This window comes from Mustela putorius, unplaced genomic scaffold, assembly GCF_011764305.1.
Source record: "Mustela putorius furo isolate JIRA1106 unplaced genomic scaffold, ASM1176430v1.1 tig00004007_pilon_pilon_pilon, whole genome shotgun sequence".
Taxonomy (NCBI): domain Eukaryota; kingdom Metazoa; phylum Chordata; class Mammalia; order Carnivora; family Mustelidae; genus Mustela; species Mustela putorius.
The window spans coordinates 12,792,805-13,073,345 of NW_025422145.1; the positions used below are offsets into that span (position 1 = coordinate 12,792,805).

Here is a 280,541-nt window from a genome sequence, read left to right on the forward strand (position 1 = left end):
AAAGGTAGAAATAATTGTCACATCATCTTCTAAAAATTTACATGTACCACAGTAACCTATGAGCTTCTCCTATGTATTTACGTTATAGTGCAAATAAACAACATAATTATACTTTCAAGTAAAACTTATATAATGATATAAAAACATGGAATTAAATACATTTATTATGAATTAAATAACTTCGGAAGACTTCTGACTTTAGAACTGAAATCTAAATGAAAACTGCTCTGTGTTTTCCGCATCAGAAAAACAAAACGACTCCATCTGCCGCTTCTCACTTCACATCAGGCTAATTATTCTAGTGCTATTCAATCTAACGCATTCTGGTTCATCTTTTTTTTTTTTTTTAAAGATTTTATTTATTTATTTGACAGGCAGAGATCACAAGTGGACAGAGAGGCAGGCAGAGAGAGAGGAGGAAGCAGGCTCCCTGCTGGGCAGAGAGTCCGATGCGGGGCTCGATCCCAGGACCCTGGGATCATGACCTGAGCTGAAGGCAGAGGCTTTAACCCACTGAGCCACCTAGGCGCCCCTCTGGTTCATCTTTTTAGAGTCAGAAACACAAGTGTGTACCAACACTTCTTTATTTGCTTTCCTGAGGAGGAATGCCAACCTTCTGAGAGAAAATGGAACATTCATATTCTGCAGCATATCTCTGTTACCTGATCTTTAAGGACAGTGGGTTTTCATCTAACTTAGCTAACGTTCATTCGGAACATTTTAGCAAAATACATTTAAAGCTTGGTATTGTGAACATACAGAAGCAAGAAAATAGGATGACAAAACAAAAGCTAGAGTTAAAAGCCGATGTACAGTAACTATCCCAAACTGTACCGGTGAGGAGGACTCGGACGCTTCCCCACAATTCCTGAACAGTCCTGGAGCGCAGCCCCATGTCCATCCCCCCGACTGTGAGAGGAAACCACATCACAACAATAGCTGAGACCCGATGCCGCCATCCCTTACGTCTCCTGGGCTGTCTGTCCTGAACAGGTGCATCTCTAAGAACACTCACATTTCCCGTTTCAGGAGACAAGTAAGACCAAACCTACATCCCATCTGGGACTTGCTTCATTCTCGCTGAAGCTCTGTGGGGTAACACAAGGGAGGCTACAGAGCAAGTAGGTGGTGTTCGTTAACGAGTCCAGCTGGTTTAGTGAACAAAATGGGTTTCCTTCCTAACCTTCCAACTTCCCTTTTACCTATAGATCTGAGGGATTTAATCAGTGAGGTCCTTTGGGCAAACGGGTCAGAAGTCATTGTCGCTCTCATCCAGGGGCTCAGGCTTCCGGACCCTTCGAGTGGGCTTAGCTGGCGAGAGAGCAACGCTCTCTTCTTCCAAATCGTCGTCTTCATCCCCCTCCATGTCAATCTCACTGTCCTCGGAGTCCTCCTATAGGAAGACAACAAAGACAATTGAGGGCCCATCTCACTCCCTGCAGCGTGTCAGCCAAGACCCTCATTCGCCAGCAGCTCAGTAACCAGCAATGCCCGCATGTGAAGGCAGAGTTGGGCGGAGCAGCAGTTGGGCTGTGGAGGCATAAGGGGGGACCCTGGTCTCACACCCCTGGCAGAAATACACACATGACTGCATCAGCTGACCAGTGAGCTCCGGGTGGCAGCATGCAGCCGCAGGGGCTGGCTTCCCCACGGAGGTCTCAGCACCACCACTGGATCTGCACCGCAACTCCCCAGACCCCGCTCTGCCCCTGGGGAACCAGACACCCACCAGAGCACAGCAAGGAGGGCGGGGCTTGCAGATTAGGAGGGCTAGGTTTTTTGGTTTGCTTGTTTTTTGCAGTTTACCGGATTAGGGATGGAAAGCCACACAGGGAATCGGTATTAGGAGCAAAATAAGAGGAACGCTCTCTCCACTGCCTCGATCTAGGGTGACCAACTCGGCCACGTTTTAAAACTGCAGGTCCTGTGTCCCAGGTAAACCAAGATGGCCAGTGCCTCGAGCTAGATCATTGCCACCAGCATACACAAATGTGGCAATTTCCTTCTTAAAAACACAGCAAAACAAAAACCCCAAAGTGTATCCCACCTTCCTCTCCAGTTGCTCTGCCCTGTTCCTTTACCCCCGCAACAATGAAACTCCTCGCAGGAGTTCTGAACCCACGACCCTACTGGTTTCCCCTCTCACTACCTCCTCGGCACACTCAGCAGGCCTGCACCTTGCCAATCCACTGAAACACTCAGCGGACTCACATCCAGTGGTGAGTCTCAGGTGTCTCCCAACCTCCAGGCTGCATCGGGCACAGGACCGCTCCTTCCCTGAAAGCGAGTCTGCTGCAGGGCGCCCTTCCATCCGGCGGCCTGCCCCACCTCACTCCGGCATCATCCCAGTCTCGCACACCCCCACGCCCTCTATCTCCGTAACTCTGCGACTCGGCTCAGCTCAGAGCCTTGGGCCCCCTCTTCTCTTTCTACTCTCTCCCCCACACAATCACAATCACCCTTGTGGCTGGAAGACCACCTGAGTATGATGGCTCCCCAATTCAGCCAGCCCAGACCTGACCTTGCACACCACACTTGAACTCCAACTGGTTACTCAACTCCAGCACGCAGATAGCTGGCAGGCAACGTGCGCATGCAGAACATCCCAACTCCTGCGCTGCTCTCCGCGTCCCTGCTCAGGCCTGCCCCAGCTCGGGGAAATGCAGACTCTATGCGTACTGTTAGCCCATCATGACCCATTTCTGTCTCTCTTTCTCACACCCCACGCCCAATAACAACACTTCAATGTTCTGACCTTGGAAACATCCAGAGTCCGACCACTTCTTTACACCTCTGCTGCCACTACCTTAGGCTGAGCCGCCAGCACCTCTGGACTACTGCAGACGCCTCCCGATGGGTGTCTCTTTAATGTTAGCTCTTGGCACTGCAGGGCTCACGATTTCCGGTCCCTTCCTACGGCACTCAGAGACTCTCTGGATCCTTATCACGTCCTGCGAAGCTCTGCCTGGCCCCTGCTCCCTCTCACAGCTCCCGCCCCCAACCCACTCCACTCCAACCATGCCCCCATCTCTGGTCCCTGGGCCTCAGATGCCCCTCCCCACATCACATCCTTCCTTCTATTCAGGCCTCTGCCCAAATGTCACCTTACCAGAGAGATATTCCCAGACTTCCCAAAAGACAGCAATCTTCTTCAACCCTGTCACTCTGCTCCTGAACTGCTTTTTTTCCGTGCCACTGTGACCTGACATGCCGGTTGATTCCTGCTGGAATGTAAGCTCCCTGAGGACAGGGACGTGTGGCCCATCACCTCTAACACTTGCATGTAACAGCCACTAGGTACTATCTGTCAAGTGGAAGGGTGAGCCCGTGAAGGACAAGGCCGCGTGCCTGCGGAGCAGGTGGAGGCAGCATCCCGGAAACAAACAAGCAACACAAGGCACAGGGGAGACATCAGCTGTAGCTCGGACATTCGCTCTGTGAAAGCTACACACATGACCAGGCGTATCGGAAGACAAGATGCCAGACGGTGCTGTCCAGGCATCCCTAGCACCCAGGCCAGACATATTTCTAACTCGAATGGCTGAGATGGATGGGCAGAAGCTACATAACCACCCATCCCTGACTGTTAGAAAATGCCCGACATGGTTTCTCTGCTTCTCTGACTACCTTCTGTGATTTCTAGGCTCGATCTTCTTTGTGCATCTTGGCCAGCAAACCTGAGTGACCTCTCTCTCCCTCTGTGGATTTTGGTGACAAAATACACTGCTGTTACTAAATAATCTTTAGTACAAGGTCAGGCTCATGCTCTGTCCTTGTGTAGCCACTACTGCCACGCTCCAGACACATGCGGGCACGACCTGATAAGGAGGTCTGTGGTCTGTCAGCCTAATCACCCTTTGCCTCTGGGGCCTCACAGGCTTGCCAGAGGCTGCCACAAAGCAGGCAGGCCCAGGGTGATGGATGCGGCAGCCCTGGCAGCAGGGCCCCATTCCATTGAGTTTCCCCGTCAGTATTACCTCAAGGACACGCAAGGCGCCAGTGGCCTGAGGTCGCAGCCTCCTGCCCAGCCTGACGACCTTGTCTCAAGAGAGCCTCCTTTTCCTGTTTCCTCCCCAGAATGGAACTGAAGAGAGGGTCAGTCTTGACCCCAGGCCCTCAGCAGGTTCCCTTCTTTTCCAGGTTACACTTCAAGGGCCTGATGGCCTTTCTCATTTCTTAGCTCAGCACTCAACACCCATCTTTTGCAAGGGACCTCCAGGCAACTGCACCATTCTTTGCAGGAGAAAGCATTCTCTCGCCCAGGAGACAGAGGCATCACTTCTGGGGAAGGCTCTCTGGTGGCCCCGAGTCGGCTAACACACACACACACACACACATGCGCGCGCACACACACAATGAAAAAGAAAACCAACCTGCTTCTTGGAGCTGGAAGTCTTGCATTTACCTAAGAGAGCTGGTGCTGCTTCCATCTTTGGAAAGCGAGAATGGAAAGAACAGTGAGAAGGAAAAAAAAGTGGGGGGAGAGCAAGCACATTCATTTGAAAAGAAAAGAGCCATCCACAAGCAGAGAAGAGTCGGGCTCCTCGAACTCCAGCGCACAGCCAGCAGCGGGCCAGACTGGGAGGCAGCCCCTCGCGCTCAGCCTGTTGACTCAGCCAGTCTAGGAAACCAGCCCGGGAGCGTGAAGAACGGAGCTGCTAAAGGGAGCTGGTCGGGACTCACGTCGTCATCGGAGTCTCCGCCCTGCATTGTGCCCACGATGCGTTTGCCAGGTCTTCCTGAGAAGAACCAAAGTGTGAAGAAATTATGAAAACCTTGTTAAAAAAAGGGGGGGGGACAAGAAATGGCATTCAAGATTTGTTTCCCTTAGAAAATTGGAAAAAAACAGAATCAACTAAAATATTTACTTAAGTCTCATCTAAATGATCAAAACTGCCAAGAAACAGTAATGGAAGGGCGCCTGGGTGGCTCAGTGGATTAAGCCTCTGCCTTCGGCTCAGGTCATGATCTCAGGGTCCTGGGATTGAGCCCCACATCAGGCTCTCTGCTCAGCGGGGAGCCTGCTTCCTCCTCTCTCTCTCTCTGCCTGCCTCTCTCCCTACTTATGATCTCTGTCAAATAAATAAATAAAATCTTCTTTAAAAAAAAAAAAAGAAAGAAACAGTAATGGATTTTCTGCATTTCCACTTTGAGAAAAAGGAAAAGGGCAATAAAATACAATCGCAACTCAAACCAGAACACTAAATACACATCCTGGACATGTTTTCAGAAAAACCACTGACCCCCACTCTGGGTATCTAGGTGGTAGAAGAGCTGTGCCATCTGCTGAAAAAAGAAAGGCCGCCTCCCTGCACGGACCAGTGTTACTCGTATCTGAACCTATGTCTGATCTCCAAAGAGGGAAACTTCTAAGGATTGCTATTAGTTCATCTTTCAAAACACCCACATTGCCTCAGTGATTCTCCCCTCTTCTCTGGAAGTCATGGTCACCTGTCTGTGACTTCTGCAAACACCCAGGAGCTGTCCTTCCCTGGCAGGAGGTGGACAGCCACTCTCACACTCAACCCCCGAGAAAGGAGCACCAGGGACCCAGGTGTACGCTGCGGGGCGAAGGCAGGGAGGGCAGCTCAGAGAGGAGCTCGCTCAGGACAGGCTTGGGGTGACCACCCTTGGTCAGATAAAATGCAAACCTTGTGTTGTCTAAAGCCCTTATTTACAGTTCTGAGATTTTCGTTTTGGTGGCTGGGCGGTAAGCAGAATTCAGGAGCACCAGTGCCTCTATCAGGGTTTCCTGAGACGATCACATCCCTTTTCACCCTTTTCAGAGCCTCAGCTCCCATCTGCTGAGTGGGAGCCATGACCCCTAGCCTCTATTTGCATGACGAAGCTGTTAAAACTAAGAGGAAAGGGGCGCCTGGGTGGCTCAGTTGTCAAGCATCTCTTGATTTCAGCTCAGGTCGTGATCTCAGGGTCATGGGATCAAGCCCCGCGTTGGGCTCCACATTCAGTATGGAGTCTGCTTGAGATCCTCTCTCCCATTCCCTCTGCCCAGCCCCCATCACACCCCTGCTCACTCTCTCTCTAAAATAAACTTTTAAACCTTTAAAAGAAAAAAAAAGACTGGGACGTCTCGGTGGCTCAGTGGGTGAAGCATCTGCCTTCTGCTTGGGTCATGATCCCAGGGTCCTGGGATCAAGCTCCTTGCTCAGTGGGGAGTCTGCTTCCCCCTCTACCAGCTGCACCCCCTGCTTGTGTGTGCTCTCTCTCTGACAAATAAATAAGTAAAAATCGAAAAAAGAGCAGTTAGCAGCAAAACTTAATATAAAATGAAGATAATTTACCTCAGAAATGTATGATGTATATAAAAATGCAAACCGCTCCAAAAATTAACAGCTGGTAGATAGATGTTTTAAAGACAAATATAAAGCAACTTAGTAGTATCTACCAAAACAAAGATTTATATAACCTTTGACCTAAGAATCCCACGTTTAATGGTACAAACATTGCAGATAAGCAGAAAGACGTATATACAAAGGAAAGAGGAAAAATAAATATTTTTTAAAGGATCTTTTAATATGTGAATGCCCAAGTAAATTATGGGTACGGTCACGCTACGGAACACTCTGCTGCTGTCAAAAGAATGAAGCAGATTTCTAGTTTACTGACATGGAAGGAGTTCTAATATATTTAATAATTTTTTTTAAAAATCAAGTTGAGAACAATACACAAAGTCTGGTACCATTTAGGTTAAAAGATGTCTCAGCCAATCTTTGTGTCTGTATTTCACTGTATACGTGTGGAAAGGCAATTTGGAAAGACACATCCCCCAGCCGCTGACCAGAACCTCTCTAGGGTGGAAAGTGGGACATGAAGAAGACCCCACTGTTTTGTGGGAAACACCCACATTTGCTCCATAGATTTTTTTTGGCTTGAGTGTTTAGCAGTGAAAAAGTAAAAACTAGAAGATTTTTAAAAGGCAGAGATGGTTGTATGAATCCCTTCTCAATGCACTGGTTCTCTGATCATAGGGGAGGCCACTGCACTGAGAGCAGTTTGGACCCAAAACGGGTAGAATACAGCTCTGTGCCAGAGGCCAGGGATTGCGATGGCCTCTGTGAGAAACCCGGGCCACAAAGAACAACCAACTTTTCTTGGCACCACAGGTAAGAGTATTAGCAGCAAAGGTGAGCAGTTGAAGGGCTTAGTCCGGCTACACAAAAGGCAGCATTCTGTGACGGGGCGCTGGGAGGAGGGCAAGGAAAGCAGTGTGGTACCTTGCAGGAGCACCTCCATGGCCGTCCGCGGCTTGGACAGCCGCCTCTCCTCCAGTTCACTGTCAGATTCATCATCTTCCTGGATGTCAATGTCCGAGTCATCATTACCTAGGAGAACACAAGAACACAGAACGAAAGGGGGTCTCCATCATTGCTGCTAGAACAGCTTCTAGCCACAAGGCTCTTGTGCAAAACCGTCTGCACTTCTCAGCCTTCTTTTAGGGCATTAGATTTTATGAGACTCTTGGGATTTGCCTGTAGATACTTAGGAGTTAACGCAGACCATGATATACTGGTTTATTTGTTTGTTCGTTTGTTTTAATAACCTTCCAAAGCAAGGTGTCAGAATACATAAACTAGAAACACTATGCTGGTAGCTGAAACTAAAAATTGAACAGCCAGCTGTCAAGGTAGCTGGAAGTTCTTGGTTAGTTGGGGGGGTATCACTCTCTGTTCAGTGTTACCCCAACTTGAGCTCTTTGTGGATAACAAAGATGAGGAAGTGGAACCCACTGCAAAGGTGAGTGACTGTGCCAAACAAGCCCATAGGCAAGACAGAGACCAGGCCAGCAAGGTCCAAGCACGCGACTGGCCCACGAAAGATGGCGACCTAGTGCATAGTGACGGGAGCTGGTACTCAGGACACTGTTTCCAGGAGAGAATTCCATCACGGGCATATATAAAGAGAGGTCGTTCTCAGTGCAACAGCCTTATACACTGATTTCTTAAATACTCTCCTGCACTCTGGTGGGACGTTTCCGACAGTGAACCTAGAGAAGGAGCATTTCCACAGTGGAGATAAAAAGCTTTCGCCATCCAACCTGACTGCCTGTGACCAGGGAGACACACTGGTTTTGGACGACGGAACTGAAGGAGTTTGCAGTTGCTGTTCTGATTACTTGAGTCAGAAGTCAGTGTGGAAGGACAGTAGTAATTGTGTATCTGTGAAAAGGCTTTGCTTAGCCCCTGTGATAGGGGGTAGGGAAACGGCAGCTGCATCCGAAAGGGCTCCACTTCCCTCCCCGTGGAGGATGAGTCGTGCTCTCCGCATGGAAAGGCAAACCTGGGAGCCTGGGCAAGCATGAGGACGAGCACCCAGCACGGGCACCCAGCACGGGACTCAGCACAAACTAGCTGACAACGATCACCGCATAGAAGCCTACTCAAAGAACATGCTGAAATAGTAACACAAATTTATGACTAAAATGAAATTCCTGGGGCACCTGAGTGCCTCTGTGGGTTAAACCTCTGCCTTCGGCTCAGGTCATGATCTTGGGGTCCTGGGATCGAGCCCTGCATCCAACTTTCTGCTCAGGGGGAAGCCTGCTTCCTCCCCTCTCTCTGCCTGCCTCTCTGCCTACTCATGTTCTCTCTCTCTGTCAAATAAATAAATAAAATCTTTTTAAAAAAATAAAGCATGGCGGTGTGCCAGGGTGGCTCAGTGGTTCAGTGTCTGTCCTCGGCTTGGGTCACCGTCTCCAGGTCCTGGGATCAAACTCCCTGTTGCTTCTCCCTCTCCCTTTGCCTGCCACTTCCCCTGCTTATGTGCTCTCACTCACTCTCTCTCATATAACGTCTTAAAAAAAATAATATTAAATATGGCAGACAAGAGAGAGTGCCCATAAATTCAGAGTCAAGAATAGTCTTTCCAACAGATGGTGCTGAACGACTGGACAGCCCCATACCCAACAATGAGGTTGGACCCCTACCTAACACGACATACAAAAATTAACTCAAAATGGATCAGAAATCTAAATTATGAGTTGTAACTGTAAAAATCCTGGAAGAGGGACGCCTGGGTGGCCCAGTGGGTTAAGCCACTGCCTTCGGCTCAGGTCATGATCTCAGGGTCCTGGGATCGAGTCCCGCGTCGGGCTCTCTGCTCAGCAGGGAGCCTGCTTCCCTCTCTCTCACTCTCTGCCTGCCTCTCTGCCTACTTGTGATCTCTCTCTGTCAAATAAATAAATAAAATCTTTTAAAAAAACCAAAAAGAGTCACACGTGGCTTGTTGCGAGGTACTAAGCAGCACAGTTCAGGCGCTGAGCTTTCCGAGCGCCTCACGCATCACTGTCCCGAGCACCAGTACGATGCCAGCATGCAGGAGGCAGTAAAGTAAGTGTGAAATGCAGGAATGTCTGCTCTCCACTAGAACATAAAAACTAAACCACAGTAAGGTTACTAAAGTGCTTTCTAGAAATTTCTCAGTCATTTTATGAATGTACCACCCGCAGCGAGGTTTAAAAGAATGGTGGGAAGATGAAGGCTGCCTTACTTAGTACAGAGCATCTGAACAAAATACTTGGCCTTGCTCCTAGGGCGTTCTCCTATCTCTAAGCACTCAGACTTTCTCTCGCTTCTTCAAGTCCCTTCCTCCAAACCCACAAAGCCAGTTTGGTGACTTCAACTCCGCTCAACAGAGGAGACAGGAGCGTCAGATGGGAGCCCTTCAGCACACGATCCGCCTTCCAGCTCGTCTGTCCTGCCTCAGTTCAAGTCCTGCATTCACACATTCAGCAGAGCTCATTGCCTCACTGGGCTCTGCTTCCCACGCTCTTACTCACTCCCAGGACTCTCACCTGGTGCCTCCTTTCTCCTCACATCCACAGACTGAGGCTTTGCTTCAACAGCATCTCCTATTGAGGCCTAGAGAGATGCCTACTGTGACCCCTACTTAAAATACAATTCCACCCCACCCTCTCCACCCGCTTCTCTGCTCTACTGTCCCCCCCAGGGCATTTTTTACCTTCTGCATACAGCTTGCTCTATGCTCATCTCCTCACTGGCAAGTACACTGCTTAAAGCAGAGATCCCTGTCTTTTGTCCATTAATGAATCCTTCACGCCCAGAAGAGAGACTCAACAATGCTTCCGGCGCTCAATCAGCTGCCTGCAGAGTGGTCTAAACGCGATGATCTCTTCCAGCTCCTGAATTTTGCCCATTCTCACCCATAATTCATGTCTGTGTTCTATTAGGTCTTTCTTTTCAGAGAAGTTCAGAAGGTCTTCCTTTTTATATCCGCCCCCCAATCCCAATTCTCTGGGCAATGTTCCCACATATACAGCAAAGCAAAGAAAGGCAGCACACCCTAAGAACTTTCGGCTGAGCAGCACTGAGACTAGCCCTTCATATTTTCCTACCTTCTTCACCATCCCAAGCTAATTAAGTGCTATCCCTCATTCAGCTGTGTTAAGCTGGAAATTATTTTTCCCAAAAAAGCTAAATCAGAGATGCTCCTACGAATGCTTGTCCTTCAAGAGATCCCAAACCTACGGATCACAAAATTAAGTCTGAGTTCAGAAGAATATAGCAAGATCAGTGAGAAAGGCCTCACGTGCTGGCCTGGGAACAGAGAAAGGTGCAGCCAACCCATTGGGGCTCTTACCTGTGCTGGGCCTCTCGGGAGAGGATAAACTCCACGCAGGCTTATCACTTAGGGCCGCTTCAGGCTCTCCTGGCTGACCTGGAACCATAAAGGTGAGGGGCTGCTTTGGCTAGAGAGGCCCTTGGAATTCCCTACGCTTGCCCCTAAAGGATTCTCCAGCAGTCCCTATTCTCCCTCAAGAGTTTCCTGAGATTTAGGAGAGAGAGGCATATAACAAGCAGGAAAGGAGAGAGATACAAAGAGAGAGAGAGAGAGAGCTCTCTCACGTACAAGCCTGAAGCCCCAGGTATGGCATCCTCAAGCACAGGAGAATAAAATATTTCATCTTAAAAAAGAGAGCAGCAAGCAAGAGAAGGAGGCAGTCTGAGACACGCAGCATGAAGACTGAGTGCTGCCACTGGTCCTGAGGCTGACCTGACATCTCGGTCAAGTTCACGGATGAAGCACGCTAACCAGTCGTGGAGAACAGTCCTCCCCAGCATCAAGCTCCTATATATAGGTAACCCCATCTCCCTACAGACAACAGCCTCGCTGATCATCTTGGGTCACTGGGGGCCTAGGATGGGTATGTAAGTAGGGGACTCACTCTAAGCGACTAAGCCATTCGCATGCACGGCATCACGACACTTGCTTTCCATCAGTCAGCCCGAAAACAAGGCACCCTACAGACCTCCGAGACTGGGCTCTCTTTTCTAGTTACGTATTATCTGCAATTAAAACCTTCAAACAGGAAAATGATATTTTAGGTGACAAGAAAACCAAAGTGCTTTAAATGTTATGTAACTTGAACCAGCCCCATAAGCTCTGGAGTGAATTAAAACAGTACCTGATACAAAACTTGTTTGAAAACTGCCTTTTGAAAAGAAAATACACACAGAGGTTTTCTGAGGCCCCCAGCGCTCGCCCGGGGAGACCGCGCTGACTGGGAGCCTGGCCTTACTTCCACTGCGGAGCAGGCGCTTCTCCTCCTCCTTCAGCTTGTTCTGCATCAGGCGCAGAGTGTTCTCGGCTTCCTATGGAACAGCAAACACAAGACTCAGAAGACAGGACCCTTTTGGGGGCTGTTTCATTATTCTTTAACACCTGGGTACATAGAGCTAAGTCCGGGCTACAGATCCCACAGAGATCTAAACTACGCGAACAGACCACCACCACCTGAGCACAAGCTCAGGCCGGGCCGCTTGCCCCACTCTCTGCCAGCAGCAGCCCAGAGAACAGGAGGCAGCAGAGGGGGTGACTGGCCTGCCCAGCCCTGCGGAGAACGCAGTGACATGGCAAGAGGCCATCCCGTGTGACCACGGGTGCCTCCGTGGGATGTGGACACGGGAACAGATGCATTAACTATGGGACAGTACAGGCCTCCTGCTCCTAAAGAATAAAGTTCTGCACAACTCCAGCCCCAAAAGAGGCAAAATGGTGAGACTGATTAGGCTGAAAAGAGAAAGAAATATTAGTCTAACTCCTAGGGGGACAAAAACTAATGCTTCAGCTGGGCTGCCTAATGTGGCCCTGATCACTGTCAAAAGAGGGAACAGGAGAAGAGACTGGCTTTTAAAACTCTGTTGTCCTAAACATTAAAAAGAGAGCAGTGTTCCGTGCACGAGCTAGCGTGAGGGGCCAGCGCTGTAAGCACAGAGCGGAGGGGCGAGCACAGAAGAGCCAAGCAGCTGCCGAAGGATGGAGGGACATGCGTCCCTCCTGGCACTCTCTTTGCCCGCTCAGCGGCCCCACATGACAGCACGGAAGGATAATTTACTGTCACTGGCCCAGACACCCAACTTTTAAAATGTCCTGAACTCCAGGCTCTTGCCACTGCCCTCCAAATGTGCCTGTCCCAGGCCCCGTGGCTCCACAGCCCGCCCTTACCCTAGAGCAACGGTGGCAGCGGGCTCCTTGCCGAGGGAAAGGTGCCCGCAGGAGGGCGGCACCTACCTCCAGCCAGGCCTCCTGTGCCCCAGGGCAGCTTCGCCTGTTCCAAACACCCAGGTTTGTAGGAAGGCGAGCGTAACCTTTATACCGAAAGCTGTCAAGGACAGCGTGAGAAAGGGAGACTGTAGACCGAATTCATCATGAACAAAGATTCCAAGTGACCACTCCTGGGGTTAAGTAGAAATATCCCCAAGGCATAAGAACAATTAAAAAACCTTTAGTAACTTGGTCCAACTTCCTTTGCTCTGAATTCTGTATTTATCAGCTCATGGGACCTGAAATGTTCTTTCCTAAATGGCCTTGAGCGCTGGGACGAGAGAAGCCTGTAAAACCTCTGGTTCTGGGTCGTATACATTTCCCACAATAATCAAGAAACTGCACTTCCTCTTTATTTCCATCCTCATCTCTGATACACAGGTTTGGATGATTCAATTTGGATGATTCAACCAGGAAAAATCTTTCAGTGAGCTGACCAAGCAAGTTTTTAGATCTTCACCCAAGACCAGTTACCTAGTCTGCAGGACTCAGTGCAAATTAAAATGCATTTTAAAAATTATGAAGACTTTCGGGGCGCCTGGGTGGCTCAGTTGGTTAAGCATCTGTGTTCAGCTCAGGTCATGGTCCCAACAGTGTCCCAGGATCGAGTCCCGCATCGGGCGCCCAGCTCCATGGGGAGTCTGCTTCTCCCAATGACCTTCTCCCCGTCGTGTTCTCTCTCATTCTCTCTCTCTCAAATAAATAAATAAAATCTTAAAAAACAAACTATGAGGAATTTCAAGCCAGTGACAGCACAGCACTGAAGCAAGCACAGGCTCTTCTAAGCTTAGTCTGTGCAACAACACAGGTCACACATTGGTCCTGTGTGCAGTCTAACTGACCAAACCCATCAGAAAGCCGACAACCTTCGAGTCCAGGCTACACTAAAAGCAACACAAAAGAATTACATGAGCAATCCTCAGACTTGATCGTGGCGAAAAAACACTCACAGATTTTTTTTTTCCACAATGCCATTTGCAGCAGACCTACGGGCCAAGCACTTGCCTCAAACCTCTCTTGCTCCATCCTGTGATGGTCTTCGAGCTGCTGTTCCAGATAAGCCAGATTTCGAAATTTCTCTAGATAAATGTCGTACTGCTTTTGCAACTCCTCCTCGATCTTCTCATATTCATCCATAAACGCTGGCCTGGAACAAGCGAATGAAATACAAAGTGAAAGATTATACTGTGAGTTCTGGGTCCCATCATAATTTGCTGTGGAAAGCCTATAGGTGGAGATGGTTCTTCAACTTGTAGCTGTTTAAAGTTAATTTTCCAGGGCGACTGGGTTGCTCAGATGGTTAAGCGCCTGCCCTTCGGCCCAGGTCATGATCTCAGGGTCCTGGGATCAAGCCCTGCATAAGGCTCCCTACTCAGGGGGAAGCTTGCTTCCTCCTCTCTCTCTCTCTGCCTGCCTCTGCCTACTTATAATCTCTCTAAACATTAAAAAGAGAGCACTGTTTCGTGCACGAGCTAGCATGAGGGGCCAGCTCTAATAAATAAATAAATAAATAAAATATCTCTAATAAATAAATAAAATCTTAATAAATGAAGTTGATTTTCCTTTTCTCCTCCCTCCCCTCAAAATGAACATACCTATTGTTTCTTTTTTTTTTTAAATCAAAAGCTCGGGGCGCCTGGGTGGCTCAGTGGGTTGAGCCTCTGCCTTCAGCTCAGGTCATGGTCTCAGGGTCCTGGGATCGAGCCCCACATTGGGCTCTCTGCTCAGCAGGGAGCCTGCTTCCCCGCCTACTTGTGATCTCCCTCTCTCTCTGTCAAATAAATAAAATCTTTTAAAATAAATAAATAAATAAATCAAAAGCTCTTAGGGGCATCTCGGTGGCTCAGTGTCTGCCTTTGGATAGGGTCATGATCGCAGGGTCCTGGGATCGCATCCCATGTGGGGCTCCCTGCTCAGTGGAAAACCTGCTTCTCCCTCTCCCTCTTTCCCCTGGTCCCCCTGCTCATGCATGTTCTCTCTCTCAAATAAAAACAAAACAAAACAAAACAAAACAAAACAAACCACCACCCCAAAACAATCAAAAGCTCTTTGTAAAAATTTGAAATAATCCTGAAAGTATGAAGGCTAAAGTAAAAATCACTCATAATCTGGATCACCTGGGTGGCTCAGTTGGTTAAGCAACTGCCTTTGGCTCAGGTCATAATCCCAGGGTCCTAGGATCAAGTCCCATGTCAGGCTCCCTCTGACCCTCTGCCCTCTCATGCTGTCTCTCTCTCAAATAAATAAATAAAATCTTTAAAAAAAATTAGTCATAATTCTATCACCATATATAAGCACTTAATAATTGATAAGCATTCTTCCAGACTTTCCTATGCATGGATACATACATGGCACATATTTTTAAGCATCATTAAGTTTATTATCTTCAATGAAGCTTTGCAGTCTTTTCTCTTACTCAAAATGCCTTGGATTTTAATAGACTTAAAAAGTTATCTTGTATCACATATACCTCGCAAAATCAAGAAGTTAAATACACACATTATCTTACTTGAGCATAATACTCCTCAAGTATACTCCTCGATATATTTTGGGTGCTCCAAAATATATTCAGCCCCCAAAAAAGGGAAACGCAGGTTGCAACAAATTGAAGCTAAATTTTTTTTTTTAAAAAGATTTTATTTGTTTATTTGACAGACAGAGATCAGAGTAGACAGAGAGGCAGGCAGAGAGAGAGAGGGAAGCAGGCTCCCCGCTGAGCAGAAAGCCTGACACGGGAGTCGATCCCAGGACCCTAAGATCATGACCTGAGCCGAAGGCAGTGGCTTAACCCACTGAGCCACCCAGGCGCCCTGAAGCTAAATTTTTAAAAAAGACTTTGTAATTTTTTTTTTCTTGAGAGAGAGAGATTGCACACAGGGAGGGGCAGAAGGAGAGGGAGGGAGAGGACCCCTCAAGCAGACTCACACTGGGTGGGGGCCCGACATGGGGCTGCATCAAGACCTGAGCTGAAACCAAGAGTCCAACGCTTAACTGACTGTACCGCCAGGTGCCCCCAAAGCTAAGGTTTAACAATATAAAATCGAAAACCAAAACCATAACACAAAAACCTGTTTCAACTGGTTTGCTGAATCTATTCTTTTCTCTTACAGGGAGAACTTTCTTTTTTTTTTTTCTTTTAAAGACTTTATTCATTTATTTGACAGATAGAAATTACATGTAGGCAGAGAGAGAGAGAAGAGGACGCAGGCTCCCTGCTGAGCAGAGAGCCCGATGTGGGGCTCAATCCCAGGACCCTGGGATCATGACCTGAGCTGAAGGCAGAGGCTTTAACCCACTGAGCTACCAGGTGCCCTGGGAAAACTCTCTTAACAATATAAACAGGGAAGCCTGGATGGCTCAGTTGGTTAAGTGTCTGCTTTCAGTTCGGGTCATGATTCCAGAGGCCTGGGATTGAGTCCTCCATCTAGCTCCCTGCTCAGCTGGGAGCCCGCTTCCCCCTATCCCTCTGTGTACACCCCGGCCACGGTTTCTGTGCTCTGATAAAGAAATAAAATCTTTAAAAAAATAAATAAGGGGCGCCGGAGTGTCTCAGTCGGTTAAGCAGCTGCCTTTGGCTCAGTTCATGATGCCAGGGTCCTGGGATCAAGTCCCGCATCGGGTTCCTTGCTCAGCAGAGAGCCTGCTTCTTCCTTTCCCTCTGCCTACTGCTCTGCCTACTTGTGTTTTCTATCTCTCTGTTAAATAAATAAATAAAAATCTTTTAAATAAATAAACTAAAAAATAATAAATAATCTTTGGGACTAGAGCAAAATACAGAAACTTTTCTACTGAAAGGCCATAAGGCTTAACAAAAATGAATTTATGCCTGAGAGGCAGAATTTTTTAATGAGACACCCGTGTCAGGTGGCCCAGACTACAAAGGTGGAAAGGGCATGGGCTTGCCTGTGGTTTCCGCTCCCTGGGTTACTCATGTCTACAGGGGAGATCTTCCCACAGATGTTAGAACTAGTGTCAGGTTGTGGGCCAGTCACCAGTATCTCCAAAATGCATGACATTCAGACAGATGGAGCAGCTACACAGATGGGAGGGAAGAGAGAAAAATAAAGGCAGAATGAAAAGGCAAAGCAGTGATGCAGGAGAAAGACTGACAAGAGACGGAGCAAGAGAAGGGGGGCGCGAAATGAGCAAGAGAAAGGCTCTAAGAAAATGCGAGGAACCCACTTGAAAGGGTCCGAAGACCTGGACGGTACCATTCACAGTCCCTGGAAAAAGTTCCCTTTCAGAGAGGGAACGTCAAAAGAAAGATGAACTGGTGAAGAATTACAAAGGTCTAAAATCTGCTCAAACTAAGAAATGGTAGTGTGCTTCTGCTTAAACCTCGTTCATGGCAAGGCACAGATCTTAGGAGACGAGCCGTGGGTAACTTTCACCCTCTGGGTTCACTAACTCTGCCCTGCATTCCAAGAAGCCATAGAACCCTGAAGGGAGGTTCGAGAATGGAGCCGTTTCCCAGGCACACTGAGAACAGTAAAGACGAGTCTGGCAGGGCGCGTTGTTAGGACGTGTGTGGCCCCCACACTCTCAGTCCAGATGGCCCCACGCCCGAGGGGCTACCACCACTGACCACTTGTCCTCACGCTGCTAGAATGTACAAGACAACTTTCCACCCACTCTTCAGGTGTTTGGATCTACCTGACACTCTGCAGAGTCTGAAGCCGCTTCCGATTTCGTTCCAGTTCTAACTTCCTCTTCTCGATCTTGGCTTCTAGGTTAGCTTCGTCAGAGGCCACGTTGTTGAGCAGATCTTTAGTCTTCTGCACCTGCGCCTGCGTTGAATAGGAAATGAATGAGAGGAAGGCCCAGGAAGCAACTCCCCGTGGCTCCCGGAAGAGAGGAATTCTATAGCTCCTCAGGCACAGCGACATCATGCTGCATAAAAGCAAAAGTAAACACACAAAGCACACTCCCCCAAGCCATCACTCAGTTAGCCGTTTCCAGACAGGAAGTCACACAGACCCAGAAAAAATGATCATCCTTTCCCCTGAAAAGAGGATGTCTGTAGCCATGCAAACAAGGGAGGATGGAAGGAACAGTGTCCCGAGTAGAGGGAGCGGGCCTAGATGTCGTGCGCGGTCACTGGCTCACACGGCTGCCGTACCACTCTGGCTTGTCAGTCGGCCTTTATTCTCACTGTTCTGCTCACTCCCCTAGTTACAAACATCTGCATCACAGAATATATGCACCAGGAGACAAAAAGAAACATCAGGTGGTCCCAGCCCTTGTCCACTGCCTGCTGGGACTGAGAGAGAAGGTTTCCCCTCCCTCCGGCTGGCAAGTACACCTCAACTACAGACTAAAACAGGGAAACCACTCTGTGAAGTCAGCGAAAAAGCGGCTCCCTCAGTGGACCAAGCCTTTGGGAGGGAGCCTGGGCAGCTAGGGCAGAGAAACAAAGTGAAGGGGAAGAGAGATCACGGACAAAACACGCAGGCCTTTCTGCTGTATCACAAGACCAAGTTCATCTGACAAGTGGAGGTCAGAATGAATGCACAGTCTTCACACCCGTGTCGCCTGGGAAGCTGGCCGGGCAGGCCTACAGCTCAGCTGCAATCTGCCGCATTAGGAACCACATCTGGAACCAGCCAGCTGAGTGTGCCGTTGCTTTCTGGGTTCTGATGTGCCAACTCGGCCTTAAGTTCCTGATGCCCGACAGGGGGTTCTCCCCCCAGTACTTCGGCACAATGTGTCACGCCCTGGAAACACGGAGGGACTGTCTACCTGCAGGTCTATGGTCTAGGGTCCATGAAGAACTCCTCAAAGGAGTTCTAGGGTCCATGAAGAACTCCTCGAAGGGTCCATGAAGAACTCCTCGAAGGAGCCCAGACACTCTCTGTAACTGTCAAAGACAGTGTATATCTGGGAGCAACCACTTTTACTCTTTACTTACGGCTGAACTTTTTTCAACTAAGTACACTAATAATTTCATGAAAATAATCATATCACTCTCCATTGGAAAACCCCACAAGAGGTATGAGTTCACTCTCACAGGAAGACAAGGCGAGTTTCTGAACAGCACACACTGATGGTGGCTCTTCTCTGAATCAGTCAGACAACACCTAGTGGATGTATCTGACTTCAAAAACAAAAGCAGTTTTTTAAAGGTCTGTGCTCCTCAAACATGAAATACCAGCGGGGCACCTGGGTGGCTCAGTTGTTTAAGTGTCTGACCCCAGTTCTGGCTCAGGTCATGATCTCGGGGTCATGGGAACTAGCCCTGCGCTGGGCTCTGCGCTCTGCTGGGAGGCTGCTTGACATTCTCTTTCCCTCTGACTCTTGCCAGCACATGCATGCACCCAGACACTCTAATAATCTTTCAAAAAAAAAAAGTGAAAAAAAAAAAAGTATCTGTGTGATAGACACAATTTCCCCTAGCTTTCTGAAACAAATGGCTTACAGATCGTAACCCTATTATTCATGCTATTGCTTCGGTTTTGTTTTCAGAATTATCACGTATCATGGACCTTTTGCAAGCACAGACACGTTAAAAGGTGCTCGCCATCCACGGTGCACGCCTGGAACTAACCCCATGTGCCACCCATTCTTCAAGAAGAAAGAAAGAAAATGGCACCTGGGGGGGCTCAGTCAGTTAAGCATCTGCCTTCTGCTCAGATCATGATATCAGGGTCCTGGGATGAAGTCCTTTGTCCGGCTTCCTGCTCAGCAGGGAGTCTGCTTCTCCCTCTGCCCTTCCCCCTGCTCATGCTTGCATGTGTGTGGCACATGCTTCCTCTCTCTCTTGCAAAATAAAAAATCTTTAAAAAAAGGGATGGGCGCCTGGGTGGCTCAGTGGGTTAAACCTCTGCCTTCAGCTCAGATCATGATCTCAGGGTCCTGGGATCGAGCCCTGCATCGGGCTCTCTGCTTAGCAAGGAGCCTGCTTCCTCCTCTCTCTTTGCCTGCCTTTCTGCCTACTTGTGATCTCTGTCTGTCAAATAAATAATAAATAAAATCTTTTAAAAAAATAAAATAAAATGAGAGAGAGAGAGAGAGAAAGAAATCTCTGTGCCCATGTTTCAGCACCCAAATAAATAAATAAATAAATAAATAAATGGAAAACATGAAAATCACTTAAATGCCCAGCAGCAAGGAAGTGGTTAAAGTATGAAGAGTCCCTTAAATAGAGCATTACTTAGGAAAATTGAAGAATTTAATCAAATTATTAAATTATTAAAACTGACAAATTTGGGGGGATAAGTTGTTCATATTTATAACAAGGGGAAAAAAGTAACCTAGAATGTATCCTTGAACGTCCTCTGCATTTCCCATTTCCCCACGATCATACCCCTTCTCTGTCACTAGGCCAAGGGTTGGTGTTTCTTGAGGAGGCAGGGAATAAATCAGTATTTTCAAGTTCCAGGCACAAAAACATTAAATAAAAGCAAATAATCTTACCAAAATATCTTTTATTGCAATTCTCATCACTTTTTCAGTTTCGTTTATTTCCAGAGGCCTGGCAATAGCTTCTGTTCTCAATTCCTATGGGAAACAATGAAATGGAATTACACACACTTTCAGAAAAGCAATTCTCAAAATAAATCCCCAGATCTGGATATGGCTTATGGACTAGTTCTCAAAGTTCCATCACAGGGTGCATCTCTGATACAGAAACACTTCTTCTAGCACCTCTTCCAAATGTCTCTTCTTTTTTTTCTTTAAAAAAAGAAAAACACCCCAGACCCCACTGTGGGGCCTGAACTCACAACCCTGAGATCAAGAGTCATAAGCTCACCAACTGAGCCAGCCAAGTGGCTCCAGGTCTTTCTGATCCTACCACCAACCTGGTCTCCCTCCAGTGCCCTTGGCCTTCTCCAGCTAAAGGCCCCACACACCCTCAACACCAGGGGGGCAAAACTGGGCTTACCCTCATCCTTTTCTCCCAAATTTGCTTCTTTACTTCTATTTGTTCAGGTGAACCCCAAACCAAGTGCAGCTCAACCAGCTGTCCGAACCCCCTGCCAGCCCCTATCATCATTCCTATGATTCATTTCCTCTAAATTGCCTGTCACTTCCAACTGCAACCGATGAGAGGAGTCACATTGTCCCCGCCCCTAGCATTAATCACTAACCAATCAAAGGAAGCATTTGTGCCTATCATACCAGTGCCAGGAACTTCTGAGACATGGGACTTCAATGCCAATGCAGGTTCCTGCAGCACTTTCCCCAGCTCAGTCTTGGGCTTCCTTTATTCCACGGTACCCCTCAGGGCCCACACTGGTGGAAAGCTACGGAGAGCACAGATCAAGGTGCCTTGCCTGTCTGTCGTTGGTGCCAGTACTCAAAGAATGTTAGTTGAGTGTATGAAAAACCAACACCAGGGGCGCCTGGGTGGCTCAGTGGGTTAAGCCGCTGCCTTCGGCTCAGGTCATGATCTCAGTGTCCTGGGATCGAGCCCCGCGTCGGGCTCTCTGCTCCGCAGGGAGCCTGCTTCCCCCTCTCTCTCTGCCTGCCTCTCTGCCTACTTGTGATCTCTGTCTGTCAAATAAATAAATAAATAAAATCTTAAAAAAAAAAAAAAAAAAGAAAAACCAACACTGGATGGGGGATCTTCCTCAGATCACAGCTGTACAGAATTTGAGAAGTACCATATTTATGGCTCCTATGGCAACATTTCGGCTACTGGTTATTTCAATTCATTACGGGACGGTGCTAAGAGTACCCAGTGGAAACCTGGTTAAGTCTCACCATGAAGCCACAGCTCTGTGGCAGTTACCAAGTGACTAGCACTTCACAGGTCTGTCTCTAGGTCTGTCAGAAATGTGCGGAGACACATGCACACAACCGCACTATAAAGAGAAAACACAGAAGGCCTGGGGAGCTGCCTTGTTAGTTATTTAAATTAGCTATGAGATAGGAGCAGCAGCTTTGTTCTGTCAACTGGGCAGCTGGTCAGCCACTAGGTTAACACATCAGCAATGCTGAGCTGGCATCCCAGTCCCCTGCTCCCTGTCTGCTCCTGGGGCAGGAATGAAAAGCCAGAAGAAAATACCATTACACTAGAGCAGTGATGCCAGAAGGCGGGCCAGGCCGAAAGGACAATCATGGCTGACAAACCTGACTGGAGTAAAAAGAATTAAACGCATTTAGTTTAAAAACACTAGAGAGCGCCCGGGCGGCTCAGTCGGTTCTGCTTGGGTCAGGATCTCAGGGTGGTGGAATCAAGTTCCAGATCCTGCTCCTGGCTCAGCAGGGAACCTGCTTCTCCCTCTGCCTTCTGCTCCCCCTGCTTGTGCTCTCTCTCTCTCTCTTGCTTTCCAAAAAATAAATAAATAAAATCTAAAATCAAATAAATGAAATAAATAAAAACACTAGAGGTGAGGGGCGCCTGGGTGGCTCAGTAGGTTAAAGCCTCTGCCTTCAGTGCAGGTCATGATCCCAGGGTCCTGGAATTGAGTTCCACATCAGGCTCCTTGCTTGACGGGGAGCCCACTTTTCTCTCTGCCTCTGTCGGCTGCTCTGCCTGCTTGTGCTCCCTCTCTGATAAATAAATAAAATCCTTAAAACAAAACAAAACAAAAAACCACAAGAGGTGAGCATGTATGCTTCAAATGCCATAAACCCTTACAGGAAAGAATTAAACAAGACTCCACTTCTTAAACCAGTGGGTCCCAAACTCTGCTGCATGTTGGAATCCCATGGAGATCCTTAAATGCTGGATGCCTGGAGGGTGCCTCCGGGGCGCAGCTGGTTAAACAACCAACTCTTGGTTTGGGCTCAGGTCAAGTTCTCTGCAAAATATAGCCTCACACTGGGTTCTATACTCAGAGCAAAGTCTGCTTGAGATTCTCTCTGCCTTTGCCTCTGCCCCTCCCGCCCACACATCTCTCTCTCTCTCTCTCTCCCTCAAATAAATAAATAAATAAATATTAGGGGGAACATTCTGATTCACTGCTTTGGGGGGACAACCCAGACATCAGGTGATTTAAAGGGAGCCCTACAGGGGTTTTAGAAGCCATATTCTCATTAAACAGCTCGGTAAACTCAGTAGATGAAGCACTCTTTTCGGCTCACATTGGCTAGAAGAACAGCAGATACATTTTTATGGTGACACCAACGTCAGCTGATGAGTAGTAGCTGCCTAGGTCACGGGCTGCCCAGCTCTGCACATGTGAGAGTCACCCAAGACTTACAACTCCCAATGCCCAGGTCCGCTCCAAACCCGTGACACTGGCACGGAAGCCGGGTACCAGTAGTTTTTACAGGACCCCACAGCATCCCACGCAGAAGCAAAGTGTGGGAACCATGGGTGCAGAAGAGTACTTTGTAGACAGGAACGTGGAACTCCTCAGGAAAAACACCAGACTTTGCTAGGTCTGCCACGGGCATGGAGGAAAGTTCCAGCAACATGCTATGTAACATGCTACATAACTGCCGCTCCTGAACGAGGAGGGAAAGCTATTAACAACAGATCAGCAGGGGTGCCTGGGTGGCTCAGTTGGTTAAGCAACTGCCTTCAGCTCAGGTCACGATCCCAGGGTCCTGGGATCGAACCCCACATTGGACTCCCTGCTCAGTGGGGAGCCTGCTTCTCCTTCTCCCTCCACTGCTCTGCCTGCTTGTGCTCTCTCACTCTCTCTGTCAAACAAATAAATAAAAATCTTAAAAAAACATTTAAAAACAGACCAGTGGGCACCAGAAGTAGGAAGGGCAGCTAATGCTATCACCTCTCTGCAGATCATCTCATTTCAGCAGGTACAGTGTGATGAAATGGGAAGGCCGGGGAAAAGCAGAATCAGAAAAAAAACCTTGAAAGAGGCTGAGAAAGTATTTAAGTGTCTGAACATGGCTCACCCTCAATTCTACCTCCTTGCCCAGCAGGTCATACAGGGACGCTCCTCTGGAGGTGATTTCAGAAGCAAGCTGCCTGGCCGCCTTCAAATCTGCAATCTGGAGGGAAAATATCAAACACAGAAAACTCGGTGAAGCCTTGGGGCTCTTCGGTGGCTCAGTCGGTTCAGTGTCTGCCTTTGGCTCAGGTCACACAGTCAGGGTCCTGGACCAAGTCCCTCATGGGGCTCAGAGGGGGAGTGTGCTCCTCCCTCTCCTTCTGCCCTCCACACTGCTCCTGAGCTCTCTGTCTCAAATGAATAAAAAATTTAAAAATGAAAATTAAAAAAAGAAATAACCAGTTTGTTAGAATCAATTCCTGCCTCCCATCAGGACACTGGACTACTGAGCACGTTTTCCACGAGACCCATATTTCCATCCTGTGAACAAGCGCTCCCAGGACATCTGGGTCTCTCTGAAAGTCCAAATCTCAAGTCGAATGTAATCTTTAACCAGGAACCATGGGAGTGTGAAAGTGACATGCTTCCTATTTGGAGGAGGTCACAACAGGGGACAGGCGACCAGAGGGGAAGCAGAGAGACACATTTCCTACCGCAGAATGCTGCTGCCCCCGGCTCTCCGCCTCTGGACAGCCTGGTGCACAGCTGCTGGGGCTCCTGGGAATTAACCTGCACAAAGCCCCACGGTGTGACCCGCCTCCCTCAGGGGCGGCATCTACTGCTGTGAAGATGACAGCCTCTAGCCCCGAGCATAAGCTTCTTTCTTAGGAGTCACAGGTCATCCCACTTCCTTGCATATGGTAACTTTTCCAGAGAATCCAAACATTTCCTTGCTCTGCTCACTCTTCCTCTCTCCAACTCCCACACCGGCCACAGCAAGTCTCCCTCTGCATTCACAGCTGCTGTCTTCCCCTCCCTTAGTCCTGCAGGGTTCCGATCCCTCCAGCTCCAGCTCCCCCGGCCCAGACCACCTCATAGCAGCAAACATCCCACTTCCTTAGCAGTAGTCTCATCATCTCCCTTGCATCCCGGACCCCGAGGCCATCAGAGTTCAGTCCCCTGAACTCTTCTCTACTCACACCCCCTCCTAAGCTCGTGGGTGTAACACTTTCTACAACCGAACACCTCATACTAAACAGCTCAGCTGTTCCAACCAAACTCCCGCCTTTCCTACCAGGCCTGCTCCTCCCACACTCCCCTCCCTTTCAGTAAAGGCAACTTAACCCCTGCAGGTGCTCAGACCAAGAACTCCAGAGCTATGAAGGCTAAAACTGTGTGGACTTGCCACAGATGGCCTTTTCCATGTTTCATTATTTAAATTTAAATAAATTTGGAACCCTGTTATTCGGTGACGCTAGCTACATGTGGCAAGTAGCTCCAACAGTATGGCATAGATAGAGAACACATCCATCATCACAGAGAGATCTAGCAGACAGGGTAGCTGTAGGATCTTCCTCGCATGGTCTGTTTTCTCTCAACCCACATTCAAGCCCACAAGATCCATGCTCAGAATAGGTTCTAACCCCTGGCCACTTCTTTCCACTGATTCTGGCTCCTGGTTACAAACCTCGGTATGAATTCTTGGACCTGATCACAGGTGATCACAAAGGCTTTCCCTGGCAGGCCTGACAGGGGCACCTGCGCCAGGGCTCACCCCAGCTGAGGCACAGCAGGGCACTGCAGGCTCTGAAGGAAGCAGCAGTCAAGGACGCAGGGCCTTTGACCCCCATGATCCATAAAGTATGTGGGGCCTTCACTCCCAGGTCTCTTCATGGCGGGCTGAGGTGGCCTTCTTGTGGGGGAACTAGGGAGAAAACCTGGGGACACTCTTCCACTCCTAGTCCTCCCCCAACTCAGGGTCATAAAAGTGCAATGGCCATGGTCACCAAACTGTGGAAAAAACCAAGATGCCCTTCAACGGATGGATGGATAAGGAAGATGTGGTCCATATACACAATGGGCTATTTCGGCTCCATCAGAAAGGATGAATACCCAACTTTTGTAGCAACATGGACGGGACTGGAAGAGATTATGCTGAATGAAGTAAGTCAAGCAGAGAGTCAATTATCATATGGTTTCACTTACTTGTGGAGCATAAGAAATAACAGAGGACATGGGGAGATGGAGAGGAGAAGGGAGCTGGGGGAAATTAGAGGGGGAGATGAACCATGAGAGACTATGAACTCTGAAAAACAATCTGAGGGTTTTGAAGGGGTGGGGGAGCAGGAGGTTGGGGGAGCCTGGCGGTGGGTATTGTGGAGGGCACATATTGAATGGAGCACTGGGTGTGGTACATAAACATTGAATTCTGAAAAGAATTTTACACTGAAAAGAAATTTTAAAAATTAAAAAAAAAAAGTGCTGGAGCCTTTTGTTCAGGGCTCCCTCAGGAGACAACCCCTTCAAGGGTGTGCCATCTCCTGGGAGACAAAGGAACAGTGTGGTGGGAGGGAGGCGTGACACTTCCTCTGCTTTTAGCCCCTTGATCAAACCATCACAGTAAGTGACTGAATACTTAACTTTCATTTCGGCTTGCTGCTTTCATCAAATCCTCCGATGCCTGGCAGCTCAGCTGTCTCCCATCTTAGCCGAGCTCCTGATATCAGCAACCACTCTGTCCAAAGTCACTGACATGTCTGCGTGTACCCTCATGCCCCCCAGTCTAATCTCAACCCAGGAGCCGGAGGGATCCTTTTAATACAAAGTTTCAAATTACGTACTTCTCTGCTCAAACGCCATGATTTTCCACCTCCAAGTCAACCTCTTTACAGTGGCTGTGGAGACACCACAGGGTAGGGTCTGTCAAAGGACCCCTCCGAGGGGCGCCTCAGTGGCTCAGGGGGTTAAAGCCTCTGCCTTCAGCTCAGGTCATGATCTTGGGGTCCTGGGATCAAGCCCCGCATCGGGCTCTCTGCTCAGCGGGGAGCCTGCTTCCCCACCCACCCGCCCGCCTCTCTGCCTATTTGTGATCTCTGTCAAATAAATAAATAAAATCTTAAAAAAAAAAAAAAAGGACCCCTCCGAACTCTCATGCTCTCCTCTATTGACCCATTTCCTCAAATACACAAAGCACACTTTTTCAGAGGATACTCTTCCCCCTCCGCTGCACGGCTTGCTCCTTCCCTGCTTCGCATCTCGGCTGAGGATGTCACCCACCCCGTCTCCCTGTTGCAGACACGGCCTGGCCCTGCTTTACCATCCCCCACACACCGATCACCTCTGACCTGCCAATCCTTCTGCTTTGTGGTGTAGTCTGACTCCCCACTGAGCCTAACAGAGGATTGCTGTCTTGCTGTTCACGTGGTACCCTGAACATCTGAACCGCGCCTGGCATATAGTGGGTTTTCCATAGGTAGCGGATTAATTTGTTGTGACTGCTGTTTGTATCTAAATGGTGATGAGCACAGAACTGACAAACTGCTTTTAGTCAAGGGGTAAGGAAAGAAGCGATGACATGAGTGTCTGATATGTTCCGTTTCAGAGTTTAAGAAATACACACACTGCCCCACACTGGGACATTGTCCTTACCTTCGAGCCAAGATCAAACTTGAATTTGCTGATGTCCTCCTCCCCTATCTTAGAGCCCTCCATCCCTTTGGTCTTCATGGCATTATAAAGGACAGAGGTGATCTTCAAAAGCTCTTTCACTGCATACCCATCTGCCTGATAAAGCTTCTTGGTATTGAGTTTTATATGCGCTTTGGTGGCCTATTTTCAGACCAAAAAAAAAAAAAAAAAGTAAGGCCCTTTGCATGAAAATAAAATCCAACTTGAATCCCATGTAGGTAACTTGAAAATCTCTCTTTAACAAAAACCTGACTGTATTGAATCAAACTTCCAAGTGACTCAAGCATTGCAAGTGGGTGTATGAACTGATATAATCTTGATAGAGAGCTATTTAGTAACTGACAATAAAATTACAAATTCACCCATCTTTCCAATCCTAAGAACTTATCCTGGGGTCACTGTCACAAAGTCCTACGTGTGGGCTATTCACTACGGCAGTTTCATAGAGCAAAAGTTATAAACTATCTAAACACCTGGGGAAGCTGGGTGGCTCAGTTGTTAAGTGTCTGCCTTTGCCTCAGGTCAGGATCTCAGGGTCCTGGGATCGAGCTCCGCATCGGACTCCCTGCTCAGTAGGAAGTCTGCTTCTCCCTCTCCCACACCCTGCTTGTGTTCCCTCTCTCACTGTGTGTCTCTGTCAAATAAATAAACAAAATCTTAAAAAAAATCTAAACACCTATCTATATATAAATTACATAAACTATGGTATACTCATGAAAGCGATACTACTCAGGCACAAGACAGAATGAGGAAACTGGATATGTATTCGGAAAATTCTCCAAAACACACAACTAAGTGAATAAAGCAGGATTCTAAGCAGTGGTGTACCGTACGCCACCATTTGTGTAAAAGGCAGGGGAAAGAATGTATATTGTGTTTGCTTCTCTGTATGTAAATAAACTCGGAGGATGGAGATGGGGATGAACTGGGTCAATGGCAGACAAGAGAAAAAGTCCTTTTACCCTATACCGTTTCATAATTAAGAAGAAATTCTGAGGAGCACCTGGGTCAGTCATCACTTAGTGACACTCAGTCATTAAGTGTCACCTTTGGCTCAGGTCAAGATCTCAGGGTCCTGGGATCAAGCCCTATATCAGACTCCCTGCTCAGCGCGAAACCTGCTTCTCTCTCTCTTCCACTCTGCCTGCTTGTGTTCTCTCTCTCACGATCTCTCTCTCTCTCTGTGTCAAATAAATAAAATCAAAAAGAAAAAATTTTGAACCTATACTAAACTAACTGAATAGAATTCTTAACACATAATGAATTAACGGGGCGCCTGGGTGGCTCAGTGGGTTAAAGCCTCTGCCTTCGGCTCAGGTCATGATCCCAGGGTCCTGGGATCGAGTCCTGCATTGGGCTCTCTGCTTAGCAGGAGCCTGCTTCCCCCCCCTCTCTCACTCTCTGCCTGCTTCTCTCCTTGTGATCTCTCTCTGTCAAATAAATAAATAAATTCTTTAGAAACAAAATTATAATGAATTAAAAACAAAAAACAAAAAAAATGCCTCCACAGAAACTTGGTGACCAGATGGGCTTAGAAACACGAAAGCAGCCCCCATTGGGACTCATCTGTAACATACTTAATATTCCAACTCCAGAAAATAACTGTCAACTAACCAGAAACTGGGCAATTGCTTTAATGAAGAAAACTCGGTCTTGTTCAGTCTCAACATCAGAAGGGATATCGGTCTGAGGTTCATACCTTTCAGAGAGAGAGAGAAGAAAAGTTAATTAAGTACAAAGTCCACGAAAGAGAAAATAGGCAGCTGAGAGGATCCGTAACAGCAAGCTCTCTAAGTCCCCGGTTCAGGTAGTAAGAGTGAAAGAGACTTCAAAACCAGCATAAAAGGGGCGCCTGGGTGGCTCAGTGGGTTAAAGCCTCTGCCTTCAGCTCAGGTCATGATCCCAGAGTCCTGGGATCGAGCCCCACATCGGGCACTCTGCTCCATGGGGAACCTGCTTCCTCCTCTCTCTCTGCCTGCCTCTCCGCCTACTTGTGATCTCTGTCAAATAAATAAATAAAAATATTAAAAAAAAAAAAAGGCAGCATAAAATCCCAAACACCTCAGGGAGTGAATCCTCACCTAAGAACCGACTTAAGTGATGACAAAAATCCAATTAGGGGCTCAGCTTACAAAATTAAGTCTATCTCAGACCTCAAAGTTCAACTAAAATAATGAGAACTATCACTCTGGCTGAGCAGCCCTTGACCTCACAGAGCCAACCAGCTAGCTGAGAAGCAGCGGTTAGGGGAGTTCTGGAGTTACTGACGACCCACCAGGGGTCAGTGCGGTGCAGTCCTTGGTTTCCTCCTGCGCAGCCTGCAGGCTAAGGAGGGTTTTCACATTTTTAAAGGATTATCACAAACAAAACACAGGGGAGATTATGCAACAAAGATCTTATGTAGCCTGCAACACCGAAAATATGTATGACCTCCTTAAAAAAGATCGCCCACCCAGAATCATATTAGATTTTTCACACATATGAAATCTGAATCTGAATGATTTCTACCTCATTACACTTCATTATGTACTTCATTATAGTCATTAGAGAGTGTGCAGAGATCCTGCTCACTCCTGACGACAGTGAGAACGTGAAGGGGAGCCTGGACCACTGTTCGCATCAGCTTCTGAGAAATCTCTTACCACTGCCTCCCTTCTCCACAGCGCTCCTTAAGCTCAACTGATTTTTAATAGGTTATAAGTGAGTCTTTCAAACTCAGAATTTATTGAATTCTTCCTTCTGCTTCACCACAGTATCCATTTTCAATAGGTGGCTATTGAATAAAATACAGCATTCATTCTTAGACTTTATTAAAGTACATTTCTGACCGTTTCACAAGCCAAAGCAGCACTTCAGACACAAGTCCAAAATTTGGTGTGCGGAAGTTTTCCATCGAGATGTGGCGAGGGTATCCCAAGGCTCTCATCATCTCTGTAAAATCTGTCCAAAGGTAAAATACAGCTCAGTCAGTTCCCCCATCAAAGAGCAACTACTTACTTACTTTCCTTGTTTTCCCTCTTTATTCCCAACATACTGACAGTTACAGGACTATTTATCAAGTCTCTAAGAGGGAAAGCAAAAAGGAGATGAAACTTTAAATACATAATCTGCTTCCTGAAAAACACTTAACTTCAATGGGAGGAAAAAGTGGAAGCTGTATATTATAATGGGGTCTAGGCGGGCACCTAGGTGGCTTGATCAGTTAAGCGTCTGCCTTTGGCTCAGGTCATGATCCCAGGGTCAAGGGATCGAGCCCTACATTGGGCTCCTTGCTCAGCTCCTTGCTCAGGAGAAGCCTACTTCTCCTTCTCCCTCTGCCTGCTATTCTCCTTGTGTGATCGCTCTCTCCCTCTCTGTCAAATAAATAAATAAAATCTTAAAAAAAAAAAAAAGTCTGATATAATAGGGTTTAAGGATTGGCTGTAAATAGAATTTCTCCCTTCCATATGTCATTTCCCTCTTGGATATCCTTCTCTTTACCTCTCAAAATGAGAAATATCTGGTTTACAAAATGTCATCAAGAAAAAATATGCTGGGGCGCCTGGGTGGCTCAGTTGGTTGAACATCGGACTCTTGATTTTGGCTCAGATCGTGATCTCAGGGTCAAGGGATCAAGCCCTGCACGGCTCCACACTCAGCAGGGAGTGTGCTTCTCTCCCTTTCTCCCCCCACATCCCCAACCCGTGCTCCCGTACAAGCGCCTGTCTCTCTCTCAAATAAAAAAAAATATATCTTTTTAAAAAAATGTTAAATGTTAACAGTGGTTACATTTAGGGGTGTTCATTTAGTACATTTAGTGGGGCAAAGTTCACCTGTCTGAGTTATTCTGGAGTTGGCTTTTTAATCTTATTTATTTATTTTTAATCTTTTATTTATTTATTTGAGACAGAGAGAGTGAGCATATAAGCAGGGGGAGAGGCAGAGGGAGAAGCAGACTCCCCACTAATCAGGGAGCCCATTGTGGGGCCAATCCCAGGACCCTGGGATCATGACCGGAGCCAAAGGCAGAGCTTCACCAACTGAGCCACCCAGGCATCCCAACAGCATTGTATTTAAAGAGATCTTGAAGAGACTGAACTATACAGAAATATTTTAATTCCTTTTATAAACCAGAACAAGAAACAATAATACTAATACTTGTTGAAACTGGAGGTTGTGGTGGTCACTACGCTTTAAAGCAAAATGAGCAAATGAACACAACAAACATTTTTGTTTCCACAACATGCCAGGATCTGTTTTTGGTGTGCTTCTGGCTCTACAGAATGCCTGTTCCTGCTCTTCCTCGAGGTTCAAATGATCTCAACAACATTTGCAAAAAAGCTACCTGGGCACTGGAGGTTAGGTTGGATCTCACCAGGCAAGAGGAGATACAAGCAAAGTAAGAAGGGCACAGAGGGCCTCGTCACTGCTTTCTGCGAAATGTGAGGAGAGTGATGGTTTATAAAGCAGCTTTATTCCCACCACACGCCACACACTGCCTAAATACTTCTTCCTATTAAGCCGTAGTAGGGTCCCATTAATTCTGCAAAATGGGGACAATTGGACTATTATTTTTACTGAAAGTTGCACAAATGTATGGCATTCATTTAAGGTCAAAAAGTTCAGAAATCCCTTTCTTAACACCCTCTTCCAGGCACAACTGCATTTAATGTCCCCTAGCAGAACCCCGGCCTCAGCCTGAGAAGGAGGAGAAACTCATCTCTACAACACACCATCACCAAGAACCTTCAAATCCCAGAGGGCATAATTCACACCACGGTGCTACTAGGTGTGCCAATAAAATGTGATGCCTCTTCCCCTATATTTACATGGAAGAAAAAGAGCGATTCCTAACTGAAATGACAATCGTTAATGGTGAAATGTCCAGCAATTTGTTAGAAAACGGGGCAGTAAAAACAGGCCTGGATGACAGCAACTTGGCAATCACGTGCTACCCCTAAGCAGGTGGACCCAGGTGGCCCAAACGCTTCAGGTTCAGAAAATGCCCACTCATGGAAAGCAAAGGATTTTGACACACAGTCCCACGGCTCCAACAGTGCTTTCCACCCAGTTCTAGATGGGTGACTTAAAGCAAGCTGCTTGACTTCTCTGTCTCCGAGTCTTTCATGCAGGGATCACACTACCCACCTCACTGTGCAAGTGAGGACGAAAACCAGGTATTTACTGCAAAACACCTGGTGTGTAACAGATGCCCCCAAAGTAGCAGGAACCAATTCGGGTTATCTCCATCCCACGTCCCCACTCTCCCAGCACAGCCCCTTTAGGAACGACGCAGGCTCTGGAAGTGAGAAAACCGAATTCAAACTCCGGCGCCAGATCCCACCGCCTGGGTCCTAGGGTCGAGTTCCCTGCCCTCCCGGCCCGTTCCTGTTCTCCAAATACAGAATATACAGTGGTTCAGGAAGCCAATAATACGTTGCACACCCATATACAGGAACTCCCCGGCAGACCGTAAAAACTCAAAACATGCCACCCACGACGGTCATTCACCAGTCCCCTCCGCGGTTTTGCTCGTTTTTCTGAGCTCTTCAGCTAACCCGACTCCGAATCGGTCTCAGCGTTTTCCAATACGGTAGCAAGCAGCCGCCTGTGGCCACGCAAGCCATCTAAAATTAGACAAAATTAACACTTCGGCTCCACAGCCGCCTAACCACACGCGGCCAGGGGCGCTCACAGCACCTCGCGCCAGGTCGGAGTGCTGACAAGGGGCGGGGGCGCTCGGCTTCGGGGGCGGCAGCGGCCAGGGACTCCCCGGGGCCGCACAGGCCCAAACGGGGAAGACTCGGGCGCGGACCCGCAGGGGAAAGCGGGCAGGGCGGCCTTACTGCGGAGTTCGCGGAAAGACATGGTGCTCTTAATCCCCCGCAGCCTGGCGTCTGGGCCGCGAGCCCCTCAGGGCTCACGGGTCTCTATGGCAACGCACGGAGGCTTGACGGCGCGCGGCTCGGGCCAAACAGGACGAGAGGCGAAGCGGCCAGATCGCGCGCGTGCGCATGCGCAGGGGGCGAGTAGCTAGGGGTGTCAGGGGACGCCAAAGAAGCCTGACCCAGGCGAGCGGCTACGCGCCTCGCGGCATCTGGGTCCTCTTCGCACAGTGTGCAAACATACATTGGCACTGGCGGACACATTCTGAGCACCTACTATGTGCCTAACGCTGTGCTCGGCGCTCTACGTACTGCTGCTTATTTCTTCCTCAACTCCCCAGAATGTACGATAATGTCACGAAGCCGGGATTCCCTCCTGGGTCCTGTGCCCAGCATCTTTCTCCCCGGCCTGGGTAAATTCGCTGGCTTCGCCAGCAACCGAGACCCTCGAGAAACGGCAAAGTAATGAAGTGAGGCCGGGGACATCAGAAGCAAAGACCCAGGATGCCCGCGGGGCGGCGATAGGCGGCCATGCGGCCACCGCGCAAGCGCAGCTCGCTTTGGCTTCACGACATGCCAGAAATCAGCCCGAGTCCTGGTTTGCCGGCGATTGTCCTGGCAACGGAGGCTCTAGGGGGCCCCTAAGAGGGTCAGTTGGTTAAACGTCTGCCTTGCACTTAGGTCATGGCCCCAGAGTCCTGGAATGGAGCCTCCTGTCCAGCTCCCTACTCAGAGGCTCCTGGAATGGAGCCTCCTGTCCTACTCCCTACTCAGAGGAGTCACCTACTCCCTCTCCTCCCTGCTCTTGTTCTCTCGCGCTCTCTCAGATAAAGAAAATATTTTTTCTTTTTTTTTTAATAAGGACATCAGCTTATTCTTTTTAAAAAAATTTTAATTTTTTAAAGGTTTTATTTATGTAATTGACAAAAAGAGACAGCTAGAAAAGGAACACAGCCAGGGGAGTGGGAGAGGGAGAAGCAGGCTTCCCGCCAACCACGGAGCCCCATGCGGAGCTCAACTCTGAACGCTGGGATCATGACCTGTGCAGAAGGCAGACGCTTAAAGATTGAGCCACCCAGGTGCCCCAATAAAATATTTTTTAAAAAAGATTTATTTGAGAGAGACAGAGACAGTGGGGGGGTGGTGGTCAAAAGGAGAAGCAGACTCCCTGCTGACCAGGGAGCCCCATGCGGACACTGGATGACACTGGATCGCAGGACTTAAGGATCATGACCTGTGCCAAAGGCAGTCGCTCAACCGAGCCACACAGGCACACCCCTCAAATAAATAAAATCTTAATAAAAAATAATTTTTTAAAAATTTGACATAGACACAGAGGGAACAACCAGGGGGAGTGGGAGAGGGAGGACGGAAGTACAAGCAACTAAAGAAATAACGTAAAGTGAACCTCATCAAAACTGAAAATGTGGGGCACCTGGGTCACTCAGTGTTAAAGCCTCTGCTTTCCGCTCAAGTCATAACCTCAGAGTCCTGGGATCAAGCCCCACATCGGGCTCTCTGCTTGGCTTCCTCCTCTCTCTCTACCTGCCTCTCTGCCTACTTGTCTACCTACTCTATCAAGTAAATAAACAAAATCTTGGGGGAAAAAAACTGGAAAATGTGTGTGCCAGGACAGACACTATCAAGAAGTGAAAAGACAGCCTCCAGAATGGGAGAAAATATTTGTAAATTATGTATCTCGTAAGTGTCCAGAATATATAAAGACACCTATAAACTCAATAAAAAGGCAACCCAGTTTAAAAATGAATGAAAAACTTAAGACATTTCACTAAAAAAGATATACAAATGGTTAACAAGCACATGAAAAGATGTTCAACATCCTTAGTCATTAGGGGAATACAAATTTAAACCACAGTGAGATACTATTTCACTCCCACAAGGATAGCTATTAAAAAAATTTTTTAAGGGCGCCTGGGTGGCTCGGTTAGGCAACTGCCTTCAGCTCAGGTTTTGATTCTGGATTCCCAGGATCAAGTCCCATATCGGGCTCCCTGCTCAGCAGGGAGCCTGCTTCTCCCGCTGACCTCTCTCCTCTCATGCTCACTCTCTCTCTCAAATAAATAGGTAAAATCCTTAAAAAAATTTTTAAAGGAAAAAAATAAGTATTAATAAAAGTGTGGAGAAATTGGAACTCTTGAGCATTACTGGTGGGGATGTAAAATGGTGCAGCCACTATGGAAAACAGTTTGGCAGCTCAAGTAGTTAAACACAGAATTATCATGACACAATAATTGCACTCCCACCTATACACTGCTAAAAATTAAGAACAGGTTTTGTTTTTTTCTAAGATTTTATTTATTTATTTGAGAGACAGCATAAGCAGGGGCAGAGGAAGAGGGGCAGGCAGACTCCCCGCTGAGCAGGGAGGACAACATCGGGCTCCATCCCAGGACCCAGGGATCATGACCTGAGCTGAAGGCAGATGCCCAACTGATTGAGCCACCCAGGCACCCCAGTATGATTTCATTTATATAAAACTCTAGAAATATGCAAATCTACAGTGACAGAAACCAGAGCAATGTTCCCCTGAGTAGGAGTGGGGCACATAAAAACAGAGGTGACAGATTTGTTCTATTTTGATTGTAGTTTCTTGAATGTGTATACTTATTAAAATATATTAAATTGCATACTTTAAATATGGGCATTTTATATGTCAATAAAGCTGTTAAAAAATTAACACCCTAGGGGTACCTGGGTGGCTCGTGGGTTAAAGCCTCTCTCTGCCTTTGACTCAGATCATGATCCCAGGGTTCTGGGATTGGGCCCTGCGCCTGGCTCTCTGCTAGGTGGGGAGTTTGCTTACCCTCCTACCTCCTACCTCCCCCGCCCCCGCCCCCGCTTGCCTCTCTGCCTACTTGTGATTTCTCTCAAATAAATAAACAAACAAACAAACAAATAAAATTAATAAATTAAGGTCCAGGGCACCCAGCTGGCTCAGTCAGAAAACATGTGGCTCTTGATCTCAGCGTCATGAGTTCCAGCACCACACTGCGTGCAAAGATTACTTAATTAACTTTAAAAAATGGAAAACCAAGAGAAGTGACTCTGGCTGCCGTCTCAGTGCTTCATTTGTGCTCTGCCAATTATAGTGGGTGGTGAGTATAGTGTCATGTAGTTAGCATCACGACCAAACTATAGAACAGCTCCATCACCCCAAAAATTCCTTTTCACCTAACTCCTCCTGGCAATCACTGATTTGTTTTTTGCCTTTCTCTTTTCATCTTATCCAGAATTTTCAGTTTTGATGAGGTCCAATTTATCTATTTTTTTCTTTTGTTGCTTGTACTTCTGTTACTGTATCTAAGAAACCACTGCCAAATCCAGGGTCATGAAGATTTACCCCAGGTTTTCTTTTCTTTTCTTTTTTTTTTTTTTAAGATTTTATTTATTTATTTGACAGACAGAGATCCCAAGTAGGCAGACAGGCAGGCAGAGAGAAGGGGGGAAGCAGGCTCCCCACCAAGCAGAGAGCCCGATGCAGGGCTCGATCCCAGGACACTGAGATCATGACCTGAGCCGAAGGCAGAGGCCAACCACTGACCCACCCAGGCGCCCCAGCCCCAGGTTTTCTTTATATAGTTTTCTCTCCTGCATTTGGGTCTTTGTTGGATTTTGAGTTAATGTTTGTATATGGCGTGAGGTAGGGGTCCAACTTCATTCTTTTGGTTGTGGCTATCCGGTTGTCCCAGCACCACCTGTTGAAGGGACTATTTGTACCCCACTAAATGGTCTTGGTCCCCTTGTTGAAAATCAATTGACCACAGATGCATGACTTCATTTCTGGACTCTCCTTTTTATTACATTGGTTGAGATGTCGAGCCTTATACTCATTCCACACTGTTTTGGTTATTGTAGAATTAGAGTAAGTTTTGCAATCAGGGAAAAGGAATCTTCCAACTTTTTCTTTTTTCTTTCTTTTTTTTTTTTTTAATATTTTATTTATTTATTTGACACAGAGAGAGAGATCACAAGTAGGCAGAGAGGCAGGCATAGAGAGAGGAGGAAGCAGGCTCCCCGCCGAGCAGAGAGCCCGATGTGGGGCTCGATCCCAGGACCCTGAGATCATGACCCGAGCCGAAGGCAGAGGCTTAACCCACTGAGCCACCCAGGCGCCCCCAACTTTTTCTTTTTTGATATTGTTTTTGGGTATTTGGCTTGCAATTCCACATGAATTTTAAGATCAGCTTTCCTGTTTCTGTCTAAAAGACTATTGGGATTCTGATACGGATTGCACTGAATTTGTAGATCATTTGGGGGAGTCTTGCTGTCTTAACAATGTTAAACCTTCAATCCATAAACAAGGATTTTGGGGGGTATTCTATTTGTCAGTCTTTTTTTTTCTAGCTGTTTTGTAGTTTTCAATGTTATCTTGTACCTCCTTAGTTTTATTGTTTTATTCTTTTTGTTCCTTGCTAGTACATAAAAATACAATTTTTTGAGTAAGTGGATCTTATATCCTGTAACTAATAAGCTGGTTTCTCTCTACTGGTTTTTATCAGCTCAAAGCAGCTTTGTTTTTACATGTGAGTTAATGTTTTCCCTACATGAGAGCATGTCATCTGTGAATGAGGAGTGGTGAAAGTTTAACTTTTGAAGAAACTGCCTCCCAAAGCAGTGGTACCACTTTACATTCCCCTCAGCAGTACACGAGAGCTCCGGTTCTTCCACATCCTAATACTTGGTATGACCCACATGATACCCCATCATCTATTTATAGGGCAATAGACAGTGTAATTTCAGAAAAATTAAGTGACTTGCTCAGCTACCCTGAACCACCTCCTCAGGAGGCTCAAAGCACTGGCTCAGATCTCACTAAGTCTGTGTCCCTAAAGCCTCATTTCCCACCCATGGAGGAGCAAACTGAGACCCCAAGAGGTCACCCTGGGAGTGACTTTCCAGCCTGCAAGAGCTGAGTCTATTTTGTGTAGCTTGTCCCAAGTCAGAGGATCAGGGACCTCCCCTAGGGTTCCACCCCCTTCCCTTGCCCTCTACCCACCCTGCTCCAGCCCTAGGCAGCATCCCCTCCCAAACTTGGGAGTCCAGGAAGGCTGGGAGTCTTCCGTTTGACATCATAGAGCTGGTTGCCATGGGAGACCTGCAGACCCAGGTGGGGGAGAGCAGAGCCCTGCTGCACAGGAGGCCCAGCCGCTCCTCCCCCACCACGCTGGCCCTCCATGGAAGCCTTGGTCTGTGCGTTCTCTGAGCTGCGCATAAGAGAAGGTGCCGGGCTGCAGGGAGGAGTGGCAGGAGGAGATGCACTCCTATTCTGACCTGGGCCCAAAGCCACCAGTGGCCTCAGGGACATGCATGCTTGGGAGAGGGGAATGGCCACTGGTCTAGGCTGTGTGACCCTGGACTGTGATCCCGGACCCACTGCAATTTCTATACTGACACCAGAATGCTCTTTCTAGGGTAGGGGGAAGAAAGGGGTGGTAGAAAAGGCTTGAAATACTGAAAGAGCTCTTTCTGTCACGATCTCAGGCTTCTCAGACCTTTCTGTTGGTTGGGAAAGGGAAGAGGAGTAGTATGTGTGTGTTGGGTGCGGGGTGTTGGTGGGAGGCAGGGGACTACGCCCATCTGACGGAAAGGTAGAGTGAGGCTCAGCAAGTCTCAGGTAGTGCCCATCACACCAGCTGGTCTTAGAGCATGTGACTGTGTTCTCCCTTCTTGGCTGTTGCAGCCTGCCAGCCACCACCCTCCTGCTCTCCCCTCTGCAGATGCAGTGAGCTGGACCCGAGGACATCCCAGCCACCCCGACACACCACCCAACATCTACGAGGGGGGTCTGGGGGCCCAGCAGCAGCAGTGCCCCAGTGCCCAGGGAAGCAAACCCAAGAACTTCCGGCTGCGCCACCTCCGGGGCCTGGCTCTCTACCTACCAGGCCACATGCAGGCTGCTGGCCAGTGTGAGAGCCACTGGCTAGGCCGGCTCATGGCCAGGGGCTGCCTCCCACGGCCTGAGAGCATGGTCTGGCCCCTAGACCTGCCACAGGGGACTCTGGGCTCCGTTAACAGCCATTGCTCAGCCCTTCTGGAAGCTCCAGTGCCCAGGGACAGCCTGGGAAATACAGGTAAGCACCTGTCTGGGTGACGCAGGGCTGGAGACAGGAGGGAGCGACTCAGGGAAGGGTTGGCTGAGGACTCAGGTGGACAGAGATGGGCCCTTCTTCATTCCCAAGGTTCCGGGGTTCCTGTCCCAGCTCTGCACTCAATGAAGGACCTTGGACAGCTCCCCACCATCACCCCTGCTGTCCCCAGCTTCAGTGTGCCCATTTATAAAATGAGGGGGTGGTTAGACAAGGGTCCTTTCAGCTTGAACCATCTGTTTCCTCCTCCTTCCTCCCTCCCTCATGGGCTCTCTTTCAGAATTCCCCCTCCCTTCCTATTTTGAAGAATGCCTGGTTCTGCGGGTTGGGGAGGGGTTTGTAGGATAGCCTGGCAGCCTCCACTTGGGTCCCTCTGAGTGATTTGTCTCTCCCTACTTTCCTCAGCTTCCAGTTCCAGCATGGACCCAGCCAAGGGTGTCCCCTCCCAGCTGGGTCCCTCCGAAGGCTTGGGGCTCAGATCCAAGAGGTCCTGGGGGGCCTCAGAGGAGTCCACATGTCCCTTATGCAAGCGAACCCGCTCTGGGGCTCTGGAGAGACCATAGGGATCTGAGTGCCAAGCCTGGCTGTCCCAGCTGTGGACAGGAGGAAAAAGGATGGCTCAGGAGGAGGCAGGCTCAGGAGGAGGCAGGAAGGGCTCAGTCCCTACCGGCAGTCGTCCCACACTGAGACACCCCAGCAGCTGCCCAGCACCAGAGCTTGGGCTAGCCTCAGGAAGAAGACTTAAGGGGGGGGAGGGAGGAGGAAGTCCTTCAGGAGGAGCAGAAAAAATAGAAGCCCTTGCAGCCTGCTCCAGCTCAGGTCGGCCACTTGTCCCTGGGAGGCCAGGCTGAGCGGAGATTTAGGCCCCAAGAGGCCGGGGAGCCCGAAGGTCTAATTTCAATAAAAGCCAAGGCCTGCACCTTCTTGTCCCTGGGTCTGTCTCTGGCAAGGTCAATGCAGAGAAAGAGCCTCTTGGAGCACCTGCCATCTGTGTTGAGAGTGAATTTCCAGGTTGATGCCAGGGAAGATTCAAGGTGCTGCTGGTGTTGGTTCCGAAGTGAACGTCCTCCTCTGGCGGGGGAAACTCCTTGAAGTCTTCCTGGATGTACATCTCAAAAGACCTAAATGCAAGCCACGCCATCTAGCTGAGACCGCGGAGGACAAATGAAGCAGGCCGGGTGTAGGGAGGGTGTGGGGGAAGACAGCAAGCTGAACCCCATGCCACCACTTACAGTCCTTGGTTAGTTCACTGCCCCTTGGGGGACCCCTGGCTGCCCTGTCCCTCCACGCAGGATGGGTACAGTCCTTCTCCCAGGAAGGCTGGTCTCCAGGCACATACAGTTTGGACTCCTCTGTACCAAGGTGTCTCAACCTTGACTCTGCTGACATTTGGGTCTGGATCTTTCTGCTGGGGCTGCCATCCTGTTCGTTGTAGTATGTCCCCCAGTGTGATAATCAGGTGTCTCCAGACAGTGTCAATGTCCCCTGGGCAGGTGTGTGTGTGTGTGTGTGTGTGTGTGTGTGTGTGTGTGTCAGAATCACTCTGGTTGAAATCCCCTGTTCTATATCACTAGACCTCAGCCCGGGGGGGGACAGGATGGGATGTCCTGGGTTTATCTCAGTGCCCCACACTGTGTGGCTGACTTCCAGTCCCAGCAGCCCAGGTCAGCCTGTGGCTGAGCCGGCCCCACCAGGGGCTCCAGGCAAATCACGTGATGATGTCAAGGACACTCTGGACACCTGGACAGCTGGGTTCCTTTCAGATGGAGAGGAATAATCCATAAGGTCCCCTCCCAGCCCTTGTACCTTGGTCTCATTTTGGAGGTCCCTGGGGGATTTTCAGGTTGTTACAGTGTGGCTGTGGTCATGGGTGGTGGGAGCCTGAGTTGCAGCAGCCAGAGAACAGCCCTAGAAGGAGGACTGATGAGAGATGTTGAATGCTCCAGCTGGGACCAGGACAGGGACATAGTCACTCAGCAGGTCCACCAGATGATCCACTTGAGGGGATGACAAAAAGGGTGTCTCCTCCGTCTGCCACAACACCTACTGCCTCAGAAGGCCAAGGCCAGGTAGGATGAAGACAGAAGCTAGGGAGGCTGTCCCAGGCACTGGGCAGAAATGAGATCTTGCCAGAAGCCACAGTATGTGGTCCATGCAGATAGTCAGAGGTGCAATCCCCTCACTTTTGGAGGAAGCTGTGAGGCTCAGAGGGGAGCAGAGGCCACTCCACAGTCCAGATCCTGGGACACCCAGGCTGTGGTCAGTGGCCACTGTGCTGGCCTCTAATGTGTGCGTCCCAGTATCTGGCTCATGGAGTCCCCCTCCCCTCACCTTGAATTGGGACTGGCTCAAGGTCTTGTTTGACCAACAGAATGTGGCCCCACCAGGGAGGGGCTCCAGGCAGATCTGGCCTGAAGGATGCCTGGCAGCTTCCAGTGTGTGCACTGGGGGAGGCCTGTCTCACATGATGGGAAACCGTCCGGGAGAGGCCATATGGAGGGAGCCACAGCCAGAGCCACAGCCAGAGCCACAGCCAAGCTCTGGGCCCTCCTGGAGTGATTCATGGGCCCCAGCCCTTCCGTGGGAGAGACTGCTGCAGCAGACAAGCTGGGTCCAAAGAGAACTTGCTGGGCTGACTCTACACAGTTCCTCCCTCGACCTCCCGAGACTTTCTTGAAAAATACTCTGGGAGAGGCTGAGAGCGAAGCCATAGTCCCAGTGTCCTGGGGCCCAGGAGCTGACGTGAAGGAACATCCCAGAGCAGCAGACACTCATGGAAATGTGCACTCACTACCCTGGGGACACTGTGCCCTTGAAGCCCACTTCGGGGAGGCCGTCCTGGGAAGACACAGCTGTGTTCAGGGCAAGGCTCAACCACGAGCCCCATCCTCCCAGGGGGCAAGCTGACAGTCGGCCACACAGCCAGGCAAGGGCCCCAGCGAGTCCGCTACTTACTCCTGAAGCTGGCCCAGCGGCACAGAGGGAAATGCACCAACATTAGTAACCTGGGTGTGACTTGCCAGCACCAGGGACACTGCTCGGTGCCCCTTCTGGGGTATCAACCCCTCCTCTGCCCCGGGGCTCCCCCACACCCAGCTCTGCAGGTGCCTCTCCCCTGTGCCCCAGGGAGGGCTGCCTGGATCATGCCCGACCCCCGGGGAGCAGCACACGTGGGCTCTGGAGGGGTCCCAGCCTGGGCTGGGCTCTCCGGCCACCATGCATGCGCTGAGTCACTGTGAGCTAACTCACAGTTCCTGAACCAGTCTTCATCTGCCCAATGGAGTGGCAAACAAGACCTCCTTCCCCAGAGTGGCCAGAAGCTCCGAGGTGAGACTGGTGGAAACCCCTGGCCCCAGGCTTGGCCCAGCCAGAGGAACCCTCCCCCAGGCTCCCATGCTGCGGCCCAGAGTCCCCACCTGACAATTGAGTTGAGTCCCCTGTGGAACCTTCTCTAAGCCAGGACAGTGCCTCGTGACAGGAACAGGCCCTAGCTAAGGCCATGAGCTGCAGAGAGATCCCCGAACCGCTGGTGGCCACTGAGGGCCTTCTGCTCTCAGAGCCTGGTGCGCTGCTCAGCTCTAGAACTGCTTCCCCACCACTGTGTTCTTCAGCAGATGAGGCAAAAGCAGTCAGCCCTTTCAGCTAGAAGCCCTCCCTGGAACTTGACAGTGGACAAACAGCTCCTGATCTGCCCTTAGCCACAGAGCTGGGGCCCAAAGTGTGGCGGCCTAGCACTGGAAAGACAAGATGTGACCAATTAAAGTCTGTTTATTTGTAATGAGACAAAACACTACAATCTGTTCAACACTGGGCTGGACACTGCAGTGATTGGGGGCACGGAGGGAAGGGCAGGGCAAGGCCTCTGAGCTCGATTATGAATGTCCAAGGCAAAACCTTCCAGAAGACTCTTCCTGACCCCTCGGGGCAGAAATAAAAATCACACGTCACCGTTGATTCAGATGAGAGAGAACACCAAGCTGGGCCTCAGCATGTCGCCAAGGTCAGTGCAGAGGTGGGGACAGGTCAGCGAGCCGGGGACCTGTCCCTGAGGGGGACACCGCCAGTCAGAAGGTGGTTGGAGGAGGAAAAGTGCTTCCCGGGCCCAGGGCTCGCCTTCCTCTTGAGAACACCTTTCTCCCACCCAGAGAGTGGAGGCGGCTCCACGCTGGGCAGTTCTGGGGGAGGGGAGCATGGCAGTCACTCGGCCCTCGGCCCTCGGCCTGGTTGCTTCCCCCTTCTCCTGCCCTAAGGCCGGCGCACCGCGGCCATGGCTCCATGACACTGCAGCAACACTGGGCATGACTGCCACCCCCCTCTACTGCAGAGGGCCGGGCAGGCGGCAAGCAGCAGTGGGGGTGGGGGTAAGGGTGACGCCAGAAGCGAGTGATGTTCGCACGCACACTTCTTGGCTCTGACAGCCTCTCCTGTCTCTGCCCCTGGGGGCTGAGGGGCCGCAAGGCACGTGATGGCCCCCAGCCCCAAAGGCCGGGCCCCATTGGATCGAGAGCACTCGACTTCCTCCTGTCTTCATCTTGGGAGCTGTAGCTCATGGATTTGGGGGCTGGGGAGGGGACCCCCGGGAACCTCACTGCCCCTGTCCTCAGCCCAGCTCTGGGGGAAGCTCAGGTGAGCCAACACCTGCCATCTAATAGGCAGATCCGCGCTCCCGAAGACAGCGAGAAGCCCTCAGCAGGAGGGCACCGGAGGACTTGACCTCCCGAGTCAGGGTCTAAGCCCCCGAGTATAAGGGCCTGCTTAGCCAGAGCGAGCCATTTTTTTGTTTATGCAGAAAACTTAGATTGAACCTGCCCCTTCCCCCAAGAGGAAAGCGCTTAGAAACAGAACGGATGAAATATGGCCAAATAGCCCCAATAACAGACCGCAGATACCAGGACATGTCAGGCTGAGCAGAGATAACGGAGCCCAGATACAGGGACGTGTTCGGCCAGGTGGAGACGTCCAATCAAGTGAAAGTGCACGTATTACCCGCCAAGAAGTGTGAGCCCCGCCTTTTAGGCGCCAGACAAAGGCGCCAATTCTAGCCAAGGTTATAGGCTGAATCAAGTAACTACTATAGGGTGAACTGTAATTCAACTGGCCACCTGTATGTGGCCAGGCTCAACCACATGGCCTTTACTCTATAAAAGTTAGTCTGTGAGGCTGGGAGGGGTCCCCTCTTTGCAAGAGACGGCCCTGGCCGATCAGTTTGATTCTTGATGCTTGGTGCGAAATAAAACTTTGCTTGACCTTCGCTTTGTATCAGTCTCGCTCCTTTGACCATGGACCCAACACGAGCTCTGTGCTTGGGTGAAAAGCCTCTGGGCTCTGTCCACCAAGCGACAGCCCCTCACAGAGAGGCAAGGGCTGCTCCCCCCACCCCAGGCTTCTGCGGGCTCGTTTTGGACAAGGATCTGGCATTCCCTTTCACCCCCTTGTTGTTCTGAGGCTCCCCTGTCTTTAGGGTGAGGTCTGTCCCTAACACCTGGGTTCCTCCCTTCCAATAAAAGTTCATTCCGGCTTTGGAGAAAGGAGCTAAAAGGAACCAGCAGTGGAGGGGAAGAAATCAGAAGAGGAAACAGACCACAGCGAATGCTGCCACACCCCAGCCAGCCAGCAGGGCTGGCACATGTGCGTGAAGGCGGGACCAGGGCGCACGCAGGCAGATGCGGCGGTTTCCGGAGGTTACCAGAAAAGGAAAGAGGGCTGGAAGAGCCTGTGGGAAAGAAGAGGGGAGCAGGGGTGAAGGCCCCCAAGGAGATGTCCTGCTCTAACCTGGAGCACGAGCCCTCCAGGACCGGAGTCCCTCCCAGTCTGCACACAAATCAAGGCACAGATGGGGGAATCCAGCCCAAGTGGTCATGCAGTGCCGCCGCGTGAGTCCCCCCCAGCACCCAAGTGCTCTGGGCTGCATCCGTGCACCAGGGTGTGGGCCTGGCAGTCCGTGTGACCCCTTGTGGCTCGGAAGTCTGAGAGATAGCTCTCTGTGGCACTCATGACCTCAGAAGTGGGCACATCTGAGCAGAGCTCTGGTTTACCAGGCACCTGCCCTAAGCAGCTGCTGCCAAAGCAGACCTGGGCGCTCGGCCACGATGCAGAAGGAGGGCAGCTGAGTGGTTGGGGCCGGCGGGAGGAGGAGCTTGATCTTTTGGTGCCTTCTCCATTTTTGAACCATGTGAATGCATTCCTGTTTAAAATGTAGTTCAGGAAGTGAAAAGAAAGAAGTCTGGCCAAGGGCTCAAGGACTCAGTTTTCCTTCCTGAAGTTTCTGAAAGTCAGTCAGGCTACCTCAGCTCTTGGGACCACTTCCCAACATCCCGGTGCCTCAAGTGCCACTCAGGCCCTCCTGTTTTTACAGATGAGGGCGGCACGGGCTTCATTTCCTGGTACCACCATCCCACGGGGCTCTGCTCCCCTCTCCCCACGCCACCGGCTCCCAAGTACCTGTCAGAGACCAGGTGTGCCCGCGACGCTCTGCTCCGAGCCTGCGTAGCACTGGGCCTGCAGCTGGGGCAGGCCAACGGGCCCGGCAAGGGGTCACTGGCTCCTCTGTAGATGACAGAAGTCCAACAGCCAGGAAGGCGGTTCTGCGGGGTGCCGGAGGGCAGGGCCTGCTGGTGGCTGCCCAGCTGGCATCACATGGTCCGGCTGTAGGCAATGCCTCCCTTGCTGGAGATGCCAGACCACGGCAGGAAGCTGCAGAGCAGGCTGTGGGCCTGACGGTAGATCCTGTGCGGGATGGAGCAAGGGCTGAGGTTCGCTAGCGCAGAGCCCAGGTGTTGGATGTAGTCCGTGGGGCTCCGTTAAGGAAGACTCCGACTTGCCTGGCCTGCCCACGCACCCCTGGGTGGCACCGTCAGCAGGGAACCACATGGTCATCTGCAGGACTGCATGCAGATGCCACACCGTTTCTGAAGGACACCCAAAGCTCCGGAGAGTCTTTCAGCTGGAGGTCCTCTGCTGTGCCAAACAAGCAAGGGTGGCACACGGTGCAAGAGGACCTTCTGGCAAGGCCTCGGGCACAGGGACACCTGGACCAAAGCTGGCAGACGGGGACTGTGGGCTGGAGCGACAGGTATGCTGGAAGAGCAAGCGTTCCCAGTTCACTCCCACGCTCAGTCATCAGAAGGCAGGGCCCTGTCCCTGGGACAAGGAGGGGGGGTCCCATCTTCACAGGGACTAGGAGGCCTGCAGGGTCTGGGGCCATGCTTCTCCCTCCTGTTTACTCCCCTGTGACATGACTAAATCGTTGCCTCCCCGGGTTCATTCCTCGCATGCTCACAGAGTGTCAGGGGCCACACCCTCCATCAGGGAGTCTCCCAGCCTCCCTTCTTCCTATCCCAGCCCAGAGAGGGCTAAAGAGAGAGTAGGGGAGGAACACAGCTATAGGTCACAGGCCTCAGGAAAGAAAAGGTCTGAACCCAAGTGATCCAAACAGCCAGCAATTCTCTTCGCCCCACTGTGTGTCTTCTCCCCAGCCCGAACAAGGCCCGCTGAGGGCAGGGGATGGTCTGCTGGGCTCACAAGTGTCTCTCCTGCGCGCCCGGAGCAGGAGGCTCTCCATTGCTATTTCGTGGGTGGGTGGGTGGACCACGGGCTGAGAGTGTTAAAGCCCACAGCTCATGCCAGCTGAAGTCTGAGGAACACTGAGCACAACCAGATCTACCCACAGCACCACCTGGTCAGGAAAAACGTGTCCCGTGAGCTTGGCCTTGTGAATCACGTGAAGGCAACGGGGCTCCATCTGGCATGTGGGCCCTGCCCCTGCAAGTCACCCTTGAGGCTGGGAAGCCGCATCCCTCACCCCCGAGAAGTAAAGGATATAGGATTGTCCAGGGAGGATGGCCGCCGTTGATGTAGAGCACATAGGTGAAGCCATCTTTGAGGACCCCTCGGATGGAGTAATAATAGGGGAGATAGTGATGTTGCTTAAAGTCTCTGTTTTCATAGAAGTTTATTGCTGTGTTGTTGGTGGTGAGGACATGCAGGTAGATGGCTTTGCAGTGGTCTTGGGCAGTGGTTGATATGTGATCCTTCAAACTCTCAAGTAAAAGGGAACCTGCAGGAGAAGGGGTGACAGTCACACACAGCAGGACAGGCTGGCAGGGTGCATGAAGCAGACGAAGAAGCGACCTTGCCAGACATGTCTACACATCTCCCTGCCACTATACCGAAGATGGAACTCCCAAAACCACCCGGTCAAAGCCCCTAAAATCCCAAAGCCAGATGGGGCTCGTCTGCCGCACACTGTCGGGCATCTGGAACCATACACGGGAGCCAGGGAGTTCCCTTGAAGGGGCTGGGCCCAGGGAGGAGACTCACTAAACTCTCCTATGATGGAAAGAGCAAACTCGAGCCCTGGAAAAGGCAGACCAGGCAGGCCTGGGTCACACAGGAAGACCGCTGCCTACTGGCCGGGTGGCAGAGTGGGGGGAACCTGGGGACAGGCCTGGGCACAGCTCCCAGCATGCAGTGGGCGTCTGATAAACGGCAGCCGGACTGGTTTTTTTCTCTTTTTAAAAGATTTTATTTGTCAGATAGTGAGAAGGAGAGAGCACAAGCAGGGGGAGTGGCAGGAGGAAGAAGAAGCACGCTCCCTGCTGAGCAGGGAGCCCAATGTGAGACTTGACCTCAGGATCCCTCGTGATCTCAGGGATCACGACCTGAGCTGAAGGCAGACGCTTAACCTGACTGAGCCCCCAGGCGTCCCTGGGACTATTTTTCTATCCTTAATCAAGAACACTTTGGGACCAAACATAAGTCGTGTGTGGTGGCAGGTGTGCTGAGAGGGGCCCATTCCCCAGAGACCTGACGGTGGGTGCAAACGGCGCAGGTTGAAGGCCCATGGACTGGTGGTGGGGCAGGAGGCTGAACGTCCTTGCAGGACGGGGGGGACGAGGGACATTTATGGGCTGGTCATTGGCACATGGGAAATGACTGGACAGGGAGGGTGGAGCAGACGTGGCGTGCCCTCGAGCCCGGCGCCCCTTACCTATGCCGTGCTTCCTGAACTCCTTCACTACTCCCAGACTTAGAATGTATGCAACCTGCGTGTCAACAGAGAAGTTGGAGGCTAGAATATCTCCATCCTGAAGGAAAAGGCAGACATGGAGGCAGATTAACGGCTGAGGCACCTGGTACAGGGCACATCTCACCCACCAACTCCCTGATCATGACACTTCCGGGGGCAGAGGTTGGGGCGCGAGGGGACAGAGCAAAGGATAATGGAGAGTCACCCCCACAACCCACACAGAAACGACAGGGTGCAGGTCCTTGGGGCACACATGGCTCAGCTAAGGCACAGAGTGTTGCTTCTCTTGGGGATGCGTGGTGCTCCCGGCACAGGGCGGTAACAGGGATTCAACCGTGCTGCACGGACACGTACGGGGCGCTGGGGACCAGACGAAGCTTGAAAAGGTTTGCCTTGGATCGCACGCTGCCCCCAGGTGGTCTCTAAGTAGAGGGAGCGGGGGCCTTAGCCGCCCCTCCACTGCCCTGCGCCGCCCACATCGCCCCATGCCCGCGCCCCGGTTTCGGAGATGGAGTTCCGGCCTGGGAGGCTACTGAATCTCACCTCCGTGCGAGACCAAGTGGAATTAAAAAGCTCAGCAGGAAGCTGGTAGTTCTTAAAAGAAGCTACCTTTGCCAGAATCTAATTATGGGCAAAATGGAGTATACTTGACAGGGTCAGGTCTTTCAAAGGGAGATGTCTTTACTGTACTTCTGAGGAAATAACCTGAAGCTAAACAGGTAGAACCAGCTGCCCGTTGTCAGCGGGTTCTTTCCTGCCCTTGAAGTACACACCCACACGGTAAGCACTGCTCCGTCCCGAAGATGACCAAAACTGTTAGGCCGAAGCTTGACCCAAGACAACCACGTGGAACCATGTGTCTGTGGCCATGACCTCGTGTTTTACTTTACACTCAGGACAGAGCTTGCTTACGTGGGCCGCCCAGACCCTTAGGAGTTCTGACACAAATCTAAGACAAGGATGAAAAAATCTCCGCTAACCGGAACCTGGCATGTCCTTCCACCAACCACAGCACTGCTGGCCGTTTCTACGAATCCCCGATCCTCCCAGAGCCCCCGACAACTCTGGGGGCTCTCAGCGTGTCATTTACACTCCTCCCTACTCTGAAATGACAGTCGTTGTGAAGCCTGCGGCTGGGTCTCCTGTTCGTGGCTAACTGTATCACCTACACCCAGGAAGAAACCAACTGGGGATGCGTCCCGCAATGGATTCAGGCTCCTAGGAGAAAGGGCCACAGAGCAGGCAGCGTGATTTGGTCGCGCATCCCAGTGGCCCGTGCAGTGACAGGGAATCCCCTCGCTACACACACTTACCTCCTTGTGTATTTTGCTCCTACTTTTTATTTCGGCTACTATCATTCCCACGATGGCGCCTCTGTAGGTTGCGGCAAGGGAAAAGAACTTCTTGTTGGAGGTGATATCACGATACCATGAGTCTGGGTACCTGAGGAGGAGAACAAACTGAGGTGAACCTGCAAAGGTCAAGTTTAACTAACATTGGGCTTCACAGGGGAACCACAGTGTGCCCACCACTCCAGGCTAAGAAGGAGACTGCACCAGACGGTCTTCTTAAAGCATGATCTGTCTAGATGGGACTGGGGATTTCTTTTCTTTTTTTTTTTTTTAAAGATTTTATTTACTTATTTGACAGAGACAGCGAGAGAGGGAACACAAGCAGCAGGAGGGGGAGAGGGAGGAGCAGGCTTCCTGCCCAGCAGGGAGCCCAATGTGGGGTTCAATCCTGTGACCCTGGGATCATGACCTGAACCGAAGGCAGATGCTTAAAATGAGCTACCCAGGTACCCCAGGACTAGGAATTTCTTAAAAATGTCTTTTTCTTTCCTTAAGAAGAGAAAAAAATTTTTTTAAATTTCTTATTTACTTGGGGGGGAGGGGCAGAGGAAGAGGGAGAAACTCAAGGCAACCCTGAGCACAGAGCCCAATGCAGGACTTGATCTCATGACCCTGAGATCATGACCTGAGCCTAAACCAAGACTCAGACACTTAACTGACTGAACTAGCCAGGAACCCCTAAACAAGATTGGGAACTTCTGATTGGAAAAATGATTTTACTATTATTACAGGAGAGATGAGAGGGAAAATCCTCTTGACGACATTCTCTTTATGAGAGCAGGATGTGGAGGGACAGCTGGAAGAGGTAAGACTGATGGCCCCTGATGCCCCACAGACCTGAGTGATTTCCAAGAATTCTGTGAGTCCTTTTGAAGACTGGGGGTGTGGGGAGAGCCAAGTTCACAGGTGAATGGCATTTGAGTTCACTGCACCTCCCTGGGCAGGGGCAGGGACAAGCCTTTGAGGGCAGGGTATGGCTTGGGTTGCTAGGGGCTGTTCACCAAGACCACCAACCAGCGGAGCAAGATGAGAACTTTCGGTGCAAAGCCCCTGGATGGTAACAAAAACAGACTCAGCCATAGCCAGAAGGCATGGTCAGAAGGGCAGGGGCACTTGGGGCCTCGGGAAGTGTGGGTTTTTTAATTTGGAGTAGACATAACAGGTTAGCCTAAGATGCCTTTGTTGAGACCAAGAGCTGGGAAAGGGCGCCATACCCTCTCAGTGACATAGCAGACAGGTCCTCTACTCGGTTCTGCTCTGGAGAGGCCATTGACCACCCACCAGAAGGTCCTACAAGGCATCACCCTCACCCCTCCCTGGTCCTCTTCACACAACCCAGGGGGCTCGGCTGGCGTGGCAGCCAGAACACGGAGCTACCACCATACAGCGTGTGGGCCTGCAGTTCACTCCGCTGTCTTTGGAACCTGAGGCCTTGGCTGTAGGAAGCTGTGAGCAGAGGCCGGCAGGCCGGGTGCCTCAGGAGCCACAGCCCCGTGTGGCTCTACCAGACGCATGCGCCCTCCATGGGGCCTGATCCAAGCACATACTAGGCTACTCTGCAGCGGCAGTGGGACTGCTGGTGGAAGCAGGGCCCCTCTGTGACCCTGAAGACACCACTGGCTCGCATCCCCCCCACCCCAGGGGCTGAGGCACCTCCTACCAGAGCCTGCCAGTCCCCGCCCTCCCTGCCTGCAACAGGTTGTTAAACCATCAGTCTGAGGTCAGGACTCTCCTGTAAACACGAGGCCTAGCAGGATCTAGTTCATTTTTTAACAAGATGTTTGTTTTTGTTTGAAAATAAAGAATTCTTGTGATGAGAACTCCGGATTTACGGTCTGAACACCTTGCCGCATGTGACATATACAGCAGTGTTCCCTCTGGCTGGCGTGCTGCCCATCACACTGGTACTTCTTTATCTTCTAACTGCCAGGCAGTAAAACGAAGCCTGAGCCCACTCTTTCCATACAAAAGCTGGATGTGCCCATGATGGAAGCAAAGCGACAAAACTGCAGCTAATAATCTGCCCCCCAGGCTACGGGAAACATCCTGCTCTGGTGAACAACCCTAAGCGTTCATCTGGCGCATGTTTTCAAATAAAAGCAGGATTGGGATACGCCCTCTGCCTAGTCTGCGGTTTCCGTGTATTCTCTCATTTAAAGGAGTCCTCGTCAGCAAACACACCTGCTCTTCCGCAGACGCCTGCCCCCGCCCCCAGCTGAGTAACGAGCACTTGCAGGCGTGCACCCCAATGGACGGAACCGAGGCCGCAGCCCTGACAGCCACGCTGCTGCTCAGTGCTCTGAATCGTCAGCAGCGTGCACTGGACATCTGCTCAGCTAAAGACCCTCCGGAGAGGCCTTCCGGGGAACTCTCTGTGCCGGGGAGGCCGTGAGCTGGAAAGAGGCCGATGGCAGTCAGGGCCCGACGCCCGGGGTCCAACAACAGGCAAGGTAACCCTGGGCCACCACGGCACCTCCAGGCCATGCTGGCTGTCCCAGCAAGTCGTCTGGCTCAGGCACCTGCGCTTCTGAGAGTGGCCCCCCGCCCCCCACCCCACCAAAGTGCAGCTGGGACAGTGGGCGCCGCTCAACTTACTCAATGGGGAACCAATCGCCACACAGATGCTTCACGGTGTCTATGTCATCGTGGCAGAGGAGGCGTAGGCTGACCTCGCTGAGGGCGCTGGACGGCACCACCTCTGTCATTCACACCTGCAGGGAGGGAGGCGGCGTCAGGAGGGCAGCCGCGCCCCGTCACCAGCCCACGGAACCGGGCACTGTCACCGCACGCTACTTCCTCCTCTTCTCATGCTCACCTGTGAGGCAGGCAAGACAGGAAAACTAGTACTGTCCCCCATAGACAGACATCTCCTCAGTAACTGCACAGAGAGTGTCTCTCACCACAGCCCTGAGCACAGGGGGCAGTCATCCCCACACTGCAGATGAGGAAATGGGGTGCCTCTCCCCACCCCGCTCCTCCCCGCCTGCTCCCGCCTCTCCCTCCCTCTCTGTCACTGCAGAGAGCACCCCCCCCTCCCACTTCACCCCACACCCCCACCTCTCCCAACCGGGTCTCATCTGGGGCAGCCTGGTGTGGGGCGACAGTTGGGCTGGATTTCAGCGGAAGTGGCACCAGCTGGCGGGGCTGTTTCTCCTCCCCGACTCAGCCAACAGAGTCTCGTGGGCAGGGAGACAGACCACGAGACAGGCCAAAGTTCAAATCAAGGGTCATGAGTTGCTAATAATTCTTTTATTTTTAAAAACATATTATTTATTTATTTATTTTACAATGGATCCTGCATTCTTATTTTTCTTTCAGCAACCTCCATGCCCAGCATGTGGCCCGACCGCGTGACCCTGAGATTGAGGACCAGGCAGGCGCGCTGCCCACAACTCTTCTGAATCAGGAGGGTGTGTTCAGCCCAGGCTGCTGCTGGAGCAGCCTGTTTCAGTTAAAGGCAGGCAGGTGGAAAGGCTGGGCTCCGACAAAGAACCTGCACCCCCAGGATTTAATGACTACAAGAAAGCAGAACCTGCCACCTCAGGTCTAGCAGCCCCTCGAGCCCAGCCTCTAACCGCGATGTGAAATTCGCTAATCACTCAGGGATTCCCCTAAAATGCTGGGCCCGGACCCAATCGAGCCTCCACGCCTACACGCACACAGGCTTCATTCAGTTCAAGGACACCATGACGCCCAACAAACATGAAATTAGGGGCATTCTGCAAGACAACTGGCCTGGTCTCTTCCAAAGATAAAGGTCATTAAAAAAAAGAAAGAAAGAAAAAAGTAAACTAAAAAAGGTGAGGAGACCCACCACCGAATGTGATATGTAAAACCCCACCAGGAAAAAGAACAAATCAACAAAACCTTCTGAGAAAATGGAAACACAGGCTGGACCCATGATGTTACAAAGCTGTTACTGACGGTATTGGACAAGGAACTGAGTAATTACGTAGGAATTCTTGGGAGTGAGGCGTCCTGAGGTCTGAAACTTACTTACTTTATTTATTTATTTGTTTTAAAGATTTTATTTATTTGACAGAGAGAGAGATTACAAGTAGGCAGAGAGGCAGGCAGAGAGAGGGGGAAGCAGGCTCCCTGCTGAGCAGAGAGCCCAATGTGGGGCTCGATCCCAGAACCCTGGGATCACAACCTGAGCCGAAGGCAGAGGCCTAACCCACTAAGCCACTCACTAACTTTAAATGGCTCAAGAGAATCCAACTATTTCAGAAGCAAACAGGACACAACACTGAATCTTCACCACTGGATCCAGGCAGCAGGTGAGACACAATGCACGAACTTAGTGCCCACACACTCAACTTCGCTGTATGTTCGAACTTTCTCATAACAAATGTTGCTGGTGGCAGGACCCCGGAGAGGCTGGTCATTACCTACCAACCTGAGTTTACTCTAGAAACTGGTTCTCTGAGTGTGCACCGACAGAGTCCTGGCAATGTCCAAAGGTCTAGGGGCCCCGATGCTCAGCCCTGACCACTCAGCCAGCCCAAGTTAAGTGCCTGGGACAATCCTTCAAGGTCACCTGCATTGACTGCTTTGGCATCGTTAATGCCCGGTTCCTGTGAGACCGCAGGTGTGTCCGGGAGGGTCCCCTGGAAGGACGTCTCCTAATATGCGAGCTGCCAGGGGCTGAAATCCACCCGAGGCTTGACTGCTGGAATTGGGAGGGGGAGCAGTTGCTCAGCCTCTAAGCCCTGGACATAACCCCAGCAGGCTCTACTCAGCAAGAAGGCTTCCTGTGAGGGCTGGCTAGGCGGGCAGCCCCCCCCCCCGACCACGTGCTGCTGAGCAGTCGGGCCAAGGGCCAGCTGAGGGCAGGAGGAGGCAGATGCACTGCAGGAGCCCCGTGGCTCTGAGGCCACGTTGGGTTCTGTCTTTCCAGCACAAACCAAGCTCCTAGGGGCGGGGACCACGCCGCTGACAAGTCCCCACACAGAGCACCACCTCAAAAGCTGAAACAAGTGGGGACCTGCTTCCTCCCCCTCCCTCCATGTTTTCAGCCAAGTGCCTGTGCACTGCCTGTGTGGGGTCTCCATGGTGTGGATCCCTCCTGTAGCCCTACCCACAGTGCGAGGTGCCCTACCCCAGGGCTCTCGGGAGATGGAATTGGATGTTCATCAGGACAAGGTTTGTTCAGCTGCTTGAGGCCTGGTGGCCCCAAAGGTCCAGGCTCAGCCAGCTGCTGGGGCACCACCTCCACTGAGACAGGAGCCCTGCTGGAGACCGACCACAGAAGGGGATGGAGCTGGTCTCTGGATACAGGATCTGGCTGGAACCCCTGAAAGCCAGGCTGACCCAGGCAAAACCCTCTTTCTGGACAGGACAGAGGCAGCCAGGTGTGTTGACAAAACAAGGGACACAGCCATTACAAAAGTTGAAGGGAGAGGCCTGCGGGCATACGGCCCTGGACAGCCCCGCACAGCTGCAGGGCTGTACTTGTCTGAGTTCTTAGTTCCAAACACAAAACAAAACAGAAACACCAACCAAACACAGAAACTATCCTCCGTCTAGGCAAATCTCATCATCCCATGTCAATTTTCTTTCTTCTTTCTTGAGATGCACCTTCAAAAACGAAACCCTGTTGGGTCAACAACAGCTCCGCTATTTGGTTCCTGAACAGCTGGGCCATTCCAGGGCTCAGCATCCCCATCTGTGGCCGCCCGCTCCAGCCCGTGACCCTGCTGGTATCCAGGACGCGGCCTGAGGCCCAGAACGTTCTGGTGTGACCTTAAGGACCTCATGCCTCTCAAATGGCCAGCCACATCCTGGGAAATGGGACAAAAACTGGCAAGTCCTGAATTTTAAGAGTCATCTCTGTCCAAAATATATCGTAGTGGTCACTGGAAAGGATGTGGTTCCCCAGTCATCCAGGGCAAAGTGCTGTTTTGTCCCAGAGAATATGAGCGTACGGGTTAGAGGGGTTCACGCACCAAGAGCAGGATGGACCCTGGCACCTCGCATTCGGGTACAAAGTGCCGCTCCCCTGGAGGTTTCTGCACAACGCCTAAAGCGAGGGTAACCTTCCCTTCTGCCACACAAGAGATGGGTTCAGGCACTGAGCCTGAATTTATCTCTGGCTCACCCTTCAATAGCCAGGCTCTAAGTCCCCTCTAAAACAGAGACGGTCAGGCCCCACAGGGCAGGGCCGAGGCCAGCACCAGCTGTAGATGGCAGAGGGCTAGGAACTGAAGGGGAAATGCCCATCAGTGCGGGCTACTGGTGCCTGCCCACTGGTGACCAGCACGGTCTGGCCAGGCCAGGGACATTTCCCTGACCTTTAAACATTGATGTCCTAAGTGTCTTAGCTCCAACTCCTAGCAGGTAGTTCTCAGCCGCTGGTTCAGTGTTGGAGGCACCAAACAGTTCAGTCTCACTTAAACTGGAAGGAGGCCCTGCCCCCCAACCCCCTCAGCCAAGTTCTGAATCCACACAGTTTACCTCTGATACCTTATTTATTTTATTTTAGTTTTTTAAAAGATTTTATTTAGGGGCTCCTGGGTGGCTCAGTGGGTTAAAGCCTCTGCCTTTGGCTCAGGTCATGATCCCAGGGTTCTGGGATCAGGCCCTGCATCGGGCTCTCTGCTCAGCAGGAAGCCTGCTCCCCCGCCCCCCTGCCTGCCTCTCTGCCTACTTGTGATCTCTGTCAAATAAATAAATAAAATCTTAAAAAAAAAAAAAAAGATTTTTTTTATTTTAGAGAGATCGGGCGCACAAGCAGGGGGAGCGGAAGAGGGAAAGTGAGAAGCAGGCTCCCTGTTGAGCAGAGAGCCCTATATGGGACCTGATCCCAAGACCCAGAGATCATGACCTGAGTCAAAGGCAGACACTTAACCGACTGAGCCACTCAGGCACCACCACCCCCCATCTTTTAAAAAAGATTTTACTTATTTGAGAGAGAGAGAGAGAGATGACTCTGACACTTTAAAAAACAGTTCTCTGGGCGCCTGGGTGGCTCAGTGGGTTAAGCCGCTGCCTTCGGCTCAGGTCAGGATCTCAGGGTCCTGGGATCGAGTCCCGCATCGGGCTCTCTGCTCAGCAGGGAGCCTGCTTCCTTCTCTCTCTCTCTGCCTACTTGTAATCTCTCTCTGTCAAATAAATAAATAAAATCTTTAAAAAAAAAAAAACAGTTCTCTGGCACAACATACAAAAAATTACTAAAATCAACAACCAATGGCTTCGTTTATCTTCTCAGATATGAGAACAGCACTGCGCCTGTGTGGAAAACGTCTGTACTCTTGAAGAGATGTACACTGGATATGTAGAGACGAAATGACAGAACATCCTGTAACTTCATTTAGTTGGAGCAAAAATGCCTAAATGTTAATAACTGTCAAGTGGGATGAAAGGTATGCCAAATGGGTGTTTGAAAGTGTTCCTGGGCGCCCAGGTGGCTCAGTCTAAGCGTTTGTCTTTGGCTCAGGTCATGATCCCACAGTCCTGGGATGGAGTTCCACATCGGGCTCCCTGCTCAGCGTGGAGTCTGCTTCTCTCTCCGCCCCTCTGCCGGCTTGTGCGCTCTCTCTCTCTTTCTCACAAATAAATAAAACCTTTAAAAAAAAGTGCATTTCTCTCTTAAAAATAAGTTCCCAATTAAAAACCAACCAATCATCCACCCACCAAACTTTTCCACAGAGGCTGAGTTTGGGATAGAGAGGGCAGGTTGGCCAGGTGACTGATGTAAACGACTCGGGCATCCTGCACCCTGAGCTCTGGGAAGCAGTGCCAGCCGCTGGGGCAGCCACGCCAGCCTCCGCCCACCTCTGCCCTGGAAGAGCGAGTTCTGGGCAAACTGCGGCTGGTTCACAGACCTGCACTCTGGATCCCGGGGGCGCTTAGGTGCCTAGTTCAGAGGGTTATGGGTTCAGGAAACACTGCTCAGGACCGAAGTTAATCAAATGTCAAACTCCACTGATGCTTTAAGGAGCAACGGGACACAGGGCATGGTTTTAGGAGCTGGCCTGAAGCTGCTTGAAATAACCTGGAGCTTCTGGGTCGAAGTCCACAACAGTACATCATCCAAGGCCAAGCCCTGCCCCTCAGTGCAGTGTTTCCAGAGAAGGTTCCAGGGACAAGGGTCCTCCCCTCCCTGTGGCAACGGTCTTCAGGGAAAACCCTGGTGGACAAGCCCAGACACATCACCACCTGCCAATCCAAGTAGCCAAACAGGACGATCTCCCAAAATCCTCAATAGTCCAGCAAGGACACTATCCCGCTTCCGCACTGGGCAAGAGTGGGAGTGGGAGTCCATGATGGACTGTCAGCAATGACCGAATCATTGAACCACGGGGCACACTCAAACTACACCTGCCACCACGTGGATGAACGTGAAAATGAGACGCTGGGCGAAAGAAGCCAGACTCAAAAGGCCACGTTATCTTATGATTCTACTTACATGAAATGTTCAGAGCAGGCAAATCCGGCCACACAGTAAGTGAGTGCTTGCTGGAGACAGCAGGATTGGGGGGGTGGAGGGGTAGTGGCTACGGATGTGGGGTTTCTTTGGAGAGCGGTAGAAATGTCCTGAAACCGCATGTGGCGATGGGTGCACAGCTCTGTGAATACAGCAGGAGTGCTGAGAGAACGGTGCACTCCGTATGGGTGAGTTATACAGCATGTGGATCACAGCTCATTAAAGCTGTTAAAAACAAAACAAAACAAATCCTGAGAGTGAATGTTTCTTTGGTGAACAAATGGATGAAAAAAAACTACTTCTGAAGACAGTCACAGTAGATTCCAGAAAGAACCAGAAGGTTTGTAGCCTGCGAAGTAATTGCAGGGACCCACGCTGGTGCCCATGGGAGGCTAGCCTGGACCCTGCCACCTGGGGGGTGGGGTGTGTGTGTGTGTGTGTGTGCAAGCACGCACATGCACCTGTGCCCCCCAACAGGGCCGGGGAGGGGGACCCCTAGGAAGACAAGGCTGAAGATCAGAGAGCTTGGCAGGTGACTCAGAGATAAGGAACCACCAGCCCACCAAGGCCCATCTGGTAGCTTACTCCAGATTTGGACCAATTTTAATTACTTCATACTCAAAGGAAAAAAAATCTGTCACACTGCGTGAGAAGTGACCAGAGGAAGTTATCGAGTCTTAGCCAAGAATGTCTGTGCCATCTATGAGTCTTCACAGGGTAGCAAATGAAAATGCCTTTGAGAAAATAAAGATCACGCTCAGACTCCCCTTAGCCCCAGCAGAAAAATCAACACAAACTGCAAATCACCAGAGGAATCTGAAATCAGCCTGCAGCCCCAGGATTTTACCAGTGCCAGGAAACTCCATGTCCTCCTCTTTCCAGGAACAGCTCTCCAGACTGCTCATCTGCTGTGAGACGGGCTCGAGCCAGCTAAAGAAATGGCATGCCACGACTGCCTGCCCTCGCTCTCGGCAGAGCCGCAGAGCCCCACCAGCTGTGCCCCTTCACGCTCCTGCTCAACAGCCCACGCGATCCGAGCTCCCGCGGAAAAGCACTGCAGGACAGGACCCTGTGGACGTGCGCTCAGCAGACCCGCCAGCGCCAGGCACAGAACGAGTACGGGCACCGGGCAACATCAGCCAGCAGTCGGGGTCCGGACGGTCACAGGCTGACCTCGGGCATCCGAGGAGCCAGGGAGCGAGGGCTGGGCGTGGAGCGCGTCCTGAGGGGACGGGTTGTTCTCTGTGTAGACAGTGGTGGTGGTTACACACACAGACAGTTAAAACTCACTAGGTGCATTCTGTCGTATGTACACTAAACTTCAATGAAGTTGATTTTAAAAGATTTTTTAAAAACCCTGTACGTTGAGCCTGATAGCAAAAGGAGAGACCTATAATAAATGAGCATCTCATGTCCAAGAGTCATAAAATTTTCCCTAGTATCCTTGGGACAGGCTCTTGACCAAAGGGATAGGATTTGTTCCCTATCTGACGTTCAAGTAAACACTGGGCTCCGAGATGCACCGCTGTTTGTGGAATCTCACACCCCTATTAAATGGGCTTCCATGGTTTCAAAAGCCTTGGTTTAAAAATAGAAACAAGTCACTTTTAACTAAAGGGAAAATGCAGCATTTATAGTGCTGAGTCTGTCCCAGCCCAGCTGACAGCAGGCAGAGAAAGGAAAGGAAGGCAGGGAAAGGGAGAGCCTGGTGTTTCCCACAGGAAACACTGGCGTCGAGACCAAGTTTACAGAGAGGGTGGCAGGGCACGTGAGATGCTGGTGTGGGGGATGGTTCACAGACAGGGAGCAGGCCAGGGGACCCACCTCTGGTACATGTAGGAATCCCCCACTTACCATCTAGAACCTTCCACCATGTGCCAGTCTCCTATGGCTACGGGCTACTCTTACGGCTGATGGGACAAGAATCCTGATGATTCACCGGAGAAGGGGCCAGCGGGTGAAGCCAGAGCACAGCCGCGCCCCCATCCCGGCCTCCATTCCGAGCCCTTGGGTGCTGGCACTGGAGCTTCAGACACGCAAGCCACCTCTCGGGACATTTCCCTACGAAGACACAGACTCAACTACACTACAACAGCAGGGGCACGTTATACAGGGAACCCAAAGTTCACTTAGACTTTGAAGTTAAAACATGAAGCTGCAAAGGTTCATGCTACTCTGAGAATTCTTGCCTGGGTTTCCTGGGTCTGCATCCTGCCCTTGGCCTCTGAGGGGGCAGGGTGGTTGAGTGAAGTAATTCAAGGAGGGACAGAAACCACATTCTCCAAGATCCAGATGAAGGGCTGTCTGCTCACCTGCTCTCTACCCTTTCTCCTTCCCCAGCCTCATCCTCTGGAGGCTGTCTACAAATCTTGTTTTCCTTCTGTCCTGAAATGACGCCCTGTCCCTGTACGAAAGGCCACTTTTCCCTGAGGATTCCCAGGTGGCGGGAAGGGCTGTTGTCTGGACACCTGGGCACTGCCTCCACGTGCTCAGCCACAGGGATAGAGTGAAATGGAGAAAAAGCCACCAAGATGTCCCCAACATGCACAGGAACACTTTTCATCTCCCCTCCACTGCTAAGTGCTGGGGATTCAGAATCCGGGGGCTGAGAATGGACCTTTCCACTTCCTGGAGAGGTTTCCTGGCACTGTCATGAGGTCCACAGGGCTGTCCACTCCCACCCCAAAGAAGGAGGCTGGAACAACCCTATTCCTGGCCCCCCCGCTTTGAGCCCTGACACCCCAGGTCCATAGGGCCTCTTCCTTCTTCAAAGACACTGCTTCTTGGTCTCACACAAACCACATGCAAATTTTAAAAAGCACCCACTCCTCTTAATGTCTTGGGAGGTGCTCTGGCCTCTCCCCTTGCCCTCATCAGACATCCGGTATTCAGGCCTGCCATGACCACACTGCACACTCTATCACTCCTAGAACCTTCCCTTCCTTTTCTTCTTTCACTTGCATTGGTTCAAAGGGTCCTTTCTCCCAGCGCGGTGAGCCACCCTCCACTTAGGGCTATAGGTGCTAAGTCCTCCCTGTGCTCTCAGCCCCTGCCACGATGCTGGGGTCACTGTGACCACTGAGACATCGGTTCTGTATGTGCTTCTGCTTTATTCTGTCGCTGAGAAGATGAAGCAAGATGGCCTTTTCCAAACAGCCCAGCCCCACAGCTCCTCCTGCCCACACACCTGCTCTGGGTACTGCGCATCCCCTCTCTCGGACATGCCTTCCCGCCACTCATTCCCCTTCCACACCACTACCTGCAGCGCCCCATGTGCTGCCACCTTCCCGCTCCATCCGCTGTGCCCGTTGTCGGCCCCACGACAGAGCACCAACAGCTTCCCCGCCTCGGAAGCCAGCAGCCTCTGTCAGGACTGCCCTCCCCAACCCTCTGAAGCTCACAACTGAGTCCGTCCCTTTCTTGAAGCCTGAGCTCACTTCACCCACGATGAAGGACCACCCTGGTCTTTCCCCGAACTCCAGGCTTCTTCTCAGGTGAGGCCCAAGGGAAGATTAGCACACGCTCGCCCAAGGCCCGAGAACCAGTCCCAGGGCTCTTGGGAACGTGCAATTCTGCAGACGTCAAGTTGATCTGCTTGGAAAATGCAACAGTAATGAGCTCTAAGTTCTTGCCTTTAGGACAGACGAGGGACAAAAGGAAAACTAAGCCAGGGACAGGGACGGAAGCCTGCCTTGCACAGCGGTAAAATGGGCTGCAGGCCTCAAAGGAGACTGAGGGACACAGGGAGCCCTCTTCATAGCTCAGCTGTGCACACAGGCAGCTGCTCGTGAGGGAGCAAGCGTCTCTCCACAGCAGCCTGGGCTCCTTCTGAAACCTCAGTGTAGGAGCAACATGAATAATTCACAAGATGACAAGAAACAAGCACCCCGCACTCTGGCTCCAAATAGCCTTCCTCTTTAAACCTACCCCACCATGCTCTAAGGGGAGCCTGTAATTCTCACAGACGCTTCTCTTCAAACATGAATTGACAGGGGCGCCTGGGTGGCTCGGTGGGATAAGTCTCTGCCTTCAGCTCGGGTCGTGATCTCAGGGTCCTGGGATCGAGCCCGCATCGGGCTCTCTGCACAGCGGGGAGCCTGCTTCCCCACCTCCCAATATGCCTGTCTCTCTGCCTACTTGTGATCTCTACCAAATGAAAAAAAAAGATCAAACACAAATTGATCATACTGGAGGATTCCATTTGTAGGACACTCTAAAACTGGCTAAAAGAATGAAAAGTGACAGAAATCAGAATGTAGATGCAGTAGGAGTCACTGAGAAGGGACAGAAGGCAACTTGCCGGGGCGATGGTGATAGGCTGTGTCTCCTTTCAGTGGTCGTCACACACATGGTTCTGCTTCAGATCTGAGCAGGTGGCCGCATGGTAAACACCAATCAGGTGCCAAGTCTTCTGCCAGGGGCCGGTGAACTTGGGGTGCCTGCACTTAACAGCTGGGTCCTCCTTCAGATTCTTGAGGGTGAGAAGGCAAAGACAAAGGCCTCTGTGCAGCACAAGGAGGACATCTAGCATTTTGGAGCTCTGATCTTAAGCTTTACATTGTGCCTCAAGATGACACAGATGTCATTTTGTTTTAAATTTATTTTTCTATTTTGCTTTGCTGCACATCCGAGGTAAAATGACCAGATGCAGAGGGCATAGGCGGAGGCCACTGCGCACGTGCACCACCTGCTACCCTGATGCTCCCTGAGAAGGCATCTGTACTCACGCTGCTCAGCACTGTCGGACAGACTCCCTGGTTGTTCTCAGGACCCGCATCACAGCACTGGAGCCAGCGAATTTCCACACAGACAAAGGCATGGATTGTGGGAAGGCTGCCTAATGCCTCTTTGCCTTTTGTGACCTTACTTGGCTAGTGTCAGAAGGAAAGCCTAGGTCTGGGGTAAGACAAGGACGAAGAGGAAGACTGGAAAAGAATATGAGCTGGAAGAAAAGGGGACACTGGAACTAGGGGCCAGAGACGTGGAGCCCCGAGTAGACACCATGGTACCCCTTGTTGGAAAGTTCCAGACACGTCTCATCTTCCCAGAATAGAACATGAGGGTGCAGAAGAGCTTCCACTGCCAGCTCGCATGCTGGTGCCGAAAGACAGAGCAAGGGCGTGGAGCCCACAGGGAGTGTGCAGGACTGCCCGGTGCGGGGAGGAAGCACGCCTGCCCCTCTGCTTCTTAAGCTGGGGTCTTGGTCGGAGGCCACCTGACGAGGAGCACCCAGAATACAGCACCCACTTCAGATCCAGGGAGTGGTCAACTAGCTCGCTTTAACGACACAACCACCTAGAAGTTGCCAGATTTTTAGGGAATAAAAACATATGTAATAACCTGCAGTCCTGACCACCAGCCGAGACTGGACCCTGTTTAGGGCTCAAACCCAGCCAGGAGTATGTTCTCCCACACAGAACTCCGGCGGCCAGAGCAGCCCTCAGCCCTGCTGGGGACAGTGGGTAACAGGGACCAGGCAGCTACTCACTTTCAAAGTAAAAAGAACAGCAATAGGGGAGTTGGGTTTCAGAGACTGTTCCCCACCCCCCCCAGGTCCCCGCTGCCCCCCGGCAGGCCAGGCCTCCCTGCCTTTCTTCCACGTTTCCAGGTGGGTTTTTAATCTCCACTTATCTGGCTTTGCACTTAAGATCCTTCAGAAGCAAAGAGATGTTAATTATGAAATTGGGTCAAATTTGGTATAAATTAACACTTGATCATGAGGCTAACTTAATATTTTTAAAAACTAATTTAACCTCCTGTAAGCATTTGCCTCCGGAATTACAGCAGGTGTCTGTGTTCAACACTCATTTCTGTATTATTTGAGCTTATTTTTATTTTTTTAAGTGAGCTTGAGTTGTTTTTGTTCTCAGGGGAAAAAAAAAATACTTTCAGGCGGTATGAGCAAATCATGAATACATTTTTATGAGAATTATCTCATGGGCTGTTTTTAATTAGCAACAACTTGGAAGTTTTACAGTGTCTCTTCAACTTATAAGTAGAAGGATTACCCATTCTGCCCCAAAATAGTATCTCATAGTGCTAACTTTCTAATCCCAGACTCCTGGAATAGTGTGGCATTTTGTGCACGGATACCAGAAACAGATGCTCAAAGTTGTAATGAAGCAAAATGGAGGTAGTTGTGGTTAAGGAAGGTAAACAGACTTGTAAACATATTGTAAAGGGCTCCGTGTAATCACTAAACAACTCTTTAAATGGCTTTATAAAAGCCAATTTAAAATATTTACAAGTTTCAAATGACCATTTTAAGAAAGGTTTTAAAAAAACATTCCCCGGGCACCTGACTGGCTCAGGTCTCCATCCGGGTCATGAGTCTTGAACTCCGGGTCGTGAGCTTGAGCCCCATGTGGGGTGCAAAGATTATTGAAAATAAAATAAAATTAAAACAAGATTAAAAACATTTTCCTTTTCTTGAAGGAGAGAAATGCTCTTGTAAACTTTTTTTTTTACTATGAACACATGTTCAGAGTAAAAGAAGCCACATGCAACATAAACCAAAACTAAGATTCCCATACTTGTCCCAACCCCAGTATAATGACTGTTAGTGTTTCTGGTATTTCCTACGAGAAAATGATTTTTGGGGGCATCTGGGTAGCTCAGTCTGCTAAGCGTCTGCCGTCAGCTCAGGTCATGACCCAGGGTCCTGGGATCTAGCCGTGTTGGGTCTCCCAGCTGAGCAGAGAGTGGTTTCTCCTCCTCCCGCTGCCCCGCCAGCCCCACTCGTGCTCACTCTGTCAAATAAATAAATAAAATCTTAATGACTTGTTGTTGTTGTTACATAGAAGAGGGCCTGGCTAGTAAGGGGCTGACGGGTCTTTGGGGTAGTGGGTACACAGTACTCTCATGCCATGACCACTTGTCAAGTGGCGAACTTTTCTCTGAGGTCACACTTCAATGAAGGTGTTACAAACAGAAGGCCAGAGGAGAAATAAAGTCATCTGAAACTCAAACTGGAAGAGCAGCAACCCTCTGAATCAGCAAGCCCTTCTGAAGAGTTTAAAGAGAGGAGTGGTTTGAGAAAGAAACAAAACTGAAGCAAGTACCCACCAGCACACCCCCAAGAACACTACAGAAAAGGTGTAAATATTACTGCACCAACATTTTCCAGATAAGAATTCTTCTCAGTATCGCAGGGACAATTACCTACAAGCTCTTTTATATAACGAAACTGCTTTCTTCTTGGTCATTTTCAGGATGGGCTCAAATTTCAATACTTAGCTGCCCAAATAGATCATATTTCAGGAATTCAGGAAATAAAAAAAAAAAAAAAAAAAGAGGAACGTGATTTGATTTTTAACAACAGTAACTATTCAACAAGAAACTGGATGAATTTTTTATTTAATGCTGTTTGTTAACAATGACAAAATACTTTTCTCTGGTGTTCCTACGGAAGCAAAGGGAGCAAAGACTTTCTCAGACCATTGTCCTGTGTCGCCTTCCACAAGCACCTCCTTTTTGCTTCTTTACAACTGTCAATCTGTCTTTAGAAGGTTTTTTCTTGCATTTGTACCCAAAATGCCATGCTATTTCAAGGCCATGGGGTAAAAGCTGGCCCTAAGAGCCCATTTGGGGGCAAAATGGGTACTTGTTCTCACTATCTAAACACACATTTAATAATGTCCACACTGTCACATTCATAGGTAGTTCTACCCCCTTCCAGGACGTGGGTCCTGCCTGAGCAGGAAGCTGATCTCAGATGAAGAAATGAGGAGTCTGAGACGCTGACAGGACAAACAAGGGACCAGCCCTCATGTGCTATTCCTCCTTCTCTACCTGACCATCGGGTTCAGCTCAGTGCTGTGGCTGCCTTGTCTGACTGAGGCACGTCTGCTGGCCTCCACAAAGGGGCACTCAGGCTCCTGGGAGCCTCATTCAACTGTTGACCTGGACCCCAAACTACTTCCTGCAGAAAGCTCTGGCTCCCTGTTTAGACCTCCTTCCTATCATTCCACGAGCACTGAGCAAATGCCTTAGGGTTCACAGCACAATACTAACCTACTCTTTGCTCACTGGGCTTTCCAATGCATGGGTCTTTCTTTCACCAGCGGTGGAAGGACTTCTGCTGACTCAGAACTGGCCTGACAGCTGGCTCCTATCAGAGGTCATGCTAGAAAAGAATGGTATTTAGAGAAGGAGACCTAATCTTGACATTATCAAAGACACTTACAAGTATTTGGTGGAAGAAAAAAAATCAGCATTTGAACTTGGCCAGAAAGAGACCCACGAGGTGCAGCCTTATTTGCAGACTGGCATTTACCTAAAAGCAACGCACACAGACAGATGCAAGACCAGCTTTGACGTGGAGTCTAGACCTTGAGCTTGCTTGTCACAAACAAGGAACGGTGATGAAAAACGATGAGGGCTTCATGGATTCCTTCCAGAAAGAGATATCGAGAGAAGATAATGGAGATAAAACTTAGACACAGAGGAGCCACAATTTAAGAGAAGACACTGCCTGACAGGCAGCCAGCTCTCTATTCAGGTAGGAGAGCTGTCACCAACACTTGAGACCCCCAGGCTATTTCAGCACTGCAAAGACATGCGCCAACCTAAATTCAGAGCTCGCAGGATTCTCCCCTACACTGTGTTACTTGTGGCTGCTGCCGTGTAAGAATGCTGTGTCCATCTGGTCTAAACACACCTCAGGTTGCCAGAAACCAAAATGCTGCTAACAGTACACGGAGACTCAGACCTGGAGCTGAGTATCCAGTCAGCAATGACAGCGTCACCCCAGTTCAGGGGTAAGTGTTTTTTATCTCTCACATCTCCTAACATCCAGGAATTTTCTTCCAACCCAGACTGAGGCATGCTGTTCCCAAGCAACTTCAAGTCCTATCTGAAGCCTTTGAGTGGGTGTGGTTAAAATACAGATGACAAAGTCCTGCAAGTTACAGAGAGGCAAAAGCTACACACAGACCTTTTAAAAACATGCCTGTACTTTTTATTCTGGCCTGTCAACAGCACACTATGCCTTGACTTTGTTTTGTACAAGTTTTAACTGTTCACAGAATCCCAGCGTGCACTGAGCATGCAAGCTCAGTGAGATGAAATTGTAGCAAACTGTGGCCCAATGGAGAAGCAGCTCTGGCACACTGCATTCCCCAGGGCCAATCTGCACGCTGATTGCTACAGATACAAAATCTAAAACAGGGTGAAGTGAAGACCTGTGTGCACTGCCATGACTGATCTGTCCACTCGAAAAGATGACCAAGACTTACATTTCAGCCACCCCTGAGTTTCTTCTAGTGTTTATTCCATTCTTCTCCAAACTTAAGGCAATTCAGAGATTTTTGTGAGAGACAGAGAATTTGTTTTTGCTCCAGCCCCTTTTAATTCAATGATGCTCAAGACTCCCCTCCTTCCTGTCTCGCAGGCCGAACAAGTAACTTCTCACATCTCTACATCACAAGATGTCACAGGGATTGTGGTATTTCTGTAGATGACCTGGAATCACGGACCTTTTCTGGATCACTCAATTAATCATTAACTAGAGGTTTCTGCCTTAAGTCCGCTGGTGACACTTCTGCAATCAGCAATGTCCTCTCCAGTTCTGACACTCCAATTAACAACCACTCGGGCACCGCAGGGAGTGAGTGTGTGGGCCTGCTATCCTTTTCCATCGGGACAAGTGAGTAACAAAATCTTATGGCTCAGGACTTGACAGAGAGAGACACTGCCTGACAGGCAGCCCATGTCCACGTTCACTGCAGAGTAACGCCAGGTCCTGGGCTCTGGCACCCGCTGGGCATAAAGGTATGTGTGGTCAGTGGTCCAGAGAAGGCCCACAGCCTCCCTCACAATTTTCTCACGGGGACACACCACGGGAGCTAGAGGCTCCCAGGCTTGAGAAGCGCCCGATCTGGTGGAGGAGGTCAGAGCTGTTGTAGGGTCTGCATGGCTAGTCTGCAAACTACCAGAAACGTAAGGTATTCACCTGTCTTTAAAACCAAAAGGTAGAACTGAGGACGAAAGAGTCAGAGACGACGAAGACAGAGCCCCAAGCTTTCAAGGGTTCACAGGAGGGCAAACAAGTCGGCAAATAACTACAATCCGCGCAACAAGTACCAAAGCAAAGGCAGGTCAGGAGAACCGCTGACCTGTGAAAAGGCCAGGCCCTTCCTCAGGAGGGCGACCCGGAGAGAAACGAGGGGCAGTCTGACCGCTGGTCCCAAATTCCCCCCGCCAACTCGTCTTGGGGCCTGGCCGGGGGGAGGCGCTCAGGCAAAGAGGGCACAGGGGCGGAAGAGAGTGCGGGAAAGCGCGTCCGTCCTCGCCCCCCTCAGCATCCGCCGGCGCGAGCTCCGCGACCCCCTCGTCACCCCGCGGACACGCCTGGGCACCCAGAAGCGTGGGTCCCGCCCCAGCCGTCCCGCACCCCTCGGGCCCCCGCCTCCCCCGGCCCGCTCAGGTCCGGGCGGCTCCCCCCTCCCTCACGACCCCAGTCCCACCACAGGCCGGAGCCGGGGGAACCTCACCTCGGACGGGAGCCGGCGGCAGCGGACGCCGTCGTGGGGCTCAAAGCATCCTGGGGTCGCGGGATGCCGAGAAGTGGGGCCGCTCGAGCCCGAAACGAATTATGTAACCGGCAGGGGCCGCAGCCGGGACGGAGGCGGCGGCGGCCCGCGGCACTTCCGCCTCCCGCGCCGGGCCGGCGGTGCAAGCCGGAAGCCCATTGGTCACCGGCCCCCACGTGGGACGCCGCCGTCGCTGCCTGACGCCGCCGCTGCCCGACGCCGCCGCCGCCATCTTACGACCGGGCAGGCCTCGGATGAGGTCCGGCGGCCGGACGTGAGCGCCCATACGCAGAGCGGGGGCTTCCAAGACGGGGATTGCTCCCCGCCCTCCAGTCCTGCCTGGGCTGACGCTCCCCTCGCTTGGGCCTTGGGCTTTTCCATCCCCGGCGCCTGGCGGGCGTCGAGCCCCGGAAGCGTGGCAGCGTGGACGCTGCCTCCAGCCAGTCTGTCTCCGCACAAAGGCTGTGGAGGGCTGTCGCCGCGCCAGTGGGTAGGGGTCGGTCGCACTCAAGGTGCCGGAGGGTCTATAGCACAAGATCGAACCCAAGTTATGTACAGTAGGGAATCCGTGTTGAGCAACATCTGATAGTAACTTTAAAACAGGAATTTTTGCTTTGCCTTCACAAAAAAGTGGTCCACGCAGCCAAAGGATGGAATAAGAATGAACTGCTTACAGTCGAAGGCTAAAAGGATCCACCTTAAAAAGATTTAATTCCTATCCAAGAGAATAAACTATCACAAATAAAAGTAAATAAAATAACACTATCTCAGAAAAGTTAAAAGCAAATTCTTTTTAACATTTTGAAAAGGAAAAAGTGAAGAGATGAGAAGTTTTCAAAGTAACTGGAATAAACAGATCAAAAGTGATATGGGGCGCCTAGATGGCTCAGTCGGTTAAGCGACTGCCTTTCTTAAGCCTTTCACTGGGGTCATGATCCCAGGGTCCTGCCATCCAGCCCCACTACCCACTTCCCACTCCCTGTTCAGCCCGGAACCCCGCATTCTTCCCCTCACTCTGCCCCTTCCCCCACCTTCCACTTGTGCTCTCTCTCTTTCACTCTCTCTCAAATAAATAAAACATTTTTTAAAAAAGTAACAAGGCAATATAAAACAAGGAAAAATCTATTGCTGTCTACATAATGTGATGTGTAGAGGCGGATGGAATCTTGATTTATACAAAGCAACCTGTGTATTTCCTTTTTGTAACAGTTTCTGTAAGTTCCTGTTTTTTAAAGAAAGCTGAGAATAACACTTGAACAAAATGAAAAAAGATCTAATATTCTTTACAGCTTGCCAGTGCAACATGTTTAAGGTCTACAAACATGCCATTATAAGCAAACATGCTGCAGTGAACTGTGTTTGGGCCCATTTGTAACATTCTGAGGACTCCACACAATTATATTTAGTGTGTCATTATTAAATTATTTTTAAATTAAACTTGTTGCAAAAAAAAAATTAAGGTTGATTAAAAAGATCCACACAGTACAGCAAGATAAATGAGGGCAGAACAGTTGTCAACAATGTGGTAGGTGTGTAAAATACAGTTTTAAGTCCTATATACTTTCCAGAGATGGGCTGCAATTTTAGCTCAGATCTTTCCAGAATCTACTTTCAAGAGAACAACTGGTTACAAGATTTAAGGGGTCAATGTGTCAGATTTGTCTATTGTCTATTGTCCCACAAATCTTTCTTCTCCTCCTTCTCCAATACCTGCTTTATCGCATCTTCTTGTAGTAACAGAACCCCTCCCCCTACAGCAAGCAAATAGCTGTTAAGGCAGGCTGTAATTTCTCAGCCTCCCTTGCAGCAAGTGAGGGTGTATGCCAAACTTATTACCAATGGACAAGGTGAAAGTGACGTAGGCAATTTCTGTGTCTTAAAAGCAAATTGCGTTAATGTTACCAGTTGGTGAAGCTAAGTTGACAGGTATATAGGGGTTTGCTGCATTTTTCCTCCAAAGATTCAGGTTTGGATTTTTTTTTTTTTTTAAAGATTTTATTTATTTATTTGACAGAGAGAGATCACAAGTAGGCAGAGAGGCAGGCAGAGAGAGAGGAGGAAGCAGGCTCCCTGCTGAGCAGAGAGCCCGATGCGGGACTCAATCCCAGGACCCTGAGATCACGACCTGAGCCGAAGGCAGCGGCTCAACCCAATGAGCCACCCAGGCGCCCCAGGTTTGGAATTTTTAAAGATTTTTAAAATATATCTATTTGAGAGAGAGAGAGAGAGAGCGAGGGCACGAGCACAAGCAGGGGGAGGGGCAGGCAGAGGGAAAAGCAGGCTCCCTGCTAAGCAAGGAGCCCGATGCACGACTGGATCCCAGGACCCTGGGACCATGACCTGAGCTGAAAGCAGACACTTAACCAACTGAGCCACCCATGCATCCCAGGTTTGAAAAAAAAATTTTTTTTAAAGATTTTATTTATCTGAGAGAGAGAATGAGAGTGAGAGAGCATGACAGTGGAGAGGTCAGAGGGAGAGCAGACTCCCTGTGAGCAGAGAGCCGGATGTGGGACTCTAGGATCATGACCGGAGCCAAAGGCAGTTGCTCAACCAACTAAGCCACCCAGGTGCCTGAAATTTTTTTTAAATAAAGAGATGAGCTTTAAACAAAAGGAAATTGCTTGCTTTTCTCCTCTTCTTTCTCCATCCATGGAAAATGGGTGCAATGATAAACCCCTCCAGTAACAGAAGTGAAACCCTACCTATGCCCTTGCTACTTAGTGTGGCCTGTGGTCCAGCAGCATCAGTATCCCTGGGAACTTGTTAAAACTATCGAACCTCAGGCCTCAGCCAGATTGAATCAGAATTTGCATTTAGTTAAGAACCTACATTTAACAGGATCCCTAGTTGATTTACAGTTTGAGAAGCCTTAAAAACATTGGAAGTTTGAAGCACTGAAACATTAAAGTTTGAGAAGCCTTTCCTATGTGATGACAGAGGTACAACATTCTGTTGTTTCCAGGGTTCTATGCACAGTACTTTAAGATGAACTGTCAAAACTGAGAAGGGCATGTATATCCATTCAAACTTTAAAAACACTCTTTTAAACACAAACGAGAAAATGTTTTCCCAAGGGCTTACTACCTGCCTAGCACTGCATTAAGCTTCTAACACAGGATCTCCTTTATCCTCGGGACAAGGAGGTACCACACATTACTATGTGTTACTACAAGGGCTATTCAAGGTAGTTGCCCTCTTAAAAAAAAATTCCATCCCCAAATGGTCCCTAATTGCTTTAATCAATTAAGGTCAGCCCTTTGGGATGCCTGGATGGCTCAGCTGGTTAAGTGTCTGCCTTCCGCTCACGTCATGATCCCAGGGTCCCGAGGAGGCCCACTTCCGGCTCCCTGCTCAGCGGGGAGCCTCCTGTTTCTTCCTCTGCCTGCTGTTCCCCCTGCTTGTGCTAGTGTGTGTGCGCTCTCTCTGAAAAATAAATAAATGCATAAATCCAGGGCTCTGGTATACATAAAAAGATAATAATAAGGTCATCCCCTTGTCTCTTGGCTCAGTGATTTGGCTGGTGTGGTCGTAGGTCTCCTCCAGTTGCTTCATCAGGAGCTGTGTGTTTTGATCACTCTGTCTGCTCCTCCTCCCTCTGGCTGCAAGGCCTCTTCTGCTGTACCGTTATAGTTCTCTTGCCTAGTCATGGCCATGGGTCAAGCAGGGAGACACCTAGAGCTACTACCCTTGAGCAGAGCCAGCAATCTATACCCCAGTAGTAGCTCAGCTGCATTCCAAGCTGCCAAGCAGAGACAGGGCTCCAGGGAGCACTTGAAGGGAAACCCTCAACTCCTGCCTCCTCAGATGCAGAACCCTCTCCCGGCCTTGGAGACAGGGAGGTATGCAGGCTTCTCGGGCCGGGCGAGCAGCAAGCCCCCATCGACCCGGGTTGGTCCTGCCCTTCCCAAGCCCCAGCTTATTCTGCTAATTTTGGAAGTAATACATACTCACTGTTCTATGAATCTCCAAGGTCAAGATCTCTCCAGAAATTAAGGCATTTATATTTGTAATTATTTATTTGACACAGAAAGGGAGGGAGGGAGAACAAGCAAGGGGAACAGCAGAGGGAGAGAGAGAAGCATGCTCTCCGCTGTGCAGGGAGCCCAATACGGGGCTCGATCCCAGAACCCTGGGATCATGACCGGAGCTGAAGGCAGAGACGCCCAATGGAATGAGCCACCTAGGTGCCCCCAGAAATGAAGACATTTAAAATTTCACTTCTCCTTTCTGGTCCCTGGTGTCTCATCTGGCCAGAGGAACAAAGTTGGGTACTACTCTCTTACTCCAGCTGTGGATCATACCCCCCTATCTAGGGCCCTACTCTCTACTCTGTCAACAGACAGACTAGGGTTGGGGGCAAGAATAGCGGGGTCTGGCAATCACGGTTTCCCCTACAATACCCACACATTCAGCTTCTAGACAGTGTTTTAACTAACAACTTTGTAGAGAAACCTGCACACATTGCAGATTATTTTTTTTTCCCTTAGGGACAATTCGTAGGATGTTAGTTAATATCATTCTTTTTAAAGATTTATTTATTTTAGAAAGAGAAAGCTGGGGGAGGGGCAGAGGGAGAGAAAGAATCCCAAGGAGACTCTCAATGTGGGCCAAATCCCACAATCCCGGGATCATGACATGAGCCAAAACCAAGAGTCAGACACTCAACCGACTGAGCCACCCAGCGCCCTCAAAAGTATTTCTAATTGACCACATTTCAATTTGGCAACAAACCCCTGCCCAAAGGGTTTTACCAGTTTTTTTCTGACACCAAGAGTAAAAAAACTTCTGTCCTCACCAACATGGGATATTATTATTCCTTACCTCTCTGCATCTGGGTGAAAAGATCTCACAGTTTTAATGTGTATTTCTTGGTAAGTTTGATCACTTTTTTCTATTTTTATTAGCCATTTATATTTCTCTTTATATGATTTTTACAGATGTGTCCAACATATTTTTGCTTGGGCTTAACTAGGGGAAGGGAGATTTCCTAACACAAACTTTTTATTTTCTTTTTTTTTTTTAAAGTAGGTTCTAATGTGGTTTGAAGTGATGCGCTTCAGAGACAACGCCCAAGAGAGAAATCTTGAGATATCTTTGGGGCAAAAAGGTAGTTTTATTAAACCAGAAGGACAGGATCCATAGGCAGAAAAATCTGCACTGGGGCCACGAAGAGTACTCGAAGAGTACTCGATTACATACCTTCAAGTTGGGAGGGGTTAGGGACAGCAGGAGCCTCCAAGGTATTTTGGAAACAAGGTTTCCATGACCCTGAGGGGGCTAGCTATTGTTAGGAAAAGGTCATTTATTACTGCCTAATAAAAACTGTCATGAGACCCTTCAGTGGTCGCCGTGCACTTGGAGGATGATTGCTAACATTTATCTTGGGGGGTAGAGAAATAGGAAGTTTGCAAAGGAATTCGTGTTAAAGTAGACTTACAGGCTCCTGGCAGATGGGGCGTGGACTAAGATTTCCTTCTGCTTACCATGGTGTCAGCACTGAGGCAGTTGAGTTTCTGGAGAAAGGTCATTCTGCCTGTTTCAAGGACTTGTCAGTGGGCTGTAAGCAGCAAGAAAATCTGCTTCCTCTTTTGGCTTTGTTTCCCACATCATACACTCCATACCCAGTGTGGAGCCAATGTGGGGCTTGAACTCATGATCCTGAGATCAAGACCTGAGCCAAGATGAAGAGTCAGATGCTTAACTGAGTGAGCCACCCAGGTGATGAGGGAGCAGGAGGCTGGCTGAGGACAAAGCAAAAGCTGGCGCCTTGCACCCCACCCCCCTTCATCCGCTCCCCTCCATTGTGTAGCATTCCTCAGGCACCCCTGACTGCCATAAAATGATAAATAGTTAACTTGCTGAGATCACAATCCTGCAAGACAGGAGTCTCCCTTGGTTTGCAAATGTCCTTGAGATTACAACAAAGAAATTACCTTATCAATAGCCCAATTTTCAAAGACTCAAAACTCAGTTCCTCAAGCCCTAATGTCACCCTCCCCTCCATCAAAAAACCGAAGGAGGCGGAGGTAGAAGGAAAAGTAAATAAAGTTCAATTTCTTCTAAACCTAAATCTCATTAACAAGGATGCTTGATAGCAGGAATGTAACATTCCACCAGGAGACTCCCAATTGTCTTTACTTGATAGCAACTAAGCCTTCAATATCCTGATAGTATTCTTTGCCCCAATAGCCCTTCTGGACACCCCTTTGTCCTCACCTACCCAACTCCTGTGTATATAACCAGCCACTCCTCACAACCTGGGGCAGCAGCTCTTCCTGCCCACGGGTCCTGTCCCCGTGCTTTAATAAACCACCATTTTGCACCAAGAATTCTTAAGAATTCTTTCTTTAGTCGTCGGCTCCGAACCTCCTCATCTCACCGAACCTGACTTAGGTTCAGGAACTTCATCACAGGCATCCCTAACATAAACCTTTTTTTTTTTTTTTTTTTACAAATATGCAAGCCCATAGCCAAGTTTCAGAACCACAACAAAAGGAGAAAAGTTGAAAAGTAGGCTTCCTCTTTCTGACTTCAAGTGCCAGAGTTCTCCAGATAACCACGATTGCCAGGATCCCTGTATCCTCCCAGAGATCTTTACACGCACAAGCAATATGGTATTTTTACCAATAAGAAGCAAATGTGGGGCACCTGGGTGGCTCAGTGGGTTAAGCCTCTGCCTTCGACTCAGGTCTTGATCTCAGAGTCCTGGGATCGAGCCCCACATCGGGCTCTCCGCTCTGTGGGCAGCCTGCTTCCCCCTCCCCATCTGCCTGCCTCTCTGCCTCCTTGTGATGTCTGTCAAATAAATTTTTAAAAATGTTTTTTTAAAAAAGAAGCAAATATGAGTGAGGTGAGGGCTGAGCTTAGATACGGGATTCTGTTCCCTCCTTTTTCCCTCGCTTTAAGAGAGCTGGCCCCTGCACCAGGGGCCGTGGGTACAAATTGCCACTGAAATGCATTCTCTGCCTTTAAGCAGATGTATGACTACAAGATGGCCTGATAAGGGTTTCCACAGAAGTGGTGACACACGACAATCGACACTCAGACTTTTAGAAGGGACTATGAGTCAACACAAGTTTGCTGAACATCTATCTGCCATGTGCTACACCCTGCGTTACAGTCCTTCCTCAGGGACCCTGTATGCTTGCCATCAACTCTGAGAAGTAGGTATGGTTGTCCCCATTTTGTCGACCATGATGCCCATCCTGTCCTGACTCACCCAGGAGGACAGCTGGGTTTCAAAAGTCAGGCTTTCCAGGAAGACCCTGAAAACATTTTCCAGGGTCCCAGAAACAGACTATGACCAAGCCACTTCATGGCAAGCCCAGTAGATGGCAGACCACATCTGCCGGGCTTGAGAGGGCTCTGGACCACCCTGGGGGCACCCCCGGGAGAGGAAAAGCCTCCTTGGACTGGCTTGAGATGGGGGAGATTACTGATTTGTGCCCCTGAAAGGTTTATTAACATTTGCATGGATCAAAGCCACTACAACCAAGAACCAAATATTTGGCTTCCAGTGAAATTCCCATTGGGTATAAAATGCTCCAAGGGTTTATGTGGGTCACCAAGGATGATCCTGCTTGCTGCTATAGAACCAAGACAGATGGAGCAGGGGACAACCATGTGGCCGCTGGGCCCGGTCTTAGAGGGTCAGGCCAGCACACTGGGAGGGTCTGGTTCTGGTATATTGTCAGTACACCCTGAAGCTGGGCTTACTGCTCGGACTCACAAAAGACTGAGACTTAAACCAAATACTGGCTTACCTGTTCATGGTTATAGATCTATTAAGATCTATCTTAAGATAGATCTTTTACTTGGGCCCTGTTCCAACACAGGAGACCCTTCTCTGCTGTCAGGAATGCCTGTCCCTTTCTTTCAACATTTCTTTTGCCTGAGGAGCACTAGGAGGATGCCAGACTCTTGCTGGGTCCCCTCAGACTAGGCGCCTCTGTAAACGTGTTCCTTTTCCGAACCACAAATCCCAGCCTGATTAACTTTCCAGGCTTTGCTTAAAGTTACTTGCTATTTCTGAAGAAATTGATTTCATCTCAATTTTCTCAGCTTAATTCTCAGAGCTCAGCCTTATTCCCCTTCTTCGAAGTTCTTGGGAAACACGTCATTACACGAAGCTCTATGTGGACGATGCAGATGTGTCTGATTGATGATTTTATTTATAAACTTTTTTTTTTTTTTTAAGTAGGCTGCATGCCCAGCACAGAGCCCAACACGGAGCTTGAACTCAGAACCCTGAGATCAAGGCCGGAGCCACGATCAAGAATGGGATGCCCAAGCAACTGAGCTACTCAGGCATCCCTAAAAATCTTTTCAATGATAAAGCTCATACTTTTGAGCACTTCTTGTATCCTAGAGTGTTGTGTCACATAGTATCTCATTTAATCATCCTAACAACACGAGGCAGGCCATGAGGTATTCACACTCGCTGTTCCTATTTTGCAGCTATGGAAACTGAGGCCTCAAGAGGTCAAATAATGAATCCAAGATGTCTGAGCTGTTAAGCTGCAGGGAGCAATTTCGACCCACACAGTTCAACTCCAGACTAGTTTTGGAAGTAATACATAGGGCGCCTGGGTGGCTCAGTGGGTTAAGCCACTGCCTTCGGCTCAGGTCATGATCTCAGGGTCCTGGGATCGAGTCCCGCATCGGGCTCGCTGCTCAGCGGGGAGCCTGCTTCCCTCTCTCTCTCTCTCTGCCTGCCTCTCCATCTACTTGTGATTTCTCTCTGTCAAATAAATAAATAAATAAAATCTTTAAAAAAAAAAAAAGGAAGTAATACGTACTCACTGTAATAAGAAAAATATAGAAGAGTATAAAGAAGAAAAAATTACCCTTTGCTTGCCAGCCCAAGATGATCACTCAGCATTTGTATGTCTCCTTATTGCTCTCTTCAGTGTATTTTTAATAATGATAGTATTTTATGTATAGTTTGATATGTTTTAATAATTTTTTTAAAAAAATTTATTTATTTATTTGACAGAGAGAGAGATCACAAGTAGGCAAAGAGTCAGGCAGAGAGAGAGAGAGAGGCAGGCTGCCCACTGAGCAAAGAGCATGATGCGGGGCTTGATCCCAGGACACTGAGATCATGACCTGAGCCGAAGGCAGCGGCTTAATCCACTGAGCCACCCAGGCGCGCCTGCTTTAATAATTTTTAATGTTAGCACTTCCCCATATTTGGTAAAACTCCTTAAAAATAACATGTTAATTGGCTGTGATATTTCCTCCTGAGAAAGAGGAAACATTCTTAGACTTTAGGTCATTCCCACTTTTTTCTACTGTACATAATTCTGCAATAAACACCTTCATGATTTTCCATTTTCAACACATTTCCTTAGGATAACATGGCACTGGCTGCCAGATGTCCCAGTGTCCAATTTCTTCTTCTTCTCCTTCCTCTTTTTAAAAAAAGATTTTATTTATTTATATGCCAGAGAGCGAACACAAGCACAGGGAGGCAGGCAGAGGGAGCAGCAGACTCCCCACTGAGCAGGGAGCCCAAAGCAGGACTCAATCGTAGGACCTTGGGATCATGACCTGAGCTGAAAGCAGATGCTTAACAGACTGAGCCACCCAGGCGGCCCTACTTTCCTCTTCTCATCGTGATACAGCCTCTGCTTTTCAACTGGGCATGGGCTACCCAGAATAACTTCTGTTTCCTAGCCTCCCTTGAGTTAGGTGTGGTTCTCTGACTATGTGACTAAGTTCCAGCTAATAGGATGGGACTCAAAGTGGCACATGCAACCTCCAAGTTCTGCCCTGAAAAGAAAGGGACGTGCCCTCCTTTCCCTCTTCCTGCTGGCTGTGACTGAGACAGGGCAGTGAGCCAAGCTGGACTGGGAGTCTGAGAGTCAGGAGAGAAAATACCCTACGAGTAGGGAAGTGCAAAGCAGCAGGAGCCTGGCTCCCAGGCAGCTTTCCAGGGCACAGCTGTCAAACCGGCTTGAATTAAATGTGAGAGAAAAATATATTTCTATTTGTATAAGCCAATGTTGTTTTGGGTCTCTGTGTATAGTTAATGAAATCGGATGCCCAATTAATACAGGTAGATATTTACAATTAGATTTACAAGGTCAAATGGTATGAAGAGTTCTGAACCTCATGATATGTATACTAGAGACAAATTACTTTATAAAGACTTTATTAAAAAATATGCTCCTTTACTCACCTACCAGCAAAACAAAAGCATGTGTTTTACTATCCACCCTCTATCATTCAGTATTAATATTTAAGAAATACTGACTAGGGCACGTGGGTGGCTCAGTTGGTTAAATATCTGCCTTTGGCTCAGGTCATGATCCCAGCATCCTGGGATCAAGCGCATCGGGCTCTCTGCTCAGCGGGGAGCCTGCTTCCTCCTCTCTGCCCTCTTCTCTGCCTATATGAGATCTCCCTCTGTGTCAAATAAACAAATAAAATCTTAAAAAAAAATCTTGACTAATAAAATGGGTTTCATTTCAGGGGCGCCTGGGTGGCTCAGTGGGTTAAAGCCTCTGCCTTCAGCTCAGGTCATGATCCCAGGGTCCTGGGATCAAGCCCCGCATCGGGCTCTCTGCTCAGTAGGGAGCCTGCTTCCCTTCCTCCCTCTCTGCCTGCCTCTCTGCCTACCTGTGATCTCTGTCTGTCAAATAAATAAATAACATTTTTTAAAAAAATGGGTTTCATTTCAGTGGGTTTCCTCTGACCGTGAGCACACCATCTGCACCAAGACGCTGCCAGCTTTGACTCACTCTCTGCAACTCCTCTCCCTGCTCGGGCTGGCTCGGCACCTTGGTCCTCCAATACAGCCTTTCTGTCTGCTGCAGGGGAAAACAAGGCAAGTCCATCACTTCCCTCCTGGCCGTTCCATGCTGATTTGTTCACTCCTGGGTCAAGTGTCTCATTAAACCCCTGATCTCCAAAGGCTCAATCTGTAGGGTCCTTCGGGGGGAAATGAATTGTCTGAGCATGTAGTCTTCTGGTCTACTCTCCAACTCGCTGTTCCTTCTCTGTCCTCACTGTGCCCAACCTGTAGGCTCTGTAGATCTTATCAGCCTCCCGGAGTCTCTGCTTACAGCTTCTATTTGCAATAATCAATCAGTATCAGTAGGTCCAGAATCTTCCTTTGGAAGTATTTCTATCCTCAGTGACTAAGAAAGAATTCTGTTAGAGTTGACACAAGAGGAAAAGCACTTTGTTGCCATAGTATGAATTACTGGAGGCACAACCGAGAGCCCTTAGCTGCCTCTCTTCCTCCCTTCCTTCTTCCTTCCTCTTTCTCTTTCTTTTCTTTCCTCCTTCCTCCCTTTCTCTCTTCCTCCTTGCTTTCTCTTTCTTTTTTGGTCTCTCTGATGAAGGAATTCCTGCCCAGTTAGAGGTAATTTTAGCTTCAAAGTCGTGACAGCCTCTTGCTGTGACAGTAAGTCCTGCAGGCATAACCAGCAACCCCCACTCCCTTCATTAGAGACGGGATACTAATGAGCCCAGGTTCCTAACTGCCCCGACATGCATTCTGGATTCCTGCGAGAAAAGCCTCTTGCTGAAGTTGAGAGAAGAAGCTAATCTTGTTTATCTTCTCTTCTGGTACATTCTGACATGGCCCTGACAATTTCTCATTGGTATTTATATCTCACGAAGGATACAAAGGCCGTAATGACTAGAAACATACTTATTTTTAAATAATAAACCCTGAAAAACAGTATTGTCTGGGAATGTTAAAAACGCCAAACTTAGCAATTTGTTCTGGAAATTATGTTGAAACTTACTAGGGAAAATATCTATACTTAAAAGGGAACAATGGTAATCTCTGAATGATAAGAATATGGCACTTTTATTTTCTATTTTTTTCATATCTGTATTTTCTAACTTTCTAAAATGCACACATACTGCTTTTTCTAATAATAAAATGTTATTATTTTTTAAAAGATTATTTTGAGACTGAGAGACAGTGAGAGAGCATGAGGGGGATGATGGGCAGAAAGAGAGGGGGAAGTAGGCCCCCTGCCGAGCAGGGAGCCCCGACTTGGGCCTTGATCCCAGGACCCCAGGATCATGACCCGAGCTGAATGCTTAATGGACCGAGCCACCCAGATGCTCCTATAAAAAGTTATTTTGGGGGGGCACCATGGTGGTTCAGTGGGTTCAGCCTCTGCCTTCAGCTCAGGTCATGATCTCAGGGTCCTGGGATTGAGCCCTGCATTGGGCTCTCTGCTCAGCAGGGAGCCTGTTCCCCTCTCTCTCCACCTCCATGTGATCTGTCAAATAAACAAAACCTTAAAAAAAAAAACTGTTATTTTTCATTTTTAAAAAGATAATGTGATCTCCAGAGAGACAACAGATCTTTGGCTACAAAAGAATTTTAATACATACAGATTATTATGATATTTTAAAGGCTGAAATGAAGAAGATTGTCAGAAGGTTGTGCCAGAAGGATTTTTGAGGTCTTTTAGTTTTGTTTTTGTTATTTTTTAGAGAGTGTGTAAGTGAACGGGGTTGGGGGGACAGGGAGGACAGGGAGGAGAGGGGCAGAGGGAGAGAGAGACTCTTAAGCAGTCTCCATGCACCCCAGGATTTTTGAGTTTTGACAATTAAAATCTGTTACTGGAGGGGCGCCCCACACATCTCTCTCTCTCTCATAAATAAAATCTTTTTAAAAAATCTGTTACTTGAACATATAATGGATATATCATCAAGCATCTCAGATTTTTAAAAATCCAATTTGGACATATAATTCAGTCTTATCCTTTCAATCTTGGGTCTTGGGCTCTGTATCTCATCTCTTTACTTTAAACAAGATCCATCTCTCAAGCCCCTTTCTTCATGTACTTGCTTAACTTCAGTACTTACAGGGTCTAGGGAAGATTTAGTTTCCTTTCCTATTTCAGAGATAACCTTCTCTGATTATCCATTGAGTTAACACCACAAGCTTCACTTCTGGTCAGTGGAAACTGTGTTTCTCTCCTTGTTATGAGACCAAAGTTTGGAGGAAAAAGACACAAGAGCCTTTTGTTCTTGGTGAAAGAGTCAAAAATCAAAATCAGGAGCCTGTGAGCCCTAAATGAGATATCCTTGACATAAAAATAACGTTAAATATAAGCACAAAGGTGGGGGGTAACACGACTACTTGAGCACTACCATGAGTCAAAGATGAACGTGCTTTCAGTTTAGACCTCTATGAACCAGGCTGTTAGCTTTTCTTCAACATTTATGCTTTGGACGGTCTAGCCTGTGGGGAAATTTTTCCTTATTCTTCCACCAGTCCTTTTACCACCTTTCCCCACCCCCTCCCCCCAATACCTCTTTTGGGACCCGTTCTCAGAAGGCCTAGCTCTTTGCTGGCAGGAGATGTCCCTTGTGGCAGATGATCTTAGTTACCTATTTGACATCTGTTCTACTTCCTTCTTTTTCTTTTCCGACAGAGCCCTGATTTTGTGCAGGTAATTGGCCAGGGGAGGCTGGGTCCTTCCCCCAGTGCTGGGGGGTGAACTGTGGTTGGTCAAAACCAATTATGGTAGGTATAGTCTTTTTATCTTTGATAATTACCGGTTTAGGATGGGTATCTGTCACAATGCACATCCGCATGTATTATGTGGTTTCCACTGTCACTTTCACCGATATGCTAAGGATGGCAGAGGAGAAATATCGAAGCACTGGGACCTTGACTGTGTCACCGAGCCACTGAACTAACCAATCTGCACCTGTGCTACTTTAGAACACGGTTTTGTTGGGTTTTCTGCTACTTGCAAGTGAAACTGTCCCATCGGATAGTCCACCGGTTCCCACTACTTATTTTATCAGTTCTGAAAATATTGTTTCAATAACCATGCAACCATTTCTTGAGTAACCTTTTAGATACAGGAACGTGTTCCTAGAATAAGAAAATACATTGAGATTTACCCAGTATTTTCTATTAAGGTACGTATTAGCCTTGCCTTTTCATCTTTGTAAATTGGCACCTTTGTAAACTGACAACTTATTTGAAACCACCCTCCGAGGAGAAGCATTTGGAACTGTTTGCAGCTTAGGAAAGCAAAGTCGTATATTGGCCAAGATGACCCGAGCAATCAGTGGCAAAGCTTGAGAAGGAGCTCAATTTTAAATTCCAAATCCCTACACCAGGGCACCCAAGGCCAATGAAGTATAAAATATGTGGCAATAGGACAGGCCGCATATGAGGTATTGCTCACGCCTCGCAGAGCAAGTCAAAGGCTCTACGTCCGCTAGAAATCCGCTGTGGCTCTGAGCCTCATTTGGCTCAGCTCGGCCACAGCCGCGGGACACAACTCCCCTAAAATGCTTTGGATCAGAGCCTAGCAACCTAGCCAAAGCCGATCTGAACTCTGTCCACGCAGAAGACACCCTTTTTCACTCCACGGCCCCACAGTCCGCCCAGAACAGCGGACTTAACTGCTCAGGCCAAGACTAGGACTTGCACTCCTGGCCACTCACCTCACTCACCCCGGCCGGACCCACATTTTGGGCCCACAGGGCACTGCCGCCCGAAACCACATTTCGGTGCCAAATAGTCCTTCGGGCTCGGAGTCTCCCTGTCTTCTTAATTTCCAATTTCCCCGAAACATTACGTCGCTCCGAGGTCACCCTACCTCATCACACTCTACCGATTCACTTAGCTGCCCGCAGCTCACCCGGGAAACGCAGGCAGCGGAACCGGACATACTTCGGGAGACAGAAGGAAAACTACATCTCCCAGCATGCCGTTGAGGCATCGGTCCTCCGTTAACGGACTCGATTGGTCAACACACAAGAAGGACTGCCCCCTTCGGAGGAGCTCTGGCCAGTCACAGGGCAGAGTTTAATGACAGCAAGGGGGCGGGCCGTTTCCGGCTGCTTTCCCGGCAGCTCCAGCATAGAGGAGCGTGGGAGACTCGCAGTGGTTGTGGCTCTCCGTCTAAAGTGCCAGTCGGGCGTCGCCCTCTGCTCCTTCTGACAGGGTAGCGGGAGACTTTCTAACATCACTAGTCTTGGAGCGGTAGGTGGGACCTGGCCGGCCCAGGAGTCGGCCCCGCCGAGGCTGGGCTGCGGATAGGAGCCTTGGGCTCAGGTATTAAAGGGGTTGGGAAAGCGAGGAAGCCTTGATAGTGCACGGAGGGGCTTTGCAGCCAAACTGGCTCCTCTGAGGAATATTCTCTCCCCTCCTAGATCTGTCTCGAAGTCAGTGTGGCACTTGAGGAAGGCACTCCCTGCCCCTGAGATGGCGTCCACGCTTCCGACAACGGGGGCCCAGGTAAGAACAGGGTCCCTTCTCGGGGTCCCAGTTCCTGTCGCTACTTTCCGGCCTCTGCCTGCCTTCCCTCGGAAGAGAGCTAGGAATGCCCGTCTCAGTGGGAGGGCTCCCGATGCCCAAATAGCTCCTCGATGAAGCTGTCTTTGTCCATGGACCAGGCACTTGGGAGAAATGGCCTATCACATTCTTCCTTTCAGAACCACCAACTGGGAGTAGGGCCCGTTGGAGAAGGCTATCAGAGTTCCTCAAAGTGGCTTTCTGGAATACTGCTTAAACTTGCAGACTTCTAGGCATATCCCACACCTTTTGAATAAACACAGAAACGAAAGCCCCAGATGATTCGTAATCGCGACGAGGTACTGTTACTTTAGAAGACGGATAAACTAAGGGAAGGAGGACTAGGCCTGGATTTGATTCCAAAGAGAGCTTAGCAGTGAGCGTCACTTGCAAGGAGGAGGAGACTAGGAAGCAAAAGGATGTTGGGAGAACACTGGAACCCCTGTCCCTTTTCATGATTCTTCCTGGGCTGCTCAGTTTTCTTTCCCTTAGAGCATCTGTACGTAATGGTTTCCCTCCCTGAGAGTTCCCTCATCTTTTCTAGAAGTCTCTTCTAGAACTCCTTACAGTTTACTGTCTTGGCCCCTATAACACTGCTTCAGAAATTACGTCCATTTTTACTCCTTCCTAGTTTCCACCACCACACTTAGGACCCATTTATTTATTAACACCATCCCCAGCACTCATGAACCTTTTACACCAAGCCCCTTCCTCCCGTGGTTCTGATGTTTGTAGCTCTTGTCAGTCCCTAAACTGAGGGGGTCGCCTTGGGGTCCCCCTACCCTGAGATGGGCTCTCATGTTGTTTCAGGGGCCAATGCTGTTTGAGGATCTGGCTGTGTATTTTTCTCAAGAGGAGTATGTGAGTCTGCACCCTGCCCAGAGGTCCCTCAGCAGAGACACTACCCAGGAGTGTTTCAAGGATGTGGTCTTGATGGGTAAGGCAGCTGGTTTTCCTGCATTTCCGAACTTCAGTCAGTTCTAGGAACAGGATTCCATGTCTCATTCACATGTTGGTATGGGGGTATGGGACCTACCTCTGTCTGATCTGTGTGGATAGAACAAGAGCTTGCGTGACAGTGTGGTATTCAGAGAATGTGATGATTTCTTAAAAAATCCTATCTAGTATAGTGACTGTGGTTTTACACGAGATATGACAGTACCCAGTAATCTTCCCAAATATTTGTTAAAGTCAATTCACAGGGGCCCCTAGGTGGCTCAGTGGGTTGAACCTCTGCCTTCAGCTCAGGTCATTATCTCAGGGTCCTGGGGTCGAGCCCTGCATCAGGCTCTCTGCTCAGCAGGGAGCCTGCTTCCCTGCCCCCCCCCCGCCCCGCTTGTCTCTCTGGCCTGTGTGATCTCGATCTGTCAAGTAAATGAACAAAATCTTTAAAAAAAAAAGTCAATTCATAGTTTTACTTGCAAAACTTAATGAGTATAGGTTACTATTATCTACTAAAGATTTGAAATTGATTTACTCTTAAGGGGGTGCTATGCCATTTTCACATAAGGGGAACTACATGCAGAAATGTTCCCATACCTGAGTAGAGTTTGTCTCTGACTAGGGTTGACTCTTGGAACTATATCCTAATTCGTGTTTCATATTTTCCACCTCTCTCTTCATCATGTTCGTGTTTCCCTCTACCTTGTTGATCCTAAGAAGTATGGTTATAGCTATTCTAACATTGTTTCTACTAGTTTCATCATCTGTGTTATTTCTGGGTCTGTTTCTGTTCATTGATTTTGCTCCTAGTTATGGGTCATAGCCTCTGCTTCTCTACATGTCTGGTAATTTTTGATTGAATGCTGGACATTGTCAGTATTCTGTTGCTGGATGTTGGCTTTTGTTGTACTTTTAAAACTATTTTTTGTACTTTGTATTTAAGTTACTTGGGATTGGTATGATCCTTTCATGGCTTGCTTTTTTGCTTTGTTAGGCTGTGTTCTGAGCAGCCTTCAGGCTAGGGCCCATATGACCTGCTGCTAAGGCAATGTCTTTCTGAAGATGGAGCCTGATAGCTTGTGTGTTCCATCTTGGCTGTCAGAAACATGAACTATTGAACTATGTATGTAGTGTGAACTCTGAAGATTGTTCTGTGTTCCTTTCTGATGGCTCTTTTCCCAGTCTGGGATACTCATGTGCACTTACAGAATAATACTCTGCCCAAGTCTTAATACTCTGCCCTACCTAGATGTCTACAGCCCTGCCTGGGCACCTGCCTCTTCTGCAGTACTTTTTTGTGAAATTCTAGCCTTCCTGGCATCCCTGAATTTGGTCTCCTCAAAACAGCAAAACCACAGGGTGTCATTTGGATTCCCACACTGCACTGCAGCCCAGAAATCCATCCCAGGCAGTGTGCAATGGCAATCATAGGGCTGTTTCTCTGGAAGGAAAAGACCCTTTTTATATTGATATGTTGGCTTTACAAATCAAGAATATTTTGAAAAATATTAAGGAAGAAAGATTTTTGGCAGCTCAAGTTCTGTCAGCCATCCTAGCAGTGAGACCACTTGTCTTTGGCTGCTGTATGCATGGCAGCTCTACCTTGATCTTTCCTCCAGGAGAGGTAAAGAAATTTTGAAGAACTCTCCTGGTGACAATAAAACTATTTCTAATAACCATGTTATTTCTCTGCTAGGTAGAAAAATACGTACTTGCTCTCTTTCTCTCCTAAATAGGAATCCCCGTCTCTACTCCAGTTATGGTCGCTCAGCAGTCACTTGAGATTGCGTAAATGATGAAAAGTTCTTGAGACTCAGGGCATTAATCGGAAACCTCCCCTGGACAGCATCTACCAAGATTTCCCTTAGTTCCCATCCTGCTAGACCCTAATTCAGTTATACCTCTTTTCCCCTTCCTCCCCTCGAGGACCAACAACCTCGATCCTCTGGGAAGTCAGTGGAGCCTGCCAGCCTGATTTTGTTTAGTACGAGTGTCTGGGGTCTAGGATAAGCCCTCTGTGGGTTCTTGGTCCTTGTGTAAGTAGCTTGCTCTTTCCGCAGTACCACTTGAGGGTGTTGTCTATGTTTTGCTTTGTTTTATCAACAGGAGGGGAAGGCAAGACTGAGACTTCTCAACGGTTGAATCTAGAGTCTACAGGATTTGAAGAACTTGCCGCAGAAAACTCCTCCATCACTGTGCCCCTTGTCTATTACCCAGAAAAATCCGAGACTGGAGTTGGAGACCCAGAAAGGAAAGTATCAGGTGGAGCTCCTGCTTGCAAGAAAAGGCTCATAAGCCTATTAGTTACCATTGAAAACCAAACCCCATTACTAGAACTATCTCAATGTTTAGGAACCAGAGCACTTTCTGAAATTCTTGAATTTCCTGGGGAAGAAGCCAAAAATTTGTACAAGTGTCCTGAATGTGATGAAAGCTTCAGTGATAACTCATACCTTGTTTTGCATCAGAAAACTCATTCAGGGGACAAAAAGTATAAATGTGGTGACTGTGGGAAGATTTTCAATCATAGAGCCAATCTGAGGACACACAGGAGGATCCATACTGGTGAGAAGCCTTATAAGTGTGCTGAGTGTGGCAGCAGCTTCCGCCAGCACTCACATCTGTCTCGGCACAGGAATATCCACGTAAAGGAGAAACCCCACACATGTAGCGTATGTGGGAGAGGTTTTACGTGGCTCCCAGGATTGTCACAGCATCAGAAAATCCACACTGCTAAAACTTATGAATGTACCAACTGCAGTAAATATTTTGGTCAGAACACAAATCTGGGTTTGCGTGAGAAAACGCACATGTCAGCCACCCAGTACCAGTGCCCTCGGTGTGTGAAGTGTTTCGGGCAGCCCTCGCACCTTTTTCTCCCCGAGCAGGGTCATGAGGATGACTCTGAACACTGCAGCGACTGTGGGGAGAATCTACTTTTGTTCTCAAAATTCAAACCCTTAAAATGTCCTGAGTGTGCGAAGACCTTCCTGCGTGTTTCTGAGCTCATTTCCCATCAGAGCATTCATAGAGGGGAAAAGCCCCATAAATGCAAAACATGTGCAAAAAGTTTTATTCTGGATTCAGAGCTTGCATGTCACCAGAAGAGCCACACGGGAGAGGAACCTTTTAAATGTAGCACATGTGGGAAAGGTTTCAGGTTGTATATGCATCTCACTGTTCATCAGCAAACCCATACGAAAACCACCACGTATATCTAGCAAGTTTTCATTAATGCTGTGCTTCTTAGTATCTGGATTGAAAACTGGGGACCAGTTACCCTTTATGTGCCAGGCATTTTACATGCATCCCATGTCACTTAGTACCCACCAGAACTTGCTTTAGGCATTATGACTTCTGTTTTATAGCTGAGGAAGCAGTCAATGTCAGCTAGTGCGTGAAGCCAGGATTTTAACTCAGTAACTCATTCCCTGTACACATTCTATTTGTATGAGTCAGAGAATGATAAGGACTTTTTTTTTAATTCAGTTTTCATTAAAACGAAAGTGTTCCTAGATGTTCTTTTACTTTTGTTACACGGTTTCTAAGTAAGTTTTAGAAGAAGGAAACTTTCCCTTTTCTTTTCTTTTCTTCATTTCTTTTTCTTTCTTTCTTTCTTTTTTTTTTTTTTTGCCAGTTCTGCAGACCTAGTATCTAGGAAAGTAATTTGTCTATATCTGTCTTATGCTTTTTGGGGTCTTAACTAAATGTAACATTTGTAAGAAATGATATTTCATACATGATTTTCTGATGTAGTTTAGAAGCTTTTACACCTGCTGTGAAAGGTTCCCAAATTAAGTGGACAAGTTGGTATCATAATGGCTATTAGTATTCGTGGAGTTCCATTCTCACATATGATGCCACTGGCCTTTGTGACACATTTGCAAGGAATTTTGGCAGTCTGCCCATAGCCTTTTCTGGTGCCTGGACTTGACCTAGGGAAACATACTTGCTCCTCTCTGGAAGGAGTTACCTCCAAGTTGCTACCAAAGCACATTACCTGCCTTTCTACGAATAAGAGTAATTATTGTTCAGTGAACATGCTAGATGCTTCACATGTATTATCTAATTTAATCTTCAGGGTAAGTGTGACAGAGAAAGGGCTATCCTTGTTTCATAAATGAGGAAACTGAAGCCCACAGAGGTAAAGACAGTATCTTGCCGAAGACAAAAAATAGCAATGTGCTGAAGCTGGCATTTAACCTTGGGTCTCTGTGATGCTGAAGGTTGTGCATTCTTCAATCCTGTTATGTGTCTGCATTTGTGTTAGGTCCGCAAGCAGCCAGGAAGGCTGAGATGGGTGGGTGAGGATGGTCATCATGGAGGCTACCCTGTGCACACGCATCCTAGAACCCTTTCATTGCCTTTGTGCTTTATCCCAAGCCTGACTTAACGTGTATGGTAATAAAGCAACAGAAAGATTCCCCAAGACTCCCAGTTCAATCTCCCATCCCTATGATCCGATCAGAGATTGCAAACTTTACAGAATACAGTCCTTAGGGTTTTAGTTGGATTTTGATGAAAAAAAAAAAATCCTCCTGATTGCCAAAGAAAAACATATACAGAAAACTATTAGAGTTTAACCAAACTACTTGAAAATATATAGGTCTTTAGATACCTGCTGTTACATATAAATAGAAGAGCAAAATATGGTTGAACGGAATGGTTGCTAATGTTAAAGAATCAGGGAATCGTGCAAATATACATTCGTACACAATTTCTCTTTACAGCAAAATTGTGTGCCTATCAGCAAAACTAGTTTCTAACGGACTTTTGAACAGGATGTGAGAATGGTCTTAATTCTTCCGAAACAGTATGGAAGTCCAGCACTGACTAGCACGGGATCACTGCTGGGAAAGCTCTCGAGCAGAAACAGGGCTCTTTAGGAGAGCAGTACCTGCAAGGTGTGGTCTTTCGGTGGAATAGCACGTTGGGAACTGAGTATACAAAGACATGCTGGCTACTGCTGTAAGCTCTTACCACTGCTGAGAGGCAAGAAAATAGTCCTGGTGAGTGAGGGAAATGGAGACTAACCCAGCTCACCCACTTCTATCGCCCTTTTTGTTATTCTTGTTTCTTGTTTGCAGATCCACTGCTGAGACCCTGTGCTCTGAATGTCAAGGTCATACTAGACTCTGATGTCTCGACTCAATATGAGACGCCAGTCTGCTAAGGCTTTAGGGTCTTAAATTAAAAAGTGAGGTCATCTGTAGGTTGTTCTTCAGCAGATCTCTGGGGACTTAGAATTGTGTAGAAATATGATCTCCAGTTAAATTTCTTATCAGCCAACTTTGGGATATAATGATCTTTGCTAAATGCCAGAAAGCACTGTCCATCAGCTCTCCTGCTTCTGCTTTTGGTGGCTGAACAGAGTTACAGGCTGGGGAATGAAACTGGGAATGTGGCCCCTACTCGTGCAGTTGCTGCAGAAAGTAGAGAAGGCTGTCCTAGAAGGAAAGCGGACAGAATGGGGCTGACATAAAAGATGGAAGCTGTCATGCTTTGCTTTGCTCCTACAACAGTATGGGGGAAGGTGAGAATTTATGCCCTAAATGCTGTTCTGCACCTCAATATGTGAAGTCACCTTCTCAGATGAGGCTTCAGGTTTTACATTTTTCTTTATTCTTCTGATTTTGTAAGATTATGCCAAACCTCCTTAAAGATATTAGAAAATTAGCACTTCTATAAAAACATTAACATACACTTGAGTGTAATTAAGATAACTTTTTGGTGGAATAATCATTGCTAATGACTGGTATGCCAAAAAAAATTAAAAATTAAAAAAAAAAAAACCTGAGTGTCAGTTACTGTAAAAGAAGCATATTTTCAGTTGTTGCCTTATTGTACACTTCACCTAATTATATTTGCTGGATGTAATTCAAGCTGCTCTGAGCCCAAAAAGTTGGAGGAAGGAGTCAGTCCACCAATGAGATCCATGCTGTTTTATAATGATGGCTTTTTCATCTTTCTGTTTACAATGTTGACTGATGGAGCTAGATTTCACAGTTTGTTATTAACTTGAAGATATTAGCCCAGTATGTTAGCGTTACGAAATACTTGATAAAAATTAATATAAGGATGAGAAACACAGTTTACTGTTATGAATGATTGGCTTACTATCTTTTGCAGCATCGCTATTGATATACTATGCAGGGTGAGAATTTTGTACTAAGGAAATTAACTCGAACAAATGTGGTTTCCGTTGCTGGTACAGAGATGAAGATGTGTATCAAACAAGTCCTTAATGTGGTTGCCCGAATACCAGGGTGTATTAACAAGCCATCATTAATAAAAGCAGCATTATTTCAGTAGATTTCAAATGTCAACAGTTCATATTTTATAACTAAAGAAATTGTGTGATTTAGTTAATCTGGAAGGAGTTGGATTCAATATAGTTTTGTTTAGAGCTTTGTTGCAGTAGTTAATAGCCTATTCGCATCTCCCCATTTAACACAGAAAATGACTAACACAGTATACAGGGAGTGAAAACAAGTGTTTTGAGTCTTCAACTTCTGAGGTCCCATAGAATCAGGTGGCATTGTTCTGAAGACTGAAGCATGTAACACAATCTGATACTGCAGATTTTGCTCCAAGTAATCTGCCAATTTACTTAGTATGCGCACAAAGCAGATTATAGTTCATCTAATTAGTCTATTTTGACTAATGGTTCATTGTACTAGTTATCTAGTGTTTTTGTTTTGACCACGTGTTAAAAAAGTAACAATGATCTTCATTTGAAGTATGTATATTCATCTGCTTTAGTTTTGTAGATTGAAAAAGCTTATTGATCTGATGTCAGGAGGATCATTATCCATGTTTTCATGCCCATTTGACTGCCCCCCCTTTTTTTTGCTCTTTTATTCTTTGATATCCCTCCTTGCATTAACACCCTGTAAGGACTGGTGATAGAATGAGGGGGGAAAAATATATATATATATATATATATATAAAACCCCGAGAATCTGCTGCAATCTATAATTCGCTTGGATACCTCCCAAGTATGTCTGTTACATGCACTTGTACTGTCTAATGTTTTGATTTTACCTATTTCGGTGTGTTCTCATCACTTAGTTCTAGAACGCACGCTCTCACTAGGCTGTGATTAAGTCTATCTGATGTGCGGCACGGCATCCAATACCTGCCCCTCTCTGAGGAAGGCGACTAAGCACACTTGCTCTTCCACACACCAGTGGTTTTGGATGGCAGCGAATTTTGAAGACGGGCGGGAACTGTGGGTTTGGAGAGTGAATGGGTGACCTCGAGCCATTTCCTAACGCAGATACAAATCTTTAGCTCCCCGGAACGCAGAAGAAAGTTCCAGTGCAACCCCGTGAGGCAGCCCCAGACTTCGAAGTCCCCTCCAGCCCCGGCTCCGCGCGTGGTATGGGGGTCGGGGTTGTGGCACCTGCGGCCACAGAGGGTGGCAAAGGCCTGCGTGCTCCCCGCCCAGAGCTGGGGGTGGAAGCCGGCAGTGTGCCAAACAGCCCCCAGAACGTTCTGCGCGGCCAAGGAACGCCCCGGCGGCTTGCCTTCAGCAGCGACCCGCACAGACCGGTCCAAATGCCAGCGAGATGAGACGCGCTAGAGCGACCCACAGGGCTGGGAACCGGAAGTGATGCGCTCACTTCCGGCGACCTCTTAGGGCGACGGGGCTGTGCCCTCCCGGGTCGCCTGGGACGCTGTGGGCGCCTCATAGCGGCCTTCACCGGGTTCCCAGCCTATCCCTGGCACCCACCGCGGGGCCCTCCCTACAAAAACTGGGCTTTGGGCCGAGAGCGTTTGATGACGGGTCCCTTCAGTCTCGCCCTCTGCAGCACAAGTATGGCTGTTGGGGGCCAGAGCAATCTCCATCCCCCGAGTCTAGGCACAGATCACGCGCCAAGGGCAGGAGGAGTCCGTGCTACCTCCGCAGCACGAAGTCCACTTTGGCAGTGCGAAGTTGCTGGCTCGTCCAGTTTGTGTACCTTTGGCTTGTTGAAAGAGACACTTTGGTTCCGACTTGTCGGGTAGAATGTGCTCTAGAACTAGCGCCTGTCTCCTCGTTGGCCTGTGTGCCTCGCGGCCAAATTCACAGATGATTCTGTGGCTTACTGTATCCTGGGCTCGCCTGAGTACAGGGTCCTCCCGAATGAGCTTCGCCACTTCCGTGACTACAAAGACCTCACTTCATGTCTCGCCCAGATTCTTTCTCTCCCTGCATTCCAGATCCCTATATTCAAGTGTCCATGAGACATCTTCCTTTGGATGTCTGAGGCATCAGAACACGTCCTACGCTGAACTTAAACTTTTAGCCCTTGATTTGTTTGCCTCCAGTATGTGGTGCCACATACACACAATTGCTCATGCTACCAACACAACTCCCTCTTCCTCTGCTCATCCATTCCCTCAAGTCCTGTGGCCTTAGATCTCTCTCTCAGACCTGACTGGTTCTCTGTGTCTCCACTTAACAGTACTCACTGGGGTTGATTTAAATAGTCCTCTAACCTCGCACATCACTCTTGTTCTCTGCCAGCATAGCTAACACATCTAATCATGTCACCATCCAACTTGACATAATCCACTGGCTTCCCGTTGTCCTTAGGATAACATTCCAAAACACTCAACAGAACTTTCCAAACTGTTACTTCCCTGCCAACCCCAGCTACTTTCTTTATTCTCTCTCTCCAGCTGTACTATCTTTCTTTCTTTCAGTTCATTAAATGTACCAAGCTCTTTACTTCCTCAGGAAGTATGAACATACTTTTCCTTTTACCTGGAACACCACCCGCCCCATCACTACCTACCATTATAAAACTAAGTAGTAATTACACAACTAGTGGTCTAATGTCTCTGGGGGGGGGTGCACAGGGAAGGACACATGGCAAATGCTTAAAACTGTGCATTTAAAGAATGAAATTTCTATGGCTCTGTCAATTTTATACTTTGGATACAGCTACAGGACTGACAGGAGGAAAGGGAATAGGCATTGGTGCAGTCATTTACAAGTAGACAAGAGGTTTAACAGCAGCCCAGAAAAGCTGTAAGGAATTTAGCAAAAAGTTTGAGTAAGATAGTTCTCAGGATAAAAATGTTATGGTGTTCTATTGCTTGGAAGGAATAATTTAGCGAAGAGGCACAATTGCTATAGGCTTATAGCAATTTGAAGGAAGTGTGGTAAATGTGGTTGCATTTCATTTTTTTTTTTTTTTAAGATTTTATTCACTTGACAGGCAGAGATCACAAGTAGGCAGAGAGAAGGGGTGTGTGTGTGGGGGGGAAGCAGGCTCCCTGCCAAGCAGAGAGCCCTATGTGGGGCTTGATCTCAGGAGCCTGGGATCATGACCTGAGCCGAAGGCAGAGGCTTTAACCCACTGAGCCACCCAGGTGCCCCATGCATTTCTTTTCTTTTTCTTTCTTTCTTTTTTCTTTTCTTTCTTCTTTTTTTTTTTTTTTAAAGATTTTACTTATTCATTTGATGCAGAGAAAGAACACAAGCAGGCAAAGTAGCAGGCAGTGGGAGAGGGAGAAAAGCAGGCCCCCGCTGGGCAGGGAGCTCAGTGTGGGGCTCAATCCCAGGACCCTGGGATCAAGACCCAAGCCGAAGGTAGATGCCCAACCAACTGAGCCACCCAGGCACTCCATGCATTTCAAATAGAATTGTGCTGAGCTAATACAACAGAGAAGGAGACTTTAGAGAATTGGGTCTACATATCCTCCTGCCTTGAGCCTTCTGTGAGTAAAGCGTTAGTGATTAAAATAGCTCAGATTACTGGCACAGAGGGTAGCTGGCCTGACAACATTACTGCCTGTGCTGTTCCCATTCTAGAAGACCCCTTCAGTGGGAAGAGGGGTAGCACCCAAAGTGGGCAGAATGGTCCCACACTTGCAGGCTAGGCTGCCCAGAAAATTACAAGAAGGGGAACTACTGTCACCCTGAACACTCTGGAACAAAAGGGAACTTGGCTAACAGTTTCACATTCCTCTTAGAGGTTAAGTTTCATTTGACTGATGTGGCTCAAGAGCCACATCAACCAACTGAACCAGCCACTGTGGCTGGGAGTAGACTGGCCTGGCCTGGTTGTCAGACACACTCCTGGAGCTGTGGTTGGGGTCAGCCCCACCAACATTACATATACAAAGTGGAAGAGAAGAGGTCACTTAAAGGGATAATGCGGAAAGAAGAGAGTATGGGGCTGGGGTAACATACAAGTCAGAGTAGGCAGACAGGCAATTAGAGTAGTGATGGAAACGTCCAACACTAATCAAGGGCTTGTTCTGTGCCTGGCCCTCCTGTGCTGAGCACTTTTCCTGGATTAGTTCGCCATTGACATCATCCATGTTTCCCACATGCAAAAAACGGGGCTGGACTGCATGGTGTGTAAAGAAGTAGGAGGAGACAGGGTGGAAGTCTCAGGTTCATTGTTGAAGGTATGTGATTAAAGCCCAGCTATCTGCGATTGTGCAAGCTTTGGAAAATGACTGTGTCTCGGCTTCCTTGAAGGCCCAGAGAATAATCACAAAGTCTGCCTTCCAGTGTCTAAGGGTTAAGGGAAATGCTGTGAGGTACACCTCTGAGGAATCATTACTGCCATCAAATGGTTGTCCTGGCAGGAGAAACCCAGAAGGCCCTGACCTTCCTCTCTTCCCCCCACCTTTTTTTTTTTTTTTTTTTAATGAGGTTATCAGTTTATTTATTTATTTTTAAAGATTTTATTTATTTGACACAGAGACAGCCAGAGAGAGAACACAAGCAGAGGGAGTTGGAGAGAGACAAGCAGGCCTCCCACTGAGCAGGAGGGAGGGGCTCCCTCCCAGGACCCAGGGATCATGACCTGAGCTGAAGGCAGATGCTCAAAAACTGAGACACCCAGGAGCCTCTGACCTTCTTCTCTCAAGTAGAGCCTTCCCCAGTCATTTCCCACCGCGTGATTCCTGCCTTAAGTTTTTTCCTTAACAGTTTTACAGTTGCAGTTTGTGCGATTATCTGATTGATGAGTTTCCCCCTCTAACACTGGGCTTTCTGGGCATGTGTATGGTCTGGGTTCACCATAGCAACCCCAGTACCTAATGGTGCCCGGTGTGTAGTAGGCATTTAATAAATATATATAACAAGGGCAAAGGAATTTATCAAGTGAGCCTCCAGGACAGCCTTTCAGCTTTAGGCTAATGGTCCCAACGATCACCAGAGCCAAGCCTTCCAACCCGCGTTGGAAGCGGAGCCAGCTGGAACTACATTTCCCAGAGAGCTCCACGGCAGCCAAGGGTGCCGGACGCCCCAGTCAGAGGAATGGACAGGGTACTTCCGGTTGACGTTCCGTCCCTCGCTCTCGCCCACTTCCCCTGTGGTGGCCAGTGCCATACGGGTCCACTTGGGAAGTGCTGGCCGGGGCTCGCTCCGTGGAAGTTGCCAGTGCACGCGTCCCTGGGGGGGGGGGGCCGGGGACTAACTCTACCGCCGAGCAAGTCCGAGGCCCATTAGAGGAGATACCGTGCACGGCTCCTGGCTCCCCAGTCTCTGAGCCCCTGCTTTCTATGTCCCCCATTTGCCACTTTGGGTAAGGGTACGCAGTGGGGGAGGAAGGCCGGGCAGGGTACCCTGCTTTGTGGTACAGGCTGGGACCGAGGGTTGCAGCGGAGCGAGTGAGAGAGGAGGGCCTGCAGTAGGAGGGGGTCCTGGGATTGAGGAAGAGGGGGTGGCTTCAAGAAAGATTCAGGGGGTGCCTGGGTGGCTCAGTGGGTTGAAGCTTCTGCCTTCGGCTCTGATCATGATCCCAGGCTCCTGGGATCCAGCCCCGCATCAGGCTCTCTACTCAGCAGGGAGCCTGCTTCCTCCTCTCTCTCTGCCTGCCTCTCTGCCTACTTGTGATCTCTGTCAAATAAATAAATAAATAAAATCTTAAAAAAAAAAAAGGCAGATTGAGGAGGCAAAAGTAATGATTGAGCTGGGGAGAGTGCAGGGAAGTTTCTGGGCAGAGGGACTGGATGGTGTCAGCTCTGTGGAGAAAGGATGCCTTCATGAGTGTGGGTTTTCTAACTTCATAAGGAGACGGTTAATCATGAGTGACACTGCAGCTGTGCTAAGTGCTACAGGGGAGAGGTGTGTTATGCCAGGAAAGGTATTTACCCAGCCAGGAAGCTCAGGGAGCCCACTTGGGAGAGCAGAACACTGACTGGGAGTTCACTGGTTGGAGACCTCTGGAAAGGACACAGGGCCAGGGGGCTGCTGTCTAACAGAGAGTGTGCCTGCTGGCCCCATCTAGCCAGGTGGGGCCCCGCCTGGGCAGCCCCACGCTGCCCCAGGAAAGCAGGCTTTCCCTGCTCACCTCTACTGTTTGCTTCGAGGGGAAAAAAGCCAGAAACTGGAGAACACAGACTCCTGAACACACCCTATAAAGATACAGGATGTGACATTCCCAGGTCCAGTCCTAGCTGTTAAGGGGCCGTTTTCTTCGCCTAAGATGGCTGCAAACTTGGGTGCCCTGGACCTCCCCATCCCCTAGAACTACAAAGCCTTCTGATTAAAGATGCCATCTGGGGGTGGGAATCCTACCTGCAGACCCATGATGTTGATCGGGAAACAATGTTGTCAGGGCATCAGACCTTCTGCCTCGAGGAGGTAGCTGGGCCAGGGAGGTTCTTGTCCACCATGGGGGATTGTGCCATCAGTGGCTAAGACCAGAGATGTCCAGGAGCAGAAAGCTACTACAGTGCTTATAACTATCCTGAGACATCCCCACTGGGTTCAGCATGAGCACCCAGAGGGTGACAAGAGGCAGTAATCCTGATGGAGGATTTGCAGAGAAAGTCTAGGAAGCCAGGATGCTGGGTGGAAAGGGCCAGAAGAGACCTAGAGAGTAAACACTGGATGGATGATAAGCTCCCCTCCTTTGGGGGGTTGAGTGGGGTGCCCTGAACAGATGCTTTCCTTTTCCCCCAGGGGTCCTATCTCCCCAGATTTCCAACAAGTATCCTCACTGTGGAGCTCTGAGGGTCACCTCTACTTTGACAGACCCAAACTCTCCAGGAATAGACGGGCCGCTCCAAGTAGAACTAGAGAGCATTTTGTCTAAGCCCCTGATTTTACTGAGAGCTCGGAAACTGCCCAGCTGCACACTAGGGACAGAAGCGGGTCTTCAGGCTCCTTGCCTTTTCCAGGACTCCCAAGCTGTCTCATGTGGACATGTACCGCAGCAGCATGCTAGCTGTGTGATCAACCAGTAACATGTAAGGCAGTCACTTGTTCACTTTCAAAAACACAGTTATCTGGTCATAACTCTGTGACTATACTAAAAACCACTGGACTGTACACTTTTTTTTTTTAAGATTTTATTTATTTATTTGACACAGAGAGAGTGATTGAGATCACAAGTAGGCAGAGAGGCAGGCAGAGAGAGGAGGAAGCAGGCTCCCCGGCAAGCAGAGAGCCCAATTCGGGGCTCGATTCCAGGACCCTGGGATCATGACCTGAGCCGAAGGCAGAGGCTTTAACCCACTGAGCCACCCAGGTGCCCCAAGAGCTGTATACTTTAGGAGGATGAATTTTAGAGTATTTGAATTATATTTCAAGGGAAAAAAAAAAAAAACTTTGAAGTAAAGTTGAAATCAGTATTTTACAACTGTAGTACACTTAAATGTAATACACAAAATAACATATCAAAGACATGAAAATAATTTCTGCTACCAGCTTCTTTGTGTGCAGACCTGAGAGGAAAGCTGCTTCTGTCTTCTCTGTACAAAGAGCAGAGTCTCTTGTAAGATGAGCTGCTACTGATCTGTGTGTTAGAATTTGCTAAATACTATAAATCAAAGTAAAAACCAAATAAGCTGGATGTTAACATAAGAATGCAGTTCCCAGAGGCACCTGGGTGGCTCAGTGGGTTAAAGCCTCTGCCTTCAGCTCAGGTCATGATCTCAGGGTCCTGGGATTGAGCCCCACATGGGGCCTTCTGCACAGTAGGGAGCCTGCTTCCCTCTCTATCTCTGCCTGCCTCTCTGCCTACTTGTGATCTCTGTCTGTCAAATGAATAAAATCTTAAAAAAAAATGCAGTTCCCAGCAAGATAAATAAATAGAAAAGATGGACGTCCTGGTTTAGGCAGTTTCCTTCCACAGAAGCCATGCGTTGCAAAGGGAAAATAAGCTACATAGCTTCAAAGAACAGGACTGGAGGGTTTTCTCTGGGGCCTGGGGGAAGAGCTGGGGGGGGGGGGAGTGGATGCAAGTCGGCCTTGGGAGGGCACTTCCCACTCAGCCCCTCAACCCCCTAGCATGAGTAGTCCTCTGGGATATAACTGGGCACCCCATCCCCTCTGCCTGCCTCAGAAGGTCCCTCACTCTCTAAAGCAAACTTCTCTATCAGAGAGAACTTCTCCTTAGCGTGAGCTTTCAGGATTTCTTCCTGAAGGCAGGCCTCTGATTCTGGTGTCATCTATGACCTCTGATTCCTCCAAATCCTGGGTCAGACACGACTCCTCCTATCTGGTCTGGAACAGGACTTCCTTCCCAGGGAAGCATCTGCTTGGGGCCATATGTGTCTCAGAAGTGGACATACTGAGGCACGCTCCCCAGAGGCATCTGTATCCTCACATGCTTTACCTCAGCTTCACCCTGAAAACACCGTCCCTGGCGGGCTCCTTCCCTGCGTTCCGAAGAGTTCAGATCAACAGATGTTTACAAAGCTTTTGTGCGGGGCATTCTAGAGGCGAAAGCACGAGTCCTCGCATCTCTGGTCCCCTGCACCTGCCCATCCCCTCTCCAGGGTATTTGCAGAAGCAACAGAGGCCCCAGGGACAAAGGCCCACATGCTCCAAGTCCAGCGTCTAGACCCTGAGACGACTGGGACAGCACTAAAGGCACACGGCTTGGATCCTCTCATCTAAACCTCACAAAGCTGAAGGCCACTTCTGAAAGGCGATCTAGAGTCAGGACTGGAACTAGGTCTGTCCAAAGCCAAAGTTAATGTACACTTGGTGCTATGGTCTGAATGTTTGAGGCTTCCCCCAAATTCATAGACTGCAATCTGAACCCCCAAAGATGATGGCATTAGGAGGCGGGGCTGTTGGGAGGTTCTTAGGTCACGAGGGTAGAGCCTCATCTATGGGATGGTTCTTGTAAAAGAGACCCCAGAGCACGTCCTCGCCCCTTCCACAGCGGGAGGTCCCAGGGACAGGAGGCCGAGTATTAACCGGAACCCGACCTGGTGGTGCTGGCACCTTGATTTTTTACTTCAGCCTCCAGAACCGTGAGAGCTAATGTCTGTTGTCTGTAAGCCCCGGAGTCTGTACTTAGTTACAGCAGCACGAACAGACTAAAAGACCTGGCTACCCTGAACTGTCTCCCATCACTTCTTTCCGAAAGGTAAAGCAAGCGCCTTAAACTCGTCCTCCGACGTGGTCTTTGGTATGAACACCCATGCTCCACGTCAACCATCCTTCTCTGCAGTGTCACTTGCTGGGCTCTGCCATTTCCTGGGACTGTGTCGGTCTCAGAATCCATCAACTCACCCCACTCCCACCCACAGCTGGAGAAAACACCCAGCTACTGTCCTCTCCCAACAAAACTGAGTCCCAGTACAGGTGGGGTATCTGCTCATATGTCTGCCCATTACCCCCAGACATCTTCTCATACCTCACAGTGGGACCCAGGTAGCCCCCCAATTTTAACCTTCATTTCTGGGTGTTCAAAGATGCTTAAAGCTGCTCTGTGAGGGATACCCTCCCTTGGCCACCCCGGTCTCTCTCCTTGCCCTTAACCCTCTGCTCTACCTTCTAGAGCAACCCCCTCCCCAGACCTTGGGCCCATTCCTGCTTGCAGCTACTCCAGTGGCACTAACACAGGGTGCCACTCTCAGAGGCTCTGTGGCCCTATGACAAACTTTTCCTTGGGTTTTTGCAAATTCTGTATTTACCAAAAGTAAGGAGCACACTATTCACAATATCCAAAAGATGGAAACGACCCCAGTGTCTTCCAGTGGAAGAATAGCTATACAAAATGTGGTAAAAAGGAGGGACATTCTGACGCACGCCACAGCATGGAGGGACCTGGGGGACATGATGCTGAATCAAAGAAGCCAGTCGCAAAAGAACAGCTATGGCGTGACTTCACTTACACCAGGTCCCTAGAGTCAATGTCACAGAGACAGAAAGCAGAAGGGTGGCTGTGGAGGGAGGGGAATGAGGAATGTTTAATGGGGACAGAGTGTCAGTCTGGGAAGCAGCAGTTCTGGAGAGGGATGGTGGAGAGGACCGCTGTATGGTTAAAGGGGCCAACTGTATGTATATTTTACTCTGGTAAAAGAAGATAAAGCAAAGAGCACAAAGGGCCATGCTTGAAAGGAGTGCCTCTGCTTTGGGGCCCCTCTGTCTGGGACATTGATTTTATTCACAAGCAGCCTTTCCGAAGAAATTCTTCTCCCTTTCAGGACATTATCTCCTGTGACCGTGGTGTAAAAAAAATGCCAAATGCAGGGAACAGGACATCTCCGCCCTCGAATCCCTGCAGCCTCATCGCCCCTCCCAGGATCTGAAGGGCTGAGTAGCTAATTCAAGAAGCTACATACTACTTGGCACAGAATTCACCTTCCTTTCGTGCGATGCTGTCCAGGAGACAAGATGCTTTCCGTATACACATTCACTTCACCCATCCTGTGAGGGAAGCAGGCCAGGTCTTCCCATTTCCAGGGGAGGACACAGGCCTGGATGTTTTAAATGACACATCCAGGAGACCGGGCTAGAGAATGACAGGGCTGGGCGCAAAGCCATGCCTCAGTCTTAGCCTGGCATGAAGTCCACTCCTTCCCCTTAACAAGTTGCCTCAGGGGGCACCTGGGTGGCTCAGTGGGTTAAACCTCTGCCTTCGGCTCAGGTCATGATCCCAGGGTCCTGGGATCGAGCCCCACATCAGGCTCTCTGCTCTGCAGGGAGCCTGCTTCCCCCTCTCTCCCTCTGCCTGCCTCTCTGCCTACTGTGATCTCTGTCAAATAAATAAGTAAAATCTTTAGAAAACAACAACAACAACAAAAACAAAGCTGCCTCAGATCTGACTATGGCCAAGTGACCCCCAAGGCAAGGCAGATTCTTGGGGTCTGTCTAGCTGGCTTTGCCCTTACCTGGTTCAATACAAGTTTCGAGAGCCATTCTAGAGAGTGATCTTTGGGGAGGCTTGCCTCATACTTCTGTTTCACCGCTGATTCAGGAAATGTGACTGTACTGGTCACTTTTGTAGTCTGGCAGGTGACAGGTGCTTTAAAAGACGTACTGCGGGCGCCTGGGTGGCTCAGTGGATTAAGCCGCTGACTTCAGCTCAGGTCATGATCTCAGGGTCCTGGGATCAAGTCCCGCATCGGGCTCTCTGCTCAGCAGGGATCCTGCTTCCCTCTCTCTCTCTCTGTCTACTTGTGATCTCTATCTGTCAAATAAATAAATAAAACCTTTAAAAAAAAAATAAAAGACATACTGTAATCGCACAAAAGTGTATTACAAAAAAATGGGAGAAAATATTTGCAAGTCCTATATCTGATAAGGACTTGATTCCAGTATCTATAACGGACTCTTATAACAATGAAAAGACAACCGAATTCTAAAAGGGCAGAGGTCCTGAACAGCCATTTCTCCAAAGAAGATACACAGATGACCAGTAAACATAGGAAAAGATGTCCAACACCAGGGTAACGCAAACCAAAACCAGAGTGAACACACTTCATGCGGACTAGCGTGCTGTAATAAAACCAATACCATGTGCTGACAGCGATATAGAGAAACTGAGACCCTCACACACTGCAGGTGGGGAACTGGGGTGCAGACCCGATAGAGAAAGCCTGGCAGCTCCCCAGAAACGGCTACACATAATGTTACCATATGGCCTAGCCACCGCACTCCTAGTATTTACCAAGGGAAATAAAAGTGCGTGTTCACAGAAAAACTTTTTTTTAAAGATTTTTTAAAAAATTTTATTTACTTGAGAGAGAGAGCAAGAGCAAGGAGAAGCAGCAGATGAAGAGGGAGAAGCAGACTCCTCACCGAGCAGGGAGCCTAATGTGGGGCTCCATCCCAGGACCCTGGGATCATGACCTGAGCTGAAGGCGGACGCTTAACCGACTGAGCCACCCAGGCGCCCTGTTCACAGAAAAGCTCGTCACACGTTCACAGCAGCACTATTCACAAGAGCCCCGAAATGAAAACAATCAAATATCCACTGGATGGATGGATAAGCCAAAGCAGTCTATCCACACAGTGGACTGTAACTTGGTCGCGGAAAGGATAAAGTCCTGACACAATGAACCTTGAAGATGTATGAATGCAGAGGGAGCTCAAGGGGGCACGCGGATGGGGAATGACTGCTAGATAAGACGGGGTTTACTTCAGCTGTTGAAAATGTTCTCGTAGGAGTTGTGGTGATGGTTGCACTACTCGGTGAGTATCGTCTAATTATGGGTGAACATTCTGTGTGAAATACATCTCAATAAAAACAGAATTTTTTCTCTGGAAACACTGGGTGAAATTTCAACACTGTATCGGATGGTATTAGGGAGTCATGAATTCTGTTGGGAGTGGTAATGGTATTATGGGAAGGGTTTTACAAGTCCTTATCTACTGTAGATGGAAAATGCTTTTCAGGGACATCTGCGAGGCCCAGATTCTCCACTATGTACCATGTTTCCTTCCCCCTGTCTCACTGGGGGCCACCAGGGGAGCCGTCCCCCTCCATGGCTGAATACAGGCCAAACCCAGACAAGATGGTAAACCTTACAGGTTGCTCATGGGTGAAGAGAGAGAGTACTTCTTACATGGGGTAGCTAACTGCAAGGCTGCAAGTCAGTGGTCTGGGCGGAAGCCCTCTGGCGGAACCAGGCGTGGGCAAGGGGGACCGGGAGGATCCTACCTCTGAAGGTGTACACTGGCAAGTGTGGCTGGACCTGTTCCAGCCCTCAGATTCTGCTCGCCGCGAGTCGCACCTCACCCGCCGAGGAGAACTGGATTGGGAGAGGCGAGGTAGCATCAGGGCTCGAAAATGTTTTGGAATGAGTGATATTCAGAATGGTAATTTTGTCACATTTATTGAAGGACCACAATTGAACAGACAGCCAAAGACTTTACGATTCAGCAGTTATTTTGTTCAGAAGAGAGAAAACACATACCGGTTCTTTGACACATACCAAACAAAACTTTCATTTAAGGGAGAGTTCCTATCCCAACTCTTATAAATAAGAAGAGTGGAAATCTAGGTTTGTTTGCTTTTAGGAGAGAGCTTGGACTAACCAAGTTGATTCAACAGACAGAACAGACAGGTGTGGTTGGCGAAGTCTGGCCTCCCAAATATGTACACATCCTAATCCCTGGAAACCATGAATGTTACTGTCTATGGCAACCAGGATTGTGCAGATGTGACTGAGAATCTTGAGACAGGAGGATTCTCTTGGATTATCTGAGTGGGCCCAATAAAATCATGATGGCCCTTTTTATTACACAGGGGGCCAGAGGGTAGGAGTCAGAGGACAAGGTGATGCGACAGAAGATGGAGGCATGTACTCTGAAGATGGAGGAAGCAGCCACTAGGAGCTGAGAAAGGCAACAAAACAGATTTCTCCCCTCAGAAACCTTAATTTTGGTTCTGTGGAATGGATTTTGGACTTCCGACCTTTGGAACTCTAATAAGAGATTAGGTTTGTGTTGTTTGAAGCCACTAAGTTTGTGATCACGTTAGAGAGCCAATGGGAAACTGACACAGACGTAGCCATGATTAGGAGGGTCCTGTGACAGCAAAACTGTCCTGGAAAAAGATGGATGAGGTGGAAGCAAATAAGCAATCAGGAGGCTCTAACCGGTGAGAGGTGACAGACGGGGGTGAGGTAAGGTGCAGGCATAGTAATACAGACAAGCTCCTCTAACACCTAATACGGTTGCTGGGAGGGGGACTGTGATGTAATCTAAAAGGCCACAGAGCTTCCATTCAGTCTCTCACTGCCCAAAAGGTAAGAAGCTTTGTCAACTGTATTCAACACTGTCACCAGGACCTACGATTCAGGCAGAACCAAGCCTTGTCCAAACACCTACTTCCCTTGGCTTCCTTTAGACTTCATCTAAAAGCTAAGACGTTGGAAAAATACGGTTCTTGTCCTTGAAGAGCTTTTACTGTGAGCAGCATAGCTCCCCAACCTTGTCACCACTGACACTTTGGACTAGGCGACTCTGCTGTGGGGCTGTCCTGTGGACTGTAGGATGTTTAGCTCCATCCCTGGTCTCTACCCACGAGCAGCCAGCAGCATTTGCACACATGGCCAAATGTCCGCCCCCCAGGGGGAGGGGGGCAAATCTGCTCCCAGGTTGAGCCCCACTGGTGTGCGCAGTGAAGCAGAGAGGGACACAATGAAGTCGGCCTGGAACCAGTCAGAGAGGGTTTTGCTGAGTATGATGCTCCTGTGAGAAGGGACAGGGAGGAAGCAGTGGGGGTGGCAGGTCCTAAATTCAAAGGGAGCAGCATGTTGCAGAACCATGGTGGGTAAGGGTAAGACACAGCCCAGAGGTGACCGGCAGCAACTGGAGGATCCCGCTGTTTTAGCAAGAATGCCACATACCCGTGTCCTGCTGGAGGCGGTGCACCCATCCACCGGGGTCTTCTCTGAACTCAGAGGTCCGCTGGCTTGCTCTGGGTGACTGAGAACTATACCAACTGGGTTTGGATTCTTAGTTGAGAGAATGATGGGATGGATTCGATCAACTCTCTGGCCTTGTTCCAGAACTTTTATATTTTATACAAATATATTTTGTGTTTTTTAAGAAAATTCACTGAGATATAATCTATATATCATAAAATTAACCCATTTCAATGGGTTTTAGTAAATGTACTGAGATAATCCACTTTTATAACACTCCATCCCCCAATCATCTTGTTATTCTTAAGGCTGCCGGCCTGAGTAAGGAAGGAGGTTAGTAAGGGTCCCTTTGGCATGTCCTTAGCAGTCTCCACACGCTACACGCTTCTTCCCCATTGCAGCTTTCCCCTGTTGCCTGGGTGGGGGCTGTAGCAGCTGAGATTTCTTCCTAAATCAAAGGTGTTTTCATATAAATAATTCCCTCAACATGTGTGAACTGCATGTATATGTGTGTGTGTGTGTGTGTGTGTAAAAGCACTATTTACTGGGGAATCCTCTCCTCATACAAACATGTTCAAACTCTCACTTCATGTGTCCTTTGTTATGACCAGCCAGAAACTAGAGTAAGAATATTAGGGGATTTATATTCCAATGACCTTCTGTCTTGAAATTCTAGTGGCTCACTGATCTTTATTAAAGAAGTGTGTGTATGATCAAGATTGTCTGGTATGACAGCAAGTGCATTAAATATATAAGTAATTTACCCTTGGACACGTTTAGAGGATAAATAAAGGGGCAGGAGACCCCGCAGGATCGGCGGGATTGTCTTGGCAGTTACTCCCTGCTCTCCAGCAGAAACCCCGGTTCTGTCTGACTCAACACCCAGAGCTGCCATCTCTTCACTCGGTCACCAACAGGGTCACATCCCCCTTGGTGTCTTCTGAGACTCCTCAGCAGCCAAACGTGCACCGGCATTCCTCAGGGACTTCTTGCTTTCTTTGTAAGTCACACAGTCAGTCTGTGGTTTACATGCAAGTGAGGGGAAAGAGAAACACAGACACCTTCCTTCTGAACCGAGTGCGCAAAGCCCCGCTATCAGTCCCCGTGGTGGAGTCTGTGGTGCTGGTGGAGGTTTGAACTCTGGCGAAAGCTTTTCCCACACTGGCTGCACTGGTACGGCTTCTCCCCGGTGTGGATCCTCTGGTGCAGCTTCAGGGTGGACTGGCGCCCAAAGCAGTTCCCACACTCTCCACACGTGTAGGGCCTCTCCCCTGTGTGTACACGCTTGTGTCTTTTGAGCTCCGAATTCCACGTGAAGCTTTTCCCACAGTCATCACATTTGTAAGGCTTCTTTGCTGAGCGGGTCGGCTGGTGACCAAGACGTTGCAAACGACTGCTCAGGCTCCTTTTGCTTCCTTTGCTTTTCTTCAGCTCTCGCAGCGGGTGGCTTTTCAGGGGGCTGCTGATGTATTCCAGTTCCCTGCAATGTCTCTGATAGTGAGTGAACGGCTTCTGAGCATTTGGGGGGCTGACCTGCCTCCGGGACAACCGGGGTTCACTCATACTCGCCCCTCTCGGCTCAGGACTCTGCAGACCATTCCCTTTGGATCTGCCAGGGGAAACTGCACATGGCTTTCCTCCTTTAGCCCCCTCTGGCTGTGGATTTTCCTTGTTGTCACTTTTCATTCTGGGGGCCTCTATAATTAGAAAGAATATGTTTCATTTCCTGGGCTTTGAAGAAAGAAGCTCAGCAAATGAGCTAAGAAGTATTCTCAAAGCGTGGTCCTCCACTGGCAACTGGCATTTGATTCATCTGGGGCACCTGTTACACAAGCAGGCTGTTCCTGTGTCCCCAGGGTTGCTGAGTCAGAATCTCTGGGGGGAGGGGAGCTGGAAATCTACATGGCTAACAGGCTCCTGGGAGGACTGTAATTTATATTCATGTTAGGAACCAAGTTCTCCAGTCCCATCTCTCCTTCCTACCTTTAAGGAAAGGTTAGGGAAGGAAGAAACATAGAAAAGCAAACCCATCAGACCTGAGTGGCAATAAACAAACGAAAAGGAGAGAGTTGGGGCACCTGGGTGGCTCAGTGGGTTAAAGCCTCTGCCTTCAGCTCCAGTCATGATCCCAGCGTCCTGGGATCGAGCCCCAAATCGGGCCATCTGCTCAGCAGGGAGCTGCTTCCCCCCCACCCTCTGCCTGCCTCTCTGCCTACCTGTGATCTCTGTTTGTCAAATAAATAAATAAAATCTTTTAAAAAAAAGAAAAGGAGAGAGTTGAACTGTTGAACTTTCAACACTGCCAATCTACTCACTCTCATGGACACGAAATGATTACAACTGTCACTTCAAATAATGGGAAATTCAGCAAATGTGGTGTGTTCTTTCATTATAAACATGACGGCATTAGGGTTACAAACTACAAAATGGGCTAGACATGTATCCTAATTTCAGAAACTCTGCAATTTCTGACCATGAGCGCTGAGGATCAGGACGGAACCATGCTGGAATGTCTGTGGGCAAGTTGGAGGCTCTAGAACTGTGTTACCCCACAGGACTGCTGCCAACTGAGAAGTGTGTGTGTACATGAGTGTGTGTATATACTATTCAATATGGCAGCCACCAGCCACATGGGGCTAATGAGTCCTTGAAATGGGGCTACTATGATGGAGAAAACAGAATTTTAAATTTTATCTAATTTCAGTTAATTTTAATTCAAATTTAAATAAGCAGCCTATACCTTTATGGTCAACTGCTTTTTGACAAGGTTGTCAAGGCAATTCAATGGAGAGAGTAGGCTTTTCAATAAAGGGCGCTGGGCCAACTGGATTTCCACATGCGGAAGAGTGAGGATGGAGCCCTGCCTCACAACACGTACTCAAAGTAACTCAGAATGGATCAAAGACAAAAACAGAAGGGCTAAACTAATGTCTCTATGAACAAAACATAGGTATAAATCGTTGTGATTTCGGATTAGGCAAAGGTAATTTACATATGTCACCAAAACACAAGCCAAATGGAGAAAATAGATAAATTGTACTTGATCAAAATTAGGAACATTTGTGCTTCAAAGGACACTATCAAGGAAGTGAAAATACAACCCACAGTGGGAGAAAATACTTGCAAATTATATATAGAGGCCGAGTATACAGGATATAAAAAGAACTCTTACAACAAAAGATTAATCCAAATTAGAGACAGGCAAAGGATCTGAACAGATATTTCTCCAAAGAAGATATACAACTGACCAATAAGCACATGAAGAGATGTTCAACATTATTCACCATCAGGGAAATAAAACCTCCGTTGGCACCACTTCACACCTAATGCAACTGTTGTAACCAAAACACCGAAAAGTGCTGACAGGGATGTGGAGACATTAGAATCCTCACAGGAACTGCTGGTGGAAATGTAAAATGGCACAGCCGCTTTGGAAAATAGTCGGTGTTTCCTCAAAAGGTTGAACAGAGAGCTACTGTCTGACCCAGCAATTCCACTCCTAGATATGTGGCCAAGAGAAATGAAAACATATGTCCACACAAAAACTTGCAAACAAATGTTCACAGAAGCGCTATTCATAACAGCCAAAAAGTGGAAACACTCCAAATGACCACCTGATGAATAAACAAAACGTCCACGTGATGGAGTATCAGCCGTAAAAAGGAACAAAGGAGGGACACGTGTGATAACACGGGTGAAGCCAAAAACCTTCTCAGTGAAAAAAGCCAGTCACAAAAGAGCACAACATATGTGATTCTGAAATATTCACAATAGGCAAATCCAGAGACAAAGCAGATGGTTGCTGCCAGGGGTCGGAGAGGGGGCACTAGAGAGTGACTGCCAGGGGGTCTGGGTTTCTTTCTGAGGTCATGAACATTTTCAAGAATTAGACAAATAGGGATGGTCACACAAGCGTGTTAAGTACTAAACACCACTGAATTGTATACTTCAAAAGGTGATTCTTACAGTACATGAAATATATCTCTATAAATAAAATTTAAATAGCCATGTGTGGACAGTGGCAACTTACTGGGCAGTGCAGCTCTGAAGGAAGGCACTACTGGATCTTAGGGTAGAGACTCTACCTTCGGGGATCGAATAAACAATGGGGCCTAGACACACACTGAGCTGCTTAGGATGAGGCAGAAGGGAGTGTGCGTGCTCAGGACCACGAAACCCAGAGGTTATGGGGTAGGACCAGAGCCAGGGTCACAGTGCTTTTCTGCTGGATGCCCCAGGTCTTCTCCACTCCCAAGTTCAGAGAATAACCAAACCTAAGTGTTTCACTGAATGTAGGAAATCAAGGTGCTCCAGCCTTCTGGTAATATTCTCTAACCTGCTGACCATCCCCTCTACGCATATCACTAAGACTGGCCAGAGTGTCTCTGTTATTCAATCTTAGAGATCACAGGACTGAGTACAGCAGGGCCACCAACGACTGGCACTGTGCCACAGACGGATAAGGCAATGGACACAGGAGGTGAAGCGCAGATACTGTCACAGGAGAAGGAAGAGGCAGAAAATAATACGGAGCGGCACTCTTCCTCTAACGTATAGCATTCTTTAGGCCCCTTCTCAACATGGGACAATTTTAAGCAATGAAACTCAGCCACAGTTTAGAAGGTAGTTCATCAGTGGTCATATGTGGATCTGTCACTACAAGAAGCTCCGAAAGGGACAGAGTAGATAATCCCATTACGCACTGACATTGAGTCATTAACAGAAAATGATAAAACTGTACTTCTTACACACCTATCACTACCATGCTAGTCAATGAAATCTGTTGGGAAATAAAGATCTAGTGTTACACAAAACATTAAAAAATCCGACATGCAGTCTATGGTGTCTCAGAACCACAGAATGTTCTGACGGAGGTAAAGATTAGAGAGGGAGAGAAGAGGCACGGAGTGTTTACCTGGGCCGGCCAATCTAGGGCTTGCTTCCTGGAGGAGCGGGGATTTGTCCCAATGATGAGTGCTCAGCTGGTCTTGAGATTCTGCCTGGGAAGGCTCCTCCAAAGAGTTCTCCCTGGGACAGCTTCTAGGAGTTTGCAGTTGAAAGTCTGGGAGTTCCTGTTCTCCAAGCTGAGACCCAGTCTTCTCCAAGAGCACCTTCTGCCCCTGCATACAAACGGCCACCTAGAAAAAAGCCCCATGCATCAGAGTGCAGCTTGAGGACTGGGGGCAGCCTGACCTCTTCCTGCTCTGCAAGGATCCTTTCCTTTACCCTGGGGTATACCGACAGCAGTCCAGAGGCCAACTGTGAGAGACGATGAAAACTCTCAAAGGTAGCAAAGGGAAGGACATGCAGAATGATTAGTGAGATTAATCTTAATCCATGGAGGCTTCAAATCAGCCAAGACTTCCTAAGTGGGTGACCCTAAACAGGGTCTTTCACAGGGCTTCAAGCTCATCAGAGAGAAGGCACAGATAACAGGGTCAGTCATGACATTGGCCTAGGAGAGTCGCATCCTGTGTCTCACCGTATGTCACCCACCCAGCAGATTCTATCAGAAAAAGGTCCCACTGGATCGGGAAGCATTTGATGAGACCATTAATAATAAAACCCATACTTAATAAACTGTTCTGCCCAAGGCTTCCCTGATAAGGAGATCCCAGTAGTAGTATGGCTAGAAGACTGCCCGCTGTGTTTCCTGACAGCCTCCATTCCTCAAAGCATATGGTAGTTGGCTTCCTGCCTAAGCCCTGAATGGGGTCTAAATTGGGAGACTGGAAAAAAATACTGGCCAAATGAGCTGCAACTTCCTGATCTGCAGGGAAGACACATCACTGAAGCCAGGTCCACCATGAAGGTCCCCCCAAATCAAATTCCTACCCAACAAGATGACCCTGCCTGCTAAGAATCCTGATAGTAGGAAAACTTCAGGAGGAATGGGTGTGGGGTGATGTTTAGGGACAAATGCAAGGAACTTACTTGATCCTCTACTTTCTTACTGGAGTACTAGTGCCTAGATTTTCTAAAAACCTATTAACATCCCCCAAGGGGGTTCCCAAATAGAGGCCAGAAGCAACATTTGTAGTCATCGGGTCCATTTCTGGACTCTGACTAAACAGGGAGGGATACAGAGACCAGATACCATCCAGATGAGAAAGAAATCCTGGCGACCACGAAAGAGGGCCCTCCTTACCCACTGCTTTGGTCTCTTGGCAGCTCTTTGAAAATCTTCCACCAGGGTCACAATCTCCTTGCTGCTCACTGGACATCGATGCCTGATCCGGGCCTGGATCTCTGGAGGCAGGATGTTCAGGAACTGCTCCAGCACGAGGAGCTCCAAAATCTGTTCCTTGGTGTGCAGCTCGGGCTGCAGCCACTGACGGCAGAGCTGCTGGAGCCGGGAGAGGGCCTCTTGGGGTCCAGACACCTCTTGATAACAAAACCGTCGAAAGCTCTGGCGGGAGAGCTCAGGATCGGGGCGGTCTTTTTGCAGAGTGGGTCCCCGTTTGTCTTCCAGTTTTGTTATTATGTGTCTCTCTGGCTTGGAGGAAGCCTGAATGTGGGACTGCGAGCTCAAAGTTATCTCCATCTTAGCCGCCATCTTGGGGCTCGGGAGACTGGCTCTCTCCTCCGAAGCAGCTCAAGCCTTAGGGCTCATGGCTCTGCACAAGTCTCTCTCAACGTCAGCAAGATGTGGGGGAGGGCGGGGCACACACAGGCCCCAAGCTCCCGAGGACAACACAGGGACTGACGGTAGGGAGAGTCTGACCCTCTGACAGTTTCCTCAACTGTCTCGAAATGGAGGAAACTCATAACGTCCTGAAAGGAACGGGGGGGAAAACCCTGCTTTTATTTCACCGATAAACACAAGGTCTCAGAGGAATTGCGCAGCGTGATCCAACTGGCGGTCGGGAAACCCCAGGAAAAGTTCGAGTTGTCACACAGGTGGCCTGCGCCACCTCCCCGGCACCCTGGCGGCGCCGACCTCGAGAACCTAGCCGGGAGCTGCGGGGCAGGAGGCACCGCACGGAGGGCGCGGAAGCCCCCCGGCTCGCAGCAGTGCTGGCGGAGCGCGGCTGTCGCTAGCTCGCGACGCCCGGCAGGCCCGCCGGCTCCGGCCTCCGAGGGCGCCCCGGCGGCCCCCCAGCTGGGCGAAGCTGCGGCTCTCGGGCGCGCGGGTCACCTTCGCGGCTGTGTGAGAGCCCGGCAGGGTGGCGCCTGAGGCGGCAGCGTTGCCGGCGACCTTGCACCCCGCACCCACCTGCCGCGGACTCACCTCTCTGGGGACCTAGGACCCGGAAACCAGGAGCCAGGGCTGGGGGCGGAGCCGAGGCCGCTCGTCGCGGACACTCCCACTGGCTGAGGAGAGAATGACGCAGGAAAATACGGCACTGGAGGGTCCGCCCCCTCTCCCGGGGAATTGGCTCCCAGAGGGCAGTCTCTCTCGTCTATTTGCTGCAGAGTTTGTCGATGCTGGCGAGGGACGGCGACCGTCCTTTCGCAGTGCACGCTGGGAGCTGTAGTCCAATGGCGCCACTCGCGAGCATGCGCAGCGGGTGGGTTACCGCCCAGAGTCGGGGCGTTGTCCAGGCTCTGACTTCCGGACCGGCCGCCGAGCGAGTCTGTAAGTACTCCGCTTCCTCGCCGCTGCGGGGTGGAAGCTGGGTCGGACGCCTTCGTTTCAGGACAGTGGGCACAGGCGCGGACGCCCCCGCGCACGCCCCGCCCCGAGCCGGCCACCCCGGACTCCCGGCGGGCCGTGAACCTGCGGGTGCTCCCTCCCGCCCCTCCCAGCTCCTGACCCTCGCGCCCGGCGAACTGGCAAGACTCAGGGCATCTCCGCCGAGCGAGACGTGAACCAGTCCGGCTCCTACCCTTGTCCTGCTTTCCGCCGAGCACCTGGGTCTTCGCCAGAGTGAAACACAAGAGCAGCATTCTCAAACGAACTATGGATGGGGTGTTAGGGGTCAAGAGGAGCACGAGCTCCGTCATCCGCCTGAAAGTAGGGTAGCATTTACTAAATTATTCTGCATCCGGACAAGGTGCAGAATATGGAAAATGTGCGGCATGGCATACATCTTTGAGGCCGGGGCCCTGCGTGCTGTGACGCTCCTGTTTTGTTATAAAGGACTACTACCAGGAATGCCTTCCATTTCCCTGTCAGTAGTCTCTTGGCTGCATTATATGTAAAGAGATTGTAAGTGAAGGCAGTTAAAGATCTTTGGAAGAAGAGCAACCGGAATCCAGTTTTTTAAGGTTTTTGTTGTTGTTTTTAACTCCTGTAATCAGGCTCACCCCTTTGGTGCAGGAGTGGTTATATTGAGACACACAATGACAGATCGCTCCAGTCTTACCTCTTCCCAATACAGCAATTCCTAGGAAATTTGGAAAACCTCAGAGACTTTTGACAGGCTCAGTTTATGTCAGATGCCTGACGTAAACTCCTGGGGTGGGAGGGAAGGGTACTGTAAGGAATAGCCCCGTGACACCAGCTGGAATTTAGGACTCAGTTACAAAGGAAGAAGATGCAGATCCGAAGTAGGAAGTAGTACTGGAAAATGAAAGCATACCACAAGTCAGTCGTGTCTCATCCACACTGTGTGTGTGGCTGTGGTGGTAGTAGAGACGAGAGTGTGAACGATGAAGAAGTTAATCCAGAGGCACCTTATGAGAAGGTGACTCCTGGCTTCCTGAGGGAATGGAGGGCAGGGACCAAGATCCAGGCATACGGGGGACACAAGAAAGAACAGCTGGGCTACATGGGAAAGTAGCTTGGGGAATTCATGAGCAAACACCACTGGCCTGTGGAGAAAACTGTTTTGATGATTCTAGCACTTCAGATTCTCAGATTGTAGAGGGAGCAAAGGAAAAGGGCAGAAAGTACATCACGGGAAGCAGAGGGAAGGACTATGAGATCACTTTATGCTGTCTTTTTCCATTTCCTGCAACTCCCCTTCCAAGTCGCTGAGTCATTTTTTAGCTGTGATTCTGGACCACTAAGGTATTCTCTGATTTCTGATTCCAGGAAGACTTTCGCCAGTGTCCAGGAGAATGGTTTTCCAGTGATATGAAAAGAAATGGAATCTGATCTCCAGGGTAGTAATGGCTGCCAGTCAGCTAGGCTGATGACAGAAATCATGGCTGCAACAAGGAGTCCCCAGGCATACCCATTCCAAGCAAGGACTGCTACCAGGGACAGAAATCAGGCCTTCCCAGCACCAGCCCTGACTCAGAAGCCTACCACCAACGCTTCAGGCAGTTCTGCTGCCAAGAGGTAGCCAGCCCCCATGAAGCCTTTAGCAAGCTCTGGGAACTCTGCTGTCAGTGGCTAAGGCCTAAGACACACCCAAAAGAGCAGATGTTGGAGCTCTTGGTTTGGGAGCAGTTTCCAACCATCTTGCTGGAGGAGATCCAGACCTGGGTGAGGGAGCAACATCCAGAAAATGGTGAGGAAGCTGAGGCTCTGGTTGAGGATGTACAGAGCGCATCTGGCCAGCAGGTGAGGACAGGCATTCAGGACCTGCTGAGTTTCGTTACGAAGAACTGAGCGAGAAGCATAGGAATCTGCTTAGTGGAGAGGAGCTTGAGCTGAGAAACACACAGTAGCGCTCTGTCCGCCACCAGAAACCACAAGCTGGCTTGGGGTGGTCCCTGCCCTTCGTCTTTGGGGAGAATTTCTCGTTTGGTGCAATAACGTAGACACGGATATATTCAGTTTATGTTTAAGGTCCCTAATACAAATGTAAAACCTCAGAATACTTTCCAACAGAAGGCCAGGGAAAGGACAACTATCCCTCACCCTCGGAGTTGGTGAGTTAAAATCCAGTGTCTCTTGCTGAAAGTCTCCTTGAGGGCAGATGCCATGTGTTATTCACTAAATAAAGTTGCATTAGAGCTGCTCCTGCTGCCAGGATTAAGGGGTCGGTATGGAATAGTGATGAGTTTCACAAAGTATGCCCTTGTCCACTTAGGGACTAGGTTGGACATGTGGTCAGTGTAACAATCTTGTACATTTTGGGAGAAGGGAGCTGTGAGAGGCACAGGAGAAGAAAAGGAACTTGGCTTTGGTTGTAGGAGTTTGTGGGAGGAAGGCAACTGAGATCCCAATCCCAAGTCTGGGAGAGGCACAGAGTAAAGGAGGAGTGTGGGCCAGAGGGACGCTGTAGGCTGAGCCCCTCTGCAGTCAACAGGAAGCAGCTCGCTGCTACATGCTCGCTGTAGAGCTACAGCTCGCTGCAGAGACTACATGCCTGGAACGGGAGATGCCCGTGTCCCCAGTGAGGAGGCAGACGTATCCTCGGGCTGCGGGAGGAAGAGCTGTGTTGACATAATGTGGAGAAGGCAGAACCGTGTGGTGGGGACATGAGGGTCCAGGCTGAGGAAGTTCCTGAAGAATCCAGGGCATCGGGACAATTACTAACCACTAGGAGGGAGCAGAGAAGGCCAAGCAGTAGCACGTGGACAGAGTTAGAGACTGGGTTGGTAACCAGCGGGAGCCGCTACATCTGATAGTCCTCCTGCTCCTGGCTCCCTTGGCCTCTCTCTGTGGGGCCGGTCTCTCCCTCGTGGCCACCACCATTTCAGAGCCAAGCTCTTCACAGGAGTGAGATGGTACAGGAATGTCAGGGTTAAAAGAGTTACCTGAAACCTGTCTGGGATGGGACGGGCAGAGCAGGAAGCGGAGGGTAGAGGGAGCAGAGCAGGTTGGTAGCACGCGTCAGGACGCCGGCCGCCTCTGCCCACCACCCCTCGCTCACTAAGGGCCAGTTAGAAGCTTGTGACATAACGGACGCAGGTGGCTCTGAAAGACACAGGTGGCTCTGAGTGCCTGCCACGTGCCCCGTACTGGGGATTTCACAGTGAATGTGACAGGCGTTGTCCCTGGCCTGCAGGAGCCACACTCCATGGGGAAGCGGACGACAGGTGAAGGAAGAAAGCTACTTTGGGATAAGTGCTTGGCAGGAATGAGCAGCTGACGTGCTGGACAGGGACCACAGGGCGGACAGGAAGTGGACATGGCAGGAACTGAGCTGGGAGGGAGGCACTGTCTGTGTCAGCAGCTTCGGGTGGGCGAGGGTGTAGCCCATTTGGCGGAGCAGCGAGGGGTGGCTGTGAGGTCCAGGAGGAGAGGAGGATGGGAGGTGCGAGGGCTGGACAGGGTATCGTGCGGCTTATGCTTTACAAGCCCTGCTGGGTTGTGATAAGGCGGAGGGTGATGACAGGGTCTGGCAACCAAGGTCCGAGTCCTGGAGCAGCCTGTGAGCTGCACACGTTAGTGGCTGATGTGACAGCTCTCTTTTATGTCAGGGGAGCTGAGCAGACGTGGGGAAGCCTGGACATGGGGAGAGAGGCACTTCCCACGCGAGGCTGCTGTGCTCCCCTGCCGCAGATGCGTGCCCGCCCAGCACTCGACCACCTCACCTCTGTCTGGTGCTTGCAGCTCCTGATCTTAATCACTAGAGACCAGATGAGTGAGACCAAATTCTGTTTTTTGTTGTTGTTGTTGTTTTGTTTTGTTTTTTTAAAGATTTTATTTATTTATTTGACAGAGAGAAATCACAAGTAGATGGAGAGGCAGGCAGAGAGAGAGGGAAGCAGGCCCCCTGCCGAGCAGAGAGCCCGATGCGGGACTCGATCCCAGGACCCTGAGATCATGACCTGAGCCAAAGGCAGTGGCTTAACCCACTGAGCCACCCAGGCGCCCCTTGTTGTTGTTTTTTAATCACAGAGGTCTTAGACTATTTCTTTTCTGCCTCCTAGGTCTCACATGGTTTCCTAATGCCACTTGTAGAGGTTTTATAGTCCCTTATGCAAGAATTTCTAGTGACAGATGATGGGGTCTGTTCTCAGGTCCCAGATTCTGGGAAGGACTGGAAATAGCTCAGTGAGGAGACAGCCCTGTTGGGAGTGCCTAGAAAGTCACTGAGATCCCACCTGAAACGGGGGATTGATACAGAGGAAAGCACTTTGAAGGGGTCACAGAGCTCACAACCCAGAGCTGGGGAACAGTCAGAAGGTATGCCAAAGTCTCTGCCCTCACCTGGGGCTGAGGAGGAATGCAGTTTTGAGCTTGAGTAGGCTGCAGGGTTCTAGATTAAATGCTTTTGAAATAACCCAGAAAACAATATTGCAAATGTTACTCAATGGTAACTGCACAGAGGGTGGAGACTTCTTATGTGTAGCCCTAATTCTCCTTCACTACAATTGAATTCTGTTACTTCTAAACCAGGTACATTCACATCCGCAAGCTTGCCCTCACCTGCACACCAGCTCTTCCTGGACTTGAGACAAACCCTTCTCATGCAGCTTTTTTTTTCAACATGGGAAGAGAGGAGGGCAAAATTGTTGATTTTAATTGTTAATTGTTGACATTATATTTGCTGTACTGTTCTCTTGTAAGCAGATGAAACAATCAGTATATCGTTATTTCATTAGAATCCTTGGGAACGTCCCTGCCGTCCGGTGTGTGGTTGCTGAGGCTGTGGGGTTGAATGTGAAGGGGCAGGACTCCGTGCGCCCAGGCCTGCTCCTGCAGCTCCCCCTGGCTTCGGGCTCCGATTCCTCGTACTGGAAACTCCTCCGATCAGACTTGTGTGTGTTCCCTGAAGTTCTGTTATTAGGTCCACAGAATGAACACTTCCATACTAGGATTCCTGCTGGCCTGAGAAAAATGAAAGGCTTGAGTTACTGTGGTATTTTTAGGAAGACAAGGGTCATCTCTGGGTGGTGGGGCTTAAAGCCTCCCCCACCCCCCATGAAACATGTTTTTTCTGTAATGTGTATATACGGCTTTAGAATGAAGCAATTTTTCTTTCCTTCCTTTCTTTCTTTCTTTTTTTTTAAATAAATGGCTATTATGCCAACAATCTTGGCCCTACAGAGAGGGCCCTCTGCAGGGGCATCACTCAGAAGAATGACAGAGATCACACTCTGGGTAAGGAAGCACATTCCCTCAGGGACAGACTGTCTCTGTTCCTCTCTCTCAAGACACACAGACTGGAAGACCCGAGAAAGGATGAAACAGACAGCGGCAGCGGAGACTGCTGGGTGAGGGAAGGAGAAACCGGGAGAGTCTGAAAGCAGGCACGACACACAAACTGAAAAAAAGGGAAAGCAAGACACCAGAGGATCAGGACGGGGCGGCCAGCACGTGTGACAACGAGTGGGACCGAGGGAGGGGCGAGACATGGAAAGCAGTGGGGACAGAGTGTGGCAGGTGGAGCATGGGGCTGGGGGACAGCCCGCAGCCCGGGAGACGAGGCCCATGGGAAGAGCAGGAAGGTGCGAATGCACGTGCGCACACAGCCAGAGCCGTCCTGAGGGGCGGCGGGCACTGAGTGGTGCTGGTGGGCTTGTGTGCCCAGGCCTTCAGGGGGCAGCGGGCCCTTCAGAGGGTCAGACCCTTAGAGCCATACACCCAGGGAGGCCCCCAAGTGAAGACATAGGCAGCTCTCAGGACAAAGAAGTGGGATTCGGGATAAAAAAGAGAAGGGCAGCTCTGGTAAATACCCCACAGCCCCTCCCCATCAGAGGATGCCCTTTCCGCTAGGTGTGTGAGGAAGGAAGCCCACAGTGGGGTAGCTTCCTGGGCATGGCCACACGCAGCCGCGGCCAAGCTGGACAAACTGGCACATAGCTTCCTGAGTGGCTACCTCTGTCGTGTGGTGTGCAGGCCCCTGTGGTCTCACAGTATGTCCCTTGTCCCCTGGCAGCAGGTGTGCCCTGGGGCGACAAGGAGACCGAGACCCTCCTGGCCATCCTCTGGGACACTCAACTTCCTGATGAACTTGGTCTCGTCAGCACAGCCAGACCTACAGGGTGGTGGCAGGACATCTCTGGGAACAGGGCGTTCTGTGGGCCCCAGAGCTGTCCTGTGCCGAGTTCAGCAGCCAGCGGTCGAGGTGCTGGGAGGTGGGGGCGGGCCGTGTGCCGGAGCCTTGTGTCCTTCATGAGGCAGTGGGTGCCCGGTCAAGTTCCTGGGCCTCTGCACCCAAGGTGGCGAGCTGTGCTGTTCCGGCCACGAGGGAAGGGCTGTGATGTCTGGAGAGCTGAGTTGGCAGAACAGGAAGCACATAGCTATCGGAGAAGGGGCCTGGGCGGATGGCGTGGCCGGAGATGAAGGGGACTTCCAGGAAACTGGCCGGGAAGGTAGGAGACGGGACCTGCTGGTCTTGTTCCTACACAGAATGGGTAGGACTCTTGGCTCTGACAGCCAGGGGACAGGGAAGTCCCCGCAGAGGCTGTCACCCCCCATCAAGAGGGCACTGCCTCCGCTGCTGCGAGCTCACAGCCCCGACTGATGGCCCAGTACAGGCCAGAGAGGCTGGTGCTCAGCAATGCGGCTTTTCCCCGTGCCCTCTGCAGCCCAGGTCCGCCTCCGCCGGCCTCTCTCACGGAGCACATGGCATTTCCCTGTGCAGCAAACGTCCTCGGCTTCCTCAGACCACTGTGGGCCTCCAGCCCAGACTCTCTCCCCTTCCCTCCTGCTCCAGCAATGCCCTCCTGTCCTGACCCCAGTGTGTGCTGGCTGCGTCCCCGCAGCACGCTTTCCCCTCGTTTCCGCCAAGCTCAGGGCAGCCTGTTGCTACTCAGCTGCCGGCGGCGAGGCCGTCGACAAAGGAAGTGACACCTGGGGACAGACTGGCACAAACAGAGCTGGCCTCTCGGCCTCAGATAGATCACTGTGTCTGAACATCCAGAAAGAGACAGTATAGGGATGCCAGGGTGGCTCAGTCAGTTAAGCATGTGCCTCGGCTCCTGTCGTGATCCTGGGGTCCTGGGATGGAGCCCTGCATCAGGATCCCTGCTCAACGGGGACGTACTTCTCCCTCTCCCCCTGCTTGCTGCTCTGCCTACTTGTGCAAAGACGCTGTCTCTGTGTCAAATACATAAAATCTATTACAAACAAAGAGGAGTAGTATAGGACAGTAGATAGAATCTAGGAGTGATTTTCCTGTAAGCCCAGGGTTAGGAGTTTATAAATTCTGAAATCAGAGAATGAACTAGGCTAGTACTTAACAAAAGGCTGAATCCTGGGAACAATTTCCATTTAGGGGATGCCTGGGTGGCTAAGCTGGTTAAGCATCTGCCTTCAGCTCAGGTCATGCTCCCAGGGTCCTTGGATTGAGTCCCCATGTCGAGCTCCCTGCTCAGTGGGGAACCTGTTTGTCCCACTCCCTTGCCAGTGTACGTAACTTGCTTTTACCTTCTCATAAATAATGAGAACTTAAAAAAAGAAAGAAAGAAAGAAAGACACCATAGAACAGTACATGGGATCTCCAGGTTTTTTCCTCACGACCACAGGGTTTGGACCGTGAACATAGTAAAACTGGAAAATGCACTTAGGCTATTGCTTAGCACAAGGCTGACTCCCATGAAGAATTCCATTTACGTATTTGTCCCTTATGGTGCTTTAACAGCGACTTTCCTCGTTGTCCTGTTCTTTCTCCACAGCCCTGTGTCTTTCTGTTCCCTCAGGTCTTGAGATCAAAAACAAAACTAAAAAAGAGAATCAAAAAACGGATGACTCGGGGCAAGCAGAAGTGAGGAAGGCCATGTGGAGAAAGTCTAAGGAAAACCCTGAGCCCAGGAGAGACCAGAAGGGTGAGCCTGAGCCAGGAGGGCAACGTGGATGTTCTCCAGGGGAACAGGCAGGAGACCCCCGTCCCAGGAGAGGAGGAGGCAGCTGACACCCCGGGCCAGAGAGAAGGCCTGTGCCCATCTCTGAGTAGGGGAGACGACTCTCAGGGCTCTCAGGGCTTCCCAGTTCCCCGAACTGGGAAAACATCTAAGTGCCAGCAGTGTGGGAGAAGCTTTAGCCGAGGTTCCTACCTCATTCGGCACCAGAGTCCACATAGGAGAGGAGCCTCACGAGTGCGGCAAATACGGGAAAGGCTTCAGCGAGGGCTCCAAGCTCCCTGCGCACCTAAGGACGTGCACAGTGGAGAGACCCTATGGCTGCGGGGAATGTGGGAAAAGCTTCAACCAGAGTTCCAGGCTCATTGTCCACCAGAGTACCCACACCGGGGAGAAGCCTTATCAGTGCACCGTCTGTGGGAAGAGATGCAACAACAGCTTCAGTGCTCACCGGCGAGTCCACAGCCGGCGGAGTCCCCAGCCCTGTGCACATGTGGGAAAAGCTCCCACATCCATGCCCACCAGAAGACTCACACTGAGGAGAAGCCCTACAAGTGCTCTCGGTGTGAGAAAAGCATCCCAAAGAACCCTGTCCTCACCCCCCATCAGGGGCACACAGAGAAGACACACGCACACCCCAAAAAGGGACACAGGCTATGAGGGCATAGGAAAGCCAACACATCAGTCCCCTAGTGAGTCTCTCCCGAAGCATCTATCGGCTTGTGGAGGCTTCTGTGAGCGAGTCTCTGGCTCGGCAGGAGACTTACAAGCGGATCTCAAGAACCACAGCAGAGGGCACCTGGGTGGCTCAGTGGGTTAAGCCGCTGCCTTTGGCTCAGGTCATGATCTCAGGGTCCTGGGATCGAGTCCCGCATCGGGCTCTCTGCTCAGCAGGAAGCCTGCTTCCCTATCTCTCTCTCTCTGGCTGCCTCTCCATCTACTTGTGATTTCTCTCTGTCAAATTAATAAATAAAAGCTTTAAAAAAAAAAAAAAAAAGAACCACAGCAGGGACAGGAATCCGAGTATGTGTGCCCAGCTCTTTTCCTAGGCACGCCTGTGACCCACAGTCCTGTGTCACCATGGACTTCCACACAGAATCCACAGTCCTGCCAGGAAACAAGGGTAACCTTGTCCTGGAGAGGCCTGGGAACGGTTTCTGGGGCAGGTCAGAGAAGACCTTTTCCCTGCTCATGGGAAGCACATCTGGAAGGGAATGGCCTTCATGAATCCTAATCCAATGACCTCTAGGCACCTGCTCTCTGCCATGTCTACCTCAGAGTAGGTCACTGCTCTGTCCGCCAGTCACCCAGAAAAGAGAGTAAAGCAGGAGGGACAGCTTAAGTCACAGGGTACCACTACTCTAAGTGACTTAATCTCAGAGCAGGTGTGCCATCTGGGTTCCTTTTTCTAAGATTTCTCCTCTGTATCATGCCCACCCAGGTTCTTGGTTTCTTGTGTTACATTTAATGGTTTCTACAGGTTTATAAGCATTACTATTTCTAATGAAAATAATGGTGTCTCTCCCTGTGCTCTCTCGGCTTTTGGTGCTTATTTTCTCGATTAGAGACTTTATCCTTGGGGACCTGGGTGGCTCAGTCAGTTAAGGGTCTGCCTTTGGCTCAGGTCATTATCCCGGGGTCCTGGGATCAAGGCCTGTGTAGGGCTCCCTGCTCAGTGGGGAGTGTGCTTCTCCCTCTGCCTCTGCCCCACACTCCTGCAAATGTGCTTTCTCTCTCCCTAAAATAAAGAAAGAAAATCTTGTAAAACCCAAAAAACTTTATCCTTGTGCATAGGCCCACAGGTTCCTGAAAGTGCTGAAGAGCATGTGTCGGCACAGGAGGACATAGAGGGGAGCAGCAGAATTGGGTTGAAGGTGGGCTGCATGCTCACGGCGATGGGGACATCAGAGGTGTAAGGAAACGGGTGCAGGAGGAAGGACCTGCATTGAGGAGTACTAAGAAACAACCTATAACCCATTATTCTGAAGAGATATTTAACCTGTGAAATTTCCACGGATTAAACGTGGTCAGAGATGGGCGTCGCCTGGTTCCTGGCCTGTGCACACAAGCTGTTAGTACTTTCTCGAATTACAGTGAAAGTAAGAGTCATGGTGGCTGCTTCAATCTTTTTGAGGAATTAAGCAAGAACAATTTTCTTCTTTAAAACAATAAAGAAAAGTTTTAGTTTTAGGGAAGAAAGAGAAGGCAGGCAAGTCCTAAGAATCCGTGTCAGTGTCTCCTCCAGTTGAGCCTTGCCCAGGCACCCACATTTGCCTGCACACACCGTTCCCGAGCAGGACTCCCACAACAGCCTATGCTGGTTGGTTCCCAGAGCCCCAGGCGCAACGCTGCTCTATGCAGAGGGTAAAAATAGCATCTTTCTGGGTTTCACTGTGACCTGTCCTGGGACACCTGACTCTACTGGACATCACAGTGGGGAAGAGACAGAACCCAGGGTGGATCTGCAGGGAAGGGCTGTGCATACCTGGTCAACGAGCTGGATTTGTTTAATGAGTGAACCAGCGGAAGTCAGTGGAAACAACAACGGTGGCGCCCAGGCAGCCTCTCCAGCAGGCTCCTCCCACTCCCGGGTGCTGCAGCCAGGGAGCTGGGGGCAACTGCTGACTGCTTGTCTTGTTGAAGTGAGGCTGCCTCCCCGCTCCAAACTGCTTCATGCCCCCGTCTGCCGGGCAGAGAAAGGAAGAGCCCAGCCCTCGCCTGTCAGCTGCCCCGGACAGTCTGGAGGAGACAGGTAGGAACAGGAGAGCACATTCATTTATTCATTCCTTCAAGAAATATTTGGTATTTCCTTGTTCTTTGCTATACCCAGTTCTTTAGCAGCCGCATACAACACCGTCAGTGAAGCGGACACTCATCTTCCAGAATCACCTCACCGGACCTAGAAAAACACCAGCACCAGTCAGGCAGCACCTCCGGCTCCAACACCCTCAAGATGGGACCCAGCTCTGCCGGGCATCTCTTACAAGTCCTGATTAATCCAACCTTTCACTGCGTTCCCCCAACCCCACGGGGACTAGCTGCTCACAGTGTCGGGTACCTTTCTGCCTACCTCCCATGGACTCCCACAGCCTCACCACTGCACTGGCCCCTGGAGGAGGAATCTGAAGTAGGTGCATAGCAGGGAACACCTTCAAGCCTACAGCTCTCTTCTCTGGTACAGAACAGCCTCCTGGTTTGGTTCAGCCCTTCACGTGTCTATTAAGAAGCCAGTTTTCCCTCCTGTGTAAGAAATCCTGGCACTCACCAAATGGTTTCTGTAATTCCCTCCCTCATGGAAACATTTTAACTAATTGATAGAATCTCAGTGGGCACTTCCTTGTGATTTACTAACCACTCCTGCGGGCAAGACCCTCAAGATTCTCACAACCCAAAGATGACGGCCAAAGCCACAGGCCGCCACCGCCCCCCCCTTCACAGATATCTGCTGTGGTTCCTCAGTCTAAGATGGCAGTTGGGCACTCGCAGCCGAAACGGGAGCTGGATCCCTCCAGCTGCCCGACCCCTCTTCTCGGCCTCTCCTGTGAGGGGACTACCCTACCAGCCAGTGCAGGAACCGGCTGGGGAATACTGGGACCCTGGGCTGGAGTGCACACATTTCTCCACTGACCACATCACGTGCGAATCTCTGCATTTTGTATTTTAGCTCCCACATCATTGTTCTGTTACTCATCCTTGCCTGGCTTCCTGGCAGACAGTGAGAACAAAGGACTCTAGCAAGTAACCTAAGTCACTGAGGCAGGGGTCAGGCCTCCAAGAGAAAACTTGGTGCGGCCAACCCTGTTCTGGCAGATGGAAGAAGTGGGTCAGACGTGCTCCATGGACTTCGCCATTGTAGTGGCACCTCTGGAGTTTGCAGAAATATGTGATTTACTAAGTGTTTCAAGTAAAGTCTGGGTTTCCTGGGAAGCCCAATGCACACTACTACAAAAGAAGAGGAAACTGGTCTGTTTGAAATGTCTCTGTCTTCCCTCTATTTTCACTACTAACTTTCTAAACAGGATGGCTGAACCTCAGTACTACTGACATCTTGGTCCAGAAAGGTATTTATTGTGGAAAGGTATGGTGCGGGGAGAGGTAATGTTTTGTGCATTATAGGAAACAGGTAGCTGCACTCCTGGCCTCCACCCACTAGATGTAATGACCAACCCTGAGGTGTTACCACAAAATTGACTCCATTGTTACCATGTGCCTTTTCAGACAAAATCGTCCTTGGTTAGGAACCCCGGTCTAGGGACACGTCATTAGACCAGGCTGGTATAAAAGTTTTCATCTCTCCACCTGGTTTTCCTACATAGCAAATCTGGACTTCCTGACTCTCCATGTATCTAATCCAATTGTACAACAAATCTCTTCCAAGGCCCTGGAGACTTCTTGTTACCACTGAAATAAGCTACGATCTCCAGGCTTGCAAGGTTGTCCTCGACAATTGAGGCCCCTCCAGCCTCACTGTCAACTACCCTATGCACATTCCCCAACCAGCTCAGGTGAACCAGTTCTAGGTTCTGGAATAAACAGGCTCTGGCCTTTCCAGTCTCAGTGCCCTGACCAACTAAATTTTTCCTGCCTAGAGTACTCTTTTTTTAGGGTCCTCTTCTTTCTTTCCACAGAAAGTGAACAGGAGGGGCTGCAGGTCTCCGTCCCTCCAACCAGGGGAGGAAGGGCACTTGAGCCTAGAAATGTGGAAAGAAGGAAACTTTTATGTCCTCAAAGAGAGCACTATGGAAAGGCAAGACCCCACAAGACGAGTACTGCCACTATCACCACCGCCTTCTTGAAGCCTCCGAACGCTGGGAACTCCTCCTCGGCCCTGTCTCTAACTCGCTCTCAAAGCGCCTTATGTAACGCCAACCAATACCAGGACGTTTCTGGTGGGTTGTCTTCACCGGCTTAGGAGCTCTTGGAGGGCAAGATGAGGGTCTGAGTGCTCTTCCGAAGGGCCTCAGTGAACGCGTGCTTCAGCGCCGTACATCGCAAGGGCAGGAGGCTCGGAACCTTTCAAAGGTCTCTCCACGTGGAAATGCGCGGACGGGTGCCCCGAAGGGAGACGGGTGGCGCGCCGGCCACTTCCTCCCCACACCCCCCAAGAGGGGCGAGGTGCCGGCACACTGCCACTCGGTATTCGCGTCCCGGGAGGGAAGACCACAGCTGCAGGATACAGGGAGGGGCCGCAGAGCTCGGGGCCTTCCAGACGGGAAAAGTCAGCTTCACAAGAGTCACTCACGAGCCACTCCATCTTTTCCAACGCGCTAGACCGAAAGCTGCCGCGGGGAATGCCGGGACCTTCGGACGGCCTGACGCATGCGCAACGGCTCAGCCCCCCCCACCAATGGGCGGGGCGGAGTACGCAGGCGCTTCCTAAAGGACCTTTCGGTTTCTCTGGTTTCCGCCTCCTCCTCACCAATGAATCGACAGGATCTTCTTCGTGTCGTGCCCTGGAGCCAATCGGTGTATTTAAGCAAACGGCGGGTGGGGGGAGCGGGGCTTTAGGCGTTTGTTAACTCTCTCCTATTGGTTACTGCTCTTCTGTTGGCCAGACGCTTCCGCTTCCGACTTGCATGGGTTTTTTTTCCAATGTAGGTGTTGCTCAGTGGGTTTTACAGATGGGACAGCGAAGTGGTTAAAGACCGTCGCGGTATTGATGTGCTACGCACACTTGTAAACACGTCCATACTACGTCATCCTGACATCCTATTAAGTCAATAGAATTATCTTTTTCGTCCTCGAGAAGAGGAAACCACGACCGTTTTTAAGTGACTGTCACGAGAGAACTAGGGTTTCCAACCCAAAGTTTTCTTCCCTGTTTCAGTTTTAAATATCCCGTGCGTACCGCAAACCGTTCTCCCATGAAAAGAGTTTCCGCATTTCTTATTCCACAAGCTGCACTCTCTTCCCAGAGGAAATAACTGTTACTTGTGTGTATATTTTTCTGAGCCTGCCTATGAAATTTTGCCCGTTTATCTTGAAGGTTTTCTATTTCGATATATCGACCTCACCTTTTATCTTTAGACTGCCTCATTTAGTCATATACCAGAACGTTATTCAATCTTTAATCATTTCCATTTTGGTGGACACTGAAATACTTTTCCTAATTTTGATGTGTCTTTGTTATCCTTGATTGGGATATTATGGATATATTTTGAAGAATGAGCTGATAGATTGGGATGTGGAGTTTGAGGGAAGTTAGTGCAGACTCCTCTGTGGTCTCTCTTCCTTTATGCTGGCCCATTCATCCATCCATCATTTATGAAGACACTGGTTGCCCAGTGAAGGAGTATACTGGATCAGGACATAAATGGAAGGAGGTGGGAAGTGAAATAGACTAACTAATCTCCCTAGGAATGCATTCCACTTTGATTAAATATAACACTGAGTAGTTTTTTCTAAACAATCCTGCACGCATTGTCTATTTGATCCTTAAAATGATCCTGCAAGGTATTCTATTCACTTTACAGATGATAAAAAGTGAGTGCTGGAGAGATCAAATCTACTAGCTACCATATCTCATTATTTCTGGAGTACATAAAAATGCTCATACCTCCTTGTGTCATGACTTTTCTGTTATCTGCTGTGTCCCTACTTAGAGCGCAGAGTAACTAGACAGCTACATTTTAGGAAAGAGAGAGCAGAATGATTGCGGAAAACGGCAAATATGACAATTCGCTTTTTCTCCTCCAGTCCCCTGTGTTTTACTATGACTCTAACTCCACGTTAGATTAAAAATATTCTGTAATTTTGATGGGAAGTTCTTCATTACTCCAAAGTGTTTAAGGATTCACTCTTTATTTTCCTATTTCCTTCCAAGTTACTTAGCAATTTAAATGACTTGCCTAGAAGATATGACTGTTCAGTTTCCTTGGTTCTCATAAATTAATCCACTGCCATTCTGGTTTATATATTAACGTAGGAGTTTAGTCATTCTGACCCTACCTTCTGAGAACTTCGTGTACTCTAAGCTTGCTTTTTAATAAAAAATTTGAACCTGCAAGTCTCTGTAGTTTGATAAATACACCAAGATAATGCCAGTACTTGGTTAGATCTGGAGACACACTTGAAATATTACTGAGTGGAAAATCATTAATATAGGTCATGGCTCGGATTACAACTGGAAAAACCAATTCAGAACAATAACATAACTAGATTTATTTGGAGGGGGCATTATAGATATGTTCAAGGTGGATATTTGTCACTTTTTGTTTGGCACTGTCCAAGAGACAGGGTAGCTCCAAAGTAGTAAACATAAAAATCCTTCATTTCACAAGTTTAGTTCATAGTGTGAAAATGTGTGGGGCTTAATTCATTTCACTAAATATTTATTGAGCATCTTCTACGTATGAGACATGTGTTTAAGTGTTGTGGAGTGATATACATAAAGTATATCACTCTTCTGAAAATAGTCCTAAAACTATTGATTTCCTTTTCTTTGGAAATGTAGTTGCTAAACAACTTACTCATACTAACCCAGTTTCTCTAAGGAAAGAGTACATGAAATATGGTAGTATGTATGTATTCCCATGGCAATTCTAGTGTGCTATATCACATATTGGCATTCTAATTCTAATACCTGTGTTCCTCAAGTTGACTCATGGTGTGCTGGACTGATTGCTGAATTCCAGTAATGTTAAGATTGAAAAAAAAAAAAAACAGAACTTGAGGCAGGGGACATGCTTTATGGAGAGATTGATCTTTACTGGGATCCTAAACTTGCTTAAAGAATCTCAGAGCATCCCATAATCCAGCAATTATATAACATATCCAAATGCTGATAACAAATCTCATGGCTGGGACTTTGGAGGAGGAAATTTAAATAAAAAGGTTTAATTGAAAGGAAAAGAGTCTTTCTTTTTTCCTCATTAAATATTAGATGAAGCAGAAGATGGCATGTAGACATAAGGAAGATAAACAAGATGACAAAGGAACATATGGATAAGAAGTATTAGTTAACAAGGGCACCTGGGTGGCTCAGTCAGTTGGACGTCTGGCTTCAGCTCAGAACATGATTCCAGGGTCCTGCGACCGAGCACTGTGTCGGGATTCCTGTTCAGTGGGGAGTCTACTTCTCCCTCTCCCTCTGCCCCTCCCCCCAGCTTGTGCACTCTCTCTCTCTCTTTCTCTCTCAAATAAATAAATAAAATCTTTTTTAAAAAAGAAAGTACGGGGGACGCCTGGGTGGCTCAGTTGGTTGGACGACTGCCTTCGGCTCAGGTCATGATCCCGGAGTCCTGGGATCAAGTCCCGCATCGGGCTCCCAGCTCCACGGGGAGTCTGCTTCTCTCTCTGACCTTCTCCTCGCTCATGTTCTCTCTCACTGTCTCTCTCTCAAATAAATAAATAAAATCTTTTAAAAAATTAAAAAAAAGAAAGTATGGGTAGATAGACTGAAATACTGAGAAGAGGCAAAAAGAGATTGAGAAAGATGGGGGAATGGATAGGTACAAAGGTGAACTGTTTGCGTTTTCATTTACTATTAATCAATTCTGATTATTTTATGGAATGATATCATTATATAAGGATATTTCAAGTGGAACTGCCTTTTTTTTTTAAGATTTTATTTATTTTATTTGACAGAGAGAGAGATCACAAGTAGGCAGAGAGGCAGGCACAGACAGAGGGGGAAGCAGGCTCCCTGCTGAGCAGAGAGCCCGATGCGGGGCTCAATCCCAGGACACCGAGACCATGACCTGAGCCGAAGGCAGCGGCCTAATCCACTGAGCCACCCAGGCGCCCCAAGAACTGCCTTTTAAAGTGCTTAATTTTTTACAAATAGAAAAGTAATATTATTACGTGTAATAAATAACATATAATAACATGTGTACAACAAGACAGTGAGCTATGTCTGTACTGAGTCAACAACCTCTGATCTGTTGATGAGACTCACCTAAGATCTATCGTTATCTGTAGTCCACAGGATTTTTAGTACATAAGCACAGAATATTAGAAACAACTAACCATATCTTCGCAGCTTAGGGTTTTGGGGAATATATCTTGGTTGCACTAGGGCTGGCTCTCCTCATATTCATCAGGACAGAGTGAGAATGAGATAAAGGCAGAAGAGGAAGAGGTGTTAAATGATGATGGGAGTTTTCCCTTCTCTCAGCCAAGTTCTCGTCCCTTTCCCAGCAGCCTCCTTAGTGCTCCCTTTACCTCCTTGTTTCTTAGAGTGTAGATGAGAGGGTTCACCATTGGTGTGACCACAGAGTAGAAGAGGGAAATGAATTTGCCCTGATCCTGGCTGCTGGTCTTAGCTGGAAGGAGATAGCCATAGATAGCTGAGCCATAGAAGAGTAACACCACCACCAGGTGGGAGAGGCACGTATTAAAGGCCTTTCTCTGTCCCTCCGCCGAGCGGATCTTCAGGACTGCTTGAGCTATGTAGCAGTAGGAGATCAGGATGACGCTCAGAGGGACAGCAGTGAAGAAGGTGCAGACACCATTGAGCACAGCCTCATTGAGACTCGTGTCTCCACAGGCCAGTTTGATCATGGCAGGCACCTCACACAGGAAGCTGTCCACCTTCCGGTGCCCACATAATGGGAGCTGCAGAGTGAACGTCGACTGGATCAGAGAGTTGCTCAAGCCACCCAACCATGCAATGGCAGCCAACAGCCAGCACAGCCGAGGGTTCATCACGGTGGTGTAGTGCAGAGGGCGGCAAACTGCCACATAGCGGTCCCATGCCATCACCACAAGCAGAATGCACTCGGTAGCCCCCAGCCAGAGGAAAACGTAGAGCTGGGTCACACAGCCTCCATAGCTTATGGTCTTGTCTGGTCCCCATAAGTTGATCAGCATTTGGGGGACCGAGCTAGTAGTAAAAGCAAGGTCTAGGGACGAGAGGTTGCTGAGGAAGAAGTACATGGGAGTGTGGAGCCGGGCATCCAGGCAGGAAAGTAGGATAATGGTTGAGTTCCCAAGCAAGGTCAGCAAGTAAGAGAAGAGAATGACTATGAAAAAGATGATCTCCAGCTGAGGATGGTCAGATACGCCCATCAGAATGAAGCCCTCCGAGAAGCTGTAGTTGGAATCTGCCATTCTGGTTGCTGTCAGTCACTTGAGGGATCTGTCCAGGGAAAACCACTGAGAGAAAAGCAAGTAAAAAAAGCAAAGTAGATAAGTCTGCTCTGCATCAGAGAGAGTCTAACAGTTTTCTGGACGTCATATGTAAGTACCAATTTAATTTTTGTGACTGCACATGTTCACTGCAATCCCCAACAACTGTCAGTCCCACATGAATGGAAACTTTATTCCATCGAATGGCAAACGTGAGTTATTGTTGCATTGAAAAAAGTGCCTTATGAAGAACAAAAAGATTAGGGACCTTTAGCACAGCGGTCACAACAGGGTAGAGGGAGTTGACCATTAGAATTACATGTAGAAATTCTTAAAATGCACATTTCCCGGGGCGCTTGGGTGGTTCAGTGGGTTAAAGCCTCTGCCTTCAGCTCAGGTCATGATCCCAAGGCCCTGGGATTGACCCCGCATTGGGTTGTCTGCTCAGCAGGGAGCCTGCTTCCTCCACTCTCTGCCTGCCTCTCTGCCTACTTGTGATCTGTCTGCCAAATAAATAAATAAAACCTTTTAAAAAAATACACATTTCCCCAGCCAAGGTTTTTATATGTTCATGGGAGAGGGAAGCGGACTCACTCTATTTGGAAAAGCTCTGCAGAAGTTGCTGATAAACATCTCCCCTCTCTTCCAAATCCTTCCCATTCTTGGTGAAAACTCCTGGTCTAAAAAAAAGAAGTTTGAAGAAGAACATGATGAGTCTATAAAATCATGAAAAAAGTGAAAAGAGTCAATAATTCACCAAATACAGAAGACACAAACATGTAAGTTAGGAGGAGGTAAAGGCAGGATAAACAAACTTCACATAAGCCTCAGTAAAGTTAGGTGGAACAGGCTAAGGAAATAAACAGCAGTTATGCATAGGGGGTTAAAAGAGTTAGTGGGTACCCATTATTGGTAAAGGAAACTGGAAGATTTTGGAGGGTATCCTTGATCTTTTGAGATATATAACCATCATCCCCATGGAGTAGCTCTTAACATCTCACAAATAAAAATTAGGCCTTGCAGGGGCGCCTGGGTGGCTCAGTGGGTTAAGCCGCTGCCTTTGGCTCAGGTCATGATCTCAGGGTTCTGGGATCAAGTCCCGCATCGGGCTCTCTGCTCGGCAGGGGGTCTGCTTCCCTCTCTCTCTGCCTGCCTCTCCATCTACTTGTGATTTCTCTCTGTCAAATAAATAAATAAAATTTTTAAAAAAAAGAAGAGTTTTATTTTATTTTTTTAAAGATTTTATTTATTTATTTGACATAGAGAGATCACAAGTAGGCAGAGAGGCAGGCAGAGAGAGAGAGAGAGAGAGGAGGAAACAGGCTCCCTGCCGAGCAGAGAGCCCGATGTGGGACTCGATCCCAGGACCCTGAGATCATGACCCGAGCCGAAGGCAGCAGCTTAACCCACTGAGCCACCCAGGTACCCCAAAAGAAGAGTTTTAAAAAAAAATTAGGCCTTGCAAAAATTGACAAGGCAAGAAACAACAAATGTTGGAGAAGTTGTAGAGAAAGGGGAGCCCTCTTACACTGTTGGTGGGAATGCAAATTGGTACAGCCACTTTGGAAAACAGTGTGGAGTTTCCTCAAAAAATTAAAAATAGAGCTTCCCTATGACACAGCAATTGTACCACTGAGTCTTTATCCCAAAGATACAGATGTCATGAAAAGAAGGGCCATACGCACCCAATGTTCATAGCAGCAATGTCCACAACAGCCAAAATGTGGAAAGAGCCAAGATGCCCTTCAGCAGACAAATGGATAAAGAAGATGTGGTCCATATACACAATGGAGTATTACTCAGCCATCAGAAAGGATGGATACCCAACTTTTGCATCATGATGGATGGAACTGGAGATGATGCTGAGTGAAATAAGTCAAGCAGAGAAAGTAAATTATCATATGGTTTCACTTATTTGTGGAACATAAGGAATAGCATGGAGGATATTAGGAGAAGGAAATAATGAAGAGGGAGAAATTGGAGTTGGAGATGAACCATGAGAGACTATGGACTCCAGAAAACAAACGGAGGGTTTTAGAAGAGAAGGGGTGGGGGGAGGTAAGCCTGTTGATGGGTATTAAGGAGGGCACGGACTGCATGGTGCACTGGGTCTTATATGCAAACAATGAATCACGGAACACTATATCAAAACTAATGATACTCTACTAAAGACAGCTATTCAAGCTGAGACTACCCAAGTTGTCATGATACAAGGGATTATGCGCCACCACCGAGAGAATATACTTCCCATGATTATGGTCATTCTAGTTCACGTGATGACTACCCGTCAAGAGGCTACAGTGATAGAGATGGCTATGGTTGTGATCGTGACTATTCAGATCATCCAAGTGGAGGTTCCTACAGAGATTCGTAAGAGAGTTATGGTAACTCATATAGTGCTCCATCTACACAAGGGCCCCACCATCTTATGGTGGAATCAGTCGCTATGATGATTACAGCAGCTCATGTGACAGATATGGTGGAAGTTGAGACAGTTACTCAAGCAGCCGAAGTGATCTCTACTCAAGTGGTCGTGATTGGGCTGGCAGACAGGAAAGACGGCTTCTCCCTTCTGTGGAAAGGGGGTACCCTCCTCTACATGATTCCTACAGCAATTCAAGCCATGGAGCACCAAGAGGTGGTGGCTGTGGAGAAAGCCAATCCAATAGAGGAAGAGGCAGGAGCAGATATTAAAAACAAACAAAGGGGTGCCTGGGTGGCTCAGTGGGTTAAGCCCCTGTCTTTGGCTCAGGTCATGATCTGAGGGTCCTGGGATCGAGCACTGCATTGGGTTCTCTGCTCAGTGGGGAGCCTGCTTCCCCCCTCTCTCTGTCTTCCTCTCTGCCTACTTGTGATCTCTCTCTCTCTCTCTCTCTCTCTGTCAAATAAATAAATACAATCTTTAAACACACACACACACACACACACACACACACACACACACACCAAACAAAACTTTGGACCAAAATTCCTGTTCAAAGAAACAAACAAAAAAGTGGAACTTTTTCTGTCATAACTATTCAAGGACTACTAAAAGGGAAAATTGTGTTACCTTTTAAAAATTTCCTGTTTAAGTTCCCCTTCCATAATTTTTATGTTCTTCTAAGGGTAAAAACGTAAAACCTCTTTAATCTTATTTGGCTTTATGACATTACTATCGATAAGCAAATGTTAAATGTGTTAAGTACTTGACTTGTGTACTAGTGTTGTAATTTTTCAAGTTAAAAGTGTCCCTTTTAGGCCAATTCCTATATCTGATTTTTCCCAGTAAATGAAGCAAAGCAATTCTAAGATCTTCCACAAACATCTAGCCATCTAAAATGGAGAGGTGCATCCTTCTGCTATACAAACAAGCTAGCTATTAGAGGATGGTCGGGGCATGCTACTTTCAGGATTTCAGAGTGTCTTCAAAGTGAAATCTCCATGTTCTTTGTATGAAAAACCTGAGATCAGATGCTTATGTAAGGAAAGTGCTTTTCACCCTATAAATCAAAAAAAAACAACTGAATAATGCTGGTCGTATTTTGTCTGACATTTCCTTGGGAATCTACAAGAACCTTCTATTTCCCCTCCCCAAAGAAGACCATTTAAGTGTGCCTTAAGCAACTACAGAATACTAAATAAAAAGTTTGGCCAAAATAAAAACAAACAAACAACAACAAAAACATGATGTACTGTATGGTAACTATCATAACACAATAAAAATGAATAAAACAAATATTAACTTTAAAAAAAATAGGCCTCGTTAATAATGGGCCAGTAGCATCCCTCTATCAAGTCAGGGATGATAAAGGATTTCAGAGAACTTTTTTTCCTCAGAGAACTTTTCAACCCTCCTTCAGGCAGAGCTTTACCTTACACATCAAGCAAAGTTTTAACTACTTGTCCTTTTCATTTAAAACCTAAGGATTCAGAGGAACAGACTTACCATCTGATAGCCGGCTCATCTTTCTAACCCAGAGTTCGTTCTGAAATCCGTCTCATACCTCTGGCTAGCAGAAGTGCTTCTCCTCTTGTACCCACAGAGGGGAAAGAAACAGGCAGACACTGCCCATTTCTTTCCATAAACTGTGTGACATTTGGGTGGCTGTTGTTTTGTGGCTGCTCAGGGATGCCAGAATTTCAGACCGGGCTCTATTCACACAGACTGGTGTTCAGCCCAGGAACAAACCAGCCAAAGCAAAAAAGGAAAAACCATACCTAGAGTGGGAAGCGATCAGCCTCAGTCACCAGAAAGAACAGAAGAAAATGCAGGATCAGCTAGATTCTGAGTGGGGAGTGGTCTGAGCCCGACACACTCCCCAAGCCAACAGGACTGCAACTTCAAGTTTGAATTCAGCAACTGGGCTGCCCTTCAGTTTGTCCTCCTCCCTCAGAGGGTCTCTTTCCCTGGTTCCTGTTTCTCTCATAATCTGGGAAGGTTAAATCGATCCTGCACTACTGGCATTTTAAGAGGGGCCTAGACAGAACAATAGTGATCTCAAACGGTGTGCCATTTATGGGCCACTTTTGGCAGGGGAACAGCCAGATGGAGGTTGTCTGAGTACAGAATGGTTTTCAGGAGTGGCTTATATGATGCGCAGATGGTCATCATGGCCTGCTGGTGAATGTGGTTTGAATGATAAGGATATTGAGAAAAACAGCTGAGACTTGTGTGTCAAAGAGAATCCCAGATACTGTAATCACCCACCGTCACCCAGTTTTCTACCTGCTCCTCCTCCGAATTTCACAACTCTCAACGGACCACTCGTGGACTAGGTGCCACATCTGGAATTGGGGTTGGCCACCTCCTGTCATGCCAACTGCTCCAGAGCCACTGGCGTTCCCGGTTTGAGACAGCATGCTCTCAGAGTCCAAGCCTTACTTTAATACTAGCCTGAGCAGTGAAGGGAAAGTGCATCATCAAAAGCAGAGAAACAGGGGCACCTGGGTGGCTCAGTGGGTTAAGCTGCTGCCTTCGGCTCGGGTCATGATCTCAGGGTCCTGGGATCGAGTCCTGCATCGGGCTCTCTGCTTAGCAGGGAGCCTGCTTCCCTCTCTCTCTCTGCCTACCTCTCCATCTACTTGTGATTTCTCTCTGTCAAATAAATACATAAAATCTTAAAAAAAAAAAGCAGAGAAACAAACCCAATTCTAAATTCCCATTCCTGGTAGAGAAGTTTTTAAGACATGTTTGAAGTATTTCCTTTATTTGGGAGAAGGCTGGCAATGACATTCTTGAGGGCTGTTTGTGCCTGACTCTCTTGCATGGATGTTCTTTTTTTTTTTTTTTTTTTTTTAAAGATTTTATTTATTTATTTGACAGAGAGAAATCACAAGCAGGCGGAGAGGCAGGTAGAGAGAGAGGAAGGGAAGCAGGCTCCCTGCTGAGCAGAGAGCCCGATGCGGGACTCGATCCCAGGACCCTGAGATCATGACCTGAGCCGAAGGCAGCGGCTTAACCCACTGAGCCACCCAGGCGCCCTTGCATGGATGTTCTAAGTTAATCTTTCTTAAGGACATGGTCAGAATGGGAAAGGGGTTTTCAGTGGAGAGTAACATTGCGGGAGAATGGCAAGGAGAACCTCAAACAAAACAAAACAAAACAAAACAAATTTGTCTAGATGGATGAAGTCTAAGGTGAAATACAAACAAAATCTCTCCAGGCAGAAAGCTTAAGGTATCTGGGGCGCCTGGGTGGTTCAGTGGGTTAAGTCTCTGCCTTCAGCTCAGGTCATGATCCCAGGGTCCCTGCTCAGGGGGGAGCCTGCCTCTCTGCCTACTTGTGATCTCTGTCTCTCTCTGTCAAATAAATAAATAAAATCTTTTTTTTTTAAAGAAAATTTAAGGTATTTGATCAGATGAACAGGATTTTTTCCCTAAATCTTAGAATTCAAGAATGAGATATAAGTGAGTTTGAATCTTAAAAGAGATAAAATAGGACCAGTAAACCAAAAAGGTGGCAGAGTTCAAACTAAAATGATGGAAATTGTAATGCCTAAGGGGCATCCCAGTTTTAAAATATTGAACTTTAAGAAACAGTTATTGAGAGAAATTAAGGGAATAAATGCTGTCTGAAGGGGACTTCAACTTTTGACGTTCATATCAGGGGAGACAACCAGTCTCCCTTATAGTTGATTTTGAAGCTGCTGTTAGAACAGAAGTCTGGGCTGCACAGATCATGAGCCTGGATCTGGTGGCAGCAGTTCTAACGAGCCCAGGATCTCACAAAATAGGAAAAGGGCTAGACATAAGGCAGCATGTCACATAGGGATACCAACCGAATACCACCGACTCAGAATGGAGATGGCTGGATAAGCATGGTGTCCAGGAAAGCTCTCCAGGCCACCTCTATCTGCAAGGTGACAGCAGTTTGCAGTGGGTGCCACCAAAGGGAAAGCAGAGTGTTTGACGTGAGGACCAGGAGGGAAGCCTCCTGCCCTGCAGTGCCTGGCCAGTTGCTTAGTGGAAGGTCTTACCTGATTTGCCTGATGGCTTAAAAGACATGGAGCCTGTGCGGATTTTTACAGAGGAGGAAGCAGGAGACAATTGTTCCCACAGAGAATAGTGAAGACATCAGTTCGTTTAACAAGTGGTTGAAGGGAGGTTTGACTTTGCTTTCTCTTCCACTTAATGTCTTCACAATAATGAGGATTTAATAGATGTGATTGCACAACAGGTGTTTTCCTCTGAAAAGGAATATAGGCTTAAATTAAAAACAAGAGAAATTATGACTGGACCTTTTTAGGTTTCAGCATGATAAAATATGGGTAATTTCCTTGGCAAGAGAGAGAGATGTGCCTAGAGATTTGCATGCCTAAGGGCACTGGACTATAACCAAGTCTTCCAGGACCTTCTCATGCTGAGGATTCTGATCCTAGGAGTCAAGTGCGCACTGAAGTATTTTGTTTTTGTTATTCTCATCGGATTAAGAATTTCCCAGCTTCTCTCCTGGACCATTTTACAAATGACTTTGTTAAAGAGTTCTTCACTTGTAGTTTTCAAACTTCCCTTCACGGTTCAAATATGTTTGCCTCCTATCTTCGCTCAGCTGATAGAGAAGGTCACACATGGCCTTGGGGCTGTAAAGCCATGTCACCTCCAACACTTTTTCTGTGGGAAGATTCCAAATCAGCACCTTTAAAAAGCCATTCACTTCACACTCTCTTTCCTTTCCCCATCTTGGTTCCCATTTTGTCTGTCATAAACCCTGAAGTCTCTGTTAATAAAAGTCTGTGGATGGTTCACGAGAATATACCTTTGGCTTCAGGACTCTGCCAAATCCGTCATGCTGTCCCTGGTGGGCCAAGTAGGAGAGAGAGAGAGAGAGAGAGAGAGAGGAATTAGGGAGGAGGCTCTGTGCCTGTGCTTCCCTGCCCACTAGTTGGGAGCACAGTCTTTTAACCTTGGGGCTGGCCCTGGCAGCACGGGCTCTGCCACCTGGAAGCCCAGCTGACTCAGGCTCATTCTGCAGAGCCCAAGAGGGCACTTCCATTCCCCATAGGTAATTGGCACAAAGCATTTGCGTGGCCAGCATATAGGGAAAAGTCTGTCTCTGAAGAACCCACTCCATCTTTCACCTCAGTTCGACCCCAAAGATATATTACTAATTTAATAGTAATAAGAATAACCACATTCATTAACTAATGACCAGTGATGTTACTGTATCCCTTTCAACTTACTTTCATATGCTCCAGCTCAGGTTTTTTTTTTTTTTTAAGATTTCATTTATTTATTTGACAGACAGAGATCACAAGTAGGCAGAGAGGCAGGCAAAGAGACAGGAATGGAAGCAAGCTCCCTGCTGGTCAGAGAGCCCCATGTGGGGCTCGATTCCAGGACCCTGAGATCATGACCTGAGCCGAAAGCAGAGGCTTTAACCCACTGAGCCACCCAGGTGCCCCATCCAGCTCAGTTTTTAAAATGCTTTCTGGGGCGCTGAGCTGGCTCAGTTGGTAGAGCATGGGACTCCTGATCTCATGGTTGTGAGGTTGAGTCCCGCTGTGGGTGTAGAGATTGCTTAAAAATAAAATCTTTAAAATGCTTTTTATGGCAGTTGGAGCAGGTGGTCTGGTCACCACTCAAGAGATGAGTTAACTGAGCAGGAAGTGATTGTATGATGTGCTTAGTGTTAAACATCAGTGACTTCAGTGTTTGCTTCTGCACTGAGCATAAACGAGCCATCCTACAGAGAAGTGGTAAGGGTTTTGGATGCATCATCTGGGAGAAGCCATCCTTGAGTGTTTTGGGGGGAGGAGAAGAGGAGAAGTGATTCCCACTATCTCTGGCCCTAACGTAACCCACGAGTCAGGGGTATGAGCCTTCGATGCTACCACCATGCTGTGTGAAGAGTAATCACTTATGAACGATACTAAATAAGTACATAAAAGGTGACTGGTAACCTCGTCAGGTCATTAGATGTCATGGAAGATACATTATCCCAGAAACTGCAGACTTAGAAACCACGTCATGCAAAGGACTGGTCACTGAGGGTTCACCACATGCCAGGTGCCTGTGGTGTCCAGGGGTGAGCAGGATGGCCCCGGCCCCTGTTGACTGGGGCTCTCCATCCCATAGTCTCAGGCAAGGGTCTCACTCATTAGCGCTGCCTGCTGACTTATGCCAGACACTGTGCTCAGCAGCTTACAAACATTGTCACAATGACCACACCAGGCGGGTTTTATTCCTACTTTATAAGAAACTAAGGCTCAGGGGTGCGTGGGTGGCTCAGTGGGTTAAGCCTCTGCCTTCGGCTCAGGTCATGATCTCAGGGTCCTCGGATTGAGACTTGCATTGGGCTCTCTGCTCAGCGGGGAGCCTGCTTCCTTCTCTCTTTCTGCCTGCCTCTCTGCCTACTTGTGATCTCTCTCTCTGTCCAGTAAATAAATAAAATCTTTTAAAAAAATCTTAAAAAAAAAAAAAGGAACTAAGGCTCAGGTATTATATTACTCATCTAAGCAAAGAGAAACTTAAATCAGGTCTAATTTACTACAAAGTCCATACTCATGAAAAATCGAATCTCAATGAACAAAAATGGGGAATTCAGTAAATGATGGCCTCTCCTGGACTATTACACCAACTGTCATCATCGGACTCTGTAAGTCTTCTCTTACTTTGATTTAATTTAATCTTATTTTATTTTATTTTCTACTTTATTCTCAGTCCCTACTCTCATTCCGCTCCACATTCATGGGCACTGAATGTGGCTGACATGCGAAGCGTCTGGGTCTAATTGTACCCTTGTAAAACACAGTGTGTCTTATATATGTAAATGTTTTAAATTGACATGCATGGCTTTTGCCATCGACTTCATTCTGTTTCTTACCTTTTAACTTCTTTTTTTTTTCACAAGGTTCTCACTTGTTTTAAAAGACACAACCATGTTGCTATGTGCCCAATTGCTTCAGTATTTCTCATACTGAATACACATCTATCGTATTTTATTTTTCATTCATAGGGATGAATGCACAGCCTGTCTTAATTTCCCACTACCATAAACAATGCTGCAATGAACATTCGTGTGTATATCCCATCATGGAAATGGATGAGTGTCTATAACAGATATGTGTGTATGTACGTATGTATATAAGTATATTCTAGATGGGGATTGCTGGGCAACAGGGATATACTTATGAGCCTTCTCAGATTCTGCCAATGGGTCGATGCAGTCTATGACACCCAACAGCTAGAAATGAAGATTTCTGATTTCCCCTCATCCTAGACAACACCTAGTATAATCACATCTTCTAATGTATGCCAAACTGATGGGTATAAATCTCAGTTTAGTCTGCATTTCTGTGATTACTAATGAGGCTAAACAGTTTTTAGAGATGTTTTGACTTTTTAAATTTCTTATTCAATAACTTGTATTTTCAAATCCTCTGCCTGCTTTTAGTTTTTCTGTGTGTTGGTTTACTTGCAGTAGTTCTTAGTATAGTCTAGGTAAAACTTGCTGGTTATACACATTATAAATATTTCCCCTGAACCTATGCTGGCCTTCTTTGAACAAAAATCCTTAATTTTGATATAATCCAATTCATAATTTTCTGCCTTGAAGTTGATTTATGCTTTAAAATTTTTTTTTTAATTTATTTGACAGACTGAGATCACAAGTAGGCAGAGAGGCAGGCAGAGAGAGAAGGGGAAGTCTGCTCCCAGCTGAGCAAAAAGCCCAATGCAGGGCTCCATCCCAGGACCCTGAGATCATGACCTAAGCTGAAGGCAGAGGCTTACCCCACTGAGCCACTCAGGTGCCCTGATTTGTGCTGTTAAAAATTCTTCCCAATCCCTAATATAGAAATAAATCCCATTTCTTTTCTTCAAATAGTTTTATGTTTTACATTTAAGTTTTTAATTCTTTGGGAGTTCATCACTGTGTGTGATATGAGGTAGTGATCCAACTTAATTATTTTATTAGAAACTGGGCGGGGGGTAGTTTTGCATCACACAAAGCAAATTCAGAGACAGACAGTCAGGATCTGGTGTGGTAGCAGGTCAACAATCATCAATCCAGGTTCCCTCCATCTTCCCGCTCCACCATCCTTGTCCGTGGCTTCTATCCTCCAGGCTACCTGTGGTCTAAGATGGTGACAGTACTCTGGTCATCATGTCCCCAGTGCTGCAAGGAAGGTAGAAGATGTTTTTGCCTCTTAGGGGAAGCTATCCTAGAAGTTCCATCCAATAGCTTCACTTCACTTTCATTGATGAGGATTTGGATACAACATGTAATTGCAGAGGAGGCTGGGAAATGTATTTTTTACCTGATCACAAATATCATATCATATCATATCATATCATGCAGCCCCAACAATATAAGTGTTGTATTACTAAGAAATGGAGAGTAGGGGTGCCTGGGTGGCTCAGTGGGTTAGGCCTCTGCCTTCGGCTCAGGCCATGATCTCAGGGTCCTGGGATCGGGCCCCGCATGGGGCTCTCTGCTCAGCAGGGAGCCTGCTTCCTCCTCTCTCTCTGCCTGCCTCTCTGCCTACATGTGATCTGCCTGTCAAATAAATAAACAAAATCTATAAAAAAAAAAAAAAAAGAAAGAAATGGAGAGTAGATATTCAGTAGCCAAGAAATAGCTCCTGCCGCCAAAAGATTATTAACTTGCTTTGAAATGGCCTTTTGTATTGCTTGGATAAGCACAAACTCCTTTACAATAAAAAATATCCAGGTTGCCTGGGTGGCTTAGTGGGTTAAGCCTCTGCTTTTGGTTCAGGTCATGATCCCAGTGTCCTGGGATCAAGGCCTGCATCAGGCTCTCTGCCTGCCTCTCTGCCTACTTGTGATCTCTCTCTCTGTGTCAAATAAATAAATAAAATCTCTAAAAAAGATCCAAATAAAAAAGATTTTTAGGGTCTTTCAAGTTTTTTGAAAATATTTTACATATTAAACGGTCTTGGCACTACTGTCAAAAATCAATTCACCAGGGGTGCCTGGGTGGCTCAGTGGGTTAAAGCCTCTGCCTTTGGCTCAGGTCATGATCCCAGGGTCCTGGGATCAAGCCCTGCATTGGGCTCTCTGCGTGGCCGGGAGCCTGCTTCCCTTCCACTCTCTCTGCCTGTCTTTCTGCCTACTTGTGATCTCTCTCTGTCAAATAACTAAATAAAATCTTTTAAAAAAATCAATTCACCAGAGATGTATGGGTTAATCCAGGACTTCCATTTCTATTCACCCAACATATATGTTTATCCTTGGGCCAATACCACAGTTTTTCATTACCATACCTGTGTAGTAATTTTTGAAATTGGAAATAGTGAGTCCACCAACTGTGTTCTTTTTGGAGATTATTTTGACTATTCGGGGTCCTTTGCAATTTCGTATTGGTTTTAGGATGCACTTTTCCATTTCTACAAAGAGGCAGTTGGTATTTTGACAGGGATTGTGTTAAATCTGTAGATTGCTTTGGGGAATATGGCAATCTTAATAATATTAAGTCTTCCATCCCACGAACATATGAAGTCTGTTTATTTTATTCTTCTTTAATTGCTTTTAGCAATATTTTATAGTTGTTAGTGTACAAGTATTGTATCTTCTTGGTGAAATTTATCCCTGAGTATTTTCTTCTTTTGAAATATTATAATGGAATTGTTTTCTTCATTTACTTTCCAGATTGTTCACTGCTAAGATACAGAAACACAACTGATTTTTGTATCTTGATCTTTCTTACACTTCAACTTTGTTGGATTTGTTTGTTAACTTTAATAGTTGGCTTTTTGTTGAGATTCCTTAGGATTTTCTACATAGAAGATCATGCCATCTGTGAACAGAGATAGGTTTGCATTTTCCTTTCCAATTTGGGAATGAACAAAACAAACTGAAGAAAATATTCTATAGTAGGGAAACATTTATATAAAAAATGTAAATATGTGAAACAATGTATACTGTTTATTGATACCTACATACAATTATATAATGCTTCAATAAAGCCAGGATGTTCTAGGAATTTTATGTGTTCATTATTGAATTTCCCTGAAAACCTCACAAGGTGGACTTTTTTTTACTTTCACTTTACAAAACAGAAAATTGAGAAACCTAGACGTCAAATAAATACATACATTCCATGTTCATACATACATACACAATACACACACATTCTCATAAGCCATAAATTATGACACAACCACCAGTCTTATTCAGAGTCCCCCCATTTTACTTGCAATTATTTGTACATGTGTATGCATTTGTGTGTCTGTGTATCTAGCTCTCTACAATTTTATCCCATGTGTAGCTTAGTGAATCCTCCCCTACAGTCAAGATAAAAAACAGTTCCATCAATATAAGGATTCCTCAGGTTGCCTTTTTCTAAGCACATCCTTCTACCTCCTGCCCCCAACCTTAACCCCTAGTAACAAACAATCTGTTCACCATTTGGAAAATTTTGCCTCTCGAAAAATATAATAGGGGCGCCTGGGTGGCTCAGTGGGTTAAAGCCTCTGCCTTCGGCTCGGGTCATGATCCCAGGGTCCTGGGATAGAGCCCCACATTGGGCTCTCTGCTCAGCAGGGAGCCTGCTTCCCCCCCCACCCCTGCCTGCCTCTCTGCTTACTTGTGATCTCTGTCAAATAAATAAAATCTTTTTTTAAAAAAGAAAAATATAATAATATACATATAATACAGAATATAATATAAATGGAGCCATATAGTATAAAACTTTTTGAAATAGGCTTTCACCACTTAGCATAACTCATTGGAGATTCACACAACTTGCATGTTTTCATGTATCTATTGTTTATTCCTTTTTATTGCTGAATAGTATTCCATAGTATTTAAATAGTTTACCAGAGTGTAAGGCATCTGGGTTGTTTCCAGTTTTTGGCTATATGAATGTAGCTGTTATGAGTATTTGCGTGTATGTGTTTTAACTTTTATTTGCATTACTTATACAGAATTTATTCCCAGGGTCTAAGTTTTTGTTTCTTAAGTTTCTTCTATGATATCTTTTTCTTCTGAGCAACCTCCTCTCCTGGTTTAGAAATAATCTGCTCGGGGCACCTGGGTGGCTCAGTGGGTTAAAGCCTCTGCCTTCAGCTCGGGTCATGATCCCAGGGTCCTGGGATAGAGCCCCACATCTTGGGCTCTCTGCCCAGCAGGGAGTCTGCTTCCCGCCCCCACCCCTGCCTGCCTCTCTGCCTACTTGTGATCTCTGTCAAATAAATAAATACAATCATTAAAAAAAAATAAAGAAGTAACCTGCTATTTCTCAGTATGCAAGGGAAAGTACATGTATGGCTTAATTTGACCATGAGCCCTGTAAGTTTTATGCCACATCTTGGGGGCTCTGCTCATCTGGAAGTGCTGAATGACCAGAGAATGTACATCTAAACACCCAAATTCAGCATTATTCTCTGCACTTTTAAGCACATACAGTAAAAACTCAGTGCTCTTTTTGGGCCACTAATCCTGTGTCTAGCACCAGGGTTTGGCCTGGGAACACCTACCCACTTCACCATTGTGGCGAGGGAATGGTATACATGGCTTCTGCAAAGGGACATCTTTCAGATACTTGGTGCTTTCTTGGATATGCATACCCTCGATGGCCTGGGCAGTTTCATGTATGTTCTTAAAGTGAACATGACGATTTGAACTTCTTGATTTGCATGATTTTGTAGGGTTTTCTGGGTAAGTGAGGAAAGAACCATTTTCAGAGATCACCTTAGGCTGCTAAGCTCTTATTTCTCCAGGATAAATGCCCAAGATTACAATTCTTATGGTAATTGCATGTTTAGTTTTATAAGAAACTACCAAACTGTTTCCAGAGCGTCTGTATCATTTTATTACCTTCAGCATGGTAAGTGATCCATTAGCTCCACCGCATTCTTCCCAGCACATGGTCTTGGTAGTACTTCTCATTTTGGCCATTCTTATATGTGTGTAGTGATATCTCATTGTGGTTTTAATTTCATTTCCCTGATGGCTAATAATGTTGAACATCTTTCATTTTCTTATTTTCCTTCTGTAAATCCCTTAGTTAAATTTACTGTTTATTACCGTTTATTATGTTTACTGTTTTAAAATTACTGTTTACTTTTGACCACTTTAAGATTGAATTTTTTACTTACTATTCAATTTTCAGGTTTATTCCTATATTCTAGATACAAGTCCTTTGTCAGATAGGTGATTTGCAAATATTTTCTCCAGTCAATAGCTTATCTTTTTATTCTTATTTTTTTAAAGACTTTTATTTATTTATTTGACAGACAGAGATCACAAGTAGGCACAGAGGCAGGCAGAGAGAGGGGGAAGCAGGCTCACACTGAGCAGAGAGCCCGATGTGGGACTCAATCCAGAAGCCTGAGATCATGACCTGAGCCGAAGGCAGAGTTTTAACCCATTGAGCCACCCAGGCACCCCTTTATTCTTATTTTTAATAACAGCTTTATTGAAATAATTCACATATAATATTATTTACCTATTTGAAGTGTGCAATTAGTAGATATTGGTATATTCAGAGAATTGTACCATCCATCTTCATAATCAGGTTTAGAATATCTTCATAATCACTAGAAACTTCTTAGCTATTGCCATTTTGTCTGAACCTTCCCACCTGTGCCCAAGGCAACAACCAGTCTACTTTCTGTCTGTGCAGATTTACTTATTCCAAACATTCCATGTAAAGAAATAATACAATATGTTGCCCTTTGTGACTGGTTTCTTTCAATTGGCATATTGTTTCTCAAGGTTTACCGATGTGATGGCATGAATCAGCACTTCATTCCTCTTATTTCTGATGGACATTAGGTTGCTTCCACTTCTGGTCATTGTGAATAGTGCTGCTGTGAACATTTGTGAACAGATTCTTGTATGGACATGCTTTCATGTCTTCTGGATACATACCTAGTTTTGGAACTATTGGGTTATACAGATATTTAACCTCCTGAGGAACTACCAGACTCTTTCCCAAAGCAGTCTTCTTCCCTCTCTATCTCTCTCTCTGCCTGCCTCTCCATCTACTTGTGATTTCTCTCTGTCAAATAAATAAATAAAATCTTAAAAAAAAAAGAAAAGACAGCGATTGTTTGTACACGCCGTCAATGAACAATACAAAAAGGAAATTTTTTTTAATAAAAAAAATTGTATTTACTTAGAAGCATTCAGAATGTCAACAAAACAGCTGCAACTTTTTTTTTTTTTTTGCAATTACAGAGTGGTATTCAGTTAACAGAACAACAATTATTTCGTAGAAGCTGCATCAGAGACAACTGAAGATGAAAAACTACCATCCCCATATATAACTAATTTGTGCTGTGCACCAACAAGAACCTGCTTTAAGTTTCCATGCCAATTTACAACCCCCATACTGTACCAGGCAAGGTTAGTGGCTATTGAAAATCCCACCAGGACAGGGCTATCTAAAGACACATTCGGTAGTGTGTTAACTATACAAAAAAAGACACTGTACAAATCTTACACAGCCTTACATTTCAATTTTTTTCTTTAAAAGGAGTGAGTTGTGTACAGGGGGGTTAAATGCTTTATAGACAAGAAAAAAAAACTGAACCAACTTATTCATCATCATCATCTTCTTCTTCATCTTCCTCATCCTCCTCCTCTTCCTTCTTTTTCTTGCTCTTTTCAGCCTTGACGACTCCCTTTTTTGCCGCATCAGGCTTTCCTTTAGCTCGGTATGCAGCAATATCCTTTTCACATTTTTCCTTCAGCTTAGCAGCCTTCTTTTCGTAAGGCTGCTTGTCATCTGCAGCAGTGTTATTCCACATTTCTCCCAGTTTCTTTGCAACATCACCAATGGATAGGCCTGGATGTTCTCCTTTGATTTTGGGGCGATACTCAGAACAAAACAAGAAAAAGGCCGAGGGAGGCCTCTTGGGTGCATTGGGATCCTTGAACTTCTTTTTTGTTTCCCCTTTAGGGGGAATATAAGTTTTCATTTCTCTTTCATAACGGGCCTTGTCAGCCTTTGCCATGTCTTCAAATTTTCCTTTCTCTTTAGCAGACATGGTCTTCCACCTTTCTGAGCACTTCTTAGAAAACTCTGAGAAGTTGACTGAAGCATCTGGGTGCTTCTTCTTGTGCTCCTCCCGGCAAGTTTGCACAAAGAATGCATATGATGACATTTTGCCTCTCGGCTTCTTAGGATCTCCTTTGCCCATGATTAACTATTTTCCTCAGCGAGGCACAGAGTCGCCCAGTGCCTGTCTGGCTCTCACTTGCTCCGGCGCTGTCTCTATGGAGCTCAATGTACTGCAATGGCTGTGAGAGCGGGAGCCAGACGCCTACAAAAAGGAAATTAAGAAAACAGTTCCATTTAAAATGACATCCAAAAGAGTAAAGTATCCAGGTACAAATTTAACCAATGAAATGAAAGACTTCTACGCTGAGAACTACAGATCACTGACGTAATAAAGTAAACATAAATAGGGGCGCCTGGGTGGCTCAGTCGTTAAGCCTCTGCCTTTGGCTCAGGTCATGATCCCAGAGGCTCTCTGCTCAGTGGGAGGCCTGCTTCTCCCTCTCCCACTCCCCCTGCTTGTGTTCCCTATCTCGATGTGTCTCTCTCTGTCAAATAATAAATAAAATCTTTAAAAAGAAAAATAAAACATAAATAAAACAAAAGTCACCCCGTGTCCATGGATTGGAAGACTTAACATTGTTAATATGGCAATATGCCCCCAAAGCTATCTATAGATTCAATGCAATCTCTATCAAAATTCTAATGATATTTTTGCAGAAATGGAGACGCCAATCCTCAAATCATATGCGACTGCAAGAGACCCTGATTAGCCAAACAGTCCTAAAAAAGAACAAATTTGGGGGCACCTGGGTGGGTCAGTGGGTTAAAGCCTCTGCCTTCAGCTCAGGTCATGATCCCAGGGTCCTCGGATGGAGCCCTGCGTGGGGCTCTCTGCTCAGCGGGGAGCCTGCTTCTCTTCTTCTCTCTCTGCCTGCCTCTCTGCCTACTTGTGATCTCTGTCTGTCAAATAAACAAAATCTTAAAAAAAAAAAACAAATTTGGAGGATTCAACTTCTCAACTTCAAAGCATACTATAAATCTCCAGTAATCAAAATGATGTGGTACTGACATAAGCATGGACATGCAGACCACTAGAATAGAACTGAAACTCCAAAAATAAGTCCATATACCTATGGTCAACTGAGTTTTTCAGTAGACTCCATGCCCAGCATAGAACCCAATGAAGGGCTTCAACTCACAACCCTGAGATCAAGACTTTAGCTGAGGGGCACCTGGGTGGCTCAGAAGGTTAAGCTTCTGCCTTCAGTTCAGGTCATGATCTCAGGGTCCTGGGATCGAGCTCTGCATCAGGCTTTCTGCTCAGCGGGGAGCCTGCTTCCCTCTATCTCTCTGCCTGCCTCTCTGCCTACTTGTGATCTATCTCTCTGTGTGTCAAATAGAGAAATAAAATCTAAAAAAAAAAAAAAAAAAAAAAAAGACTTGAGCTGAGATCAAGAGTTGGATGCTTAGCTAACTAAACCACTCAGTTGCCCCTGGTCAAATGCTTTTCAATAAGGATTACAAGACCATTTAGTGGGGGAAGGAATAACTTCTTCAACAAATGTTGCTGGGACAACTGGATTGCCACATGCCAAAAAAAAAAAAAAATCAACTTGGACACCTACTGCATACCCTACAAAAAAGAAATTAATGAAAATGTATCCATGATCTAAATATAAGAGCTAACACTATAAAACTTTTAGAAGAAAATATACAGGTAAATCTTTGTGAACTTGGATTTGGCAATGGGACTTGATATTTATTTATTTATTTAGGGTTTCATCTATTTATTTGTCAGAGAGACACAGAGAGAGTGAGCACAAGCAGGGGGAGCAGCAGACAGGTAGAAGCAGGCTCCCTGAGTGAGGATCCCAGTGCAGGACTCCATCCCAGGCATACCTGGCAATGGGTTTTTAGATGTGACACCAAAAACAAAAGCAGCAAAGGAAAAAAGAGACAAAATGGACCTCATCAAAATTTTAAAACTTCATCTATTAAAGGACTTTTATCAAGAAAGTAAGAAGAAGGTTGTCTGGGTGGCTCAGTCAATTAAGTGTCTGCTTTCAGCTCAGGTCATGATTCCAGGGTCCTGGGATCAAACCCTGATCGTGGGAGCCTGTGACTTTCCCTCTGTCTCTCCTTCTGCCTCTCCCTCTGAAGCTCCCCCTGCTCCCTCTGTTAAATAAATAAAATCCTTAAAAAAAAAAAAAAAAGGAAAGGAAAGAAAGAAGAGCGGTGCCTGGGTGGCTCAGTTGGTTAAGTATCTGCCTTCAGCTCAGGTCATGATCCCAGAGTGTGGGGACTGAGCCCCACGTGGGGCTCCCTGGTCAGCTGGGACTCTGCTTCTCCTTCTCCCTCTGCTCCTTCCCCTGCTCATGTTCTCTCTCTCTCCTGCTCTCCCACTCTCTCAAATAAATTTTTAAAAATCTTTTTAAAAAGTGGGAAAACTTACAGAAGGGGAGAAGATACTTGTAAATCATACATAGGGTAAGGGCTCCGTATCCAGAATATATAAAGAACTTCCACAACTCAAGACCAAAAAGACGAACAACCCAAGTTTTAAATGGCCAAGGGATTTGAATAAACATTTCTCCAAAGAAGAGAAATGTCCAGAAAGCATATAACAAGATGTTCAACATCATTAGTCATTGGGAAATGCAGATCAAATCACAATGAAATACTACTTGACACTCATTTAGATGGCTTCAATAATAATATAAAATAGGCAAACAGCCAATGTTGGCAAGGATGTAGAGAAATTAGAGCCCCTGTACATGGCTGGTGAGAATGTAGAGTAGCTCAGCCGCTACAGAAAAGTTTGTTCCTCTATAATTCAATAGAATTACCGTATAACCTCACAGGTGCACTCCCAGATATATACTCCCCCCAAATTAAAACAGGCACTCAAACCAATGCTTGGACTTGCATGTTTATGGCAGCACTATTCACATTAACCAAAAAGTAGACAAGCTCAAATGTCCATCAGCAAATGAGTGGATAAACAAATTGTAGTCTATCAATACTATGGAATGTTATTCAGCCAAAAATGGAATCAAGTGCTGATACGCGCTACAGTGGGATGAACTTCAGAGATATTACGTGAAATGAAATAATACCCAGGCCCAAAAGGTCACATATTGTAGGACTCTATTTATTTTTTTAAAAGATTTTTATCTATTTGAGAGAAAGAGAGAGAGCGAGCACAAGTTGGGAAGAGGGAGAAACAGGCTCCTTGCCCTGCTGGGAGCCTGATGTGGGGCTCAGTCCCAGGACTCTGGGATCATGGCCTGAGCTGAAGGCAAATGCCCAGTATGACTCCATTTATATTAAATAGTCAGAATAGATAAATCCAGTGGGGGCAAAAAGCAGATTTGTGGTTGCCAGGGACTGTGGAAAGGGGGAAATGGGGAGTAACTACCTAATGGATACAGGGTTTTCTTTGGGGGTGATTAACGTGTTTTGGAACTAGATAGAGGGGGTGGTTGAACAACATATGAATGATTTTTTTAATTTATTTTTTCAGTGTTCCAAGATTCATTTTTTTACGTACCACATCCAGTGCTCCATGCAATATGTGCCCCCTTTAAATGTCACTAACTTGATCACTTTAAAATAGTTAATTTGGGATGCCTGGGTGGCTCAGTGGGATAAAGTGTCTGCCTTCAGCTCAGGTCATGATCTCAGGGTCCTGGGATCGAGCCCCGCATCAGGTTGTCTGCTTAGCAGGGAGCCTGCTTCTCTCTCTCTCTCTCTCTCTCTCTGCCTACTTGTGATCTCCATCTGTCAAATAAATAAATAAAATCTTTTAAAAAAATAAAATAAAATAGTTAATTTTGTTCATCTAATAGAATATCATCTATTAAAAAGTTGCCTATAAAAATCAATTTGCCATGCTTATGTGGGTCAATTTCTGGCCTCTTTATTCTATTCCATTGATCTGTGTGTCTATCCGTTACCAATCCCACACTGTTTTGATTAGTGTAGCTTTAGAGAGAGTCTTATAAAAGAGTGGTGTGAATCCTTCAAGCCTTTTTTATTATTTTGAAAAACTGCTTAGGCTACTCTAGTTCCTTTATCTTTCCACTCTACATTCAATCTATTTATCAGTCTGGGGAGAGCTGACATCTTTACTATGTGGAGTCTTTCCAATTTATGAATATGGTATGTCTTTCCATTAATTTGGACTTCTCTTATTTCACCAGTCATTTGAAGTTCTCAAAATACATATCCTGTGGGTTTTTTTTTTTTTTTTTGGTCATGTACGTGTTTTGTAAGAATTATTCCTAAATATTTTTTAGAAGATTTTATTTATTTGTTAGAGAGAAAGAGAGAGAGCGCACACAAGCAGGGGGAGCAGCAGGCAGAGGAAGAAGCAGACTCCCCAATGAGCAAGGAGCCCCATGTGGGACAGGATCCCAGGATTCTGGGATTGTGACCTGAGCCAAAGGCAGATGCTTAACCCACTGAGCCACCCAGGTGTTCCTAAATATTTTATTTTTGAAACTATTGTAAATGATATTGTCTCTAGTGTATAGAAATAGAATTTATTTTGTTTGTTGACTTTGCATCTTACGATCTCACTAAATGTACTTTTTCTGGAAATTTTTGTTAGGTTTTAGGATTTTCTACATTGAAAACCTCTGACATCGGGGTGCCTGGGTGGCTCAGTGGGTTAAGCCACTGCCTTCGGCTCAGGTCATGATCTCGGGGTCCTGGGATCGAGTCCCGCATCGGGGGTCTCTGCTCAGCGGGGAGCCTGCTTCCTCCTCTCTCTCTGCCTGCCTCTCTGCCTACTTGTGATCTCTCTCTGTCAAGTAAATAAATAAAATCTTTAAAAAAAAAAAAAACCTCTGACATCTGTGAACAGAGAGTGTTTTAATTTTTTCCTTTCCAACCTGGATGTTTTATGTTTCCTTTTCTTGCATTTTTGCGCTGGCTAAGACTTCTGGTATAATGCTGAACAGGAATAGTATGAGTGGGGATTCTCACCTTGTTCCTGATCTCGGAGGGAAATCGTTTAATTTTTGACAATTAAGTATGATATTAGGTATAGTTTTTTTTTTAAAGATAGATGCTCTTTTACAGTTTGAACAATTTCCATCCTGTTCCCAAATTGCTGAGGGTTTTTATCAGAAATAAATGTTTTGTTTCTCTCTACTTTTACAACCATGTTCACATTCAGGTTTCTAGTTGTGTTGAGATCAAGGGAAATCAGAGAAAATAAACTGTCAACCCACCATCAATTCAGTGGTACTTTGAATTCTGGTGCTGTTCTCCACCTTACCGCGTGCTACTGGCTCTTTGACGTTCTAAAATAGCTGCTCCATTTGTTTAATCCAGGTTTCATAGTTGTTTCTATGTGAAAGAAAAGATGAGGCATGTTCACTCCACCTTACCCAATACCAACAGTTTTGCTTCTGTCTTCCCAATCTTTATTCATTTTGCTTCTCTGTATTATTGGTTCTCCATTCTGGTATGTAGTCCCTGCCTCCAAAGGAGACTTCCTAAATTAGTTTCTTTTCAAAGCTTTTACTTAAGATCTCTTTTTGGTCCACACTCTTCTTCCCTGTTGCATTTACTAGTTACCTGGAAGCCTACCTGTCACTTTCCACTTTGCTCCCATTCTTAGTCAATTTTAATACTGAGCTATAAGTCTCTTACCATAAAATTCACTATTTTAAAGGTTATAACTCAGTGGTTTTATTAGTATCATCCCAATTCATCACAACGATTTAACTCCAGAACATTGTCAACAGCTCAAAAAGAAACCCCTTGTTCTTTACCAGCACCTTCCATTCCCTTGTGAATGTAAAATCCCAGCACATAAAATAATGCCTGGCCCATCGAAAGTGCTCAGTAAATATTTGCCCAACAAAAATGAATGAACGCTGACAGTGGACATATTTCTAAAAGTTTTAAGGAGTAAACATACCCAAATACAAATAAGGACAAAACCCATTTTGGAAACAATTTAATTTAAATGCCAATTTGGGAATTGCAGATCATAAACAGTAGCTTATTGTACAGCAATTCTGGTTAAAATAACACTTGGTTAGCTAAGTTGCCTTTTATAAAGGATAAACTATGGAAAGTATTAATTGGTCACAAAAGAATCTTTCACAGAAGTGTTTCACAGTACTATTTCACAGAACAGTTAGAGATGATCAGGGCCCTGAGCGTCGCAATACATAGTAGCTGTTCTAGAATAACTCCAGAAAGAGGATCGAGGGATGGAATGAACACCAACAAGGGAAAAGGAGAGAATATTCCTTATTAAGAGTAAGTATGATACCAAATGGAAAAGAAAATAGAATGGGAATATTAAATTTCCAGGTCACATTGTATCCTATCAGTTACTGAAATGTGATGGTCAAAAACTAATTAAAATAAATATTATCAAGCAGGAAAGCTGAGGGGGGTGAATTGACACAATATTCTTATGATTTTAGTAGAAGTCATTTACACATGACACATTATTTCAAGAACAAAAACTTAAAGCCAATGCAAGGGGGTCGACGAGGGCACTTTACCTCGTGGAAGAAATGTTCTATACAAATACATAAGAGAATACTAATTATTAGTATTTTGTTTTTTAGTTTCCAGAAACTATCAATTAACTGTTGCCACTGAACTTTTAATGAGTGATTCACTTGGGGCTTGTTAAAAGTACAGCAGTTGATCACGTAGTTTTTGCCTTATTAATAAATTGCTCTGCTGATTGTTAGAGGCTTCTAGCATCCCTCCAGGACCACCCTCATTATGATACATTTAGTTGCCTGTTTTTCTCATAGTTAAATACCACAGAGAGGAACCCCAGAGAGTCCTCTTACATGGCCATCTCGAGAAGTTGTCAGATGAGTTCCAGTAGCCTTCAGAGCAAGTGAAAAGCAGTTCCCATGTTCTCAATTAAACTTCCCTCCTGTGGGAGAGAGGGCCTCTTTTGATGGGGAATTTTTTTCTCAAAGATGGTTTTGAATGGAAATTGTCAAGAATTGTTTATTTTTTTTGAATTTTATTGTTACGTTAGTCACCATGCAGTACATCATTAGTTTTTGATGTAGTGTTCCATGATTCATTGTTTGTTAATAACACCCAGTAATTATGCAATCTGTGCCCTCCTTAATACCCACCACCAGTCTCACCCATCCCCTACCCTCCCCTTCTAAAATCCTCAAAATCCTCAGTTTGTAGAAGGGCCACATGCACCCCAATGTTCTTTTTTTTTTTTTTAAGATTTTATTTATTTATTTGACAGAGAGAAATCACAAGTAGATGGAGAGGCAGGCAGAGAGAGAGAGAGAGGGAAGCAGGCTCCCTGCCGAGCAGAGAGCCTGATGCAGGACTCGATCCCAGGACCCTGAGATCATGACCCGAGCCGAAGGCAGTGGCTTAACCCACTGAGCCACCCAGGCGCCCTGCACCCCAATGTTCTTAGCAGCAATGTCCACAATAGCCAAACAGTGGGAAGAGATGAGATGTCCTTCAACAGATGAATGGATAAAGATGTGGTCCATATACACAATGGTGTATTACTCAGCCATCAGAAAGAATTATCCGTTATGAACTAAACTAGTTATGGGTAAAATGTTCTAATGTCAGATTTCCTTTGAAATACTCCCAAGGGGCACCTGGATTTCTCTAGAGCATGCGACTCTTGATCTCTGGTTTGTGTGTTTGATATGGGCACCTGGGTGGCTCAATTAGTTAAGCCTCTGCCTTCAGCTCAGGTCGTGATCTCAGGGTCCTGGGGCTGAGCCTCACCTTGGGCTTCCTGCTCAGCACAGAGTCTGCTTCTCCCTCTGCCCCTCCCCTGCTTGCGCTCTTTCTCTCTCAAATAAATAAATAAAATCTTTAAAAAAAATAAACAAAACAAAATAAAAATATTCCTAAACAAAAAACTCTAACAAAACCAATAGAATAAAAACAAAAGAACCAGAGGGGATAAATGAAACAAGATCAGCAAAATGAAGATGCCTACTCACGGGTTCATTCTATGACTCTATTCCATAATGAAAACTTTCAAATAGGTGTACATAAAAGGATTCCTCATCTCCTACATCTATATATCAGTTATTTCTCTATGTATTGATTCTTTCAGTTATAAATAACAGAAACTCCAATCTACACTGGCTTAAACAATAAAAGGAACTGTACAGATTCGTGTAGCTAAAAAGTCAAAGGCAGCTCAAGGTATCAGGTGATGCTTGATCCTACTGCTCAATGGTGTCACCAGGACTGAAATATATCACTCTGCTCTGCCTTCTATGGAGGCTGGTCTCAATCTAAGGCTCACATTTCTCCTAGTTTCAAGAAGACTACTAACCCCTGGGTTACATGTCTCATCCAGCCAGAGCTGTATTTGTTCTAGCATTTCCAACAAAAGTCCTGATGGGACGAGCTTAAGGTCACATGCCTAAAACTGAACCATCTTCCACCATGGAGGTAGAATCTGCTTTTATTAACATAGGTTAGGTCATTCTTTACTCCTGATCACAGTCAGGAAGTTCACAGATCTCCAAATGAAATCAGTGTTGTTGGGAAAGAGGAAAGGGAAAATGGATGATAAGAGGCAGTCATCAAATATCTGCTAAATTCTCAACATGTAAGGTTTCCAGTACAATAGAATAGAGGGCATTGAAAGACATCTTCTAAAACTGAAAAGCAGATGTAAGGCTATGGTCAGGGAACAGGGACCTGGATAGTCTGTAGAAGTGAAAGATGACCTTAAGGAAAGGACAGGCAGTGTCTGGAGTGGATGGGAATAGCAGTGAGGAATTCTATGAGGCAAGCACTGCCACAATACCAAAAACCAGGAAAAAAGTACTAGAAAAGACATCTACAAATCAGTATCTCTCAAGAATATCAATTTAAAAATCCTCAATAAAATACTACGAAATCAAATCCAATAATGTATAAAAAGAATTATAGTGGGAGGGGCCTATGCACGCAGTCGGTTGGGTGTCTGACTCTTGGTTTTGGCTCAGGTCATCACCTCAGTCTCATGAGATAAAGCTGGCTTCAGGCTCTGCGCTCAGCATGGAGTCTTCTTGGATTCTTTCTCACTCTCCCTCTGCCTCTCTCCACTGTGGTCTGTCTCTCTCTCCAAAAGTAATATATCTGGGGCACCTGGGTGGCTCAATCGTTAAGTGTCTGCTTTCGGCTCAGGTCATGATCCTAGGGTCCTGGGATCGAGCCCCACGTCAGGCTCCCTGCACTGCAGGAGGCCTGCTTCTCCCTCTCCCACTTCCCCTGTTTGTGTTCCCTCTCCAGCTGTCTCTCTTTGTCAGATAAATAAAATCTTAAAAAAATTTTTTTAAATAAAAGAAATCTTTAAAAAAAAAAGAATTATATAGTGGGACTTATTCCAGGTATGCAAGGCTGGTTCAATACTAAAAAATATACTAAAATGTCATTCATCACATCAGCAGGCTAAAGAATAAAATCATATGATCATATTAATACATACAGAAAAAGTATTTAGCAAAACCCAACACTGATATATGATAAAAAAAAAAAAAGTTCAACAAACTAGGAACACAGGGGAATTTCCCAACCTGATTAAAAAAAAAAAAAAAAAACACCTGCCAAAATAACCTACAGCCAATATTGTACTTACTTGTGAGAAACTAGAAGCGTTCCCATTAAGATCAGGAACACAGTAAGAATGTCCCCTCTCACCACTCCTTTCCCACATCATACTGGAAGCCCTATGTAATCCAATAAGACAAAAAAGGAAATAAAAGGTATACAGATTGAGAAAGAAGAAATACAAGTCTCTGTTTACAGATGACATGACCATGTATGTGTAAAACCCTAAAAAACAAACAACATGGGACGCCTGGGGTGGCTCAGAGGGTTAAGCCTCTGCCTTCGGCTCAGGTCATGATCTCGGGGTCCTGGGATCGAGTCCTGCATCGGGCTCTCTGCTTAGCGGGGAACCTGCTTCCCCCTCTCTCTCTGTCTGCCTCTCTGCCTGCTTGTGATCTCTCTCTGTCAAATAAATAAATAAAATCTTTTTTTTTTAAAGATTTATTTATTTGACAGACAGAGATCACAAGCAGGCAGAGAGGCAGGCAGAAAGAGAGAGAGGAGGAAGCAGGCTCCCCGCTGAACAGAGAGCCCGATGCGGGACTTGATCCCAGGACCCCGAGATCATGACCTGAGCCGAAGGCAGCAGCTTAACCCACTGAGCCACACAGGCGCCCTAAATAAATAAAATCTTAAACAAACAAATAAACAACATAAAACTCCTGGAACTATAAAGCATTTGTAGCAAAGTTTCAGGTTAAAAGATTACTATATGAAAGCCAATCACTTTCCTATAAACTAACAATAAATAATTGTAATTTGAAATTTTAAAAAATACCATTTACATTAGTAAAATAATAAGATGGTTTGTACATCTTATAAATACCAAAAACATGTACAAGATATATGGAGAAAACTACAAGATGAAAGAGATTTTAAAAATAATGAATGGAAAAATATTCTATGTTTATTGAGAGGAAGACTCAGTATTGTTCAATGGTATTTTTTTTTTTAGATTTTATTTATTTATTTGCCCGAGAGTGAGAGAAAGAGAGAGAGAGAGAGGGAATACAAGCAGGGGAAGCAGGAAAGGGAGAATCAGGCTTCCCATTGAGCAGGGAGCCTGATGTGGGGATTGATTCCGGGATGCTGGGACCATGACCTGAGCCAAAGGCAGATGCTTAACAACTGAGCCACCCAGGTGCCCCTGTTCAATGGCATTTCTTCATAACTTCTTCTGTAGATTCAATGGAATCCCAATAAAAAATCCCAGCAAGTTATTTTGTGGGTGTTGACGAAATAATTTTAAAATATATATGGCAGGGGCGCCTGGGTGGCTCAGTGGGTTAAGCCACTGCCTTCAGCTCAGGTCATGATCCCAGGGTCCTGGGATCGAGTCCCACATTGGGCTCTCTGCTCAGCGGGGATCCTGCTTCCCTCTCTCTCTCTCTCTGTAAAATAAATAAATAAAATCTTTAAAAAAAAAAAAGAAAAAAAATATATGGCAAAAGACCCAGAATAACCAACAAAATGTGGAAAGAACAAAGTTGGAGGACTATCATTACCCAAAATTGAATTACTCTCAACCTACAAGACAGTGTGGTATTGGTGAAAAAATAAACAAATAGATCAGTGGAACAAAACAGAGAGCCCAGAAATAAAACTACATAAACATGATCAACTGATCATTCACAAAGGAGTGAAGACAATAAAATGGAGAAAAGACTGTCTTTTCAACAAATGGTGCTAAAAGGGGCATCTACATGCAAAAACAAACACACACACACAAAAAAAACAAAACAAAAAAAAGGAAGGAAGGAGGGAAAAGAAAAATGAAATCTGGATGCAGATTTTATACCCTTCAGAAAATTAATGGATTCTAAACCTGGGACGCCTGGGTGGCTCAAGCGGTTAAGCACCTGCCTTCCGCTCAGGTCATGATCCCAGGGTCCTGGGATTGAGTCCCACATGGGGCTCCTTGCTCAGCGGGGAGCCTGCTTCTCCCTCTGCCTGCCCCTCCCTCTGCTTCCGCTCTCTCTCTGACAAAAAAATAAAATCTCTTAAAAAATGGATTCTAAACCTGAGTTTAAAATACAAAATAGTAAAACTGGTGGAAAATAATAGAAGGGTAAACCCAGATGACCTTAGGTTTGATGATGACTTTTTGGATAACAAAACTGAATACACAATCCATGAAAGAACTAAGTGATAAGATATACTTCGTTAAGATTAAAAACTTGGATGCCTGGGTGGCTCAGTGGGTTAAGCCACTGCCTTCGGCTCAGGTCATGATCCCAGGGTCCTGGGATGGAGTCCTGCCTCGGGCTCTCTACTCAGCAGGGAGCCTGCTTCCCCCCTCTCACTCTCTGCCTGTCTCTCTGCCTGCTTGTGATCTCTCTGTCAAATAAATAAATAAAATCTTTAAAAAAAAAAAAAGATTTAAAACTTGCAGGGGTGCTGTCAGCTAAGAATCTGCCTTCACTGTAGGTCATGATACCAGGTCCTGGGATCAAGCCCCACCTCCAGTGCCCTGCCCATCAGGGAGCCTGCTTCTTTTTCTCCCTGCCCTTCCCTCTGCTTGCACTCTGTCAAATAAATAAATAAAATATTTTCTAAAAAGATTAAAATTTTCTACATTGCAAAAGATGCTGTCAAACAATTAGAAGACAAGACAGACTAGGAGAAAAAATTTGCAAAAGATAAATCTGATAGGAGTGCCTGGTTGGCTCAGAGAGAACATGAGACCTTTTTTTTTCTTTAAGAGAAGGACAGGAGGGGCAGAGGAAGAGGGACAGAGGGAGTCCTAAGTAGGCTCCATGCTCATCCCTGAGTCTGACTCACAATACTGAGATCATGACCTGGGCTGAAATCAAGAGTTGAATGCTTACCTGACTAAGCCACCCAGGGGTCACAGAACGTGTGTGACTCTTGATATTTGGATAGGGAATTCAAGCCCCATGCTGGGTATAGAGCTTACTTTAAAAAAAAAAAAAAAGACATATCTGATAAAGGACTGTTATACAAATTATGTAAAGAATTCTTAAAATACAAAAATGAGAAAATTGACAACCCAATAAAAATGGGCAAAGATCTCACTGGGCACTTCATCAAACAACATTGTTCACAGATGAAAAGATGCTCCATCATTAGGGAATTGCAAATTAAAACAATTTAACACTATACAACTATCAGAATGGTGAAAATCCAAAACTACTGAAAACAGTTGTTAGCAAAGATGTAGAGGAACAGGAACGTTCATTCATTGCTGATGGGAATGCAAAATGGTACAGCTGTTCCTGTTACTCTCCTGCAAGTCTCAGACGCTTTGAGCTCGACAGCGGTTAGAGGAGGGGTTGTTTCCAGGCCTCAGACTGTGTACAGGAACAGGAAATGATTTTGGAGGACATAATATTCTGGTTAACTCTACAGGGGTATCAGGGAAAAAAAAACAGGGTTCTGAGAACAAGACACCATCCGTCAGAAGGGCTTATTACCCTTGGATGACAGGTAAGAGATCAACATTGAGTCAAGATTGCACTTCCTTGGATGTCACTGCCCCATTAACTCCTTCCCTTCCTTCTGAAATGGTGAGGGCTATGAGTGGTGAGGATGGTGGCCGGATGGAGACCCAGCAGGCTGTTTCAGAGAGCTGAAGGGGAAGAAAGCATAATAAATAGTCAGCCGGGAGCCCTGATTCTTAAATCTTATTCCCCAAATGCACAGACAAGAATTTGATTCCTTCCTGGAGCTCTCATAATCAAAGGACATTGCTGTATCTGACATAGGAACCATAAATCCTCAATTTCCTCCCTGCATCTTCTCCAACACAACTTAAGACAATCATTTCCTGACATTTGTGTTAATACCTGCTCTCTCAAATGGGACCGATGGTCACTGTTCCTCACCATCCTGGCAAGTAGCATAGATGAGATCCTGTAAAATACACTTGGAAGAAGAAAGATGTTATACGGGGTCGATCCTTCACCATAGCCTGGTACCAGTGCCCTCTGTAAAACTGAAGCGCCACTACCCAATCCCGTTTGCAAAGTACTCCGCCATGGCAGATGCTGGAAGCTATTGAGATCGTTCTCACTGAAACATTTGGATCTCCTAACAGCTACAGAAGATGCCAAACACAATTGCTCACGTTTACCTTGGAGAAGTGAATTCTTCTGTTGGGCCATCTCCTAGGAGGATGGACAGGTCTAGTCTACTATCTGGTCTAGTCTAATAGGTCTATTCTACTGTCTGCAATGGTAGCCATGGGCTCTGAAGCATTAGCTTCCAAAGCTATGTCATAATGAGATGCCTGTCCCACTAACCAAGAAGCTGTGCGGGGGGAAAAGGATAGTAAATTGTGAGTCGCATGTCGTGGGAACTAGTTTTGTCCTACCAAATCAGTTATTCTCCCAGGTTTCAATAGTGGTGAAAGGATTAACTATGTTCATGTTCCCCACACTGATGTTCCGAAAACAATCTTGAGTTGTTCAATGAGAATGTTGCCCAGAAAGTGCCCACCACTGGGGTGTCCATAGTCAAACAGAGCCCGTATTCTGCCTGCTTACCCTCTTCCACTTTGACTACCCTCGACCACGAGTTTTACGTACACATTGAAGCATAAATGCTCTGAGAAATCTTCTTCTAACAAAACATTCACTTTATTCTAACCCATCGTCCCCAAATTTACTTGAAGAATACTTTTTTCATGTAGTATCTCTGCACAACTCAGTGTTTTCTGAGTCCCAGTTTGGGACATACTGACAGTCTTAGATTTCTAAGGTCCTATCCAGATCCTTCTATCCATGTCCTCCATAGCAGGAGAGGCTCGAGTACTTGCAAGACCACCAGGTCTATGTGAGCATGCAGGCCCTGAAGACTCAAGGCTGCACAAGACACAGCCCCTGCCCTCCTCATGCTTACATTTTAATGGGGGAAGACAGACAAAAACAAGTAAACAAACCAAACAACTCTTAAGTGCTAATGCATGTTCTGATGGAAACATACACAGTGCTCGGACTGACAACTGCAGATATGACTGGCACATAGGTAAAAGGAAGAGGGAATCTTGTGCAAGTTTGCATTTTAAAATCTGGGAGTTTTGGAGAGACCATAAAACTGAGTACCGCAAAGTGCCCCTTCACTGAAAGAATAAGACTGGCAATAGAAGCTTCTCCTTTAAGGACGATAAATAGCTTTAACGAGGGCTAATGCTCCCCCACCATACCTAAAGGATGAAGGAAATATTTTTAAAAACCTATTTCTAACTCTCATCCATAAAAAATTGCTCCCTAAGCTACTAATTTTAAAGAAAACTTTACTAAACACATTTTACTTGAACTCTTACTAATGTTAATGATCTTTCACTTTTTTTCTTCTAATGCCCTGACACTGTTAAGTTGTTCATAAAGGTGGTGGAAAAATACTTAGTGTAATAATTATATCAAAAACCTACTATTTGTTCTAAAAAAATTCAACAGTATGCTTTCTGCTGGTTCCTGGCTACGCAGACATTCCCGATGGAAGCTTCTCACTCAACTGTAACGTCTTGCTCCTGCTTTCCTGGATGACCTTCCTCTAGTCCAAGAGGGCAATCCCCTTCCTCTCTACATCAATCAGGACAAATCTGCTTCTGCCCTATGTCCTGTGTTTTTTGAGGCCAACTCACAGAAGGTGTGAGGAGGTAGTTACCACACAATTGCTTAAGTCTACTACACTCACAACAGGAATGAGAGGTAACCCCTTCCCTCTCTGGAGCCCACTATCACCAGAAACACAGCTTTATGCACAAAAGCAGCAGAGCACAGAGGAACAGAGAGCAAGGGAAGGGGAACAAAGCCAGAGAGCGGCGGATGGTTGCTTTGTCCACCTGAAAAAATGAGCAAGCGGGACGTCTCAGGTAAAAAATCAGTCCTTTCCTATCACCTCGTCTTGTAGGCTCCTCAGTGTGCCTATCAGTGTTACATGAGCTCAGTGCAGCATCTACAGGAAGGCAGACCCCTTCTGAGGGCCAAACTCCACATAGACTGACCCAGGAAAGGTACCAGAGCTCTAGTAGAACAGCTGTCTCAAATGGGAGAAGGTATTTGCAAACAACATATCAGATAAAGGGCTAGTATCCAAAATCTATATCAACACCCAAAGAACAAATAATCCAATCAAGAAATGGGCAGAGGACACGAACAGACATTTCTGCAAAGACATCCAGATGGCCAACAAACACATGGAAAAGAGTTCCACGTCACTTGGCATCAGGGAAATACAAATCAAAACCACAATGAGATACTACCTCACACCAGTCAGAATGGCTAAAATTAACAAGTCAGGAAAAGACAAATGTTTGCAAGGATGTGGAGAAAGGGGAACCCTCCTACACTGTTGGTGGGAATGCAAGCTGGTGCAACCACCCTGGAAAACAGCATGGAAGTTCCTCAAAAAGTTGAATATAGAGCTATCCTGCAACCCGGCAATCACACTATTGGGTATTTACCCTAAAGATACAAACGTAGTGACCCAAAGGGGCATGTACATCTGAATGTTTATAGCAGCATGTCCACAATAGCCAAACTATGGAGAGAGCCTAGATGTCCATCAACAAATGAATGGATAAAGATGTGGTATACTACATCTACACACACACACACACACACACACACACACAAATGGAATACTATGCAGCCATCAAAAGAAATGAAATCTTACCATTTGCAACAACATGGATGGAACTGGAGGGTATTATGTTGAGCAAAATAAGTCAATCAGAGAAAGATAAATTATCATGACCTCCCTGATATGAGGAATTTGAGAGTCAACATGGAGTGTCTGGGAGGTAGGGAAGGAAAAAATGAAACAAGATGGGATCGGGAGGGAGACAAACCATAAGAGATTCTTAATCTCACAAAACAAACTGAGGGTAGCTGGTGGGAAGGGGGAGGGAGAGGGTGGTTGGGTTATGCACATTAGGGAGGGTATATGCTATGAGAGTGCTGTAAAATGAGCCTGATGATTCACAGACCTGTACCCCTGAGGCTAATAATACATTATATGTTAATTAAAAAAAAAAAAAAAAACCCAGCTGTCTCGATGTAGACTGGCCAGGTCACGCTGCGGAAACACACAACACCAACATCTCCGTAGTTCAATATAAGTTTATTTCTCATTCCTGTAAAGTCCATCACAGGTCTGGGGGACTCTCCACATGGGGGGCTCAGCACTCCAGACTATTCTGACCTTGCAGCCCGTTTCTGTAGAAAGGACACTATTGAGTTTTGCACCAACAAAGAAAGGCTTCAGCCCAGAAGTGGGGCTTCCCACAACCCATCACCCACAACCATCTCATGACCCTAACTGCAAGAGGCAGCAAACTATCGCGACTCTTCTCCACACTCTTCACGAGAATACAAGTCCTGCGAGCGCATGTCTTTGGCTCTTTTTGTCCACTACTGCATTCCCAGTCTAGACCAAACAGTGCCTGGGCACCTAAGAGGCTCCCCTGAGACGGAACGAATGTAGCACCAGGAAGATGTCTGCACGTGGCCTGGATGAGACAGGGTACCCAAAGCCTGAGGACGAGGCCATGGGTAACAACTATGCAGACGAGAGCTTCAGAGCTGGCTGTGCCTAAGAAGGAAGACTTGGCGTAGTTCATCTTGGGCAAGAAAACAAAATCCTGCCAAGAGCACTGGACCCACAGCTCAGGCGACTTACACTGTAACGTATTGAAGCCAAGGACCAAACCAATGGAGCATTATCATCACCAGCCATGCTCGACTCCTAAGGAGCTGAAAACAGCCATAAACACAAGTGCTTCCCCCCTGCGGTCAGTCTGCCCAGCATATCACTGGGGAGCAGGGGAAAGGGAACCCAATGCGTGTTTCGGGAACCAATCAAGCCATAAGAACGTTTCAGAACTCAGTAGACACAGCACAATGTCATCCAGCCCAGCCCTGCAGGGAGAACGTGCACATCCTGCTCATCCTGCCTTCGGGCCTCCCTGACGCAGCTGACAGCCAGCGGACCCAGAGCAACAGGGTCTTGAACAAGTCCCTGCATCAGAGCCTTAATTTCATTGTTTGTGAGGTGTTCGGGAGCTCATTTAACCCCCTTCCTGACACCACCTAAAAGCTCTAACAGGAGCACATGGGAGTCACTGCTGTAGACAGTAAGAAGATCCACAGCCCACAGAGGGGTCCAGCCATCTACTGTTCACCCCCCAAGGCTGTTTTTAAATGCTGTGTACGAAACAGACACAGGGAGACCCCGCCGGCTTCACACCAGTTTACAGTGTAAGAAAACCAACGTGAATGCAGATTCACCCGTCCTTGTCTACCACTCAGCACCAATTCCCAAAACTTTCCTTCTGGGAACCCAACCTTCTGCCACGCCCACTGAACCACAACCTGCGTGCAGCACATACTCGTTTTGAAACAACCCTCTTTGTTCTTCTAAACAAAAACTGAATTAAAAAGCCAATGAACAAAAACCTGATTTGACTGAACTTCCATAAATTTCCGTTTAGACCCCAGGTGCTAATATTTATGGTTGACATTGTGAGGGGGAAAAATGTCTAGATTCTTTTATTACAATCTTCTTTACATATAATATGTAATCCATGGCTAAAAATTCCAACCCGTTTGCATATGATCTTAGCATTTTCCTTTATCAAACACCACCAGTCAGAGGTGTAAGTCAGTGCACTATTACTTCTTCTGCAAGATTCCCTAGTGGTGAAGTAAATAGTATTTCATCATAATAAAAATGGCCCTAAAAGGATTCAAGAACTAAAATGTTCAAGAAGGAACTCAAATGATATCCAATGTGGGGAACAGTGTCCAATGACAAAGGAGAGGAAGAAAATCCAATTTGGTTCTTGGAAAACTTGATAACAGAACTTTTTTGCCCCATAGGACTCTTGAAATTGGTAAGCTTAATAACATGAAGGCAATGGTATCCAATTAAACATGCAGGTTATTCTTTCTTGTTTTGGAAGCCCATGCTACAAATGTTTCCATCATGTGTTTAACGTGGCTGGAAGATCAATGTAAAACCAACAAACGATGATCACAGACGACTGATTAATTCATGAGTATATTTGCTATTTGAAGCTGAATTTGCTAATTGCCAGAACAATCATGAAATAGTACATTCTGTACTCAGAATGTTCCCTGTACACCTTGTTAGGAATTCCCTGATTTATTAGTAAAAATGTAATTAGTACAACTAACATGTCCCCTGCAGAGTCTACCTTGATTCATTTCTGAGAAACATGTTTTTATCACCAAACTTTCCAATGATGAATTATTCATGCTTTTTAACTTTATATTTTTCATAAACCTCAGGGCTAAGCTCTACTTGGAAAATTTCTTCAGACTAAGGATGCTGGATAGGCTTCCTTCTGTTCAGTGGTAGTATTTCTGGTACGCAAGAAGGCTGGAATTCCTGCTAAACTTTCTCATGCTTATGCTACATATGGGTTCTCCGGTGTTTACTAAGGTGGGAATTCTGACTGAATTTCTTTCCACATACATAACACATAAAAGGTTTCTCTCCAGTGTGAGTTCTTTGATGTGTACGGAGATTTGAATTTTGACTGAAGCTTTTCCCACACCAAGAGCATTTATATGGTTTTATTCCTTGGTGTATTGTTATGTGTTTGTTAAGATCTGATTTCCCTCTAAAGCTCTTACCACAATGTTGACATTTATACGGCTTCACTTCGGTGTGAATTTTTTTGTGTTTAGTAAGATCAGAGGTAAGTCTGAAGTTTTTCCTACACTCCTGGCATGTAAAAGGCTTCTCTACTGCGCGAGCTTTCTTGTGAAGATCCATGAGTCTCTGCAGCTCTTCTTCCCAAATTGAAAGCTCCTTTGTTTGATTAACCGGAAACTCTTGATGCCACTTTCCCATCCTATGTGCATCACCATGATTTTCTTTGCCTGTTGTTTTCTGGGGAACTTTCACTCGGGTCTTTTTTGATACTGTGTCTCCTGGCACTTGTATTTCTAAGTCAGAAAGATACACAGGCTGATGGTTTTCAGTGTCAGATTTGACCTTTGACCCTGTGAGAATAAACATAACAATCAGCCAACTGTATGGCAAAGTGAAACTATAGGAATGGAGAGAAAAATCTAATAGTTACTGACTTACAAGTACAGATAAGCAGAATTTTAAATTTTAAATATTAAATCCTGCAAAGGTTGCTATCAAGGCACATTTGTTCTCTTCCCACAGTATACTTACCTGAAGGCAACTCCCCAGAACTGTTCTTGAACTCCAAGGGCCTTTGAACCCATGGCTCTTCCCCTTGCTCTAGACAGGAGATCACTTTGGGTTTGGGGAGCACAAATAATGCTGTGAAATGGAAAAAAGGACGTCAAGGACTGGGAACCCAACTAGCCACTCAATAATTGTCCACCAACTCTACAGTATTTCAGTAAAAGCAAAGAGCAGTTTACAGTGCATTACCCGAACGGTCAGACGGGTAGACTCTACTATCTGGTTTCAGGTTTATACTATACTGCACTTCTGGGTGGATACACAAAGTGGAGAGTGAAAATAAACCTAAGCTGGACCCATGGAGATGATAAAGGGCATGGGGACTTCTCTACAGTGCCCTGTCAACAAGATTGCCCTATATTCAACAAGGCTGAACCAAACCCCAGAGTCTACAAGGAATGTAGGTTAGCCTTATTAGTTCCTTAGGATTAGCCTAAGTCTAGCTAAGCAAGGTGAACATCAGTGGGCTGCATGTAGTATGCACTAATGGTTCCTGTCACAGTAACAGTAGCTTTGTATTTAGCTCTTTTTTAAAAAGAATATATTTTATTTTTATAGAGAGAGTGAACAGACAGGTGCACAAGTGCACAAATCGGGGGAGGGGAAAAGGAAGAAAATCTCTAAGCAGACTCCCCTCCGGCTGTGGAGCCTGACACAGGGTTCAATCTAATGGCCCATAAGATTGTGACCTGAGCTAAAATCAAGAGTCAAAGGTTTAACCAACTGAGCCACCCAGGGATCCCTGCTTTTTACTTAGCTCTTGTGCACCACATATTGGATTAGGAAAGATTTCCCCCCATTCCTATAGCTCACTGGTTCTTGTCCAGATGGAAAAAACATACCAGAATTCCTTAAGGAAACCTTTCTAAATATACACCAGCAAGCTGCGGAAGTACTCAGCACTCAGTCGTTCAATCAGTCTGTACTGACTGGATAGAATGTGCCAGGAACGCTCTTTGGGCTAACAATATAGTTAGTGGTAACTAAGCCAAAGCACCCTTATGTTAAAAAAAATCCTTTTTTTTTTTAAGATTTTAATTTATTTGACAGAAAGAGACAGAGCACACAAGCAGCAGAGGGTATAGGCAGAGGGACGGGGAGAAGCAGGCTCCTCGATGAGCAGGGTGCCCAATGCAGGGTTCGATCCCAGGACCCTGAGATCATGACCTGAACCGAAGGCAGACGCTTAACCGACTGAACCATCCAGGCTCTCCTAAAGCGCCCTGATCTTATGGGCATTTGCTCAACAGTGATAAATAAACGAAGTTGTCAGCACACAGCAAATATTCTGTGGAAAACTAAAGCAGGACAACCCAGCATTTTAAGATTGTGCTTCTCTGAAGCTTCTTCAGAGGAGGTAGTAGGGAAGGCCTCTTTGAAAAACTGGAATTGCGGCAGGAATGTAGAAGTGAGTTTCGCCATGGGGCAGAAAAGTGCGCCAGGCAGAGGAAAGGGGAAAGTAGAAACGACCATGGCAATTTCAAGAAACACAAAGACCAGCGAGGCTCAAGGGGACTGAGCGAGGGCACAAGTGGCAGCAGGTGAGGGAAGGGAGGGGAGTGGGGTCAGATCCCGGAGGACCTGAAGCACTTCAGGAAGGTACGGATTTTATTCAGAATGTGGTGAGAATTCACCATATGGTTTACAATGGGAAATGTCATGATTTGACCAGGTTTTTAAATTTTTTTTGTTTTAAAGATTTTATTTATTTGTCAGAGAGAGAGAGAGGGAGACAGAGCGAGCACAGGCAGACAGAATGGCAGGCAGAGGCAGAGGGAGAAGCAGGCTCCCTGCTGAGCAAGGAGCCCGATGTGGATCCCAGGACGCTGGGATCATGACCTGAGCCGAAGGCAGCTGCTTAACCCACTGAGACACCCAGGCGTCCCTTGACCAGGTTTTTAAAAGATTCCAGCTGCTCTGTGGAAAAGAATGTGCGACAGCAGGAGGCAGGGCCACCGGTCAGAAAGTGCCCAGGTCAGGCAGTTACACACGCTGTGGGTTTAAGCCAGGACGCTAACAGCACCAGGAAATGAGGCATGGCTGTGCTTGGGCTACACTGTGATGAAGCCTGAAGGACAGTGATGCATTAGCACGCGGTATGAGGGCGAGATCACAGTAAAGGATGACCCCATGTTCCTTCCTCGTAGCTGCTGGGTGAAAGCTCTTGACTGAGAAGAGAGATCCATGAAAACAGATTTGGGGAAGGAGAAAAAATAAATCAAGACATCCACATAGCACACAGAGTGAGCACCTGGACAAAGCTAACCAAGGGACCTGGATACACCTTTCTCCTGTCCACACACCATCTAGTTGAAAAGCCATTATCGGAACACAGCCTCTCAGGGGAGTACATTCCCAGTAAGCAGAGAACATGACAGATTACTCAACTTCTACCCAATGGGAGAGGGAGGGTCTTTACCTAGAGAGATGACAGTCTCATAGTTTTCCCGCATTACATCACTGTAGAGGGCCTTCTGAGTGGGATCCAGTAACTCCCATTCTTCCTGGGAAAAATACATGGCCACTTCTTCAAATGTCAACAAGCTCTAAAGAAGACAATGGGCTTCAGCTCAGTACTTGTACTACAGAAGCAGCTCTACCATCTGACCCATGGTAGACCCTGGGCACTCAAGGAATTAATAGCACATTCTTTTTTTTTTTTTTTTTTTTAAAGTAAGAAAGTAACAAAGGAAAAAACCAAGGGATCATCAAAAGCCTAGGAGATGCCAGTCCCCCAGGGAGAACACTGGGGCTGATATGCCTGTGAGCTGGGCAGTGTGTGTCCTGGGCAGCAGGGAAAGACAGCCCTTACTTAACAGCTGGATCGCACAGCTCACCTGGGACTCAGGCAACACGAGCTCAGGTGCCACTGTCCAGTCTTTGGTGTCTGTCTTCTCAGAAAAGGCTAGGATGTGGTGAACAGGGACAGCTGTGGATAGAAAAGAACCAGCAAAAATTTCTCGTACTTTTGTCTATGAACACTCTTACCTCATTTCTAAACCACAGAAGATCCTGTTTCCTTTAGTACATGTGGGACATATTCACAAATGTTAAGTGATACCAACTGGTGGCCCTGTCACAGTAAACAAGAATCGAGCACGTAATTACCCCTAAAGCAATTCCCCAGTTTACTGTCTTCAGTTTTCATATAGTCAATAAAAGGAAATCTTACTTTTTCTTATGTAAAGTGTTTTGAGTTAGGCAAAAATTAGAGGTGTTTAAAAATGTAGAACTCAGGCTCAATGTGCCAGCAATAGAAACGGAAAGGTAGAAGTTAGTTTGATGAGTACAAGCAACAGAAAAATCACTGGGAGTAAAGACAACTGAAGAAAAACACCAATGGAAAGACGAGGCAGGAAGGTGAGTAGCAGTCACATCTTATAGGCTCCTGGGTACCTCGGTAAGGAATATGGATGTGTGAGAAGACGTCCAAAGATTTACATGAAATTTCATGATTTGATGAGGACTTTAAAACAGTAAAGGACAAGACACGATTGCACTCTGCCTGCACTACAAAGGTGTAGCCAAATGGAGAGTGATGCATTACTAGTGGGTTGTGATGGCAAGATTATGGCTAAGGATGACTCTATTTCTCTGCTGTGACATTTTGAATAAATGATGGTAACTTGTATGGGGATAGGAACGGTAAAAAAGGAACAGATTTGGAGGGAAGGAAGGGATCAAGAATTTTAGGACAAGGAATGACCTTGTGCACTTGGAGAAAGCACCCCAAGGTGATCTGGGGATACATCTTTCCCCTGTCCACACACCATCTAGTTGAAAAACAAGCCATTATCGGAACACAGCCTCTCAGGGGAGTACATTCCCAGTAAGCAGAGAACATGACAGATTACTTCTATCCAATGGGAGAGGGAGGGTCTTTACCTAGAGAGATGACGGTCTCATAGTTTTCCCGCATTACATCACTGTAGAGGGCCTTCTGAGTGGGATCCAGTAACTCCCATTCTTCCTGGGAAAAATACATGGCCACTTCTTCAAATGTCAACAAGCTCTAAAGAAGACAATGGGCTTCAGCTCAATACTTGCACTACAGAAGCAGCTCTACCATCTGGCCCATGGTAGACCCTGGGCACTCAAAGAATTCATAGCCACCCCCTTCATTTTAAAGAATTTTTAAAAAATTTATTTATTTGACAGAGGACGAGAGATAGCAAAAGAGAGCATGAGCAGGGGGTGGAAATGGAAAGGGTAAATAAAGCACATGGGCCTCAATCCCAGGACCTTGGGATCATGACCTGAGCCAAAGGCAAACACCCAACCAACTGAGCCACTGAGATGCCCCACTTTTTTTTTTTTTTTTCTTTTAAGTGAGAAGGCAGAAAGGAAAACCAAGGGATCATCAATAGCCTAGGAGGTGCCCAGTCCCCCAGGCAGAACACTGGGGCCAACATGCCTGTGAGCTGGGCAGTGTGTGTCCTGGGCAGCAGAGAAAGGCAGCCCTCAACAGCTGGATCGCGCAGCTCACCTGAGACTCAGGCAACAAGAGTTCAGGTGCCATTGTCCAGTCTTTGATGTTTGCCTTCTCAGAAAAAGCCTAGGATCTGGTGAACAGGCACAGCTGTGAATAGAAAAGAGCCAGAAGAAATTTCTCTCACTTCTATGAACAATCTAACTCTATTTCTAAAATACAGACAATACCAATCTTTTCATCAGAGACAGTATACATTTGCTACTGTGTATGGTGTCTTAAAGTAGCCTTCTCATTGCAAAGAGGAGCCAAATTACCAACTGACACCTAAAATAGGATCTCTGTTTTTCAGGAGTGACTTACTGAAAGAAAAACCCTTTTTAGTTTCCTCTCATGAAATAAATGGTTCTCAATCAAGCAAAAGTCATACATATTTAAAAATGAAGTACTCAAGGAACTCAGTGCATAATAAAAGATAAGATCTTTTATTATTATTTTTTTCCTAGACACAGTTCTATTCATATTCTGTTACTGATAACCCATTTCTGATCTCAATTTCTTCTGTACTTTATGAGAATGAGATGGCTCCTATTCTCTTTAGTTTTCTAAAGGAGAGTTCATGGTGTTATTACTGGAGTTCAGTGGTACAGATACCTCTGTATCACAGGCCAATGTTCAACTTCACCCACAACTGGTCTACTCTATCGATAAACACCCAGGAACCATTGTAATTGTTTATATGTCTATTTACAGATCTACAGTTCTCAACTCATAAAAAATACAACATTCTGATTGCAAAAATTCCTATCAGTTCCTAGGAATTAGTAATTATGTTCTGCCCTGTCTCACATACAAGCTCAGTTTCCTTACGAGAATTCTAGCTCAGTTGTTCTCGCAGCCCCTGGTGTATACTCCAAAATTCATCATGGGACACGTCCACTGGCAGTGACTCTCATGCCTTCGTCTTGAAGCCTATGACATCTCCAGTTGGAAGAGCACGGCCTCTTTTCCAAGCTCCCGACTGTACCCTACAAATAAATAATCACCTATTATGAGAAAACTTATGCTTAGTTAGGGGGTAAGTGATAGAAAAAGAAAAAAACCTGAGTAGAGATGGCAGGAAGTATGAAACACTAAAAAAAATGACTGAAAGATGAACAGAGATATTGGACCACGAATTTCCCACAAGGTATTAACTACAAAATGTGGGGAAATTACCATAACAAAAAAAGTTGTGGCAACTGCTAGCTCTGAGACAGTGGCTCCCACCCATTTGCATGCAGCAAAGCACAGACAAGCAGGGTTGCATAGACTATGTATACTCACGCTGTCTTGACAGGTTTTCTCCTTGACTTAGAAGCCTCTCTAAGTGGTTTCCTGTTTTATACTTTTAGGGTTTTCACCCATTACCACCTATGATGGCAACTGAGACCATGTATTGTCAGGAATATAATTAAGTAACGGATCTTCTTCATAAAACACTGAGAACAGGACAAAAAATGCGCATCAGTAAGAAAGTCACATGAACTTTACTATCCACTACTCCTAACTGGAGAAAAATGAACACTGAGAACAGGAAACAAAAGTACACATCAGTAAGAAAGTCATATGAACTTTACTGTCCACTACTCCTAAGGGGAGAAAAATGAATAGAAAAATCTACCTTCCTTTCCTTTTTTTTTTTGAAGATTTTACTTATTTGAGTGAGAGAGAGAAAGAGCCAGCAGGGGGAAGGACAGAGGGAGCAGCATACACTCTGATAAAAAGGGAGCCTGACATGGGGCTCCATCTCAGAAGCCCCAGATCACAACCTGAGCCAAATGCTGCCACATAACCCACTGAGCCACCAAGGGGCACGACCTTTCCTTTTAAAGAATCCATTGCCAGACCCTTTCTTCTTCGATTATCCACTTGAAATAATGCACAGCTCATCGATAGACAAATACCCACTGAGGACTTGGGCTTTCTTTGTAAAAGTAATGATTCAAGAAAGGTTAGCAGTGAGACCATTTACACCCTCTGGCTGCAAGAGGCATGGGGATTCTCCAAAGACTTCACTGTTGTGCTTCCCACCCCAGCTACCCCACGCCAAGGAAGGATGAGGGGAATATTCTGAGTTCCTCTTAAATGTGAACGTGTCATCCCAGTCTTCTGTCTCTAGCAAGGGGGTCCAACTTCTCTGACCCTTCATCTTCTTGTGAAGATGAAACCCTCAGTGCGTGGAACATTCCAGATTCTCCTTTCCACTCTACGGATACTGGCAGGACAGCTGGGACACAGAAGTGACACCAGACGAGGAGGAAAGTAACGAGGGAAAAAGCAGTCCTATTCTAAGACAGCAAACCCGGGTTCAGTAACTAGATGCTCCACATTCGTTTGACACTTCCCCGTAAACACCATCAAGGGCACCGTGCACAAGATCTAGCCCTGTGTTTTTAAACCTCTTTCCTTGGGGCGCCTGGGTGGCTCAGTGGGTTAAAGCCTCTGCCTTCGGCTCAGGTCATGATCCCAGGGTCCTGGGATCGAGCACCGCATCGGGCTGTCCGCTCCGCTAAGAGCCTGCTTCCTCCTCTCTTTCTGCCTGCCTCTCTGCCTACTTGTGATCTCTGTCTGTCAAATAAATAAATAAAATCTTAAAAATAAAAATAAACTCTTTCCTTGACAGAAAAATCACAGCTGACCTTGGCTTACAAAACGCTTATCCAAATGCCAAGCCGCAAAGAACGAGAGAAGGGGAGTTGGTGCTGTCGACGGTGAGCCTTCGGCCCACCTTCCCTCTCTTCGACGTTCATTTAGACCTCGAGGCGAGAATGAGCAGAGTCGCGGGATCTCGCCTTCCCTGGCCTGAGGTCTCACGAACGGCTCCCAAATTCGGCCAGGACGCCACGATGTTCTCAAATGGCCGGCGGCCGGCTGCCCGGCCGGCTCAACCGGCACCCAGACGCTTGTCGCGCTCCGGCACCAGCAGAGGCTGACATCTCTGAAGCTGCACCTCCCGGGTCCCCCGGCCCGCGGAAAGTCCGGCCAGCGAGTCGGGAAATTGGCCACCGCGGCCCTGACGCCGTCTCCGCAAAGGCGGACAACAGGATGGTCTCCGGAGCCCGACGGCGGGGCTCTCCGAAACGGTCCGGCCGTCAGCCTGTGGCCGCCCGGTCCGAAACCACCGCCGCGCACGGACAATGGCAGCCTAGCCTCCGCCACCGCGCAGCGGCCGGGGCTCCTCGGGAGCTCCGGGGTCCACGCCGCTGCCCCTGCCACCCGCTCACCTGCAGGCCACCGCCCTCGCCCCGCGATGCTCCCAGGCGGGAGCCGCCACACGCAAGACCGGCCTTAATCTGGCCCGCGTCCCTGCCCGGGTCCACCAGACACGGCGCTCCGGCCGGAAGCAGACTGACGCCCTTCCGGGGAGGGGCTTCGAGCCGCCGCAACGCGGGCCCCACCCTCGCGGAGGAAACCGGCTTTCCTTCCAATGCCGCGGTGGCTGTCCGAAAGAGTTAATGCTACCGAGTGTCCCGTTCCTGCCGCGGCCTAGAGGGGCCTCCCGGCGGCTCGGCGAGCGTCTGTCGCCGCCTCGCGTCCCGCACCGGAAGGCACTGCGCGTCCGGCTAGTGCCTACGTGGCCTTCGTGCAGCGCCGGTACTCGGAGCCCAGCCCGGCGGGGATGGCCGCCCCTTCGCACGCGGGGCCCTCGGCCTTCCCGGGGCTTTCGTTCCGGTCAGGATCGGCGGCCCCCGAGGGCTTGTTCACTCCTCTGGGCCACGTGTCCCTCACAACGATCACGTTTTCCTAGTGAGGTAGGTTCCAGCCGGTGTGACGGGTTCTAGCTGTAGTGTCCTTGCCAGGGACAGGGAGCCACGGCTCGGCCCCTAGTACGGGATTTAGGTCCCCTGCAGTCTTGGCTCCCTCTCCGTGCACGATGGCAGGCTCCCTGGATGATGAGAACCCCCTTTCCATCTTGTGTCCCTGCAGTCTCTGCCAGAGTTCGTGAACCCTACTTTCAGGATCCGGGCATTTCGGGTTGTGGGCGTCTCCTAATCGCCAGGACTCTCCCAGCGTCAGCCTTCGCCAGGCAATAGCTTACTTATTAGGTCCACTACGTGCAGCCAGGGCCGGAGGGCACAGGGCAGTCTTTGCTGCAAGGAATCTGGCCAAAGGACTGGGGCACTTTTGTGACCATCAGGAGTAGGGAGGCTAGGAAGAGGGGAGGCCTAGGCTGAGTAAGGCGGGTGTCCGAGGAAGTGAAGTTTGCCTTATGGTTGGGGAAATGGTAAAAGACCTTGAACCTGATCTGTCCGCTCCATGGAGTGGGGCCACATCCACGCAGAGGGAAAGCCGGGAGACTGGGGTATGATCCATCATACGTGTTCACTAAGAGTGATCGGGCTACATTTGGAGGGAGGCTCAACAGTGAGAAAATAAGTTCTTGTAGCCCTCTCACCGGGTGCCTCGCATGGTGGTGAAGAGACTGCATTTTTTTTTTTTTTTTTTTTTTTTTGACAGAGATCACAGGTAGGCAGAGAGGCAGGCAGAGAGAGGAGGAAGCAGGCTCCCTGCTGAGCAGAGAGCCTGATGCGAGGCTCGAACCCAGGACGCTGGGATCATGACCTGAGCAGAAGGCAGAGGCCTTAACCCACTGAGCCACCCAGGCGCCTTGAGACTACATTTTTAATAAAGTAGATCCTGGAACATCGGTGGAGATTTTTTCCCAGGGAAGTTCATCTAGAAGTAAGGGGAAGGTGGGAATGAAAATGGGAGACCAGTACCGGGTCACTATATTACTTTTGGTTTTAGGTGGAATCCTGTTGTGCTGATCCCTTCTCCGTGAGAGCAAAGGGTTAAACACGGGAGATGAGAAGCATCTGCGAAGGTCACTTGCACGGGTTTCAGAGCAGACTCGTTTCCTAGGAATCTGCGTCAGGCAGAGACTTAGTTTCTTCAGAAGCAATTCTTTCCAGGGTGCAGTAGTGCTCTTAGCATTGAGATCCTCACCACCGGGCCCACGGCTGAGCATATGCTGGGAACTTACTAAAGCGAATAAATGAAGTTCTGCCAGTGGTGCCCTTGCAGCGTACTGGCGGGCCTGATTCATAACCTGGGTGTGGAGGTGGTTGGGGGAGGAAAAGTGGGAAAAGACACCCCGTGAAAGCAAGAAGGCAGCGCAAACTGGGGAACCATGAAAGAGGACCAGTAATGATTTTTATAGACTGAAGCCTGTGCCAGGGTTCCTTTCCCTTGCTGTGGAGCCCACCAGACTCCTTTTGAAATCACGTTCCCCTGCCTGAGCACTGCTGAAAAATGATGAACGTACAGCTGGGGAGCGATGACAGGGAAGACCTGGCCTTTATATCGAGATACCACACAGCTGCCGTGTTGGGCTGAATGGTGTTGCCGTGTGACCGGCTAGAGTTAATAATGGTGCTACTGACTAACCAGTTCTTTTTTCTTTTTCCATGTATATTACTTATCATAGAATAATTCCCTTAATTATTGTTGCTTGATATTAGGCTGTATTTGCTCCACACCCTATTCACAATCCTACTCTTTCACGATGCACTCTGTTTCATAATCTCTTGAGATCAGGATGTGTATGAGGGAGCAGGGTCTAGAAATGGCGAGGAAGCTGTGGCTCTGGTTGAGGATGTACAGAATGCATCTGGCCAGCAGGTGAGGACAGGCATTCAGGACCTGCTGAGTGTCATTGTGAAGAACCGAGCGAGAAGCACAGGAATCTGCTTAGTGGAGAGGAGCCGACCTGAGAAATGCACAGTAGCGCTCTGTCTGCCACCAGAAACCACAAGCTGGCTTGGGGTGGTCCCTGCCCTTCGTCTTTGGGGAGAATTTCTCGTTTGGTGCAATAACGTAGACACAGATATATTCAGTTTATGTTTAAGGTCCCTAATACAAATGTAAAACCTCAGAATACTTTCCAACAGAAGGCCAGGGAAAGGACAACTATCCCTCACCCTCGGAGTTGGTGAGTTAAAATCCAGTGTCTCTTGCTGAAAGTCTCCTTGAGGGCAGATGCCATGTGTTATTCACTAAATAAAGTTGCATTAGAGCTGCTCCTGCTGCCAGGATTAAGGGGTCGGTATGGGATAGTGACTAGTTTCACAAAGTATGCACTTGTCCACTTAGGGATTAGGTCGGACATGTCGTCAGTGTAATGATCTTGTACATTTTGGGAGAAGGGAGCTGTGAGAGGCACAGGAGAAGAAAAGGAACTTGGCTTTGGTTGTAGGAGTTTGTGGGAAGAAGGCAACTGAGATCCCAATCCCAAGTCTGGGAGAGGCACAGAGTAAAGGAGGAGTGTGGGCCAGAGGGACGCTGTAGGCTGAGCCCCTCTGCAGTCAACAGGAAGCAGCTCGCTGGGTGCAGAGACTACATGCCTGGAACGGGAGATGCCCGTGACCCCAGTGAGGAGACAGACGTATCCTCGGGCTGCGGGAGGAAGAGCGGTGTTGACATAATGTGGAGAAGGCAGAACCGTGTGGTGGGGACATCAGGGTCCAGGCTGAGGAAGTTCCTGAAGGATCCAGGGCATCGGGACAATTACTAACCACTAGGAGGGAGCAGAGAAGGCCAAGCAGTAGCACGTGGACAGAGTTAGAGACTGGGTTGGTAACCAGCGGGAGCCGCTACATCTGATAGTCCTCCTGCTCCTGGCTCCCTTGGCCTCTCTCTGTGGGGCCGGTCTCTCCCTCGTGGCCACCACCATTTCAGAGCCAAGCTCTTCACAGGAGTGAGATGGTACAGGAATGTCGGGGTTAAAAGAGTTACCTGAAACCTGTCTGGGATGGGACGGGCAGAGCAGGAAGCGGAGGAGAGAGGGAGCAGAGCAGGTTGGTAGCACGCGTCAGGACGCCGGCCGCCTCTGCCTACCACCCCTCGCTCACTAAGGGCCAGTTAAAAGCTTGGGACATAACAGACGCAGGGGGCTCTGAGTGCCTGCCACGTACTGGGGATTTCACAGTGAATGTGACAGGCGTTGTCCCTGGCCTGCAGGAGCCACACTCCATGGGGAAGCGGATGACAGGTGAAGAAAGAAAGCTACTTTGGGTAACTGCTCGATAGAAATGAGCAGCTGACGTGCTAGACAGGGACCGCGGTGCGGACAGGAGGCACGCAGGGCGTGTCTGAGGAAATATTCACAGCATTGTATGACCAGCACCCCTAGGGGCACCTGGATGGCTCAGTTAAGCATGTGTGTTTGGCTCAGGTCATGATTCCAGGCTTGGGATGGAGCCTTGCATCGGGCTCCCTGCTCAGTGGGCAGCCTGATTCTCTCTCTGCCTCTCCACCCGCTTGTGCTCTGACAAATGAATAATATCTTTAAAAAAAAAAAAAATCAGGGTGCCTGGATGGCTCAGTGGGTTAAAGCCTCTGCCTTTGGCTCAGGTCATGATCTCAGGGTCCTGGGATCGAGCCCTCTGCTCAGCAGGGAGCCTGCTTCCCCCTCTCTCTCTGCCTGCCTCTCTGCCTACTTGTGATCTCTGTCAAATAAATAAATAAAATTAAAAAAAAAAGAAATCTTACTTATGTAAGTAATCTCGACACCTGATACGAGGCTCGAACGCACAACCACAAGATCAAGAGTCATATGCTCTTCTGACTGAAGACAGCCAGGCACACCTACTCCCTTTTAAAAGCCAGCTCTTTATTTAATCCAAGTCCTACAGAAAAACATGACCTGTTCATGCTGTTTACGTGAAACAGAAAATTGTCGAACAAGTGTATCTGCAGTAGTGTTTCTAAGCAGATGAAACAATCAGTGTATCATTATAAATCTCAGTATTTACTTTCTTAGAATCCTTGGGAACGTCCCTGCCGTCCGGTGTGTGGTTGCTGAGGCTGTGGGGTTGAATGTGAAGGGGCAGGACTTACCGCGTGCCAAGGCCCGCTCCTGCTGCTCACCCTGGCTTCAGGCTTAGGTCCCTCGCACTGGAAGCTCCTCCCGATCAGACTTGTGTATGTTCCCTGAAGTTCCGTTAATACGTCCACAGAATGAACCACTTCCATACTAGAATTCCTGCAGATGGATTTCTGGGACAGTATATATTATGCTGGCCTGGGGGAAATGAAAGGCTTGAGTTACTGTGGTATTTTTAGGAGGATGAGGGTCATCTTTAGGTGGTGGGGCTTAAAGCCTCCCCCACCCCGTATGAAACATGTTTTTTTCTGTAATTTGCATATACAGCTTTAGAATGAAGCAGTTCGTTGTTTTTTGTTTTTTTTTGTTGTTGTTGTTGTTTTAAATAAACAGCTATTATACCAACAATCTGCTGGAAGGAGCTTCTCACCACACAGAGGCCACTGGCTATGGCCGTGGTCCCCACTCTGAGGGGACTAGGGGGCTCTGAGACTCCGCTAGGGGGCGTGTTCAAGCACATCCCCAGCTTCAGATACAGTGGGTGCAGGTGGGGCCCAAGTGTATGCATTTGTGACAGGAGATCAAGACCCTCCTGGCCATCCTCTGGGACCCTTCATGAGGAACTTGGACTTGTCAGCACAGCAAGACCTACAGGGCGGTGGCAGGACGTCTCTGGGAACAGGGCATTCTGCAGGCCCCAGAGCTGTCCTGTGCCGAGTTCAGCAGCCTGCGGTTGAGGTGCTGGGAGGTGGAGGTGGGCCGTGTGCCAGAGCCTTGTGTCCTTCATGAGGCAGTGGGTGCTCGGTCAAGTTCCTGGGCCTCTGCACCCAAGGTAGCGAGCCGTGCTGTTCCCGGACACGAGGGAAGGGCTGCGGAATCCGGAGAGCTGAGTTGGCAGAACGGGAAGCCCACAGCAACTGGAGATGGGTCCTGGGTGGACGGCGTGGCCGGGGATGAAGGGGACTTCCAGGAAACTGGCTGGGAAGGTAGGAGACGGGACCTGCTGATCTTGTTCCCATATGGAATAGGTAGGACTCTTGGCTCTGATAGCCAGGGGACAGGGAAGTCCCCGCAGAGGCTGTCACTCTGCCATCAAGAGGGCGCTGCCTCCACTGCTGCGAGCCCACAGCCCCGATGGCACTCAGCGTTGCGGCTTTTCCCCGTCCCCTCCGCAGCCCAGGTCCGCCTGCGCTGGCCTCTCTCACAGAGCACATGGCGTTACAGCTACCATCCTTGGCTTCCTCAGACCACTGTGGGCCTCCAGCCCGGACTCTCTCCCCTTCCTTCCTGCTCCAGCAATGCCCTCCTGTCCTGACCGGAGTGTGTGTTGGCCGCATCCCTGCAGCACACTTTCCCCTCGTTTCCGCCAAGCTCAGGGCAGCCTGTTGCTACTTAGCTGCTGGCGGTGAGGCCGTTGACAGTGGAGGTGAGACCTGGGGACAGACTGGCACAAACAGAGCTGGCCTCTTGGCCTCAGATGGATCACCGTGTCTGAACATCCAAAAAGAGACAGTATAGGGGCGCCGGGGTGGCTCAGTCAGTTAAGCGTGTGCCTTGGCTCCTGTCCTGATCCTGGGGTCCTGGGATCAAGTCCCGCATCAGGATCCCTGCTCAACGGGGATGTACTTCTCCCTCTCCCCCTGCTTGCTGCTCTGCCTACTTGTGCACACACTGCCTCTGTGTCAAAAATAAATAAATAAAATCTATGAAAAAGAGGGGTAGTATAGGACAGTAGTGGCATCTAGGGGTGATTTTCCTGTGAGACCAGGGTTAGGAGTTTGTAGATACTAAAATCAGAGAATGAAACTAGGCTAGTATTTAGCAAAAAGCTGAATCCTGGGAGAAATTACATTTAGGGGGTATCTGGGTGGCTCAGCTGGTTGAGCATCTGCCTTCAGCTCAGGTCATGTTCCCAGGGTCCTAGGATTGAGCCCCATGTCGAGCTCCCTGCTCAGTGTGGAACCTGTTTGTCCCACTCCCTCGCCAGTGTACATAACTTGCTTTCTCTCTCTCATAAATAATAACTTAAAAAAAAAAGACAGCATAGAACAGTACATGGGATCTCCAGGTTTCTTCCTCACAACCACAGGGTTTGGACCGTGAACATAGTAAACTGGAAAATGCACTTAGACTGTTACTTAGCACAAGGCTGAATCCCATGAAGAATTCCATTTACAGGGGCACCTGGGTGGCTCAGTGGGTTAAAGCCTCTGCCTTTGCCTCACGTCATGATCTCAGGGTCCTGGGATCGAGCCCCGCATCGGAATCTCTGCTCAACAGGGAGCCTGCTTCCCCCTCTCTCTTTGCCTGCCTCTCTGCCTACCTGAGATCTCCATCTGTCAAATAAATAAAATCTTAAAAAAAAAATTCCATTTATGTATTTGTCCCTTATGGTGCTTTAACTGCGACTTTTCTCGTTGTCCTGTTCTTTCTTCACAGCCCCAGGTCTTTCTGTTCCCTCAGGTCTTGACATAAAACACACACACACACGCTAAAAGAGAGAATAAGAAAACGGATGACTCGGGGCAAGCAGAAGTGAGGAAGGCCGTGTGGAGAAAGTCTAGGGAAAACTCTGAGCCCAGAAGAGACCAGAAGGGTGAGCCTGAGCCAGGAGGGCAACATGCATGTTCTCCAGGGGAGCGGGCGGGAAACCCCCGTCCCAGGACAGGAGGCAGCAGGCACCCTGGGCCGGGGAGAAGGCCTGTGCACGTCTCCTGAGCGGGGGAGACGACTCTCAGGGCTCTCCCTGTCGCCCCCAGCCACTCCCCGAACTGGGAAAAACATTTAAGTGCCAGTAGTGTGGGAGAAGCTTTAGCCGAGGTTCCTACCTCATTCGGCACCAGAGTCCACACAGGAGAGGAGCCTCACAAGTGCGGCGAATGCGGGAAAGGCTTCAGTGAGGGCTCCAAGCTCTCTGCGCACCTAAGGACGCACACAGTGGAGAGAGTGGTAGCCATAGTGCCTCTATGGCTGCGGGGAATGTGGGAAAAGCTTCAACCAGAGCTCCAGCCTCATTGTCCACCAGAGGACCCACACCGGGGAGAAGCCTTATCAGTGCACCGTCTGTGGGAAGAGATGCAACAACAGCTCCCAGTTCAGTGCTCACTGGCAAGTCCACAGCGGGCGGAGCCCCCAGCCCTGTGCCCATGTGGGAAAAGCTTCAACAACAGCTCCCTCGTCCATGCCCAGCAGAAGACGCACACTGGGGAGAAGCCCTACAAGTGCTCTCGGTGTGAGAAAAGCGTTCCCAAGAACCCTGTTCTCACCCCCCATCAGGGGCACACAGAGAAGACAAACGCACACCCCCAAAAGGGACACATGTTATGAGCATATAGGAAAACCAACACATCAGTCCCCTAGTGTGAGTCTTCCGAAGCATCTATCGGCTTGTGGAGGCTTCTGTGATCGAGTCCCTGGCTCGGCAGGAGACTTACAAGCGGATCTCAAGAACCACAGCAGGGACAGGAATCCGAGTACATGTGCCCAGCTCTCTTCCTAGGCGCGCCTGTGACCCACAGTCCTGTGTCACAGTGGACCTCCACACAGATCCACAGTCCTGCCAGGAAACAAGGGTAGCCTTGTCCTGGACAGAGAATGGGTGGCTAGAGGCCTGGGAACGGTTTCTGGGGCAGGTCAGAGAAGACCTTTTCCCTGCTCATGGGAAGCACATCTGGAAGGGAATGGCCTTCATGAATCCTAATCCAATAATGACCTCTAGGCACCTGCTCTTTGCCATGTCTACCTCAGAGTAGGTCACTGCTCTGTCCGCCAGTCACCCAGAAAAGAGAGTAAAGCAGGAGGGACAGCTTAAGTCACAGGGTACCACTACTCTAAGTGACTTAATCTCAGAGTAGAGGGGAGCAGCAGAATTGGGTCGGAGGTGGGCTGCATGCTCACGGCGGGGTGGGGGGACATCAGAGGTGTAAGGAAAACAGGGGTCCGGGAGGAAGGACCTGCATTGTGGAGTACTAAGAAATAACCTATAACCTGTTTTTCTGAAGAGAGATTTAACCTGTGAAATTTCCACGGATTAAACGTGGTCAGAGATGGGCATTTCGCCTAGTTCCTGGCCTGTGCACACAAGCTGTTAGTACTTTCTTGAATTACGGTGAAAGCAAGTGTCATGGTGGCTGCTTCAGTCTTTCTGAGGAATTAAGCAAGAACAATTTTTTTCTTCAAAACAATAAAGGAAAGTTTTAGTTTTAGGGAAGAAAGAGAAGGCAGGCAAGTCCTAAGAATCTGTGTCAGTGTCTCCTCCAGTTGAGCCTTGCCCAGGCACCCACATTTCCCTGCACATATCGTTCCCGAGCAGGACCCCCACGACAGCCTATGCTGGTTGGTTCCCAGAGCCCCAGGCGTAACACTGCTCTACACAGCGGGAAAAAATGGCATCTTTCCAGAGCCTGGGTGAAAGCAAACAGGTGGGTTTCACTGTGACCTGTCCCGGGACAGCTGACTTCACCGGACATCATGTTGGGGAAGAGAGACAGAGCCCAGGCTGGATCCGCAGGGAAGGGCTTTGCATACCTGGTCAAGGAGCTGGATTTGCTTAATGAGGGAACCTGCGGAAGTCAGTGGAAACAACAAGGAACGGTGGCACCCAGGCAGCCTCTCCAGCAGGCTCCTCCCACTCCCGGGTGCTGCCAGGGAGTTGGGGGCAACTGCTGACTGCTTGCCTTGTTGGAAGTGGGGCTGCCTCCCCGCTCCAAACTGCTTCATGCCCCAGTCTGCCGGGCAGAGAAAGGAAGAACCCAGCACTCGCCTGTCAGCTGCCCTGTATGGTCTGGAGGAGACAGGTAGGAACTGGAGAGCACATTCATTTATTCATTCCATTAGGAAATATTTGGTATTTCCTTGTTCTCTGCTATACCAGGTTCTTTAGCAGCCGCATACAACACCGTCAATGAAGCGGACACCCCATCTTCCAGAATCACCTCACCGGACCTAGAGGAACACAAGCACCAGTCGGACAGTACCACCGGATCCAAAACCCCAAGATGGGACCCAGCTCTGCCGGGCCTCTCTTCCAAGTCCTGATTAATCCAACCTTTTGCTGTGCTCCCGCCACCCCACAGGGACTAGCTGCTCCCTGTGCTCACTATGTCGGGTACCTTTCTGCCTACCTCCCATGGACTCCCACAGCCTCACCACTGCACTGGCCCCTGGAGGAGGAGGAATCTGAAGTAGGTGCATAGCAGGGAACACCTTCAGGCCTACAGCTCTCTTCTCCAGTACAGAACAGCCTCCTGGTTTGGTTCAGCCCGTCACATGTTTATTAAGAAGCCAGTTTTCCCTCCTGTGTATGAAATCCTGGCACTCACCAAATGGTTTCTGTAATTCCCTCCCTCACGGAAACATTTTAACTAATTGATAGAATCTCAGTGGGCACTTGTGATTTACTAACCACTCCTGCGGGCAAGATCCTCAAGATTCTCACAACCCAAAGATGACGGCCAAAGCCACAGGTCACCCCCCCCTTCACAGATATCTGTTGTGGTTCCTCAGTCTAAGATGGCAGTTGGGTGCTCGCAGCTGAAAGGGAAGCTGGATCCCTCCAGCTGCCCGACTCCAACTTTCCTTCCCCCTGGCCACCTCTTCTCGGCCTCTGTGAGGGGACTACCCTACCAGCCAGTGCAGGAACCGGCTGGGGAATACCGGGACCCTGGGCAGGAGCGTGCACACTTCTCCACTGACCTCATCACGTGCCAATCTCTGCATTCCCTGTTTTTGCCCCCATCTCCAGTCTTGGTACTCATCCTTATCTAGCTTCCTGGCAGAGAGTAAGGACGGAGAGATCTTTACTTGTGAAGAACACAGAACCTTAGCAGGTAACCTAAGTCCCTGTGGCAGGGGTCAGGCCTCCAAACATGAACTTAGTGCAGCTAACCCTGTTGTGGCAGATGGAGGCAGTGGCTCAGATATGCTCCATGGACTTGGCCATTCTAGTGACACATCTGGAATTTTTGCAGAAGTCTGTGATTTACAGAGTACTGCAAGTAAAGTCTGGGTTTCCTGGGAGGCTCGATGCATAGTGCTATCATAGGTTAGGTGATGTGGTCAGAGATTCAGTGATGGAGCTGGATTTTGAATTTGGGTTCAGTCAATTCCAAAATGTTAATTTACTTTAGTCTTTCACTCCTGCAATCTGGTCAACCCTTTCTGTGGGACCTCAGGGGACACACCTTCTACTGCATGTTACTACCATCAGACTAGTCTTGTGGTTCCAGGGGTCAGAGGTCTGGGCCTGCCCTGAATATGCAGGCATTGCTTAGGATGCATGTCATACCCACTACCACCAACCCTCCCAGATATGCCACTGTGCCTTGCACCAGAGTAAAAGGTACATAGTACAGCAGAGATAAGACATGGCACCTAACAAGATTTTACAGCCGCCAGCCTGAAACGGCCAAAGGAGAGCTCTTATTTGGTAGAAGCATGCTTACACAGTACCCATTACCATCCACCTACTGGAGCGCATCCATGCTTAGCAATAAGCATTGTCCACTAGAATTCCTGGTTGGACTGGCTTTAGGGTCAAGACTTCATACTCACACACAGTAAGGAGACATATCCCACATGGGCTGCCTTACTCATTGTGGTTTTGGGGGTTGGCCAAGCACAATGGGGCCTTACTCACCCAGTCTCCCTCTCACCTTGGCTTCCTAGCCTCTCCTACAAGCTGGGCTCTCAATCATTACACCTGTATGTTCCTTCTTTTTCCACTGACAAGCCTTGACAAGTCTAAATGGGGTCTTCTAGGTAGAGATTTATCCCACACACCCCTTCCTCTAGGTAATGTCTTCTGATAGATCCCCCTGTCCATGCTTTCCCTGCTGAACTAGCTCCCAGAAAGGTATTCAGAAAACTTTCTTATCAGGGCGCGTGGGTGGCTCAGTGGGTTGAGCCGCTGCCTTCGGCTCAGGTCATGATCTCAGGGTCCTGGGATTGAGTCCTGCATCCAGCTCTCTGCTTGGCAGGGAGCCTGCTTCCCTCCCTCCCTCTCTCTCTCTCTGCCTGCCTCTCTGCCTACTGTGATCTCTCTCTGTTAAATAAATAAATAAAATCTTAAAAAAAAAAAAAGAAAACTTTCTTATCAGATGACATTAAGATCAGACACTCTTTCTTGGTGACAAAAAGCCACCACAAATGCCCCAAGCACAGACTTTCATACATAACCCTGCTCAGAGATATCACGGAAAGAGCCTTTTGAGGAAAGGACCAGATGGAACTATGAAGCCTACATTTGGAACTGAGCTGTCTCAACCTGTCACCTGCCCACCAATTCAGTAGCTCTCTGTTCCCAATTCAGGTCCTGACACAACTACAAGGTCACGCCTATGATGTCACAGGCACTGATAAACTCATCCTTGATCCTTCTTGCCTCTCTCATTTCCAATCTGAGACTGTATCTCACCATTTCCTTAAAACAGTTGGGTTCCCTTTGAAGGCCCTATGGTCTGAATGTGAGTTCTGGCTCTTCTCTTGGGAAAATCCCCAGACATGGGCTTTGTGGGCTTGCGAGTCCCCACAGAATCACAGAGTTGCTGGCTTTTCTTGGGAGCACACACAGCATCACCTGACAAAAAACCCACCATTGACACCTTACCTCCCACAGACAGATCATCTTAGGAGCCCAAGGAAGAAAGGTATAGGTATAGACATTCCTGGAGGACCAGAGCTAAAAAGGTACCTGAGAAGTATGGTATGTGTGGCAGGGCAGAAGAGAAGAGTCAGGAATGCAGGGTCACACTGGATAGTGACAGAGAGGACTTCAGAGTTCTGTTTGCTCAGGACATGCAGAGAGGGCCGTGTTAGCTCCCATGCAGAACCCTGGAGCTCTGACACCTTGCAGCACTGCTCTCAACCCCAGCTGGTCTCACTCCGGCCCTTTCCTAAGCAGAAAATCAGTTATATTAGTCTGTTTGAAGGAGGGGTGTGACTCAGACACTGAGGACACAGCCAAATTTCTCAGAGCTTGCTGGGTATTGCAATTCCTGCCCCACAGAATGGGCATGTTTAGAGGCAGAAGATTCTCACCTCAGAGCTTGCTCAGGTGAACACACATGCAGAACAGAACACTGAGGTTCCATTTACAGGGGATGACTGTTGCCTTTCCTTCATCCTTGGGAACAGGGACCTACTAAAAATTCCGTGACTGTGAGGGTCCAATCTCACTCTCCACCCACCATCCTGCACGGGGGGAGTCAGCCTAACTTCGCAGGAAAGGAGCACCAGCAGCAAAATTGTTTCTCCACCCTCTTCCAGCAGTCTGTGCCCTCACCCAGGCCCTCCACAATGTGGTCTCACCTTCTCACCACACCTTGATCTCCCAGATACTCACTTGAAATCCTGCACCAAGGTCAATGCCTTCTTAGGGCTTTCTGGCTGACATTGTCCCACAGGCTTGCATCTCACTATGCAGAATGGTCAGGAATTGCTTCAGCTCCATAATCTTCTTTGATCCATTTTGGGCTGCTGCCATTCACAGCAGGTGTCCCAGAGCTGGCTGAAGGCCTCATGAGGCCAAGCACTTGCTGGAGACTGCAGGCTGAAGAGCTGGCGGACATCTCCCACTTGCCAAACCCTTCAAGAGTCAGATCTGCCATCTGCCATCTGAAAGAATGTGATCAACGAAGAGGAATTCACCCCCAGTGGATGCTGAACAGTTCCCACAACTTTGAAGAATCACCTCCAGGGAGACCTCTCCAATAAGCACCGCGCTCTGGAAAGAGAAAGTGGCGAAGGTGAGACTTCACGCCTACTTCATTTTCCTAAGTGTAGAGAAAAATGCACAAAATTTTTCAGGGGGCATATGACAGAGTGACACCTAATGGAAATAGCCCTGCCTTTGACCACAGGTGGTTCTGGTCTCTGCTCCTTGCTTCACTCCACACTAACTGATTTGGGGCAAATTATGCAACTTCTCTCAGTCTTTTTTTTTTTTTTTTTATGTCTGAAGATAATAATGCCTATATTTTAGGAATGAGAAAAAGATTAGAAATGCTATTTGTAAAGCCTCTAGCTCTGTCCTTGGCAATTAGAAGGTGCTGAGTAAATGGTGTGTGGTCTCAAGAGAAACTCCATCTTCTAGGAATTTCTTCATGGGGTATCTCCCCACCTGACATGTATTTATAGATTCAGTGTCCTTCCCCTGCAAGAATGTAAGGCTCTTGGTTAGCAGGAATCGGTTTGGTCATGACAGAATCATAGCACTTCCATTTCTGTTCAGTGCATTTAACTGTTTGGCAAATGAGTGAATGGGTGAGAAAATACAAGGAAGACTGTGGTCATCAGACCTGTTTGATTGCCTGTCAGGTACTTAGGCATTAAGAAGAAGAGGAGACGAAACTGGTCTGTTAGAGATGTCTCTGACATCTGTCTTCGCTCCATTTCCACGACTTATATTCTAAATAGGATTGCTGAACCTGAGCACTACTGATACCTGGGCCACACAGGTATTTATTGTGGAAGGATGGATTGTGGTGGTGGTGGAGTGGGGATGGGGGGGTAGGGGAGGTGAAGGGTGTCGGTTGTCCATGCATTATAGGAGACGAGTAGCTGCATCCCAGGCCTCCATGCACTTGATGTCAGGAGCATCTTTGAGGTGTGACCACAGAATTGGCTCCATTGTTACCAAATGCCTTTTGGGAGCAAAATCATCCTTGACTAGGAACCCCTGTTTAGGGACAAGTGATTAGACCAGGCTGTATAAAAGCCTTCATCTCTCCACCTGATCTTCCTTCAGAGTAGATCTGGACTTTCTGTATATCTAATCCAGTTGTACAACAAGTCTCTTCCAAAGCCCTGGAGACTCCCTGTTGCCACTGAAGTAAAACACGCTCTCAAAGCGCCTTATCTAACTCCAACCAATACCAGGACGTTTCTGGTGGGTTGTCTTCACCGGCTTAGGAGTTCTCTGAGGGCAAGGGTGGTCTGAGTGCTCTTCCGAAGGAAAAGGCCTCAGTGAACGCGTGCTTCAACGCTGTACATCGCAAGGGCAGGAGGCTCGGAACCTTTCAAAGGTCTCTCCACGCGGAAATGCGCGGACGGGTGCCCCGAAGGGAGACAGGTGGCGCGCCGGCCACTTCCTCCCCACACCCCCCAAGAGGGGCGAGGTGCCGGCACACTGCCACTCGGTATTCGCGTCCCGGGAGGGAAGACCACAGCTGCAGGATACAGGGAGGGGCCGCAGAGCTCGGGGCCTTCCAGACGGGAAAAGTCAGCTTCACAAGTGTCACTCACCAACCACTCCCTCTTTTCCAACGCGCTAGACTGAAAGCTGCCGCGGGGAATGCCAGGACCTTCGGAAGGCCTGACGCATGCGCAATGGCTCAGCCCCCCCACCAATGGGCGGGGCGGAGCACGCAGGCGCTTCCTAAAGGACCTTTCGGTTTCTCTGGTTTCCGCCTTCCGCTAATCGACAGCCCTCCTCACCAATGAATCGACAGGATCTTTTTCGTGTCGTGCCCTGGAGCCAATCGGGGTATTTAAGCAAACGGAGGGTGTGGGAAGCCGGGCTTTAGACGTTTGTTAACTCTCTCCTATTGGTTACTGCTCTTCTGTTGGCCAGGCGCTTCCGCTTCCTGACTTGGATGGGTTTTCCTTCCAACACCGGTGTTGCTCAGAGGGTTTTCCAGGTATGACAACGAAAGTCATCAAAGACAGTCACGCTGTTGGTGTGCTAGGCACAACTGTAAATAAGTCCATAATAACGTTATCCTGACAACAATCCTATGAAGTCAGTAGTATTACCTTTTCCATCCTCCTGAAGAGAAAACCAAAGCCGTTTTTAAGTGACTGTCATGATAGGTGTAGTGATAGAACTCTCTTCCAACCTAGTGTTTTCTTCCCTGTTTCATTTTTCAAAATTCCATGAGTACCGCAAATAATTCTCATGTTAAAAGGAATTCTCTCCCTTCCTATTTCCCAAGCTGCAATCTTTCCAGAGGAAATAACTTGTGTCTTTTTGTATTTTCCCAAATGCAATTTTGCCTATTTATCTTGATTTATTGTCTCACTATAATGACTTACTCCATTTAAAAAAAGAATCTTTTTTTTTTTTAAAGAATTTGTTTATTTATTTGTCAGATCACAAGTAGGCAGAGAGGCAGGCAGAGAGAGGGGGAAGCAGGCTCCCTGCTGAGTAGAGAGTCTGAGGCGGGGCTCCAACCCAGAATCCTGGGACCATGACCTGAGTCGAAGGCAGAGGCTTTAAACCACTGAGCCACCCAAGCGCCCCAACTTCATCTTTTTTTAAAAGATGCTGCGTTTAGTCACATACCAGAATATATTCAACTCTCTATCGTTTCTTCTTTGATGTACAGCAAAATACTTTACTAATTTTCATATATGTTTTTGTATTATTCTAGATTGGAGTATTCTGGATTTGTTTTGAAGAGGGAGCTGGTGGATTGCGATGTTGAGTGTGAGGGTAAGAATTGTGATCTGTGTTTTCTGGCCCCTTTATCGATTCATCATTTATGAAGACACCAGTTACACAATGAAGGGGTAGCCCTCCATCAACATATAAATGGAGAGAGGTGGAGTATGACTAATAAATAGACTAATAAACCTCCCCAGGAAAACATTCCACTTTGATTAAAAATCACCTGTACAGTTTTCACTGAACACTCCCACACGCATTATCTCTTTAATCCTTATAATGTTACTGCTGGCTATTCTATTCATTTTACATATGATGAATGGGAGTGCTGGGGAGATCCAACCTGTTGGTCACCATATCTCATTTGCACAATATACTAAAATGCCCAAGGCTCTAGGCTCCTAGTGTCATGACCTTTTTAAGGTTTCCTGATGCCTCTCTATTCACAGGCCAGTGTAACTAGACCAGTACACTGACAAGAAAGAGAGACATGAGTCTGATATGGGAAAATCAAAATAAAACAAACAATGGCAGAGTAGTGCTTCTCCGTAACCCTAGTTGCGTGTCTTCTCAGCCTCCTAAAATCTTTAGTGCACCCTTAAGGTCCTTGTTCCTCAGGATGTAGATGAGAGCGGAGTATGGGTGTTAACTATGTTAAGAACAAGAAATTGGTCTGACCAAGAAAGTAGCTGTTCTAGGTGAGATTTAGTCATCGGTAACTATCCCTGTGAGAATTCCTGCACCACCAGGTGGGACCTGTGGATTCCTAAGCCTTTGCTTCTCTCTATCCATGGCTTAGTAGATCCTTGGCCAACGTCTGTAATGTAGATATAGTTAACAAGGACCAATCCTATGGAGAAAAGAAGTATGTCTGCTTCTTGCTACATGCAAAGCTTGGGCACAGTACTCTTGTTTTGTTTTTCAAACAGGCTTCATTGGTGCCTAAGAATAATGAGACTATAGCAGAGAAAACTAAAATCAAAATCAGGAGTACTCCCTTCTCACTATTGGATATGGGTTTTACAGGGGTTCCCCCACTGTCTCTTTAGTTTTGCCGGACATTATGTTTATGGCATCGGAGCATCTTCTCCTGTATTAAAATCCTTTTTTATTTTTTTATGATTTTATTTATTTGACAGAGAGAGAGACAGTGAGAAAGGGAATATAAACAGGGGGAGTGGGAAAGGGAAAAGCAGGCTTCCCTCTGAGCAGGGAGCCCAATGTGGGTCTCGATCCCGGGACGCCAGGATCATAACCTGAGCTGAAGGCAGATGCTTAGTGACTGAGCCATGAGGCTTTTGGGAAAGCCTCCTTTTTAAAATTTAATGTCTTCACTCTCCTTGTCTCAATCCCCCACTTTTCCCATCAGAAAAGCAAAAGAAGTTAATATTATACTCTGAGATGTATATTACCTTACCAATAGTAATGCGGACTCTGGGTGTCCAGAAATGGGCTTCTAAATACCATTTGAGAGATGGCTGGGCTGGGGAAGGGATAAATACAAGATGGGCATTTCCTGTGGTGCCAGAAAGCGCAAATTACTCAAAGAATTAGGGAAAAGTCAGAAAAAAACGAAAGTTTGAATAGGCTCCCAATGATCAAATAGCAGACAATTTAGTAATAACAGATTATAAACCACTGGATAAAATAGGAAACCTTGATTCTGTAATACAGAAACAAATGAATAAATTGACTTTCATTAGTAAGAGGGTATTTACCTAGTTTCAAATTACTTCTCCATTAAACAGTTATTAATTAGAAAACAAAGTTAAAATGGAAAAAATAGAGGAAAAGCCTAGCAGATGCCACACTGAGTGATCCAAGTAATACCATTAGCAAAGGGACAAACTGAAATATACATCACCTGTCTTTGCTTAGGCTGCCATAACAAAATACCACAGAGTGGGTGACTTCAACAGGCATTTATGTCCCCATGTTTCTGTAAGCTGGAAAATCAAGGATAAATATTGTGGGAAGATTCATTTTATGGTGTGAGCTCTTTCCTCACAGATGAACACTTTGTTCACACACAGAATATTCTCTGAATGGGTGTGGAGAAAACTTTTTCTTCCCCTTTTTAGAAGGTCACCAATTTTATTGGATTTGGTGCCTGCCTAACCCTAATTAACTCTTAAAGACCATATCTTCAAATATAATCACATGAGGGACTGGGGGTTCAAAGAATTTGAGGCGGGTAGATGACGCAATTTAGTCCACAGCAACACCCGATGGGATACAATGAGCAGAAGGCAACATCACTGCTGTGGTGTTCCTGCCAGACATGCAAAACTTGAATCTAGTTAAGAGGAAGAATACAACCCAGATTGAGGGATGTTCAATAAAATAACTGGCTACTGATCTTAAGTGTCAGCACTATGAATGCCAACAAGACTGAGGAACCATTTGAGACTGACAAAGATGTGACAGGAACCTGGTTGGTTCAGTCAGAAGAGCATGCAATTTGTGATCTTGGGGTTGTTAGTTCGAGCCCCACACTGGGTGTCCAGATTATTTAAAAAGAAAGTATTAAAAAACAAGAGATGACTATATATACAATATCTTAGCAAAATCTTCTTGCTATGAAAGACCTTACTGGAACAAACGGCAAAAGCTGAATGCAGTTTGAGGATTGGATATCATGAGTTAATGTTCATTTAGTAATTTTGATGACTATATTGTGGTCCCATGGAAGAATGCTCCTGTTTGGGGGAGATACTGAGATATTTGGAGGACAGTGTCAAGTCGTCGATGTACTCTCAATCAGAAGGGAAAAGTTCTTTGTATTATGCTTTCAACTTTTCTGTACCTTCTTCATTATTTCAAAAAAGACAAATATTTTTTGAAACAAGCACAACCTTCACAGTCAAGAGTATGTGGGTTTGACTCCCAGGCCTCCGCTATGTACTCTCAAGCAAGTTTCCTCCTGTGCACCAACGTGTCCATCTTAAAATGGGAACAGTATAGGCTGTTGTTGAGTAGATGGGGGTGATTCTGACAAAGAGGTTAGATCACTGCCTAACACATGGGAAGGACCAGTAAAGTTAGCTACGGTGATGTAGTAAACGACCTCTTCACCAAATGATTAATGGAGCTTGCAAGTCAGTTTGTCATTGGACCCACATGCTAGAGAATAAACTCGCCAAGCCAGACTCATCTCCAGTTCCTATTTCTCACCAACTCCTTTACTGCAACATCTCCTAATCAGGGCAATGGAATTGAACCTCAGGGCTGTGAAGACAGGAAAATTATTGACTCCCTGCATTGGCAGGTTCAAAATTTGGTCCTTTTGACTCAGGTTTTCATACAGACTCCACTCCATTATGAGGCACGGCATGGTTCTAGATAGACTCTATGGCTCACAGACTCTATGTGACATGCCCTTCAATTCGTTTAAATCCACTGACCAGACTAGCGTAGCCACATGCTGGCCATCTTCCATTTACTTAGGTTCCTGAAAGATTGCTCTGGTTTTTCTTTCTCATTTTTCGAATTTCCAACTGAGCAAGATGCCAAACATACTTTTTCTTCTGGAACTCTGGAAATAAAACTTCAAAGGGCTTGCCTATTTAATTGCTTCTTTCCCAGTTTTTATTTTGTGTCACTGATGAGGTACTCACTACTGGGAATGGAATATGAACACACGTGCCGTCTGCTGTTGAGGACGATCCCTGTGATCCTTTCATATACCACAGCAGTCAGCCTCCTCCCTCCTGAATGTTCATAACAGAGAAAAGCAGCCAAGACTTGCTTCTTAAAGAAAATCCCGGAGGTTGTAACTGCCCACAATTGCTCGGTTTTCTGCCGATTCCTCCCCTTAATTTCACAGTTCACAGTCAGTCACTCGTGGATTAGCTACAGCATCAGGAGTTGGGTTGGCTGCCTCGGACCATGAAAACTGGTCCTGACCTGCAAGCACTCCCCAACTGTGACTTTCTGTTCTCAGTATTCTTTACAGCCTGAGCAATATGGAAAGATGAAAATTAAAAAAAAAAAAAAAGAAGAAGAAGAAGAAGAAGAAGAAGAAAGAAAAGAAAAACCTGTAATCCTAAATTTTTGATCTTGGTAGAGATGACTAGATGTGTTTTTTTTTTAAATCTTTTTTTTTAATTTTATTTATTTGACAGAGAGAAATCACAAGTAGGCAGAGAGGCAAGCAGAGGGAGAGAGAGAGAGAGAGGAGGAAGCAGGCTCCCTGCTAAGCAGAGAGCCCGATGCGGGACTCGATCCCAGGACCCTGAGATCATGACCTGAGCCGAAGGCAGCGGCTTAACCACTGAGCCACCCAGGCGCCCACTAGATGTGTTTTTAATTTTTTCTGGAAGATAGTTGACAGTGAGATTCTTTTTTTTTTTTTTAAGATTTTATTTATTTATTTGACAGAGATCACAAGTAGGCAGAGAGAGGAAGGGAAGCAGGCTCCCTGCTGAGCAGAGAGCCCAATGTGGGGCTCGATCCCAGGATCCTGGGATCATGATCTGAACCGAAGGCAGAGGCCTTAACCCACTGAGCCACCCAGTCGCCCCAACAGTGATGTTCTTGAGAGCTCCATTTGTGCCTAACTTGCTTCAAAGTTCCAAGTTACTATTTTTTTGTTTAGAAGGATGAAGTCAGAGAAGAAGTAAAATGAAAATACCTCCAGTCAGAAAGATTAAGGTATTTTGATCAAGTTAAGATGAATCTTATCCATGAATCTTAGAAAAGGAACATTGGAGCTTGTAAAAATGAATATTGTAGAAGTGCCATTTAACTAAAAAAGATTAGAAGGGAAATACAACTTCTCCTTTAAGGAGGGTAAGTAGTTATGATGCTGGCTAATGGTCGCTCACCACAATTAGAGGATGAAGGAAGTGTTTAAGCATTTTTCCTGAACTCATCCCCATAAGCCATTATTCCTTAAACTACTAACATTTAAAATATTTTTAATTAAAAAAATCTTCCTAAACTGAAGCATATTTTTCCTATTTATGAATATTAAAGATCCTTCACTTTTTTCTTCAAATGTTTTATACTGTTCAGTTCTTTATACACAAGATGGACAAATTCCTAGTGTGAAAATTATCATTTTGAAAATCTATCCATTGGTTTAAAAAATTCGAAAGTAAGTGTTCTTACTAAGTTTTCTCTTAAGGTGCAGAGTATCCAAATACTATAAAGCTTACTGTTGTTTTGCCCTTTTTTTTCCCCCCCGAGGAAGGGAGGAGGGGCTGAGAGAGAGAGCCCAATGTGGAGCCCAACCCGGGATCTATCTCACAACCCCGGGATCTTGACCTGAGCTGAAATCAAGAGTCAGACACATAACCGACTGAGCCTCCCAGGCACGCCATGAAGCTTCACGTTTTGTGTTAGGGCCAAGATCAGTGCAACCCCACAGTCATCGTCCTGCTGCGGTCAAAGTGAGATCCAACTCTGACAGTCTGCCTAACTCTGAACCTCAGCGTGCTGATTCCTCTCATGAGAGATGGGGTGACTGTTTTAAAGTGAAGTGCAGGCATTCTCAGATGTGGGTGTGTTGAGTGGGGCACAGGAGAAAAGCCTCATGGACCCGGGGCTGCAGAAAGCACTTCACAATAGCCCAGGACCACTGCCCCCTGGGGGAGTCCCACACAAAGGAAAAGCTGCACATAAGCCACATGGCAGACAACTCAAGAGTACCCCAGCCTTGCTCCCCACTGAACCCACATAAGAAACAACCGATAAAGGTGACAAGTGTGGAAGAGATTTAGGAACAACAATACGCTTTTGTCCAAATGTTTTGCAAACAACCCTGGAAAAACAAAGTGTGAATAAAGGCTCAACCTTCCTACTTGAAAGCACTCCAGAGTCTCCATTCAGGTGAGACCCGAGAGAAGCAACGTCAGTCCTTCGGCAAAGAATCCACGCTAAGCACCAAAGGGTAAAGTCCAGACAGGAAAGTACACACACAGCCTTGACCCATTACACAAGAGTGCAACTGGCAGGGAAATGCAGACGGTGATGAGGAAACATGTGTCTGTGGAGTGACTCGATGAATGTTTAGAAAACCCTCTACAGACTTCAAACCTTCCGTGGTATCCCAGCTGTCCAGCTTGATTGAAAAGGCTGCTTAGCACTCCGGCTCTCAAGGTCTCCAGGGGAACTGACCACTCTTCTTGTGGTTCTAAAACCTGGTAAGCCCGAGCACTTTTAGTTTGATTCCAAGCTCTCCTCCTGTTCTTCCCCTCCAGCTAAGACAGCGGACGTTCACAACATAGGCTTGAGATTCCAGAGGAGTCTGCTTAATGGTGGGGAGAACTCTGGGTCTAGCAGTCTGCACACTGCCACAGTGCAGGGAAGGAGTTGAGGATTTGGGGGTTACACTGGTCCCTGTTCTGTTCTTAGAACCAAGCGTGGAGCCACTGTAAAGCTGTTATCTGAACCACCTGAAACGAAGCAATTCCTGGTTTGTCCTAGAATCCTTTGGCTATAAAAGGCATTGCCAAGAACATTAATACTAACGTTTCAGGCTAAACTGAAGGTTGTGTGTTGCACTTCATCTTTAAACCAAGCCTAAACAGGGGCGCCTGGGTGGCTCCGTAGGTTAAGCATCTAACTTCTGCTCGAGCCGGTCCTGGCATCCATCCCCACATCGGCTCCCCGCTCGGCAGGCAGTCTGCTTCTCCCTCTGTCCCTGCCCCCGCTCATGCTTGTGCTCCGCAATCTCTCTCTGAAATAATAAAATCTTTAACAGAAAATAAACCGAGATAGATTTTGATTCTATGTTGCTTTTTTGGTAATCTCTCATCCCTGTGACAAGCCTACAGAAACTGTTCCTTCCCGTGTCCACATGTCCACCCCAAATCCCAAGCATGACTGGTGAACGTTGTACTACTGGTTCTTGGCTATGGAGACAAAACCGACAGAGGCTTCTCACTCCTCAGCTGCAATTTCTTGCTCCTGCTTTCCTGCATGACCTTCCTCTAGTCCAAGAGGGCAGTCCCCTTCCTCTCTACATCAATCAGGACAAATCTGCTTCTGCCCTATGTCCTGTGTTTTCTGAGGCCAACTCACAGAAGGTGCGAGGAGGTAGTCACCACACAATTGCTAAGTCTACTACACTCACAACAGGAAGGAAAGGCAACCCCTTCCCTCTCTGGAGCCAACTATCAACAGAAACACATCTTTATGCACAAAAGCAGCAGAGCGCAAAGGAACAGAGAGCAAGGGAAGGGGAACAAAGCCAGAGAGCGGCGGTTGGTTGCTTTGTCCACCTGAAAAACTGACCAAGCGGGGCTTGTCTCAGGTAAAAAATCAGTCCTTTCCTATCACCTCATTTTGTAGGCTCCTCAGTGTGCCTATCAGTGTTACATGAGCTCAGTGCAGCATCTACAGGAAGGCAGACCCCTTCTGAGGGCCAAAGTCCACATGGACCGACCCAGAAAAGTTTCCAGAGCTCTAGTAGAACAGCGTCTCGACATACAGCCAGGTTAAGCTGCGGAAATACACGATACCAACATCTCCATAGTTTAACAGAAATTTATTTCTCAGTCCTGTAAAGTCCGTCACAGGTCTGGGGGACTCTCCCGGACAACTGCTCTCCACATGGGGGGCTCAGCACTCCAGACTATTCTGACCTTGCAGCCCCTGTTTCTGTAGAAAGAACACTATCAAGTTTTGCACCAACAAAGAAAGGCTTCAGCCCAGAAGTGGGGCTTCCCACAAGCCATCACCCACAACCATCTCATGACCCTATCTGCAAGAGGCAGCAAACTATTGCCACTCTTCTCCACACTCTTCACGAGAATACAAGTCCTGCGAGCGCATGTCTTTGGCTCTTTTGTCCACTACTGCATTCCCAGTCTAGACCAAACAGTGCCTGGGCACCTAAGAGCCCCCCTGAGACGAAACAAATGTAGCACCAGGAAGATGTCCGCACATGGCCTGGGATGAGACAGGGTACCCAAAGCCTGAGGACAAGGCCATGGGTAACAGCTATGCAGACGAGAGCTTCAGAGCTGGCTGTGCCTAAGAAGGCAGACTTGGCGTAGTTCATCTTGGGCAAGAAAACAAAATCCTGCCAAGAGCACTGGACCCACAGCTCAGGCGACTTACACTGTAACGTATTGAAGCCAAGGACCAAACCAATGGAGCATAATCACCACCAGCCGTGCTCGACTCCTCAAAGGAGCTGAAAACAGCCATAAACACAAGTGCTTCCCCCCTGCGGTCAGTCTGCCCAGCACATCACTGGGGAGCAGGGGAAAGGGAACCCAATGCATGTTTCAGGAACCAATCAAGCCATAAGAATGTTTCAGAACTCAGTAGACACAGCACAATGTCATCCAGCCCGGCCCTGCAGGGAGAACGTGCACATCCTGCTCATCCTGCCTTCGGGCCTCCCTGACGCAGCTGACAGCCAGCGGACCCAGAGCAACAGGGTCTTGAATAAGTCCCTGCATCAGAACCTTAATCTCACTGTTTGTGAGGTATTCGGGAGCTCATTTAACCCCCTTCCTGACACCACCTAAAAGCTCTAACAGGAGCACATGGGAGTCACTGCTGTAGACAGTAAGAAGATCCACAGCCCACAGAGGAGTTCCGCCATCTACCATTCACCCCCGAAGGCTGTTGTTACATGCTGTGTACAAAACAGACACAGGGAGACCCTGCCAGCTTCACACCGGTTTACAGTGTAAGACAACCAAGGTGAATGCAGATTCACCTGTCCTTGTCCACCACTCAGCACCAATTCCCTAACTTTGTTCCTGGGAACCCAACCTTCTGGCACGCCCAGTAAACATCCTGCCTGCAGCACAACTCCAGTTCCTCAACATAACTCTGCCCTTGTTCTTAAAAATAAACAAAGCCAAAGGAAAAGCAAATAAAAACGTGAGAAGTTCATCCTAAACTTCCATTAATTTTCTTATAGCACTCCAGAAAGTGCTATCTTTAATGTTTTATCATATGAGATTATAAGAAAAGGACTAGTCTCTTTTATTGCAGAAAGTTCTTTTTTACATGTACTCCATGGCTAAACATTCCAACCCGTTTCCGTATGATCTCATTAAAGATGTTTATCTTTTTCAAACACCACCAATGAGGTACAAGATAGTGCATTATTTATCTGGCAAATTCCCTAGTGCTGAAGTAAACAGTATTTCATCACAGTAAAAATGGTGCTAAAAGGATTCAAGAGCTAAAGTTCCTAAAATGTTCAAGAATAAACTTAAGTATGTCCAACGTTGGGAACAGTGTCCAATGACAAGGGAGGGGAAGAAAATCCAACTTGGTTCTTGGAAAATTTGACAACAGAACTCATTTTTGTGTCATAGGACTCTTGAAATTGGGAAGCTTACAACCTTAAAGGCAATGGTATCCAATTAATATGCAGGTTATTGCTTTTTCTTTTGGAAGACCATGCTACAAATGTTTCTACCACTGTGTTTAAAAGTGGCTGGGAATTCAATGCAAAACCAACAGTATCTACCCTCTCTGGTCACAGAAGACTGAGTCATGTACGCATCTCCATTTAAAGCTGAATTTGCTATTTCGTCAGGTTCAACTACGAAAATGTTTCCCTTACTGAGAATGTTCCTGCAACACCTTTCTTGCTAAGGAATTCCCCAAAGGCTACGTGTAAAAATGTAAGTAGTATAAAACTACTTACAGAGATCCCTGCAGTCAACCTTGATTCCTGTGAAACACGTTCATATCACCAAATTTTCCACTGATGAAGAATTATTCATGCTTCATAATTTCATATATTTTTAATAAATCTCAGGGTCAACCTCCACTTGGCGAACTTCTTCAGAATGAGGACACTGGACAAACGTCCATTCAGCGGTGGAGTTTCTGGTGTCTAAGAAGGCTTGACCTCCTGCTAAAGTTTCTCCTGCATACGCTACAAGTATATGGCTGCTCGCCTGTGTGGGTTCTCCGATGTTTGATAAGGTGGGAGTTCTGACTGAATTTTTTCCCACACTCGTGACATGTAAAGGGCTTCTCTCCAGTGTGCGTTCTTTGGTGTGTATGTAAATTTGTATTTTGACTGAAGCTTTTCCCACACCAGGAACACTTGTACGGTTTTATTCCTTGGTGTGTTGTTAAGTGCTTATTAAGATCTGAACTCCATCTAAACCTCTTATCACACTGCTGACACTTATATGGTTTCTCTTCAGTGTGAATTCTTTGGTGCTTAATGAGGTCAGAGCTAACCTTGAAGCTTTTCCCACATTCCTGGCATTTAAATGGCTTCTCTCCAGCACGAGCTTTCTTGTGGAGATCCATAAGTTTTAGCAGCTCTTGTTTCCATGTTGAAAGTTTCTTTCTCTTCTTCACGGGAAAATCTCTTTGCCATTTCCCCATCTTCTGTGTATCACCATGATTTTCTTTGCCTGTTGTTTTCTGGGGAACTTTCACCCGGGTCTTTTTCGATACTATGTCTCCTGGCGCTTGTATTTCTAAGTCAGAAAGACACACAGGCTGATGGTTTTCAGTGTCAGTTTTGACCTTTAACTCTGTGAGAATAAACATAACAATCAGCCAACTGTATGGCAAAGCAAAACTACAGGAATGGAGAGAAAAATCCAAAGATTACTGACTTACAAAATACAAATAAGCAGAATTTTAAATGTTAAGTCCCTGCAAAGGTTGCTATCAAAGGCACATTTGCCCTCTTCCCATGGTATACTTACCTGAAGGCAGCTCTCCAGGACTGTTCTTGAACTCCAAGGACCCTTGAACCCATGGCTCTTCCCCATGCTCTAGGTAGGAGATTACTTTAGGTTTGGGGAGCACAAATAAGGCTGTGAAATGGAAAAAAGGACGTCAAGGACTGGCAACCTAACAACTGCCCACAACTCCATACTATTTCAGGAAGGGCAAAGGAGAGTTTACAGTGTGCTACCCAAATGGTCAAGTGGGTAGACTCCCCTGTCCGCTTTCAGGTTTTATCCTACAATGCATTTGTGGATGGAAACACAACGTGGAGACTGAGAAATAAACCTAAGCTTGACGCATGGAGAGGATAAAGGGCATGGGAGTCCCTCTACAGTGCCCTCTTCTGTGACCAAGATGACCCCATATTTGAACAAGGTTGAACCAAACCCCAGAATCTGCAGGGAATGCAGTTACTCCTATTAGTTCCTTAGGATGAACCCAAGTCTAGCAGAGTGAGGTAAAGTTCAGTGAGCCGCAGGTCTAATGCAGCAGTGATTTCTATCCTAATAATTGTAACTTTTTACTTAGCTCTTCAGCACCACACACTGGACTAGAAAGGATTTCTTACACTGCCTAAGTCACTGGTTCTTGTCCAGGTGGAAGAAACAGACCAGAATCAATTAATGAAACTTTTCTAAATATACATCGCTAAGTTAAGAAAGTATTCATCTGTCATTCCATTGGCAATGTACTGACTAGCTATAATGTGCCAGAAACTCTCTTTGGGCTAATGGTATAGTGGTGATTAAGCCAAAGCCCCCTGATCTCATGGGAGTTCACCTTCGGGTGGGAGAAGGAGACAACCCAACAGCAATAAATAAAGTTCTCAGCACACAGTAAATATTCTGTGGAAAACTAAAGCAGGACAACCCAGCATTTTAAGATTCTGCTTCTCTGCAGCTTCTTCGGAGGAGGTAGTAGGGAAGGCCTCTTTAAAAAAGTGGAATTGCAGCAGGAATGTAGAAGTGAGTTTCGCCATGGGGCAGAAAAGTGCGCCAGGCAGAGGAAAGGGGAAAGTAGAAACGACCATGGCAATTTCAAGAAACACAAAGACCAGCGAGGCTCAAGGGGACTGAGCGAGGGCACAAGTGGCAGCAGGTGAGGGAAGGGAGGGGAGTGGGGTCAGATCCCGGAGGACCTGAAGCACTTCAGGAAGGTGCGGATTTTATTCAGAATGTGGTGAGAATTCACCATAAGGTTTACAATGGGAAATGTCATGATTTGACCAGGTTTTTAAAAGATGTCCAGCTGCTCTGTGGAAAAGAGTGTGCGACAGCGAGAGGTAGGGCCACCAGTCAGAAAGTGCCCAGGTCAGGCTGTTACTCACGCTGCCGGCTTAAGCCAGGACGCTAACAGCACCGGGAAATGAGGCATGGCTGTGCTCGGGCTACACTGTGATGGAGCCTGAAGGACAGTGACGCATTAGCACGCGGTATGAGGGAGAGATCACGGTAAAGGATGACCGCATGTTCCTTCCTCGTAGCTGCTGGGTGAATGCTCTTGACCAAGAAGAGAGATCCATAGAAACGGATTTGGGGAAGGAGAAAAAATAAATCAAGACATCCACATAGCACACAGAGTGAGCACCTGGACAAAGCTAACCAAGGGACCTGGATACACCTTTCCCCTGTCCACACACCATCTAGTTGAAAAACAAGCCATTATCGGAACACAGCCTCTCAGGGGAGTACATTCCCAGTAAGCAGAGAACATGACAGATTACTCAACTTCTACCCAATGGGAGAGGGAGGGTCTTTACCTAGAGAGATGACAGTCTCATAGTTTTCCTGCATTACATCATTGTAGAGGGCCTTCTGAGTGGGATCCAGTAACTCCCATTCCTCCTGGGAAAAATACATGGCCACTTCTTCAAATGTCAACAAGCTCTAAAGAAGACAATGGGCTTCAGCTCAATACTTGCACTACAGAAGTTCTGGCCCATAAACTAAATGGTAGGCCAGACTGAATGAATTAATAGCAGATAATTTTTTACATGAGAAGAGAAAGGAAGGAGGGAGAAGAATCAGCAACAGAGTAGGAGATGCCTAGTTCCTAGAGAGAACATTGGCACACGTGAGCACCTGCTGGGCAGGGTGGCTCCTGGGCAACAGGGAAAGGCAGCCCTCAACAGCTGGATCGCACAGCTCACCTGGGACTCAGGCAAGACGAGCTGAGGTGCCACTGTCCAGTCTTTGGTGTTTATCTGCTCAGGAAAGGCTAGGATCTGGTGAGCAGGCACAGCTGTGGGTGGAAAAGAGCCAGAGGAAATTTCTCTTGCTACTGATTACAAACATCATTAGCTTATTTCTAAAGTACAGATAACCTTGATTCTTTCAGGAGAAATGAACACTTTTAAATCTGCTACATGTTACCAAGAAGTGGCCTTCTCATCTTAAAGAGGAATCAAGCATCTACCAGCCTCTACAACAGGTTCCACAGTTCATAGTCTTTGGTTTCATGAGTGAAAGCCACAAAAGGAAATGTGTTTTTTCCCTCATGTATTCCTCAAAGTTGGGCAAAATTAGAAGTGTTTAAAATTGCAGAATTCTGTCCAGTGTGCCAAGGATGGGAATGGTAAAGCAGAAATTAACTTGATTTCAAGAAACAGCAATATCCTGTGAATAAGGAGCACTAAACAAGGGCACAAGTAGCAGATGAACAGGGGCCAGATCTTGGATGATCCTGTGTACCTCGATGAGGAATTTGGATTTTATTCTGAATAAATGAGAAGTCAAGTCACCGTAAGATTTTGGAAAGGATGACATCATGATCAAATCCGGGTTTTCAAAAACCTTGGCTGCTGCATGGAAAGCAGACTGTGGCTAGCTTAGAGTGGTGGCAGAAGGTGCTAGTTAGAAAGTACCGAGGTGGGCCTGATGACACACTCTTCTGGATTAGACCAACATGCTAACAATTCAAGAGGATGAGACATGCTTGGACTCAGGCTATACGGTGAATGTAGATCCAAGAGGAAGATTAGGAGTGGGGTAGGAGAGCATGATCAGAGTAAAGAATGACTGCAAATATCTGACCTGAAATATTGGGCGAGTGGTTCTGCTCTTTATGGAGATGGGAAAAGTAAAAGTAAAGATCTGGAGCGGGGGGGGGGGGGATCAAGATTTTCAGTGTAAAGAATGAGCATGTGCACTTGAACAAAGCTCCCAGGTGATCTGGATACACCTTTCCCCTGTCCACACACCATTTGGTTGAAAAGACAACCCGTTATTGGAACATAGCCTCTCAGAGGAGTACATTCCCAGTAAGCAGAGAACATGACAGATTACTCAACTTCTACCCAATGGGAGAGGGAGGGTCTTTACCTAGAGAGATGACAGTCTCATAGTTTTCCCGCATTACATCATTGTAGAGGGCCTTCTGAGTGGGATCCAGTAACTCCCATTCCTCTTGGGAAAAATACATGGCCACTTCTTCAAATGTCAACAAGCTCTAAAGAAGACAATGGGCTTCAGCTCAGTACTTGCACTACAGAAGCAGCCCTACCGCCTGGCCCATGGTCGACCTGGGCACTCAAGGAATTAACAGCACATTTTTTTTAAAGTGAAAAGGCAATAAAGGAAAGAAGCAAGGGATCATCAACAGCCTAGGAGGTGCCCAGTTTCCCAGGGAGAACACTGGAGCTAACATGCCTGTGAGCTGGGCAGGGTGGGTCCTGGGCAGCAGGGAAAGGCAGCCCTCAACAGCTGGATCGAACAGCTCACCTGGGACTCAGGCAAGACGAGCTCGGGTGCCACCGTCCAGTCTTTAGTGTTTGTCCGCCCAGGAAAGGCTAGGATCTGGTAAGCAGGCACAGCTGTAAGTGGGAAAGAGCCAGAGGAAATCGCTCTCACTTCTGTCTGTAAACATCCTTAGCTCATTTCTAAAATACAGATGATCCCAGTTCTTTTGGTAGATTCGGGACACCCTTAAAAGTGTGTGTGGTTCCCTGAAATGGGTCTTATCATCATACACAAGAGCCAAGTACCTACTGGTCAGAAGAATAGGCTCCCCAGTTTTCATGAGTGAATAAATGAAAGACAAACTTATTTTCTTCTCATGATGTAAATTGTTCTAAGGCAAAAATTGAATGGATTCAAAGATGAAGTACTCAAGTTATCCAGTGTACAAGAGGAGATGTAGTTGGGTTTTTGTTTTTAATCATTTATTATTTTTCTCCTGGTACAGAATTGTGTTCACATTCTGCTAGTGCTTTCTAAGGAACAGAGCTCATGGGGTTATTACCAGGATTTTGTAAGCAGAAAGTTCCTGTACCCTAAGCCAACACCCAGCTTCACCCACAGTTGGTGCTCTACTGCCACCTAGGGGACATCATAATTGCTAACATGGCTGTGTCAGCCCATCCACATGGCCAGGCATCTGGAAAATGCTCACAATGTTCTGGCCGAACAAATTTCTCTAACAGCTCCCAACAGAATGGAATTATGATGTGCCTTACCCATCTCACATACAGGCTCAGTTCCTGTATGAGTACTCCTGCTCAGCTGTTCTTGCAGACCCTGGTATGTTTTCCAGAATTCTTCATCCTGGGCCATGCCCACTGGCTGAGATTCTGCTGTTTCTCCCAAGAGCACTGCCTCCTTTCCCAGATCTTGGACTGCAACCTGGAAATAATCCCAATCTGTGTTACCACAAAAATTACTTTTGGTTTTGGGGTTGATTGTAAAAGGAGGAAAAAGTGAACAGTCCAGATAGTGGCAAGTGTGTCACACTAAAAGAAATGACAAAAAGACTTAAAGAATTATCAGGCCACCACTTTTCCACAGAAAGCTACCCACAAAATGTTGAAATATTAGGATAAAAGGGGAGGAAAAAAACGTGGCTACTCCTACTCCTCTGACACAGCGGGCCCGACCCCTCTGCATACAGACCAACTAAGATCAATAGCAAGACTACACAGGCCACCTGTTCTCATGCTACTTTTGATGGGATTTCTCCCTTGGCTTAGATCCCTCCTTAGTGTTTGTCTTCTCAATTTCTCAAAAGATTAAAGAATTGAATAAATGCAGTTGTCTCCTCAACCATATTATCCACCATGGCCAGGGAAAGTTTTCATAGAACACAGATGAAATGGAAGAAAGGGGAAAAAAGTCTGGCTCCAACCTACCTCCAAAAAATTTTGGCATTACACATATGCCTGCATTATTTCTTTCCAGCAGGCCTGAAGCCAGCTGGCTCTGCTACCTGGCTAAGGACAAACTCCCCGTTAACCAGAAGAGCCAAGGACCAACCATTGAGAGCACCGTGGAGGCTCTCACTTATGAGTCAGACAACACTATCCCTCAATATCTTTCTTCTCTCCGCTACTCTGCCAAGATTTTCAAAGCTGTTTCCCTTTATTCTGCCTACTTTTCTCTCCCTTTGCATTCTTCTCCCATTATTAGGGTTTTCCTTCTCTTTACTGTCTCTGCTCAACCTGCATTTTAAGTGTTCTCCCTTTTTCAAGTCCTCCTTTCCCTCTCCAACCCCTTACTGCCTTTTATTCATTTGGAGCTCAAAACCCTGTCCTTGTACAACCTAAAATAGGCTACTACCCTCAATTCAGTCTGGCTCTAAGGAGCACAAAAGGAATCTTTCTCTGTCAAGGGTCTGTGAGACCTGTGGACTACTGCTAAGTCTGTGGTTTTTGGTCCTGCCTTAAATGTCCTCCAAAACATGAACAGTGACCGAGTTGACCTTATTTCTCAATTAACTGCCACCACCATGTCTGCCTTCACTCTATTTCACTGCACGTATCCGGAATCTTCCTTCTCACCCCATTCCTCACGTGACCAGATTCCCTCTGCAAGTGCTCTACCAGGGCCACAGCCTCCTCAATGCTCTGTAGATGGTCCTTCCTTATCCGGCTCTGGGTGTCCCTGGGTAGAATGGTCACAAACTGTTCCAGCACAAGCAGTTCCAAGATCTGGTCTTTTGAGTGGAGCTCTGGCCTGAGCCACTGGCGGCATAATTCCTGAAGTTGTCCAACAATTTCACGGGGTCCTGATGCTTCATGATAGCAGAAATTCCGGAAGTGCTGGCGACAGCTTTCAGGACTGGGATTGTCCATTTGTGCAGTACATTTCTTACTGTGACTGGAACTCTCTATCACAGGCCCCTTGCTTTCTGACAGAACTTTGATCTGAGGGTTCAAACAGTCAGCCACCTTCAGATCTACCATCATTATTTTGCTGCAGGAACAGTTTTCTTCTTTTCTTGGACACCCCAGCAGCACAACCTTCACAAAGTAAGACCTGGTCAGCTCGGGAACAAAATCAGTAAAATGATCTTCTTCCTAAAACACTGAGAGCAGAAAAAAAGTGTGCATCAATAAGAAAGTCATATTAACTTTACTATCTACTACTCCTAACAGGAGAAAAATGATGAAAAAAATCTGCCTTCCTTTTTTTTTTTTTTTTAAGATTTTATTTATTTATTTGACAGAGATTACAAGTAGTCAGAGAGGCAGGCAGAGAGAGGAAGGGAAGCAGGCTGCCTGCTAAGCAGAGAGCCTGAAGCGGGGCTCGATCCCAGAACTCTGGGATCATGACCAGAGCCCAAGGCAGAGGCTTTAACCCACTGAGACACCCAGGTTCCCTTTTCTTTTTTTTTTTTTTTTAAGATTTTTCTTATTTGAGTGAGAGAGAGAAAGAGCCAGCAGGGGGAAGGACAGAGGGAGCAGCATACACTCTGATAAAAAGGGAGCCTGACATGGGGCTCCATCTCAGAAGCCCCAGATCACAACCTGAGCCAAATGCTGCCACATAACCCACTGAGCCACCAAGGGGCACGTCCTTTCCTTTTAAAGAATCCACTGCCAGACCCTTTCTTCTTCGATTATCCACTTGAAATAATGCACAGCTCATCGATAGACAAATACCCACTGAGGACTTGGTCTTTCTTTGTAAAAGTAGTGATTCAAGAAAGGTTAGCAGTGAGACCATTTACACCCTCTGGCTGCAAGAGGCATGGGGATTCTCCAAAGACTTCACTGTTGTGCTTCCGACCCCAGCTACCGGACGCCAAGGGAGTATCAGGGGAATATTCTGAGTTCCTCTTAAATGTGAACGTGTCATCCCAGTCTTCTGTCTCTAGCAAGGGGGTCCAACTTCTCTGACCCTTCATCTTCTTGTGAAGACGAAACCCTCAGTGCGTGGAACATTCCAGATTCTCCTTTCCACTCTACAGATATTGGCAGGACAGCTGGGACACAGAAGTGACACTAGACGAGGAGGAAAGTAATGAGGGAAAAGGCGGTCCTATTCTAAGACAGCAAACCCGGGTTCAGTAACTAGATGCTCCACACTCGTTTGACACTTTCTCGTAAGCACCATCAAGGGCACCGTGCACAAGATCTAGCCCTGTGTTTTTAAACCTCTTTCCTTGGGGCGCCTGGGTGGCTCAGTGGGTTAAAGCCTCTGCCTTCGGCTCAGGTCATGATCCCAGGGTCCTGGGATCGAGCACCGCATCGGGCTGTCCGCTCCGCTAAGAGCCTGCTTCCTCCTCTCTTTCTGCCTGCCTCTCTGCCTACTTGTGATCTCTGTCTGTCAAATAAATAAATAAAATCTTTTAAAAAAAAATAAATAAACCTCTTTCCTTGACCCAGAAAAATCACAGCTGACCTTGGCTTACAAAACGCTTATCCAAAGGCCAAGCCGCAAAGGACGAGAGAAGGGGAGTTGGTGCTGTCGACGGTGAGCCTTCGGCCCACCTTCCCTCTCTTCGACGTTCATTTAGACCTCGAGGCGAGAATGAGCAGAGTCGCGGGACCTCGCCTTCCCTGGCCTGAGGTCTCCACGAACGGCTCCCAACGTCGGCCAGGACGTCACAATGTTCTCAAATGGCCGGCGGCCGGCTGCCCGGCGAGCTCAGCGTGCACCCGGACGCTTGTCGCGCTTCGGCACCAGCAGAGGCTGACATCTCTGAAGCTGCACCGCCTGGGTACCCGGCCCGCGGAAAGTCCGGCCAGCGAGTCGGAAAACTGGCCGCCGCGGCCCCGACGCCGTCTCCGCAAAGGCGGACAGCCGAATGGTGGAGCCCGACGGCGGGGCTCCCCGAAACGGTCCGGCCGTCAGCCTGCGGCCTCCCGGCCCGAAACCACCGCCGCCCACGGACAATGGCAGCCTCGCCTCCGCCACCGCGCAGCGGCCGGTGCTCCTCGGGAGCTCCGGGGCCCACGCCGCTGCCCCTGCCACCCGCTCACCTGCAGGCCGCCGCCCTCCGCCCCGCGCTACTCGCAGACGGGCCCCGCCACGCGTACAACCCGTCTCAATAACGGCTGTCAGGCCCGCGTCCCCGCCCGGGTCCCATCCGACACCGCGCTCGGGCCGGAAGCGGATTGACGCCCTTCCGGGGAGGGGCTTCGAGCCGCCGCAACGCGGGCCCCACCCACGCGGAGGAAACCCGCTTTCCTTCCAATGCCTCCCTGGCGGTCGGAAAGAGTTAATGCTACCGACTGTCCCGTTCCCGACGCGGCCTAGAGGGGCCTCCACGTGGCTCGGCGAGCGGCTGTCGCCGCCTCGTGTCCCGCACCGGAAGGCACTGCGCGTCCGGCTAGTGACTGCGTGGCCTTCGGGCGGCGCCGGTACTCGGAGCCCAGCCCAGCGAGGGTGGCCGCCCCTGCGCACGCGGGGTTCTCGTCCTTCTCGGGGCTTTCATCCAGGTCAGGATCGGCGGCCCCCTAGGGCTTGTTCCCTTCCTCTGGGTCGCGTGTCCCTCACAACGATCACGTTTTTCTCGTGAGGTAGGTTCCAGCCGGTGTGACGGGTTCTATCTGTAGTGTCCTTGGCAGGGACAGGGAGCCGCGGCTCGGCCCCGGTCCCACGAGCGACGGGCGGCGGATCCTAGTACGGATTTAGGTCCCCTGCAGTCTTGGCTCCCGCTCCGTGAACGATGGCAAGCTCCCTGGATGATGAGAACCCCCTTTCCATCTTGTGTCCCCTGCAGTCTCTGCCAGAGTTCGTGAACCCTACTTTCAGGATCCGGGCATTTCGGGTTGTCGGTGTCTCTAATCACCAGGACTCTGCCAGCGTCAGCCTTCGCCAGGCAACAGCTTAGTTATTAGGTCCACTACGTGCAGCGAGGGCCGGAGGGCACAGGGCAGTCTTTGCTGCAAGGAATCTGGCCAAAGGACTGGGGCACTTTTGTGACTATCAGAGTAGGGAGGCTAGGAAGAGCGGAGGCCTAGGCTGAGTGAGGCGGGAGTCCGAGGAAGTGAAGTTTGCCTTATGGTTGGGGAAATGGTAAAAGACCTTGAACCTGATCTGTCCGCTCCATGGAGTGGGGCCACATCCACGCAGAGGGAAAGCCGGGAGACTGGGGTATGATCCATCATACGTGTTCACTAAGTGTGATCGGGCTACATTTGGAGGGAGGCTCAACAGTGAGAAAATAAGTTCTTGTAGCCCTCTCACCGGGTGCCTCGCATGGGGGTGAAGAGACTGCATTTTTAATAAAGTAGATCCTGGAGCATCGCTGGGGACTTTTTCCCAGGGCAGTTCATCTAGAATTAGGAGCAAGGTGGGAATGAAAATGGAAAACCAGTACCACTATATTGCTTTTGCTTTTATGTAGAATTCTGTTGTACTGATCCCTTCTCATTGAGAGCAAAGGGTTAAACACGGGAGATGAGAAGAAGCATCTGCGAAGGTCACTTGCACAGGTTTCAGAGCAGGCTCATTTCCTAGGAATCTGTGTCAGACTGAGACTTAGTTTCTTCAGAAGCAATTCTTTGCAGGGGACAGTAGTGCTCTTAGCAATGAGATCCTCACCATCGGGCCCAAGGCTGAGCATATGCTGGGAACTTACTAAAGCGAATAAATGAAGTTCTGCCAGTGGTGCCCTTGCAGCGTACTGGCAGGCCTGATTCATAACCTGGGTGTGGAGGTGGTTGGGGGAGGAAAAGTGGGAAAAGACACCCCGTGAAAGCAAGAAGGCAGCGCAAACTGGGGAACCGTGAAAGAGGACCAGTAATGATTTTCATAGTCTGAAGTCTGTGCCAGGGTTCCTTTCCCTGGCTGTGGAGCCCACCAACATCCCACCAGACTCCTTTTGAAATCATGTTCCCCTGCCTGGGCACTGCCTGAAAAATGATGAACGTACAGCTGGGAAGCCATGACAGCAAAGACCTGCACTTTGTCCCCAGATACCATACAACTGCTGTACTGGGCTGAATGGTTTTGCCGTGTGAGTGGCTAGAGTTAATAATGCTGCTCCTGACCAATTCTTTTTTCTTTTTCCATGTATATTACTTATCACTGATTAATTCCCTTAGTTATGCTGCCTTTTAGTAAGTTGCTTGAATCTTAGTCTCTATTTGCTCCATACCCTATTCACAACCATACTTTTTCATGATCCTCTTAGTGTTCTACAGACCGGTTGGCATTTCTAGCAATAATTACAGAGGAAAACTAGCAGCTTGAACTCTTTTGGGTTTCTAGAGGAGAAGCTTGTGACAATTCTTGATGGTTGAAGAATGAATGATAGCCAATCAAGCTCTGCAGTATAGGAGAGGAAAAAAAATAAGTGAAATGCCAATCATTTTCCTTATTTTTCTGACATACTTTTCTTTCTTCATAGCACCTGAAATGGATAAAAGTTGCAGTTTTTGTTACTTCTTGTGAGTTTGTGTGTCTGGAATGAAGACAATAAAATTAATCTAGAGTAGGACATTTGGAAGGACATGGAATGGCATTGGGGCATCCCCAGGAGGATCTGTAAGGAATATCTGAGGAATATCAGAGACACTGGTGAGAAATCTTTTGAATTTCTTCAAGCAGGAGAAAAGTATTATTAAGCAACATCCACAGTGAAGAGAAATGGAATAAAGTTTCAAATATATTGAATCTGTTACTTGACATCCTAATGTAAATTGAGAACAAAAAAATGAAAAATCAAATTTTTTGAAGAATGTTAGCAGTGATACAATATTTTTAAAACTTTTGAACTTATCTGAGAACTTCCAGGACTCCAAAACTTGATAATTCCAAAATTTGGAAAAGCTGCAGTGAAAAATAACACTTGAGAATATACTAGATGTACTCATGCAAGAAGCTCTGAGAGTGGGCAAGTGCCAGTAACAGGTTTTTACATACTTCGAGTTTACACAAGAAGTTAAAACTTGGTCTTTGAGAATGCTACATCGAATGTAATAAATGTGAGATTTCTTCACATGGACAACAGAACCTACTAACTTTCTCAGTAAACATACTTAACAACTGTTCAGGAATGCCAGCTCCCCGGACATCCCAATGTCAGGATAGCTTGGACTCCTTATCCGGGTGGATGGCCTGCTTCCCAGTGAATACTGCTTACAGAGCAGCGAGAGCACCATTTTTTTTTCTGGCAGTGAGGTGAAATCAGGTCGTTTTGGAGGGGGAGAAGCCATGCTGCTTCTCTGCTACACAGGATTACTCTGTCTATGCTTTTGAGGCTTTCACACTCCCTTCTCAAGCACTACCTTTTATGAAGACTTAGCTCACCTGGGTTTCTTCCTGTGGACACATCTCCCCTCTGCTCCTGCTATCTGTGTCTGCGTGGAGTTAGGGAGAGCAGGTATTCCTGTCATTCCTGACTAGAGCTGCTGGAGCTGTCTAGAGAGGAGGAGGAAGATGGGGTTCTGAGAACCGATCATCCTTATCTTGTCGGAGCAAAGGCTAGATAGGCTTTGACAGTGGCGGTTTTCTGAGTGCATAAGCCCTTCATCTGTAGACTTGCACTTGTGTCTGAGTCTTTATCCCTTTTAGCCCAATACCCTTCTGTACAAATGCCTGTGCCTTTTGGGGCTTTAAGCTAGTTTTTTGTTTTGCTTTTAATTTTTCCCAATTCAGTAAGGCTTTTCCCTCTTTTTTCTCCTGTTGGTTGTCTGAAACCCAATTCAGTATGAATAAAAGAGGGAAATATACAACACTGAATTTGGAGGAGAAAATGAAGGTTCTCAGTAGGATTGAAGCTGGACGGGCTCTGAAAAGTGTAATGGATGAATTTGGAATCAGTAAATCAACATTTTATGACATTAAGAAGAATAAGAAATTGATTTTGGACTTTGTACTGAAGCAGGACATGCCTTTGGTAGGGGCTGAGAAGAGAAAGAGGACAACGGGAGCCAAATACGGGGATGTGGATGACGCAGTGTACATGTGGTACCAGCAGAAACGCTCAGCCGGCGTCCCCGTAAGGGGTGTGGAGCTTCAGGCTGCTGCAGAGAGGTTCGCACAGTGTTTCGGGCGAACCGACTTTAAAGCTAGCACTGGTTGGCTTTTTAGATTTCGAAACAGGCACGCCATTGGGAATCGAAAAATATCTGGAGAACAAGTCCTAAGTTCAGCTTCAGAAAATGTTGAGCCCTTTCGACAAAAACTGTACATGCTTATCAAAGAGGAGAAACTGAGTCTAGCTCAGCTGTACAGTGGGGATGAGACTGACCTCTTTTGGAAGTCAATGCCAGAAAACATTCAGGCAAGCAGGAAAGAGATCTGCCTGCCTGCGAGGAAAATAAACAAAGAACGGTTGTCTGCGCTCTTATGTGCAAATGCAGATGGAACTCATAAACTAAAGTCAGTCATTATTGGAAAGTCAAAGCTGCCCAGAAGTGTGAAAGAGGACACAGGTACAATACCTGTGATTTATAAGCCTAGTAAAGATGTTTGGTTCACCAGAGAATTGTTTTCAGAATGGTTCTTTCAAAACTTTGTTCCTGAGGTCAGGCATTTTCAGCTTAATGTTTTAGGATTCCATGAAGAGGATGTCAGGGCCTTGTTACTTCTGGACAGTTCTCCAGTTCACCCTTCTGCCGAATCACTCTCCAGTGAGGACGGCCAAATAAAATGCATGTTCTTTCCCCGTAACACTTCGACCCTGATTCAGCCAATGAATCAAGGTGTGATCTTGAGCTGCAAACGACTTTATAGGTGGAAGCAACTTGAAGAGAGTCTTGTCATTTTTGAAGAAAGTGATGATGAGCAAGATAAAGGAGAAAAAGGAGCTTCCAAGATTAAAATCTACAACATAAAAAGTGCAATTTTTAACTGGGCAAAGAGTTGGGATGAAGTGAAACAAATAACCATAGCAAATGCATGGGAAAATCTTCTTTACAAAAAGGAACCTGAATATAATCTTCGAGGCTTAGAAGATGGAAATTATAGAGAAATCCTTGAGAAGTGTGGGGAGTTGGAAACCACGCTGGCAGATGACAGGGTGTGGTTCAATGGGGATGATGAAGAGAAGGGTAGCCTCGAAAAAACAAAAAGTGGAATTACAAAGGAAGTTGTTCAGAAACGAGGAGGAGCAGAAGAGCAGACTGCTGAATTTCAGTTATCTGATGTCAGAGAGAGTCTGGACTACCTACTTGACTTTGTTGATGCCACACCTGAGTTTCAGAGGTTCCATTTCACGCTGAAAGAGATGCAACAAGAAATAATAAAAAAACAGTTCCAGAGTAGAATCCATTCTCGAACTGGTAGTTTTTTGAAACCTAGGCCTCATGTTATGAAGGATTCTTTCAATATGCCTTCAACTTCTAGTAATTAGATCTTGTATTTACAGATTTCTGTAGTTATTTCTGATGCAGACCTGTTGTGAATTGTCATTGTTTTTAACAGCTGACCTCATTTTGCATAGCACTGCCCATTTATATATTGTTTCTAAAACATACAATTTAAAAATAAATTTGTCTCTTTAAAGTATAAAAACATTGATTAATCCATTTTTGTTTCCATTTTAGACAAGGATCTGAATAATGAGTTATTGTCCCAGATTATCTAAGGTGGAATGGATGTTGGAAGAGCATTACATTCTATCTCAGAGCATATAACAAGAAGCTATATGCTGACTAGTTATTTTTGAAAAAAAAATTTAAAACTATATAAAAAAATAAAGATAAGAATAGATTTGGTTTTTAGTTTAATTGTGTGACATTCTCTGGTTTCTTAACTCTGTACCACCTACTGCCCCCCCCCTTATTGAGCAAGTAACATGCTGATTATAGCAGTTATATATTAAAAAGATGAAAAGTTGGGACGCCTGGGTGGCTCAGTTGGTTAAGCAGCTGCCTTCAGCTCAGGTCATGATCCCAGCGTCCTGGGATCGAGTCCCACATCGGGCTCCTTGCTCCGCAGGGAGCCTGCTTCTCCCTCTGACTCTGCCTTCCACTCTGTCTGCCTGTGCTCGCTCTCACTCTCTCTCTCTTACAAATAAATAAATAAATAATCTTTAAAAAAAAAAAAAAGATGAAAGGCACCCAACATCTATCGGCCAATGATAGTATAACAAATTGGTATGTTTTATGTATTTAAAAAATAGGGAGGGGCACATGGGTGGCTCAGTGGGTTAAAGCTTCTGCCTTCAGCTCAGGTCAGGGTCCAAGGATGGAGCCTCACATCAGGTTCTCTGCTCAGCGGGGAGCCTGCTTCCCGCCCCCGCACCCCATCCCTGGCCTGCCTTTCTGCCTACTTGTGATCTGTCTGTCAAATAAATAAAATCTTAAAAAAAAAAAAAAACCCAAAATAGGCAGATTACTTGGTAAATACAACTTTTTATATCTTATTGTCTTAACGTGCTTTAGAACTTGGCATTAATAAAACATTAGGAGTTTTTTAAGCCTAGAGTAGAACGGACTGTGGAAGAAGTTGATGGGTATGTCAGCCGAGTTTAATCTTTTAATCTAGTTTAATCTTTTAATCTTCATCATTGTATCAAACGCTCCCACCCGCCACCCCGCCATGGGTAATACATTTCCAGAGTAAATGACAGGCAGTCATAGCCTTTTGAAAAGTATTCACTTATTCAGGAAGCTTCACGTTGCCTTTCCGTGCTAGGTTCCGAGAATGGTGTTGGGCATTTGGACCTGAATTAAAAAGAAAACGAATAGAACAAACCACCATTCAATGTGTAAGTGCTAGATGAGTGTGGAGAGGGCTTTGGGTGTGTTTGGGTAGCAGGGGAAGTACCTAAGAGGGTCAAGTGTGACTTCTGAGCCGAGCTTTAAAGTTGAGTGCAGGCAGTGGCAGGGCAGTCAGGGCAAAGAGCTCAGGCTCCTTCCTCGATGTGACAGTGTATCTCCCTGGGAAGCTGCAAGGTCCCCGGATAGTTGCTGTAAGGGCACCTGACAAAGAAGAGCAGGAAAGACAGGTCAGGTCAGATTTTCCTCCTAGGTCGTCCTAGGATTTCAGACTTCCGCCGGGGCCCACATAAAGCTGTCAGTTCTCCGTTCTAAATGGCTCTCGTTTTGTCTCCATTTCTCCCTCCCTGCTCTTCGTGCTGCGGTCCAGGGCGCCATCACCCCATACCTGGACACCTGCATCAGTCTCCTTTCTTGGCCTCTCCCATCGCTTCTCACCCTGTAGCCTCTTCGTGGCCTTCCCATTGCGTTTAAGCAGGCTCCTGGCCTCAGGTCGCTCTGCAGGTCCGCCCTTCCCGGCGGCCACACCACCCAGGCCTGCGCTCGCCCCCTGCTGGACGACGAGAGCCGGGCCCGCTGTAGGCCCGGCGTAGGCGCACACCCAAGAGACCCGGGACCGTTCCGGAGAGCGTGGTAGCGCCGCCGGCGTCCGCTAGAGAGGGAGAAGGAAGCCTTCGGCCACGTGGGCCGGCCCAGCCTCAATAGCCGAGAGCTGTGGAGAATGCCAGCCAATGTGCCAGAGCGGCCGGAGCGTGGGGGACTTCCCCGCGCAGCCATAGAGCTCCCGCGAAGCGGGCCAGAGCGGCCAGGACATGCAGAAGCTGCGGGCGGAGAGCCGGCCGGTGGGACGGGCGCAGCCATAGAGTGGCCGCCGGCTCGCCAGAGCGGCCGGGGAGAAGGGGGTGGGCCCGAAGGGAGGCGGCCGCGCGCAATCATGAAGTTCCTGCCGGCGAGCTAGAGACCCAGTTGGGGAGGCACGGCGAGCTGTCCTCTGGGCCGGGAAGCAGAGGTCGCAGGAGGGCTTGGGGTCCGGGAAGGTTGATCAGGACTCGGCTGCGGAGCGCCGGCCGCGTCCGCTTTTGTTCCTTCCGGGGCCCGCGCGGGAGCGGTCCTCGGTGGGGCAGGAGCGCAGGCGGGCAGTCAGGCGCTCAGGAAGGGGCTGATGTCTTTGGTTCTGGAAGTCATAGTTTCAGGACTAGAGCTCCTCGGAGAAACCCAGGTACCTCACTCTCGTTCCGGTGGCTGAAGCCCCGCTCGCTCCCCCCAGAAGAGCAGGAAAGAGTGGGGGTACAGAGGCAAACACGACTCCGGATTATGTCCAAAAAACATACACCAGGATTTGAGAAAGAAAGTCTTCTTTCCCTACCCTTTCTTGCCTGCGGAAATCTGACCACCTCCTCAGAGCAGGAACCTGGCGTGTGACCAGTTTTGATTCCTGACTACAGCTTCTGGGACATTTCAGTGATAAACTGAGGGTATTAACTGGAAGATTTCTCCAAATGTGTTGGTGTTCTGAGCGGTTTTTAATCAACAATTTCCTCATTGTTGAATTTACCTAGACCATTCCCACTGGCTCCTCACTGGCTACCTGAGGCATCACATAGCTCCTCTTAGTAAAAATGACTTGATCAGAAAGAATTACATCTCCCTTTCAACAGTAGAAGTCAGATTTTAATCAGAAGTGTTTGCGAGCTAGAATGAAGGCTAAAAGGATAAATGCACCTCTGTTTTTTCTAATAAATGCACTTTTGCTATAAACTTAACTATTTTTGAGCTGCTGACACCCAAAGAAGTTAGCCCCCTAGTGCTAATAAATTTGCTAGAACTTCCAAAAAAGACTTTGTTGTTTCAAATGTTCGTGAAACATTTACAAAAATTACAGGTCTTAAAGCAGTGGTGGCGATTTTGCACTTTCCAAAATGCTATCAGTTGACGTCTCATTCAAACAGTAAACTCTGTTTACAGCTAGGGCTAGGATGTACAGAATCTTTTTTTTTTTTTTTTTTAATTTTCAAGGTAACAGTATTCATTGTTTTTGCACCACACCCAGTGCTCCATGCAATCCGTGCCCTCTCCAATACCCACCACCTGGTTCGCCCACCCCCCCACCCCCCGCCCCTTCAAAACCCTCAGATTGATTTTCAGAGTCCATAGTCTCTCATGGTTCACCTCCCCTTCGAATTTCCCTCAACTCCCTTCTCGCCATCTCCCCTTGTCCTCCATGCTATTTGTTATGCTCCACAAATAAGTGAAACCATGTGATAATTGACTCTCTCTGCTTGACTTACTTCACTCAGCATCTCTTCCAGTCCCATCCATGTTGCTACAAAAGCTGAGTATTCTTCCTTTCTGATGGAGGCATATTACTCCATTGTATATATGGACCACATCTTCCTTATCCATTCATCCGTTGAAAGGCATCTTGGTTCAGATGTACAGAATCTTAATAAATTTCATAAACATTCCTGGAATTCCTATTCCCAATTCCCCATTCTAAAATACAAAGCTTTCCCCTAAAAATGTTGGCCTCACCTCCCTTCCTGCAATAAAAATTCTTAGTGATTTCTGACTTTTTTTCTGGAGAAAAGAAATTTAATGCTTTTTCCAGTCTCTGCCTTACAAGCTTTGTCCTCAGTGATGTCTGGCCTGCTGCTCTTAATTGGCCTTGGCCAGGTTTTTCCTTTTTTCTTAAGATTTTATTTATTTATTTGACAGACAGAGATCACAAGTAGGCAGAGAGGCAGGCAGAGAGAGAGAGGAGGAATCAGGCTCCCTGGGGAGCAGAGAGCCTGATGCAGGGCTCGATCCCAAGACCCTGGGTTCATGACCTGAGCTGAAGGCAGAGGCTTTAACCCACGGAGCCACCCAGGTGCCCTGGCTAGGTTTTTTCCACAGTGCTTACATGTGGTACTAGTTCTCTACCCAGGAGTCCTGCTGCTGCTCTTCTGTGCCACCTTTGCTCCGAGGACTGTGGCTATTGCTCCAAGTCAGTCCACATCTTTCAGGTCTCCTTTGTACCCATCAGGGCTGAAGAGCCAAGGGTCTTTCCTGCCCCAGTGTCAGTCTCCCATTGACCTGACAGCCAGTTGGAGACTTCTGGTTTCTTTTTCAAGGACTAGTGGGCAAAAGTGTGAACATAAAAAGTGTGTGTGCAGGATTAAAGGACAAATGTGAAAAAGCACGCACTTGACCATCCCTCGCAGTGACCTCATGGGAGTGTGCATGCAACCTTGTTCTTTGACCAGACCATGAGGAACGAGATCCTCATTCCTGTCAGTAATGGAGATTTCTGCCAGTGTGGCATCAGTGGCAGGTGCTTAGAAGGCACTCTTGCCACTATCACCTGCCCACAGAAGACACCAATAGATGAGTACCTTCTGTGTGCCAGGTCCTGAGCTAAATGCTTTGCATGGAATATCCACGTCGTTAATAACAGCCCAAGAGCAGTTTTGCTTGTGAATTTGCTAGGAGGGGAGCTAGACGGCGGCGGGGTGGGGGTGGTGGGGAGCACTTCCTATTGGGAAGCCTTTTTAGTGCAGGGAATGAATTTCTGGGATGCTCATTGCTCTAGCCTGAAGCCACAGTGCTCCCAGTAGGACCAAGAGCAGTGGGACCACTATCAGATCTGCATGGATGAAACTATGGACCCGAAGGCAGAGGCTTAATCCACTGAGCCACCCAGGCATGCCAAGAAACTAAGATTTTTAAAAATTGTCTCAGAAAACCAAGGATAAACTCCTACTACACTGAGGCAGGGCTGAGATAAGACTGATAGGGAAATGGGGAAAAGGGTATGCACGGTTGTTTCCCTCACTTAAAATTACTCTATCTGGGGGCACCTGGGTGGCTTCTGCCTTGAGCTCAGGTCATGATCCCAGGGTCCTGGGATCGAGCCCTACATTGGGCTCCCTGCACAGCAGGGAGCCTGCTCCCCTTCCTCTCTCTCTGCCTGCCTCTCTGGCTACTTGTAATCTCTGTCAAATAAATAAACAAAACCTTAAACAAAAAATTACTGTATCTGACAGTCAGTTGCCAGGTCACGCTCCACCTTTTCTTCCCAGAGAAGAGTTACAGGGCCAAATCCTGAGAGGTTTTCCTGGCATCAGAATTTCCCACTCCTAGAATACTTCCTGGTATTCTACCTTTTTCTCATAAACATTCCTTGAATTCCTATTCCCAATTCCCCATTCTAAAATACAAAGCTTTCCCCTAAAAATGTTGGCCTCACCTGTGTCTTCCCTCCATTAATAGGCAATAATTCAGTTATGTCCTGTCTTTGAAGAGCCAGATTTTCCTTCAGCTTTGTCACTAGAAAGTAAACATTCTCAACAAAGAATCAAAGACATTTTTACTGCTGTCCCCCACTGAAAGCAAAGAAGCCTACTAGGAGACCCTTATGACAACATGACCTTAAGCAGCCACTGGGCTTGACCTTTTGTTCCCAGTCTGGAAGCACGCCCAGCCTGGAGCCAGCCAAGAGCACACCCTCCCTCAGCCCTCCTCATCCAAACCCTTGACCAACCACAGAGAAGATAGGTCCTCCAGCCGCAGCAGATATGGGACAAAGCAATACTGGATGCCAGGACAAAGGTCCTCAGTGAGGAGCCGCACATGCTCACGTTTCCTGGATATTTATTACCACCCAAACAGACTTCAACAGGGAAAGCATGATCCCTAATCTCCCCAGGATGCACATTTGCAAAGCCTCTCAGGGAACCCCGCTTTCACAGAACCCTCCGAAGACCCCAGAGCTCTGTTTCTTTCTTGTGCAAAAGTGGGGTGAGTCTTAATCTCCTCAACGGTGACGAAGTCAGAATCCGGTTTCCTGTGCCAATGCCTGGGCTGAATTGCAAACTCCCTCTTCCATGTCCCTCAGGCCTCTGGTTCCTTCTGGTCTGAGGTGATGTTTATAAGCTTGGCGTGTGCATGAGCCCTCCTCTCCGAGAGGCACTGTGGTGGCTGCCCCGGACTGCCCCTGGCTTCCCAGCTGGGGCTTCTGGGGAAGCTGCAAGTCACCAGCCAGTCTTCTGTGGCCAATAAGCTGGTTTCCCAGAATCCTTCGCACTTCTTTGGTCCCATGCCTCAGGAGCCCAGGTACCCCTGACAAACATTCCAAGTGGGGAAGCGGTAACGGGCAGTCACACAGATTCCCAAAGTTGTCAGGACAGACAATGGATACAGTAAGGCACCCGAATCACAGCTAAGATACCAAGGGAGTAGGCACACCCCAGGACAAGAGACCTCATAGAGAACTCTGCCCTGAGCAGGTCACCTCAAAAACTCACCACCCTCAACAGTTTGGACAGAATTCCATTTTAGTTCTACACTAATCTTTTGCTGCCTCCGCACCTCCCTCACACTGACGCCTACCTCGTTCCTCTTTACGGTAATTACTTTAAAAACAGATTTGGGGGGCCTGGGCAAAGGACACCAGCTCCTAACAGGACCCTCTGAGTGGGCCGAAGAGAAATCCCATTGTTTCTATCCCGTGTGAGTTCTCTGGTGACTCATAAGGCGGGAACTCCGAGAAAAGCTCTCTCCACATTCCGAACATTTGTAGGGTCTCTCTCCTGTGTGGGTTCTCAGGTGACGAATCCGATTGGAGCTGTGAGAAAAACTGTCCCCACACTCGTGACAAGTATAGGGTTTTTCTCCGGTGTGAATTCTCTGGTGCCTGATTAAGTTTGATCTGTGAGAGAAGTTTTCCCCACAAAGGTTACACTTATATGGTTTCTCCCCCGTGTGCGTTCTCTGATGCCTGGTGAGGTGCATGCCCTGCCGGAAGCTTTTCCCACAAGTCAAACATTCGAAGAGTTTTTTCTCTGCCTTGTGGGTTCCAGGATTTGTAAGAAAGACGGTGCTGTCATTCACTGCTTCGCCACACTCAGAGAAGGGGTAAAGCCTCTCCTTCTCGTGAGTTCTTTCATGTATGACAAGGTGTGAACTGCGAGAGAAACTTTTCCCACACTCGGCACACTTGTAAGGTCTCTCTCCCGTGTGAATCCTTTGGTGTCTAAGGAGGTTGGAACTATGAGCAAAGATCTCCCCACACTCGGGGCACTTGTAGGGCTTTTCGCCTGTGTGTGTCCTCTGGTGCCTGTGAAGGTTGGAGTTGCAAGAGAAGCTTTTTCCACACACGTTACATTGGTACGGTTTCTCCCCCGTGTGCGTGCGCTGATGGCGAGTCAGGTGGGTGTTCTGACTGAAGCTTTTTCCACATTCCAGGCACTTATGGGCCTCCTCTCCCAAGTGTGTTCTGTGTAGTGACAGGAAGTGTGGGTTCCCAGCAAAGATCTCGCCACACCCCACACCCATACACAGTCTCTCCGCTGCATGGATTCTCTGGTGCCTAATTAGGTTCGAGTTGTTAGAGAAATTTTTGCCACACAAGGGACACAAGTGGAGCTTCTTCAGCTGCAATTCCTTTGGTCGCCCCAGTTCTCTGCAACTTGTAGCCCCCACTAAGGACGGCTCCATCCCTTCCTCTGGGGGAGGCTCCCAGTGCCCTTCTGCCCTGTCCCGAGGCCTTTCCTGCTCAGGACTCCAGGGGACCTCCCCTCTGGCCTGGCCAGGCAGCAGTGCCTGTGGGTGGATGCTCTCAGGAAAAACGGACTGCGCGCTTTCTTCCTGGTTCTCAAACTTCTCTTCTCCTGGCAGAGCAAGAGAAACCAAACCCCTATGTTATTTCCACACCAGAGAAAAGGAAGTCCCACCTATCTGCTACTCCCTGTAGCTCAAAGGCTGGAAGGGTTGGTTCTACCTCAGTTTCCCGGGCAGGCAGCGCACTCCAAGTGGAAAAGGGGTGGGGCCATCACTCAGGAACCAGCACTCACTCAGACCAGTCCTGAATTCCCTGGTACAGGCCCCCAATTCCTTCTACAACTGAGGCTCCAGCTTCTGCCTTGTGGAAATGGGTGGGATGGAGAGAGCTGGGACTAGGGTGGGTCCCAGGGGTGAATGCCTCCATGCATTCTGCGCCCTGGGATCTCCCCGACAGCAGTGACAGGCTGGCCCGACACCCAAATCCTCAAAGGTCTCCCTTCCAACAGCAGGAGGCCAGCTGGCCAGGCTGCTGATCTCCATTCCTTACCTGGAGCTGGGCTGCTGGGGCTCGGGCCCTCCTTGCAAGTCTGAACACTGGGATCCCACGGCTTTCCTCCTTGTTCCACTTGGGTGCTCAGGGCCTCCTGATTAGGAACCTGAGACTCTGTTTACAATAGAAGAAACAGATTTCTATGTCACCGTTTTTCTCTACAAGGCAGAAGTAACAAAGACAATCTTGTTCCCTGCACTTAGGGGGCATATCCACAGAACGCGCAACAAATCCGACAGCAAATGGCTGGAACGTGCACTCACTGTTCTCAGTGATTACCTCCAGAGAAAGATATTGGAGGAGGGAGACTACGGTTTTTTTCTTTTTACACTTTTGTAGTACTCAGGGCCTTTTCCAATGAGAAAGTACACTTTTATAATCAAAACAACCAAATAAACATGACTAGAGTGATCAGTTCTTGAGGAATTAGTTTATTATTAAAGAGCCCCGACTCTCACAGATAAATATAAACTAGAATGGAGTTCCACTTGACAACTCCAGGAGAAAAGATGACACGATGGACAACCAGAAAGAAATCTAGGCCTCCGAGTGGACCCTGAGGTTAAAACCCAAAAGTACCATTCCTGTGCTATGCTAAAATTAAAAACTCACTCTAATCCCAGCAAACATGAACTTTAAACAGTTTTGTTCTAAGAGCTTGTGATCTGAACTTCTCTTCCTGTGCAGCACTCACTGAGAGCTATGTTCAAGTTCGGGCACCAAGCCAGGCCCAATGATGGAGAACCTGGAGAAGGTCCCAATGAAGGAAACCAAACCCAGCGGTCACTCCGAGGCAGAATTAGAGCAAGTGCGCTGACAGCTGTGCCTCTCCTTACCAACACCTGATGTATGAAAACAAAGTGTGTGTGGCTTTTCTAACATGTCAATCTATTATGAGAATTTTCATACATCCCAAGTTGAAGGAATTTTACAATACCTGTACACTCTTCACCCAGATCCAACTATCAGTTTTCTGTCATATTTTACAAGCCTCATTTTTAATCTCTGCATAACAGTCCAACATATAGAAGCATCCTAATGTATTTTTTCTGTTTTACACATATGTATCATTTCAGATTTCCAAAAGGCATCCCCCGTTCCTGAGTTTTTAAGGGCTGGGAGAACTGCTGAGCTGGAATATTGATGTCAGCGCCCCCCTGAAAGTTGGGGAAGGGCCTAGAAATACTAACGAAGCATAGAAAATATAAGTGAGGTCAGAAGAATAAGCATCTCAAAATTGCAAAGCATCAAGCACCGAGAGTATGTGTGAGGTGGGGGGTGGGCAGGCTGTCAGTGGATTTGATTTGTTCTGCCTGGAAGTGCAGGAAAGCTCACACACTCTGCCTTCAGCCCTGGCAGCTGGGAACCGTAAGTCTGCCAACTGTGCCACCTGCCAGAAGTCTGACTGATCCTCAGCCAGAGGGCTTTAGAAAAAGGGAGGTCTTCTGGCAAAACTCCGAACTTATGTCCTGGAGGTGAGTGGCTAAGGGACAGGCCCCTGGTAAGAAGCGGCTCAGTCTTCATCCCTGGAAAAGAAGTCCTTACCCAGTGAGTCCACATTCTCATAACTCTCCTGCACCGTGTCCCTGGAGAGGGCCCTCTTACTAGGATCCTGATGCCCCCACTCCTCCTGGGAGATGTACATAGCCACGTCCTCTAAGCTCTCAGGCAACTGAAACAGCACAAGATCTCCTTTAGCCCCTGAGGCACCAAGAACAATTCAAGCAGAGTCATGAGTTATAGGGCAAAACCCAGGGTGTCAAGGACACATTTCATGGGGAAGAAGGGTGCCAGGCCCACAAGTGAGGTGTGGAGGAAATAAACAAAGGCGGCGGGGAGGCTGTGCATGGTGAGAGAGAAAGGATCTTCTCTGAGAGGCAGAAAGACCCCATCCCCACAAGAGCAACTGCAGGGAGAGGTGCTGGGGAGGGGAGACGACGGGGACTTCCACATCACCTGGGGCCCAGTCAGCTCCTTGTCTTCCATGTTTCCTTCAGCAGGAAAGAGAGAAAGCCAGGGAGCAGACAATGCTGAAGTGACAGAAATCATGATGAGAATGGCATTTGTAGTTCTCGGGAACCCAAGGCTTATTACAACACGGTATCCGCTCCCCGACACCCAGTCTCTGTTCAGGACTGTACAATGAGCATAAGAAGGCAGCAGAGGCATCATAAACCGATATCCAAATTGGCAACGTGCGGGGGAAGGACACCAGTCACGTTCCCTGCTGGCCTGCAGCACTCAAGCCCTCCATCATTTGAAGCTCTAAACGTCTGTGCTGTGCATACTGAAGGGCTTACTTAGGATCCCCCCTCCCACCTCCCATCCCCAGAAGAACCCAAGCCACCACTTTTAGGTCCTTCACTCCACATCTGGGAACCCTGAGGGCACCTGGGTGACCGCACTCTACCTGCTGGTGTCAGGGGGAAACCCCGAAGCCCCTCCTCCCTCCCACCTGCCCAGAGAACTGTTCCTCACCCCTCTCCTTTACAGCTTGGGGGTCCCTTTTGGGGCTGGGGCCTAGCAGCTCCTGCAGCCTGGGGCCAGGGCTTCGCTCAGTCTCCATTGGCTCCAGCTTGAAGCTCGGTGACTCTCGTGCTGTTTCCAGAGGCAAAGTCTCCTCCAAAAGCACTTCTGTTCCCCGCCTATGGTTTGTGACCTGGGAACCAACCCACATCACTCATCATCACAACAGGGCCCGAAAGGAAGGGAATTTAGTACAGAATTCTGAGGGCAAGTCTTCAACAGAGAAACACTGTTAATAATCTTTTTGTATCCAGCAAGAGAGAGGATGGTTTACACTAAAAGTTTTCCTGATCGCCCGTTTACTGGAGAGAATAGGAGGGGAGGGTGTCCACTCCCAGGGCACACCTTACCTGCACAGCTCTCTGACTCAAATGACCTCCTCTTGCCTCCTCCCACTCTTTCTATTTGCTTCCATGCCTCACTCCTAGATAAGTTAAACTTGGGTGACCCTGGGGGCAAGTGCCCTCAGAACCACATGGCCAATCTGTTTTCCTAAATTCACTAGTAACCCGACCTAGATCTGCACAGGAGACCAGACTGCTGCACCTAACAAAACAACAGCCACCAGACATTAAGCACTATTAGCTAGCCGTGTGATCAAAATTACAGGATGCTCTCCCTGCAGCCCTCAAAGCAACCCTAGAAGGATGTTTTTATCATTCTCACTTTACCAGTGTTAAATCTGAAGCCCAAAGAGATTAAGTACTTGCTCAAAGTCACAAAACTAAGGAACAGAGTGAGGATTTGAACCCTGCAAATTAAGAATTAACTCCGGGGGTCACAGTAAACCAGAACCCCTGCCTCCGTGTGGAAATAGGGCATTCTTCCTGGCTCACTCTGTCCTTCCGGGGAAAACCTGGAAAACGAGTCTCCCTGACTAAATTGTGAAAAGACCTCTTGCCCATATAAAGTCTACTCGGGGGACCAAGTAAAGGTACAAAGAACAGGGCCACCGAAATGTCCTAGTCCTCGGGGCCAAACCAACCGCAGGTAAGACGACTCTTTCTCTCACCTGTAGTCGCAGCCTCCCAAGCTCTCTCTGCATGTCCTCCACAAGAGTCACCGCTTCCTCGCCACTCTCCGGATGCAGCTCCTGCACCCTGCTCTGGATCTCCTGGGGCAGGATGGTCAGGAACTGCTCCAGTACCAGCAGCTCCAGGATTTGCTCCTTGGTACGCATCTCAGGCCGCAGCCACTCATGGCAAAGCTCCTGGAGCCGGCTGAGGGCTTCCCGGGGCCCAGCGGCCTCTTGGAAGCGGAACCGTCTGAAGCGTAAGTGGGAGGCCTCAGGGCTGGGCCCTGGATCCGGCGGGGGCGGCTCCTGGCTCCAGGCGCAGTCCTCCTCCAGTTTCACTATCAGGAGCCCTTCCCGGTCTTGGGAGCCCGGGCCCGATGCCATTGTCAAGCCCCCGGAGCGCCTTGGTCCCGAAACCGATTGCGCCCGCCCGGAAAGCTCCCAGGACCCCGAGGCTGCGAGTCCTGGCCAAGGATCCCAGTCCCAGCCCGGGCGCAGCCGGCTCCGGCGCCTCGGCTTCAGTCCAGCACAGGCGCCGCGGCGCCAACGCCGGTCGCGTCACCCGCAGGACCCCCCTCTACCCCCGGGTTAGGACCTGAACGCCCCGCTTTTACGCTCGTGGCGGCCTCACGCAAGACCTGGCGCTCGACTTCACGCCGGAAGTCCCAAGGCGCGCTAGGCGACCACGGCCAACGGCGCAGCCTCAGGACTAACTTCCGGGCCAGGATCCGCGAATTCTAGCGTCCGTTGGGTCAGTTCTAGCCACAGACTCACCGCCGACCAACCAGAAGGGAAGATTTGCCTGCAGGGGCGGGACGTTCGGCGGGCCAATTGGAGGCGAGATGCGGGGCAGGTAAGTTCAGGGGAAAACAAGCCTGAGGAGGGCGTGACCGCTGGCCTATCGGATCAGGATCCCCCCGGAAAGCCTGCTGCAACGAAAACCCCGAGCCTCGCGAAATCCAGTGCGTTAGCGTCGCGGGGGTGGGGTGGGGTGGGATGAGGGGCGGCAATCTGAATTGTTAACAAGCTCTTCCCCGAGACACAAGTTTGAGAACCACTGTCCCGATTTAAGGGCAGTCCTCACCCGCTCTGGTTACTCGGGGCGGCAGGAGAGGCTCCCGTGGCCCCGACGGCCTCAGAAGCACGGAAGCCAGGGTCCTCTCGGTCACCAGTCGGTGCCCGGGGGAGGTGGGGGAAGCGTGCGGACGCGCCTGGGTCAGCGTCGCCGCGGGGCTTGCCGGGAGACGTAGTCTGTGGCCTCGCCCGCGCTCGGCGCCCCCCGCTGGTACCCCGCGGTGAGGAGCTGCGCGCCGTGGTCGTTCGTCCCGCAGGTTTCTGTCCCTGACCCGGTCAGGGCCTCGCTTTTGGAGGCTGGAGGTCCCCGAGGGCGCCTGGGATCCGGGACATGCCGCTTACGGTCCACCCCTGCTAGGGCAGGAGCGTCATCCAGCTCCCTGATAGGTCCTACGACGGTCTTGGGATGAAGGCTGTGTATTTCACTGCGAGGGGCGAACGGAAGGAAACCTGAAGCGTCGGCTCAGCATGTCCCTTCCCTCCATCGACATTCAAGATCGTGGGCTCAGGAAATTAGAGGCGTCGTAGCAGTGAATCGTGGCAACCAGTAACCTTTTATTGAGCGCCTGCCTAATGCAGCTGGGCGCTGACGGCACACAAAACTGGGACAGAGATGCTATTATCATCCCCGTGTAACGGGCGACAGCAGCGAGTGTCACTTAACCCCTGTTCAGGGTCACACAGCTAATCCGTCTCTAAAGTTCAAGGCTGCCATAATAGTAAAGGGTGGTGTGAGGACAGAGAGGTCGGCTTTACAGGACTGAGTGGAAAAAGTCCTGAGTATTTCGGTTTTTTCTTGTGCCGCTTGAGGGAGAGAGGTCCACAGCTGTTGTGGGAAATGTGGCCTCAGCAGCGGCAGAGCACACAGGCAGGTATAGGTCAATTTCATAAACTCCTGTTGAGACATGTGACCTCAGAGTCCTCTAGGGCCATTTTCCTGTTTTCGACATGTTGCAGGAGACTACAGATTCTAACCTTATAACCACTTCACCGGCATTTACGACGTTATCTCAAACAAGTTAATCTTGCTAATCCCCAAACTTCAGTTCTCTTACCTGAAGAGAGGATAAGACTATCCCCACCTTGTAACATTGGGTGAGGATTAAATGAGCTAATGTGTAGGACGCTTAGAATGGTACCTGGCACTTAGCATGAACTCAGCGTGATACTAGTTGTTACTAATGCCCCGTAAATTCCTCAAGTCTCACCCCATCTCACAGAAAAGCCAGTTGGATTTTTATTGCAGGTTGTGGGACATGGAAATGTTTGCAAGACTGCACATATCTTGAGATGGGAAAGAATCATCTGTTATTTAAGTTTAAGGTGGTTTTTGTTTTTGTCTTTGTTTTTTAAGATTTTATTTGACAGCACAAGCAGGAGCAGCAGCAGAGGGCAAGGGAGAAGCAGGATCTTGGCTGAGCCAGATATGGGGCTCAATCCCAGGGCCCCTGGGATCATGACCTGAGCCGAAGACAAATACCTAGGCACCCCTAAGTTAAGTTTATTAATGGGGACTTGAAGCTAGATGGACTTTCTGAGTTATTCAAATTCCTGTTAATATTCTTCCTCTGTTTCTTTAAGGCCTGTCTATACTGTCTATAGTGGGAGTATTACTGGGAGTAGGGTTACAGGCCAGTAGAACTACAGGGGTTCATTTGGGGCAGGAGTTCTTACTCTAGAGCCCATGAAATTCTAGAACAGTCCTGTCCAGTAGAACTTACTGTGATGGCAAAATGTAGTTCCTGTTCCTAAGCGCCACCGGGTGGCTACTGTACTGGCTTGTGTAGCTCTGGAGGGTCACAATAGTTGGATTTGGAGATCTTGTAAGTTTTGATAACTGTATGCAGACTTGCGTGTAGATGTATATTTTCTAGGAAGCAGATCAAGTTCGTCAAGTTCTCAAAACCACCAAAAAGATTGAAAACCACTCTTTTAGGTCTTTGGTGAAAAGTAAGTTCAGGGAAGTATGCCCTCTGGCGACCATTATTGATTCTGCTTTCTTATATTTTCTTGTCCTTAGCTGTTGGTGGCTCCCTGACTATTATAACAGAGAAAAACAAATTTCAGTCTAGATAAAGAATCCCTGTGAATCCTGGCCTTAGCTGCTATGGTCACTAGATTCTGTCTCTGGAGCTGCTTTCAGGACTTACCCAACTCTCAGAGATTTCCTTGCACGCAAGGGGTGCAGTTGTCTGCCTGTGGTCTTCAAACCAGTATTTGATGAAATACACAGTGTTAAGACTTTCTGGTCTGTGCTCTTTGGCAAGGGGGCGGATAAGCAGCTCCCATCAGCCTGCAATATTGCTTCCCTGCCTCTCGCCTCCAGGCTCCTGCCACCCTCTAAGCCTTTGCTCTCTGCCACTCCTCCCCGCTTTCGTTTCATCCCACTTTACTGTACTATAGATTCCCTGTGATCTATGGCTCAGGGCTTGGCTCTACATGTATGAAATTGCTCTTTGATCTTACTCTTACCTTTTGAAATCCAATTATAAACAAAATACTGACTTTACATGGCATTTCATTTGAAATGCATTTTATTTTAATCTGAAATATGTTGCCTTTCTCCGTGAAAATAAAATAAGGCATTTTGCTCCACTTCCTGTATATTGGTAAAATGTTCTAAAATTTAAGTTTTCCTTCAGATTAACATTAACCAATCTAACTTGCTAATACTGTTTTGGAATGTTAATATTTAAACATTTTCCTCATGTTTGTTACTCATATTTAAACATAATTCTCATATTTAAACATTTCCCCATGTTTCCTCCTTGAATCATAAACCACCATTTACCAAACCACACTTTGTTGCAGAGCAGTAAATTTTGTCCGGGGTGAGAAGGGGCAGGAAGGAACACAGAGACTGCAAACTAGTTGCTCTCAGTTTAGGGCACAGCAGGGACTGAGCCGGATACAGTTTTACCAGCCGTCTCTGGATTGCCAGAAACACTCTTGGATAGTTGTTTTCATTAACTTCAAGATAATCCACTTCTAGAGTTCAGCAAAAAGAAACATATAAAGACAGTATTTGCTGGTTACCACCAACCAAGTTCACATATCCATTTTTATTTGAAAATCTCTTAACTGAAAATAATCCGGTTTCACAGTTCCCAAAATACCACTTTTACACCTCTCACACACTCTCTCTTCTTTTGGCATTTTAGTCCTGACTTAGAAAATTCCCTTAATAAAATATTCAAAAGATAATATAAAAACTAATTTAGTGCATTGGTTTTTTTTTTTTAAGATTTTATTTATTTATTTGACAGAGAACACAAGTAGCAGAGAGGCAGGCAGAGAGAGAGAGAGAGAGAAGCAGGCTCTGCACTGAGCAGAGAGCCCGATGCGGGGCTCGATCCCAGGGTCCTGGGATCATGACCTGGGCCAAAGGCAGAGGCTTTAACCCGCTGAGCCACCCAGGTGCCCCAGTGCATTGGTTTTTAACATAGAATTAATTCACTCCTCGTCCACAGAATAGATGGAGGACAGTAGCCTTGAATGAGCACAAAAGGCTTCCCCTCATTTTGGTTTTATTTTAACACTGAGATACTGCCTGACAGGAACTAGGTGAAATCATCCTAAGTGAGGAAATAGATATAAAGAGGCCATCTGCCCCGGAAATCAACTTGAATCCAGGAATAGTCAGTGGTGACCCAAACTCTTTATGTTTCCTGTCTTTCTTGTGGCCAGGATATCTGGTACCAAAGTGTGACCTGAGCTTCCCAGCGGAGCACAGAGAAGAGCCGTGGGGAAAAGGACGGAATTTCCAAATGAAACAAGGGTTTGGCTTCAAGATAAGGTGAATGTTCACTGGATATAAGAAAGAAACAAAAAGTCAAAGCTTTGAGATTTACTTAGGGGTTTCTAGCATCCTGTTACTGGTTTAATACAGCTTTTCCTCCCCCTCACTTTGTTTCCCCTTTGAACAGGGAGACATTTTCAATTTTCATTTATTCTCTCGGGTTTTAAGATCAGGAGAGACCCAGAAATGTACCCACAGCTATTTGGTCAACTAATCTTTGACAAAGCAGAAAAGAATGTCCAATGGAAAAAACAGTCTCTTCCACAAATTGTGTTGGGAAAACTGGACAGCAACAGGCAGAAGAATGAGAATGGATGTCTTGTAGCATACACAAAAATTCAAAATGGATGAAAGACCTAAATGTGAGACATGAAACCATGAAAATCCTAGAGGAGGGATGCCTGGTTGGCTCAGCCCATTAAGCATCTGCCTTCGGCTCAGGTCATGATCCCACCATCCTGGGTTCAAGTTCTGCATCAAGCTCTTTGCTCAGTGGGGAGCCTGCTTCTCCTTCTGGCTGCCGCTCCCCCTGCTTGTGTGCTTTCCTTCTCACACACAAATAAAATACTTAAAAACAAAATCCTAGAGGAGAACACAGGGAGAAACCTCTTCAACTGCAGCAACTTCTTGTTAGACATGTCGCCAGAGGTGAGGGAACATACTCAAAAACGAACTATTGGGACAACCTCATCAAGATAAAAATCTCCCGTGCAGTAAAGCAATCAGCAAAACTAAAAAGCTGCCTACAGAATTGGAAAAGATATCTGCAAATGACATATCTGATAAAGGGTTAGTATCCAAAATCTATAAAGACTTACCAAGCTCAACCCCCAGAAAACAAATAACCTAGTTAAGAAATGGGCAGAAAAATATGGACACTTTTCCGAAAAAGACATCAGATGGCTTACAGATACATGAAAAGATGCTCAACATCACTCAGCATCGGGGAAATACAAATTAAAACCACAATGAGATGCACCTCACACATGTGAGAATGGCTCAAATCAACAACACAAGAAACAAGGTGTGGACAAAGGGCAACTCTTCCTGCACTGTTGGTGGGAATGGAAACAGGTGCAGCCACTCTGGAGAAGAGTTTGGAGACTCCTCAGAAAGTTGAAAATGGAACCACCCTAGTCCAGCAACTGCACTAGTAAGTATTTGACCCAAAGGTACCAAAACACAAATTCGAAGAGGCACCTGCCCCCTGATGTTTACAGCAGCATTATCAGCAATAACTGAACTATGGAGTGAGCCCAAGTGTGCATCGACTGATGAACGGATAAAGATGTGATACAAACATAGGCGCATGTGCGTGTGCGCGCGTGCCCACACACAGGAATATTACTCAGCCATCAAAAATAATGGAATCTTGCCATTTGCAATGACAGATGGAGCTACAGTGCTAAATGAAGTAAGTCAGAGAAAGACAAATACCATATGATCTCACCCATATGTGCAATTCAAGTAGGAAAACAGATGAGCATATGGGAAAGGGAAAGAAGAGGAGAGGGAAACAAGCCATAAGTGATTCCTAACGATAGAGAATAAACTTGAGGGTTGATGGAGGGAGGTGGGGGAGGGACAAATGGGTAATGGGACATTAAAGAGGGCACTTGTGATGAGCCCTGGGTGTTGTGTGTAAGTGATGAGTCACTCCATTCTACTCCAGAATCCAATATTGCACTGTAGGTTAAGAGAGAGAAGCTTCTTCAAAGCACAAAAAACCTGGGAACGCCAGATCCATTCACTGTTACCTTTGTGTAGAATGCTGTGGTTCTGTTTAAAAACAAAAATGAAAAAGAAATGAGAAAATTAACCTGGAAATCACAAGATTTAGCAGAACTAATAGAGCATCAGACCACTCTGTACAGATGGAACCCTGAGAAGTTCACCCTGGAGAGTCTCTCAACATTGGTCTCCCTGAGCATCAGGGACTCATTCAGGAAAGGAGCCTCACTAGGGCCCCTGCTGTGGGAAAAGCTTCCTTAATTCAGACCTTCATAGACACCAACATCTCCCGACAGAGGAGAGACCCTGTGAATGCAGTACACTTCATGGAGAGCAGTCTGACGGTGTGTTTAATGAATCTTAAAATGTTTTTCCTCTTTGATCAAGCAGTTCCACATCAGAGAGACTATTCTGAAGGGGAAAAACAAAACAAAATAGGAACAAAGCCCTGAACTGTAGTCACAAGCACTGCAACCGACTCTTGCTGCCACCACAATGCAAAATCACTTTCTTCTGGGCTCCCATGGTACTCTGTTTAGACCTTATTTTTAGCACTAAAAGTCTGCCTTAACTGGGTTAGTTACAATCATACTATGACCTGTGTCGTCTTCTGCCCTTTCAACATACGTACATCAACATCACACACACTGACTTTGGAGTTCTACAGGGTAGAGAACATGAATTATTCACCCCTCAAGTTCTGTATACATAATAAACAATGTTTGTAGCAGTGAATCAAGAAAGGTGTGAAATACTCTTGAAAATGAAGAATCTAGGCCATTGCGTGGATAGGCCTCACTATACTTGGGAGCGTTTTGAAAAGAGGAAAAAACAGTGTCCACCTCGTAAGTACTACAGAGATTAAGTAAAATATATTTAAGTGCAGTTTCCATGCAAATTAAACTTTCAATAAATAGCACTGTGTTTAATTTTGTTAAAAGATCTATTTATTTGAAAGAAAGCAAGCACACAAGCAGGAGGGGCAGGAGACAGTTTCAAACAGACTCCATGCTGAGCCCAATGTGGGGCTCCATCTCATGACCATGAGATCACAACCCTGAGACCATGACCTGAGCTGAAACCAAGAGTCAGATGCTTAACCGACTGTGCCACTCAAGATTAATTTCTAATCTCTATTTAATGATAAAAGCACTTAAGGCTATGAGTTTTCCTCTAAGTGCAGCTCTGGTTACTCACCGTAGTTTTAATATACAATATTCTCATTGATCATTTCAAAATAGCTTGTCATTGCAGTTTTTATTTCCCCTTTTAGCCAAGAGTTGGTCAATTTGTGAAGAAAATTTTCCTCTAAGAGTTTTTTCCTGCATTGATTAGAAAATGAGGTTCATTCTACTCTTCTTGAAAAATTCATTTAGGTTTTCCTGTCAACTTAATAAAGCTTGTGAAGTATCCCCAAGGCCCTAGAAAACAAGGGTTCTATTTGTGGAACACAAATATTAACTCTTGGACCTCTCAAGTATTTTTGTTGCTTTGGAAGCACTCTTGGTGCTTGTGTAAAGGGGAAGCAAGGAAGAGGAGTTCAGGTTGCTTCCCCTTCTGCCTCCTTAAGGTTTTTTTTCTCTCTCTCTTTTTTTTTTTTACTTCCTCTTCCCTTGTTTAGAGATTTTAAAAATAAAACAATTTTATGGACTTTATATTGCAATTCTTTTTTTTAAAGATTTTATTTATTTATTTGACAGAGATCACAAGTAGGCAGAGAGGCAGGCAGAAAGAGAGAGGAGGAAGCAGGCTCCCGGCTGAGCAGAGAGCCTGATGCAGGGCTTGATCGCAGGACCCTGGGATCATGACCGGAGCTGAAGGCAGAGGCTTTAACACGCTGAGCCACCCAGATGCCCCAATACTGCAATTCTTAATAGCTCTAGCTATTAAACTAGTAGTAAGAACGGAAGGCAAAAGGGTCTTGGAGAGGCTTCATCCCTTTCTCCATCTCTGACAGTCTTCCCAAAGATGCCACCGCTGTTTGTCTTCTTGAAAGGAGAAAAAACCCACACGGACCATGTTAAGAAATTTTCAGTTGTGACCTTTCAGAATTTGCAAGGATTCTTTCACTGTGTTGTCTAGAGTAAAATCAAGGAAATCAGGGAACAGACTGGTGACTGGGCCTCCAAGGGGCTCATGACATGGTGGGGGCACAGTAGAGGCAAGGGTGAGACACAGCACCCCTAGCCCTCCTGCACATGCAGTCATCTTCACATTCTTGAAGAAATGTACAAAGGGCACTCCAGGAAACTATGATCTTTAATTCTGAAATGAGTACTAGTCCTGAAATCCTCTCTCATTTCTAGCTTAGTGATCTGGGCAGAATAAGTCTGACCCCTGCTATCTTGGTCCATTAGGGCTACTGTAATTATTACAGCTTAGGTAGATTATAAACAACAGAAATCTCTCCCTTCTTAAAAGGTTCTATTTTGGGCGCCTGGATGGCTCAGTGGGTTAAGCCTCTCTACCTTCAGCTCAGGTCATGATCTCAGGGTCCTGGGATCAAGCCCCGCATCGGGCTCTCTGCCCAGCAGGGAGCCTGCTTTCCCCTCCTCCTCTGCCTGCCTCTCTGCCTATTCATGATCTTTCTCTCTCTCTTTCTGTCAAATAAATAAATAAAACCTTAAAAAAAAGGTTTTAAGTAATCTCTATGCCCATTGTGGGGCTCAAGCTCACAACCCTGAGATCAAGAGTCACATGCTCCATCGACCGAGCCAGTCAGGCACCCCAGAAATTATTTCTAATCCTCTGGAGACTATGAGAAATCAGGGTGCCAGTATGGTCAGGTGGGTGCCCTCTTCTGGGTTTCAGATTGCCAACCTTTGTGTCCTCACATGGTGGAAGGGACTTGGGAGCTCTGTAGGTCTTGTATATAAGAGCATCACTCCCATTAATGGGGCACAAACATGCAGACCATAGCACCTGGGTACAATGTATGTATGTATGTATGTGGTTCGGGCAGCAAGATTTTCTAAAGCTCCACAAATGATTCTTTTTTTAAAAGATTTTTTAATTTATTCATCGGAGAGAGGGGGAGAAAGAAAGTATGCACAAGCAGGGGGAGCAGCAGAGGGAGAGGGAGAAGCAGGCTCCCCGCTGAGCAGGGATCCTGATGTGGGGTCAATCACAGGACCCTGAGATCATCACCTGAGCTGAAGGCAGTCGCTTAACCAACTGAACCACCCAGGCGCCACCTCCCCAGATGATTCTAATATGAAACTGAAGACAAGAACCACTGAGCTAAACATTAATTTGCAGAATGGCCTAAGAAACTTGGAAGGAAGCAACAGGCCTCCAGGATCTCCAAAGAGACTACATTTGCAATGACTGCTAAGAGAAATGAAAGAGGTGGGTGTGCTCTGCTTGAATGAAGGTCACTATAAATCAAAGGTCAGGTTGCATTTCCTGTGATGTCTTTATTTTTAACATTAGATTAAGTGTGGTAGGTTAAAAACAGCCACACATTCTTATTACTTGAGAGGGGGTTCCTAGACCAACCTTAGTGACATGCTTAGACAACAATGAATTGGAAGTGACTTTCTGGGACTACCTAAGAAGTCTTAAAGCTACTGCCAGAGGCTTCCTGGAGAGCTATCTCTGGGAACACCAGCCGCCATTTAAGAAGGCTGATTATTTTGAGACTGCCGTGCTGCGAGGAAGCCCAAGCTATGCCCATAGACAGAAATGGATGTGCAGCAAACTCTCGCTGTTCCAGCCAGCCCCGCCCAGGCACACCACACACAAGGGAGGAGGTCACGTGGATATTCCAGTCCCAGCAGAATAAGGGGGAGAAGAAACAAGCAGTCACCCGCAGAGAGCCAGCACTGAGGCCCCAGACCCATAACCCCAGTCAATCACAGCCGTTCTAGCAATCTCCAGACACAGGAGCCACCCCAGGTGGAGCTCTAGTCACGCAGCAGACATAAGTTGTCCCTCCTGCATCCTGCTCAAAATCTTGACCACAAAATCATGAGAACAAAAACGTTTTTATACCACTAGCTTCTGAGGTGTTTTTATGTAACAACAGTATGCATGAATAGTCACTGTACAAGAGTCAAAGAACCAAGATGTATACAAAGAAAATGAGGAAACTTTTCATCACCTCCTTATTTCACTTCTCATTTTTATAGGTAACAGTTGGCTGTACGTTCTGTCAGTCTCCTTCTGCTGTGTTCACATATATGTATTTATTATGTGCACGTTTTCCCAATTTGCCTTTTAATAACAGTGTGCCTGGCTCAACATGAACAGGGCTTTCTTACTCTGATCAGATGCAAAGTATGCTAGTGTATGGTGCACCGCCATTGTACTTACTACCTCCTCTACTGATGGACATTTTAGGTTGTTTCCAATTCTTGGTTTAATAAGCAATTCCGCAATGGACATCTTGTAATGCAACTTTGTATTTACTCAATAATTTTTTTTTAGGATACTCCCCAAAATAGAATAATTGAATCAAGGGGAATGTGCATTTTTTAGGGTTTTGGCATGGTAAAATATACATAACATAAAATTTACCATTTTAACAATTGTTATGTGTACAATTCAGTGGCATTAAGTGCATTCACATTGTTGTACAACTGTCACTACCACCCATCCCCAGAACTTTTTTCGTCAGCCCAGACTGAAATTCTAATCATTAAATAACTCTCCATTACCCTCCATTCTCAGCCTGTTAAACAAGATTCTACTTTCTGTCCCTGGATTTGACTATTCCAGGTACCTCATATAGGTACAATCAAGGCTGAAAAAGTGAAAAAGCGGACAGGTCCATCGCTCAGCCAGTGTCACACAACTGGTTAACTGTAGGCACCGTATTCTCGCTGAGAATACACACACAAAGTGCCCAGTATATGTTAGCTTCAAGCATAAGTATCACCCATTGCAGTTCCAAGGCTATGATTTTTGGTCTTTTGATCCCCACCACAACTACATCAACCTTGGAAAATGTTTTCTGTGGTCTTTGATGTCTGATTTTAGCTTTGACTTGTACAGTTGTTTTCTATCTACTTCCTGCAGCATGAACTGTTTCCAAATGCTGGCTTTTGCAGATTGTCCTTGTGGATGAGGAATGGGAGAGGGGTACCCACTGTGCTTCCACAGGCAGCCTTAGAGACCACGTGGGAGGGCCCTCTACAGGATGCAAGGAAAGTGACCCCTGAATTGGGCAGGGATGCAGGGCTAGGTACTGCCCTGTGTGAAGGCTCTTGTGCAAATACTCAGGTCTTCCTGGGCAAATGGCCTTTTAGTCATTTCAGCTTATCTCAATCACAGTTTTTAAATTATAGCTTCTGCTCTGTAACTTCAAGGAAGTCAGGACACTGGACCTTATGCTTTCCCTTGTCTGTGTCTGCATTAATCTGATGCCTGCTGTGTGTGTGCGTGTATGTATGTGAATTTAACTCTAAAGGCAGGTCTGTGCTGTTTCTCCAGTATTGGCAAACCTCACACATTGTTTGAAAATCTCATACATGTGTTTCTTTAATGGCACAGTCTGCTTTTTAAAAACCATTTTCCTAATCCTCTACACTGCAGTGAAAAAATATTCCAGTATATGAGGTTTAAGTTTTTGTTATAAAAAATAATGAGCATGGGTGCCTGGCTGGCTCAATTGGTAGAGCATGTGACTCTCAACCTCAGGGAGATGAGTTTGAGCCCCATGTTGGTCATGGAGCCTACATACTTACATAAACAAATAAACAAAGAAATTAATGAGCAACACATGAAAGTCTTCCTCTAACATTAGCTTGCAATATTTTGTTTTGCCTTATTATTTTACACTTAGAATATATTCAGGGACAATGTTTCTTATGTCATAAAATGTTTAAATTGCTCACTGAAGAACACAAAAACATATAAAGGACACAGAGTGAAAAGCACCACCTCTATCCCTAATTCTACTCTCTACAGGTTGCCATGTTATTTTTTGTCCCCCCCTTCAGATATTTAAGTTTTTAAAAAATATTTTTCCTGATATTTACAAACATGGGACATGTTATACTGTAAACATGCTTTTTTCTCCTTACATATTGACTACCTCCTCACATAAGCATACAAACACCCACTGCACATTTTCAATGGATGCGGTACAGTTCATAGAACAGTTTTACCAAAATTTCCTCAGCCAGTCACCTGGTTAGTCATTTAAGCCGTTTACAGTTTCTAACTAACTGACTAGAGTGGCAGGCAAGGGATCCTTTCACAAGAGTGACAAGGATTTGGGTAAGAAGGTGCCCCTCCCACTACCATGGAGGTAAATATAGTCTGGTTATGCTTACCAGAGACTAGAAAGTAGTCTTGATAAGAAGGACTTAAACAGAATATTGGGACTAGAAATACAGATAGACCATCTGGCTGGGTGTTCCTGCCCAACTCCGCCCTCTGGATTAAAGGAAATCTTCCTTTAAGGTGAAACATGGGAAACAATTAAAAAGTACCGGCGGCTTTAACTGATGGGAGGGTCCAGGCCTAGAACTCCGTGCCCCGTTCCACCAGGCGGACTTCAGAAGTCATAAATCCCCTGAAATGACACACGAAACTGCGGGTCCATATGCTTTTTTTCTGAACAAAACCATTATCTCCACTGCCCACAACATTTCCCTGGATTTTTCAAAAATCAATCGCGATAGAGAGAAATTTAAGAATCAGTACCCTAGGGTTCCTGGTGGTTGAAAACCGACAAGACGACAGTGCTGGCGTTGGGCCGAACGGATTCCTTTCACTGCTCTCGCCGTAAGAGGAGACCACCTCACCCCTGCACCCCCGCAAGCCAGGAGACACGCGCTCTGGGGCAGGGGTGCCGCCTGACCTGCCTGTCTTCGCCCCCGCACAACAGGTGCACAGCAACAGGTGCACAGCAGGCACTCGATACTTGCCGGAAACACGACTGAACGAGGTCTAGCGGCTCTTAAAGGGTGAAGGGTTGTGGGCACCCGCGCCCTGTCAACCCCAGGCAGCTGGTGGCCGCATCGACTGCACTTCTCGGCGTAGTGCCCAGGATACCAGAGGCGACCACCACTCCTCCTCCACGCCGGGCGCTGGCCGCTCTGTGGAGACACAGCCATAGGACGCTGGGGTTTCCGACCGGGATCACAGCGCCCCGCTCGGGTGCCCGCTGGGAGACACAGGACCGGCTGAGCCCGCCCACTCACCCTCCGATTGGCTCAGCTCACTCCCCGGCCCCCCTGGGAGATGTAGTTTAGGGCGTCGCGCTCGGACGGACCATGCGGCGTCCGGGGAGCCCGCCTCCTGGCGCGTGGTGCCTCCTGGGGCTCTCCCTATTTCCCGCAGAGCCCGCGGGGCCCCGGAGTCAGCGTGCCAGCTGATCTCGCCCCCAGTGCCTGCCAGCCTACCTGTCGGGGCTCGGCGCTGACACTTCCCTTTTATCTTCAGGCTACGCTTGCCGCAGACAAACCCCGTCCAGCTTCCCCTACGAGGTTGGAGTCGCTTCCCCTACAAGGGACTGCCCCAGGGGAGTTGCCGCCGGGCGTGAGACCCGCGGAGGGGGGTCTTCCTGCCCCCACGCGCGGAAGGAAGCGCGGAAGCAGGGAACCGCGCGCTGTGGGCGGAGGGGACTCAGAGGTCACGGCTGTGCGGAGCCCGGGATCACCTGTCCCGCCCTCGGACGTCGCCCACGGCTAAGCCGGGCGCTGCGCGGGGCGCTGGAGCATCAAAGGACCTAGCTGACGCTGACCCACGGAGCCAGGCTCTTTTGCATACATTACCTCATTGAAATTCCCAAACCGCCCATTTAACTGGAAACAAACTCAGATATCGAGTAACTGGCCCAGGCCACACGCCCTAGATCTTGGGTGTCCCGTTTCTCCCCCCACTGCTAGTAGGCATGACCCAAGCACCCAGGGCAGCTCTGGGACTGGTGAAAACGACGGGGAGGTGGGAGTGGGAGACGATTACGTAAACCGAACCTCAAAGGGTGCAAGGCAAGGGAGAGCACTTGCCTTTCCAGGCACCTGGGTTCTTCTTCGCTAACCTGTAAGCCTTTGGCGGTCAGGGACTATCCTCACAGACAGCCTCCCAAAAGGGTCCCTAGAAATATTGGTAAAACAATCTTTTTTTTTTTTTTTCAGTGCTTTAAATTACAAAACGTTTAAGTACAATAAAAAATTAGAGTAAAATGAATACTCACTTATCCTCCATCTAGATTTAACAATCTGAATCAATAATGTGTATAGCACTTTAGAGGACATAAAGCTTCTTGCTTGGCGTTACCATACTGCAAATGAAACTCTCACTGGCAAACCAATCCAGGAACTATTCTGGCCCAACTACTGTACAACCTCCACAGGTCAAGGCCACCTAAGAAGCTGCCTTTCTCTCCGTTTCCATCCTGCTCAGGAGGTTGGAGGCTGCACCAGAACTTGGTTCGCTCTCAGGAAGCAGAGTTACAAGTATGTTTCTCAGTGGAAAGTTCATTGCCTGGAACTTCATGTTGAGATTGAGACATTAGCCTCTCAAAGTCTCACATTTCTCCCTTAAAATTCAATATACTGGAGAGTGAGGAAGAGTTTGGGTCACAGTGGGAACTGTTATTTCCAGCTCCGGATTAACACAGGAACTCTTTCATGATCTTGCCTAAGACTCTCTCAATAACTGATATATACTACATTTAAATACCACACACCTTTTATCATGATGGTTGTGGGGACAGGACTGATATCCCCTGCGAGGCTAAGCTAATTATAAAATACTTCTTAAAACTCTTTTCTTTTCTTTTACAAAAGTAATACATATGGACTTAAAACATCTCAAAGTGATGCAAAAATGAATGTGTTAGAAAGTGAAACTCTCGTGGAGTAAGAAAGATGAAACCCAGATGTCTGGGCTGTGTGTTACTTAGGATAAGAGCAGAGGTTGAGGTCCCTCTGCTTGCACCGTGCGATGGATGTCATGTTGTTCCCAAATAAGGGCGCACGTACAGTCACGGAGGCACAAGACAGATTTCATAGACACTCCACTACAACTGTTCAGACATTTAAAAGGCATCCCGAGAGCTATAATTGTCTTTTCACATTTCTTCATTAAAAAAAAAATACTGGAACCTCAAAAACTGGAACCTCTTTCAGCTCCTCTTGACCTAGAAATGCCACTACCTTACACGTTCATGCCTCGGAGCGACTAGGTGGCTCAGTCGAGCGACTGACTCTTGGTTTCAGCTAAGGTCATCATCTCAGGGTTGTGAGATCAAGCCCAGTGTGGGGCTCCGAGCTCAGTGGGGAGTCTGTTTGAGATTCTCTCCGCTCATTCTGCCCCTCTTCACCCCAAACTCTGCTTGCATGCTCTTAAAAAAAAAAAAAAAAGCAAGTCCATGCCTCAGAATTTCTCCCTGTTGTGAAAGGTTATCACTGCAATTGCAAAATATCCTGCTTTGGACTGGAAAGCCCCAGTTCCTACCCAATTCTGCTCTTGGTGTGTTAGTCTCCGCTTAAAGGAGTTTCCTGGCCAGTCAGGACAGGGTCAGGGACCCCAGGCACACAAAGGACCCTGTGGTTGTTGCACAACTTCAGTTCTGTCTTGGGAGTGGGAGGCTCCCTGTGAGGTGACTGTGTTACTGCCTTCTGAAATCTTGCACAGGTCTTGATCCCAGAGACGCTCAGTAACACGCTTCTGGCCCAACCTGAGAATGCCACATCCAACATCTGTACCATAAATATGCATGCATTTGGGGCTATCCATTTTTTAGGGAGTATGCTGGATTTGGGGTTCTCAGCAGGATCCAGAAAACTGGATGCTGTCAGCAATTAAACCAAAAAGACTGAGTCCTCTGCAAAATATGAAGAATGTGGACAAAGTGGACAGTAAGATACATTCAACCAAGAAGAACGCATCAAAGCCTTGGTCCCAGCTGGTCACACACAGTAGGGTAAAACACGGTCTGTTCTGCCAGGCATCATCTGAATGTTGTAAATGATCTATGGGAGTGGTCAGAAGAGCCCACTGTTGAGTTTCACTGGACAGCTGGAAAAGCGACATCTGTGGTTAGTGAGGAATGGTAAAATAATATTATTATCATGCACGCAGACAATACTGCAAAGCAGTTAAAAGAGGGAGTTTGAATCCTGGCTCAGTCACTGAGCAAGTCACTAAACCACTAATCCCGGCCCTGAGACCGATGATGAATCATGAATCCTGCCCTGCAGGTGTGTTGTGGAGATTTTAGAAGATACTGGACATAAAGCAAGGCGTACCTGGCACAGACTAACCACCATTGTGTTACCGACAAAACATCTGTAAGCCAAAAATTTCATGAGAAGTTCAGAAAGCTTAAACCAGGGCATGCAAATGATACCAGCTAAGTGACAAAAACATCACCATTTTGCAAGGACCGCTGGAGCAACTGATTGAGGAAAGGATCGTCCACGAATGCTCAAATCATGGGGTGAAAGACTGTAGGAGAACCAGACATTTCCACATTCTCAGGTTACTTATGAATTACAAAGAAAAAATGTCCCTTTACAATGAAGACATCTTGGGCTCCTGGGTGGTTCAATGGATTAAGCCTCTGCCTTAGGCTCAGGTCATGATCTCAGGGTCCTGGGATGGAGCCCCGGATCAGGCTCTCTGCTTGGCAGGGAGCCTGCTTCCTCCTCTCTCTCTCTGCCTGCTTCTCTGCCTACTTGTGATTTCTCTGTCAAATAAATAAATAAAGTCCTTTAAAAAAAAAAACAACAACAACAATGGAGACATCTTAAGCAGCTGAATGTACCTTCAGTCTGATAAAGAGGAAATGATGCACAGATCTAAATTAAGGGACATTCTGCTTGGAAAAGACTTTGCAAAAACACTGACCAAATTTAAAAAGGCAGGGAAGTGTAAAGTGTTCTAGCAGAAACAGACTATAGAGATGTGACAACCAAAAGCAGTGCAGGATCTCTGATTGGACCCTGGGTTGGGGAACAAAAAAACCTGTCAAGGACATTATAAGGGCAATTGGAGAAATTTGATTATGGGCTCCTTATAGTATTAAAATGATGTTAATTTTCCTGAGTATGATAATTGTATTCTATTTTTTTTTAAGATTTTTATTTACTTGACAGAGAGAGACACAGAGAGAGAGGAACACAGGCAGGGGAAGTAGGAGAAGAAGAAGCAGGCTCCCCGCTGAGCAGGGAGCCTGATTCGGGGCTTAATCCCAGGACCCTGGGATCATGACCTGAGCCAAAGGCAGACGCTTCACAACTGAGCCACCCAGGTGCCCCTGTATTCTGATGATTTAAAATAATATCCTTGGTGGCTTAGTGGGTTGAGCCTCTGCCTTCGGCTCAGGTCATGATCTCAGGGTCCTGGGATGGAGCCCCGCATCACACTCTCTGCTCCTGCTTTCCCTCTCTCTGCCTGCCTCTCTGCCTACTTGTGATCTCTGTCTGTCAAATAAAGAAATAAAATCTTTAAAATAATATCCTTGTATCCTTGTTCATTGTACTTAGGGTACGTAGGGCATTTGGACTGATAGCTGATAATGTTTTCAATTCATTACCAAATGGTTCAGAGCGGGAAAAAAAGGAAAAATGAAGTGCTTGCATGTGTGTGTCTAAGAGAGAGAATCAATAAATACTGCAAAGTGTAAACAGCTGGTGAATCTAGGTAACTTTTCTAGGTTTAAAATTTTTCAAAACAAACAGTTGGGGATAAACTCAGGGTATGCAGAAAGACAGAAGCAGTTAACTGGAGGTCTGCTCTCAGCACATATGACTTCTACTAACCTTGGAGTGACTTCTGGAGCCCCACGCTGGGACATGAGCTCCAAAGGACACCTATGTTTTTTTCACCCTTGTTTTTCCACATCCTGGCACAGTGTCCAAAATATTTGTTCAGGGGCACCTGGCTGGCTCAGTCAGTAGAGCAGGTGACCCTTGTTCTCGGGGCTCTCATTCAAGCCTCACATTGGGCACAGAGCTTACTTAAAAACAACAACAAAACTTGTTCTGTAAGAGTGTATGGACAAGCCCCCTCCCTTATGGATATGCCCTCGGGAAGCCAAGAGCAGAAAACAAATAAATCAGGATGACGGTCCCATGCATGCTGTTCTGAGGCTTCGTGATGCTGAAAGTACCAGACAACCGGAACTACATCAACAGGGGTGACACCAGGGCTTGTGTCCTGGCAGTGTCCTTCTGGCTTCACCTCCTTCTGGGTAGGGAAAGACAAAACTTGCAGGGCTGCATTTCCCTGCTCCTCCCACCATTTGCTTTGGAGGGCCAGTAAAATCCCGAGTCTGGAGGAGAACTGGCCAGACTGACGCTCATCATGGTCCTCAGCAGCGTGGGACCAGTGGCTTTGTTCCTGCTTCCCTTCCCCCACATCACAGGAGAAGAGGCATCTGACTGCCTGCCCAGGATCAAGACTCTGGAATCTAGCCCCAGTCCCTCCTTCACATACTTACCTGTGGCTCTGCAGGGCAGAATGCGAAGGTGATAGCTGGGGCGCTGGAGGACCATGTGGCTGACCTTGAGCCCTCCCAGCTGTAAAAGCCTCCAAATCTGTGAGAAAGAGAACGCAAGTGTCATCACTGGGAACAAACAAATGATGACACTCATAGCTCAGTTCCTCCACTGTGCAGAGCATTTCCTGTGCCTTTTCCGCTATTTCACAAGTGGCTTCTTTTTACCCATCCTCTGGGTTCCAGGGCAGAGATTGTTTCAGACAGCTGGCTCTGGCCTCTCCTGGTCAACAGCATGATCAAGACGCCCAGTGACCATCTACTGGACTCCTTGGAGGAGCTGGGAGACAATGACTTTGAGAAGTTCAAGTTTAAGCTGAGCATCCGCCTGGAGAAGGATCACTCCCGGATCCCCTGGGGCCAACTCCAGAATGCCAAACCTGTGAAGCTGGCCACTCTGATGATCACCCACTATGGGGAAGAGAATGCTGCGAGGCTGACCCTGCAAGTCCTGAGGGCCATGAACCAGAACCTCCTGGCAGAGAAGCTTAACAGGGTGATTGGCCCAGGTAAGCAGGCCCCATGCCCCATTCCTCTCCCTGTGTGTCTGCTGGCTATTCATGGGGTAGAAGGTGCGAGAGGGAACTTGTGTTTAGGCCAATGTGCTGTGACTTGGGGTTAGGAGTCCCAGGTCTACCATGACCCCAGGGACTCTGGTTGAGCAAGTTCTTTGTGCTGCTTAGGTCTTTGGAGCTGGTTTATTATAGCTAAGGCTCCTGATGGCTTTTAAAAAGGGCAAGGAAGGGAGGGCGGGGAGTGTTGGGAGTGGGAGGCTGAGATTCTCACTGCAGGGTGGAATCAGGAGAGGCGGGAGTTAGATGCCTGGTCTTAAAGGGGCCCTAACTTCATTGTGACTAACCCCTATGTACAGACCAGTATCTTCAGGAGAGAAAAAAAAGGGGGGGGGGCTTGCTAACTGACCATATCAGCAGAGTCAACAGGTAATGTTCACATTGAAATCCACTTATTTTCAGTTTTGAGCTCTTCTTTGACACATTTCACAAAGGTATTCTAAAATTCCCAATTCTTTTCCTTTCTTTCATCTTTTCTCTTTCCTTGTTTTTCTTCCTTCTTCTCCTCCTTGTTGTTCTATTCCTATTTTGCTGTAACTTTCTGATTTTATCACACTCTGATCAACGAGTATGGCCTACTGGATTTTTGCTTTCAAAGAATTTTTATTATTTGAGATGTGGGGGCAAATATGTAATGGACTTAAAAAGTATTTGTTAGTGTTTGAGTATTTCTTCTACTTCTAGACTTTGAGGACACGTTAGAAATGCTTTCCATGTATTTTTCTGGAGTAGAATGTTTAAATAACATAAAAGTTCTCCACTCTTTGAAAGGCTGATAGGAAAAAAAAATGAAAGACTGATAGGACGAAACCATGATCGCAGTCCAGTGTGATCTGATGAGTAGAATTTCATGTTATAAAACCTGGTTATTAGGACGCCTGGGTGGCTCAGTGCATTAAAGCCTCTGCCTTCAGCTCAGGTCATGATCCCAGGGTCCTGGGATTGAGCCCCACATCAGGCTCTCTGCTCAGCAGGGAGCCTGCTTCCTCCTCTCTCTCTGCCTACTTGTGATATCTCTCTGTGTCAAATAAATAAATAAAATCTTTTAAATAAATAAATAAACAAGCTGGGTTATTAGCATCTTCAGGGCTTTCCCATTTGTTCTTGAGCCAGTTTGAGGAACTTACATTTTCCCAGGAAGCCAAGTGTTTGCAACAGCAAAGCGTTTTAAACAGCTCTGAAGCAATTTTAGTAAGAGCCTCTTCTACCAAAAATTAAAGGGCTGATTACAGGATATCTTCTTTTATTCGTTAGAGTAGTGGTTTTCAAGTTCCATCAAGGAAGATAATTCAGGGATTCTTTAGAATGTTAACAAATACTTAATCCAAATTTTATTAACTTTTCTAACTTATAAAACCAACAAATGCATATTAAAATGTGTCATTAATAAAATTTTGAAATTCTAGAGGCCACCAGGGTAATAGTTTGTGCTGTCCTTAAACTCCTTTTCATGTAGTCCTTGGAATTAAGCCTTTCCTATCATTTCTGTTTAATGAAACCATATCCTGAAACTTCAAAGCAAGCTGTTTTTTTTAAAAATTTTATTTATTTGACAGAGAGAGAGAGATCACAAGTAGGCAGAGAGGCAGGCAGAGAGAGATGGAGAAGCAGGCTCTCCGCTCAGCAGAGAGCCCGATGCAGGGCTCAATCCCAGGACCCCAGGATCATGACCCAAACCGAAGGCAGAAGCTGAACCCACTGAGCCACCCAGGTGCCCCGAAAGCAAGCTGTTTTAAAAACAACAACAACAACAACAACAACAACAACACAGGGGCACCTGGTTGGTTCAGTCGGTTGAGGAACTGCCTTCAGCTCAGGTCGTGACCCAGGAGTCCTGGGACTGAGTCCCATGTCAGGTTCCCTGCTCAGCGGGGAGTCTGCTTCACCTTATGACCCTCCCCCTTCTCATGCTCTCTCTCTCACTCTCTCTCTCTCAAACAAATAAAATCTTTTTAAAAAACCACCATTTCCACTTACTTACCTGTCTGTTAAGATTTTTTTCATGTTGTGAAACCATAGAATAAAACAGAAGTCAATTAGTTTCTGAAGTTTTAACTGTCCTTCAAAATCTGTTTTCAAATTTTTATGCCAAATACCTTAATTCTTCTTATTGATGGGTTTTATAAGAGAGTTTTACACACCTATAATCACACACACATTAATACCAGTAAACCAGGGGGGATATTTATTTTACAAATTAAGAATTTTGTGTAAGACTTATATTGGAAACAAGCTCTCCTGCCAAAGAAGTTTGAAAAGCACTATTTGAGAAATATATAGCAAATAATTAGCATTTTATTATTTTTATCTTTTTTTAGCATTTTATTATTTAATGGTAATTGTTGTTGCCTAGAATATTCTGAACTTGTCATTTCTGAAAGGATTTTTCCTTCTCTCCCTTCTCTCTCAACCCCTAGCCCTGAGCACTGCACAATTTCATGCCTTGTCATCCTGTTCTCTTTGCAGAGCTTCTGATACAAGCAAGTGGCACTGATGGTTCAGCAATGTCTTGTTCCTCTGGGGAGAATAAGCCCAAAGGTCTGAAGATACCAGATGGCCTGAAAGGTGACAGGCAGCGGCAAAATGGTGATGGGGTCCCTGGCCTGCCATCCAGCCAGCAGGAGGCCGGAAGGGGGCCCCAGAAGAAGCCTCCGGGAAAACAGAGAGATCAGAAGAGTTCTGAGGGCCTGGATATGCTGCACAAGTCAAGGCCCAGGAGCATGACTCTGGGTGCCAGGAGAAGCCCACTCCCTAGCAAACCACAGGGGGAGAAGGGGAGTCCTAGTGCCAGGCTACCCAGGAATGCCAACTCTTTAGGACGGCTCCAAGAACTTGACTCTGGGTCGCATACTGGGTCCCTAGGAAGAATAAAACCCAAGATCTCTGAAGGACATTTACCTTCAGGGCAGAAGCGACCCAGAAGTCTTGAACTTAACATCTTTCTGGGAGAGAGAGAAACTCCCAAACCAGAAACTCTTCTCTCTCAAGATAAAATGAGAAGTGATCATCCAGACTCAGCAGCCGCCCCCAGTGAAGTGGCCACTCTGGATGTAGGTGCTACCGTGGCTCCAGAGAAAGGCTCCAGGAATCCAGAACATTCCATGATTTCGAAGGGGGGAGTATTCAGGAATACACTTTCCAGTGCATCACTGTCTGGAGACCAGATGACCTGGGAGCATCCAGAATCCACAGGACCCTCAAAGAAAAATGGAATTGAGGGTCAAGAACCCCCTGAGGCCCTGAGGGAGATGGTAGGCAGTGAACTCCATTACTCTTCAGGTCTGGAAGTCCCTTCTTCAGGTAAGAAAGGACCCCAGAACTCAGAAGATCTGACATCCTTAGGAAGGGTGACCTGTGCAGGTGTTCCCCCACAAACCTTTTATCCCCACTGTATTTATGTCACAAGATCCCTGAGTGCCCCCCTGGGATCCCCAACCCATAGAGAATCTGAGGTAGGCTGTGAATCCTGAAAAATAAATGCACGTATGCACATCATCATAAAATGCTGCATCAAAGTTCAAGTTCTTAGACATTTTGAAATCCTTTAGAATGCCAAGTCAGTCATGGACCCCAGCTTGTGCCTCTGGGAAAGACTAGGTAAAAATACCCGCTTCTCACAATGACCCCATGGCTGTATGTCATGAGGCTAAGAGTCTGCCATTCACCTCTCTGGGCAGGGAGGTGAGCTATTGGCTAAAATACTAAATCTCTTTTACTAAGGAGGCAGAAATTGGGATTATGTTGGGTTGTGGGTAATAGAAATGTCAAAATAGCACTAATTGAAACAAGACAGAAGTTTCTTTCTTCTTTACATAAATAACGCGGATGGCTCAGAACAGATAAGGTACTCCATGGGTGAGGAACCAAGGCTCCTGCTGTTTTTCTGCTCCACCAAGTTTGCTTTCAAACTCATGGTCTCAGAGGGTGGCGTCCTCATTTCAAGCACCAGGATGGAAGGACAAAGGAGAAGAGTATAAGCTTAGGGAAAGTTTCCAGAAGTTTCTAGAAGCTGCTCGTGATGCCTTCATTTATATCCCTTTGGCCTGAATGTAGTCAAATAGCCATACCTAAGTGCAAGAAATGGGGTCTTTGTTGGGGGGGGGGGAGCAGCAATCAATTCTATCACAAGGAAAGGAGGGGAGAATGGTTACTACGGGGCCCTCCCACAGTCTCACTTACAGATGTGATATGAATTCCTGGGATCTTGTGAGAGGCGGTGGGAGGGGACTAATGAATTGAGTATGTTTCTGTTTCTTCTTGTACCTCCTGTCATTTCTGCTTTATGAAGTTGTGCTATGGTCCTAGGGCACAGCTGGTTGTATCTCTCTGTCATCATGTTGGGTTTATACCCTTCAGCCTTATAAAGTCAAGTCCCTTTCCCTACTTCCATTGAATTCTTCCTGCGCAGGGATGTGAAGAGAGGTCCCTCTGGTTCTCTCATTCAACATACACTTCTCACATCCTTACCATGTGCCAGGACCTCTGCTAGGGGTCAGGCTATGAGTGAATCACTGTCCCCAGGGGGTCTCTCATTCGGGTCATGAGAAGCCTGGATGGTGGTTTTATGCGGCAAAGCAAACACTGGTCAGAATGTCACATTACCTTTATATCACCTGCTACATCCATATATGTATAGGAGGAAAGCATGGAATTTATAACAAAAGGCCTTTTATTTTAAGATAATTATCCAGGAATTCCAAGTCTCGGGAATGTCATAAGCCCTTAGCCCTCAAGTCCACTGGGTAGTCTGCCGCCTTGCTAGAGCAAAGTCAGGGGAGGACAAGCTGGAAGTGGCCACAGTCTAACCAGGAATTTGTGTGTCCCAAGCACGGGTTCGCTGTCACTCTCTGCTGTCCTTTGTAAGCACCCCTTCATAACGTTCTGGGTTTGTCACTCAGGAAATTCTTCCACTGCCATGTCTCCAGGGAAGCCACAGGATGAGGCTATATATCCCCCTGGCCGTGCCCAGGAAAGAGATGACTCCTGCAGATACTCCATTGCTTCTAGGGAATCCAAGACCTCAGGCAAGTGCTCATCCAGCAGCCTCATGCACCTGGCCTCACTCACAGTAAATAACTCCGAAGACTACAAGCAGCAAGAAGGCTTGCACATGGCCAATTTGAGCCCCAAGTCCCTACCACAGTGTGAGCGACACATGAAGCAGGTCCAGCTGCTCTTTTGTGAGGACCACAGGGAGCCTATCTGTCTCATCTGCAGTCTGAGTCAGGAGCATCGAGGCCACCAGGTGCGCCCCATCGAGGAGGCTGCCCTGGAATACAAGGTAGGTCTTCTTGGGGGTTGGGAGGGGAGAGGCTTTTAGAAGTCCGGGCTACTTTATTTCCCAACCCTGGGATGTTGGTGCATTAGTCAGCATTCTTCGGCCGTAAGTAGCAAAAACACAATACAAGCCAGATCAGCAAAGAGGGAATTTACTGGTTCATGGACCTGAGATCCAAGGGCACTAGCTTCAGGTATGGCCGAATCCAGGTGCCCACATGATATTAAGAATCTCTCTCTCTCACCACTTCTTGGATATGCTTCCCCTGGAGTGATGGATTCATCCCTTTCCTGGGCCCCCTCCCTATGCTCTTGGCTGCAGCAAATTCTCCTAAAGCAGGGGCGCCTGGGTGGTTCAGTGGGTTAAAGCCTCTGCCTTCGGCTCAGGTCATGATCCCAGGGTCCTGGGATCGAGCCCCGCGTCGGGCTCTCTGCTCTGCGGGGAGCCTGCCTCTCTGCCTACTTGTGATCTCTGTCTGTCAAATAAATAAATAAAATCTTTAAAAAAAAAATTCTCCTAAAGCAGATTTTCCCCTCTAGAGTTGGCCCAACTAAAGATGGCAGAGGCCAAGTTTAGGCTTCAACAAGTGCCTCTTTTTCAGGAGCAAATTCAAAAGCAGCTGGAGCATCTGAAGGCGTTGAGAAAATCTGGAGAGGAACAGAGATCTCAGGGGGATAAGAAGACTGCAAAATTGCTGGTAAGGGCAGGGGTGTTCTATGGCCAATCCTTGCCTGAGTTCACCCCTGCAAAAGGAGGGAGGGTGCCAAAAGTGTGCAGGGGAGTCTCCAAAGTATATTGTCTCATAGGGAAGCAGAACTGATCACCTGTTTAGAATCACCTGCTTTTGAGGGGGCAGAGGGGTAACAGGAGTCCAAGGATGAGCTCGTCCCTGGAGAGGGAGACCAATACCCAGCAGGAAAGGAAATCTCCAAGGAGACTGTGCTTTCTCATATTCACCACAAAATGGTTTAGAGAAATTAACACCAGGGGCTGTCACTGAGGGGTGGGATTGAGGAAATGGGAAAATAAACTTTCCCATTTTAAATACTCCTTTGTATTGTTTTTATAATTGTCCTTTTCAGGTTTTTTTAAACCATATGGGTTTTTAAAATTCAAATGGTTAGACATTTTCTTTTAAACTGTCATTTTGTGATGCCACGGATTTCAATAAATACATTTGTTGGTCTTCCGCTATTGAACCTGGACACATAAGTTGCTTCCATTTTCCCTGCAAGCAAATTCAATTATCCCAAACAGCCTTAATTTGTCTGACCCCTTCTGTTGGCCAGATCCCATCTCCCACACCACAATGGGAAAAAGGCAAAGATAACAAAGGGCAGGAATGGGGGTGGGCATGGCATTGGCCCAGATGTCTAACTTTTGCAAAAACTCATGAAGTGCAGTAAAAGAAAACCCCTTTCTGGGGTGCATGAGTGGCTCAGTCAGTTAAGACTGACCTGATTTCAGCTCAGGCCATGATCTCAGGATCGTGAGATCAGGCCCACATTGAGCTCCATGCTGGGTGTAGAGTCTGCTTAAGATTCTCTCTCTCCTTCTGTCCTTCCCCTCGTCACCTTCCCCACCCCACTCACCAGCTCTTTCTCTCTCTCTCTCTCCTGTCTAAAAAAGAAGAAAAGAAAACCCCTTTCTTATAATACCATGTGGCTTGGAACTTGTGGGTAAAGCAGAGGTCAGGGATGCCTCCCACCATGAAGATGAGGCAGAAGCCTGGGCCACAGGGCAACTCAGGGAGATAAGAAGGTCTGGTCTTCCCTTAAGACACTTGCCATAACATGAGCCCCCAAGAAAAGGTGATGCTGTTTTCAAGACTTCTTCTCCTCCTCCTTCTTTCAATAGTCAAAATACATATATAATTTTTTAATCATATGGAAGGGGTGGGAAACTCTTTTTTACAGCACAATGACAGCTAATACAAGTATGGAAGGATGGTTATGGGGTGCCTGGCTACCTCAGTCAGAGATTATATGACTCTTGATCGCAGAGGCCTGAGTTCAAGCCCTGTGATGGGGGCAGAGATTACTTAAATCAATCAATCAATAAAAACTTCTCAATACTTCAAAAAAGAAATTCTCCACTATACGAACCCCAATATAACAATCAACACCAACAAAGATCGTCAACAGATGCTAAAATTTTTAGCAGAAGTTCGTAAGAGAAAAAGATATGGACATCCTCTCAAAGTACCACCCCTTGGATTACTCATTAATTATAAAGGAAATAATACATATTTATACTGAAGAGGCGAGGCAGACCCCTCTTCAACCAAGTGACTGATCCCTGAATAATAGTCATGGACAAATTGGACACTATTTGCCTCCCCGTGGGACGTGTTAGGGAGCCCAGAGCATTAAAAATACGGTATTCCTGTCTAAGATACTGAACCTGAATTTAATCATGAGCAAAATTATCAGACAATTTTAGAACACAGGCCATTGAACATGACAACCGATCTGTCCTCTTTAAGGAAAAAAAAAGCCAATGTTAGCATCCTTAACAACAAAAGGTGAGGAAACATTTTTGGTTCAAAAGGACTAAAGAACTCAAAATGATGAGATCTCTCAAGTCCAGTCTTAGAAGATTTGAAGGGACTTCTCCCTCCATAGAGGAAGGAGAAGGCTCTCTAGAGCCTCTCCACCTTTCCACAGAAGCTCTTGATAGAACACGGACCCACGTGTGATGGTAGTAGAAGTCAAGTTCAGTTACATTCACTAGGTGGACTGAATGCCTTCATTCAGAGCCACATTGAGGATGTTCTGCATGCCAGCACTTTGGTGGGGAGTAGAGACAAGTCTCCTTCCTGGACACTTTGGTGGCTATAACCTTGTCCATTTACAACCCCAGGCATATGTCATCCTCACACTGGCTTTCAAGGAAGGAAAAAGATGATATCAGATATCTTAGTGTCCTGTGTCTGCCTTAACAGAGTACTGAAGACTGAATGGCTTAAACCACAGAAATGTATTCTCTCCAGTTCTGTAGGCCAGAAGTCCACAGTCAAGACATCAGCAGGACTGGTTCCTTCTGAGGGCTGTGAAGGAGAGACATCTTCCGGGACTCTACCCTCAGCTGGTTGATGTCATCTTTTCCCTGTCTCTTCGCATGCTGTTTTCCCTGCGTCTCTGTCCCACATTCCCCACTCTAATGGCCACTCCAGTATGCCTCACCTTACCTAATTACATCCTCAATGATGTTATTTCCAAATAAGATCATATTCTTTAGATCCTAGAGGTTAGGACTTTAACATAAATTTTGGAGGGGATACAAATCAACTCAGAATAGTAGGTTTTAGGGAATTTTACAAGAGCCAGCCCCTGCCACCCTCAGTCTGTTCGGGAAGGTTCTGGCCCATTTTGTCTCCTTCTCTGAAATCCAGTCCTCCAAGAAGCTGAGGGATCCAGCCTCTTACCCGCCTGCAGGAGGTGGGCTTCTAGGGATTCCCTGGGCGTACCCATCCAGCACACTGCACAGACACCTACACCTTTCTGTTCCTCAGAAACAAACTGAAACCCAGAAGCAGAGACTCCAGCACCAGTTGGAGCAGCTGTACCATCATCTGCAGCAGCAAGAGAAGCTCTTTGTGGCCTCATTAGAGGATCTGAGCCAGACCATTGGCCAGGTCAGGGAGAAATACAGCACCCAAGTGTCCAGAGACATTGCGCATCTTGACAAGCTGATCGGGGACCTGGAGGCCAAGCAGTCCCAGCCAGAATGGCAGCTCATGCAGGTGAGTGTGGCTGGCTTTCCCCTGCCCAGTGTGCCCAGTAGGATGACATGGGCTCCCAGCATTGCCATTAGCTCTGCCCAAGTCAGTATGAGACAAAGGTCTTGTGACCAGACCCCTCTGATGACCTCTCAGGAGCCCAGGGAGGCCCCAGCTTTCAAAGGGATCCCCTGGCATCTCCCAGAAGAGAAGAGCAGGGTTTGGGCACAGTTCTGTTGCAAGCCCCACCAGGCTGCCACTTTGGGTGATGAAACTTAGAATGGGGGAGAGGTGCCTGGGTTTTGTTGACACCCCAGAGTGGAAAGACCAGGAGGAAAGACCAGGAGTCAGCGCAGCCCCTAGGAGACTGATAATGGAGAGCTTCCCTCTTTTCTCTCCTAGGACATCGGAGTCACCCTGCACAGGTACCGAGAGGTCCCCTCATGTTCCCTTGGGTATCCTGCAGGAAGCAGTGGGGGAGGCATCCCTAGGAGGGAGATGCTCCCAACCCCGGGTGTGTGACTCCTCCTGGTCTCCTCCTATCTCCTGCAGCTTCCTAAGTGCTTTCTGGATTTGCGTAGGGAAAATGGGAGTGTGATCAGGAGAGCGAGCATGGGTCAAAGACAGCAAAGAATGAACACAGCCTATCGTGCTAATGATGTTTCCTAAGAAATCTTCCTAAGGATTGCAGTTTGCCTCATGAAAACTGTTCCTGCAGAAGTGCCTCCCTCCCTGAGACCACAAATGTTTATGGTCTCAGGGAGGGAAGGACTGTCTAGGAGTGGAGATGCTAAGCCCAGACCGGGGAAGGAAGGTGAGGGAAGGGAGGAGGCTGGACATTACAGTTACTTCAGGAGCTTTACAAAATCCTGACATACAGGCTCTGGCACACAAATTAAATCCAGATCTTCAAGAGTGTAAGAGCATAAATTTTTTGTGTTTTTTTTCTCTCTTTTTTGGCGGTAAAATACATATGAAATGAAATGTACCACTCTGACCATTTCTAAACGTGCAGTTCCTTGCCATTAAGTACATCCCTATTGTCGTGCAAGCACCACCACCACCATCTGAAGCATGTTCTCATCCTCCCAAATGGGAGCTTCGTACCATTAAAACATAACTCCCTATATTGCCGCCTCACCCAGCCCCTGGCAACCACCATTCTACGTCCTGTCCTTATGAATTTGACTGCTCTAATTGCTTTATATAAGTGGAATCATACAGTATTTGTGCTTTTGTTTCTGGCTTATTTCGTAATGTCTTCAAGGTTTGTCCATATTGTAAAATGTGTCAGAATTTCATCCCTTTATAAGGCGGCTGAGTAATATTCCACTGTATGTGTACGCCAAAATTTGTTTATCCTTTCATCTATCAATGGACACTTGGGTTGTTTCCACCTTTTGGCTATTGTGAATAATGCTGCTATGAATACCGCTGTACATCTATCTGTTTGAGTCTCTGCTTTCAATCCTTTGGGGCAAATACTTAGAAGTAAAATTGACGTGTCATATGGTAACTCTATGTTTAGTTTTTTGAGGAACCACTATACTATTTCCCACAGTGTCTGTACCACTTTATGTTCCTAGCATCAATGCACAAGTGTCCCAATTTTTCCACATCCTTGCTAACAACTGTCATTTTCAGTTTTTCAAAACAATAATAACCATCCTAATGAGTCATAGCCCATTGTGGTTTTCTTCTTATTTACTATCATTTTTATTTCAACAGAAAAGGACTAAAGAAGTATAATTAATTTGACTAGGTAATTCTGGGCTGAGCATTTCAATATTAACACCATTTTAAGGCCATTATTAAAACTCACTGTGGTTTTGATATCAGTGGTTTTTTTTAACTCCTTAGGTGATGCCAATCTGTGGCCAAAGTTGAGAACCAAAAACTCAGAGTCCAGGGAGGACTTTCTTTGCCAAGCCCAAGTGGGCTGGGTGTCCCCTGTGGACTCTACACCTTACTTCCACCTCATGGGAACTTGGGCTACCCCATGCACCAGCGGCTCTCTGGCCAACAGTCTTTTGTCTCTAGGGTCAAGATAGCGACTGTTCCTAAGCCATGGTACACTCCTCCAGAGGTGGAGAAAAAGATCCACTTGATCTACCAGAAATCAGAGTTTATGGAGAAGAGCATGAAGTCTTTCCGGGGTAGGTGGGCTTGGGGGAAATGGGGAAGCACCTGCTTGCTTCCTCTCTGATGTCCATGTAGCCCAGACCCCTCTGACATCCCTTTTCCAACTCCCATGGCCTTTCTGATGCCATCTTCAGCTTCTTCCTGATCTAACCCTAGCTGGGGAACCTAACTCAAGCTCCCTTTCTTCTTTCAGAAACCCTGCGTTCAGAAATGGACATCTTCAATAGTGAGTATAGCGAAGGCAGAATGTGCTTGCTGGGGGTTACTGTCATATTCCCTGTGCTCTTGATTTCTGGGCATTATTCAGAAGAGAGAATAACACCTGTAACAAAGGCAGAAGAAAGCCTTCATAGGCTCTGTGCTGGACTTGGGATCTGGGTCAACTCATCAGACCACAGAGTCACCAAGGCAGGCTATAGGGTCCAGGAGAATGGGGTTAATCCAAGGAGAGGAAACAAGGTCCTGAGCTGGGGTAGGGGTCCTTGTCTTTCCTTGTTGTGATGACCAGGGTACATTCAGACTCTCTGAATTGGGACACTCAGGTTTCACCGCACCCCTCCCCTCTTCTTTTTCTCTGTAGTTCCAGAACTGATTTGCGCTCAGGCACATGCTGGTAAGTGTCCAGACTAAGGCAAGTGGACTTCACCTGCTGGGTCCCTGTGCAGACCTCCAGTGTGTTCCAGAAGAATGTCCCTAATGTGCCTTGGAGGTGGGGAGAACCCTGTGGGTGTACTGTCCATGGACCCCCAACAAGGTATTCTAATTCTTTCTGCAGTTAATGTGATTCTGGATACAGAAACTGCCCACCCCAACCTCATCTTCTCTAATAACCTGAAGAGCGTAAGACTTGGAAACAAGTGGAATCGTCTGCCTGACAATCCAGAAAGATTTGATAGTTGCACCATTGCCCTAGGCCTTCCAAGCTTCCTCTCTGGCCGCCATTACTGGGAAGTGGAGGTGGGAAACAAGACAGGGTGGATCCTGGGCATCTGCAAGGCATCCGCAAGCAGGAAAGGGACCATGACGCTGTCAGCCAACAACGGCTACTGGGTGGTGATGATGATGAAGCGAAATGAGTACCAGGTGTCCACCATTCCCCCAACACGCCTGCAGATAAGGGAAGCCCCCAAACGTGTGGGCATCTTCCTGGACTACATGGCTGGAGACATTTCCTTTTACAATGTAACATACAAATCCCTCATATACACATTCACCAGCTTCTCTTTTTCTGGGGCCCTTCAGCCTATGTTCAGCCCGGGAATACATGATGGAGGGAAGAACATGGATCCTCTGACCATCTGCCCCATGGCTGACCAGAGGCCTCAATGAATGCCCAACACTTTGCATCTCTCTTCCGGCTCCCAGCCTTGTATCTTGAATCTGTACACTCAACTGTCATTATTGAATGCCTACTGGGTTCCAGCTGCTGTGGTAATGTAACAAGAGAAGAGTGCCAGTGCCCAAAGAGCCTATGGAATGGGAGCAGAAATAAGCTGAGAACCCAAATATTGGTAAATAAAGGGTGAAGAGAACATGTGCTGATGACACCTAAGAGGAAGAAGTACATGGCTGTAGCTTAATAAATCCTTGTATGAATTAGTACCCTGAGATGTCACTAAGGCAGAGAGCTCACCCTCATTTTGCCCCAGAGCTCTATGGCAAGGATGTGTCCCCTCATTCTATCCTCCTATCCTCTTCCTTGAGGACTTGGAAAGCTGAGAAACAAAACAAGCAGACTGGACTATTATATTTTTGTACCTGGATTAATGAATTACGGATTTTAAGAATATTGGCTAGGCCTCATAAATAAATCAATTATAAAACTTGGTCATAACTGCACTCAGTTTGCACTCAGTTTGTTGTACTTAGTCAGTCATTGTGAGACTCCATTTCCCTACTGAACGCTGTGAGAAAGATGGAACTGCTATAGTGGGAAAACATTTGACACATGTTTGACACATATTCCCAGTGTCAGTTTTTTTTTAAGATTTTATTTATTTATTTGACACAGAGAGAGAGAGAGAGAGAGAGAGAGAGAGATCACAAGTAGGCAGAAAGGCAGGCAGAGAGAGGGGGAAGCAGGCTCCCTGCTGAGCAGAGAGCCCGATGTGGGGCTCGATCCCAGGACCCTGAGATCATGACCGGAGCTGAAGGCTCAACCCACTGAGCCACCCAGGTGCCCTCCAGTGTCCGGTTTTTGAAAAATTCTGTCCTGATCTATCATCCCCTATGTAAAGAGCTGTAAAGAGAAAGGAGGTAAGGGGATGAAAGAATCAGATGAAGATTAAACACTAAACCCCTCCTACCCCAACTCATCTTTCCATCTGTACTCTAGAGCCTAGACTGGACTCAGCTTCTCCATGATTGTGGTCCTGGTTTCTTCAACCCAGAGTCTTGTTCTACCCACATAATCCATCCCCTGACAGAGATCGTGTGCTCTATCTGCTTAGCTGTTCCTAATTCTTCCTTGCTATAACCCTTCCATAAACAGCTTCCTGTATTTTTTCCACCATCTCCCCATACACATATTTTCCCCCCTGTTATTCCTAAAGTGGCTCCAGAATGTGAACTATCTGATAAAACTTGCTACAGGGGGCCATACGATCCTTCAGAAAGATTAAATAATGTTTCATGCCCAAAGCAATGTTTGTCATTTAACATTTTTTGCTCACTGAATACAGATATAATGGGGTTTTACCTATGTTTTAATTTATTTCATTATCTGTTAGTGAGGCTGTGAATTTTCCATGTGGACTTCTACCTTTTGCTTCATTCTATTTGCTATGTGGAATCTAGATATTGAACTTAGTTGTCTTTAGTACTTCTTCAAAAATATTTTATTATTTAATTTTATTTATTTGTCAGAGAAGCAGGCTCCCCGCTAAGCAAGGACCCGATGCAAGACTCAATGCCTGGATCATGAGATCATAACCTGAGCCAAAGGCAGATGCTTAATCCACTGAACCATCCAGGCGCCCCTCAAAAATATTTTACATACTAAACACCAGTATTTGTATGATGAAAATTTCTATCGTGTTTTTTTTTAATTGAGATTTAATTCACAAACCACAAAATTCACCCCTTTAAAGTGTAGAGTTAAGTGGGTTTTAGCAAATTCACAATTTGGAAATATCACCACTAAATCCAGAACATTTTCCTCACCCCTAAAACAAGCCCTGCATCCACTGGCAGTCACTTGACACTCTCCTCTTCCCCAAATCCCTGGTAACTACTATCCTATTTTTGTCTCTATGGATTTGCCTATTCTGAACATTTCATGCAAGCAGAATCACACAGTATGAGGTCTTCTATGACTGACTCCTTTCACTTGGCATAATGTTTTCGAGCTCCATCCATGTTGCAGCATATACTGTACTCATTCATTTCTTATTCTTATATGGATATATTACATCTTGTTTAGCCACTTATCAGGGTTTTTTAAAGATTTATTTTTGAGAGAGAAAGAGAGAGCATAAGCTGGGTAGGGGAGGAGTTGCGGGGGGGGGGGGGGCTGAGGGAGATAGAGTCTCCACTAACAGGGAACCTAACTGGGGACTCAATCCCAGGACCCTGAGATCATGACCTGAGCTGAAAGCAGATGCTTAACTGACTGAGTTACCCAAGCTGCCCCAACATTAAATTAATGTTCTTTTATGTTCTCTTATTGGTTATTAAATTCCACTTTTTGTACACAGTATAAGGACACATGCTGTCTTTCCAGAAGAGTAGGCAATTTTTGCTAGCACCATCTATTTTACACTAAGTTGAAATGCTACCCTTTCATAGAGTTCCATGTACATTCAGATCAACTTTAGCACTTACTATTCTTTTCTGTTCTACTTATTGACGTCTGGTTCAAACCACACTGCTTTGATTCAAGTAGTTTTTGTTTCTGTTCGTTTTTGGCTTTTGATGTCTGGAAAAGCAAGTATCCTTTATTTTTAGAAAAACTTTTGGTACCACAGTTTTAACACTAGTCTGTAACATATTCTAACACATGGCTAAGTAAGTCACCTATAGTTAGTTAGCGTTAAGGGAAAAAACCATCCATCTATACTTTTACTTTGGTCATCCAGCGGGAGGCAGGCATTACATAGAATAAAACGCTCCCTGCCCCGGGGCTGTCACAACCCTGATCAGCGCTTCACTGGGGAATGAACCGAGTACGGAAACAACTCAGGGAGAAAGGGCGGTTAGGCCTCCCTGAGAGGCTGAGGACGGAAACGAAGGCGACTGGAGAATGATCACCACGATTTCCCAGAAAACAAGACGGCCCATTCAGATCGCAAGGTAGAAGGAGGCAAGCGGGGGAGAGGAAGGTCGCCAGGTTCTGATCTATGGGCCGCCCTTACCGGAAGGGACAACTGTGATAGGACCCAGAACCGGGCACAGACCCTGACACGCCACCCACTCACCGCCTCAGCGGTCCTTCGACAGACCCACGATGCGGCGGCGGAGACAGCCGCAGCCTCTCTCAGATCTTCCGGTCCGAGAGGCAGCCCACTTCCTGTCGAGCCCGGAGAAAGCAGGATGGAGTCGGGGGTGGGACTGTCCCGCCCCAACCGCCGCGCCTAGCGGCCTCCCAGTGGCTGTTCGGAGCCGAACTACATTTCCCAGCAGGCGATGGAGCGACACCACCAGTACCTGGAGAGGAGCCAGCCCGTCATGGAGGATTGGAGCCTACCTTCTGCTTTCTGTCTTCCAGATAGAGCCACGGAAACAGCGGCTGCCGCCAGCCCGTCCTCCCTCTTGTGCTGAGAGCTCTGCTTGTCGTCCTCGAGCGTCGCCTTCTCAAGCACAGCCCACCCGCTCCGAGCGGGGAGACCAGGCTTCCGCACTGGAAACGAGGCACCGGTTGTGACGTCACGGCTGCGGGGGCGTCCGGCCTCCCAGAAGGCTTCGTGTCCAGGTCGTCTCCCCAACTGACGGCGCCTCAAGCCAATAGTCGCCGGCGGCCTGTGAGGACACTCCGAAGGGCGAGGGGAGGGCTCGGCGTCTCGCGCCTCGTTTCCCGGTCTCTCTGCGCCGGGGTCTCTGAGCCGTCCCCTGCGAGCACCCGGGGGAGGCAGAGCCCTGAGAGGTGAGGGGCTCCGCGAGGGCGGGAAGCAGGCTGAGATGGCCTCTGGGGAGCAGAGCTTGGTCTGTTGCTAGGGGAGCCGGGCCAGCTAGGGAGCCGGAAACTCACTCCGGGCAATGCTGCCGTCTGGGCTTTGTGAAAAAGGTACCCCTTGGCCGGTGGGAGAGGCTCCGGAATGGGCCTGGCCAGCTGGTCCCCCTGGGATGTCCCTCGCCGCTCTCAGCAGGGCTTCCACGAAAGGAGTCAGCAGGCCGTGTATGGGCTTCTCGTGCGGTCTTGTTTGCTCCATGAGCGATGCACTGCCCCCCGCCCCGCAAGGGCACCCGAGGGACCCGCGATCCAGGGTGCGCAGTTCGGCTTCATTTATGGCCAAGCCAACTTCTAAGCTAATGCCCTCGGTACTGGACCCCAGGTTTCCTGTCTTCTAGCCCACTGCCCTTCCTACCAGCAGGAGTTAAACCGCTCTTCCCAGTGGAATTTGCACTTCATGTATGTTCTCAGGAAGGTGACCCCTGGGGTTTGGGCATTCTCCGGCTTTCGTTCTCAGAGCTTCCTCTCAGGCCTTGCTAGGAGTGTCCAGTTCAGGGACCTTCCATTTGCGTTCGCAGTTCCTCACCCCAGCTTGTCTTTCCTTCCGCTTTAAATCTCATGTGGCCCCACTGTCCAGGCCTTATATTGGACCTGGTCTTTGTGGGTAAACCATGGTTTCTCTCGTCTGCAGCTCGGCTCCCTGACAGATTTTCTTCAGTAAGAGGTGACTCCTGAAGCTCTGCGAAACGAGTGTGGTGTGTGATTGCAAGGCGCGATGGCTGCAAAAGTGGTTCCAATGCCCCTAAAGCCTAAGCGGTCCTTTATATTGAGAGTTCCTCCAGACTCCAAGCTGGGCCAAGACCTACTTCGGGATGCTACTAGTGGGCCCAAGACCATCCACCAGCTGGTTCTGGAGCATTTCCTCACCTTCTTGCCCAAGCCAAGCCTGGTCCAGCCCAATCAGAAAGTCAAGGAGACCTTGGTTATTATGAAGGATGTGAGCTCAAACTTTCAGAACAGACGTAAGAAGCACATGCTGTTTCACTAGAAGAGAAGGGACTGGTAGTAGGGGCAGACATAGGTTTTTATGTTAGTGATGAATTCAAGTTAGGATAGTGGGTATTGGAAAAAGTTGATTCTAACCTCAGCATGTTGGGGAGAGGGAGTTTTGTGCTCAAGCTGGAACTGGAGTGGCTTGCTGGGTGTGTGTAAACCCATAGAACAAACATAGTGTCATTTTTTTACCCAAACGTTGGGTGGGTGTTTATCATTTTAGGATAAAGAAATGTGGATGAAATGTTGAACTGACTGCAGTTTATGTGGAATTTTGGAAATTTTGTGCTTATGGGCATCTTCGGACATTACCCTCCTCTAGCCTTCCCTTTAGTAGTAATGGGAATTTTTAAAGTTCTTAAGAGAATCATTCTTTCCATAATGAGGAGACCCTATATAGGTTCAAGACCCTGTGGTTTATGGCTTGAACTCTTCCTGGGCTCACAGAAGCAAAAAAAAGATCCATGAATTGCCTTCGGAAGGAGTGAGGACAGTGTGGCTTTAAGGTGTAGTTAGGGGTTCCCATATTAGAGCCACTGATTTTTCCATTAACTACAGCTTCCTCTTTACCCAGTGCAACCTCATCCCATGGTGAAGCTTCTGCCCAGAGAAGGAATCCAGCAGAAACAGGACACAGTGTCTCTGTATTTGAAAACTGAGCCTGAGGTGGGTTTGGTTTTCCCGTTCACTGTTTTGAGTACCTCACCTTCTCTGCTCTTTCAGCACTCCCTGCTCAGCCAACCCATGTATAAAAATACATTATTGGGGGGCGCCTGGGTGGCTCAGTGGGTTAAGCCGCTGCCTTTGGCTCAGGTCATGATCTTAGGGTCCTGGGATCGAGTCCCACATCGGGCTCTCTGCTCAGCAAGGAGACTGCTTCCCTTCCTCTCTCTCTGCCTGCCTCTTTGCCTACTTGTGATCTCTCTCTGTCAAATAAATAAATAAAATCTTTTAAAAAAAAATACATTCTTGGGAGTCTGTAAGGAGAGTGGGCTCATTTTTCACTGCCTCCTTGGATATTTCTCTTCTGCTTGTCCTTTGGCTCCTGTCTCAGCCTGGCTCTCTGGTCCTGCTGCAGCTGTGTGGAATTTATAGACCCCTTTTACCTTCCTTCCCTGATCGCTGGGCTTCAGTCTTTTTTGCCAGCAGAGCTGTAAAAGAACCAAAGAACCTTTGTTACTAAGGAAGGGGGCCTTTTGCTGTTTCAGGAACTGGTGGTCCTTGAGGACTTGAATGTATTTCACTCCCAAGAAGAATGTGTGAGCCTGGATGCTGCTCAACAGCCCACCTCAGAGAAGGAAGACAATGTCGGGGAGATGATGTTACTGGGTGAGAGATCTTGTGCGTTCATACCGAATGCTGTGGAAAAAGCATGTTCTGTTTTGTCAGATTTTTTAAAGACCTGACTGACACTAGCTAAGTACACGGTCACACACGTTTCATTTTTGTTCTATCCCATGTGGCAGAGCCTGCCCCAGCCGTGGTGGCCATTTTTCCTGTATCTTTAGGGCAACAGGGGTGGAGGAGACTTGTTTTTGTAAGCAAGAGCTGCAGCTGATGTCCTGACATCACACATTCAAACAGATAGGAAATGCAGGCTGATTGTTTCTGAGTCCATTTTCTGCATTTAATGCTAGTCCCTCAACAGGTGTATTTTCAATTAGTGTTTTCATTGGACCCATGATTCTTTTAAGTCTTTTTTTTCCCCTTGATGTCTAGTAGCTATGAAGTCTACTAGTGTGAATGCAAATACATCCCATGTTGATGGTAATACTATATAGCACTTACTAAGCACCCATGTGCCACTATGTACGAGGTACTAGTCTAAGTGCTTTGCATGCCTTTATTATCACATACATCGCTCACAAAAGTACTGTAGAATATACGAATTATCACTGTTTTACAGATGACAGAACTAAAGCAGAAACATATTAAGAAATTGCTAAAGGTTGGGCAACCCTCTTGGGTCACTCCCTCTTCAGGAGCTTCATACTAGTGCTCAATAAACTTTGCTTTCCTTCCCAACAAAACAAAACAAAAAAAAGAAAAATTGCTAAAGGTCACACGGCAGTAGGTAGCAGAGCAAGGATTTGGACTCAGGAATTCTAATATTAGAGCTTGCAATCTTAGATTTTAGCCCAGAATTACACTGCCTTCCTGATGCATTTCTCAAAATTTTTTCAGTGAGTTGTCTATATGGTTGGTGAATGGGGTGTTCTTTCATTTGTCTTTATTTGCCAGTAATGGTTAAAAACTATTCTTATATGAGAATACTACATATGAACTCATCTGGCAGCAGCTTCTCTGTAAGCTGCTAAGAGATGATTCAGCCTTTTTCTACAAATACACTGCTAACCTAGAGTCAGGGGCCCTCAGAAATCATTTTGCCAAGTGCCTTATTACTTTTTACTTTGCCTTCAGGGCTGTTTGCTTTTGAGGCTTAAGTGGAGCAGAAAGTGGGTTTTGTGAGTTGCCTAGGGTAACAAAATCAAATCCATGACTGTTGAATTCCGTAGTTGTCTTACATTGTGTGGTCAGGGTAGTGTGGTACATGGAGAGCCTGGTTAATTTCCCACAAGTTATTCTATGTAATATTTTTTAAGATTTTATGTATTTTGTGTGTGTGTGTATGTGTGTACACACTTAGTGATTGAGTAATCGATTGTAAACTCTACACCCAAAGTGGGGCTCCAGCTTACGACCTGAGAACAAGTATGTTCTACTAACTGAGCTAGCCAAGCAACCCTAATATTTTCTTATTTTAGAGAGAAGCATAAACAGATCACATTTATTTTTCTCAGTCTTTGGTAAAATTAGCATTTATTTTAAATGACTGGTTGATGGGTATGTTGCTAATTCCAGGAACACTTTGGTCATGGACCCTGAAGCTCTCAGGCCCAATCATCAACCATACCCGAAATCTGATGATTTAAACCAACATTTAATATCTGCTACTTGCTGTGTACTTAGGCAGAGTTGGATTCTGGAGTTGATTATCAGTGGGTTGAAATGATACATAGTGCTCCCTTCCTGCCCACTAAAGCTTCCAGTTTGTTTTTAAAAGATAAGTCATTCACATAAAAAGATAACCATTATGAAACCATTATAGCCATAAAGAGCTATGACAAGGTCAAGATAGGATTTGGACCCAGGAGCAGAGTTTGCAAGAAGATAGAATTGATTTTAGATGAGACTGAATCCATGACAGGAAATAAAGTGAGATTATTCTCCAGGTACTTGGATGTTAGGAATTGGAGGTCACATATAAAGATGTAGAGATTTGGGAGTCATCAGTATATAGCTGACATTTGAAATAGTAACATTAAGTAGTTTGAAAAGGGAAAAGTGTGAGGGAATGAACCTTGGAGGTATAGGAATCACAGAAGAATCCTTGGCGGAGGAAAGAAAGTGTGTCTCAGTTCAAGTGAATCACATAAAACAACTGAAAATGTAGAACACTTAAATTTTCAAAAAGATGGGCGCCTGGGTAGCTCAGTTGGTTGGGCAGCTGCCTTCGGCTCAGGTCACGATCCCGGAGTCCTGGGATCGAGTCCCGCATCAGGCTCCCAGCTCCACAGAAGTCTGCTTCTCCCTCTGACCTTCGCCTCTCATGCTCTCTCTCACAAATAAATAAATAAAATCTTAAAAAAAAAAATTTTTTTTCAAAAAGATAGTTCCTTTGGTCATATCTGCCCTCTTCTATGATAAGAGAGTATAAGCCTTTTCAAGATTAGTGCACATTGACTACATACTGCACAACAAAGACAGACTCAGTAGATTCCAGAAAGTGGAAATAACACAACAGGCTCTATCACAGTGCAGTACAACGAGAAAGTAATAATGAAACTGGAAAAAAAAAGTTCCCTTCACTGAGAAATGATTATTAAGAACCTTGGGCCACAGGAGAAATACAAATTAAAATTAAACAAATTTTCTAGGGGTGCCTGGGTGGCTCGGTCAGTTAAGAGTCTGCCTTCAACTAAGGTCCTGGTCCCAGGGTCCTGGGCTGGAGCCCCGCATTGGGCTCCCAGCTCAGTGGGGAGCATGCTTCACCCTCTCTCCCTCCCCCTGGTTGTGCTTGCTTGCTGTCTCTCTCTCCCTCTCTCTCTCTCTCTGTCAAATAAATAAAATCTTTAAAGAAAAATAAATTTTAAAAAATTACATAATTCTCCTAGAATATAGCTTGTTTCAGAATCTATAGTACAACACAGAAGTAGATTTGAACCAATGGGAAGGAATATCATGTTGACTAGGAAAATTTAACATTAAAACATCAGTTCTCCCCAAGTCGGTTTATAAAGTGAATGTAATCCCTTTAAAAATACCGGTAGGATTTTTTTCCCCTGGAATTAGATAATCTGATCTCTAATTCAATTGGAAAAATAAACACGAATAACCAGGAAAATTGAAAAGAAGAGCAATGGAAAGGAAGGGGCTCTTAAAGGTGTTGGTACAACTCAGCCTTTTGGCGAATCATACCCTACTTTGCACACCAAGAAAAAGCCCCAGCAGATATGCTTAGGAATACAAATGAACCATAAACACATGAAAAGATGTCCAGCCCTACTCTTAATTAGAAATGCAGATTAAACTTCTACCAGGTTACCACCTTTTTTCATCTATCAGATTTCTAGAAATCAGAAACTTAACACATTGGTAGTGAGGTTGTTGGGAGAAAGGTGTAATCCTGGTGGACATGTAGAATAGGACACTCCCTATATATGGGAATCTGATTACCAGTATTAAAGCATCCAGCAGTTCCACTTCTGTGAATCTAACCTACAGATAACAGCGTACTTTCAAAATAATATGCAAATGAGGTTATTCATTGTAGTACTGTTTGTGAAAACAAGATTGAAAATAATCCAAGTGTCTCTGCAGGGGGCTAGTTGAATATGATGTGTCCACACAGCAAACTATGGTATTCGCCATGCACTGGAATGTAATGATCAAAATAAAGCAAGTAGCAGACATATACATAGTTTACTATCCTTTATATAAAAAAGGGGAGAAAGGAAAACCTATCATCTATGGAAGAATAAAAAGAAACTAATAAAAACTGCTACCTATCTGGGCAATGAGTAGAATGGATGGGGACAGGGACTAGAGTAAGACTTCCTAGCATATATCTTTTCATATTTAGATTTTGTAACCATATGAACTATATATTAGCTACTAAAATTTTTTTTTTAATCTTAAAAATTAGTCCACTGGGGCTCCTGGGTGGCTCAGTCAGTCGAGCATCCAGTTCTTGATTTCAGCTCAGGTCATGATCTCAGTGTTGTGTGAGATCAAGCCCCACTTTGGGTTCCATGCTAGTTATGGAGGTTGCTGATTCTCCCTCTCTCTGCTCCTTTCCTTCCCAACCCCCCCATCCCTGCTCATGCTCTCTCACACGTGCACGCTCTCCCTCGAATAAATGAATAAAATCTTGAAAAAAAGAGAAAGAACAAAATAGGGAAACCTGCTATCAGGTCTCCGTGGAGCGGAGAGCTGGATGTGGGGCTCAATCCCAGGACCTTGGGATCATGACCGGAGCCGAAGGCAGAGGCTTTAACCCACTGAGCCACCCAGGCGCCCCAATAAGTAATACCTTTTAAAAAAAAAAAGAATAAGAATAAATATTGGGAAAGGAGGGACCCAAAATACGGTTTATACTTAGAAAATCTAAAAGAATCAACAAAAACTTCTTCAATAGTTTTAAAGAAGGTAGATAGGAATATATAACAATAGCATTCTTAACACAAAATGATGGAAGCTGCCATTCAGAATGGCTATAAAATAGTAAACCACAAGGGCGCCTGGGTGGCTTAGTCGTTAGGCATCTGCCTTCAGCTCAGGTCATGATCCCAGGGTCCTGGTCAGTCTCCCTGCTGGGTGGGAAGTCTGCTTCTCCTTTCTCCCTCTCCCTCTCCTGATCACCCTGCTTGTGTTCCCTCTCTTACTGTCTCTCTCTGTAATACAGTAAAATCTTTTAAAAAATAAAAAAGTAAACCACAGATGTTTTACTGGTAAATAAAGATTTTTAAAAATTGGAGAAATGCAAGTCTAAATGAGAAAACTACAATCATGTAAAGATATCAGTGCCCAGGGCGCCTGGGTGGCTCAGTGGGTTAAGCCTCTGCCTTCAGCTCAGGTCATGATCTCAGGGTTCTGGGATAGAGTCCCGCATCGGGCTCTCTGCTCGGCAGGGAGCCTGCTTCCTCCTTCCTCTCTCTCTGCTTGCCTCTCTGCCTACTTGTGATCTCTCTCTGTCGAATAAAAAAAAAAAAAATCTTTAAAAAGATATAAGTGCCCCAAATTTATTTATACTAAAAACATTAAGAGTCAAACTTTTAAAAAGGATATTCTTGCTGATTTTTACCAGTATTACACATTACAAACCATAATTTACAGTGTGATATTAAGCTCCAAATGTATTAAGATTTAAGTATAAACCTAAGTCATAAAGGAATACCTAGAAAATAGAAAATTTATCAGATTTTGATACTTTTTTATGGTTCTAAGTTGTGGAGTTACAGAGGAAGACTTCAGTTAAATATTTGTATCAGTAATGATTGACACAGATTAAGATTTGCAATATGTAAAATTTATTTAAATTTCTAAAAGTCTCAGCCCAATCAATTAGTAGATTTTAATACTAAAGTACAAAAAAAGCTACAATGAGAAACCATTTTACACCCATTACATGATTTTAAGTTCAATCTAATGCTGGCAAAATTAGGTAAAATTGATACCCACATGTTGATGGTAGTATTAAAATTGGTAAGCTGCTTTTGAAAGAAGTGTGGGGATCTCTGTCAAGAGCTGTGATAAGTATTGCCATTTACTTACCCCAGCATTTCTTTCTTTCTTTTTTTTTTTTAAAGATGTATTTATCTATTTATTTGATAGATGGAGATCACAAGTGGGCAGAGAGGCAGGCAGAGAAAAGTGGGGGGAGGCAGGCTCCCTGCTGAGCAGAGAGCCTGATGTGGGGCTCGATCCCAGGACCCCAGGACCACGACCTGAGCTGAAAGCAGAGGCCCTAACCCACTGAGCCACCCAGGCAGCCATGATTCAGCATTACCTAAGGAAGTGAATGAAAAAGAAAATGCCTTTTAGTGTGAAACTGTCAAGTCCAGCAAAGATACGTATTCCATGCTGTGGTCAGCCACATATCAAAGTGGTTGATTTAACCCTTTATTTTCAGCAAGTTGCCCAGAGTTTTGGGGGTCCCTTTTCACCCCACCTTTTCATGGCATACTTTTTTTTTTTTTTACTTTGTTATCTAGTCTTTATAATCTGTTATTTTACAGACTTCTTTTGGAGGTATAAATACAGAAAGTGTACAAATCATAAGTGTTCACCTTTGATTTTCACAAAATGTATACATTTGTCTAATCACCATTCAAAATTACTATTCCTAGCATCCCAGAAGTCCCTCTTGTGCCCATTGCCTAATTACTATTCCCCTGCTCCCCTAAGAGACCACATTGATTCCCATCATACTTTAGTTTTATTATTTCTGGTCATCACCACATTGATTCCCATCATACTTTAGTTTTATTATTTCTGGTCATCACTGTAATGCCCAAATAATCACCAGCTGAGTGAATGTGATATGCCTTAATTATTTTCTGGTCATTTGAATTGTTTCCAGTTTTTCACTATATAGGATATTATATACAGTATTATTGAATCCTGTAATATGATAGTAATAAATGTAGTGAAATAACTCACCTCACTGTTCAGTTACTAGCCTCCAAAAGAGTATGAGTGGTATCCTTTAATATTTATGTCCTTCATCCCTTGGTCCTTAGCTCACTGCTCTACATAGAATATAATAAGATCAATATGCACTTGTTGAGTAATTACTGCCTATTCAGAAAGCAAACATGAAATCTTTCAGTGTAGTCCCACTCATTTCATTTTTAAAAAGGGGGGGGGGCTGTGTGCTCATATTGCATAGTAAGATTTATCAGTTATATATATCACCCACAATAAGAGCGGAAAAGGAGTGTTGATAATGATTATTTGCTAGTCCTCAGATTTCTGACACTCAAGATTTTTTTTTTTAAAGATCTTATTTATTTGTCAGAGAGAGAGAGAGAGCACAAGCAGGCTGAGTGGCAGGCAGGCAGAGGTGGAGAGAGAAGCAGGCTCCCCGCCAAGCAAGGAGCCTGATGTGAGACTTGGTCCCAGGACCCTGGGATCACGACCCAAGCCAAAGGCAGTGGCGTAACCAACTGAGCCACCCAGGCATCCCTCAAGATTATTTTTTGATGAGAAATCTAACTTGTTTTTGCTTGCCTGGTGTCATATCCCTCAAAAGTTACTAAATTCTCATTGTTTCCACAGCCAATGATGTTAATCTTGAGAGTGAAGATCTTCAGAAAGAAACCATAGAGAATGAAGATCATAGAGAAGAGATTGCAGATTGTGATGAAGTAGATCGTTCTGTGGTCTCTGAGGAATCTCCATATTGCCATAAAGACAGACTAAATACATCTATTCCCAAGCAAAGGAAAATGAGAAATCTTCTAGTTACCATTGAAAATGATACTCCACTAGAGGAACTCTCAAAATATGTGGATATCAATGTGATTGCACTTACCCGAAATCGGAGAACAAGAAGATGGTACACTTGTCCACTGTGTGGGAAACAGTTTAATGAAAGTTCTTACCTTATTTCCCACCAGAGGACTCACACTGGAGAAAAACCCTATGACTGTAGTCACTGTGGGAAAAGCTTCAATCATAAAACAAACCTTAATAAACATGAGCGAATCCATACAGGAGAGAAACCTTATTCATGTTCTCAGTGTGGGAAAAACTTTCGTCAAAACTCTCATCGGAGTCGCCATGAAGGAATCCATATAAGGGAGAAGATATTTAAGTGTCCAGAATGTGGGAAAACCTTCCCAGAGAACAAAGAATTTGTGCTTCATCTGCAGAGTCATGAGGCTGAAAGGCCATACAGTTGCAAAAAATGTGGGAGAAGATTTGGTCGGCTGTCCAACTGCACCCGGCATGAAAAAACCCACTCAGCATGTAAGACCCGAAAGCAGAAATGGGATCAAGAAAGGTCTGATGATCCTGCCTCAACCTGAAATGTTTCATAAGGAACTGAATTCCCTGGCTGTCAGAAAAGATGCAGAAATGGGAAAACCTCATTAAAGCCAAAATTGGATAAATACCCATCTTGGCTAAAACCTCCAATTTTTAGAAAATTCACAGGGAAGAAAACATCCTCAAAGGCTATACCTCAGTTAGCATCCACACTTTCCAGATAAAGGAGCTTTCTTCTGTGAACTTATACAACATTGTATAGGCCACAGTTCCCTTTCCCACAATGGCCTCGAATATGAGTCTGAAGGCCACTCACCAGCAAGGTGAGCAGTGACTCAATGCGTATGGAAGTATATCATTTCCCCTCCCCCTGCGTAGGAATTCATGCTACAGGAAAAAAAATAATGCAAAGGTCCTTACCTGGAACTGTGTTCCCCTGAAAGAACCAAACTACTGATTTGTTAAGCCAATAGCTTCTACTAGCAATTCACATAACCTCAGAATACCCTGTTAAAGCTTGAGTGTTGAAAGGGATTGTTTACTTTTGAATATAGGAAAATACAGCAATTGAATGTCAAAGACTTACTCTATCATTTTTACATGATCTAAACATTTGCATTTTGTAGTGAAAAGTGACTTTCACAGGAATACTTTTCACAACATACTTTTAAAGTGTCTACTGTTCTTACTATGTTCCGTCCGGCTCTTGCTCAGACAGCTCTCTCTTGCCTTTCCATTGCCAAGAGAAGTTCAGATTGCTTAGGCCCATCCACCCAGCCCCGCTACTGGAAAAGCTCTTCAGAATCTGGTCCCTCTGATGAGCCAAGAAGAAAACCTGCCTACAAAGGAAATCCAAGAGCCTGAAGAGGAAGAAGAAGACATTGGCTTAGACCCATGACTGGTCATTAACCTTACCGTGTGCTTAATACCCCTCCAGGCAGTCATCAGACCCTTGGCAATGGGTGGTCACTACCTCATAAGAGTGTTTTATTTTTAGCAGGGGTCTCCGGTGGCTAGCTCACACTGCCCCTCAAGGAGACAAGACTCTAGTGTCTCCACTGTAGTGGATACTTTTTCTCTTTGACCTGATACCCACTTTCCTGACTTGTCTGCCCAGAGGCAAGGCCAGCGGTGCCTTCAAGGGACCGATCCTGTGGTGTGTTACTTTAACGATTCTTGATCAGTTTTTGCTTTTCTTTTAGGTTTCCTAAAGTTTTACATTGGTATTTTGATGGAAATAGGTTAATCCTGTAAACTGGGGAAACTTGTTAGCTTTATAAATTTTGTTTCCCATTCAGAAACATACCTTTCCATTTACTCAAGTATTATATTCCTGAGTACATTTTTCCAATTTTCTTCATGTAAGTTCTATACAATTTTGTTATTGTAAATAGTTTTTTCATTGTATTTTTCTAGTTGATTATTGTTCTTACATAGGAGTTATTTTTAATTATATATTTGTGAAACTAGCCACCTCATTGATGAATGTTGTTAATTTTCAGTAATTTCTCAGTTTCTCAATTTGTGGTTCAAAATTATACCACCCACAAGTAATAGTTTTGTTCTTTTTTGTTATTTTTTAAACATGTAGGTCTAAGCTTTGTTTTGGTTCAAAGCATACTAAAAGAGGACCTTTGATGGTACAGTTCAGTCCTGAGTCCTAATTCAAACACTTAAAGGCTACACATAAAACTGTGCTTTATTAATGTTGTATTTCGAGCCTACAAAACCCTTTAAAACCAGGGACAAAACTGGCTGCCAGCTGTGTTGTTCTGTCTTGAGAAGACTGGGGTTTGGTTGGTTATCACACCTGGAAAACAAAGGCTAATTGGCTGCCAGGCAGAGACTGGAGAGGGTGGGGTCCGTGCAGAAGAGTCTTCTGTCCCCTGTGAAATGGTCTGACTACACAGTCCTCGAGGCCTGTGGGTGTGTGATACTCTGACGACACAAACTCCTTCCCCACTCTAGGAAGTGCCCTCAGTGCCCTGGGCTGTGGTGCTGATGAGGACCCGTGCAGTCAAAGGCACTGGCAAATATTGTCCCCAGGGTGGGGCCTGGGCCACCTGACTTCCCTGCACCTACCCCTTGGATCCCAGAGGGTCTGGAACAGAATGTTCCTCACTTCTGCCCTTGAGCTCAGAGCATGATGCCCAGGGTCAGCGTCCCCAAACAGGAGTGCACTGGGAAGGTGTTAGATGAATAAGTGCTCAATACAGAGCTGACAACCAGTTAACGAAAAACAGTAAGCACACAACAATGAATGCTTTTCCAATAGAGCATTGAGTCTCACTTAGAACATCTGAAGGCCCCAATAACCAAGTCCAGTAGCAACTGCAAACAGAAGACAGCATCCAACAAAGATGCAGCACAAGGCCCCAGGCTATAAAAGGAAGCAACATACCAGGGGAGTTTCTTAGGGTGGGAGGCGGGGGACGGGAGATAGGAATTCATTAAAATCAAAACTACCTAGGGGCCCCTGGGTGGCTCAGTGGGTTAAGCTGCTGCCTTCGGCTCAGGTCATGATCTCAGGGTCCCGCATCGGGCTCTCTGCTCAGCAGGGAGCCTGCTTCCTTCTCTCTCTGCCTGCCTCTCAGTGTACTTGTAATTTCTCTCTGTCAAATAAATAAATAAAATCTTTAAAAAAAAAAATCAAAACTACCTATACAGCTCCACATTCACAAGTGCTAGGAAGGAAAGGATTCTAGGAGAGAGTTACAGGTGGATTTTCCAGAGAGGACTCTGGGCAAGTGGTCTTTAAACAGACCAGATGGGTGAGATAGAGGAGGAATGGGGGCAGCAAGGGGCTTTTCCAATAAGAAGACATGAACACAACTTAAAGATACACTGGAATGGCTACAGGAAGTATGAAAGAATCTTCAGGCTTACTAGTAATCTAAGAATTATAAATTTAAAGAATAAAAATGTCATTGTAGGTGTATTAAATGAGCAGTGTGTGTGTGTGTGTGTGTGTGTGTGTAAATGTTTGGCTTGGCCAAAGGGGAATAATAGCATCCATCTAGTGTGACAATGTTAAAAAAAATTATCACTGTGTGTCCATCAATTTATGTTTTCAACACAAGGAAAAATAGAACATTTTAATACTGAAAAATCCAACCTAAATGGATAACTATGTAGAATATTATATAGCTAATAAAAAACAAGGCTTTTATCTTAATTGGCAGGGTGGGTCTCATCCTCTCTTACCGTTCTCTCTCTTTCTAAAAAAGCTTTTATTTAAGAGAGAACACGGTGAGGCAGGGGGAGAAGCAGACTCTGCTGAGCAGGGAGCCTGATACAGGACGCAATCCCAGGACTCCAGGATCATGAGCAAGTGCTTAACCGACTGAACCAACCAGGCACCCCTCTTGTTTCCATTCTCTCTTGAGCTCACTCCAGTTTCACCTTCAATTCCAACACTTCACTGAACATTTATAGAATATTTCATCCAACACCAGCAGAACATGCATATTTAAGTACCTGTGAAATATCACCAAGATGGACCATTTCTGGGCCATGAAGCACACCTTAGCAAATTTTAAAAAATAGAAATCATACAGAATATGCTCTCATATCACAGTGAAACTAAACTAGAAATGAACAGATAACTGGAAAACACCAAAATATTTGTGGAGATTTAACAACACACTTTTTAAAAAAGATTTTATTTATTTGACAGGGATCACAAGTAGGCAGATGGGGGGGGCAGTCTCCCTGCTGAGCAGAGAGCCAGATGCGGGGCTCGATCCCAGGACCCTGAGATCATGACCTGAGGCGAAGGCAGATCTTAACCCACTGAGCCACCCAGGCGCTCCACAACACACTTTTAAGTAACAGACAAAGAATAAACCTCAAGAAAATATTTTGACCAAAGGGAAATACAACTTACCAAAACTTGTGGCATGCAGTGAAAGCAATTCTTAGAGGGAAATTTATAACACTGGATGCATATATTAGAAAAGAAAGATCTAAAATCAACAATGTAAGTTTCTACCTTGAGATCTGTAAAAGAACAGGGAATTGAGGGCACCTGGATGGCTTGGTTGGTTGGGCATCTGCCTTCTGCTCAGGTGGTGATCCTGGTTCCTGGGATAGAACCCCGCATTGGGTTCCCTGTTCACTGGGGAGCCTGCTGCTTGTGCTCTCTTGCTCTCTCTCATTTTTTTTTTAAGATTTATTTATTTATTTGACAGAGAGATCACAAGTAGACAGAGAGGCAGGCAGAGAGAGAGAGAAGCAGGCTCCCTGCTGAGCAGAGAGCCCGATATGGGGCTCGATCCCAGGACCCTGAGATCATGACCTGAGCTGAAGGCAGCGGCTTAACCCACTGAGCCACCCAGGCGCCTCGCTCTCTCTCTCTCAAATGGATAAATGAAATCTTAAAAAGAGAACAGGAAATGAAATATACAAAGTGAATAGAAGAAAATCCATAAAACGGGACAGGAATAAATGTAAGAACAAGAAGTCAATAGAGAAAACCAACAAAATCAAAAGCTGGTTCTTTGAAAAGTTCAATACAGTTGATGAACCCTCAGTGAAGCTAACTAACAAAAGAGAAACGGCACAAATACTACCGACAGAAATGAAAACGGGGTCATCACTATGAATGCTTCTGACATGAAAAGGACACTAAAGGAATAGTACTGTGAAAATTAATGAAAGAAACCTCATTTTATTTTTTGTTAAGTAGGCTCCACACTCCGCATGGAGGCCAACATGGGGCTTGAACTCAGAACTCTGACATCAAGACCTGAGCTGACGTCCAGAGTCCAACACTCAAATGACTGCCACCCAGGCACCCCACAAAACTTCACTTTAAATGGAGTAGGGAGGCCAGAATTCATTAATTAGAGACCCAACAGGAGAAGAAGACTTGTGAGTAGATACTATTGACTGCCTCAGCAGGAGGAAGAAAGGTTTTCTTGCTCAGCAAAAACCCAGACAATGACAGACAGTCACAATTTAGCCAATGAGAAGGCACTACCCTTACTGGGAGTAAACTCCCAGTTTACTCCAATGGACTTTTTGCTTACAACAGCCCTTCTCAACTCCCCGCCTTTCTCTATAAAAGAGCAGTCCTCTGCTTTGTCTTCCCGGATTGCCTCTGGTTTTGCCATTGCTTGCCTGTCACGAATTGCAATTCTCTCCTATTCCCAAATAAACCCATTTGGCTAGAAAAATGACTTGACAGTTTTACTTTTAAGGTTAACATTATCAACAATTCTATACCCATAAATTTTGTATCGATAAAAGGATAAAACAGGAATAAATATAATTATAAACATATATGCTCCCATCAAGAGAGCGCCAAAATACATGACACAAAAGCTGGTGGTTTCTTTCAAAATTTCAAGGAATGGGTACTTTCTACCATATTATGAAGAATTCTTGGATATACAGATGAAAAATTGAAATGTTACCATTTCGTCCATTAGGCAAGCATATCAATACACAAACATGACAAATATAAAAATCACACGTTAAACTCAGAAACATCCTCTGATTCTGAATTCTCTCAGTTTTCTACAAGATGTCATTTTCCCTATCTCTCTGAAATTAAGGGAAACTGCACTATTTTGCTCTATATTCCTTAAAACCCAGAGCATCCTGTCCAGTGATATTTTAACCAGTTTCAAATATTGGTCAGATTTTTATGTTCTGCAGTCATTTTCAAAATAAATTTGTTATACTGTTTTTTTAAAATATTTTGTTTATTTGACAGAGAGATCACAAGCAGGCACAGAGGCAGGCAGAGGGGGGGGCGGGGAAGCAGGCTCCCTGCTGAGCAGAGAGCTCCATCCCAGGACCCTGAGACCATGATCTGAGCCGAAGGCAGAGACTTAACCCACTGAGCCACCCAGGCGCCCCTGTTAAATAGTATATTTCTCTTATGTTTGATTTTGGAAACAGAATTATTAGGTAGCATATTTTCCTAGAACAACTTGATGGAAATATATAAGTACAGTAAAAAAAAAAATTGTGGAGACTCTATAGCAATTTAGCAAAGGTTTATTATAAAATTATAGTGAAAAATCAGGAAATAAATTAGTAACTATGTAAAATATCTCTGTACTGAGATAAATTGAAGGCAGGGTGGGAAAAAAGATGCAGCTGATTGACATGGCTGAGATTGTGGAAGATATTTTTTGTTTAACTTACCCATATTCCTGTTGTAATGGCGTGTGACTCAGTAAGCTCAGATAGGAAGATAAAAAATAATTAGCTTGAATGCATGGCAAACTTGGGTCTTCCTGGAGCCCTAAATGAACCCTTCCACTTCCAGCCCCAACACCAACTTGCTGGAGGCAGCAAGATGTGTTATTTCTGTGTCTCTGTTGTGAGAAAGAGAAATCAGCCCTGAAAGCCCTGACATTCCTGGCACTCACAGCTCGGTGTCGGTGCTCTCCTGATGAACACAGAGCATGTCAGTACCACATGAGGCTACTCTACGACTGTTATGGCAGAAGACAAAAAGGGACTATTCTGCAATCGTGTCTGAACACCAAAACATGAACACAGTCCAAGCCATAAAAATGACCAAAGTCACTGCTACTTCTTTGCCAATCACAGCTTTGGCCTTAGTCTAGTCTTCCCTCCCCTAGATAAAGATTTTTTAATTTTAATTTATTTTTTAGAGAGAGACTGAGAGTGTGGGCCAGGGGGAGGGGGCAGGGCGGAGGAAGGTGTAGAGGGAGAGAGACTTCCAAGCAGATTCTTCATGGAGCACAGAGGCCAATGCGAGGCTCCATCTCATAGCCTCGAGATCATGACCTGAGTGGAAATCAAGAGTCAGACGCTTAAACAACTAAGCCACCCAGGCCCCACTCCTAGACAAAATATTTTTAGATACTCAACTGGCATCATCACTACTATGTGACACCTGTAATCCAGAGCACAGATGCAATTCCTTAAGTCCTCACTAAACTCACCTCACACAAACTCAAGTCTTTTTAGTACGTCCTGTCTACTAAGATGCCTCACTACTCCCCATGGTATGTATTCTCCCTTGTGAGCCTAATAAACCATAATTACTCAACAAGACATATATGCTCCTAGTGGGTTTTGGCTGGAGGGCACTGACAGCTCTAACAGGTTATTTGGTAAAAGGATCTCTCTGTTCATCTTTAATCTGAAGCTGTGATATTAAGTTTGATCACTCCCAAGACAGAAATTAGAATGATTTTCTTAAAAATGACAACAGCTAAGTTTTGCACAATAGAAAAAGCAAATATGATCTTCTTAGAAATTAGTTCCTTCCAAGATTTTCTTAGCCCATTGCATTACGAAGTAGAAAAAATGTCATAGTAACCACCTTTCCAAGAGCCCCTTTTATGTCCCTGTTCCTCAGGCTGTAGATGAAGGGGTTCAGCATGGGGGTCACCACTGTGAACATCACAGCAGCTGCTGTATCTGTGTCAGCTAAGTGGGAGGACAAAGGGTTGAAATACACAGCAATGATGGTGCCATAGAAGAGAGAAACCACAGCCAGGTGGGAGCCACAGGTGAAGAAGGCTTTCCATCTCCCCTTTGTGGATGGGACTCTCAGGATAGCACAGGTAATACGGACATAAGAAGCCAGGATGCAAATAAATGGAGTGATCATGATCAGAGAACCCTCGGTCAGAATCATCATCTCATTGAGGTATGTGTCAGAGCAGGAGAGTTTCAGGAGGGGCGTCACATCACAGAAATAGTGGGGG

The 280,541-nt window shown here is 47.1% G+C and overlaps 13 protein-coding genes and 5 long non-coding RNA genes across 66 annotated transcripts in view; 7 read left to right on the forward strand and 11 right to left on the reverse strand.

Annotated features, from left to right (window-relative positions):
* Positions 1–566: 566 nt before the first annotated feature.
* CLUAP1 (clusterin associated protein 1) lies at positions 567–32,932 on the reverse strand. 5 transcript variants are annotated; one of them, XM_013055068.2, is made up of 15 exons: positions 32,780–32,855; positions 32,432–32,560; positions 29,783–29,894; positions 28,569–28,653; positions 26,916–27,095; positions 23,392–23,487; positions 19,996–20,079; positions 17,236–17,369; positions 13,588–13,729; positions 11,558–11,630; positions 10,618–10,695; positions 7,236–7,343; positions 4,684–4,739; positions 4,374–4,430; positions 567–1,393 (listed from the first exon to the last, which is right to left on the reverse strand). In XM_013055068.2, exons 3-15 carry the CDS (start codon positions 29,881–29,883, stop codon positions 1,250–1,252), a joined length of 1,338 nt encoding a protein of 445 aa, XP_012910522.1. In that variant the 5' UTR covers positions 29,884–29,894; positions 32,432–32,560; positions 32,780–32,855; the 3' UTR covers positions 567–1,249. The 5 variants fall into 5 exon arrangements, with proteins under 5 accessions (XP_012910522.1, XP_012910520.1, XP_012910525.1 ...); XM_013055066.2 differs by lacking the exon at positions 32,432–32,560 and having other exon boundaries at positions 32,780–32,932; XM_013055071.2 differs by lacking the exons at positions 10,618–10,695; positions 32,432–32,560 and having other exon boundaries at positions 32,780–32,932.
* Positions 32,933–37,933: 5,001 nt separating this feature from the next.
* CUNH16orf90 (chromosome unknown C16orf90 homolog) lies at positions 37,934–39,838 on the forward strand. Of its 4 annotated transcripts, none has more exons than XM_004750557.3 (3): positions 37,934–38,059; positions 38,557–38,910; positions 39,331–39,838. In XM_004750557.3, the coding sequence occupies exons 1-3, from the start codon at positions 38,014–38,016 to the stop codon at positions 39,486–39,488; spliced, it is 558 nt and encodes a 185-aa protein (XP_004750614.1). In that variant the 5' UTR covers positions 37,934–38,013; the 3' UTR covers positions 39,489–39,838. The 4 variants fall into 4 exon arrangements, with proteins under 4 accessions (XP_004750614.1, XP_044928019.1, XP_044928020.1 ...); XM_045072084.1 differs by having other exon boundaries at positions 37,934–38,029; XM_045072085.1 differs by having other exon boundaries at positions 37,935–38,251.
* NAA60 (N-alpha-acetyltransferase 60, NatF catalytic subunit) lies at positions 39,832–110,123 on the reverse strand. 6 transcript variants are annotated; one of them, XR_006604338.1, is made up of 7 exons: positions 109,989–110,123; positions 51,901–52,016; positions 49,267–49,396; positions 47,915–48,011; positions 46,747–46,981; positions 45,367–45,714; positions 42,676–45,109 (listed from the first exon to the last, which is right to left on the reverse strand). XR_006604338.1 is itself a non-coding variant. In XM_013055077.2 (5 exons), exons 1-5 carry the CDS (start codon positions 52,008–52,010, stop codon positions 45,558–45,560), a joined length of 729 nt encoding a protein of 242 aa, XP_012910531.1. In that variant the 3' UTR covers positions 42,676–45,557. The 6 variants fall into 6 exon arrangements, 1 of the variants encoding a protein (XP_012910531.1); XR_001179037.2 differs by lacking the exon at positions 109,989–110,123 and adding an exon at positions 68,227–68,363; XR_001179039.2 differs by lacking the exons at positions 42,676–45,109; positions 109,989–110,123 and adding an exon at positions 39,832–40,046 and having other exon boundaries at positions 51,901–52,010.
* On the reverse strand, positions 52,017–112,384 carry ZNF174 (zinc finger protein 174). Of its 4 annotated transcripts, XM_004750549.3 has the most exons (4): positions 112,305–112,384; positions 111,222–111,847; positions 109,989–110,211; positions 103,521–106,770 (listed from the first exon to the last, which is right to left on the reverse strand). In XM_004750549.3, exons 2-4 carry the CDS (start codon positions 111,627–111,629, stop codon positions 106,169–106,171), a joined length of 1,233 nt encoding a protein of 410 aa, XP_004750606.1. In that variant the 5' UTR covers positions 111,630–111,847; positions 112,305–112,384; the 3' UTR covers positions 103,521–106,168. The 4 variants fall into 4 exon arrangements, with proteins under 4 accessions (XP_012910526.1, XP_012910527.1, XP_004750606.1 ...); XM_013055072.2 differs by lacking the exon at positions 103,521–106,770 and adding an exon at positions 52,017–52,120 and having other exon boundaries at positions 111,222–112,335; XM_013055073.2 differs by lacking the exon at positions 103,521–106,770 and adding an exon at positions 101,427–101,889 and having other exon boundaries at positions 111,222–112,335.
* On the forward strand, positions 83,057–90,816 carry ZNF597 (zinc finger protein 597). Of its 3 annotated transcripts, none has more exons than XM_004750552.3 (4): positions 83,057–83,251; positions 83,422–83,506; positions 84,374–84,500; positions 86,612–90,816. In XM_004750552.3, exons 2-4 carry the CDS (start codon positions 83,474–83,476, stop codon positions 87,724–87,726), a joined length of 1,275 nt encoding a protein of 424 aa, XP_004750609.1. In that variant the 5' UTR covers positions 83,057–83,251; positions 83,422–83,473; the 3' UTR covers positions 87,727–90,816. The 3 variants fall into 3 exon arrangements, with proteins under 3 accessions (XP_004750609.1, XP_004750610.1, XP_004750608.1); XM_004750553.3 differs by having other exon boundaries at positions 83,057–83,213; XM_004750551.3 differs by having other exon boundaries at positions 83,058–83,323.
* Positions 112,385–114,385: 2,001 nt separating the features above from the next.
* Positions 114,386–117,479, forward strand: LOC123389710. The gene is made up of 2 exons (XR_006604340.1): positions 114,386–114,838; positions 117,258–117,479. It is a non-coding gene; the product is annotated as an uncharacterized LOC123389710 (long non-coding RNA).
* On the reverse strand, positions 117,366–126,005 carry LOC123389712. Of its 2 annotated transcripts, none has more exons than XR_006604343.1 (3): positions 125,541–126,005; positions 123,150–123,563; positions 117,366–117,689 (listed from the first exon to the last, which is right to left on the reverse strand). It is a non-coding gene; the product is annotated as an uncharacterized LOC123389712 (long non-coding RNA). The 2 variants fall into 2 exon arrangements; XR_006604342.1 differs by lacking the exon at positions 117,366–117,689 and adding an exon at positions 120,977–121,078 and having other exon boundaries at positions 125,541–126,003.
* A 3,529-nt stretch (positions 126,006–129,534) lies between these two features.
* LOC101686261 (olfactory receptor 2C1) lies at positions 129,535–130,745 on the reverse strand. The gene has a single exon (XM_004750976.2). The coding sequence runs from the start codon at positions 130,712–130,714 to the stop codon at positions 129,776–129,778; it is 939 nt and encodes a 312-aa protein (XP_004751033.1). The 5' UTR covers positions 130,715–130,745; the 3' UTR covers positions 129,535–129,775.
* Positions 130,746–146,265: 15,520 nt separating this feature from the next.
* On the reverse strand, positions 146,266–147,438 carry LOC101687406 (high mobility group protein B1). The gene has a single exon (XM_004750562.3). It carries the CDS (start codon positions 147,319–147,321, stop codon positions 146,716–146,718), a length of 606 nt encoding a protein of 201 aa, XP_004750619.1. The 5' UTR covers positions 147,322–147,438; the 3' UTR covers positions 146,266–146,715.
* Positions 147,439–163,839: 16,401 nt separating this feature from the next.
* On the reverse strand, positions 163,840–209,034 carry LOC101687883 (zinc finger protein 75A). 11 transcript variants are annotated; one of them, XM_045072073.1, is made up of 9 exons: positions 174,678–174,844; positions 172,738–172,892; positions 172,282–172,439; positions 171,397–171,561; positions 170,868–170,994; positions 169,820–169,911; positions 169,402–169,528; positions 166,947–167,057; positions 163,840–166,765 (listed from the first exon to the last, which is right to left on the reverse strand). In XM_045072073.1, exons 4-9 carry the CDS (start codon positions 171,499–171,501, stop codon positions 166,170–166,172), a joined length of 1,158 nt encoding a protein of 385 aa, XP_044928008.1. In that variant the 5' UTR covers positions 171,502–171,561; positions 172,282–172,439; positions 172,738–172,892; positions 174,678–174,844; the 3' UTR covers positions 163,840–166,169. The 11 variants fall into 11 exon arrangements, with proteins under 11 accessions (XP_044928008.1, XP_044928016.1, XP_044928007.1 ...); XM_045072081.1 differs by having other exon boundaries at positions 170,868–170,952; positions 171,469–171,561; positions 174,093–174,844; XM_045072072.1 differs by having other exon boundaries at positions 174,093–174,844.
* Positions 174,851–177,474, forward strand: LOC123389711. Its single transcript, XR_006604341.1, has 2 exons — positions 174,851–175,205; positions 176,203–177,474. It is a non-coding gene; the product is annotated as an uncharacterized LOC123389711 (long non-coding RNA).
* LOC101688928 (zinc finger protein 75A) lies at positions 184,083–209,631 on the reverse strand. 10 transcript variants are annotated; one of them, XM_045072065.1, is made up of 11 exons: positions 209,533–209,631; positions 207,106–207,632; positions 205,789–205,954; positions 205,055–205,146; positions 204,656–204,782; positions 203,485–203,576; positions 203,095–203,221; positions 201,311–201,421; positions 187,620–188,000; positions 186,969–187,170; positions 184,083–184,222 (listed from the first exon to the last, which is right to left on the reverse strand). In XM_045072065.1, the coding sequence occupies exons 2-9, from the start codon at positions 207,511–207,513 to the stop codon at positions 187,921–187,923; spliced, it is 1,203 nt and encodes a 400-aa protein (XP_044928000.1). In that variant the 5' UTR covers positions 207,514–207,632; positions 209,533–209,631; the 3' UTR covers positions 184,083–184,222; positions 186,969–187,170; positions 187,620–187,920. The 10 variants fall into 10 exon arrangements, with proteins under 10 accessions (XP_044928000.1, XP_044928002.1, XP_012910505.2 ...); XM_045072067.1 differs by lacking the exon at positions 186,969–187,170; XM_013055051.2 differs by lacking the exons at positions 184,083–184,222; positions 186,969–187,170; positions 187,620–188,000 and adding an exon at positions 199,595–201,133 and having other exon boundaries at positions 207,148–207,632.
* LOC106005578 lies at positions 189,843–199,448 on the forward strand. The gene is made up of 3 exons (XR_001179050.2): positions 189,843–189,915; positions 190,648–190,709; positions 195,856–199,448. It is a non-coding gene; the product is annotated as an uncharacterized LOC106005578 (long non-coding RNA).
* A 2,516-nt stretch (positions 209,632–212,147) lies between the features above and the next one.
* ZNF263 (zinc finger protein 263) lies at positions 212,148–229,313 on the reverse strand. Of its 6 annotated transcripts, none has more exons than XM_013055043.2 (7): positions 226,857–229,313; positions 225,797–225,977; positions 225,275–225,348; positions 224,864–224,990; positions 223,316–223,432; positions 216,275–216,429; positions 212,148–214,721 (listed from the first exon to the last, which is right to left on the reverse strand). In XM_013055043.2, the coding sequence occupies exons 1-6, from the start codon at positions 227,241–227,243 to the stop codon at positions 216,284–216,286; spliced, it is 1,032 nt and encodes a 343-aa protein (XP_012910497.1). In that variant the 5' UTR covers positions 227,244–229,313; the 3' UTR covers positions 212,148–214,721; positions 216,275–216,283. The 6 variants fall into 6 exon arrangements, 5 of the variants coding, with proteins under 5 accessions (XP_012910497.1, XP_012910496.1, XP_044927997.1 ...); XM_013055042.2 differs by lacking the exon at positions 212,148–214,721 and adding an exon at positions 215,988–216,171 and having other exon boundaries at positions 226,857–229,312; XM_045072062.1 differs by lacking the exons at positions 212,148–214,721; positions 216,275–216,429 and adding an exon at positions 220,841–222,875 and having other exon boundaries at positions 226,857–227,661; positions 227,944–229,282.
* A 2,940-nt stretch (positions 229,314–232,253) lies between these two features.
* Positions 232,254–262,501, reverse strand: LOC101686830. Of its 6 annotated transcripts, none has more exons than XR_001179043.2 (4): positions 262,318–262,496; positions 245,184–245,960; positions 239,901–243,438; positions 232,254–233,511 (listed from the first exon to the last, which is right to left on the reverse strand). It is a non-coding gene; the product is annotated as an uncharacterized LOC101686830 (long non-coding RNA). The 6 variants fall into 6 exon arrangements; XR_006604327.1 differs by lacking the exon at positions 232,254–233,511 and adding an exon at positions 235,249–235,451; XR_006604329.1 differs by lacking the exon at positions 232,254–233,511 and having other exon boundaries at positions 236,121–243,438; positions 245,184–245,610; positions 245,864–245,960; positions 262,318–262,501.
* MEFV (MEFV innate immuity regulator, pyrin) lies at positions 246,110–259,472 on the forward strand. Of its 2 annotated transcripts, none has more exons than XM_004750575.3 (10): positions 246,110–246,429; positions 248,959–249,792; positions 251,391–251,773; positions 252,372–252,467; positions 255,285–255,515; positions 255,894–255,916; positions 257,532–257,647; positions 257,827–257,859; positions 258,214–258,246; positions 258,409–259,472. In XM_004750575.3, the coding sequence occupies exons 1-10, from the start codon at positions 246,156–246,158 to the stop codon at positions 258,960–258,962; spliced, it is 2,577 nt and encodes an 858-aa protein (XP_004750632.3). In that variant the 5' UTR covers positions 246,110–246,155; the 3' UTR covers positions 258,963–259,472. The 2 variants fall into 2 exon arrangements, with proteins under 2 accessions (XP_004750632.3, XP_044927907.1); XM_045071972.1 differs by having other exon boundaries at positions 251,418–251,773.
* A 34-nt stretch (positions 262,502–262,535) lies between the features above and the next one.
* Positions 262,536–273,423, forward strand: ZNF200 (zinc finger protein 200). Its single transcript, XM_004750574.3, has 5 exons — positions 262,536–262,713; positions 263,432–263,762; positions 264,368–264,459; positions 265,002–265,122; positions 272,134–273,423. Exons 2-5 carry the CDS (start codon positions 263,516–263,518, stop codon positions 272,883–272,885), a joined length of 1,212 nt encoding a protein of 403 aa, XP_004750631.1. The 5' UTR covers positions 262,536–262,713; positions 263,432–263,515; the 3' UTR covers positions 272,886–273,423.
* A 5,303-nt stretch (positions 273,424–278,726) lies between these two features.
* Positions 278,727–280,541, reverse strand: part of LOC101687116 (olfactory receptor 1F1-like) — a 2,458-nt gene continuing 643 nt past the window's right edge. Inside the window, exon 1 of the mRNA XM_004750978.3 lies at positions 278,727–280,541. This exon is cut by the window's right edge and continues 643 nt beyond it. Coding sequence (XP_004751035.2) covers positions 280,109–280,541 — 433 coding nt within the window. The 3' untranslated portion in view covers positions 278,727–280,108.

Coding starts and splice junctions, on each gene's coding strand:
- CLUAP1 (XM_013055066.2), bottom strand. CDS start 32,801: ATGTCTTTCCGCGAACTCCGCA. Junction 29,895..32,779: donor GTCTTTCCGCGAACTCCGCA/GTAAGGCCGCCC, acceptor ACCTTTGGACAG/ATTTTACAGAGATGATGAGA. Junction 13,730..17,235: donor CAGACTCTGCAGAGTGTCAG/GTAGATCCAAAC, acceptor CGCTTGTTCCAG/GCCAGCGTTTATGGATGAAT.
- LOC101686261 (XM_004750976.2), bottom strand. CDS start 130,714: ATGGCAGATTCCAACTACAGCTTCTCGGAGGGCTTCATTCTGATGGGC.
- ZNF597 (XM_004750552.3), top strand. CDS start 83,474: ATGGCGTCCACGCTTCCGACAACGGGGGCCCAG. Junction 83,507..84,373: donor TTCCGACAACGGGGGCCCAG/GTAAGAACAGGG, acceptor ATGTTGTTTCAG/GGGCCAATGCTGTTTGAGGA. Junction 84,501..86,611: donor CAAGGATGTGGTCTTGATGG/GTAAGGCAGCTG, acceptor TTTTATCAACAG/GAGGGGAAGGCAAGACTGAG.
- CUNH16orf90 (XM_004750557.3), top strand. CDS start 38,014: ATGGAAGCCTTGGTCTGTGCGTTCTCTGAGCTGCGCATAAGAGAAG. Junction 38,060..38,556: donor TGAGCTGCGCATAAGAGAAG/GTGCCGGGCTGC, acceptor TCCCCTCTGCAG/ATGCAGTGAGCTGGACCCGA. Junction 38,911..39,330: donor GGACAGCCTGGGAAATACAG/GTAAGCACCTGT, acceptor TACTTTCCTCAG/CTTCCAGTTCCAGCATGGAC.
- LOC101687883 (XM_045072077.1), bottom strand. CDS start 171,501: ATGGCACCTGAACTCTTGTTGCCTGAGTCTCAGGTGAGCTGCGCGATC. Junction 167,058..169,401: donor TGAGACTGTCATCTCTCTAG/GTAAAGACCCTC, acceptor TCCATTTCACAG/CATTATTTGTGCTCCCCAAA. Junction 166,766..166,946: donor TTCTGGGGAGTTGCCTTCAG/GTAAGTATACTG, acceptor TTATTCTCACAG/GGTCAAAGGTCAAATCTGAC.
- ZNF200 (XM_004750574.3), top strand. CDS start 263,516: ATGGCTGCAAAAGTGGTTCCAATGCCCCTAAAGCCTAAGCGGTCCTTT. Junction 263,763..264,367: donor CTCAAACTTTCAGAACAGAC/GTAAGAAGCACA, acceptor CTCTTTACCCAG/TGCAACCTCATCCCATGGTG. Junction 264,460..265,001: donor ATTTGAAAACTGAGCCTGAG/GTGGGTTTGGTT, acceptor TTGCTGTTTCAG/GAACTGGTGGTCCTTGAGGA.
- NAA60 (XM_013055077.2), bottom strand. CDS start 52,010: ATGACAGAGGTGGTGCCGTCCAGCGCCCTCAGCGAGGTCAGCCTACGC. Junction 48,012..49,266: donor GGAGCAAAATACACAAGGAG/GTAAGTGTGTGT, acceptor CTTTTCCTTCAG/GATGGAGATATTCTAGCCTC. Junction 46,982..47,914: donor GTTCAGGAAGCACGGCATAG/GTAAGGGGCGCC, acceptor CTTCTCCTGCAG/GTTCCCTTTTACTTGAGAGT.
- LOC101687406 (XM_004750562.3), bottom strand. CDS start 147,321: ATGGGCAAAGGAGATCCTAAGAAGCCGAGAGGCAAAATGTCATCATAT.
- ZNF263 (XM_045072062.1), bottom strand. CDS start 227,243: ATGGCATCGGGCCCGGGCTCCCAAGACCGGGAAGGGCTCCTGATAGTG. Junction 225,349..225,796: donor CCAAGCTGTAAAGGAGAGGG/GTGAGGAACAGT, acceptor CTGTCACTTCAG/CATTGTCTGCTCCCTGGCTT. Junction 224,991..225,274: donor AGGAGCTGACTGGGCCCCAG/GTGATGTGGAAG, acceptor GTGCTGTTTCAG/TTGCCTGAGAGCTTAGAGGA.
- ZNF174 (XM_004750549.3), bottom strand. CDS start 111,629: ATGGCGGCTAAGATGGAGATAACTTTGAGCTCGCAGTCCCACATTCAG. Junction 110,212..111,221: donor CCAAGAGACCAAAGCAGTGG/GTAAGGAGGGCC, acceptor GCTTTTTTCTAG/GTGGCCGTTTGTATGCAGGG. Junction 106,771..109,988: donor CCCTAGATTGGCCGGCCCAG/GTAAACACTCCG, acceptor TTCTAATTATAG/AGGCCCCCAGAATGAAAAGT.
- MEFV (XM_004750575.3), top strand. CDS start 246,156: ATGATCAAGACGCCCAGTGACCATCTACTGGACTCCTTGGAGGAGCTG. Junction 251,774..252,371: donor AGGCTGCCCTGGAATACAAG/GTAGGTCTTCTT, acceptor CCTCTTTTTCAG/GAGCAAATTCAAAAGCAGCT. Junction 252,468..255,284: donor AGAAGACTGCAAAATTGCTG/GTAAGGGCAGGG, acceptor TCTGTTCCTCAG/AAACAAACTGAAACCCAGAA.
- LOC101688928 (XM_004750568.3), bottom strand. CDS start 207,513: ATGATGGTAGATCTGAAGGTGGCTGACTGTTTGAACCCTCAGATCAAA. Junction 205,955..207,105: donor CTGGTCACGTGAGGAATGGG/GTGAGAAGGAAG, acceptor GATTATTTCCAG/GTTGCAGTCCAAGATCTGGG. Junction 201,422..203,094: donor TGAGACTGTCATCTCTCTAG/GTAAAGACCCTC, acceptor TCCATTTCACAG/CCTTATTTGTGCTCCCCAAA.